At 42.2% G+C, this 243,914-nt stretch overlaps 3 protein-coding genes across 5 annotated transcripts; all 3 read right to left on the bottom strand.

The window, feature by feature from the left end:
- Positions 1-4,566: 4,566 nt before the first annotated feature.
- On the bottom strand, positions 4,567-45,671 carry LOC140915172 (inter-alpha-trypsin inhibitor heavy chain H4-like). The gene is made up of 17 exons (XM_073354750.1): positions 45,633-45,671; positions 43,739-43,899; positions 43,103-43,207; positions 41,117-41,279; positions 40,905-41,015; positions 40,010-40,138; positions 37,031-37,147; positions 35,307-35,475; positions 33,906-34,031; positions 30,573-30,754; positions 28,784-28,966; positions 27,807-27,946; positions 27,087-27,244; positions 26,502-26,534; positions 25,034-25,102; positions 8,972-9,074; positions 4,567-4,642 (listed from the first exon to the last, which is right to left on the bottom strand). Exons 1-17 carry the CDS (start codon positions 45,669-45,671, stop codon positions 4,567-4,569), a joined length of 2,064 nt encoding a protein of 687 aa, XP_073210851.1.
- Positions 45,672-62,399: 16,728 nt separating this feature from the next.
- LOC140914487 (inter-alpha-trypsin inhibitor heavy chain H3-like) lies at positions 62,400-112,048 on the bottom strand. Of its 2 annotated transcripts, XM_073352405.1 has the most exons (19): positions 111,811-112,048; positions 106,050-106,070; positions 104,811-104,977; positions 101,209-101,313; positions 95,272-95,434; positions 92,826-92,936; positions 91,567-91,692; positions 91,235-91,351; positions 87,432-87,600; positions 86,408-86,533; positions 85,718-85,899; positions 82,539-82,724; positions 81,356-81,495; positions 75,002-75,147; positions 68,608-68,721; positions 65,657-65,861; positions 64,046-64,218; positions 63,286-63,397; positions 62,400-62,665 (listed from the first exon to the last, which is right to left on the bottom strand). In XM_073352405.1, the coding sequence occupies exons 1-19, from the start codon at positions 111,901-111,903 to the stop codon at positions 62,518-62,520; spliced, it is 2,604 nt and encodes an 867-aa protein (XP_073208506.1). In that variant the 5' UTR covers positions 111,904-112,048; the 3' UTR covers positions 62,400-62,517. The 2 variants fall into 2 exon arrangements, with proteins under 2 accessions (XP_073208506.1, XP_073208508.1); XM_073352407.1 differs by lacking the exon at positions 68,608-68,721.
- A 7,060-nt stretch (positions 112,049-119,108) lies between these two features.
- LOC140914485 (musculoskeletal embryonic nuclear protein 1-like) lies at positions 119,109-243,699 on the bottom strand. 2 transcript variants are annotated; one of them, XM_073352404.1, is made up of 10 exons: positions 243,364-243,699; positions 171,842-171,890; positions 165,500-165,595; positions 160,797-160,918; positions 144,382-144,494; positions 142,465-142,542; positions 141,650-141,799; positions 137,230-137,337; positions 120,709-120,829; positions 119,109-119,586 (listed from the first exon to the last, which is right to left on the bottom strand). In XM_073352404.1, the coding sequence occupies exons 1-10, from the start codon at positions 243,557-243,559 to the stop codon at positions 119,480-119,482; spliced, it is 1,140 nt and encodes a 379-aa protein (XP_073208505.1). In that variant the 5' UTR covers positions 243,560-243,699; the 3' UTR covers positions 119,109-119,479. The 2 variants fall into 2 exon arrangements, with proteins under 2 accessions (XP_073208505.1, XP_073208504.1); XM_073352403.1 differs by lacking the exons at positions 137,230-137,337; positions 141,650-141,799; positions 142,465-142,542; ... (3 more) ...; positions 171,842-171,890; positions 243,364-243,699 and adding an exon at positions 126,329-126,589.
- Positions 243,700-243,914: the final 215 nt, after the last annotated feature.

The raw sequence follows: 243,914 nt of genomic DNA, 5'->3' as shown, positions 1-243,914 counted from the left end.
AACATTAGAGTAGCATGTAAACTTAATTATAGCATATCTGCAATTCCAAAAGTTAATATTTAATTTTTGGCCAGAACATTGACTTGGCAGTGCCACTATAATTAAGGTTACATCACCACTTCTATTTAAAGGTCAACTTTCTAAATCCTCTAAAAGCAACATGCTCAGTTGGAGTCCTTTGAAGTTTGGTGTTCCTCAGGAGGGTGCAGGGTCGGGTTAGTGACCCAAATTTGGGGTCATTTGAGCTATGGTTTGTGGAGCTATAAGCACTGGAAAAAATAGCCATTTTTCAAAGAGTTTCTAGGTTTATTTTATTTTATTTTGCACAGAGTTAGAGATCAAATTGTTGATGTGATGCAGGTCAAAACAGTCTAAGTCTGTCAAGTTTCATCTAAGGTAATGGATAGCAATCACTAAATCTTTGGGAGAGACAAATAGAGAACAGCATGCATGCGCCAATAAAAAAAAAAAAGAAAATGGCCTTTATTAGTGTTAGATGGAATCCTGTGGGGGAGAGTGCATGGGTGTAAAAGGAGGTGAAAAGAGTACATTTAAGCAACTGGGGTTGGCAGTGTACAGGTGTTTGTGTTAACAGGGTGTATTGGGGCATTGCTTAAAGAGAACAGAGTTAAGGATGCATAGGCAACGTTAATGTAGTTTTTTGCCATTGAATTTCCACTCATTTTATTAATGGCTAAGAGTCAAATTTTAATCAGATCAGCTATAAAGGCTGATAAAAGATAAACGGAATGCAGGTGAAAATCACACTAAACCATATACTAGTCTAAAGTAGGTCAAGGGTAAATTTCCCTTCTCTAGTTAGATTGAAGGAGAAGAGGTAACTTTTAGGAACATGTAGGGAGGAAGAAGGGGGTCTGTCACACAACCCAAAGTTTCTGCCTCTAACAACTCTGGCCAGTGAAAAAAATAGAAGTACCAGCACAGATGAACAACCCCACCCCTCTCTTCCATTCTTCTGCCTGTCACCCTTTGTGTTAAAACTTGCACTCTGTAAATCAGGCATGACAACTACAGTGAACCAATGCAGTTACACCACTGTAAAACCAGGACAGAGCAGAATCAGGTTCCCCCATAGCTAAACTATGATCCCTTGTGGCTATGTGGGGCGGGGCTACTGGCAGCCTAACCTGAAGGAAGGAAGAAGCTACCGCAGCAGCATTCTCTCCCTCCTGCAGGGAGTGCTGCATGGACACTGCATAGAGCTGCCCGCGATATCGGTTATCTCCCCCACCCCAAACCCACTTACATCACCCACTAATGGCAGCAGGAAGAGAGCAAGTGTGGGAGAAAGGGAACAGAGAAAGAGAGGGTTGTGTGTTGTTGAGTGTCAGGGGATGGTGAGTGAAGGGGGGAGAGGAAAAGTGAGGACAACTGCATGCAAGGTGAGGAGAGTGGGGAGCGGTGTTGCCAGGTGAGGTGTGTGGGGGAGGGGACACGGGGGAGGGACAGCACATTAGGGCTTGAGAGGTGAAAGAGTTAGGGAGGAAGCAGGTGAGGGTGAGTGCATGCAAGGGCCTTTGGAGAGGGTAAGAGGTTATGCCTGGTGAAAGAGGCTTGCGGGGGGAGAAACCAGTGAGGGCATGCCAAGCAAAGAGGATGGGGGGAAGGGATGAGGGTACAGGCATGTGAGATGAGGGGATTGGGGAGAACTGGGCAATGGCATGGGCATGTGACAAGAGGGGAAACGTGGGCATGTGAGGTGAGAGGTCAGGGGAGGGAAAAACTTGGCCAGGGCAGAGGAGTGTGGTGAGGTAAGGGGGGCTGGAGAGGGGAGAACAGGGTGCGGGCATGGGAGATGAGGGAGTTGGCGGGAACAGGGCAAAGATGCAGGTGTGCAAGGTGAGGTGGGATAGGGACTCCACTGAGGGTGGGCACATGGCAGGTGAGAGGGGATCAGAACTGGGTTAGAAATAAGGTGCAAATTGTTAACAGTGAGGGTTATAAATAGTAAAAATAGTGGAAAGGTTTTTAAAGATTGAAATAGAAATCTGGGTCTGAGGGCACACATGGACTGTAATAAAAACTGAAGGAAAAAAAGATGAAAATCAAGTTATAGAAGAATAAAATGGAGGACAAGAAGAGAAATGGGAAAGAACGAAGTCAGCCGTGGAAACAAAAAAGATTATTTCATATTAAATTTGCTTGATTCAGAATTTTGATTCTACAAGTTAACAGTTATTAGGCTGAGGAAAAAACCTAACATTTTCTCTCAGGTGTTGGACTGGAAGGATTGATAGTGTCCAAATGCATCCACCCACTCAGCCTGAGCAATTATGGGGCACAAGGCAATGTGGGACCCAACCATATCTTCAGTTTCCTGTTTAATCTAGGCAAAATGCATGTCTCATCAGCTCATTGTGGCTGAGTTGTCAGGTGTGAGCATATCCTCAGCACCTCTCAGCTGTCTCTGACTAACCTGGAGCAGCATGATAACCCTTTCCCAGGAAAATGTTGTTATTACAGATTCATTCCCTGGTCTACGAGACGTAGGAAAGAACTATCTCTGCAGGGGACTGCTGAAGATGACTATGCCCACCTCACAAAGACCTTGGGGCAGAGAATTGTTGAGCAGTTTCCTCACAACTGCACTCAACTCTTACTCCACTACCAGCTGGTTCAGTGTGGTTTAAGAGGGAAATAGGAGATATCAGAGCAGAGAGAGAGCACGCAGATGTATCAGTGCCTGGAGACAAGAGAAGGGTGGGACTTATTTTAATTTTCTTTTCTGCATCAAACAAAATTTTCTCTTTTCTTTGCTGCCTCTCCCCCCAGGTCCCCATTTTCTTATTATATATTTACACCTATGGATATTGGTGTTTCTTGCTGTCAACAGGCAATTAAAGTGGAAGAGTGTCTGTGTTTTGCTAGGTGCCCCATATATGAGTGGGAGCAGTGGATTTGCAATAAGTCAATTGATAATATTTCCAGTATGAACTAGTATCAATGTTACATAATGCACTGAGGTTAATTCCAATATTTCCCATTCTTTATATTTTTAGAATACTTACAGTATGATAAATTGTGGGTGTTGTGTTCAGCAGTTTGGTGGTCTGTTCTGACAAACTGCATGCTGTTGGATATGTAATGGTCAATTTTGTGCATATTATCATGATTGCACAAGCAATTCAGGTAATGGAACTCAATCACTGTGTGTGTACGCTTCTTAAAAAATTGCACCTAAAATTATATCTGTTTACAAAATTATTTGTATCAATGTTTTTGTCTAGAAATTGTCTCTCTCTTTTTATAAATGATTTTAAAATAATGATGTGTGAAATCTAGCTATAAATTGACTATATTTTGTACGTGATGGAAAGATTGCCTCCCACAAACTTTAAGAAAAATGCTGGCTCATGACGAAGTATTTTTGGGTTCAAGGGTCTGTACAGATTGAAATTCTAAAGACATGATGACTTTGAAATATCTCTGCAAAAATAGTTAGAAGATCTAGGGTAAAATATTCAAAAGTTTCTAAGTGACTTAAGGAGCCTATGTCTCATTTTCAAAAGCGACTTAGGTATTTAGTCCTAATGGAAATAGGCCTTAGACTCAAGTAACTAGACACTTTTGAAAATTTTACCCTTACAAATTATGCCTTATTTTAACATGTCCAATAGTTGTGAAACATTTTCCAGTAGTTGTGAAACATCATATCAAACTTTGCCAGCAAATATCCATGCTAGATTGCAAGCCAGAAAAATGATCCTTTTTTGTTTCTGAAAGTTAGAAGGGTGGAGGAATTTGAAATTAGGTTTAAAATGTGGCTAAATAAAACAATTTACAACCTTAATTATTAATCCAGCCTCTACTATAGATTCATAAGAGATAACCTGTCATCATTCATGTTATTGTTGCAAATATCACAATTTTTGAACATTATGTTTAAAAAACTAACTTACAAACAGAGGAAATTCAGCAAAGCTTTGTATTTCTTCCACAATTCAATCAGTATGAGAGAACTGCTAAAGGAAATACTACCCCTATACTTAGTTCATATGCCAGGAAGCACTTAGCAATGAGACAACAGTATGAATTATAAGCAAAAATAAAAGCATGAACGTACATTTTAGAAAACTATTATTAGTGTATTCCTTGTATTGCAACTCTAGTACAGCACTATCATCCCTTTTCAGTGTTACTGAACCCTTGTTTTCAAACACATTTGATTTGCTAGTGTAACTGTTCATCATTACTCCCAAATATGAAACTGTTCATCATAGAGCATGTCTTCTCTTGTCCAGTGTCGCACTGTTTTATTCTTTACTTGAAGTTCACCTCCAGTTTCATTTATGTACATTTTCAATATATCTTATAACCAAATATACTATAAGCCCTTTAAAAATTACATAAAAAGCAAACTCCAAGTTCCCAATTATTAAGTATAATAACAATATTTCAGAGGTAAAATTATTTTTGACATATGTATATATATATTAGCAAGTAAAGCTGAAAGAAAATCATAAGATTATTATGTATAGGTGAAATTAAGTTAGAAGTGTCTGAAACATCATCATTTTACTGTTTCCTTTCCCCAAGTGTTTTTCTTTAGGGATTTATACGTAATGACCAGCAGGAAATAGTACCAGTGGCTGACTCTAGCCTGTAATCTTTCTTGTATTGTCTGAAACAAAAAGAAAAACAACTCATGAAGAAAACATTCAAACTTTAGGCCACCATACTCCAATCAAATCTGGGTGTGTCATAACCATACAGCTAAGGGTAGCCTAGAATTCCTAATTACCTGTAAGGGGTTAAGAAGCTCAAATAACCTGGTTGGCACCTGACCAAAAGGACCAATGGGGAAAGAAGATACTTTCAAATCTGGGGTGGGGGGAGGCTTTGTTTGTGTGTTTGCTTGGGAAGCAGAGAAGTACCAGGTTAGAAAACTCCTTCTCCTATAAACCATCCTAGAGTGAGTCTCAATATTAAAAAAAGAGTAAGTAAATAAGGCAAGGCGCGTTAGATTACCTTTTGTTTTCAACTTGTGAATTTTCCCTATGCTAAGAGGGAGGTTTATCCCTGTTTTCTGTAACTTTAAAGTTTTGCCTAGTGGGGAATCCTCCTTGTTTTGAATCTGATTACCCTGTAAAGTTACCCTCCATCCTGGTTTTACAGAGGTGCTTCTTTTACTTTTTTTTTTCTTTATAATAAAGTTCTGTTTTGTAAGAATCTGGTTTACCTGTTTGGTTGGTATATTATTCTCAAGCCTTCCCAGGAAGGGGGTGTAGGGTTTGGGGGGATATTTTGGGGGAATAGGAATTCCAAGTGGTCCTTTCCCTGATTCTTTGTCTAAATCACTTGGTGCTGGCAGCGTACCGTCCAAGGACAAAGGTTTTGTGCCTTGGGGAAGTTTTTAACCTAAGCTGGTAGAAATAAACTTAGGGGGCTTTCATGCGGGTCCCCATATCTGTACCCTAGATTTCAGAGTGGGAGGGAACCCTAAGAGGGTAGGCTGACCCTTATGCCTGCAGAGACTGCCTTTGCAGTCACTGGGGCTGTGTACAGGTACAAGAGGTTCACCCACACCAACCTGATGATAGTACTGAGACCTTATTTTGGATAAAAGAAAAGGAGTACTTGTGGCACCTTAGAGACTAACCAATTTATTAGAGCATAAGCTTTCGTGAGCTACAGCTCACTTCATCAGATGCATATCGTGGAAACTGCAGCAGACTTTATATATACACAGAGAATATGAACCAATACCTCCTCCCACCCCACTGTCCTGCTGGTAATAGCTTATCTAAAGTGATCATCAGGTGGGCCATTTCCAGCACAAATCCAGGTTTTCTCATCCTCCACCCCCCCACACAAATTCACTCTCCTGCTGGTGATAGCCCATCCAAAGTGACAACTCTTTACACAATGTGCATGACAATCAAGTTGGGCTATTTCCTGCACAAATCCAGGTTTTCTCACATCCCCCCCACCCCCATATACACACAAACTCACTCTCCTGCAGGTAATAGCTCATCCAAACTGACCACTCTTCAAGTTTAAATCCAAGTTAAACCAGAACATCTGGGGGGGGGGGGTAGGAAAAAACAAGAGGAAACAGGCTACCTTGCATAATGACTTAGCCACTCCAAGTCTCTATTTAAGCCTAAATTAATAGTATCCAATTTGCAAATGAATTCCAATTCAGCAGTTTCTCGCTGGAGTCTCGATTTGAAGTTTTTTTGTTTTAAGTTAGCGACCTTCATGTCTGTGATTGCGTGACCAGAGAGATTGAAGTGTTCTCCGACTGGTTTATGAATGTTATAATTCTTGACATCTGATTTGTGTCCATTTATTCTTTTACGTAGAGACTGTCCAGTTTGACCAATGTACACGGCAGAGGGGCATTGCTGGCACATGATGGCATATATCACATTGGTGGATGTGCAGGTGAACGAGCCTCTGATAGTGTGGCTGATGTTATTAGGCCCTGTGATGGTGTCCCCTGAATTGATATGTGGGCACAATTGGCAACGGGCTTTGTTGCAAGGATAAGTTCCTGGGTTAGTGGTTCTGTTGTGTGGTATGTGGTTGTTGGTGAGTATTTGCTTCAGGTTGCGGGGCTGTCTGTAGGCAAGGACTGGCCTGTCTCCCAAGATTTGTGAGAGTGTTGGGTCATCCTTCAGGATAGGTTGTAGATCCTTAATAATGCGTTGGAGGGGTTTTAGTTGGGTGCTGAAGGTGACGGCTAGTGGCGTTCTGTTATTTTCTTTGTTAGGCCTGTCCTGTAGTAGGTAACTTCTGGGAACTCTTCTGGCTCTATCAATCTGTTTCTTTACTTCTGCAGGTGGGTATTGTAGTTGTAAGAAAGCTTGACAGAGATCTTGTAGGTGTTTGTCTCTGTCTGAGGGGTTGGAGCAAATGCGGTTGTATCGCAGAGCTTGGCTGTAGATGATGGATCATGTGGTGTGGTCAGGGTGAAAGCTGGAGGCATGCAGGTAGGAATAGCGGTCAGTAGGTTTTCGGTATAGGGTGGTGTTTATGTGACCATTGTTTATTAGCACTGTAGTGTCCAGGAAGTGGATCTCTTGTGTGGACTGGACCAGGCTGAGGTTGGTGGTGGGATGGAAATTGTTGAAATCATGGTGGAATTCCTCAAGGGCTTCTTTTCCATGGGTCCAGATGATGAAGATGTCATCAATATAGCGCAAGTAGAGTAGGGGCTTTAGGGGACGAGAGCTGAGGAAGCGTTGTTCTAAATCAGCCATAAAAATGTTGGCATACTGTGGGGCCATGCGGGTACCCATAGCAGTGCCGCTGATCTGAAGGTATACATTGTCCCCAAATGTGAAGTAGTTATGGGTAAGGACAAAGTCACAAAGTTCAGCCACCAGGTTAGCTGTGACATTATCGGGGATAGTGTTCTTGACGGCTTGTAGTCCATCTTTGTGTGGAATGTTGGTGTAGAGGGCTTCTACATCCATAGTGGCCAGGATGGTGTTATCAGGAAGATCACCGATGGATTGAAGTTTTCTCAGGAAGTCAGTGGTGTCTCGAAGGTAGCTGGGAGTGCTGGTAGCGTAGGGCCTGAGGAGGGAGTCTACATAGCCAGACAATCCTGCTGTCAGGGTGCCAATGCCTGAGATGATGGGGCGCCCAGGATTTCCAGGTTTATGGATCTTGGGTAGTAGATAGAATATCCCAGGTCGGGGTTCCAGGGGTGTGTCTGTGCGGATTTGATCTTGTGCTTTTTCAGGAAGTTTCTTGAGCAAATGCTGTAGTTGCTTTTGGTAACTCTCAGTGGGATCAGAGGGTAATGGCTTGTAGAAACTCGTGTTGGAGAGCTGCCGAGCAGCCTCTTGTTCATATTCCGACCTATTCATGATGACAACAGCACCTCCTTTGTCAGCCTTTTTGATTATGATGTCAGAATTGTTTCTGAGGCTGTGGATGGCATTGCGTTCCGCATGGCTGAGGTTATGGGGCAAGTGATGCTGCTTTTCCACAATTTCAGCCCGTGCACGTCGGCGGAAGCACTCTATGTAGAAGTCCAGTCTGCTGTTTCGACCTTCAGGAAATAGCCCAACTTGATTGTCATGCACATTTTGTAAAGAGTTGTCACTTTGGATGGGCTATCACCAGCAGGAGAGTGAATTTGTGTGGGGGGGTGGAGGGTGAGAAAACCTGGATTTGTGCTGGAAATGGCCCACCTGATGATCACTTTAGATAAGCTATTACCAGCAGGACAGTGGGGTGGGAGGAGGTATTGGTTCATATTCTCTGTGTATATATAAAGTCTGCTGCAGTTTCCACGATATGCATCTGATGAAGTGAGCTGTAGCTCACGAAAGCTTATGCTCTAATAAATTGGTTAGTCTCTAAGGTGCCACAAGTACTCCTTTTCTTTTTGCGAATACAGACTAACACGGCTGTTACTCTGAAACCTGTCCTTATTTTGGATAGCATCTTTCATAAAAATGGTATCTCAAAATGCTTGAAAGTTTGTATAAAATAAGCAGACCAATTTTGAACTGGATTCCTGAAGCAAGTAGAATGCCAGTGATGAAATGAGGATGGGAGGAGAAATGTAGGGGTTTTTAAAATGCATTTTTTCACTACCAAAACTAATAAAAAATGCACCTATTTAATGCTCTGAGCCATATGCCCATTCATTACACATCTACAAATAACCAATATCCAACAAGTTGAAATGTCTCCCAAACTAGGAAAACTAATGAGGCTTGCGAGATCAACAAATTCAAGCTGTCGCAAACCGTTGGATGACTTACTCTACAATTCAGTTGACATTGTTTAAGACAACTATTACTGCAACCAAACACTTTTTAAATTGTTGAATTTGTTCTAATCTCCAGCATGTTTGCCACTGATACATAGTTTTAACCCACTAAATCTTTGAGGTGTCTCTTATTGAATATAGAATATTAAAACTAAGTAAATTGCATAAATAAAGCATATACTCCTCCCCCTCCCACACACCACTGGTCCATTTTACCTGGTAACTCTATGCTTTTGTCCATGAACACTGAGGACTCTTTCATCCTCTCTCTGACTTGCTCCAGGATTACTTTCCAGACGTGTATCAAAGTAAAACTGACCTTAGAAACACAGAAACAAAAATATTTCAAAATCACATTTATCAGAAAACTTTTAAAAATATATATTTTAGTTCATTTAATCAGAACAACTGGTATGGTTCCAGGGTAAGTAGTTGTCTGCCTGAGAAAATACTAGCTGCTCCGTGTAATTCAAGTTGTAGTAGTCCTACAAACCAACAATAAAAGGCATATGATGGAAGTTTTCTGAAAAGTCTAAGGCAGCTCCCTTGTTTCAGAAGTCATTCTCTTTGATCCTACATACTTATCTAGGATTCCTATGATCCCAGGATGAAATGCTGCAAACAGATTCACACATAAACCCTTACGCTCACACAGTATCCCATTGACTCCTCTTTATACATTTATTCGTCTCTAGCTTTGGGATATACCACATCTTCCTGTCTGAAAAAAGATTTTTGGACAATATATTTTAAGGAAAGGGGTTTTTTTCCTCCTTTTGAATTACACCAGGCTGAGATGTTTGCATGTTTTCTGTGGTGGAGAAGGGGAAAACACATGATGTACTCCTAATTTTATTTTGTGACTTCTATAATCAAGAGCCCGGAGATGCAATTTATTCGTTATTTTATATCAAAAGTACTTGCTGTACTTTTCTCACTGTAGATTCAGGAGATAGGCTTTTGCTGTTCAGAAAGTCTGGCTTTTCTGAAGTTGGCCACAAAAGTGTTATGTAAGCCCATCCCTGAATGTACCATTTCTTAAAGGAAATATAGCACTATAGCGTGGTCTGAGGACAACACTGTTCCAGAAGGCTCCAGAACATCATGGAGCTGAGTCTGGATTGCTTTGTTACAGAAGCATGATATTGGGTGATTAAATTAGATTACTGGACCAAATCTAGAGCTCCTTCCTCAGGTAAACTCCCCTTGACTTCAGCTAACTCATGTTAATTATTCATTGATTTTAATGAGACTTGCCAAAGCACAAACCTAGCAAGATCTGAGTAAGGAGCTCAAGAGTTTGCTCAAGGAAATCAAAGTTAAGGACTCAGACATATCTAACTGATAGACAAATTTCTGGATGGAATTGACAATTAATCAGAAAATGTGTAAGTACATGTAAAAGTATAAATAAATTTTCCGCTTGCCTGTGGAAAAGTTTGCTTTTCACCATCTGAATATCTACCAGATAAATATACATTTTTGAACACCAGACATCTGGGCACAAGGACTCTAATAACCCCTCATGGGTGCTACCCAAGCACTGAAAGAAGGCTGGAGCACTATATAAACTATTTAGAGATGGCAGATCACTTGTGATGTCTCTTGGCTCCACCTGTACTTAAACCACCAATTAAAAATATAGTATTAGACTGTGTAGTAACTCCGGTGCAAAGTGTCAGATTTTCTAATGCTAAGAGCTAAAATATTTTGCATTTGTGCTCAGCAATGAGAAACATTAACACCTGGTAAAGAAAAACACCATTCTGATGCAGTAGGATTTCACATTTCAGCACTGCTGAATTATTTGTACATGCCATTATTATTATTTGTAGGCTATTTATAGGTTTTTCTGTGGTGCTCATCACGCTGCAGAAAAGGACCTAGGGGTTACAGTGGACGAGAAGCTGGATATAAGTCAACAGTGTGCCCTTGTTGCCAAGAAGGCCAATGGCATTTTGGGATGTATAAGTAGGGGCACTGCCAGCAGATCGAGGGACGTGATCGTTTCCCTCTATTCGACACTGGTGAGGCCTCATCTGGAGTACTGTGTCCAGTTTTGGGCCCCACACTACAAGAAGGATGTGGAAAAAATTGGAAAGAGTCCAGCGGAGGGCAACAAAAATGATTAGGGGACTGAAACACATGACTTATGAGGAGAGGCTGAGGGAACTGGGATTGTTTAGTCTACGGAAGAGAAGAATGAGGGTGGATTTGATAGCTGCTTTCAACTACCTGAAAGGGGGTTCCAAAGAGGATGGATCTAGACTGTTCTCAGTGGTAGCTGATGACAGAACAAGGAGTAATGGTCTGAAGTTGCAGTGGGGGAGGTTTAGGTTGGATATTAGGAAAAACTTTTTCACTAGGAGGGTGGTGAAACACTGGAATGCGTTACCTAGGGAGGTGGTAGAATCTCCTTCCTTAGAAGTTTTTAAGGTCAGGCTTGACAAAGCCCTGGCTGGGATGATTTAATTGGGGATTGGTCCTGATTTGAGCAGGGGGTTGGTCTAGATGACCTCCTGAGGTCCCTTCCAACCCTGATATTCTATGATTCTATGATTCTAACTGAGCACCTCCTCTAGATCACTGTGACATAGAGATGTATTATTATCCCCATTTTACTAGTCGGGGACTATGGCACAAAAGTCTAAATATTTTCTGTGGGAAATCAATAAAATTATTCCTGGAATAAAGTACAGATCAACATCAGTAAGAACAGCAGAATTTAGCCCAGAGAAATGTAATGACTTGACCAGATCTGTGGCTGAATTGGCAACAGAACTCAGATCTCCTGAGTTCCATTTCAGTAATTTAACTGCAACACCATCCTTCCTTTCCTAGGCCATACTACACTACTTGGATGATACATACCAAGAAGTCCGCTGGCTTTGTCAGAAAAATGGTCAGTGTCCATGAAATATAATCCAAGGAAACGATTTGGAGACTTTACAAAAGCAATTTTTATTGTGACGTTGTCAGATGCTGACATTGTAAGGCTTCTTTCCTTTTCAACTGCAATCTTCAGCCTAGGAAAAAAAGCAATCCTGTTTTTCCTCAGAAAAATGTTAAGATAGTGCTATAGCACTTGAGTATTTGGTGGTGGTATTATTATTTGCTTTGCTGTTGTGTCTAGGAGGCCTAGTCATGGACCAGGACCTGATTTATTGTATATATGCTGCTGCCCTTTGTAATCAGGTTTCTTTATGCACTAAACTTGAACTGAGGTCACAATTTCTATACAGCAAAATGTACAGTAATTTGCCTCCTCCCCCACATGCCCTAAAATACACATCAGCTAATAAGGTTTACAGAAAAAATTTTAAATTAGCAGGATTTTTTGCTAGTGAAAATGCCTTTTTGCCTAGGGCAAAATACTGCTTGGAGAAGAGGGAAAAGAATGTGCCTTTTCATGATTTTTAATAATGGAAAAAAGTACAACATACAAAATATTGTAATTAGCACTAATGATGGATGAAAATTTAGAGGTTCAGATACTTGTCAAAACTCTCTTGGGTATTTTACAAGAATAGTCTCCCATACGATATTCAGGACCTGACTTTCTTGTTGTAGTTTATTACTTCTGATTCTTACCCTACATGGATTTGGAAAATATAGATGTCCATCATTATTATTATTTTCTTTTTAAAAAGCCACATGAACTCAAGAAGCTTATATCAGATCTTAAGAGAGGTGAGCCTGAATCAAACAGCCATAATCTGAAGGCACACAAAGTTGAGCGGATTTAAATCCAGATTTTCACTTATAGCTGGCCCCTTGCTATAATGATCCAAACGAAACTCCTAAATCCCAATACCTCTAAGGGTTATAAAAATTCAGATCATGGTCTAAATATTGAGAAACCAAGCACTTCATTAAAGGGTCCATCCTCTGTGTGTGACATAAATCCAGCACACTTGCTGGCCTTGTCTAGACTACAAGGAAATTTTGAGCAGCTCACTTTGCAACTTTTGTTCTTGTCCACAACTGGTCTTTGAAGTGTATATTAGTTAACCAAAGGAACCAAGAGAATTGGATATCTAGAGTCTCCTTTTGAATTCATATCTTTTGTGTGTTGGTAAGGTATTCTAACTAAATCAGTTAGCCAATCCAATAATAAAATTTAAAACACACTTCTCAAACAGCAGAAATGTAATAAAATTACAGATACTTATACAAAACTATCTGCGCCATTCACTCATACTGTCAGAGGCCCAAACATTAGTTACTGTTAAATTTTAAGAATAAGAAAATCTCAGCTTTTTTGAAAACAACTTATTTATGAAAATGCAATAGACTTTAATAACTGTACTTTTATATGTGATCTCTGATTGGGTGAAGCACACAGTACATTTGGTATCAACCAATAAGACTGTAATAATACAATAAACACAGAGTGAAAGCAACTGGTTGACTTTGCTGCACCAAAATCCATTAGATGAAAAAATAAAATTGACAGCAATCTTTCAGCAAATTAGGAACAAAGGCTTTTCAAATAAAACGTTGCTGGATCAAAGTCTCTTTCTGGGAAAATGAATGTTTTGACTCCTAAGTAGGAGCAGGCAGAAACTATTTATTACCCTATTAAATGTTTCATTCTATTGACATGAGGCTGGGTTTTAAAAACCCAATCTCTCCCTTTCTCACCTGCAATGTGTAGGTACAAATAATTTCAGGCCTCAGTTAGGTTAGTTAATTGCCTAACTACCAGATATCTGGACACAGTCAGGTAGATATCTAAGATACATAACTTGGGTCTGAGATTATTGGATTCCAGAAAATCGTGAAAGTACAAATGAGTTAGGTGAAAATCAGACTCACTCTCTCAAATAAAGGAAAACACATGATGACATTTCTTACCTTTGTATTGTAGAAGAGGCAGACTTTGCCCATGGGAGTTTGGTGGTATGACCACCATAGCTCAGCATAATGCCTTCCTTTGATACATGGAGTTGCACATGAGGATCCAGGTAGGTAATTTCAAACAGCACAAAGTGATTTCTATTTCTCCCAAGCTTACCAGTCACAGAGATTCCTGAAAGTCCCATTAATGTAGACTAGTCAAGGGACACAATATTAATAATAAGTAAAAAAACCAAAACAAAACAAAAAAGCTATTGTTACAGCTCTTTTGTGTGTTGTATTTAAGGGGCCAAAATTCAGCTCCTGAGCTGCATCCTGCTCCAATTTCCTATCTACATTTGCAGAATTTACTCTCCAGAAGCCCTCTATGGCCATAGTCGTGGAAAAGTCATTTGGGGCCAATGGTAATGGCCAGCATATATGCCCCCTGACCTGGGTGCTCAATGTCTTGCACAGATTACTCTTGACCTTAGCAGCAACAGGCTGTCTGGTCACTGGTGGCTTGAGGGAGCCATAGCCCAAGTGAGCACAAGCCCACATTCATTCGACTGATGGATTGTTAATGTGTGTGCATGTCTGCACTAGAAACATTAGATCCTGAATCTGTTAAGATACGCTGGTGTATAGTAAAGATTAGGGACATGCCGAAGTCCCAGAATTTGTATTCATAATCAGAAGCCTCAGCGGGTTGGCCGGAAGAGTAGCCTCCAAAGACACTAATCAAACCTACCCTTCTGGTGAAAATGTTTTGTTCATAAATGCCTGACCAGCAATAGTTACCTGTTTATATTATATGTAAGATTTGGTAATCTCACCTTTGTCAGGATCTGATATTAGGTTTATGGAAGTTTGCGGCTGTCCATCAGTATTTAAACAAATGACATCATTTTGTCTGGGCAGTTGCAAGAGGAAATGTGGATATTCGTTGACTAAAAACACGGAGAGAGAGAGAGAGAGAGAGAGAGAGCTCTTAATGTTAATAAAAAAAAATCCTAATGGCGCTGGTATTGCAAGTGTTAGTAGTATTGAGTCAATTGGTTGTACAAAGAATGCCCTTCTAGAATGTGGGCAATGGAATTCTAGTTAGGAGTGAGAAAATAATGGGTTGTGTAAATGAGTAGTTTTCTATCGTACTGAGGAGCTGGTATTGTAGAGGGATAGAATATTTATTTTGTATTTTTCATTTACTACATATGTGCATAATTAAACTTTAGGCAAAGTCCAAAGAATTACAAACACTTTATTGTAAAAATCAATATGCAACTAAATGTATAAGTTGGCTACATAGGGTTGCAAACTGTCTAACTGCACAAACCCAAACACCTTACCCCACCCCTGGCCCACTCCTTCCCCGAGGCCACGCCCTGCCCCTTCTCCAAAGCCCTGCCCCCACTCATTTCATCCCCCCTCCCTCTGTCACTCGCTCTCCCCAATTCACCAAGCTGGGGCAGGAGTTGGGGTGTGGGAGGGGGTGTGGCCTCTGGGCTGGGATATGGGGCCGAGGGGTTTGGATTGTGGAAGGGGGCTCTCGGATGACCCTGTGGCAGGGGTGCAAGAGGGAGTACAGGCAGTGATGAGCTGCGAAAATCTTAACAACCAGTTCCTGATAAAAAGTTCTGATTTAAGGGATGTGCCACAGTGTGTATTTTTTGTACCAATAGGGTTACCGTGCGGCCGTATTTTCCCGGGAGGAATTTTTAAAATTTAAACATTCCTCCCAGACAGCGATTTAAGAACCAAAAAGCCTGACCTGTCCGGGAAAATGTGGATGTCTGTTAACCCTACCTAAAGTTCTTTTTTAAAAAGATGGGCCTGAACTAGAAATGAGCTCCATTTCACATGTGTGGGTCCCCGCCACTCCCTGGGGGTGCGCTAGGGTGACCAGATGTCCCGATTTTATAGAGACAGTCCCGATTTTGGGGTCTTTTTCTTATATAGGCTCCTATTACCCCCCACCCCCTGTCCTGATTTTTCACACTTGCTGTCTGGTCACCCTAGGGTGTGCACATGTGTGGGTCCCAGCTGCTCCCTGCCCCCCTCATTGAAGCAGGTATGCAGGGTTACTGCCTTGGGACCAGTGGACGTGGGGCCAGCTGCAGACAGGGACATGGGGCAGGGCTAGCTGGTGGCGGGGGTGCAGGGTTGGCTGCAGGCAGGGCAGGGGGTGTGGAGCTGGCTGGAGACAGGAGGGTGTGGGGTGTGGCTGGAGGCAGGGCAGGGGGTGCATGTGGCAGGGTGGTGGGTGCGGGGCTGGTGTGGACAGGGCAGGGGGTGTGGGGCTGGCTGCAGGCAGGGCAGGGGGTGTGTGTGGCAGGGGCTGACTGCGGGCAGGGAGTGCGCGGCTGGCTGGAGACAGGGCAGGGGGTGCATGTGGCAGGGGCTGGCTGGAGACAGGGCAGGGGGTGCGGCAAGGGCTGGTTGCGGGCAGGGCAGCGGGTGTGGCTGTGGGCAGGGGGTGCGGGGCTGTCTGGAGACAGGGTAGGGGGTGCGACAGGGGCTGGCTGCAGGCAGGGCAGGGGGTGCGACAGGGGCTGGCTGGAGACAGGGCAGGGGGTGCGGGGCTGGTGTGGAGAGGGCAAGGGGTGCGGCAGGGGCTGGCTGTGGGCAGAGGGTGCGGGGGTGGCTGGAGACAGGGGCTGGCTGCGGGCAGGAGGTGCGGGGGCGGATGGAGACAGGGGCTGGTGCGGGCAGGGCAGGGGGTGGCTGGAGACGGGCTGGCTGCAGGCAGGGCAGGGGTGCGGCAGGGGCTGGTGTGGGCATGGCAGGGGGTGGCTGGAGACGGGCTGGCCGCAGGCAGGGCAGGGAGTGCGGCAAGGGCTGGTGCGGACAGGGCAGGGGGTGCGGCATGGGCTGGCTGCGGGCAGGGCAGGGGCTGGCTGCGGGCAGGGCAGGGGGTGCGGCAGGGGCTGGCTGCGGGCAGGGCAGGGGCTGGCTGCGGGCAGGGCAGGGGGTGCGGCAGGGGCTGGCTGCGGGCAGGGGCTGGCTGCAGGTAGGGGGTGGCTGGAGACGGGCTGGCTGCGGGCAGGGCAGGGGGTGGCTGGAGGCAGGGCAGGGGGTGGATGGAGACAGGGGCTGACTGCGGGCAGGGCGTGCGGGGGTGGCTGGAGGTAGGGCAGGGGCTGTCTGCGGGCAGGGTGGTGGGTGCTCATGGGGAGAGCGGCTTGGAGCAGCCCGAGCAGCAGGACGCAGCCCAGGCCCAGCAGAGCAGCCGGGGACCCACCAGGCAGCAGCGGGAGCCCCAGGCCAGGGGTCGGGGGAGCAGCAGCAGCACCAGGGCTCGTGCCCAGGGCCAGGCGGTGGCCCACATGGCTCCCACAGTGCAGCGCCCCCAGTGGCCGGAGGAGGAATTACATCACTTCTCGGCCAGAGCCCATCAAAGCCTCAGCGCCCCCAGCAGGGAAGCAGGTTAACAACTGGTTCTAAAACTGATTCAAAATTTAACAACCAGTTTGTGCGAACCAGTGCAAACCGGCTCCAGCTCACCACTGAGTACAGGCTCCAGGAGGGAGTTTGGGTGTGGGAGAGGGCTCTGGGCTGAGCTGGCTCCTGATGTACAGCAGCAAAAGTAAGACCAGAATCAGGCTACATATCATCATGCATATGCACAAACGATAGATTTAGCATTGTACATACAACCTTAACTTTGACATTTCCTGATTTTTGGGGGCTTATACATAACACTCTTTATCAACTCCTATGAGAGCTTGTTTCATTCCATGTGTGCCTTAGTAAATGGGTCTACTGAGGGGAGGGGAAATAAGTATTCTTCATTTCAGAAAAGACAAAGGACCTGGCTCTTCTTTTCACTTAAGTCAATGGCAAAACTTCTGTGACTGCAGAGGAAACAGCATCAAGCTTCAAAATGGTAAGCAGACACACTAAGTTTCAAGAATATTTAGTACAAACGGTGAAGAATAAAAAAGAAACATAAAATGATAAATTATTATCTGGTTTGAGCAGGGAGCTAAGAGTCAGGACTTCTTTGTCTCAGTTTAAACTATATGTAAAAAGGGAATAATACTACCTAACTCCATCCCAGGGATGTAGTGAAGATTAATTTACTTACTGTTTGTAAAGATCTTTAACATCTTCATGAGAAAAATGTATTATATTATTTATGCTGAATAAAAGCAAAATCAGCTTGTTTCCCTGATACAATCAAGGTGCCTATTCAATAGGTGCATTTCTCAGTGTTTTCGCCTGATGGAGTTTTGCTGATGTGCTAATTGTAGTGAACAACATGTAGCTTGTTTTGTCAACATTTAGAGTTTTAAAGCAATATTATGACATATATTACTTACTAAGAAGCTGTGGTGTTTGAACGGTCCTGAAAACTAAAATGTTTAAAATTTAGATAAACATTTCAATAAAAGATTTTTTTCATTTGAAATATTTAATAAGGGACAATATTGTACCAGAGAATTTTAAGCAGAACTCTCCACTGATTTCAAGTGAGTTCTGTTTAAAAATAAATGCCACAATGTGGCCCAAGGAAAAGCAACATATCACATTAGACTTTTGATGTTCAGGGCCAAAACCCTGTTAGAAAGGGCTTAGAAAAGCTGTATTTGTGCTAGTTCCATTTAGTGCTGGTGAATGGTCCTGGATTAACAGACCTGGAAATTTAAGTTCTCTATCCACAAAAGAGAAGGAACATGGACAGCAGCACAGCAATCTACCCCACTAAAGTGTATCTCTCAACCTGACCTGGACAGACCACTGTTTAGAGATGAGAAGGTAGTGCAGTGTTCATGCACGTTCCATTCTTTTAGTTTATACTGGGACCAAGACCAATATTTTCAGTTATTGCCAATTGTTATGGTGGGTTTTTTGTGATTTGGATTCCTCCTCACTAGGAACTAGACTGAGTAACCAGCAAATAAGTACACATAAAAACAGAACAGTTACCAGATGGTGGTAATTTTTGGTCACTGCCAAGTTGGGATAGATTAGTTCAATGACTAGAAATAAGAGATCGCCCACTGTTTTATCAATTCAGAGTCATCCACACCCCCCCAAAATTCACAGTTTAAATTAATTCTTATAACTTACTGTCCGGTGATTGTTCGGTCATGTCTAACAGTATAGCTCTTTGACCTAATATTTTGAAAGAAGAGACCAAAATTTAGAATATTTTTTTAAAATTGGAATTAGTATTATTAAGCAAATAGTTTTTCAATTTTCTGTTTATGGCATATTGCCCACATTTCCCTCCCTCTCCATCCTGTAGTTGTGGGTCTGACCTATATTATAGAGAGGATTTCTCAGGAAGAAGAGATGTATACTTTCCCCACTCCAGCCCATGGGGCAGCACTGGGTCTGCACCATGGCTGCAGCTGCAGCTCTTGCTCTTGCTCCCTCCCCACATGGGGAAATGGCTAGTGGATTCACTGACCATCCATGCAGCCCCTTTACAGTGGCCTTGAACCATGACCCCACTCCATGCACAGCAAAACTGCACCAGATCCACTGAGCTGTGGATCTGAGGACAAAATATGCCACTAAGAAAAGTTAGAAATTATCACTGAAAAACAAATAACCAGGTCCACTATGATTAAAGATCATGAACTGTAATTGTGTCCTCAAATAATCATCTATAAAACATGTCAGTGCAAAGTCATTGGGAAAGGATGATGTTGTGTGGGAATCCTGCTCCACATGTCTCCAGGGTAAAGAAGCAAAGTAACAACAAAACAAAGTAACTTACCAGTTTTCGGTACTCTTTGACTGTAATCTAAAACATGAGGATTTTAGAACAAGATTCAGTGACCACCCAATGCAAAATATTATGAATGAAGCAGTTTCTGAGAAAAATCTCTCCCATCCTTGCGTGTGTACATACTTTAATTGTAAAGTACCCTTTCCTCCAAACGTTCAGATGGCCCCCTGAATGCACTTCTGGCTTTGGGGGCCTGATCTTACAAAGCCTCCTGCATAGATCTGAATTCCCTGCACCCTAATAGGCCACAGTGAAAGTTGAGGGCATTCAGCCCCTTGCAGGATGCAGAACAATGATGCAATTTCTGGTTGTATGGAGCTAAATGCACTCTAGTTCCCACTCGTTTTCTGTATCAATGTCTTTTTCTGGCTTGAATTGCTGTGGCTGTGGGGTCACTCAGCTACTTCAGTGCCTCTGTGATTTAGAGCTACTTGAATGTCTTGCTGCTTACATAGTAGTAATTTCAGTTCTTGATTTTTAAATTACATTAAAAATGATGAACTTGAAGCTGTAAGTTCACTTACCCCTGGCTAGAGAAACACCAAAATATCCATCACTTCTTACTGGAGAGGAAAAGTTCAATAATGTAAAAGAATTCTGCATTCTTTCTCATCAGTTTTAGAACCAGAACTCAAGGTGGGTGTGGGATTTTTTTTTATTCCCAAATGAAAATCCTTGTGCATTATACAAGAGCAGGGTTAAGGCTGCTGTGGGAATTTAACTCTATATTTCTTAACGTATGTGATTAAACCCTAAAAGAAATCTTCCATTAATATAATTTTTGTATATAGCTTACATTTATTTTCTTTGGACAGCTAGCTGACTTGAGGAGCTAGGGCTGATCCAAAGAAATAGCAGTGTTCCAGTCATTGATAACACATTTTGGTCCCTAGTGTAACCCACTCGCAGGTTGGAAGGTTGAGAAGTTTGGTTTTGGTAACAATTCCATGGTTAAAGGTGCATTGTAATTATACACACAGTATATCGGTCTGTCTTTCTTATTTATTTTTTAGCTGGCTTGTGTGGATGCACCATTGCCCTCTGTTGTCTGGGATCACTACTACTTAACTTGTGCGGTAGGCCCTGTATAGCCATCACTTACATGAGAATCTCCAACAGCTGAAGTGGCAGGGAACCTGTGCTTTTGGGGCTGGAAGATCTGAATTCTGTCTCAGCTGCCATGCGTTCTGAATGACTCTGGCATGCAGCAGAGTGACAACAGTAAAGTCCTAAGTGTACATGGATTTACTTCTGATCCAAATATTCTCCTTTTACTGTTTAAATAGTTTTCAGAATGAAGGAGTTGCCATCCCAAATTAGTTCAGTAGACCATGTAGTCCAATATCTGTTCTCCAATTGTGATCAGCACCAGGTGCTTTAGAGGATGGCATGAAAGCTCCAGAGTAGGTAACTATGCACCAACATATATATGCATGGGGGAAGTTTTTCCTAACTCCAGACACCTAATGTCTATATGTCCCTTATGTATTTTTATCCTATCACATGTAGCTACTAGAGTTCTCCTTATCCATATAATGTCTAATTCTTTAAAAAAAAAATTTCAAAACTCTGGGTTTCAATTATACCTTGTGGCAACAATGCATAATTGATATGCCATGTACTGTCTTTTCAAGTTCCATGTACAACCAAATCCAGAGCTGTGGATGGGTCCTATGTATTTCCCCAGTTACATCTGTCAAAAATAGGTATCCAGAGTGATGTTATATCTCACTTTGTAGACAAGTCTGGTATTCATATAGCAGATGAAATCTATTCCCTGTGTGGGCTAAACTATGTCTAAAACCTTGAATTGTGTTTATTACTGGTGTTTATTTTCTTCATCTTACTAGTAAGGCTTTATTGATTTTATTTTCAGAGGTTTTAAATTTTAGTAATTTTTAAAAGTAGGAAAATTACTTTAAAATACTATTTTGTCCTAAAAATATATGCCTGTAGATCATATTCTATTAGTAAATTAGTATCAAATAAACATCCACAATCATCATCATAAACATGAGACTGAAATGTGCTTTAAGCCTGATGTTGATTTAAAACTTTATATGATTATTTTAAACAAACAGATAATTAAGAGGTGAGAATAATAATAGAATAAGGGTCCAGGCCTCCATCTGTCAGTAACTGGAGAAAGAGAATACCATGTCTGAATTACATTTCAAGCTAGCATCATGCTTCTTATTGGTATCATTTTAAAAACGAGATATTTCTTACTACTGTTGCTCTCTTCTTCTCCTCCTCCTGGAAAATACACTACATTTTTTACTGACATCTGCTGAGGTCTCATGTGTCTCTATTTGCACTTGTCACTGCAAAATATAGGGCTGATTATGTGCCCACTCATCCCTAGTTAAGTGCAGAAAAGTTGAAGAAATGAAGGGAAGCCTCATCTCTTAGAAGTGGAGAAAGCACTATTAAATAACACTGTAGGAAACCACTCTGCAGTGAAACTAAATGGGTGACACTCTGTATCTCAGGGGAATACCCTGCATCGCCATGTTCATCCTTATAATATGATTGTGTGGTAACCAATGCAAAGTTTGTCGTCATGTCAGGTGTCTTTGGGAGGCTCATGAAGTACTGAGCATTGTTATTATAGTAATGTTATAGGTTGTAATTTCATGTCTATAGTTATGAGGCTGAAAATGTGTCCTCATGGCTTAAAACAAGCCCAGGCAAAACTCTCCAGGAACAGAGGGGCAGTTCACACCTCATCAGGGCATGTATGGGACAAACCCAGCCCAGTCTCACAGGAACAAAAGACAGTGACATAAGCAGCAACAAAAGATCTGTTGGACTCTTGAGTGAGTCACTCCCCTTCCCCTGGTCACTCAGGACTACGATGAGGTAATGCTCACCTGACCCTGAAGTGGGAGTGCGGGGGTGGGGAGCAAAGCCAAGAGGGAAGAAAAGAACATGATAAAAGGAAGAGACGTTTGCCATGCTGGCTGTCTTCCATCTCCACCTACAGACATCACCACCAAGCGACTGAAGCGCTGATCAAAGGGGAGAGTTTGGCTGAAGGGCAACCAGCCAGTCTATGGTGAGAAGCATCTAAGTTTGTAAGGGCACTGAAAGTGTTAATATGAGCTTAAAATGCATTTTGCTTTTATTTCATTTGACCAAATCCAACTTCCTGTGCTTTGACTTATAATCACTTAAATCTATCTTTGTAGTTAATAAATTTGTTTGTTTATTCTGCCTGAAGTAGTGTATTTGGTTTGAAGCATGTCAGAGACTCCCCTTGGGATAACAAGCCTGGTACATATCAATTTCTTTGTTAAATTGACAAACTCATATAAGCTTGCACCATCCAGCAAGCATAACTGGACATTGCAAGATGGAGGCTCCCAGGTTTGTATCTGGGACTGGAGATATTGGCAAGTGTCATTTGATTGCACAATCCAAGGAGCAGCTTATATGCCAGAGGCTGCGCATGAACAGCCCAGGAGTGGGGGTTCTCACAGCAGAGCAGAGTAAGACTGTCTCCCAGAGTCAAGGATTGGAGTGATCTAGCAGATCACTGGTCTAGATAACACCAGGGGAACATCACAGTGGTCTGTAGGTTTTTCCATCACTTACTTCTGTGGTGCTATGATTTTTGGGTATGAAAAAAACAACCAAAAAACGAAGGCATGATTTTGCATGACTAGTACTGTTTGTTCAATAGGCCCAAAAGTGAAATAACAAGGGTGCTGCAAATCAGAATAGAGGTACATTGATTGAGCTGTGCAGGCAGACTAGGAATGCTATAAGCCAGGAAGGGGACATATTAAGAAAGAAAAGTTGGGGGAACGTTTACAATGTGCCTATTAGACTGTCACAAGCTGACTGGCTAAATTGTAAAATGGCGTTCCATAACAAGAGGTGGTAATATGATTTAAAAATAAGAGTTAACAACAATTGAAAATAAATCCTAAACAAGCCAAAAGAAACATGAGTAAAGTTTCCCTCATTTACTGCAGGATAATCAAGTTCTTTATGATCAATTTTTGAGATTGTCCTCAAAAAGCCATCTTTTCCCATGTTTTTACTGCAGGAACTTCCATATCAGAAGACTCATACTGCCTCAGGTTCTACTGACTGGGAAGTGCAGCACTTGTGACTTTCAGTTAGTTACAACTAGGCTAGCCAGAAGAGACGAGTGAGGGGGGATCTGATAACAGCCTTCAACTACCTCAAGTGGGGTTCCAAAGAGGATGGAACTTGGCTGTTCTCAGTGGCGGCAGATGACAGAACAAGAAGCAATGGTCTCCAGTTGCAGTCGGGGAGGTCTAGGTTGGATATAAGAAAACACTATTTCACTGGAGGGTGGTGAAGCACTGGAATGGGAGGTGGTGGAATCTCCATCCTTAGAGGCTCTCATTCCCCAGACAAGTGAAAGTTCCTATTAAGGCCACCTTCTATGGCTTGCTTCAAACCAGTATTATTTGTTCCTTGCTTTTGGCAGTAGAAATAAGTAATTTTTTAAAAAATACAAAAATTCTAATACATCCTCTCTTGTAACTGCCAAAGAAACCGTAGATGCTACAGATTATCTCTGAATTGCTTCCAGAAGATAAAATGAGTTATAGAGATTTCCTCTATTCAAAAACTAGTTAATTATAAGACTGCTCTATGCGAGAAAATATCACCATTGCAAGTTGCAATGCTGTTTGTTTCAGCTACACCAGTGAAGCAAGATGACAAACAGCATTCCGTGCAGGGTTCTCATGGTTCCCAGCACACGTCCCAACAGCTGTCAATAAAGAAGTCACTGAAGATAGTGGAGGAGGACTGTGAGATTACACTAAATGAACCAATGCTATAGTAATGCTAGGACTTAATGGCCACATTGCAGCAGCGCAGTATAACCTGATGCAGGACATACAACGTTGGAGAGACTTGCTCTGAATAAGTATTAAGGTGCTGGCAACACTTGTGCACCATCATGGCAACTTGTGTATATGGAGAGGAGGGGACAGATTCATATACAAGTTCAAAGATTGCACAACCCCTATTCAGGGCATGTGAAAGCTGGTGCAGTCCCCAGGCAAGTTAGGGCAGCCCTGAGGACTGTCCGCCACAGTTGCACCTTTACTGTAATGGCCGTTGTGGTTTTTGCAGGGGTGCAAAATTGCCAAGGCATAGGTCTGCCCGAACCATGCCTCCTCCCTGTCCCAATATGTCCATCCCTTTGGCCCACTTCTGCCTATCTGGCACTTCAAACCAGAAGTGTCTTTGAAATGGTGATGACAGTGGAAAATTTCTCCAGTATAAACCAGCCTAGCAACACCAAAAGATCCAGGTTGCAATGTAGGGCATGACTATTAAAACAACAGATACAAGTTTCCCCAAGAATGTATAGGTCCAATTCTGCTCCCTTTGACATTAATTTTTACTTCAGTGGAAGCAGCACCAAGTTCTGTCCGTGCCCTACGTAATTTAGACCTAAAATCTTGAAGTGTATCGATTAATAGAATTAATTTTTTATGTGCTAGCAAACCCGCAGTTTTCATTTTGAAACATGCGACTTTCAGAGAACTTAACTGTTTTTAATACAAATGGGCTACAATTTTAGAACAAAATATAGGTCTAATTTTTCACTACAATCAGCATCATTAACTTGAGATTTCAATGTTTGAATACTTTAGGTTATTATTTAAAGAAATAAATTCTTTAGTTGGAAAAGTAAGATAACTTACACATACTCTCATCATGATGCCTTCTGTAACTTAAGACTTTCTTTTTATGGATTTTTGAGCGTTTGTTTCCTGGTGGCAGAAAATAGAGTCAAAAATCACTTAAAAAATACAGCCATTTATCACTTCAAAAGTTTTTTTAAACTCTTAATACTCATATGAGTAAAGGCTACAGGACCAGCCCTAAAAGCTTTAGAAAGAGAGACTTCCTACTTTGGGGGCTAGATTATTCTCACCATTCCCTAGGTGGAGGTTGCTGCCCTTCTATTGTTCATAATTTACATTCTACCCTATTTCAATTATACATTTCCCAGTAAATGTTTCCTCAAATAAAAACCAAAACCTCATTTTAATATATCACAGCTAATAGGACCAAATCTGAGCCTATTCATGTGTCTCTAGAAACTACCAGGGGAATACACACTTCAATTCTACTGTAGGCCAACCTCATTGCATCCTGCAATGCTTCCTTGCATCCCTCTATTCTCCCCCTGGAAGCTCCCTGTGTGTCACCTCCTCATCCTCCTTTATTTCTGGGACTCTCTGGAATGTCCCCCTCTCTCATGCCAGGGGCTCTGTGTTCCCCTCTTGCCCCCTGGAGAGAGTCTCTTATCATCATGTCAGATTGCCAGGGTCTGCTATTTTCCTCCACATGCAAGGGTCTGCATGCACAGCCATTCCCCTTCACCGATACCCTCTAATTTCCCATTTTCTTCTTTCCACCATGCCAGGCCATCTGTGTTCTCCCCTTCCCCCCATGCCAGGTTCACCAACACCCACCCCCGACCCTGTGCCAGGGGCTCTTTTGGCCCCACCGGACTCCCCTGCAATTTCCCCCTTCCCCCACCATTATTATTTCTTTTCATTGTGTCTGGGGGATAAATCATTTAGGGTGTCAACATGTTAAATTCTATTGGGATGGTCAGAGATGAGTTAGGGTGTTGTTATGCTGGAAGATGTTAATGGGCACTATCAACCAGTTCTTTGACCAACAGACAGCTGCAGAAGTGCCTGAAATTGTGGCTCTACTAAACAGATGGACAAAGCTCCATGTGTCCCCTGTTTTCCCCCTTCTGGTTTTCCAGTTTTCCCCCATATCAATAAGTCTCAGAGTAGCAGCTGTGTTAGTCTGTAGCCACAAAAAGAAAAGGAGGACTTGTGGCACCTTAGAGACTGACAAATTTATTTGAGTATAAGCTCACGAAAGCTTATGCTCAAATAAATTTGTTAATCTCTAAGGTGCCACAAGTCTTCCTTTTCTTTTTATCAATAAGTCTGAGCTCATTCATGCCTAGAACATTCCTTGAAATTGATCAGATGCAGCATTCAAAAGTTATCACTTTACAGACAGGCTAATTTTCCTGTGCCTCCCCATGTAGACAAGCGCAGAGAAACGCTATGAAGTTGAGTGGAAGGCCTCAAAATCTTGGCCAATTAAGGAAAAATTACTTGAAGAGCTGAGATCACTTACCTGAAAAGCCAGTAAATCCTGACTTCTCATTATCTAGACAGAGGAGTGATGACAGATTAGGATCATAGCTTCAACCACCAGTTGCTGATGTACTCAAATGTGTTTCAGTAAACAGGAAATTGAGGGAAACAGGAGGGGTTCATTGTCTGATTACCATGGTAAAGAATTTGTTTTAAGGGAATTGTAGATGTAGTAGACAAGAGCCCTATAAGAAGTGACATTCTTTCTAGCCTCTGCCCCTTACTTCCTAGTTTCAGTTTAATCATAGAGAGAAATGAGCAAGATTTTCTTGAAGTGGGCAGGGAAGGAATTTCAGCAATAAGCATTTGCTCAGTATTAATTCATGTAATTAACTACTTATTTACTACTTCCCCCTCCATTTAAATAGTAGCATCCATTTTCCACCTATAGTCCTTTTTCTTCTACTTCAAAATAAAAAACTAAATGCGAGTCTGAAATTAGACTTGCATTGTGTAACCTGGTTTACATCACTGCCACCGAAAACTGGATCATGGAGATAACAGATCTGCAACTATTGATTGTATTGTTTGTAACTGAAATAGTATCATTCCAAATTGAATTTACCAGATTCAGTCGGTTTATTTGCCAGCTGGAGTTTCTGTTGATCATCAGGTTTGGTGACCACCAGGGAAGTGAGAGGTGTAACAAAGCTGTGCTTCAGAGACAGCTCCAAAGCTCGGGCCACATGCAGGTTTTTTTGCTGTTCCTCTTGAGCTGAAATACTAATGTTGGCATTCATGTCTTAAAAAAATAAAGTGAACTTTTCAGCTGACTATGAGTCAGGGGTCCTCAAACTTTCTCCAGGAGATTTTCTAGTAACTTTAAATATGAGTAATCCCATTAGGATAACTCAACTATTCATGCCTGTACAATTATGCCCATGCTCATGTGTTTGCTGTATCAGTAAACATACAAGTGGACCTTGAAAATGCATGCTTTATGGACATACCTCCATCATTTGTGGTTGGCAACACCTACACTGGATATATACTTGATTGTACTATGGAAGTTCAGTATAGTCCATATAAATAAATACTATAACATTTCACAATAATAGTCCAAAACACAGCAGCATATAACACTGTCACAAACTGCAAAGTATTGGATCATTATTATACAGTACTGAAGTATTCTTTTCACTGGGTATATTTTTAAGGCTATGTGCAGGAATATTCACACTTTCCTTTCCCATCATGTGAATAAAGAATCTATGGTTTGTTTTCATGAAGAAGTTTATAAATTCATAATACATAACATGAGGATTTTACTAGTTTATTAGCTTACGATTTTTCTAGCAGCTGTTGAATTGTTAAGTAAGCCCACAATCTCTCAATGAAATTTCCAAAAATGTACTTCTGATGTTGAAATACCTTCTCCTTTTCTCTTACATTTGCTTCGTCCTTAAAAATCAGCTTACTGGTATGCTGAGAGAGAGAGAGAGAGAGAGAGAGAGAGAGAGACTAACCCTCAAGAGATAATTTAAAGACAATAATATTTTTAAGTTTCAAGGCCTTACCCAGTTTAAAAAAATATATTTAAAAGTTCCAAAAGAGACCAAGCAAAAGAAATTGATGTCAGCTATAGGATACTTTTTCCCCAATGCAATTTCTTAGTGTTTGGATAGCAGGCAGCTGCTTACAATAAAACTGCTCTGCCATATTTAAAGTGCACTAGTGTTAAACTATTTAAATTCAATTATTTATAATAAATCAATCCATACTATCAGAAAGCTACATTCTGTGGAAGATGGATGTTATCTTATTCTCAATTTAGCTGCTAGAATTATCAAAAAATCTCACTCTTTACATGATTAATTAAAATATTTTAACAAGATATATGCCTCAATGGAATATAACAATTTAGATCTCAAATGCCCATGAAATAATTTGTAATCATAACTGAATAACTTTCAGAAGCTCCAGGAAGACTAAAAGAAGGAACAGCTCATAGGACATAATAGATGCTCTATTTGTGCCATATTAGTGATTACAGGATTTTATTATACTCATATCTGACATTTCTTCTTCCTTATAAATAAACCACTGTTTAGAACATGTGGTGATACTTTATGGACCGATAGGACTTCTCTCTGGTCCGTACATATCAGAAGTAGAGGTGAACATAAACTGTATACAAGATATTTTTAAAAAACTTTTATTGATGTACAGAAAAGACCATAGACATTTCAAGAATATGTCCCTTACAGTATACGTACAAGTTTCTCTTTGTGTAGAAAACTCACAGAATTTATAAGTACTTACTGACTGAGCTTGAATTTCCACTGGCAAAACGTCAAGTTCATTGTCAATTTTTCCAGCTACCACAATTTCAGAACCATCAAAAAACAGTTTGAAACTGTTCTGAGTTAATTCCAGAATGGAATTTTCTGGATAATGTATTTCAATATCCTTTAATATGGGAGTAGCCACTTCTTGATAAAAGCCCTAGAGAGAGAGAGAGACCAAATGATTGTATAACTAACTCTAAGTAAGTAACCTATCAAATATTTAAACACATCTCAAAAAGTCTGGTGTTAATTTTTCTCTTCCTACAAAAGTATATTAGAAACTTCCTTTATACTCTGCCTAGTCTATTAGTATATATGACTGGATTTACAGGGATTTGGATTTCCATGGATAGTGACACAGGGACTCTGCAAAAAGAAAGCTCACGAAAGCTCATGCTCAAATAAATTGGTTAGTCTCTAAGGTGCCACAAGTACTCCTTTTCTTTTTGCGAATACAGACTAACACGGCTGTCACTCTGAAACAGGGAATCTGGTGGATTACCTGTGGTATCACAAATTCTGTTTCACCAGTGTGCTACTTTAATTCCAGGATTTATGGGTGACTACATTTCACATTCTAATTAGTGATGAGGGGAAACTTCAATAGGTTCCAAGGTTCAGTTCAGATGGGCACACAGAAACACATATATATATATATATCTGATTCACTTGGATCTGCATAATGGAAACGTCACAAAATAAGCCTTTTTGGCAAGGGTTAGTGAAGTTCTTTTTCTGATCAGACAAGCAATTCCACATAAGCTATATTTCTCATGGTAATTTGGTACTTCAGTATCTACCCAGAAGTATCAGAGTAACAGCCGTGTTAGTCTGTATTCGCAAAAAGAAAAGGAGTACTTGTGGCACCTTAGAGACTAACCAATTTATTTGAGCATGAGCCATCCAATGAAGTGAGCTGTAGCTCACGAAAGCTCATGCTCAAATAAATTGGTTAGTCTCTAAGGTGCCACAAGTACTCCTTTTCTTTTTACCCAGAAGTAAAAAATGCAGGCATATGGAGAGGAGAATGGATCAAACTTTTTCAAACGTTCAGAAAACTTTCAGGTCAGTTTTATTGGTGAGAGTTTATAGTTGAGCTTGACCCATGTGCTTCCGTGCTGTGTATCAAATTACAGGCTGGTTGCCTAGAGCTTTGGATAGTTATCTTTTTTGTTTTAGAAACAGAAATAAATAAAACTAAAAAATCTGAACCAGGGATCAAAATTTCTACAGTATCATTTCTATTAGAGAATGAATCTTCTGTAGCACTAAATGACAGATTTCATCCCTTCGCACAGAATTATAATTTTTCACTCATTTGCCCAGGAGAGATGGGAGAATTTCAAGATTTGGCCCCGTATGCCACAAACATTTTCACTCTCAAAACTGGCATTTCATCTGGACACAAAATTTGAGGAGAAAACTGATACCACTTTTTTCTCTCTTTGAGAGCCCACAAAGGTTTTCATTTGTGTTGGTCTCACAGTTAAGAGTTTCCTGGCATGCCTTTAATTGATTTAAATAGGCCAGAGTCACTAGTTAATATGGCACCTTGGAGACTAACACATTTATTTGAGCATAAGCTTTCGTGAGCTACAGCTCACTTCATCGGATGCACGTAGCTCATGAAAGCTTATGCTCAAATAAATTTGTTAGTCTCTAAGGTGCCACAAGTACTCCTTTTCTTTTTGCGGATACAGACTAACATGGCTGCTCCTCTGAAACTAGTTAGTATGTTTCCTAAATTATTAACAGAACCCTACCTGGAGCTGCAAATCTGAATCAGAGTCCTCATATATACGACGAGCTATTCCTCCGTTATCGAGGGCCATCTTCTCAAGGAACTTGTAACTGACATCAAAACCAAAGCCAAGGCAATAGAGGACATACTTTCCTTTGATAGCCTTCTGTATATTTTGTTGAATTATTTCAACACCTTGAACACCTGTTATTAAAAAAATGAAAATACAGTGTGTGTGTGAGAGAGAGAGAATATGTGTGTGTGTGTGTGTATACAGAGAGAGGGTTTTTTTAATATAGAAAGAGAGCAATGGGATGTACTGAAAATTTTGCTTCAAACATCTTATGAAATTTACTCAAAGAAGTGTAAGCAGTGTCAGGATGAGCTCCACCCTGACATCTGGTGGTGAGGTGTGGCAAGTTGTGGAAAAGAACTTCAGGGGCCGATCTCATTTGCATAGGCACACCCACCACGCCTAGAATGAGATCATAGCTGCCCAAATGGTCACTTTGGCTGCTGTGGGATCCCCAGTGTCTCTGTTATTGGGGCAGGAAGAATAAATTGTTATTACCCTGATTATGGGAACTGTGCTTGGAACTATACGTGGCCTTTTGTTATGATGGAGGGATTCACCATCAACTAAGTAGCACTCGCTAGGCAAGGGTCAGGGGTTCCAAAACTGTGTGAATGGAGAGAGGCTGGGGGCAAGTATTAATACTTGGTGGCATGGGCCCCTTGGTGAGGGCCTTACATGCTAATTGCACTTCCTCCTCTCTCTACTGTGGAATATCAGAGCTAATTTTGATTTCATTAGAAGTCTAGTTATAAGCTGCTGAGCTCACTTTGGGCTGACAGTGCACCAGCACTGGGGCTCCCCTACTACAAGCTGAATTCACCTAAGAGCTGAAATCACTGAGTGTTGTGTTAAGTAGTGGGGGAGCCTGAAGATATATTGTGGAGCAGTTTGCGGGACGGCTGGTGAAACAGTTCGACGCGGAGCAGTGTGTGGATGGCAGGAGCTGCTTGTGGGCTGTGGAGCTGAGCGAAGGAGTTCGTGGGGCGGCTGGCGGAGCGGAGCGCAGCTGAGCGAAGGAGTCCGTGGGGCGGCTGGCGGAGCGGAGCGCAGCTGAGCGAAGGAGTCCGTGGGGCGGCTGGCGGAGCGGAGCGCAGCTGAGCGAAGGAGTTCGTGGGGCGGCTGGCGGAGCGGAGCGCAGCTGAGCGAAGGAGTTCGTGGGGCGGCTGGCGGAGCGGAGCGCAGCTGAGCGAAGGAGTTTGTGGGGCGGCTGGCGGAGCAGAGCGCTGCTATGGAGCTATGGGGCGGTCAGCTTCAGATCATGTAAGGTGCCTCTTACCCCCGTCCCATTTCCACCCAGGTTGGGAGGTAAAGCTCCGCAAATAAACTTTCGAATTCTGGGGCTGCCCTGACCAGGGACAGAGACTTTTGGGGCATTGGACTTTTGGGACTTTTGGGACTTTGGGTGATTTGGGGTTGCTGGACTCAAGAACCAAAGGGAAAAGGGCATGCCCCAATTTGCCTGGGGTGGGTTTTTTTTTTGCTCATGGGTTGTGTTATGAATCCTGTTGGTGGTGTTTCCCCAACATAATGCCACATTGTTTCTCTCTGTTATTAAAAGGCTTTTGCTACACTCAGACTATGTGCTTGCGAGAGGGGAAGTATTGCCTCTTGGAGGCGCCCAGCGGGGGTGGTATATATTTGTCCCAGGTCACTGGGTGGGGGCTCGAGCCGGTTTGCATTGTGTTATTGGAATGGAACCCCTAGATATTGAACCCGGCCCTTGTTGCTGCCAACTCTGACGGGCAGAAGGGTTACAGAAGTAAAACTTAAAAAAAAAAGTTGTTGAATTCTGCTTAGTTGAGGATGAAAATACCACTCTGCTTTCTCAGTGACTGGGTCTAATTCTCCAGAGAGACCTAATGCACTCATATAACACCTATTTTTCTTCTTCAGATCACTCCAGTTGCATACAGTGTTTTACAAGATACATGGGTTAGACATGTCTCCAACCCAAGGAACTTACAAATTGATTTGGACAGATGCAATACAAACAAAGGTGGAGGCACAGGGATGGAGGTGAAAGACATTAACAGAAATTATACATGCATACTGAGAGAAAATAAATTAGCTCGTGTGCAATCCAGATGAAAACTGTGATTTAAAAACTTCATTGGTTTTCTCCCTGCCCCCATTTAGCCACACCACTGTGGTCACTGGATTGAAGCTTTTCATTCAACACGATATTCAAAATCACAAGGGGCCAATCCTGGAACCTTCCCTCACGTGAGCAATCCCATTGATTTAGTGTCACATGGTGAGTCAGGAACAGAATTAAGGTCTTCAGACTCTCAGTCTCCTGCTTTAACTACTAGACCAGCACTATCTTAATTTACGTAGTAATATTATGGGACAAAGTTAATTTTCCCATCTTTTTAATCTTTTAATTTTGTTTTTAATTAAAAAAAAACTCATTTGGATTATGAGAGTCAGTAGACAGGCCTACCACTTATGAGTTTTGCATATATAGGGGGTCATGGGTTGACTCTATCTTGCAGTCATTGAAGAGAAGCTTCATGCAAAACTTTGAAAATCTTTGTTCAGAAACAATTCTGCTTATTTCAGGGCCTGTGATTTCAATGTTTTCTTTCCTAGTTCTAGTTGCTTAAGGAAATTAGCATGAAAACAGAATATTTTGTTTCTTAAGGACTCAGCTGAACTTGGTGCATGTTTCTCACATGTCATAATTGCTTAATTGTGTCATCAGAATTAGCTGTTTAATTACTTTCTCACATCATAATCCCCCCATCTTGTAATATCACAGTGAGTTGCTAGTTAACATCAAAATTCACAAAAGATTACAGAATAAACGGTACTATTAAAATATACAGTCAGATTTTGAGAAGTGAGGGGAAAGTGTTGTAACCTAAGCCCAAAAGGATGCACACATATACTACACAAATGCAGCACTGATGTGTGCCCATGGTTTAGCTTCAAGTATGTTGCCTTCAGGTTTCAACCATTCATAGCTAGCCTGCCTCACCTCTCACAGACTATAAATTGCACAAGGGATTGTGTTTAGATTGTGTTTCTTGTCAAAGGGTGTACGCTCAAACATGCAGACTATTGCCACCATCTCAAGTTCAGCTCTTTCCACGCTCCTTTCACGTATAGTCTGTAGAAGTAGCCTCTCTGCAGTGGACCAAGAATAAGTGAGAACTTCCACCCCACTCCTGGGCAGGAGTTTTCTAGTATACAGACCATGTATGACAACTACCAGAATGTGAACGTAAAAGATGCATAATTAGGGGAGGGGGAATTGCCTTACTGTGATTAACTTACCAACAGTGGGTTGACCATCTGTCAGCAAAATTATCATGGAAATGCTGTCTGCTTGCAATATCTCAGCATAGTTGGCCTTATCTAGTGTGTTTGCTGCAGTCAGTAGGGCATTGTTGATATCTGTTCCTACAACAGAGAAAATACACACGATTCTACATCTAAAAACAATTAAAAGAACTCAATTAGTTCACCTCAGTTTTAAAGAGGCATTTGACTGGATATAAAAAAATAAGATTAGAGGAAATTGTAAAAGGTGGCGAATTTTTAGAGACAGAGGATGATTTGAGCTTTTAAGTTACTTGGTTTGCTAATGATGGGTTATATTGAATTGTACATTAGTTATTCAGGGGTATTTTGATAGTATTTTCAGTAAATTATGTGAAGAGGAACATAGACGGGGCCCTTTTTTAGTGTCTCTACAGATCCATATAAAATAATTATTATTATCTGTGAGATTAGAATTTAAGAAATATTACTTGGATTCATTTGAGGAGCCTAAGGATTGTGCCGCTCACTGGCGGTCTACATTGGTATCAAATGCTGAGGCCTGAACATCCAATCAAGTGTAAAACAAAATTAATAGCAGAAGAATAGAAAGTAAAATAAACTTTCGGGCATCACTGTTCACTAATGGTTATATTAACCTTTTGCTTACAAAACAGAGCTGTGTGAGAACTGGAATGTCCATTTTACAGAAAATTCTGTGATTTTCAAATTTGTTTTTTGTTGGAAATCAGAACAAAACATCAATTTTCCAAATTTCCTTTGAAACCAAATTTTTGAAAAATTTCTGTTTCCAGTCAATTAAAATGTTGCATTTAGATTGAGTTTATTTTTTAAAATTTTATTATATATTATAATGTGTTATATAAAATAAAATATAGCTTTAAATATTCTTTCAAAATGGAAAATTGAAACATTCCATTCTAATAAGGTGAACCTTATCAAAACAGTTCATTTCAATTATTTTAAAATTAAATATTGTGGAACATTTCAATTTTGACATATTGGCCTTTTCTGAGGAAAAATGTTCTGCTGGAAATTTTTCAACTAGCTCTATTCTAAACAATCATACGTATAAAAAGGAAAAACTCCCTTACACCTTACATTTCATAACTGCAGTGGAACATCTGTATATGTGCACATAACAGTTTACTTGCCAGTTGATCTTATTAATGTAACCAGTCTTCCTGTCCCTTTTCATCCCTAGTATTTATTAAAAAATAACTAGTACTTCCTGTTTAAAATTAGTGTGTAAACTCTTTGAGACAAGTATCATGTCTTATTTGTTCTGAAAAGTACCATATAACATAAATTAATAACAACAGTTTGTTCTAGCAGTTATTTCACATTCTCTGTGGTGAGTGTCTACGTTTAAAAGTATTTAGATAGCATGTTTACCTCCACGAGCCATAATAGTTTTAACATATCTTTTAGCACTTTCCACATTTTGTCCAGTTGCTTGTAACAAAGTATTCTTCCATTCAGTAACCAGGCTATTAAAGGTTATTAAGCTAAAATGATCTTCAGGTCTGAGGTCTTCCAAAATCTTCAGGAGGGCATCTCTTGTCTGTTAAAAAGTGGGGGGAAAGTGTATTTTTTGTTTTGTATTTTATCAGAATTTGAATTTAAAATGGAGCTGCAGCTTATTAAGATACCTTTATTTTTGCTGCATAGTTTATTTTAAATAATGAGATTTCTCTTCAGAAGAACGTAACATATTCCAAGTACAATATTTGTTTGCGTTATACACCCAAGTGCAAATATTGTAATTCACTTTGTAAGCAGTTTCAAATTTATAAACTTCGGCTCATATATAGTTGAATAAGGAAGAATTTCTTGATATGTAAATCCAACCCTTAGGTCAAGGATACATTAGAGACATAATCTAAACTTTCCTTGTACACATCTAGTTTTGCCAATTCTTGCAATTTTATTGCGAGTCTCATCATATTTGATGTTGTTCTTAATTCCCAGCTGCTGGAATCAAGAGACTTTATGAGAATCTCAGCTTCCATTTTAAACGATTTCTAATTCCCAGGGTTGTGGAAAAATTAAAGCTTGAAAACATGAAGTGAGTGAACTTAGTAAAGCTTCAGAAATCAGAAGGCAAATAAAAAGAACCCCAATTTTTTAAATTTATAATTTTAAGCCAGTTTCATAATTTTAGGGGGTTGACTCATTTTTTTGGAAGTCTTTGGGTTCACAGTACTGCACAGCTAAACACCAACTTCTGTGACAGTGCCATTATCACTTTTTTATGCAAATTGTTCTTCTCTCTGATCATCTTAACAGTAAAGAGCATGGGCCATAATCAGCCCTGGTGTAAATCAATGGAGTTGCACCCACTGTACTTGACTTGAGTAACGGCTACAAGGATTGGGTCCTAAAATATGCAAAGCTTACACAACCATTTCAGTAACTTATGCTGGAGAAGGAGGAGAATTTGAGGCGCTGGTCACTGTAATACTATTTGTTTCAAGGACTGGTCACCGAGGCTAGGGTGGAATGGCTTTGAAAAGTGGAATATGAGGTGGAGGATCAGGGCATTTGTTGGGACTCCACAATAACGTTATCTTTCAATTTGAAACCATTACAGGTGACCTAATCTTGTAACTGTTATTGATGCAAATACCCCCACTGAAGACAGTAGGGCCCACTTCCACTCCCAGTGAAGTCAGTGAGTAAAACTTCCACTGGCTTCATTCCACTGTGATCTTATTTTTTCCCACTTTTATTAAAAGAAAACAAAACAAAAAAACTGAAGCAAAATTTTTCACATGTAAACAACTCAGTTAGAAAGCTAGAACTTTATCAAGATGAGATATCTACGACGACAGCCATGTTAGGAAGTGGTTAAACTTTAAAATGATCAGCTTAAATAAAGTTGCATATTCATATTTCCAAGAGCAAGATGGCTTCTAGCCTCTGAAAATGTTGTATGTCTACAGAAGTAGCATGAGTTTTAAAACTGAACATCACTGTTATTTCCTAGAGTGAGATAGTGCTGCTGGTACATGAAGCACCTTTAGAAATTACAGTGGACTCATCAGCTTTTCTTTATACAACAGCACAGACACTGAATAAATATACAAATGTAATTCTGTGTTTAAGAAATGAGTTACCTGTTCAATTTTTCTGCCTGACATAGAGCCACTTTGATCTACAACAAAGATGACATTTTTGGGAAACGTTGGCATTTCACTGGGTGCAAAGTAATGCACAAAATACCCATTTACGATCTGAAACACAAAAAGTTAATACATACAATTTACATCTTGCATTATTGTGACACAGCCACAGGATCGGATCCATCATCAGCTGACTAGTCTTCTAGACAAATCCAAACAGTATTTCCTCAAAATAATTGTTGAAACATACGTTTTAAAGAAAAACAACACCATTTGTATAGTGTAATTCAAAAGACAATCATATCCTGTTTTCTCTACTACACTCAATGGGACTATGCGATTCTTAAGAAGGGTGCTCTTCCATCATAATCAGAATTTTATCAGGACAGTTAAGGTCAAATGTGTAAGCTTTGTCAAAACAAACTTAAACAAAACCCAATATCAAAAAATAGGTTTCCTTAGACTTCTCTTTCAAAACATTCAATAGAAAAGATTAATTCTGAAAGGAATAACATTACCCTATGGTGTTTGCAACCTAAATTTTGCAGTATCCTGGAAACACAGAAAAAAGAAAATGAAACTGACTCGAAATAAAATTGAAATTGATTAGTCTATTTTCATTGCCCTGACTCAAAAAAAAAAAAAAAAAGCAGAGTAACAGAAACAATAAAAATGATTAAATGTAAATTAAATTTTGAACATTTTGTATTAATAATCCAAGAGGTTGTTAGCAACACTATTGTACTAAATATACCTTTAAATGCTCTTCTGCCTTCCTCCCTTTACCAAACTATGCTTTTACAACACAAACTACTCAAAAAACATCCATAACTACTGTTGCAAGGTGAAAAAATAATCTGGTAACGAGTGTGAACAGAAGGGTAAAAGGGGGAGAGAATTTAGGTTGTGAGTTGTGGTCTAGAATATGGTATTTGTGGTAATGGTAATGTGATTGTGGATGGAGGATTATAGGGTATTACTGTTAGGTGGCTTAACTTTTCATTTTCCTTGTTTTTGTTGCTTTGTGTCAATTATGTTCTGTGTGCCGCTACCTTATGTCCTTCAAAACCATTTTTTTCACATATTAATTTCTTCATACTGTATGTCAGAGTGTCATATTGAATGAGCCTCAGTTACATGAATCATTTAGTACATCATTTCAGTACAAAATGTTTTCACTTTAACATCTATTTAATAAAATATAATTTGAGGTTCAAATTATAATTTGTTAAATAAAAATGAAAACCCCCTCAAAAATAGAGAATAAAGTTATTCTTTTGGGTGTTAACTAGTTTAGGTAAACTGTGCATGTGGCATATGCATAGATAGAGCAGATGAGATTGTTCACTCAGTGGCACCTGCTTGATACTTGGGTAATTTCATGGCATAAGTCTGAAGTAACAGGATGGAGAATCAGGCACTCTCTCATATACATACCACAAACACAATTTATCTAAAACAGCTGAAAAATAATCTAATTAACAACTTCACTATCTATTTGAGGGTGGTTTTTTTTAAATTATTTAGCAACACTGATCTAGGCAACCTGTTAACTATAATTTCCATTTTTATAATTTCCATTTTTATAATTTCCATATCCATGTATATAAAATTAGTAACATTATATAGAAAGTGAATTGCATATTATTCACTTAATTAGGATGAAGCGGGGCAGTCACCCCGCTCCGGTTTGGAAGGGGTTAAAAACAGCCCTGGGAAAGGGCTGCCCCGGGGAGCCAATCATGAGCGGGCTTGGGGCAGCCAATCAGGGCCCGGCTGGGCCACTATAGGAAGGGCTCCTGAAGAGAGATGGAAGTGAGTCTTGCTCCAGTAGTGGAGCAAGAAGGACTTAGCTGCCTGGGAGAGACAGGGGTACCTTGGACAGAGCAGTACAGGGAAAGGGCAGGCTGAGCTGGGGAGCTCTGCCCTGGCGACCTCCCAGGCTGAGGCCTTGTGGCAAAGGCCTGAGGAGGTACTAGGGCTGCAGGGAGGCAGCCTGGGCAAGAAAAGGCAGCTGGTCCAACCCCCTTGCCAGTGATGAGTGGCCATTTCAGACTGCAGTTTGCCCCTGACAGAAGGGGCTAGATGACGACTGGCAGTAGCCACTGAGGCAAAGTGGGTGTAGGGAGTTTGGGGGTTCCCCTGGGAAGGGAGACCCAGAGTGTGGGGACACTGCAGCGGGGCAGCACCCCAAGGTAAGGGGCACTGTGGTCCCGGAGGGATGTGGGGCCTGAATTGGTGGAGATAAAGGGACTGCAGAGGGCAGGTAAGGGCAGGGGAGAAACCGGCTAGAGGAGGGTGCTCCTGAGCTGGATGAGCTAATTCCTGGACTGACCAGCAGGAGCCGCAGTGCCGGTGAATGCCCCACCCTGTTACAAGGCATGTGTTGGTCCACAAACTTTTATAACAAAAATCTTATTAAAATTGTTTTACAATGTAAATAAAGATAAATGTTAGAATATATACAAGTAATTACTGTTTAACAGTTGTCTAAATCAAATTCAGTTAATCTCATTTTCAAAAGAGACTGGCAACTAATCCTTAGATCTGCCAGCATTTGAAAATCCTCTTTACAGAAAAATAATATGATGCAATATAAAACTAATTTGTCAATGGATAGTGCTGAGAGCTTTTTCTGGGTTTACTGATTACCTTCAACTCCTACTCCCTCTGGATTGATGACTACACTTTTTAAGAATAGCCATGTTAGTCTGTATCCGCAAAAAGAAAAGGAGTACTTGTGGCACCTTAGAGACTAACCAATTTATTTGAGCATGAGCTTTCGTGAGCTACAGCATCTGATGACGTGAGCTATAGCTCACGAAAGCTTAGGCTCAAATAAATTGGTTAGTCTCTAAGATGCCACAAGTCCTCCTTTACTTTTTACACTTTTTAATTGTACTGTAGCACTTTCAGAATCTATCAACCCCTGATGATCTCTCTCATTTGCACTTCCAGACATATATTTGTTACCTGTATATCTCCTGCACTGACACTCCTTTTAACATCGTAACGTATGATAAAGTCTCCATCTAGGAGGGTTTCCTCAAGTTCAGGACTCTTCTTTTGTTGAGCTATTGTTGGTTTAAATAAAATATGAGCCTGAAAATTAAACACAAAAGCAACTAAATTAAGATTAATCACAAAAATAAATAGCAACTAAAAATAACAGATAAATTCCCATTAGCATTACTCGAAAGGTAGAGAAATATGCCCCTCTGGCCGAAACCTTGAGAGCTAAAGGTTACCAGGTCCAGACACACGCGGTGATCGTCGGAGCCTTAGGGGCATGGGACCCCAGTAACGAGCGAGTGCTGAGAGAATGCGGAATCAGTCAACGCTCCGCTCCGCTGATGGATGCGGCAACTCATGGTGTCAGACGCCACCAGGTGGTCGAGGGACATCTACATAGAACACATAACTGGACATTGGCAATAACAGGAGGGATGAGCTGAAGTGCCAGTGAGAAGCGCAGTCAGGAAAGTAATAAATGCTTTCCTCATGGATTGTATTTTCTAAATGGACAACCAACCTAATTCTCAATTAGTGAGGGACAATCTTCACTCATTGATATATTTTGCTTTCCACCACTGAATCTCTGTACAACTTTTCATGGGTGATGTACCCTAGTATTCGGATTCTAATATCTAAACCGCAATGTCTAAACTGTATTGTTAAATCTGTTCACCTAAATTTGGGTTATTGCTGATTATGTACTCTAGGTATCATATGACTTTTAAAAACTAGCTTTATATTTGTGGATAATCTAAGCACTATACCCAGATGTACAGACACTCTTTTCCCAACCTATGTATTATATAATTTTTTTAATATTAGCTTTAATATAATTTTCCTGATGATGTTTTACCTTGGTCTCATTCTGCACCTTTGTAAGAGCTTCAGTTAACTCATTTGTCATAAAGGTGCTGTCAGTTTCCAGGAAATTTATACCCTGGGGTTCAAAGATGTGGACATCAATCTGAAGGAAAGAAGGAAAATAGGTCAGCATCACTTGGCAGCTGCAGGGTTGCCCAAACAAGGTAGCAGCATTTATTCCTAAAGCCTCTAGGTATAGCTTACCTGAAAGTGCTTAACAAGCTGCTTGGGTCTGACCTTAAATAACAATTCATACTTCCCCAGCTGTCGCTTCAACAACTCTTCATATATCAGCTCAAAGGTAACCTTACTGTCTGATGCAACGTTGACTGAGACATGAAACTGCTCTAGTTTCCTTCCGGTGGTTCTGAAAATAAGCAAAATTGACATTTAGCTTTTTACTGTGATATTTTCAGGGGATGTTGCCAAAGTTTCCATTTGTCTGGGTTAAAGAGTAGTCAAGTGGCACAGCCAAGGAGAGAGAGGTCACTTTGTTTAATGTAAATAAGACTTGTTCACATCCCACAGAGAGTTACTTACCATTTCAAAGTTTTTAGTGTACAGTATTTAGTCTATATGTAGGCGATGAGTTTAGATTTGTAGTAGAAACCTAGAGGCACTGGAGTTGGAATTAATGCGAGTGGTGGTAGGATTGAATAACTGGAAGCCCAGACTGAATATTCTCCTTCAGTGCAATGTTGCCTACAGTTCTGAAGCATTCTTAAGTCCTGAACCTACAACAGGTTATGCCTGCGCATACTGTTACTCCCCAGTGCAGTCCATAGAGCCTTCTATCCTAGCCCATTTCTGGGTGGGCTATGAATAATTTCCCTCGCTGTACCTATTGCTTAGATCAATTTTAATTTAGCAACTCTTTAAAGTGATGGATTTTTAAAACTGATCTGACCTTAAAATCAGCAAAAATTACTCTGTGTAAGAGACAGGGTTTTTTTGTTTGTTTTTTCTTCATTTTGCCATGGATTTGAAATGCATTTTGGTGGTATCCCTTTTTCACCTGAGTGTTTAGCCAAAATTTGGGGTCCTGCAGGTTGTTTCAGTTAGGAAGAGAAATTAACGATGGAGCAATGTATTTCTTTGATACAATCCTGTTTATTTACAAATAATGCACCAAGTCCTGTTTCCTTGAACCCAGGGGGAAATCAAACAGCAGGAGCTTTTCTTTGCTCACCTTTCCAAGCCAGTACTCAGCCTCCTAAAGCTCGCTCTAGGCTTTTTCTTAGGGCTGTGTACCCAGAGCTTGTTCTGCCATCTCCTTGGCATTGTGCTCACTCTCTGAGGCCATATCTACACTACCACCTATGTTGGCAAAATTTATGTCACCCAGGGAGGTGAATAAAACACTCCCCTGAGTGACATAAGTTTCGCCAGCATAAGTGGTAGTGTGAATAGTTACTGCCACTTCTTGGAGGTAGTTTAGTTCTGACGATGGGAGAGCTCTCCCCCATCACCATAGAGGGCTACACAAGAGATCTTACAGTGGTGCAGCTGCATCGATACAGCTGTTCTGCTGTAAGGTCTCTAGCGTAGACAGAACCTTAGGCTATGTCTACACTGACAATTGAGCAACAAAACTATTGTCATTCAGAGGTGCTAAACCCTCCCTCCCCCCTAAAAAAAAAGACAAAAGTTTTGCCGCAGCAAGAGTCAGTGTGAATAGTGCGTTGTCGGCAGGAGTGTTCTCCTGTTGACAACGTGAACACTGCTCGCTGGGAGTGGAAGTATTTGGTTGGCAAAAGTGCCAACAAACAGCAGCTGCGTTACCTGACTTTTAGCAGCACAGCTGTGTCGACATGGCCATATCGCTAAAAGCTGTGTAGTGTAGACAAAGCCTTAGTCTGTTTCTGTGGTGTTTAGTGCTGCTTCACTTGAACACACACCCCTCCAATCCAATCTCCGGCCTCTGAGTTTATCAGATCACAGTAGAACTCCCTCACCTATCTCTGCAGTATTAACTCCTACTCCAGACCTGCATGTGGATTTGTTTTGGACAGAGCCCCCCCATTCAATTGTTACAGCTATCTATTCGATAAGGGATCTCAATTGCTTTGTACATTTCTTCTGAATGAAAGGAAGCTGTTATACCCATCAGTTTCAATGCAGTTTAACCCAATCCATAATATTGAAACTGAAAATCAGAGGAAATAATAGTGAATCAGAACTGCTGCTTACTTGACAAGGCCGGCACTTTGACCGTGTGAAACCGCAATGTCATATTGCTCTTGTGCAGATGCTTTCTCCTTTATTGTTCCCGGATATGTTTCTCCATCAATTGACCTAAAATGTTTTAAAATATTAAAACTGAGAGGTGGGCTCTGCTGGTCTGTGAAAAGGGAAGGGGCAATACAGTGCCCTGTGGTTCTCAGGGCATCTGCACAGGAAGCCCTTAAGTCCCATCTCCCTCCAATCACCACAGCTCACTAGAGAGCCATGGTGTCATTGTTTTTGTACCCTCAGAGACCCTTTGATGAGGTTAGAGGTCATGCAGCAGGAATATCAAGCAGCACTGACCTCTTGAAATTTCTGCAATTAAATATACCATCTTGCTAGGGATATAATAAACTTTGCACAGCAGGCAGGCTAATTTATTGAGCATCACTATATTATATCCAATTTTCATTCTCGACTTTTTCAGTCTGCAGACATTGTGTGAGAGAACCTCTGAAGAGCCAACTGCCCTTCCAGTGTTCCACAACTGGTTTTTCAGAATGTTACACTCAGTGTATCATCAGAAAGGTGCACTGATGGTCTAATACACCACAGACGGAGACCCACATTATTAGTATTAGATGTAGCAGAAGAGCCTACATGCTGAAGTTAGTGATGAAAGCTGTCTTAGGTAATTCCACTTCAAAAACAGCCTCCTGGGATTCATTAACCTTGTTGACAAATCTGCTGGTGATAACAGTATGAGCAAATCGAGACGTAACCGTAGAGTCCACATGCAGGCTGTGGATTTCAATGGCATTCTGGGGAAAAAAAGAAACACATTGAAATAGACAGGGTGGTGAAATTCAGCTACCACTATAATGAAATGTAGCATCAAATAGTGAGGGGGTTTGGAGGCTGGTGTAATGTTCAGCTCTCTAGAAGCAGCAGTGGGCTGTTGGCTTCCTATCTGAGGTAAAAGAGCTGAGACTGATGGAAAAGGCAGACTGATCCTATTTTAAAAGGCAAAACAGAATTAATCATTTGTGGCTTCAACTGAGGATCACACAGGGTGTCATGCTGAGACCATGATCTCTACAAGATTTTCCACTCAATTCACAATAGCAGTGAGTCCTGTGATTTTCCATTCAAAATCCATGATCAAGCTTGCTCACTGCTTGCTCTTTATTCACATCCCCATAATAACCAATTCTATTGTACATAAACCTGTGGCCTGTTCTGCATAAGTTATTCCACAGAGGGCTTTAGCTGAACAGTAAGGCATTCTGAAATTTCTTCCCTCATTGGGTGATTATGATGCTGGACAACTACCTGACCTGACCACCAGGAGAGGACTTGGCTCACAGAATTAAACACCCTGTTGATGCCCCTTTAGGTATTTGGTCCAGAGAGCCAGACTGTCTTCCTTGTTTTTAAATCCTCTCTCTCTCAAGTAGGACTTAGCTGCACATTTTGCAAGCCAGTAGCTTCTGGTCACATGTAATGTTTGGCAGGTTAGAGCCCTGTGTGGGCTGTCTTCTCTGTTTGCACAGACTGAAGGTGCCCTTGAAATGCACCTATTTCAAACTATGTAACTCTTTCAAAGCCCAATCATGATTAGAAAAAAAATTGCTGTTTTACAACTTTAACTCAGCTTCCTTAACAGGCTTTCCCTGTGAAAATTTCATCAAGCAGCTCCACTGGGAAACTCTTGGGATGTTCTTGTTTTATTAAAGGTGTTTTTCCATATGTGATGTGGGGCTGTAGACTGATCCAAAAGAATTTGCCAGTGTGTGGGTGGCAGTGTTTCCGCAAAATGAATGGAAAGATTTAAGTCGGAGTTCAACAGACACAGCATTTTTTGATAAGCAGAGTCATGACAAGACTGTAAATCTAAGTTGAATCACAACCAACAGCATCTTTTAGAGTTAGTAGCAAAATTACATATAAAATAAAGAGTTTAGTGTCTAAAATGGATGTACATATATCTTTTTACTTCTGCAAACTGAACCTGCAAATCTTTTAAACTGCTAGTTGATTACTAATTAAAATAATCATTCACCTCTATAATTTATACATAGCATCCATTTTAAAGCTGTCAGTTTCTTCACAGTCAAAGGCATGTCTTCATGACAAGTTTTTAATCACATTTGAACATAATTGTGAATAGTTGAGTTAGATAAGTTTACAGTTTGCTGAGCACAATTTAGCAGTCAGCCAACATCATCGACCCAAGACATGTTGTGCTCACCATCCTGTCAGCTATAAAGCAATTCAAAACACCCAGGAATAAATAATTTGTTGCCTCTTTTGCTGGTTCTATAGCTGTTGCCAGAACTGTGTAGACATCAGCCAAGATAATGGTATACAAACAAAGATATTTGGCAAGATAAACAACTTCAGAATATTTGTAGGATGGAGGAGGAAGCAATGTGATTGGCTAATTAAGATTTCAATCCACACTGTTATGGGACAATGACTAGCAATGATCGTGCTATCATCTACAAAGTACATTGCATATATCAACAAATTAAATCGTGATGAATTAACTTACTGTTGTCATAAACAGACTACAAATTGTGCCCGGACCCATGTCTGCTCCCCCTAACAGCAAAGGGTTAAAAACTTTCCCCTGTACTGTCCCCCCCGGTAGATTGCCTGAAGTACTGCCACTGAATTCAAAGAATAAGCCAAACTAAGAGTAATCACAGGTGTATCTCTCTTTTGGCTGCTGGATATTACCTTTTGTTTCACTGCTGTCCTGGCCCTTAGCCTCTGTGGGCCATACATTAAAGCATGTATTGTGTCAATATGAAGGACCACCCAGGCAAGGTGGGGTCCAAATAATTGTATTTAGCAAATATAAACAACATGCAAGGCCCAGCTGTGTACTGTATTCACACTGTTGCTCTGGCTAGCTTCTGGAAGATAGTGAGCACCACAAGAGTGCTCAAACCTTTTAAAGAAATAACAATCCTATCACTGCACCAGTGGTTCTCAACCTTTCCAGACTACTTGTACACCTTTTTAGGAATCTGATTTGTCTTGAGTACCCCAAATTTCACTTCACTTAAAAACTACTTGCTTACTAATCAGACATAAAAATACAAAAGTGTCACAGCACACTATTACTAAAAAATTACTTACCTTCTAATTTTTACCATATAATGAAAAATAAACTGATTGGAATATAAATATTGTACTTACATTTCAGTGTGATACTTGAGCCTGTTTTTCACTTTTGAGCCTTGTGTGAAGCCCGAACCCCAGGCAGTGGGACTGATGCATGCAACTTAGCTTTGCAGGGGCCCCTGTGATGTGGGACCCCAGGCAATTGCCCTGCTTGCTGGCCCTGCACTTGTGATCTCCTAAACCCATCCCATGACATCCCAGGGCTGCAACCCCCAGGTTGAGAAACACCAATCTAGATGAGTTGAATACCCCCTGGAAGACACTGCATACCCCCAGGGGTATACCTACCCCTGGTTGAGACCCACTGCACTACACCATCATTGCAACAATCACTGCTCATAAGTACTGCCTTAATTCACAGTGAGTGACAGAGAGATCTAAATGGACTGCCACACTGAGGAGAGCAGCTGCTGTGAGATGGTCACAGTTCTCAAATGCTGAGGCCCTTGGCTTCTTGCCTCGCTGCTCACTTGAAGCAAATTCCACCTGTTACTCTTCACAGAAATCAGAGTTACTGTGGCAAAACAGAACCAGCGGAGTCAATTCTAGCTCCATTCAAAACAAGTGGGTAAAAACAAAGCCCTGAAAGAATAGAAGGAAAATAATTATGGCCATTTTTGTGGGGGTTCCCAGTAGCCCCCAAATAAATCTTCTTGTGTTTACTCCCCCTCCCATCTTCAAACATCTTATATCACACTGTGTAGTAACTTTCCCTTTGATGGAAGAGACCTGGACTCTCTCCTTCTAGATCTCTTCTCCATCACTTCATGAGACGGAGTCATTTTCTGTTTGGTTTATTTCTGTTGCTCGGGTGGGTTCTGGTCATAACTGGCCAGCTGAGAATTCCTCCAGCAGGGGCAGAGTTCTCAGTTCATGGAAAAAGTCAGTTGCCCCAATGACCACACAACCTGTTATAGGGTCAGCTCAGGGTGGCGCTCTGCTGTGCCAATCCTCAGATGATGTATGGTCCACTACACTGGGCATAAGTTAGCAGAGATTCTCAACCTATTTACCATTGTGGGCTGCGTCCAATACTACCTGTACGGCCCTGAGGATGTCACATAGACTGCAGCTGTGTGCTGACTGGGCTGCAAGTGGCCCACGGGCCACAGGTTGAGAACCACTGAGTTAGAGCAATCCCAAGACTGCTCTAACTCATACCACAGCCAGCATGTAGACTGGCCCACAGAACCAAGGTGTTGGTCAGACCACCTGCCTTTACCCTCCATCCACTGAATCTCAGATGCAGGAGAGAATTTAGCCCCATGTGTCTTCCAGAAGAGCAGAATTAGAGAGCAATTTCTGAACTTTTCTTTACTCCCCCCACAACCCCAAGGCTAAGTATATCATCCCCTCTGCAGTGTTCCCTGGTACCTAGCATCCTAGGAAGCCAACCTTCTTTTTCAAAAGCATCCATCAATATAGCATGTCGTACACGCCACAGGAAAATTGTTTTATAACAGTTTGTGAGATTTTCCAATGTATGAGTTCATTTTATCATCAGAAATAAACAAACATTTAAACATGTTTTCTAAAATTTAGCTTACGTTTAATTAGGCCATTTACCCCTCCCCTTTGATAAATTTGTGACATTACATTAAACACATTTTCAGCTTCAAAGTATTAAAAGAAACTAATTGCCTTCCTCCTTCACATCCCATGGAAACTAATTATTTCCACTAAAGAAGGTAGCATTTTAATGGACCAAACTCAGCCCTGATGTAAGCAGTGGCAACTCCATTGAACTTACTCCCCAAGACCCAATACATCTCCCTCCAAGATTGATCACACAAATGGATACTTAACATTCCCAGGGAAAAGTATGATCAGACAAATCTGTAAATCCTTTAATTCCTACTTACATTTCAACAAACCAGAAGAAAGCCCTGGATAGACCCCTCCCTTGTCACACCACAGTATATGGGTACATAGAATGGCTAATGGTTCCAACATAAATGAGTTGCATTACATGACTGAATACTGAACATTCATTCATCACTTACATTCTGTTGAAAAGTTAGGAAACCAGATTAGGCATGCTCTCAATAACAAACAGACTAAATACCTTGTGATCAGTATTTTCTGCTAACACTATAAGTGAGGAAATGACCAGCAGTGCGACAAATGCTTGCCCTTCCATTTTGGAAACACCAGATCTCAAAATGAAAACCTATTTACAAGATTCAGTTAATGAATAACTAGTATCTGGGTTATGTAGAAATTCTGGGAAGACCGTAAACCTAATATTTACATTATAAACCCTGTAAATAACTCGGATCATTAAAAGCATCGTTTCCTAATGGATTTTTTGTTTGGAGGTGTTATAATCCTAACATTTCTTTTATGGGACCCGTACACCTAGGAGCCACGTTTAACAGGTTCCAATATATTTCCTGCTCAAACTTAGCTTTCAGACTCTCTATTAATATCATAGAACTTACACACATATATGGGATCAAAAGGTGACTGCATCTTTTTGTGTGCCTGGATATGTGAAATGGTATATGGAATACGGCAGAATACGGACCCTGGACTTCAGAAAAGCAGACTTTGACTCCCTCAGGGAACTGATGGGCAGGATCCTCTGGGAGAATAACATGAGGGGGAAAGGAGTCCAGGAGAGCTGGCTGTATTTTAAGAATCCTTATTGAGGTTACAGGGACAAACCATCCCGATGTGTAGAAAGAATAGTAAATATGGCAGGCGACCAGCTTGGCTTAACGGTGAAATCCTTGCTGATCTTAATCACAAAAAAGAAGCTTACAAGAAGTGGAAGATTGGACAAATGACCAGGAAGGAGTATAAAAATATTGCTCGGGCATGCAGGAGTGAAATCAGGAAGGCCAAATCACACCTGGAGTTGCAGCTAGCAAGAGATGTTAAGAGTAACAAGAAGGGTTTCTTCAGGTATGTTAGCAACAAGAAGAAAGTCAAGGAAAGTGTGGGCCCCTTACTGAATGAGAGAGGCAACCTAGTGACAGAGGATGTGGAAAAAGCTAATGTACTCAATGCTTTTTTCACCTCTGTCTTCACAAACAAGGTCAGCTCCCAGACTACTGCACTGGGCAGCACAGCATGGGGAGGAGGTGACCAGCCCTCTGTGGAGAAAGAAGTGGTTCAGGACTATTTAGAAAAGCTGGATGAGCACAAGTCCATGGGTCTGGATGCGCTGCATCCGAGAGTGCTAAAGGAGTTGGCGGATGTGATTGCAGAGCCATTGGCCATTATCTTTGAAAACTCATGACGATCAGGGGAAGTCCCGGATGACTGGAAAAAGGCTAATGTAGTGCCCATCTTTAAAAAAGGGAAGAAGGAGGATCCTGGGAACTACAGGCCAGTCAGCCTCACCTCAGTCCCTGGAAAAATCATGGAGCAGGTCCTCAAGGAATCAATTCTGAAACACTTAGAGGAGAGGAAAGTGAGCAGGAACAGTCAGCATGGATTCACCAAGGGCAGGTCATGCCTGACTAATCTAATTGCCTTCTATGATGAGATAACTGGCTCTGTGGATGAGGGGAAAGCAGTGGACATGTTGTTCCTTGACTTTAGCAAAGCTTTTGACATGGTCTCCCACAGTATTCTTGCCAGCAAGTTAAAGAAGTATGGGCTGGATGAATGCACTATAAGGTTGGTAGAAAGTTGGCTAGATTGTTGGGCTCAACAGGTAGTGATCAATGGCTCCATGTCTAGTTGGCAGCCGGTATGAAGTGGAGTGCCCCAAGGGTCGGTCCTGGGGCCGGTTTTGTTCAATATCTTCATAAATGATCTGGAGGATGGTGTGGATTGCACCCTCAGCAAGTTTGCAGATGACACTAAACTGGGAGGAGAAGTAGAGACACTGGAGGATAGGGATAAGATACAGAGGGACCTAGACAAATTACAGAGTAGCAGCCGTGTTAGTCTGTATTCACAAAATACAGCTACAGCTCACGAAAGCTTATGCTCAAATAAATTGGTTAGTCTCTAAGGTGCCACTGGTACTCCTTTTCTTTCTTCTAGACAAATTAGAGGATTGGGCCAAAAGAAATCTGATGAGGTTCAACAAGGATAAGTGCAGAGTCCTGCACTTAGGACAGAAGAATCCCATGCACCGCTACAGACTAGGGACCGAATGGCTAGGCAGCAGTTCTGCAGAAAAGGACCTAGGGGTTACAGTGGACAAGAAGCTGGATCTGAGTCAACAGTGTGCCCTTGTTGCCAAGAAGGCAATGGCATTTTGGGATGTATAAGTAGGGGCATTGCTAGCGGATTGAGGGACGTGATCATTCCCCTCTATTCAACATTGGTGAGGCCTCATCTGGAGTACTGTGTCCAGTTTTGGGCCCCATACTACAAGAAGGATGTGGAAAAATTGGAAAACATCCAGCGGAGGGCAACAAAAATGATTAGGGGACTGGAACACATGACTTATGAGGAGAGGCTGAGGGAACTGGGATTGTTTAGCCTGTGGAAGAGAAGAATGAGGGGGGATTTGATAGCTGCTTTCAACTACCTGAAAGGAGGTTCCAAAGAGGATGGATCTAGACTGTTCTCAGTGGTAGCAGATGACAGAACAAGGGAGTAATGGTCTCAAGATGCAGTGGGGGAGGTTTAGGTTGGATATTAGGAAAAACTTTTTCACTAGGAGGGTGGTGAAACACTGGAATGCATTACCTAGGGAGGTGGTAAAATCTCCTTCCTTAGATGTTTTTAAGGTCAGGCTTGACAAAACCCTGGCTGGGATGATTTAGTTGGGGATTGGTCCTGCTTTGAGCAGGGGGTTGGACTAGATGACCTCCTGAGGTCCCTTCCAACCCTGATATTCTATGATTCTATGACATTGTCAAATAACCCTTTGCACTTCTGTGGTAACTTTCCTTTAAAGGGTCTCAAAACACTTCAGAAATAAGGCCTACCACACATGTAGGAGGTTAATGAAATAGTAGCCCATTATTTTTACAGATAAACTGAGACAACAAAGAAAAAATAATTGTCAGAGGTCATACAGTATGTCATTAATAGCTCTAGGAATACAATCAGAAGTCATAACTAACCACTAGTTCTTCTTCAAGTGCTTGTTCATGTCAATTCCAATCAGGTGTGTACGCGCGCATGTGCACTGTAGCCGGAAGATTTTTCCCACAGCAGCATCTGTCAGGTTGGCCTGGTGCCCACTGGAGTCATGCCCTCATGGCGCTCAGTATAGAGCCCTGCCAACCCACCACCCCCTCAGTTCCTTCTTATCACCAGTGATAGTTAGTTGGAGTGTCCCATAGTCCTTGCTTAGCAAGCGCTTTTATCTCCGTTATTGTACATAGTTCTTCACGGCTGAGCGCATGCCACGCTTCTTGTTTAAGGTGCCTGGGGAAGGTCACCAAAAGGACCGGTGTAGGATCTGCCGTGAGTTCCATCCCAGAACTATTAAAGAAAGGGAACAGCAGCTTAAGGTTCTCCTAATGGAGGCAGCTCTTCACCCTCACTCAGATCCGGGGTCGGCAGATCCCGCACCCAGTACGTCCTCGTCGGCGCGGAGTGCCCTGGCACCATCATCCTGGGAACCGGTGCCAAGAAAGGACTCCTCCCAAAACACTCGGCACCGGCCCGGCTCCTCCTGGGGCTAATCAGCGGCTAGGCACTGGTTTCAGTCGCTGGTGCCTCAGAAGAAAAAGATGCCGGAATAGGGAGTGTTCTCCCCCAGCCAAATCTAAGGAGCCGACGGCTGAGAGACCCCAATTGAGCCATAGCACCAGGTCCCCTGGCAGGGCCACGTGGATTCCTGCCCAGGCAAGGCAGTTGATTTTGGGCCCACCAGATCCTACTGGCCAGCAACTGCCACTCCCCTTAACACCAGAGGCTTTTGAGGCAGCTCAAGACTTGCTGCATCTCACAGCTCTGTTCTCAGCCCCTAGGACACCACTGCAACCCCAGGTGCAATCAAGAGGGAAGCCAGTGATGATGTCCAGGTGCTCTCCTTCTCCACGGCACCTTCCGGCACTGGCACCTCCGGAGAGAGAGCCCACTCAGTCCCCAAGTTCCTGACTATCGGTGTCCCGAGGCTTGGCTCCTCTATGGTCCTCCTTTTCAGAGATTTTGGAGGCGGAGGCAGAGGCAGACTTCTACCGCTCCGGCACAGACAGCGCCACCGGCAGCGGTGCTGATGCTGACATTGGCACCAAGTTCGGTGCCAACAGCCAGAGCACGGCACCGTCCACATTGGCGCCTGTCCAGGATCCCCAAGAGTCACGGGACTCCTTGGGCACGGATGGCAGGGAGCAGCCGCTGTTCTGTGGGGCTTCCTCCTCGCTGTCGCTGGACGAGGGTCTGGCGGGCACCGCCATAGCCCCAGCACTTGAAGACAATTGGGTGTTGCAGGAGTTGCTGTGCTGGGTTGCCCAGGGTCTGGGCATCAAGGCAGAGGAGGTGGTCGAGGACTCCGATCCATGGTGGATATCCTCGAGTCCTCTGGACCGTCCCGTATTGCCCTGTCAGTCATAAAACTATTGCAGACACCACAAAAACCTTGTGGCAGACCCCAGCCTCATTGCCACCCACTGCCAAGCACAATGAATGGCGATATTTTGTGCCCTCTAAGGGTTATGAACGCCTTTATTCACACCCTCAACCTGATTCCTTTGTTGTGGATGCCGCTAATTAGCACAAGCAGCAAGGTTTCCAAGGGCCCTCCCCCCAAAACAGGAAGGCTAAACAATTCGACCTTTTCGGGAGAAAGCTCTATTCTTCTGGTGGGTTGCAGCTGCAAATTTCCAACAAACAGGCCATTGTCAGCCGGTACTCTTGTAATACCTTTGCGGCAATGGCAAAATTTGTGGAGCTCCTCCCCCTAGACCCCTGTGCCGAGTTTTTGGCCTTGGTTGAAGAGGGCAAGCTAATCTCCTGAGCTTCCCTCCAGGTGGCGCTGTATGGTGCTGATGCCAGCATGAGAGTCATGGCTAAAGGGGTGGCTATGAGAAGGGGCTCCTGGCTCCAGGTCTCTGGTCTCCCATACGAGGTCCAGCAGACCATACAGGACCTCCCCTCTGTTTTCAGAGAAGACAAATAAAAGGCTACATAGCCTGAAAGACTCCAGAGCCACCCTCAAATCCTTGGGCCTACACACTCCCACCAGACAGAGAAAGCATTTCAGGCTGAGTCTCCTCCGCGGTTCTATCAACAGAACCAACAGTACAGTTCCTAGAGGAGGAATAGGAGTGGCAGAAAAAGGCTGCACCCATCCCCAGGCCAGTACTCTGGCCAACCCAAGCCACCTTCCGGCCTCAAACCAACCTTCTGAAGGTGTGGTCGAGGATGGTGCACCAGAGCAAGAACTGGATCTACCCCGCCTTACCCTTTCATCTCGATTATCCCCTTTCTACCGTACATGGTTCTGTATCACTTTGGACTGCTGGGTGCTCCGCATGGTAGAGAGGGGGTACTCCATCCAATTCTGTGCCCTCCCGCCCTTCCACCCCCATTCCCCATCCCTCGTCAGGGACCCCTCTCATGAGCAACTCCTTATACAGGAGGTGCACTTGCTCCTTTTGTTAGGGGCAGTGGAAGAGGTTCCTCAGGAGCAAAACGGCAAGGGCTTCTATTTCTGGTATTTCCTAATACCAAAAGCCAAGGGTGGGCTCAGGCCCATCCTAGACCTGCAAGAACTCAACAGGTTCGTGAAGAAACTCAAGTTTCGCATGGTCTCTCTGGCCTCCATCATCCCATCATTGGATGCAGGAGACTGGTATGTCGCCCTCAACTTGAAGGACGCGTACTTTCACATAGCAATAACTCCATCCCACAGAAAATACCTCAGGTTTGTGCTGAACGGCACCCACTACCAGTTCACTGTCCTCCCATTCGGCCTGTCAGCAGCACCTCGAATGTTCAACAAGTACATGGCAGTCATGGCTGCGTTCCTGTGCAGGTGTTCCCATACGTTGACGATTGGCTGATCAAGGACCAATCCAGGACTCAAGCGGAAGCACAAGTCAACTTTATAAGAACAACATTCAACGAATTGGACCTTCCTCTCAATATGGAGAAATCGACTCTGTCCCCTGTTCAGTGGATAGAGTTCATAGGGACGGTACTGGATTTAAGACAGGCCAGGGCATACCTCCCGGAAGCAAGGTTTCGGCCTCTGAACAACATAATTCGAAGTCTCAGGCAGTTTCCCACCACCACAGCAAGGAATTGCCTGAAACTGCTGGGACACATGGCGGCTTGTACCTACATACTACAGCATGCCAGACTCAGACTTTGACCTCCTCAGGCATGGCTAGCATTAGTGTATCGGCCAGTCCGGGACAGTTTGGCCAGGATAGTAACCCTGCCTCTCCCGGTACTAGACTCCCTCCTGTGGTGGCTCGACCCACAAGTAGTATGGGCAGGGGTCCCGTTCACCAGCCCTCACCCGTTCCTCTTGCGAGTGATGGATGCATCAGCTCTGGGCTGGGGAGCACATTTGGGAGAACTCAGAACACACGGTATCAGTGTCAGAGAGCTGAGAGTGGTACGCCTGGCATGCCAGACTTTCCAAGCCCACTTAATAGGGAGTTGTGAATCCGTTATGACAGACAACACCATGGGCGATGTTCTATATCAACAAACAAGGGGGTGCATGTTCCTCTCCCTTGTGCCAGGAAGCCCTCATGCTGTGGGACTTCTGTGTAGAGCACTTGATACATCTGCAAGCATTGTACCTCCATCGAATACAGAACAAGTTGGCGGACTATCTCAGCAGGTCGTTCCATGGCCATGAGTGGTCCCTTCTCCCAGACGTGGCAAACTCAATCTTCCATCAGTGGGGTTTTCCCCAGATAGACCTGCTTGCCATGCAACGCAACATGAAGTGCCAGCAGTTTTCCTCCTTCCTAAACCACAGCCCAAGCTCCATCGTGGACATGTTCCTCCTCCCAAGAAGAGAGGCCATCTACTGTACACCTTTCTGCCCATTCCGCGCATTCACAAGGAGCTCCTCAAGATACAGAGGGAACAAGCTTCTGTGCTATTGATAGCTCCAGCCTGGCCCCACCAGCACCGGTACTCATCACTCCTGGAAATGTCCATGGAAGCTCCAGTCACCTTGCTGCTCTTTCCAGACTAACTAACTCAGGATCATGGCCGTCTCCAATGCCCGAACCTCGAGTCTCTGCACCTCATGGCATGGAAGCTCCATGGATGAACCTGACAGAGCTCTCTTGCTTCGATCACGTTAGACGAGTCCTCCTTGGCAGTAGAAAATCCTCCATGAGAGCCACCTACCTTGCCAAGTGGAAGAGATTTTCAATCTGGTCAGCGCAGCACGGTTCGTCCCTGACGCTCGCCTCCGTTCCACTTATATTAGACTATCTTCTCCATCTCAAGCAGCAGGGGGTGTCCATGTCAGCAGTAAGGGTTCGTTTGGCCACCATCTCTGCCTTTCACCCAGGGGCAGAGGGCCGCTCAGTCTTTGCTAACCCTATGGTCAGTCATTTCCTTAAAGGTCCTGACAGGCTATACCTGTGTGTCCGGCAGCCTGTCCCAGCTTGGGACCTCAATTTGGTCCTTTCCAGACTCATGGGACCACCCTTTGAACCTTTGGCAATGTGCTCCCTGCTCTCTCTTTCTCATACAAAGTAGCATTTCTGGTAGCGATAACCTCGTCCAGAAGTGTATCTGAGCTCAAGGCCCTGACATCAGAGCCCTCTTACACTATGTTCAAGAAGGACAAGGTTCAGCTTGGGCCCCACCCAGCTTTCCTCCTGAAGGTTGTCTCCCAGTTTCAGATGAACCAGGACATCTTCCTCCCAGTATTCTATCCTAAGCCTCACTTGAGCAGCAGGGAGCAAAGGCTTAACTGATTGGATGTCCGCAGAGCGCTAACCTTCTACATCAGGAGAACGAAGCCATTCCAACAGTTGGTCCAGTTATTTCTGTCTCTTTTCAGTGAATTTCCTCATGGATCACGTCCTACATCAGTGAGTGCTACAACCTGGCAAAAGTGCCCACTCTTCCAATCACCGCACACTTCATCAGGGCTCAGGCCTCGTCAATGGTGTTCCTGGCTCAGGTTCCCACCCAGGAAATCTGCAGAGCAATGACATGATCCTCCGTACGCACTTTCACCAGGTACTATGCAATCACCCAGCAGGCCAGAGAAGATGCGGCCTTTGGAAGAGAACTACTCCAATCAGTGGACGACTCTGACCCCACCTCCTCAACTTGGGCTTGTGAGTTACCTGATTGGAATGGACACGAACAAGCACTCGAAGAAGAAAAATGGTTACTCACCTCATAACTGTTGTTCTTCGAGGTGTGTTGTTCATGTCCATTCCAATACCCACCCTCCTACCCCTCTGTTGGAGTAGCCGGCAAGAAGGAACTGAGGGGGTGGTGGGTCAGCCCGGCTCTATATTGAGAGTCAAGAAGACGCGACTCCAGGGGGCACCCAAGCTGACCCAATGGTTGCTGCTCTGAGAAAAATCTTCTGACTACTATGCATGTGCACACGCACACATCTGATTGGAATGGACATGAACAACACAGCTCAAAGAACAATAGTTATGAGAAGATGAGTAACCATTTTATCCAACCATAATACTTTAGAAAGTTCTTTGAAGTACCTAGGACATGTCAGATACTGAGGGTTTAATACTGTTGCCTATCACCGTGTAAAATCAATAGCTAATTCCTAATGGACTTCATGGAGTCTCTGGTACATAAGCTGAGTTCTAGCCTGCTTCAGATGATGATAGGTATGGGAATTACATTTATTTTACAGCAGATGCAAAACTATTGCTCCTCCAGATGTGTTTTTGCTCCTGCTCTCTGTTTTGTTCATGTTACAGTCTATATTATTTAGGCCAAAATTGCAGTCACATACAGCATATACATAAAACTCTGTTAAGACTTCAGTTGTGGTGCATAGGGTATTAGAGGAGAATTTTCTCTTGTATCCACATTTCACTCTTTCATAATAATGGAATTAAAAACATAAATACACAAAAAAGAACGAACCTCAGAGTATGCTTCTAATGTGAGTCTCTGTCCACTGATAGCAAGCAGAGCTATGCATCTTAGGTTTTTCTATTACTGTGGTATATAACAACCTGATCCAAAGCCCACTGAAGTCAATGACAATCTTTCTGTTCATTTCAATGAGCTTAGGATCAAACGTAGAACAATTATTAATAGCATTGAGCATGCGTTGACTGGCAATAATTTTCATGTCTTCCTTTTGTCACTAGTTTTCATTTTTGGTTATTGGGTTTTTTTCTCTTCTTTCCTTCTTCTCATCCAATATATGGGGTGGTCTCCATGCAGAAATTGAGCAAAATAGCTCCTTATATGCACACACTATTCTGGAATAAAAATCACTTTATGCCAGCATGATTAGTGCACTCCCATTCTTCTTAAATACACTGACTTTTATTCTGGACTAGTGTCCCCACACAGGGCAGTATTAGGTAATAGTTATTGCAGAATAGCTTATTCCACAATAACTTTTCCAGTCAATTTCCCTATATAGACAATCCCTAAATGTGGGACAGGGACATGTGAAAATGCCATGACAGGGTAAAGGCCTTAGCAAACTGTTGGGCGTGACAGTTAGTCCTGAATGTGGTCGGGCTCTGTCTAATCTTCTCTGGTAAGGTCCACGACAAGGCTGCTGCTGTTAAAAATACTCTATCCCTATAGTGTAGGTCAAAATTTTGTCTTGGCAGCTACAATTTGAAGCATCTTTGTGGAGTGCACCATCTTGAATAGTTACAAAAGTCTTTGAGATAATAAATCTCCCACCGACAGAACAAAGAGCACTATATATAATGTTTGAGCAGCAAAAGCCTGCCCAGGATGGGACAGAGTAGAACAGGTCAGCCTAGTGCGAGACCACATCATTGCTAATGGGGGGGATGTCCAGCTACAACTGTGGAGTGCAAAACTCCAGATGCTTGATAAAAGCCATCACGCTAGCAAATGAACTGGAGCAGTTCCATGAGCTAGAAAGACGTGAGGGAGCAGCGAGGATCCAGGGTCATGGAGCTCAGGGACACAGCAATGGGGGGAGGGATCAGTAATACAATTAAAAGTCTGCGGGAAGCAGTGGAAATACTGATCACAGAATATCAGGGTTGGAAGGGACCTCAGGAGGTCATCTAGTCCAACCCCCTGCTCAAAGCAGGACCAATCCCCAACTAAATCATCCCAGCCTGACCTTAAAAACCTCTAAGGAAGGAGATTCCACCACCTCCCTAGGTAACGCATTCCAGTGCTTCACCACCCTTCTAGTGAAAAAGTTTTTCCTAATATCCAACCTAAACCTCCCCCACTGCAACTTGAGACCATTGCTCCTTGTTCTGATTAGGCAAGTCAGACAGTTTTCGATGGAAAGGCAGCAGGTAACTCCACAGGGACAAAAAAAAACTGAGCTTGAGGCATGCAGGTTTTTGGTTAAGAAGAACAAGGCAATGCAGTAGGGTTCAATTAGCAAATGCTGTAGAGGATCAGGCCTGCTGGAAATGTGGACAGTCTAGCCACTTAAAACCACACTGCCCACTGATGAAGATTGCTGTTGGATGGACTGGTGCAGGAAACAGTGCCACAAGCTGTTTACTGGCAAATGCTAGGCCACCAAGTTATGTGAGTGCTGATGGGGGGAGTGACATCTATCTGCCCAGGAAGATTGAGGGAGTCTTATGTGAGGTCCAGTCAATTCTGGGGCACAAGCTGCTGTGTTGTCTGAAAAGGTAGGAAAAGAAGCCTCTAGGCACAGCTCTCAGAAACTTATGCCCTACTTTGGGGGTAGTCAGACTGGCTAATAGTCAAAGGCTGAATGTAACAGATTTGGCAAACCACTATAGAAATTGACAACCTTAAATTGGTATGAGTTTTCATTGTGGAAAAGGACTCTGATCAAGGGGCATTGGTTGGAACTGATTTTCTGATGAGGTACGGAGTCAACCTTAACGTGAGGGATAAAACATGTACTATAATTGGAAAACACATCCCTGTAATTTTCTGGAATTATGCCACTATAATATGTAGTTAATGCTGGTAGAAAATGTAATAATCCCCTCAAGTGTGAAAGGGGTAATTTGAGCCAAGGTATAGAAAATAATGACAGACTTGACAGCATTATGGAGCTATCTGTTGGGACATTGGTAAGGTATGGATCTGGTGATGACACGGTCACTTGGAACTGCAAAAAAAGAGTAGCTAATTTAGCAAGAGACCCTCCAATGTTAAAACATGGCACTAAATAAGGGGATCTTTTTCCTGCCAGGGAAGCAATAGGTCCCACCCTAGAGTACTCCTGGTTATGACAAAAGTGACATTTCCTCTCTGAGTAGCAATCAACATACCAGCATGCCAGTTTGGCATAAAGATTGTGTTTTCATAGTTTGTTCTGTTGATCATGTGGTTTGTTATGTTAGTGTGAGGATGCATCTCTTCCAAGAGGAGGAGCAGCGTAACAGAATTAGTGTGATGGCTGGGTCTGTGGGTGAGACAGCCTCAAAACCTGTGGCTCCTCCCAAGCGGGAAGGACTCTGACTCAGCAAGTAGCCCTGAGAGGAAATGCACAGTTGGGTGTGTGCTGCGTGCTGAGGAAAAGTAAAAGTGTTTGTGGACTCAGTAGCACCAACAGGGGAGCTGCCTCTGTCCCCTCTTCTAGTAATAAATACAAGTTCTGTTATTTACTGAGCTCATGCTTGTCATCATTCCAGGAATTCTGCCTACTTGTGTTGTGTCAATGGACCATGTGAAATACGGCATCACAAAAAAAGCAGAAGCACTGCATTTTCCTGAATCAGTGGAACTCTGATTCATACCAAACAATGTGGCCATTTTAATTTTTTTCAATGTCATATGATAAAAGCGTTGGACATTTTCCTGTCAGCCCCTTTCCCAATGACCTAATACTGTACTTACATACATAAAAAGTTTCTTCTGTCTGTGGTCTCAAGCCACTGAGTGAGTTAAGTCAACCTTTGTTCCCAGCTCTGCCAGTGTACATCCTTTCTGGCCTTTACATCTGTGACATTACCCAGGATACAGCTGTGTCCCATTAACTTTCTAGCCTGGGGTGCCTTTTACATTGCTTTACTGTCTGAGCAGTCACTCCCGGTCTGCTCACATAGCCTTCAGCATGCAAATCCACTTCCAGCTAAACATGAGCAATCTGACCAGTCACTCTAGAATTACATACAGGGCGACACCGGCAAATTTAAATTACCAGCCTTGTTCCCCGAGGAATGTGCATCTTGTACTGTCCAGCACACTGCTGAATAATGCAAGCTCACAGAAAGTCCATCATTTTATCAAAGGAAAATGATACACGTACCAGCTTTGTTATCCCAAATGGAGTTTCCCCACACACTCTAATTCAAACACATTGGTTAAGGTAAAACAATAAGATAAGTTTATTAACTACAGAAAGATAGATTTTAAGTGATTACAAGTGATGGTGCATAAAAGTCAGGATTGGTTATAAAAGAAAATAAAAGAGTAATATGCAAGCTAATACCTAATTTAACAAGCTAAGTGAACTTAAAAGCAAAGGTTTTGTCTCACCATATGCTGTTGTAAATTTCACAGGTTGGGTCTCCTTTCAGCCTCGGATCACTCCCCCTTAATTCAGTTCTTTGAGGGTAGTCAATGTCATGAGCAGAGAGATGGGAGGAAAAGAGGTGAAATGGAGGCCACTCTCTCTCTCATATACCACACTCCCATTTTTGAGTATTACCCCCACCTGGGGTGCAGGTGACAAGTAGTTCTTGTGGATGTGTGGACTGAACCGTCTCTGTGATGAAATGTAAATTTCTTGTTTATCCCTTCCATTGCTGAAGAATGACTGTTTAAACCAGTGATAGCTCTAACACCTGGCTGGGTTGCTAGTCTTTCTTTGTCTCTGAAAAACTGCTTTGGGCCTGCTTTTCTAACTCTGGAACACGTTACAGCAATGTTAAACAGTAGAAACATATAACTTTACATACAATGTTGATACACCTATTTTACCAGGACAATAATGTTCATCAGAAGATGATGTTTTAAATGATATTTCACAAGACATACTTTGTACAAAATTTATCATAGTCTTGTAAAATTGATGACCATAAAAGTATAGACTGTCACAACATCCCTTTCCCCATCCAATTATTCCAGTTTTGGAACTACATAAAGATTTACCAATGCAATTAAATCTTGTCCTGCAACACCTCAAATTATTCCAGTCCTGCTCCCCTCCCCTCCCCCAACTCTGCCAATAATGCTCCTCTGTTTAGACCAGGCATCAGGAATCAAGTCACTTTGTATTATCTTGTAGAACACTTGGGTAAAGAAATACATATTTCTGAGTTGTAAAGCCATAATATTGTGCCAGTGTTATAAATGATGCATGTTTGGAAATTAAATGCACATCCCTTGAAAAGTAAAGTACAACTGAAAAGTCCTCTAGTAGTCTTAATTTTATGTTAAAATTGCCAAACACGGATTTTATCTTCATGGATGTATGTTTAATGTTATATATGATGTTTGACACTTTGGATGGAACCATCCCAATTGTTGGTACATGAAGGATTAAACCTATTCTGAGAATCCAGAAGCCTTGCAGCAGCTGTCATCTGCCTGCCATTTAAGCTTAGTAAGAGAACAGGAGCTCCTGGAAATAGCATAGACACCTGATTCCCAAAGGGGCTGGGGAAAATAAGCCAGGAAAGGGTAAGAAATGCCTCTGAACAGTAAAATCTATCCTACATGTTGAGACTTTGATCTGACAGAAGCTCCTTTTCTCTCTGCATAGAAGGCTGTGCAGGCATAAATGCACCATGCTGCCCTGTCAGGTGAATAAGAATCAAGTGGTACACCTTCCTTTCCTGGTGTGACTAGCTACCCACATTGACTGGGCCACCAGGCACAACTAATGGGCACAATTCTGTTCCCACTGGAGTTTATGCACGTTTTGCCATTGACTTTAATGTGAGCAGGAGCAGATCTCACAGTCTATAGTTGAAGCAAACATATAAACATTATACTAGATGTACACATGCCGCAGGCCAAAGGGAGACAAAATTACTATCCAGATCATAATATTTACTCAAAAGTGACTACTGAGACATGCCATGTGCGTCAAAGTTGGGAAAGTATCAAAGAATAAAAACTGCAGTGATCAGCTTCATTTAATAATGAGTAAAAGCAACTTTATTTCTCTATATTGTTTTCTTGTAGCTAACTGTTTCTTGGTTATTAGAAAGCATTTTATTTAAAGAATGAGATTGCACATGTACGTTTGTTGCTTAGTTTATAAATGGTGTGCTAAATAGGTTGGAAACAATATAGTTGGTGTGAGCTCCATCAATCAGTCCTGTACCATTGTTATGAATAAACCAGCAGGGGATGATTGTTCCATGACTGGGGTCTTTTCCGTAATCTTTCTCACTAACCCTGAAACAAAGACAAAAAGCATGAATTAACCAAAATAATAGTACTTTGTAATGTGATGCATCTCTGATTCTGAATCTGTCTGTTTGTGAGCTTAGCAATTTTACCAGGTTTGTCTTTGTATAAATTGGTTAGACTAGTATTTACCTATGAATACAGTAGCGGTCTTTGTCTATGCTTGCCACTAAATCATGCTGGATCCATTCAGTTGGTACCTTCTAGGCAACAACAGGTAGTTTTTTCGAGTGTAAACAGGGTTTAAGTGGCTTTTCCAAGGTCAAACAGCAAGTCTGTTGCATTATCAGGAATATGTAGCTAAATAATTGTAAGGAGAGGTTATAATTTTGTTATGTCCTGCAGCTTTGTAGATGTAAGGTTCCTGCCTGTTCACTTGGGGAAGAATGCTGTGCTGTGAAACAGTTCAAGATGGAGATTCTTACAGAAGGAGACTCTCGCACTGTGCTCTGTCTCTCAGGGAGACTATTGTGTTGCCTGTCTTTTATGGAAAAAAGACCCGAACCCAATCCTGTACTGTAACAGCTAGAGAATGTTCCTATCTCCCCCCCCCGCCCAAATTACAGATCTTTTCCGGGTAAGGAAGTATTTCCTAATCATTTGGTTACCTAGTTACTGTCAGTTTATTGTTTTTGACAATCATTGTGGCATGTGGTTTCTCAGGGTCAGATCCAGGACGGATGTCAAAAACTTCAAAATCAATGTGCTGGAAAAACTGTCCTGAAAATAAGGGAAGAAAATACAATATCAAAAACTGCTGTAAAATCAACTGATGGCCGTCAGCTACATTGGATACATACAAAAAGGTATAACTAGCAGTGAGGGGATGAAATTAAGAGAAGGAAATTTTGAAATTCCCAGAAAAACTGCCTAATGGGGAGACCTATTAGTTTATGGCATATCTCCCAAGAGAAGTAGTAGAATCCCATATCTTGAGACATTTAAAACTAGCCTAAACAAAGCATACGAAAATATACTGTAGGGAAAACTTCTGCACTTACCCCAAGAGAATGAGCTAAATGTGATCTATTAGGTCATCTCCATTTGTAATTTCTATGAGTTTAAGACATGAGCTATACACTCTCTCTCGCTTACAAAGCATGTTTTCATATTCTCAGGCTTTTCCATAATGCAGTTTTTTATTGAAGTTATAGCCCTATATCCCATTTTTATTTTTAATATACAAACTAGGACCAGATACAATGAAAGAGTTAATATACAGGAGGCGATACTTTTAACATATTCTGTACATCTTAGCTCTGAGAATGTGAACACATGATTACTTTTCCCTAAATGAACCAGTCAGGAAAATGTTAGTCTTTTAAATTAAGGTAGCGTTCATCCATTTCAATGGACGTGAATTCCTACCTAATAAGCCATGGGTGTGTTCAGACACCTTGTGACTATCCAGTGTGTAGAATCCTAGGAAGTCCTGGTGTAGAGGATGCTTCTTCCATACTCGATGCAAAACAACAATAAAAGTTGCACCATCTCTGAATGAAAGCACTAGATTCTTTTCCCTGTTTATCTCCATAGTCAAACTGCAGCAGGAGAAGAAAGATGAAAGATAAAATTTGTGAAGAGACCTCACAACTGTTCAGTTTTGGTTTTCAACATTTAATATTGTGGACAATAAGTTAACTAACAGACCAGGGGATCTATGGAAAATCCATCTGGCAGAGTAAGATGGGGTTTTTTTTTTTAAACAAAACTTTCTGGAAGATCCATAAATCAAACAAAATATTTCAACAAGTGACGTTTAATATGTGGTAGCAAAGAATTGAAGAGTGAAGAGACTAAAACCTCAATCCTGACACTGTATGCACACACAGATACTCCTGTGCTCATCTGGAGCTCCACTGAAGTCAGTGGGGTTCCATACAGATGCAGAGGTCTTTATGTCTGTAGGTAGCTGTAGGATGGTACTGTTTATATCTAAGATCCTAATTCAGGAAAGCATCCTTGTTTGGGACAGCACTTAAACATATGCTCAACTAAGTGTGTGCAGAAGTGCTTTCTTGAATCAGCACCTAGCATGACCAGAGGCTGAGCCTTTTGTTTATATACACAATTCTTTTTATGTTATGAACACATCTTCAAGAGAAAAAAAATGGTGAAAATTTAGTTCTACAAATACAATTTAAAAATGTTGTTGGCTTTCTCAATGACAAGCCCCCACGATGAGAGTGCTTTGCTATGAGCTTATAAAAATATTTGCACATTCAAACAACCCCCAAACCGCAAAGTATTTGCTTGAGAGCGGTAAATCAAATAGTGGTTACCCCTTGTAACACTGAGGTCGAGTCCCAAAATAAAGTTGTATTGTTGTCTTAGAGCTTAAGTGAAGTCAAAGTAAAAAATAAACCACTTTTAAAATGGATTCAGAAAAATTAGTTATTCAGATATTTGTGCAGTTCAAGTTGTTCTGTACGCATTTCGTGACTTCCTCTCTCTCTCCTGGGCTGATGCTTAAAATCACTAGAGCAAATCATCAGCTGGTGTAAATCGGATTAGCTCCACTGGGTCATTTGAACTGTGCTGATTTATAACAGGTGAAGATCTGGCCCAGTGCTGTTTTTGTGTAGAACTGTTGCACAAACAAGCCTCTTCTTGTCTCCTCTCTTCCTCCACACATGAGTCCAGCTAGGCCTGGACTTCAGAAGTACAAAAAATTGTTTCATTTGTTCATCAGCAGAATGTGAAGCACCAACCCCTCTCTAAGCATCTGAACATTTCCATAGCTCCAATAACACATATTTCTTGGTACCTCTGAGCAATGTTTCTACTTTATTTCTTCCTCCCAAGCCTCACTCATAACAGTATTGAAACAAGCAATTGAATGCACGAACAGGGCACGTGGCTTCCAAGGATTTGTCAATCAGTTTGCCACTGCCATCAGCCTTAATTACATTTAGATACTAATGTTTTCATAAGTTTGAACATTCTTGAACAAGTCTGGGCTTTTGTGTTGTACTTTACCCTTCCTTTTGTAGGGTGATTGTATCAAGCCAGGTAAAAGTGGCTGTGTTTCTGCCATTCTGGAGGGTGATTTTTTCAGTCGTTATTTCTATTTTTAAATCCAGTTGTGTATTTACAATCCCAAGTTTTCCAATATACGTTTTCTGGGTCTGTCCATTGTTGCTGACTTTCTTTTTTCCAATAAGCTGCCCATTAACTGTGATGCCTGTTATAAAGGAACAAAAAGTGCTATTACTGTACAGATAGATTCTGATCAGGAAATGTTGAGGAATGACGTGGAGAAGGAAAGTACTATGCAGCTGAACCACTTTATAGCATAATTTCCAATCCTTTCACTGGCTACCAATTTACTACTCCACCTTTCTCTCCTTCAGTCTCTTGCCTGTATTTCTTTTCATTTTGGCCTCTCCTGCACATGAAGCTTTAGACCACTGACATAGCAGTTGCATTAGGGAGCATTAGTTTAGCAAGTTTCAGGTCGTATATCACTTAAGGAGATGGATGAGCAGAATGCCTCCACCTGGTTTAGTGGGTGGGAGACTTGATTGGATCCAGAAGGCACCAGACAGCTTTGGAATGAAAGTGGGAGTGTATGCAGGAGTAGGCACCTCCTTCCCAGGGGCACTGCTCCACCCTTTGACTAGCCAAAGGGATAAGGGATTGTTCCCCATGATCATCAACTTAAACTCTTGCCTGAGATTTCTCAAGCCTCTTGTCCCATTTTATCTAAACCCACACTCCCTCCGCATAGTTAGATAGCATAGGAACTGTTTTTTTTAGGATGTCTTGGGTCTGACTGATCACCTGTTTTAGGGGGTGGGAAGGAATTTTTCCTATTCAGGACTGGTAGGTTTTTATCATCTTCCTTACACCGTCGTGGATACACAGTTAAGTTGAATAGAAAAAAGGATTTAGAAATTGAATAGTTAAGAATTGGTAGGAATATTTAGCTTATTGCAGCTTGAGGCCATTGTCCAACGCAGATAAAAGGCCAGCCTCCAGAAATAAGAGACCTGGGATTTCGCTGGTGGACCTCAGGAAAAGGAGAGACCTGAAGTCTTCACAGACCAAAGTCCTTTTCTCTGTCCTCTTTGCTGCAGGAAGTGTGAGGGGATTTACAGAGCAAGCTGAATCCTAGGGGTAGGGAGTGGAGAGTTCAACATATTCATAAATGATCTGGAAAAAGGGGTAAACAGTGAGGTGGCAAAATTTGCAGATGATACAAAATTACTAAAGATAGTTAAGACCCAGGCAGACTGCGAAGAGCTACAAAAGGATCTCTCAAAACTGGGTGACTGGGCAACAAAATGGCAAATGAAATTTAATGTTGATAAATGCAAAGTAATCACATTGGAAAGCATAATCTCAACTACTCATATAAAATGATGGGGGTATAAATTAGCTGTTCCCACTCAAGAAAGAGATCTTGGAGTCATTGTGGATAGTTCTCTGAAAATATCCACTCAATGTGCAGCAGCAGTCAAAAAAGCGAACAGAATGCTGGGAATAATTAAGAAAGGGATAGATAATAGGATAGAAAATATCATGTTGTCTCTATATAAATCCATGGTACACCCACATCTTGAATACTGTGTGCAGATGTGGTTGCCCCATCTCAAAAAAAATATATTGGAATTGGAAAACGTTCAGAAAAGGGCACCAAAAATTATTAGGGGTATGGAATGGCTGCTGTATGAATAGAGATTAATAAGGCTGGGACTTTTCAGCTTGGAAAAGAGATATGATTGAGGTCTATAAAATCATAACAGGGGTAGAGAAAGTAGATAAGGAAGTGTTGTTTACTACTTCTCATAACACAAGAACTAGGGGTCACCAAATGAAATTAATAGGCAGCAGGTTTAAAACAAATAAAAGGAAGTATTTCTTCACACAACGCACAGTCAGCCTGTGGAACTCCTTGCCAGAGGATGTTGTGAAGGCCAAGACCATAACAGGGTTCAAAAAAGAACTAGATAAATTCATGGAGGATAGGTCCACCAATGGCTATTAGCCAGGATGGGCAGGAATGGTGTCCCTAGCCTCTGTTTGCCAGAAGTTGGGAACGAGCGACGGGATGGATCACTTAATGATTACCTGTTCTGGTCATTCCCTCTGGGGCACCTGGCACTGGCACTGGTTTGACAGAACAAGGAGCGATGGTCTCAAGTTGCATTGAGGGGGGCTTAGGTTGGATATTAGGAAAAACTTTTTCACTAGGAGGGTGGTGAAACACTGAAATGCGTTACCTAGGGAGGTGGTGGATTCTCCTTCCTTAGAGGTTTTTAAGGTCAGGCTTGACAAAGCCCTGGCTGGGATGATTTAGTTGGGGATTGGTCCTGCTTTGAGCACGGGGTTGGACTAGATGACCTCCTGAGGTCCCTTCCAACCTTGATATTCTATGATTCTATGACAGGATACTGGGCTAGATAGACCTTTGGTCTGACCCATTAGGGCCGTTCTTATGTTCTTATGTATGTTCTTATTTATGGGCTATATCAGGGTTTCTCAAACAGAGGTACATGGACCCCTGGGGATCGCGAGGGTACTCCACAAGTCAGGTCTGGGAACAGCTGGTGTGCAGGAGACGCTGAGAGGGAGGGGGAGGAGCAGAAAGAGGTGGGGAAGAGGAGAGGTGGGGGTAGAGCAGGGCGGGAAGAGGGGGGGCGGGGGTGGTGCCTTGGGGGAAGCGGTAGAGTGGGGGCAGGGCCTGGGGTGGAGTGGGGGCAGGGCCTAGGATGGAACAGTGGGTTTTGGGGTCTGCAAAAATTGTAAATCAAAATGGGGGTCCTTTGGTTGCTAAAGTTTGAGAACCAGCGGGCTATATGATAGGAGCCCTATAAACCCTCACTAGACCCACTTAAATGCCTAGTATGGGGATATATGGCAGATAAACCTCACACCAGGGAGAAGTGCCCTTTTTGCCCTTTTACTTTAGATTAATATTAACTCACCTGTATCAGGGTCATTTACTAGGTTTAACACCACACCTGGGTCTAAATTGATATTGAAGCAAAGATGGTCTTTTTTCTGTGGTACGTCTATAAGGAAATGTGGATCTCCATCAACTGCAAACACATTACAATGTCTCAGATTAAATGACTTACAAAAGCAGCCTCTCGGTGATAAAGAAACAGTAAGTTATGGCTGAGATAATTAGGATTTAGACTCTCCACCCAACGACATTGACTAGGAGTGCAACAAAGAAGAACAAAATAGATGTGAACAAAATCACAGACATCTGTTGGGAAAATAATACAGCAGGGCACAGATTACCCACAAGTTCTTGGAATGCATTGGAGACAATTTTTTCAGAAAGTAGGGAGGCTTTTCTAGATTTGTTTTTGACAAATAGGGAGGAACTGGTTGAGAATTTGAAAGCGGAAGGCTGCTTGGGTTAAAGCGATCATGAAATGGTAGAGTTCATGATTCTAAGGAATGATAGGAAGGACAACAGCACAATAAAGATAATGGATTTCAAGAAGGCAGACTTTAGCATACGTAGGGAGTTGGTAGGTAAGATCTTATGGCAAGCAAGGCTAAGGGGAAAAACAGTTCGAGAAAGTTGGCAGTTTTTCAAAGAGACATTATTAAGGACACAAGAGCAAACTACCCCACTGCATAAAAAAGATAGGAAGTATGGCAAGAGACCACGCTGGCTTACCCAGGAGATCTTCAGTGATCTGAAACTCAAAAAAAGAATCCTACAAAAAGTGGAAACTAGGTCAAATTACCAATGATGAATATAAACAAACAGCACAAGCATGTAGGGACAAAAATGAGAAAGGCCAAAGCACAAAATGAGATTAAACTAGCTAGAGTCAAAGGGTAAAAAGAAAATATTCTACAAATACATGAGAAGCAAAAGGAAAACCAAGCACAGTGTAGGCCCATTACTCAATGGGAGGGAGGAGAGATTGTGACACTGCACCCTATGTTCTTCCCAGTGATATTATTTTGATATTATTATGGCGTAGTTCTGATGTCTTCTATGCAAGTTAGGTCATGTGAGATCACTGGAAAGGCTGTGATTTACTGAATATTATTATCCGATTTGTATGCATGTATTATTTTTGCATTTGAAGTTAGGAATAGTGACTATATATCTGTGTTATAAATGTGTTTATATATGGGCAACACCCACTAGACAAAAGACTCTCAGTCTAGATGAGAGCTAATGAACCATTAGGGAGAACTATAGGCCTGAGAAGAAGCTTATTTCTCACCTCGGGGCCTTCCTGAGGACTCTACTAACAGCCTCTGACTCATGGGTGCTATGACGCTACAGGGACATGTCCCCAGGTCATCTGGTGCTGGACTCCATCTTGGGATACCAGTGTTTTTCCACTAACTGGCCTGGGATCCAAGCTTTGAAACAAAGGGTTTCCACCATATGCAAAGCTATATAAGGCAGGGGAGTGACATCATCGAGGTTCTTCACTGACTCTGCACTCAAGAAAACTCCTGGAAGCATGTGAGGAACAAAGACCAAACTGGGGGGAAGTGCAGGACCCAGGCTAAAGGAATTTTTAGTCTGTGAATGGAACAACTGGGGTTTCTAAGCTGTCAGCCAGCACAGCTTGCCCCTTAAGAACCTGCAGCCTGCTTGTATCATCGTTTCGGGCAGAGGCGGGCAAACTTCTTGGCCTGAGGGCCCCATCGGGTTTCCAAAATTGTATGGAGGGCTGATTAGGGGAGGCTGTGCCTCCCCAAACAGCCAGGCATGGCCTGACCCCCACCCCCATCTGACCCCCCCGCTTCTTGCCCCCTGACGGCCCCCCTTGGGACCCCTGTCCCATCCACCCCCCACCCCCATCCCCTGACCGCCCCTGGAACCCCCACCCGTGACTGCCCCCCGCCACCCCATCCAACCCCTCCTCTCATTCCTGACTGCCCCCCACAGGATCCCTGCCCCATCCAACCACCCTTTCTCCCTGACCACCCCAGGAATCCCTGCCCCTAACTACCCACCACGGCCCCATCCAACCCCCCCTTCCTTCCTGATTGCCCCCAGGACCCTTACCCCCATTCAATCCCCCTGTTCCCCGCCCTCTGACCACCCCGATCCCTATCCACACCCCTGGCCCCGACCACCCTCCCCGAACTCCCCTGCCCCATAGCCAACCCCTCTGCTCCCTGCCCCCTTAGCATGCTGCCTGGAGCACTGGTGGCTGGTGGTGCTACAGCTGTGCTGCTCAGCTGGAGCCAGCCACGCCACTGCGCAGCTCAGAGCACTGGGTCAGGCCGGGCTCTGCAGTTGCGCTGCCCCAGGAGCTCGCAGCCCTGCTGCCCAGAGCACTGTGCTGGCAGCGCAGTGAGATGAGGCTGCAGGGGAGGAGGAACAGCAGGGGAGGGGCCAGGGGCTAGGCAGGAGGGTCCAGCGGGCTGGATGTGGCCCTCAGGCTGTAGTTTGCCCACCTCTGGTTTAGGGTGAGAATTTGCTATTGATATCCAATCTCTTTAGTATATTAAGCTTAGTTTACGTGTTTTGTTTATTTCCTAGGTAATTTGCTTTGATCTGTTTGCTATCCCTTATAATCACTTAAAATCTATCTTTTGTAGTTAATAAACTTGTTTTTGCTTTGTCTAAAACCAGTGTGTATATTTCCTCTTCACATTGAGGGAGGGGGCGAATTTCCTGAGCTTACGCTGTACAGTTCCCTGTGCAGTGCAAGATGTTATAATTTTGGGTTTACACTCCAGAGAGGAGGTATGTGCCTTAGGAACTGGGAGGTGCTCTAGCTGTGCCTTCCCATGCAAGGACTCGTTAAAGAACCTGTCTGTATGTAATGCAGCTGGGTCTGTCCCTACCTGTATGTGTTGTGGCAAAAGTGCAGGCTGGAGCCTGGGAGAGGGCTTGGTAGGCTGGTCACAGCAGTACAGTGTAAAGGGAGCCCAGACTGGTGGGTCAGGAAGGCTCAGTGGTACCCCAGTTCCAGGTGGCACCCCAAGAGGAACCCATCAGAGAGACAACAACAGAAAATATGGAAATGGCAGAAGTGCTAAATGACTTTTTTGTTGTGGTGTTCACCAAAAAGGTTAATGGCGATTGGACGTCTAACATAGTGATTACCAGTGAAAATGAGGTAGGATCTTGAGACTAAAATGTGGTTCTGTTCTTAAAATGTACTTGCCTGTAAAAATGACATTCATGTTTAACGTGTTCTAGTGATTCCAAATCAAGGGTCTACAGCTTACAAAGAGAACGATGTATTTTCTATTTGCCAGATTTGCAATGTCAACCTGAGATCTGAGAGTCAAGCACAGATCTTTTCAACTTAAGTATCTTTTGATTTTGCCAAAAAAATTAGACTGTCAGTTTCTTATGTGAAACCCCGACTTCCAAACATAGAATCGTAGAATATCAGGGTTGGAAGGGATCTCAGGAGGTCATCTAGTCCAACCCCCTGCTCAAAGCAGGACCAATTCCCAACTTAATCATCCCAGCCAGGGCTTTGTCAAGTCTGACCTTAAAAACCTCTAAGGAAGGAGATTCCACCATCTCCCTAGGTAACGCATTCCAGTGCTTCACCACCCTCCTAGTAAAAAGTTTTTCCTAATATCCAACCTAAACCTCCCCCACTGCAACTTGAGACCATTACTCCTTGTTCTGTCATCTGGTACCACTGAGAACAGTCTAGATCCATCCTCTTTGGAATCCCCTTTCAGGTAGTTGAAAGCAGCTATCAAACCCCCATCATTTATCTCTTCTGCAGACTAAATAATCCCAGTTCCCTCAGCTTCTCCTCATAAGTCATGTGCTCCAGCCCCCTAATCATTTTTTGTTGCCCTCCGCTAGACTCTCTCCAATTTTTCCACATCCTTCTTGTAGTGTGGGGCCCAAAACTGGACACAGTACTCCAGATGAGGCCTCACCAATGCCGAATAGAGGGGAATAATCACATCCTTTGATCTACTGGCGATGCACCTACTTATATATCCCAAAATGCCATTGGCCTTCTTGGCAACAAGGGCACACTGTTGACTCATATCCAGCTTCTCGTCCACTGTAACCCCTAAGTCCTTTTCTGCACTTAGTGATACCTGCACAACCCCACTGTCTTCAGTCGTGTCGCATAACTGTTACATTGAAACTTACTGACACATTCTGTTGAGTATGCACAAGCTCAAATAGAATCAGCAGCTGACTTTTGTAGCTGTTTTGACTCTCCATAGCTAACAGGATTAAAAACAATAAAAGCTTATTTTTTTGTTACCAAAGAGGGTAGATATGACTCTGAATACACCATAGGAACAGTTATGTTAAGTAAAATGGTGTCATTTTGCACAGTGACTTTAGAATAGCACTTCAAGCTACATGAATTACATTACAGTACAGCTAGTGTGTTATATGTTGTCTTGAAGTGTTTGCTTTTATTTCCCATTAACATCTCTATCTTTGGTATCTAAACACTTATGAATTACATAAGCACACATTATTCCTATAGTTTTGATAATGGTTTTATTGTGCCTTCATTCATGTTGAAAAGTTCTTATGTTACTGGTATCAACATTAACTTGAATTCATTTTCACAATACCTACACCCCAGGTAACATTAACTTTCTCTTAAGAGCACTGTGATGACATCACAAATTTGTTCTTGCAAAAAGGAGAACTGTGTATGGTTTATAGGTATGTTTTAAAAAAGGACAACTTACCAGAGTTTGCCCTTGAAGGGTAACTATACTGAATAGAAGTATCTGACAGATTGCCGGGGGGGGGTGGGAGGGGGGAAGAGAAAATAAAAAGAAATGTTAGATGAATCAAAATGATTTTAAACTAGCATCTTCTGAAGTTTTAAATAGTTTCCCCCCACCACCACACCCCTTACAAGCTTCAAACATGCTTTCTGAAATGGTAGTGGATATAATTTTGTCTTGTCTACATTACTGCTTAATGACAGGTTTCAGAGGAACAGCCGTGTTAGTCTGTATTCGCAAAAAGAAAAGGAGTACTTGTGGCACCTTAGAGACTAACCAATTTATTTGAGCATGAGCTTTCGTGAGCTACAGCTCACTTCATCAGATGTTTACCGTGGAAACTGCAGCAGACTTTATATACACACAGAAATCATGAAACAATACCTCCTCCCACCCCACTGTCCTGCTGGTAATAGCTTACTGCTTAAACCATTTTCAGTACTATTTCAAGGAGCTCTGTTGATGAAAAGCATTTTCTCATAACAGTTCAAGTTGCTAGGATAAAGAGGAAAGATATTCACCATCACAACCTTAGATGCTCTAACTACATTTAAGATACTAAAATCCTGGATATCCCTTTTTTTTTTTTTTAATTGCCTCACTTAGCTCTGAACAGAATTAAAAAGACAGTAAAAGTTTTCCCTTCTTCAGAAAGTCTTCAGTGTACATTATTTCACATGATTCTCACTCTCTAATACAAAGGTGTTTTGGGGGGATCCTTCAAAGGTGACCTTGCAAAGGAAGAATAAAAGATAAGGGTTGTTCACACAATATATGTGAAAAAATCAGTGTTATGGTATAAAATTTCAGTTGTATAATCACAGACAATACGGAGTAGGATAAGCTAATTTGTACCCATCTATTCCATAACACATGGAACTTAAAAGAATAGTGGTTAAGATACTGTGGAAGTGGTTGTGTCAAGTTATGGTTAGTACTTGCAATAAAGATTTGTCGTATATCATACAGCTAGACAGTTGCAGGGAAAATTTTCAGTGTTGCCACCTCTCATGATTTTATTACAAGTCTCACAATCTCTTGATGTCTTCTAGACTCCTTTCTGGAAGATAGGCTTTAGTCAAACAAGTTATTGGACTCACTACAGGGATAACTGGGTAAAAGTCTATGCCCTGTGTTATACAGAAGGTGAGACTAAGTCAACTAATTGTTCCTTCAGGGTTAAAATCTGAGAGTCTACGATTATTCAGTCTGAAAATTCATACAGGAAGTACATTATTCTCTATTTCTCCTGCTTCAATCATCCAGTCAGTGATGAGGAACAATACCAGTCACACACTGGAGCAAAGTTTTCAAAAGCCCCTAATGATTTAGGATTCTAAGTCCCATTGAAACCCAGTGGGACTTGGGCTCAGAAGTCACTCGCGTGTAAATTTTCAAAAGCACCTTATGCTAGTGACTATAAAAGTGACAAACAACCCATAGCCCCAAATTTGTTTGCTTATATTATTACTTGAAAACCTGTGAATAATTAATACATTTGCAGAAATCAGGCTTTGTTTCAATGATTAGTAAACATAAAATAAGATTAAATACATCAGATAATTTATTCACAATGACTTATCCCACCAGCTCTAGATAAATGATCTCCGATTAGATTGTGAAGCAAAACTATGAAAAGGTCTCTACCTTCTACTGGTTTATCAGCAATTGTAGCTTTATCTTCTGGTTTTGTTACCACCATGGATGTGAGGGGAGTCACAAATTTATATTTTAGCGAGAGCTCCAGGGCTTGTGCTGCAAGATTCTTCCGTTTTTCTTCTTGAGCTGAAATGCTGAATGCAGGAAGAGAATCAGAACAGCAGCTTGCACCTTTTTAGAAACTTTCTACAAAGTCAAGACATTAAACACTGCATTATATTTTTCTGCATAATAGTGTAAGGGGTCTGTTGCCTCCTTACTACCATTCAGTGGGGGTGTTTTAATTGCTAGCTCCCAGTACTAAAAAGGGGGAAGGGTCGATGGGGAATCCGGACCCTGAGACTGACAGCCCCCAGGAACAATGGGGAGAGGCCAATGCTCCAGGTCAGCCTGAATGGGGCAGGCTAATCAGGGAGTCAGGAGGCCAGGGAGTTCTTGTCCTCCCTGTGAGCTGGAATTGCCGGGGGTCAGACAGAGTGGGGCCGAGCTAAGGAGAAAGCAGAGGCCTGAGCTGAGCTGGGGAGCAGAGCTGTGCCAGACCCAGAGGGACTAGAAAAGGAGCCCAGAGAGAGCAGACCCTGTCCTGGGAGCAGAGCTGCAGCCTCAAAGCCGGAGGCACAGCCCAGAGAGAGCAGACTTGCCCTGGGAGCAGAGCTGCAGCAACCAGAGCCAGAAGGGCCAGAAAAGCAGCCCACGAAGCAGGTCAGTGCTGGAAGCAGAGTCACAGAAGCAGCCTGCAGAGCAGACCTGTCCTGGGAGGAGAGCTGCAGCAACCAGAGGCAGAGGGGCCAAAGAAGCAGCCCAGGGAGCTGGAGGCAGAGTAGCAGCAGTGCTGAGACAGAGTGGTGGAGCTGGGGCTGGAGCAGTCCAGAGCTGGGTGCGGTGAGCAGCTTGGGAGAGTGAGGGGAACCCTGGGCAGCGGGCCCAGCACCGGGAGACACCTCAGCCATGAGGCTCTGCAGGCCAGGCTTGGATTGTAACCCCAACAGGGCAGGGGCAACACTGGGAAGAAGGGTCCTACCACTTAGAGCCTGAGAGCGTCTGGCCACCACCAGAGCAAGTGTCCAACCCACAGCATCCCTACAGCACAGCCAGAGCCTGAGAATGCGGCCTGGGACTTACAGGGAACAGACTGTGAATGGCCCTGACATCCCAGAGACACTGTTCTTGATGTTCCCTGCCACAGAGCGGGTTGATGTGTTTCCTTTAACCTTTCCCATTTTTCCTTATTTTTTTAAAAATTAATTGTTGATGAAATAACTTGCATTTGCTTTAAATTGTATGTAATGGTCTGTGGGTCAGAGAAGTGCCCAGTGCAGAGAAAGTACCCCGGAGTGGGGACACCCTAGCCCCTGTCCTAGGTGACCACAGCAGGGTTGGGGGTCGAGCCCCCCAGGAATCCTGGGCCCAGCCTTGTTGGGGTTACGAGGACTCTGCCAGACAGGAGAGTGGAAGGGGAGTCCTCAAGGGCAGGGAGGCCACTGGGTAAAGGAAGTGGGAGCAAGGACTCAGATCCTTTCGCTAGCCCACTTCACCGGGGTAGTGCACAAGCCAGGAAAGTTCCCCACAATAGCGGGACTATTCCCCCGCTTACAATAGCAACATTCTCTTCTGTAATCAGCCAAAAACCACTGAACTTAGATTCTGTGTTTTTCATTCATTGGTTATGTCTTATTGCTTTAAATATTATTGTTAGAAATATTATTTGGATCTTATGAAGTATTACAAAAGTTTTTGTTCAGCAAGTCTCAGCACCCAATGCTCAAGTAAACAATTCTGTGTATTTGTATTTTAATAGTAGTTACCACTGTCTTTTAGTGGTGAAAAAGATCCCTGTCTGAATTTTCCAGTGCAGGGACCAAAGCAACCAGCACCTATTGAGTTTTCCAAGGTATTTTTTTTTCCCTTTTTGTTTAAACATCACATTTTGGATAGGATGCCTTTGGCTGATTGTATAGTGATAACTATCAATAGACAGTTTTGTTTGTAAACCTTTTAACTCAGAGATGGCCTTTGTGTTTTGGATATGTTGGCTCCTCAGTTTTGGCATCAGGGACAAAAAAAATCACCATGCTAGCCCTTCCCCAAAATACGCAGACTGCCTCTGCTTATAACTCCTAATATATGGCCACCTACATACAACCATCAACCACACTTATAGCATGTGTGTACAACTCTCAACCTTAGGCTCTAAAAACATTGGATGTTAAAAGGGCAGCACAAATAGATCAGGCAGGAATGGGGAAACCATGTATATTAAGGCAGATATGATTAAAACCAGTCAAATCTCTCTACAATGAGCAGATGTCACCTCTAATTTGGCAGAAGACCAGGTGTGTCTATTTTTCCTGAATTCACCAGAGGCTGTCGGTGTCCTATCAATATAACTTCAAGATTAAGTTACATTAAGTACTGTATAGGAATTCATACTTTAATAAGGCCATAAGGAACCATTGTGATCCAGTCTGATCTCCTGCTGAACACAGGCCATAGTACTTCCCTGCATTAATTCCTGTTTGAACTGGAGAATGTCTTTTAGAAAAAAATCCAATCTTGATTTTAAATTTGCAGCGATGGACAGTCCACCAATAGTCTTGATAAGTAGTCCTCATTGTTAAAAATTTTCACCTTATTTCTAGTTGGAATTTGTCTAGCTTCAACTTCCAGCCATAGGATCTTGTCATACCTTTGTCTGCTAGATTGAAGAGCCCTTTATTATCAAATTTCTGTTCCACGTGCAGGTACTTATAGACTGTAATCAAGTCATCCCTTAGCTGTCTCTGTGTGAAGCGAAATAGATTGAGCTCCTTGAGTCTATCACTCAAGGTATGTTTTCTAATCCTTTAAGTATTCTTGTGCTCTTTCTCTGAACCTTTCCCAATAAATCAACATCCTTCTTGAACTATGGACACCAGACCTGGACACAGTATTCCAGCAGTGGTTGTACCAATGCCACATCCACAGGTGAAATAACCTTCCTACTCCATTTATATATTCAAGGATTGCATTAGCAAGGCCACAGTGTTGCACTGGGAGCTCATGTTCTGCTGATTATCCACCATGATCTCCAAATCCTTTTCACAGCCACTGCTTTCCCCCATCCTGTAAGTATGGTCTACAGTTTTTGTTCCTTGATGTATGACCTTACATTTGGCTTTATTAAAACACATATTGTTTGCTTGTGCCCTGCTTATCAAGAGATCCAGACCTCTCTGTGTCACACCTCTCTGTATCAGGAGACTGCTCTTTTCATCGTTTACCACTCCCCCAATCTTTACATCATCTGGAAACTTTATCAGTGATGATTTTATGTTTTCTTCCAGGTCACTAATAAAAATGTTCAGTAGCGTAGGGCCAAGGACTCATCCCTGCAGGACCCCATTAGAAACACACCCACTTGATGATGGTTCCCCATTTACAATTCCATTTTGAGACCTATCAGCTAACTCGTTTTTAATCAATTTAATGTGGGCCTTGCTGATTTTGGATCATTCTAGTTTCTTAATCAAAATATTGTGTTGTAACAAACTTACAATCTTATAAAAAAATCAAGTTAATTTGACAAGATCTATTTTTCATAAAAATATGTTAACTGCATACATTTTATCACCCTCCTTTAATTCTTTATTAATTAAGCCCCATGTTCATCATTTTTTGCCCAGCATCAACATCAGGCTGACAGACCTTTAATTACTCCGGTTTGTCTTGTTTAAGTATTGGCACAGCGTGAGCTTTTCCCCAGTACTCTGGAACTTCACCAGTGTTCCAAGACATTGAAAAACAACATTAACAGTCCGGAGAGCTCCTCGGAAAGCTCTTTTAAAGCTCTCTGTTGCAAGCTGTCCTGACATGCTGATTTTAAAGTGTCTCGCTTTAGTAGCTGCTGTTTAATATCCTCTTGAGTTAGTGCTGGAATGGAAAGTGTTTCATCACTTGATATGCATACATCATCTGTGTTTTTCCACAGGTACAGAACAAATATAATTATTGACCACTTCTGATTTTTCTGCATTTTTGACAATTTTCCAATAGCCAGCGTGACCTTCTTTCTTGATTGTGGGTTTGTGGCTTTTGAGACAGCTAGTAATCTAGTAAAATGTTCTAAAAGAGACCTCAATTATCATTCACATTTTTCTGTTTAAATTCTCTCTCAATTGATTTGGCTCATAATTGTTTTCAGCTTTGTGAAAATGGTCCCTTTAAAGCACCAAGTATGTATATTACTGGCTTAGATGTTATTCTATTTCACATAACAAATGTAATCAAGTCATGATCACTTTTATCTAATTTACCATGTATTTTGAGTTCTGTGATAAGTTCCTCTTTATTTGTCAAGATGAGATCTAATATAAAATTCCCCTGAGTTGAATGCAACACTTTGAGTTAGTATCAACTCATGTGAGCGCAGATTAAAGTTCGGGTCCAATGCCAACCCATCCATAGTCAAGTAATAATAATATTTTTATGTGTTGCAATGGAGAGGTTATAGCCTAAAAGTCCAGTAGAGGGCAGTACTACACACACATGCATGCACCAGAGAGTACTTTACAGACTATCAGTAGGTGATACTCTATAAAAATGAGTTTCCTATAAAAATTAGTATTTCTTTGCATTTTCTAGTGGGCTGTTGGTTGTATATGTCTAACAGCTTATTTAAAATAAAGTCTATTGGGTCTTTTTAATGCAGTTCTTAACCTGAATAGAAAGACTCACTCTGAATTAAATATGTATATATAGGTAAAAAGCACATGCAATTGATCTATTTACAACAGTTTTTTGGCAACAACATTTAAAAATACATGTAAAACAATACCACATGTTCCATTATCAGTCTATTTTATACATAGGTATCTAATGTTACTACACTGGTTCTTGTTTGATTAGTGCTATTCCATTCATTCTACACTCTCATTTTCTAAACCACAAAGTGATGTAAAGTAGAATATAGACCTGCATGTTTATCTTGCATTTGGCTTCTGTGGCATTGTTCACCTGAGTTAATAAGGTCCCCATGAGCCAGTAGTTTCCATTAAATACTGACTTTAGAGGGAAAGCATTCTAGGATAAAGAAAAATGATCAAGCCTGACCATCTATAACAAAAAAATATTTATTGTATTCAGGATTCCTAAAGCCATTGAGTGACAAAATAATGTATTTAAATTCTAACCTGAGTCTATTCTAAAAGTAATAAGTTGCTTGCCTTTAGAAGACTAATAAGCAAAGACATTGCTGCTATAATTGTAGCATATATAGTATATAATTCAGAATCTGAGTTAGGCATATGCAGTAATACATGGGGAGATCTAGAGCTGCTTTGAGTTTCTATCTAGATTTAGTCCCTCATTCTTAGAGTCAGTAGGGAATAGGAAATTGCAGAGGGGAAGGGATGAGCAGGGAAGGGTATGTGCTGAACACTATAGGATAAGGAATGGTATTAATGGAACTCAGGGGCTATCTTCCAACTCCCCAAAGATAGTGATGATTAAACAATGCATGTGTACAGGAAAGGGAGGTTCCAAAACAGGAGAACAATGGGGGCCTTCATGAAGGTGCATGTTGATGCCGGGCACCCTCCCCTAACTACTCAGACCCCAGATTACAAGGCCCAAGTTGCTCCATTCACTTATGCCCCCGATCTGTGTGGAGTTGTGCCAATCTTTAGCGCCACTTGACAGCTATGGGGGATGGAAATAAAGCATGGAAACTGAGAGGAGTGGGGTGGGGGCAAAAAAAAAGGGGGGGGGGGAAGGGAAGGGGAGATTCAGGACTCTCATGCCTGGCCTACTACCACTATGATTAAAAATGAATTATATGCACATAGGCAGAATTTGTCCCACATAAAGAGGAATAAAATGATCCAAGTCCATTTCCACTGGAACGCAGAGCAAATCAGTGATGGTCAAAGATGTGTGTGTGTGGGAGGGGAGCGGGGTGGTGGACAGGAGGGTTCCTTGTCATTTTATTTAGGAAGAATTTAAGTGCTGGTGAAAGGTGACAGATTGAAAGCCTGAAGTGTTCTATTTATCCACAGAAGTTATAGGATACAAGTGTCAGCACAAGTGTACGATTTCCTATGCTGTCCTTCAAATGTTCCAAAGCTCTGATTTGAATGGACCATTTCAAGAGAGGAGAGAATTGTTCAGTTTCCATGGCCCATTTAGTCCTTTGGCCCTTCTCCTGAGATTGACATGCTTTAGTGGATTTCATGATGTGGGTACATGTCTACTGGGAACTGAAGCAACTCGTATCACATCAACCAACAGTTATCTGATAGTAACAAGCTTTGATCACTACCAACACACAAAGCGATTTTAACTGTATACATTTTTATACTTAGTTACCGTTTTTCCAGTAATTGTTGGATGGTTAGATAGGCCCAAAGCCTCTCAATGTAATTACCAAATATGTATTCTTGGTCGTGGAGAGCTTTAGCCGTTTCTTCAATATTTACTTGTTCAGTAAATGTCACATCATTGTTTGCCTGTTAGAAATTGAGAATCTGCTGTTTACAAAAATGTAAGTGATCTCACCACTGCGTAAAGGTATTTCAATTAGGGATGCATTTTTTACATACAGAAACGCAGCAACTAACAAATGGTTTCTAATAACTTTCAATTAATTACACTGATGTGATATAGTCAGATAAAGAAATTAGTCTGTAATTGTGAAAAATAATACAAGAAATTTTGGTGGGGCTTTGGGTACCTCTACTTGGACACATGCCATGCTCTGACACTAACATACATATTCTGGGACACCTCTGTATTTTTATGAACCCCTGTTCAATTACAGTAGCAGCCAAGTGCACCTCAGTGTTACCACATTTGGTAATACAAGGGCAATGCAGCAATAATACACTTAATTTAGATCAAATATGAAACAATGGGGTTACTGAGATATTTAACTGGATACTCAGACTTCCTTCTCAATCAATGGCATGCAAGAGCATGAAGATTTAATCTCCTTTTCGCTAATTCATAGTAGCTCATTCATAGTGGGATGCTTTTGAGTTATCACGTCCCAAAAGTACTGAAACACTAAACTACCACTATGGGATGTTTGGTGAGAGCTAGAACTCATCTATCAGATCAAATAACATTGATTTATTTTTCAGTGAGGAAGTGGTGGCACTGGCAACCCACCACATGTAGAGAGACATAAATCAGTGTAACAGGAGCCATTTGATAGACTGTCTACCATTGTGCCAGCTGGTAAACATTTCAAAAGAAAAAAATGTCATTTACTTTCAAAGAGACTTAAACTTTTAGATAAGTTAGGTATTTTTGCAAGTTGACCCATTAACTGTATGTTGGATGTCAAACTTATTTTTTTAGTGGTGATTATGCAACCACTATCCATAAGTAGTACCACTGAAATATGCCACACACATTCCATTTATAGAGTGGGGATGTAGAGTCTTCTTATTTGTTTTTATGTTTTCTGCAAGATTTTTCTGGCATGACTCAAGCCTTAACATTTTATAAAACAGGCTTAAAATAAACACCCAGCAGAACCAATACTTACACCTTGAGCTTTCACATCAGCAGTAAAGCTGTTGAGGTCGTTGTCTATAATACGTCCAGCCACCACGATTTCAGAGCCATCATAATAATGATTGAAATTGTTCTGAGTTAATTCAGATGTTGCATTGATAGGGTAGTGGAGTTGCACTGCTCGAAGCATGGGATTGGCCACTTCATCATAAAAACTCTGTAAGGGGAAAAAAGGGATCAAATCCAAATAAATAAAAGTGTCTGTACTATCTGGTACTGCACAGGCATTCAAATTTTGCCTAACAAAGGGCTGCAAGAGTCTGAAAGCTATACCAAGAGCCAAGAGTCTGAAAGCTGTACCTAATTTGCCCTCTTTTATTCTGTGGAGGTATAGCCTGCAGAAAGAAATAGTCCCAGCATACAAATTTCCATTTTGAATTGATTGGCCAGGCTGCTTGTATGAATTCAAAAACTGCATGTTGAAAATGTTACATTAGAAGGCAGTGTGTTCTAGTGGATAGAGAACCAGACCAGGAGTCCCAAAATCTGTGACCCTCTCTAATACATGTAGCTTCTGTACCTCAGTTTCCCTGTTTTGGATAATGAAGGCTTACCCCTTTGTGCACTTTGAGATCTATATATGAAGAGTGTTTTATTGGTCTTTTTTACTACTTTCCACAGCCACATCTCTCTATCAAAGATGAGCACTATAGTATACAGGTTTCAGCGTAGCAGCCGTGTTAGTCTGTATTCGCAAAAAGAAAAGGATGATGTGTGGCACCTTAGAGATTGGTTAGTCTCTAAGGTGCCACAAGTACTCCTTTTCTTTTTTCACTATAGTGTAGTGTGCATATCTGATGTGAGCAACAATCTGGCTACCTCTTTACTACCAGACTATTAACCCCCTCCCCACCCCGCCCAATTAACAAGTGTAAATCTTTAGTTTAGTTTAGTAAATCCAGTTTAAACCCCCTTTAATTAAGTAAATGGAGACTGAGTTCCTAAAATTGAACTTCTGAAAAATAAAATTGGATGTGGTGCATAAATTAATTTATCAATCCTTCAATGATAGTGTACATAACGAGTAAGGTGCTCTAATAAATTGGTTAGTCTCTAAGGTGCCACAAGTCCTCCTTTTCTTTTTGCGAATACAGACTAACACGGCTGTTACTCTGAAACCTGTCATTATGCAAGGCACTGCATTTAGCCGTATGGAGTGGAAATCTATCAGTTTCCACGATATGCATCTGAAGAAGTGAGCTGTAGCTCACGAAAGCTTATGCTCTAATAAATTGGTTAGTCTCTAAGGTGCCACAAGTCCTCCTTTTCTTTTTGCGAATACAGACTAACACGGCTGTTACTCTGAAACCTGGCTATATTTTAGTCACAGGTATTTTTAGTAAAAGTCATGGACAGGTCACGGGCAATAAACAAAAATTCATGGTCCATGACCTGTCCATGACTTTTACTATATACCCCTAACTAAAACTTGGGCTGGGGGGCGGTCCGGAGGCACCGCGGATGCTGGGGGAGGGGTGGCCCAGAACCCCTGCAGGTGCTGGTTGGGAAGTGTGTGGTGAAGCCTGGCGTGAGACCCCGGCTAGTTTCGGGGCGGGGGAGCAGGCAGTGGCACGCAGCCTGAGACCCCCGCTGGTGCTGTGGGAGGGTTGGTGAGGCTGGCAGGCTCCCTACCCGACTCTGACCAGCATGTCTCTGCAGCTCCTAGGAGCTCTGCGCACGGCTCCCGCCACAAGTGCCAGCTCCACAGCTCCCATTGGCTGGGAACCGCAGCCAATGGGAGCTGTGGGGGTGGTGCCTGTGAGTGCGGAGTCCCCTCCACATAAGAGCTGCGGGGACCTGCCTGTGGGAGCTGGGGAGCCGCCCCCCCCCCGAGGTAAGTGCCGCCCCACACCCTAATCCCCTGCCTTAGCCCTGAGCCCCCTCCCACACACCCAAACTGTTACCAATAATGAGTGGTAACAAATGCATACAGCGTGCCTGACTTATTTATTTATTGGCACCAAATCTCAGTCTCTTCAAACCTGTACAGCCACTTTGAACGTTGGCTAAAGGACTGAAGTCACATTCGGTGGCAGAAAGATGATTATTTCAACTGCAGAAAAATGGTTCATATCACCAGGCGTTCATAAGATCAACCTAAAACTGGAGTTCAACTGTAAATTCTTTATATGGGTAACACACATAGATCAAGTAGGAGGTGTGATTGCTTCATAGTTAGGGGGTTATTATACTGACAATTGCTAAGTGCATTAATCTCTCTCACTGAATTTAATGAGAGTTGATCAGTACTTTCATGTTATTCTCAGCACTTTATAGTATTGGCTATAATGTTCTCTATCACGCTCAGGATACTGAACCAAGAAGATAATACAATGTTGCGTTATAAAAAAAAATGATCTGTCCATGGGATTAGGGAGACAAGGCGGGTGGGGAAATACCTTTTATAGGACAAACATCTGTTGGAGAGAAAGACAAGCTTTGGATTAATGTCTCATTCTTTTACAGTGAACATGACTTTGGATGGTGAACATTTAACAAAGGGAACTCCCCTTTCTCTTCTGCCTTCATCCACATGTATTACATACTTTTTATTTTAATAAGGGGAATAAGACTCCACCAGGTCCCCTTCAATTCACACTCTGAGTTGACAGACCTATGCTTCAAAAATTGTCAGAAGTCTTCCTAGACACTAAAAGGAAGTAGCAGAAGGTATTTGGCTAGGAAAATACAACTGCACAGCTCAATGCAAAATCACTGTGGCCAGCCAGTGAGAGTTTAAAACTAGTGGTGAAAACCCATATCTATAATCCTCCACCCATAAGACACAAACTTCTCCTCATGATGCACAGCTGAGCTGTGTTTTTAATGGCCGAGCACCCTGAAGAGACTCGGTGGGTAATAAACCAGGCCTGGTGATGGGTGCTGTTTAACATCCTAAACAAAATGGAATTCAACACCACTTCTGAATAACCAGAAAAAATATTTTGTCTTATTTCTTATGCTCAAGTTTTAAAACTCATTCTTAGAAGTTTCCCCACTATATACTATGTTTGATACCATTAACAAAGCATGTCTTTGTTTACTAATATCACTTGTTAGCTATGCTGGAAAAAGTACATCATCAAAGTACATTAGGTAATTCTAATATCTGTAAGAGTTGGTGGCTAGCGTGATTATGTTTCTTCCTACCTGTAGCTGCAAGGCTGAATCAGAATCCTCATAGATACGGCGAGTCAATCCATTGTTCTCCAGTGCCATCTTCTCTAAAAAATTATAATCCATATCATAGCCAAAGGCAAGGTTATATAAGGAATATCTTCCTTGAATGGCATTTTTCACATTCTCTTGAATTTTTCCTTGGTTCAATTCTCCTGCATTAAAGCACAGAAAGCGATTAAATTTTACGGAGAAGAGTCTTTCCCTTTAAAGAGCATATTTAGAAAAATACTATTATGTGGTTAAAATACATGCACAACAAAATTAGCATAGAGAAAGTACAAGCCTAGAGAGGAGAGATATTACAGGTAAGTCCCAACTGCAGTTGCTATGGGTCTGGCTTTATTTTTTGATTGGTTCATTTTTTTCTGATTTTAACTTGGAAACCAGTTAAAGTTCCTAATTAAAATAAAGACAATTAAAAATGAGAGATACCATAATGTTTTAAACCTTCCAGAAATAGTCTCAAGGTTCAACCAAATAGACAAACTTCAGCAGAATAGGAGTGAATAGCTGCCCTAAATAATTTTTATGGTCACTGTATGGGTTCTTTGCTTTCTGGACACTCCTTAGGAGTGGCACCTGACTGATCACAGGGATGCAGTTACAGATGCTCCAACCAATGGTGGGATGCCCACAGGCAGCATAACTACGAACACTCACCACTAGTGGGATTCCCATCAGTCAGCATTATAACTGTAGAGGAGCTTCTCTCAGGCAAAACCTTCTCTTTGTGAGCTTCATTCATCATTTCAACTGTTCTTATTAAAGCATCATTTATATTTGTCGCTGCAAAAGACATGACCACAGAAAACAGAAGAGTAAGTACAAGTGTATACAGTGTTCCACTATGCGTCAGTCCAGAATGTTTCAAGCCTACCAACAGCCTACAGGCCTCTCTAGGAGTGAAGGATACGGTTGACCGCTTCTATTCACAGCCATGTGACAGTAGCACAGACAGAAAAATTATGCAAAGTGGTTTTATATTAGCACGGGGTGCTATGGCCCTCAGCAACTTCAGATCAAACGAGGGAGCAATCAGGTTACTCCTGCAATTGCTTTCTTCATGTTTACTGCACATGTCTTTGAAAGGTAAGCTTCTAAAAGGAAACCAATATGTGCAGTAGCATTGAGGTTTATCATACGACTGTGCTAATGGTTGTAGCCATTTCAGTTTGGCTCATTGTATAATTTTAATCATGCTAAATACTTAGCTTTTTACAAACCCCTTAGAACATTTGAACAATGCTGTAGATCCCTCTTTGTTCCATCCTGTTGGCTGGGATCCCTTCTGCCACCATTACATGCTGCAGTCATTCACCTAACACCAGCTCAGCCGAATCCTCCTACTCCCTTCTGCTCATGACTCACTCACAAGCCGTCTGTGGCTCCAGACCCTATTCCCATGCCCAATCTTTGGCCAGATTCTTTCTTGCCACCTTCCTCAGACCCAGAGATCCCTTCCTATTCTCTTCTGCTGGAGTCAATTGTCCACCAGCAAATACATCTTCCATTTCCTTTTATTCATATTCATTGTTTGCCAAAGAGTGACACCAGTTTTTCGTTATGTGAAAATATGGTTTCATCATGCCCCTATTTGAGATCCTTGGAGGAAAGATGTAAGTGCAAAGTATTTATTATGAAATTTTTTTTAGAGAAAGATATGTTAAAATTTAGTGATATTTACATCCTGTGGCTTTTATGGATTGAACAAACTTCTGTGCTTCCTTCAAATTCTCTAAGGTAGCCTTGACTAAGTATTCCTTCCAGGGTATTATCCTGTTATTAAACAAGATAAAGTTGAAGTGGTCATTCTCTTTGACATCATCCAATATTTTGAGCAGTGCTTCCTTTGTCTAGAACAAATAATAATCACTGTTAAAAGAAACAAATGAGAACATGAAATCTGAAGCGTGTTCATATTTTATTATTGAGACAGCTCGTAACAACCCCTATACTTAAATTACCTGATGCTTTCCATAATAAGATATTCTTGCCATCTTTTTTTGAGATGCTCTACTGCCTCCATTGTTTGCCACAGAACTTTGCAATTTGGCAGGGAAACAGTGTTCAGGCTAGAGAGATGCCTTTCACTGGTCTCATGACATTCCATTTAGGTATCTTAAGGCATGTCTTCACTACAGAGTTAACCCGGGCTCTTACCTCGGTATTACCCCATATTCCCCCGACACCTTCCCATCCATATACAAAGGCCTCTCACCCAAGTTTCATGGTGCTTTAAACCTGGGCTAGCTGGCCTGGCTGGGGTATAGGTTAGAGACTGGATGCCGCTTTCACTCATCCTCACTTTGCAGTGAGGATGCAGGCTAAACCACTTGAGTGCTAATAGTCCTCCAATACCTTCCCACAATTCCCTCCATGTGCTCAGAAGGACAGACAAGTTTTTGCACAATTCACTGGCAAAGAATCATAGAGCGGCTCAGCTTCCTGCAGCACAAAGAATGATGGGGTATATCTCCAGCAGTCCTAGCGACAGACAAGGGGTAGTGCAGTACCAGTGAGGACCCAGTAGCTCAGGTACGGTTTTGCAGCCCGTGGCTGCTGAGACATGGATTAGGTTAACCCAGATGCTACTCATGTGGGCTAAGCTAGCTCTGCAGTGAAGATGTACCCTTAATTATAAACTGTTGAAAATAGTCCATTTCCCTTCTCTCAGTTGCAATCCTCATGAAAATTTTGGCAGCCTGCCAAAATAATATCTGACCATTATAAAAAGGTGGGCCCATGGTTCCCACACTGTACAAGAAACTCTGCGAACTGCCAGAGCAGCTGTAGAAGAGGTGGTGGTGGGGGGAGAAGGCAGGGGGATGGGGGGGAAGAGCTTGACCAGGTTCCTCTTCTCCCAACCATATTCTCTCCAGACCCAGCAAATGGCCCTAGCAGTCCATCCATCGACTCTTTGAGCACCATATGGGGCAGGAGTTCCCCAAACTACAGGGGGTTGGGGAAGAAAAGAAAGGACTGAGGTGGTCTCCCCACCTCAGCCACCCATCCAGATCCAGAACATGGTCCCAGCAGCCTATTCCCTGCTTATGGGATCACAGCATTCTGCGGCTGCCAGCTAAAACAGTTAGTCTCCTAGTTCAAGTGGTATAAATTTGTGCTGAAATGCCGGAGATTCAGTGTTCAAACCCTGATGATTATGCATAGGGGGACATCACAGATTAACTTAATCAGATTTGTTTTTACTGTTTTTCTTTACAAAACCTAGAAAATTACATTTAAAAATCTGTGCTAGTTAGGTTGCAAAGTCCAACGTTCTGAAGCTAGGAAATGCTAAATTTACCGTGGTTTGTGCAGCCTTAATTCTGCCCCATTGTGCATATGCATTATGATCTAGTCTTTAATGACATGATCACAGACTGCTTTTCCATCTGACCCCTTATTAATTCAGTGCACAGAATGAACACACGAGAGGGTAAGAGTAGGAATTATGTTGCACAGGGACCATAAACTAGCATTTCCCATCATATACTTGATTTTGCAAACTAAATAATGTTTTTGTAATATAATTTTTGTATGTAATAATATTTATAAAAATTGCCACAGAAGAGACATATACATACCCACATACACAGCACAGAAACTGGTCTACCTGTTAGAAGCAAACATCACTGTGTAACAGTTAGAGCTGGATGAGAAATAGTTTTCCCATCCTGAGAACATTTTTGAGATTTAGAAAAATTTTCCTGTTCCAAATTGTGACAGAAAGTCAAAATCTCAAATGTTCACAAACCAATAAGCTGAGAATAAAAACCTTTGGTTTCGGCCAGTCAAAATGTTTAATATCTATAATGTCAAAATGTTCTAACTTAAAAAGGCCAATCAAAAACATTTTAATTATTTATTTTTACTATAAATTAACTGAAATTTTAAACCAAAAAAGAAGCCTCACATTTCAAAAACAGGAAGTTTTGACAATTTCAAAACATTTCCAAGTTTTTTTCAGAATAGGGAATTTGTTGAGACCAACCTTTTCCTGTGGAAAGTTGGAGGTTACATGAATAAGCAGTTTACAATGAAAAACATTTTGCTGAAAAATTCCCAACCAGTTCTAGCAATAGCCTGGTATTACAATGTATGTATTTATTTCAGTTTTTACACATGTGCTAGGAGTGTTCATTCCCAGCTCTGAATGCCTCTTGCAATAATGACAAACACATCCAACCATGACACTGAACTGCTCAACTCCAGTGCCTGCAACAATAATTCATTCCCAACATGAGTCCAGTATATTACAACTCCCAGATGATCAAACACCCTATCTTATGTTCTTTCTAGCTCCTTCCCAAATGCTTCAGCAAAATAAGGCAAACCTTACACTATATCCAGAATGTTAGCATGGGCCTAAAGAGGAATTCAGACACAAAGATATAAAATGGCTAAAACTGGAAAAGAATATCCATGCAGTTCAGGCTTGCAGAGCATAGACATGAATGCAGTCAGCATGCCTGTACCACAGCCCAATTCGGTTTGTTGCTAAAGTTCTGATCCCAGACCTCAGTTATGAAATGGCTGAGGGCTGGAAAGCATTAATTACGGAGTTAATCCTAGATTGGAAGAGCATTCTGGGTAAAGATATAAGGAGCACATAAAATGCCTCTTTTCATTTCAGAATTCTTCTGTCAACGCAAGTGATTTTTAAAACTGGAGTAGAATTTACACAATCCATCTGAGCAACCTCAGCTAGTGTTTTGTCGTGTTAGGATTTATTACCATGATACAGTTGCTTAGCCAACTGGAGGTGAAGCAGAGTATAATAGAACAACCTAAGGCAACAGTTGCGTGCTGGACGCTAAAAGAGCTTTATGGCATTTTGAGTGATAGTAAAGTACTATCTAGGGTGGTTTATGAATGAGGTTGGGAAATGTGCCTGTAAGGGCTGGGGGGGAAGATACCAGTGAAAGGAAGACACTCAGGTCTAAGAATAGTAAACTATGCTTTATTGAAGGAAGAACTTATGCTCCAATCTGCGCGGGGAGCCCCTAGGATATGCGGAGGGGCTGCAGGGGACAGCTGACTAGGCAGGACTCCACCATGGGGGAGTCCTCTCTGGCGCTATATTCTCTGCTCTTATCTTGGGGTTACATGGGGTCAACAGCCAGTTACATTCTTACATGTAGGGTTTATGCTTATTGCATAAACTGACTGGTTTACAGGCAAAAATATGCAGAGCTGTGCTACAGTATCTTTTGGCAGGGTCTGTCAGACAAAGTTCATTGAAACTGCCTGCATCCTCTGCTTACATCCAGTCACGTACTCAGTCCACCACTTAGCTCCTCGCCAATCTTCCGCAACCTTGCCCCTACAGGAAAGAACATCTGCAACCAGTCCTCGCAGATAACTCTTAAGTAATAAAAATAAACTCTGCAACTTTGTTTGAAATTGATTAATCCTGCTTATTTTATTTAAAGAAATGTGCTGTGCCAAGGAGCATCCTTTTTTATGCTCAAGTTTCTAGTAAGTTACCTGTTCCATTTTTTGACCCAACATTGAGTGACTAATGTCTATTACAAAAATCACATTCTTGGGCACCCTGGGGAGATTCGCAGGTGCAAAAAAATGCACAAAGTATCCACTGATAATCTGAAAAACAAAGAACATGATGCACATGAGAACATGCAGGCTGTGTATATCACCTGCTCAAAATGTAGGAGCTGACCCGAAAAGACTTAAACATGTAATTAACATTACACATGTGAACTCAATGGGACTCTCATGTGTGAAAAGTTAGTGTGTGAAAATCTTTGCAGGATTAGGCTTTAACACCCTTCCCTTCCCCAAATCACCATTGAATTGACCTGTAAATTGCCTGGAGAGTCTCTTTTCACATCATATTTTATAGTAAAATCTCCATCCAAGAAAGATGTCGAGCAGTTCTCACAGGTTCGCTGTTGATCAATAGTTGGCTTGAAAGACACATGGCCCTGAAAAGCAGTAGGTTAGAATTCAAAATTTTATAAAATTACAGGGAAAAAAAAGTTAAATATATTTTTCTACCACATAATTTCCTAAAATATATCCAACTACCGTATCCAGTAAGATATGTAAATACTGAATATTTGTCATAATCATCATATATACTTGCCTTCTTCTTTGTAATTTATTCAATGCAGACGCAGCATGACTCATCACTTTAAGACTTAGACATGACTGCAATTTATTATTGCAATACAATACTCTAGGCTTGTAATGTACAGATAAGTTTTCACGGGCTACCAATAATAAAAGCAAAAGAGCCACCTCTCCAAAACAGTAATCCACCAAAAGATATGCCACATATCCCATCCTCCTACCTAGACATCCTGTGTTTGGATCACTGTATCATGCTCGTCTCCACTACAAGGCAACAACTTCAAATGTATCTTGGGAAAAACACAATTTTGAGGTATTGTGATGTATAAAAATTAGGTTGCATCCCCCTAAATAATTTGTGAAATCCTCTTCTAGTCCTCCCTGTCTTCCATGTTTCAGAAGCCACTAGAACCTTCCGGCAGCAGCAATGTATATATGTCGCGAGGCCTGGAGTGTTATATGCACTTAATAGACATGGTTATTTGGACCCCACCATGCCTCTGTGCTTCCTTCAGGTTATGTATGTTGTGTAAAGAGCAAAGGACACAACAAATGTATAGTTTGATTTTTCTTGCATACATAGTCAAGGCTAGTCTCATGCTTTGTATGGCCTCAGACAAGACTGGCAACTTTCTGGAGTGTGTGTGTGTCCATATTTGTGTGTAAGTAAATCAGGCTATCAATTGCTTCCTCTCAATTCCTTGCTCGAGGGAGGAGGTCAGGCTGACCTAAAAGATGCAGACCTGTGCAGGGCCCTAAGCAGTCATTGGATTGCTTGTTTTGCTTCTGGCCAGACTGGTACAGATGCAAAAAGCAAAAGTACTTTGAGAGCAAATGAATCCAGAGGAGAAGCCAGTGACAACTCATCAGTTAGGTTCTGCATTTCTAGGGAAGGCATCGGAGTTTATTATTCTCATGAAAAAAGTGCAGCGTCTCAATCAGGTTAACACCATGTATTCTTCATTAAGGTTAGTAATAGTTATACCTTTTTTCCAGAGAAAGATTTTTCAATGGTCTGAGTCAAGTCATTGTTGATAAATGATCCAAGTGCTTCTAGCTCACTGATACCTTGTGGCTCAAAGATGTTTGCCTCAATCTGAAATAGTTTGTGAAAACAATTAGTAGGCCAGACATTGGAGGGTGGAGTCACAGAGCAGGTGGTGTGTAAAGGATGTTCAGCACGAGAAACTCTGTGGTCAGACCAGGGGAGTTTGTAAGGGGGCAAAGTCAGGATGATGATGGAGCCCGTGAGCAGAGCTTTCAGGAGCTGAGTGGGCTGTCTGGGCACTGCAGCTGCTTATGCCAGTCCCAATAACTGCCTTTGAGGCAGCTATTTAGTGCAGCGGTCCCCAAACTGTGGGGTGTGCCCCACTAGAGGGGCATGGCAGGGCCCAGGCCAGCCCCCACACAGGGGTAGGAAGGGAGTGCCACCTGATTGGGATTCCTGGCCCCTGCTCCTGGCCCTTGGCTTGGGGGCATGGCCACATTCCATTCCTGGGAAGGGGGGTGTGTGAGAGGAAAAGTTTTGGCACCGCTGATTTAGTGCTTATGCAGCTGCCAAACCGCAACTCCTCCTCAAAGCAGCGTCTACACCTCTGTGCCCAACTACCATATATATGTACATGTTGCGGTTCAGTGATGAGACAGAACACAGCTTTTTGCAAGCAAGCAGGCTGGTCAGCGGAGATGGGCTGTTCTGCCCCCCCTGCCTTCCACCTTCTCCTTTTATTATATTTCTCCCCCTAAGCATTACACACTGCTACACAAAGGAATGTATGACGTTGATTCATATGCTTAGTTACCATCCTCTATCTACTACAATCCTGGTTTTCAGGCCTTGAGCCCAGGCTAAAAAAACCTCCCACAGTTGCTGTCCAAACAATCAAGTTCTCAGGGTTCATATTTAGCCCTTGTCCTTGGATAGAGCAATGTGTGCATTGCTCCTAGGAGACAGTCAGGGTGTGCCCCGCCTGCTTCCAGGTGGAATAGCTAGACATTAACCCTTCATGTACAGATGATATATAGATATGTGTCAGCGAGAGCAGTGGAGAGAGGGCATCTGGGGAAAGCCTCTTCCACTCTACCGTTCTAAAAGACGACTTGAGGAGGGCTGGGTCCCTTCTCAGTTAACTGATGGTCAGGGATATTTTTTGGGTTGCATGGCCCACACAGAAAACTCTTGGCTAACAGGCCAAGAATAAGAAGGGACAGCATCTTTCCCACCCCAACTTCACCAGCAACTGGACCAGGACAGAAATACAACCCATAGCTGATTCAATGCAGCTTCAATCCACTGACAAAAGCAGACTCCAACGAGAGACTGCTGAATTGGAATTAATTTGCAAACTGGATACAATTAACTTAGGCTTGAATAGAGACTGGGAGTGGATGGGTCATTACATAAAGTAAAACGATTTCCCCATGTTTATTCCCCCCGCCCCCCGTTCCTCAGACGTTCTTGTCAACTGCTGGAAATGGCCCACCTTGATTATCACTACAAAAGGTCCCCCCACTCTCCTGGTGGTAATAGCTCACCTTAGGTGATCACTGTCCTTACAGTGTGTATGGTAACACCCGTTGTTTCATGTTCTCTATGTATATAAATCTCCCCACTGTATTTTCCACGGCATACATCCAATGAAGTGAGCTGTAGCTCACGAAAACTTATGTTCAAATAAATTTAACTTAAGAAAAGGAGTACTTGTGGCACGTTAGAGACTAATAAATTGGTTTGTCTCTAAGGTGCCACAAGTCCTCCTTTTCTTTTTGCGAATACAGACTAACACGGCTGCTACTCTAAAATCCACTGAGTGTTAATGAACAAGCATTTTCTATTAAAGAGATAGATATTAATAGATACTTGGACTTCTGTCAAGGATCAGAAATACCTACAAATATTGTGGCTGCAATTATTGATTTTAAAATATATGATAATTCATGTGCAAATTAAGCCTGGTATCATACCCCTGTGAATTGACACATGGTTCTGGATGTTGTAATGGTTGGGTGCAATTGCTGTGGAATCATCAGCATAAACTGTGGCCATCCCAGTTGTCAGTATAAATCAAACTTAAGCAAACACAGCATGCTGTATAATCACTGGGGCCAGCCACAGGAGGGAACCTTGATCACATGCATGATCAAGTGCATTACAATAACTTCCTGTTTTATATTGTTTTGCAACAGCTGTGGAAAAAAATGAACAGAAAGCCTTTAATAAAGGCTGTTCAGACAGCTGAAACATTGGTTATCTGTTCTTGTACTCATGGTAAATGGATTTATCTCCTGGAGCACACAGCTTAAGATATAAATATACACTTAGCTGGCATTACCTAGGAGCAGTGCCCTTCTTCGCCCACTATTTCTGCTAGAGTTTTTAACTGCTCTGTATAAATGCTGCTGAATATAAATGAAATCCCAGAGCAATTTACCTGAAATTGTTTGACTAGCTGTTTCGGTTTTACTTTAATCAACATCTCATATTTTCCCAAGTGCCGTTTCAAGAGCTCCTCATAGGTGAGCTCAAAAGTGACTTTGCTGGCTGCTGCAATGTTGACTGAAACAGTGAACTTTTCCGTTTTTCTGCCAGAGGCCCTGGAAATGTTAAGCAATATAACTACAAATCAGAAAAACACCAGTATAACAAACCCCTGGATGCTTTTTCTTATCAATAAGAAATTGCTGTCACACAACAACCATTAAATCTTTTCCCTGGTTTCACTTGTTTTAAGAATCAATATGAATGTAATGCTCTTATAGTTTTTAACATGCCTAAAACTACAGTTTCAATTCTGATCTACACAGCAGTAGGTATTTTGACTAGACATTCCTTGAAAGTAACTTGGATTTGCCAGCTAATTAAGAGAGATTTCATAGTGTGAACTAGAAAGCACTGAGAATTTGGAGCTTCATCCTAATAGGTGCATTGCAGTCAGTAGGGGTTGAGGGTGCTCAGCATCTCACAGGATCCAGCAGTTAGAGGCTTCACCCTAGGACAGTGGTTCTCAACCTTGCCAGACTATGTACCCCTTTCAGGAGTCAGATTTGTCTTGTGCATCCCCAAGTTTCACCTCACTTAAAAACTACTTGCTTATAAAATCAGACATAAAAATACAAAAAAGTGTCTCAGCACGCTATTATTGACAAAGTGCTCACTTTCTCATTTTGTGTGTATGAAATTTTAGTTTGTACTGACTTTGCTAGTGATTTTTACGTAGCCTGTTGTAAAACTAGGCAAATATATAGATGAGTTAATGTACCCCCAGAAGACCTCTGTGTACCTCCAGGGGTACACATGCCCCTGGCTGAGAACCATTGCCCTAGGATATTGATTTGAATTTGGCTGAAGTGGGTGGTAGTAACCAAAAGTCCATTTTGAAATCAATAGCTCTTTGGTGCTCTGTGTAAAGGGGGCGGTTGCATTAGCCTAGTTGTTAGTGGACACGTGTCCATGTCACAAAAACTCACACTAGATTTAGCGGCCTCTTTTCAGGCATCAAGGATTAAATAATTATGGAAACTGAGCTACCTTGACAAGATATAAACTGGTCATTTAGACTTGAAATTAGACGAAGGTTTCTAACCATCAGAGGAGTCAAGTTTTGGAATAGCCTTCCAAGGGAAGCAGTGGGGGCAAAAGATCTATCTGGCTTTAAGATTAAACTCGATAAGTTTATGGAGGAGATGGTATGATGGGATAACATGATTTTGGTAATTAATTGATCTTTAAATATTCATGGTAAATAGGCCCAATGGCCTGTGATGGGATGTTAGATGGGGTGGGATCTGAGTTACTACAGAAAATTCTTTCCTGGGTATCTGGCTGGTGAATCTTGCCCATATGCTCAGGGTTTAGCTGATCGCCATATTTGGGGTCGGGAAGGAATTTTCCTCCAGGGCAGATTAGGAAGAGGCTCTGGAGGTTTTTCGCCTTCTACTGTAGCATGGGGCACGGGTCACTTGTTGGAGGATTCTCTGCTTCTTGAAGTCTTTAAACCATGATTTGAGGATGTCAATAGCTCAGACATAGGTGAGAGGTTTTTCGCAGGAGTGGGTGGGTGAGATTCTGTGGCCTGCATTGTGCAGGAGGTTGGACTAGATGATCATAATGGTCCCTTCTGACCTTAGTGTCTATGAATCTAAGAGGTTGCTTCATGACAGAGTTGAAACATCGATGGAACAATGTGGAGAAACTTTCACTGATGCTGCCCTATGTCACACCCACTCTGTGTCTAGACAGGGAAACCAGAGAATCTTCTTAACGTGAGACTCTGTTGCTGTATGTCAGTCTGTATGACTTAAATATATGGTCGAAAGCTATGAGGTTCTTGGAGAGCAGCAAACTACTTCTCCAGCAGTGACAGGTACCAGTCACATCACTTAAAGCACTACTGGAAGGTACTCAGGCTTTGCCTTCACTGCAGAAATAGATGATAACATAAGAACGGCCACATTGGGTCAGACCAATGGTCCATCTAGTGCAGTATCCAGTTTTCTGACAGTGGTCAAGGTGCTTCAGAGGAAATGAACAGAACAGGCAATCATCAAGTGATCCATTCCCTGTCTTACACTCCCAGCTTCTGGCTAACAGATGCTAGGGACACTCAGAGTATAGGATTGCATCCCTGAGCAGCCACTGGTGGACCTATCCTCCAGGAACTTATCTAGCTCTTTTTTTGAACCCGGTTATAGTTTTGGCCTTAACATCCTCTGGCAACGAGTTCCACAGGTTGACTGTGCATTGTGTGAAGAAGTACTTCCTTTTGTTTTAAACCTGCTGCCTATTCATTTAGTTGGAGACCCCTAGTTCTTGTGTTATGTGAAGGAGTAAATAACACTTCCCTATTCATTTTCTCCACACCAGTCAAGATTTTATAGACCTCTGTCTCTGTGAGTTAAGAATGACAAAGCACAGAGGACAAAGTTTAAATCCAATCACTGAATGACTGAAATTAGATTAAATTTGATCTCTTAACACCATTTCACACAATTATACATCCAACAGTCACATAATTGCCACGTGGTATTTAAAAACATTCATCTTGTCAAATAGGCACTAACATACCATGGTGGTGTTCTCAGTATAAATGCCTATATTAGATTCAACAGATCAATGCGAATCAAATATGTTATTCAATTCACATCTCCCTATGAGGCAGGAAAATATTAGTGGTGTGATGAGGCACAATTAGTGTTTGTCAAGTTTGGCACTTTGCTGAAGTCCTCAGGTGAAAGGAAATGCAGAATTAATTACAAGATTAATCCCATATCAGGGTGAATAAAAAAAAATGGTTTCTTCTCTGAGTGATTGTCCACACAGATTCCACTCTTGGGTGTGCATGTGTCCCATGCATGTGAGATCAGATTCTTTTGGAATAGCAATGCTCACTGGGCAGCACCTGCACACTGGATTGTCTTTGCACCTGCCCTCACCCCCCACCAGAGGGCATACAGGGCGGCAGGCCCAACCATCCCTCCATTCCTTCTTACTGTTTATGGCAGCAAGACAGAAATCCTGTAGTGTTCACTTACTCTGTCTACCATACAATCTCTTGTTTGGCTAGTTAATAGTAATTAATATATTTAGGTAGTTATTAGTTTTTTGTTTATGCCATTGGCAATCCCCTTTCCACCCTAAAATTTAGAATAGGTTTGGGGATACCCTTGGTGCTAGGACTCATAGGGATTTAAAACTTGCCTCCTATTGCAAGGCTGCTATCCTGCTCAATGCTGGGCATTCTACTACTTCTGCCTTGGCCAAGGATACATCCCTGACAAATTATCGATCTGCCATTCCTTCTCTAAGAGAATGCAGCAAGAGAGGAAGATCCAGCTCCAGCCCTGTCTTGTAGAGTACTTGATGAGGGCCTCTTCAGAGTCTGAGGCAAAAGATCACAAAAAGCCCGAACGGTCACTTTTGGCTAGTGCTCATGTGAACTGCAGCTCTGCATCAAGCTGCCAGGCTCATTCTTCATCAAAGGGATCAAAACCCCTCAACTACTGAATCAGGCAGAATAGTCAATTCTTCCTCCACCTAGTCATCATTGGAAAGAAGTAGGGAGAGCATCTCCCCCACTGTGAGCATAGGCTTAGGTCACCCTTGCCAGTGACCAGCAAAATTAGACACAAAACACATCTCTGTCTCTTATGCCCTTCAGCCAAAAGGTGGCTCACAGCCCACATCAGGATCCTCTGATACCATAGCACCACTGGATGGTCAATGCCTGCGAACATGGTGCACACTTCCCCTAGTACCAACTCCTTGGTACAAATAACCTCAGCTAGTGTCCAAATGAACATTTTGAATTATCAGATGTTTCTGTCAAAATACAACTATATGTCTTGGGACAAGATATCACACTGCATCGAGCAGTTTCCTCAGGAACATAGGGAGAACCTAAAGTCTCTAGTGTCTGAAAGAGAGTTAGTGGCCCAAACATCTCTGCAGGCTACTTTAGATGTCTCTGATACAGTGCCACATATGATAGCCACTTCCATTGTGATACGCAGGGCTTCACAGTTCAATCTTCTGGAATACCTAAAGAGGTCCAAATGATAATCAGAACATGGGGTCCTGGAAATTATGAACAAGGGGTATTCTATCCAATTCCAGTCCCTTCCTTTCCCCGGCCTTCTTCAGGGACCCTCTCATGAGATACTGTTAAAATAGGAGGTGAATTCCCTTCTGCAATTCAGAGCATTGGAGTACATGGAATGCCGAGGCAAGGAGTTCTATCCCCATCACTTTTTAATCCCAAATTAAAAGGGAAGCTGGTGTCCTACGCTAGACCTGAAACATCTGAACAGATTCATCTTTCATTTCAAGTTCAGGATGGTCATCTGGCCTCAGTTATCCCCTCATTACATCATCATGACTGGTTTTTGGCTCTCAAGCTTCAGGGCACTTATTCTCAGCTGTCTGTACATGCAGAACACAGAAAATACTTAAGATTCATAGTGGGAGACTCGTTATGAATACAGGGTGCTCGTCTTTGGGCTTTTCATGGCACTGAGAGTATTCTCTAAGTTCCTCATCACAGCCCGCTTAAAACAACACAGCATGCAGGATGAGTGGCTGATCTTAGGAAAATTTCCCTACCTGTTGACCAACTCAGTTTGTGTGATCTTAGGATTCTTCACCACAATGGGATTCAAGATAAAAATAAAAACAAACAAACAAAAAAACCCCCACAACACACTTTTGCCAACCCAAAGTTTAGAATAGGAACTGTGTTAGATTTGAGGTCAGCAAGAGTTTATCTACTGCAGGTGAGGAACCAGACTATAGTGAACCTCATCAGTCAGCAGGCTCACCCAGAGATGTCTGCAAGAGCATGCCTCAGACAGCCTTTGAGTCACATGGCCTCCTGCATCTACATCACTCAGCATGCCAGAGTTCAACCACCTGCAAGGGTGGTTGAAATCCATGTACTTACCCAGCAAGCACCTGATGGACATGAAGATGAAGGTCCTGCGAGAAGTCCTCTCCTCATCAGTTAGTGTAAAGACCTGCTTCATGTGTCCAATGGAGCATCCTTTTCTGCATCTCTGCCTACAAAGATATTGGTGATGGATGCCTCCACATTTAAATGGGAACTCATCTGAAACACCTTCAGACACAAGGCCTCTGGTCCTCCCAGAAAACTCATATTCACATAAATATCCTGGCACTCAGAGCCATATATCTGGCATGCACAGCATTTCTACTCTTGCTTCAGGGATCCAGCTGATAATGGGGAATACCCACAGCCATACATTATGTCAACAGACAGAGATGATTATGATCATCTCTGCTCCCTCACACTGTCCGTAGCCTTTTCAGAGAGGGTTAAGGGTCCAGCCATTTCCACTCAGTTTGTCTAAATGGGTATCTAACTGTATTAGATCCTATGATTAGATTGCTAGATTAGATCCACCCATGTGAGCTAGAGCTCATTCAATTTCCAAGACTCACCCTCCTTCCTTGTTTATACAGACTCCAACAACAACAGGATTCCATGCGGGCAAAAGAGCTGAGGAATGGCTAAATCTGCTCTAGCCTTTTATGCCCTTGGTGAGGATGCAAGGATATCCAGGGCTCAAGGGCACCCCCCAGTGGACACTGCTAGCCAAAAATAATCCGATTTCACACACATGTGGCACTTGCACATCAGAAGTGAATCTGTGAGGACAACACCTCTCAAAGAACCATAGTTATTGTAAGGTAAGTAACTGCTCTTATGATATCAATATAGGCGTCTCAAATTACTCCCATGAATCACAGGAACACACTTTTCCAATGGGACTGGAAGTGAATAACGATGCTATAAGGGTGTACACACTGATCTGTGGAAATACAAGCAAACTTAATTATGATGCAAGAGTCTCACTTGACTAGACCTGCAGTATGTCCACGTGAAACCGCCTTCTCATACTGCTTTTTGGCAGCTTCTTTCTCTTTTATATTTCCAAGATAGGTGATGCCATCAATTGTCCTGCAGATGAAACAAAAAACTGTGTGAAAATAAATGTATCTATGAATGCTTCATTTATTTTTTATGTATATTTTTCAGGCAAACCTTTTGGTTTGACAGTTTGTTTACAATAGGTTCTTAGTACCAGATTTGCACAGAGCCCCAAGTAAAGTGCTTGACAAATTATCACCCTAATACATTTGTATGAGCTGTATTTAAAGCAGTTTATTTACTAGGCTCTTAATTTTAATAGCATATTTTTCTTTTTAAACAAACTCCTCTGCTTCCAGGCAAACCTCCTATGCTGGCTGCAAACCTTATGTTGGTTGCAGCAAAGCAAACATATGTTTCTAGGAGGGAAAAAAAGAAAAGAAAAAAAGAAAATTAATTAACTTCAGTTAACATCTTCGAATAACCAATGTTTTCACACTCATTGACTGAAATACTTCAAGTGTGAAGCCTTTAGTTTTAATGATGTAGGTCTAGAGGTGCTCTTCTAGTGCACATATCTAGGATCAGATAGGTGTTAAATTGGCTGTACTTTGCACAAACATAAGGCCCCGAAAAGTATATTTGTTCTTCTAGGAATTTCCCAGTGAAGTTTTTATCAAGAACGGATATTAGTCATTTTCATAAAATTTAAATTCATTCTAAATTGTAGATTAAATAAAAATAAGCCAGAATAAAACAAACATTTTTGGAGCAGACAGAATTTCTGAGACTGGGGCTTAGCACTGTAAATGGCATGACTCGGCTCTAACTATAATGAGGCAAGGAAGCTATAAAACACTATCCCCACCTTACTCCTGGTGCGCACATTTTTGCTATGGTATTTGTAATACCTCTGACAAACAAAGAGTTTGAAATAGCAAGAAAAGAAAGCCAGTGCTAACCAGTTTGGTCCATGTTTTCAGTGCTTCTTTTTTATTTAAACATTCATGCTAGGGCTGTCAAGCAATTAAAAAAATTAATTGCAATTAATCGCCCTGTTAAACAATAATAGAATACCATTTATTTAAATATTTTTGGATGTTCTCTAGATTTTCAAATATATTGATTTCAGTTACAACACAGAATACAAAGTGTACTGTGTTCACTTTATATTTATTTTTGATTACAAGTATTTGCACTGTATAAAAACAAAATAAAGAGTATTTTTCAGTTCACCTAATACAAGTACTGTAGTTCAATATCTTTAACATGAAAGTTGAACTTACAGATGTAGAATTATATACAAAAAAACTTCATTCAAAAATAAAACAGTGTAAAATTGTAGAGCCTGCAAGTCCACTCAGTCCTACTTCTTGTTCAGCCAATCGCTCAGACAAACAAGTTTGTTCACATTTGCAGGAGATAATGCTGCCCGCTTTTTGTTTACAATGTCACCTGAAATTGAGAACAGGCATTCTCATGGCACGGTTACATGCCAGATGCGCTAAAGATTCATATGTCCCTTCATGCTTCAACCACCGTTCTAGGGGACATGCGTCCATGCTGATGATGGGTTCTGCTTGATAACAATCCAAAGCAGTGTGGACCGATGCATGTTCATTTTCACTATCTGAGTCAGATGACACCAGCAGAAGGTTGATTTTCTTTTTTGGTCGTTCGGGATCTGTAGTTTCTGCATTAGAGTGTTGCTCTTTTAAGACTTCTGAAAGCTTGCGCCACGCCTCATCACTCTCAGATTTTGGAAGGCACTTCAGATTCTTAAACCTTGGGTTGAGTGTTGCAGCTATCTTTAGAAATCTCACACTGGTACCTTCTTTGCATTTTGTCAAATCTGCAGTGAAAATGTTCTTCAAATGAACAACACGTGCTGGGTCATCATCTGAGACGATTATAACATGAAATATATGGTAGGATGCGGGTAAAACAGAGCAGGGGACATACAATTCTCCCCCAAGGAGTTCAGTCACAAATGTAATTAATGTATTTTTTTTTAACGAGCATCATCAGCATGGAAGCATGTCCTCTGGAATGTTGGTTGATGCATCAAGGAGCATACGAATGTTTAGCATACCTAGCACGTAAATACCTTGCAATGTCAGCTACAAAAGTGCCTTGCAAATGCCTGTTCTCACTTTCTGGTGACTTTGTAAATAAGAGGGCAGCATTATCTCCTGTAAATATAAACAAACTTGTTTGTCTTAGCGATTGGCTGAACAAGAAGTGGGACTGAGTGGACTTGTGGGTGCTGACGTTTTACATTGAGTGCAGTTATGTAACAAAAATCTACATTTGTAAATTGCACTTTCATTGTAAAGAGATTGCACTACTGTACTTGTATGAGGTGAATTGAAAAATACTATTTCTTTTATTTATCATTTTGACAGTGCAAATATTTGTAATAAAAATAATATACTCTTGGGTTTCAATTCCAAATACAGAATACAATATATATGAAAATGTAGAAAAACATCAAAATATTTAATAAATTTCAATTGGTATTCTATTGTTTAACAGTTCAATTAAAACTGCAAATAATTGCGATTAATTTTTTTGAGTTAATCGCTTGAGTTAACTGTGATTGACAGTTCTAATTCATTCTTATCTTTTTTACATTTTACTGTGCCATGTTTAAATGAGAAGGCGAGTTAAATGTAAATTGTGTCACTGTGCAGGTGAAAAAAATACAGCAAGTTGGAGACTAGGGTTGCCAACTGTCTAATCACACAAACCCAAACACCCTTGCCCCGGCCTTGCCCTGCCCTGTCCCACCCCTTCCCTGAAGCCCCACCCCTGCCCTGCCCCTTTCCGGGGCCCTGCTCCACTCACTCCATCTCTCCTCCCTGTGTCGCTTGTTCTCCCCTACCCTCACTCTCTTTTACCAGGCTGGGGAAGGGGGTTGGAGTGTGGGAGGCGGTGCAGGGTCTGGGCTGGGGCCGAGAGGTTTAGAATGTGGGAGGGGGCTCTGGGCTGAGCCTGGGGCGGGGGTTGGATTGCAGGAAGGGGTGTGGGGTGCAGGCTCTGGGAGGAATTTGGGGTGCAAGAGAGGGCTCCAGGCTGGGGTAGGGGTTGAGGTGCAGGAGGGGATGAGGGGTGTGGGCTCTGGCTGGAAAGTGCTTACCTCGGGCAGCTCCCAGGTGGTGGTGGAGTGGGTCTAAGGCAGGCTCCCTGCCTGCCCTGGCCCCGCGCTGCTCTTGGAAGTGGCCGGCACGTCCCTGCAGGGTGGCGGAGGGGAGGGCAGGGAGCTACACACGCTGCCTGCTCCCACAAGTGCTGCCGCCGCAGCTCCCATTGGCCGGGAACTGCGGATTCGGCTCTCGGGGCGGGGGCAGTGCGTGGAGATCTCTGTACGCCCCTAGGAGCCACAGGGACATGCCAGCAGCTTCCGGGAGTGGCGTTGGGCCAGCGCAGTGCCTTAGCCCCGCTGCGCTGCCGGACTTTTAGTGCCTAAAATCTTCCAGTCTGGCTTTAAGTAGCCTCTGGGAGATAGGGCCTGATTCCAGGAGTCTCCTGGTGAAACCAGGAGGGTTGGCAACCCTACTGAGACAAGCTAGCAGCAAACTACTTACATGCTGAAATTGGTAATGAAGGCCATCTTGGGGAGCTCCACCTCAAACAACACTTCCTTAGACACACTGGCACGATTGACAGCTCGACTGGTGATGACATTGTGGGCAAATCGAGACGTCACTTTGCTATCAATTTTCATGCTGTAGATATCTATGCCACTGAAGATCTGAAGAATGAAAGAGAAACCCCAGTTACAGTGAAAAATACATGCCAATTATTCTAACTCCATTCTACAGAATCATGCGACAATGGTAATCACAGAAAGAGTAGCTGTCTTCCAATACAGGGCAAGGAACTTTATTAAAATGAGGAAAACTAAGTTACCCCTAAAGCTACTCTGTCTCTATTTAATATATTGTGTAATGGGGAGAGAGATAGGTGGACAGAAGCCCTGGTGCTTGATGAGTTAAAGCTCTGCCTGCATTACAACAGCAACAATTTCTTCGTAAGACACTCCTCTAACCTTGTAACAAAAAAACATGGTTGGGTTGTGTCCACAAAGTAGCTTTTTCTCCCTCACAACGCAACCATGTTTGTGTGACTGCATTAACCAGACTGTTTAGCCATGTTCGGACAAGCACATTCCGGAAAATTCTGGGCAGCTTGCCCATAGTACTGCAGCAAGAAATAGAATGCACGGGTGACATGCACAGAAAACCGCACCAGCAACACACCGGGCAATGGGCTCTGGGATGGTCTCCCCCACAGAGTGCTCAGAGGAAGGAGGCTGGATCAAACTGGCTACACAAATATGCTGGAGCTGAGGGTGCTGCTGCGCCCCCTGGCTTGAAGTGGTTTCCACCATATTCAGGGTTTACAGTTTGGTTCTTGGCACCCTCACTATAAAAATCGTTCTGGCACTCCTGTACACAAATATGGGTAGGAGGTCCTGTCTGCATAGCAAAATTCCCCCAGATGCTAAAGAGTTACAGGAAAATAACCATGTGGTACCCTAGTCTGCTGGGAAGGGGAGATACACTGTTAGGAGCCATCATTACTGACTGCATACTAACTGTGTTTTATGTGTACGCAGAACTCAGTTAGAGCCCACCAAGTCAATAAGGACTCCACATCATAACAGGGTCAGATATGCATTATAACTTACTTACAGACTTCCAAATGAACCAAAGTCATTTCTGATAAAGGAATTTAAATCCATAATAAGAGCATGAGCAGTAACACCACCTTTTACCCCAAAAGGCCTTAAACTCACCCTCTTGGGTCATGAAAGCACTTACCACATCATTGGTGCTTCGTTTCTGTAAATTAAAATAAAAAGAAATTAATATAAATTTCCCACAGCTATACTTATCTTGGCCACAGAGTTGAAGTAGTGGAGGACAAGTCAGTCCCCAGCCAGTTCCTGCATTTATTTCTAACTGCTTAAGTATATAGCTACTCTTCAGTAGAACTTCACAACTCATTTTTGTTTGCTGGGTTTTGTGGTTTTGAATTATCTAAAACTCAGAAGTCCTACAGAAAGTGGAAACTCGGTCAAATTACAAAGGATGAATATAAACAAATAACACAAGTATGCAGGGACAAAATTAGAAAGGCCAAGGCACAAAACGAGATCAAACTAGCTAGGGACATAAAGGGTAACAAGAAAACATTCTACAGGTACATTAGAAGCAAGAGGAAGACCAAGGACAGGGTAGGCCCATTACTCAATGAGGGGGGAAAGACAAAAACAGAAAATGTGGAAATGACAGAGGTGCTTAATGACTTCTTTGTTTCGGTTTTCACCAAGAAGGTTGGTGGCGATTGGACATCTAACATAGTGAATGCCAGTGAAAATGAGGTAGGATCAGAGTCTAAAATAGGGAAAGAACAAGTCAAAAATTACTTAGACAAGTTAGATGTCTTCAAATCACCAGGGCCTGATGAAATGCATCCTAGAATACTCAAGAGCTGACTGATATGAGCCATTAGCAATTATCTTTGAAAAGTCATGGAAGATGGGACACATTCCGGAAGACTGGAAAAGGGCAAATATAGTGCCCATCTATAAAAAGGGAAACAAGGACAACCCGGGGAATTACAGACCAGTCAGCTTAACTTCTGTACCCGGAAAGATAATGGCGCAAATAATTAAGCAATCAATTTGAAAACACCTAGAAGCTTATAAGGTGATAAATAACAGTCAGCATGGATTTGTCAAGAACAAATCATGTCAAACCAAACTGATAGCTTTCTTTGATAGGGTAGCAAGCCTTGTGGATAGGGGGGAAGCTATAGATGTGGAAAATCTTGACTTAAGTAAGGCTTTTGATATGGTCTCACATGACCTTCTCATAAACAAACTAGGGAAATACAACCTAGATGGAACTACTATAAGGTGGGTGCATAACTGGTTGGAAAATCATTCCCAGAGAGTAGTTATCAGTGGTTCACAGTCATGCTGGGAGGGAATAACGAGTGGGGTCCGGCAGGGATCGGTTCTGGGTCCGGTTATGTTCAATAGCTTCATCAATGATTTAGATAATGGCATAAAGAGTACACTTAAAGTTTGTGGATGATACCAAGCTGAGAGGGGTTGCAAGGGCTTTGAAGGATAGGATTAAAATTCAAAATGATCTGGACAAACTGGAGAAATGGTCTGAAGTAAATAGGATGAAATTCAATAAGGACAAATGCAAATAACTCCACTTAGGAAGGAACAATCAGTTGCACACATACAAAATGGGAAATGACTGCCTAGGAAGGAGTACTGCAGAAAGGGATGTGGGGGTCATAGTGAATCACAAGCTAAGTATGAGTCAACTGTGTAACGTTGTTGCAAAAGAAAAAAAGCAAACATCATTCTGGGATGTATTAGCAGGAGTATTGTAAGCAAGACACGAGAAGTAATTCTTCCGCTCTTCTCTGCGCGGATTAGGCCTCAGCTGGAGTATTGTGTCCAGTTCTGGGCACCACATTTCAGGAAAGATGTGGACAAATTAGAGAAAGTCCAGAGAAGAGGAACAAAAATGATTAAAGGTCTAGAAAACATGACCTATGAGGGAAGATTGAAAAAATTGGGTTTGTTTAGTCTGGAGAAGAGAAGACTGAAAGGGAACATAACAGTTTTCAACTACATAAAAGGTTGTTACAAGGAGGAGGGAGAAAAATTGTTCTTCTTAACCTCTGAGGATAGGACAAGAAGCAATGGGCTTATATTGCAGCATGGGCGGTTTAGGTTGGACATTAGGAAAAACTTCCTAACTGTCAGACTGGCTAAGCACTGGAATAAATTGCCTAGGGAGGTTGTGGAATCTCCATTACTGGGGATTTTTAAGAGCAGGTTGGACAAACACCTGTCAGGGATGGTCTAGATCAGGGGTCGGCAACCTATGGCACACGTGCCAAGCACGGCACGCGAGCCGATTTTTAATGGCACGCTGCTGCCTGTCGGGTGCCAGCTGCCGGCCCTGCTCAGCCTGCTGCTGAACCCAGGCCGGGACCCTGGCAGGCAGCAAAGTGCCATTAAAAATCCTGCCCACCCCGGCCTGCTCTTCTCCGCCCCTCCCCTCCGCAGGGGCAGGGTGAAGAAGCTTGGTCCTGCCACTGATCAGCTGATGACCCTTGCGAGGGAGGGGGAGAAGCAGAGCAGCAGCGTGCTTGTACTCGCTGCTCTAGGGAGGAAGCGGAGAAGAGGTGGGGACGGGGCCGTGGGGTGGAATCAGGGCATATTCCCTCCAGTCCCCTGCCGTGAGCTGCTCTGGGCAAAGGGCTGGGAGCACCTCCCACAACCCTAGCCCACACCCCCAGCCCTCTATCCTGACCCCTGCACCCCCTCACACCCCAGCCTCCTGCCCTGACCCCTGCACACCTCCCACGACCCCAGCCTTGACTCCAGCACCCGCAACACAGACCCAGCCCCCCGATGCCCTAACTCCTGCACCCTCCTCACACGCCCCCAGCCCCCATCCTGACTCCAGCACCCCCCCACACACATACCCAGGCCTCCCACACCCCATGCCCTGACTCTTGCACCCTCCACATTCTCACCCCCACCCTGAGCACCAAACGGGAGCTCCTGCATGCCCCCCCACCACATTCCTACCTGCACCCCTTGCACCAAATGGGAGCTGCCCAGGTAAGCGCTCCACACCCAAACCTCCTGCCCCAACCCTAAGCACCCTCCTTCATTCTAGCTCCTGGCCAGACCCTACACCCCAACCTGCTCCTTCACCCGCAGCCCTGTGCTCAGTGCACTCCCACCCTCAGCTCAGTGCAGAGAGAGAGAGAAAGGAAGAGACTGGCTAGAACCAGGGAGAAAGTAGATACCCACTCTATGTGAGCAGGGCTGGGATCCCAGACCCTCAGCGGGCTGAGCAGGGCCGGCAGCTGGGACCCTGGCTGGCAGGAGCTGGCGGATGGAACCCCAGACTGGCAGTGGGCTGAGTGGCAGCGGTTCTGGCTGCCGGCCCCTTGCCAGCTGTGGTCCCAGCCGCAGGCCCCGCTCAACTTGCTGCCGGCCTAGGTGAACGGAACCCCAGGCTGGCAGCGCGCTGAGAGGGCCAGCGGCTTAAGATCAGCATTTTAAATGAAGCTTCTTAAACATTTTGAAAACCTTGTTTACTTTACATACGACAATAGTTTAGTTATATAATATAGAGACTTACAGAGACAGAGACCTTCTTAAAAACGTTAAAATGTATTTCTGGCAAGTGAAACTTTAAATTGAAGTGAATAAATGAAGACTCGGCACACCACTTCTGAAAGGTTGCTGACTCTTGGTCTAGATAATACTTAGTCCTGCTTTGAGGACTAGATGACCGCTTGAGGTCCCTTCCAGTTCTATGATTCTATGGTTACTTCTTGCAAGCTAACCTCAGTACCTTTCCAGCCCCAAATTCACTCACAAATCATCCCAATGCAGAGACCATCCCTCTCATTGGACCTTCACAGAGAATGTGTTAGCTTCACTCCCTTTACAGAGACAGAAAAACACTCCAACGTGGTAGCTTTCTAGAAGCACACACTTTACTGCATGTACATAGCACTGATTATTTATAATGAAAGCAAAATAAGTTTATTAACAAAGCAATCATGGATTAAGCAATGCCAAGTAAAAAAGATAAAGGTAGAGATGGTTACAGGCAAAAAAGTGAAAACACATCTAAAGGACTAAAACTTAATCTAGCAAGATACAGTTTATGTTCAAAATGGTTCTTTTTACCCACATCTCCTTTCCAGCTTTTTCTGGCCAGGACCCATCACTGAGATCTAATTGCTTGGTTCCTTTGACTCCTAAGGTAAAGGATAAAGATGAAGTCTCTCTCTCTCTCTTCCTTATATTTTCAAAGGGATATAAGTCAGGAAGGCTTCCTGGGGATTTGGTTTCCTATGTCTTTCTGAGGTGCAGGAGCCATGTTAATTCTGTCCTCAAATTCAGGAGCAGGTTTGCACAATGGCTTTGTTTACTGCTAATATGTAAATTGAAGTAAACCCACATTCCTTTGTCTAGGACAGACCTGTTTATCACCTTTACCTAACATAGCCCACCCCCATGTTAGCACCTTAGAGACTAACAAATTTATTTGAGCATAAGCTTTCGTGAGCTACAGCTCACTTCATTGGATACATTCAGTGGCTGTCTGGTCTTCAACATGTTCCAGTAACATCCTAGGGAGGGATTTCATAACTTCACATATAATGTTAATACATGCATTTTACAATGATCTTAATAATCACTTCCATAACACCTTTCACCTGAGGCTCTCCAATCATTTTTATAAATATTATATGAAGCACATGTTTCATCCCAGTGGTGTTTGAAATACAGGATATATAAAAATATCCTTCACATTCCACTGGAATATCATGTACAGTTCTGGACACACATGTTCAAGAAAGATGAATCCAAATTGAACCAGGTGCAGAGAAGGGCTACTAGGATGATCGGGAGAATAGAAAGCTTATCTTACAATAGAAGACTAAAAGAACTTGGCTTGTTTAGCCTAGCAAAAAGAAGGCTGAAAGGAAATAGGATTGCTCTTTATAAATACATTATGGGGGGGGGGCCATGGGAGAGGTGGTAAACACCAAAGAGGGAGAAAAACTAATTAAGTTATAGGAAAATGTCGGTACAACAAATGGGTATAATCTAGCCATGAATAAATATAGGCTGGAACTTAGAAGGTGCTACTAAACATCAGAGAAGTGTGGTTCTAGAATAGGGAGTAAAGGGGGAAAATCTAATTAATTTTAAAATAGAGCTTGATATAAATTTGAGTGGGATTGTATGACAAGGTTGCCTGTAGGGACAGGCAGCTGGGCTTCCAAGCTTTGGGGGTTCCCTTTCAGTCCCATGTCTTTTGTTCCTAAATTTCATGCTTGGTATGTCAGCAGTTCATTTGCATGAGTCAGGAAGGAAAATGTTCACCCCCAATGTACTTTTTCTCCTTCCTTTCTCTGAAACATCAAAGGTGGCCATAGCTGAAGATAGGACACCAAATGGGGTGGGTTGGTGCTTTGAGGCTGTGCAGAAAAATATGTCTGAAGCTCGGCTGGTGGGTCTTGCTCACAGACTCAGAGTGTTGCTGATCACCTCTTTGGGGTCAGGAAAGATTTTCCCACCCAAGTGCAGGATTGGCAGGGACCTTGGGTTTGTTTGGGGGTATTGTTTTTGGCCTCCTGCAGTATGGGGTGCAGGTTGCTTGCTAGTATTATCTGGGTATAGCTCATTAAATCAATTGCCTGCTGTTGCAGGGGCTTTGGGTATTGGTGCACCACAAATCATTCCTATTTTCTGCCCACAGTAATTTAGTCTCCTGAGGGCTGTAATACTTTAGTCTAATCCAGATTATTGGGCTCAAAACAGGAATAACTGGGTGGGGTTTAGTGGCCTGCGGTGTGCAGGAGAGTTAGACTAGGTGGTTGCTTCTTGAACTCTGACACTCACAGTAATTTTCATACAGCATAAATCTTTCTTTGGGAATATACATCATCAACTGCAGTAGTTCCATCCCACATAAAAACAATTGACCCAACTTTAAAATAACCATTACCTACCTTAATGATGTTCCTGAATTGTGTTATCACAAATTCAGCATTTGTAGTAGTTGCAATAGATGTCAACAAAACATAAAACAAGATGATATCCATATTGGAAAACTAAAGATTCAGCTCAGAAAAAGCTAATACCCCACCTTAGTAACCTCATGGTAGGTTTGACGTTTACATTTAGTTAAATAGGAAACCAGCACGTTCAAATAAACAATGGCCGGAAAAAGTTGTTTACCCAAAGTGACTGCCCTGCTCCCTAAGTGGGGGAAGGGATATATTACTTGAAGGGCGGGGGTGAGAGAGATGCTGCAGCAGATGCAGAAGTGGTCAGAGTGTGGGAGAGAAGCCCGTTTTCCTCAGGCTCGGCAGAGCAGCAGCAGAGACCAGAGGACTCTGCCAGTTGGCATGGCACCACATAGGGTGAGAGGGGGAAATGGAGGGGAAAATCCCCCCAAGCCCCAGTCTGGAGAGGGAGAGGGAGAGGCAGGAGAGTAGCCGCAGAAAGGGTGGGGGGTTAGTTAGCAAGATAGCTCAGCACCAGATCCGATCACCAAGTACTGTATAGGGACCGTGTGCTGGAACAATCTGTACAGTGGGGGAGCTGAGAGCCATTGAACCAAACTGTAGACCCTATATATCATAGAAACCAGTTCAAGCCAGGGGGTGCAACAGCACCCCCAGCACCCCTAGTTCCAACACCTATGATAGGGAGAGGAGGGAACATAGTCCCCCCCCCCATGTAGCAATTGGGCTGTGGGACGAGGCAGAGGGGTTTCACGTTTTTCCAGCTGCTGGCAGCACTGGCATGGTGGGTTAGCAACCCCACAACTGGTGTCAACAATCTCCAATTGCCCATCAGCCATTATGTTTGTCAGTAGACTAAACAGTTACCCAGGGCCTTGCAGCAGCTTCTTAGTTTGACGGTTTCTTTGGCGGGGTCATTGCGAACCAATGGCCTGAGGGAGGATACGTGTCGTCCCATCACAGTTAACATGCTTAAGGCTCTGGTGCAAGTGCTGGGAAACAGATGTCATAGGGGACAGGAGGTGGCCTGGTTCAGGGCAGCATTTCTAAAAGCATTTTTTGGCGCTTTTAGGCTCAGCGAGCTAGTACCTGAGTCCTGTAGGGACGCTAATGGAAGGGCTTTGGAACTGCGAGATGTACACTGGTGGGGCAAGCAGTGATACAAAACTTGCAAAAGTCCAAGACTGATCAAGGAGGCTGTCATAAATATAAAGGGAAGGGTAAACCCCTTTGAAATCCTTCCTGGCCAGGGGAAAGCTCCTCTCACCTGTGAAGGGTTAAGAAGCTAAAGGTAACCTCGCTGGCACCTGACCAAAATGACCAATGAGGAGACAAGATACTTTCAAAAGCTGGGAGGAGGGAAGAGAAACAAAGGGTCTGTGGGTCTGTCTTATGCTGGTTTCTGCCGGGGATAGACCAGGAATGGAGTCTTAGAACTTTTAGTAAGTAATCTAGCTAGGTACGTGTTAGATTATGATTTCTTTACATGGCTGAGAAAAGAATTGTGCTGAATAGAATAACTATTTCTGTCTGTGTATCTTTTTTGTAACTTAAGGTTTTGCCTAGAGGGGTTCTCTATGTTTTTAATCTAATTACCCTGTAAGATATCTACCATCCTGATTTTACAGGGGGGATTTCTTTATTTCTATTTACTTCTATTTTTATTAAAAGTCTTCTTGTAAGAAACTGAATGCTTTTTCATTGTTCTCAGATCCAAGGGTTTGGGTCTGTGGTCGCCTATGCAAATTGGTGAGGCTTTTTATCCAACATTTCCCAGGAAAGGGGGGGTGCAAGTGTTGGGAGGATTGTTCATTGTTCTTAAGATCCAAGGGTCTGGGTCTGTAGTCACCTAGGCAAATTGGTGAGGCTTTTTACCAAACCTTGTCCAGGAAGTGGGGTGCAAGGTTTTGGGAAGTATTTTGGGGGGGAAGGACGTGTCCAAACAGCTCTTCCCCAGTAACCAGTATTAGTTTGGTGGTGGTAGCGGCCAGTCCAAGCACAACGGGTGGAATATTTTGTACCTTGGGGAAGTTTTGACCTAAGCTGGTAAAAATAAGCTTAGGAGGTTTTTCATGCAGGTCCCCACATCTGTACCCTAGAGTTCAGAGTGGGGGAGGAACCTTGACAGAGGCCGAGGTGACTTCATTATCCTAGGGGAGCGTGGTGAGCCTGGGGTCTTCCCCATGGAGGCTTTGAGGGCATGCATGGTGATACAACTGGGGAGGGATGGATCCCTCTTCATGCATGGTGACGGAAGTACCCTCACAACATACCAGTTCGTTAAGGTGTTGAGATGGGGCCTGATGAGGTTGGGGCTGCCAGCTCAGGAATTTGGTTTCAACTCATTCAGGGATCCAGGTGGCAACAGCAGCAGCACAACTAGGTATAGGGGGTGAGGCAATTGGGCATTGGCATTCGGAAATCTACAGAATGTGAGATCCCAGGTGGGAGTCGGTGCTAATTTGTTGTATTTTCATTCCAAAGGTGGGAGAAGGGGCCATGCAAATGATGGTATGGGTCTGCGGGCACAGTATTGTTTATTTGGCACATAGGCGGACGTCCAAATTGCCCAAGGGTTCGCAGCTGGGGCTCAGTGAAGCAATCCTGAGTTGGTATGGAAAGGGGGGGGCATGTTATGGGACCAGCTGATGCCACAGCTGTACATCAACAGGCACCTGATATAATTGTGGTGCATCTTAGGGAAAATGATTTGGGAATGTGCAAAGAGATGGACTTAATGCTCAGAGCTAAGAGAGACTTGAGGCAGATCCTGGAACTTTTTCCAGGAGTAAAAATTGTATGGTCAGACACATTGCAATGAATGGTCTGGAGAGGAGCTGTGAAGTCCCTCCTCTCTGCCCAGGTGGACAAGGCTAGGAGACATGTGAATAGGGAGGAGACCAAATTCATGGGAGTCATAGGAGGGTCAGTAATTCTGCATCCTGACCAAGCAAATAGGGCACCAGAGTTATTTCGAGAGGATGGGGTTCACCTGTCAGACTTGGATGCAGTCACATTTTTGGCAGACATTAAAGGAGGCATTAGGAGTTGTCTGGGAACTCTGTTGGGTTGGAGAGGAGGCAGTCAAGCTAATTGCTGGCATCTCCTTGTGGCTGATGTCCAGCACAGGTATTCCCTAGGAAACTGATACAGTGCCCAGATAAATGGCTTGGAAAAGGACTTAAGGTGGTGGTTGTGAAAGAAGCGGAACAGGGGTGTTTGGAGCTCCAATGACTGGCACAGCAGGCAGCCAACTCCTCTTTTCTTGGTAGCCCACCTTAATCCTCCTTCGAGAGGGGGATGGTTAGGTCCCAGCAGCAGGTTGGCTGGGGCCCAGGATGGAAAAAGCAGAAGCCGCATGGTAGATATTGAAATGATCATGGCACTGTACACTTACCTGCGAGGTAATCCCAGACATCTAATAAAGTTGCAGCCTGATTAAACCGCATCCTGTCATTCTTTTAGTATAGCCGGACAATGAGGAGGTCATGATTATGTTTTCATGGGACTATAGTTGTAGGATTACTTTACTCTTTTCCATTATTAGGGTTGTTCTAATAGAGGCGCAGAACGTATTTATTCTCTCATACCCATTTTTAATTTGATCAGAAATTGGCATTGTTTCATCAGTGGTGAAGAATGAGGCACGGCCTAGTAAGCAGTTCTTTATTAAACGTTGTGTGTTACCTGTGATCCAGACTCCTGCTGTACTGGGGCTGTTATCTTCTTCCATGGGCATCCCCCAGGCTTCTGTCATGAACACCTGATGCTAATGCACTGTGCTCAGCTAGAATCCTGACCCAATTGTTACAGTAGTACTCCGCATGCTGCATCTTACCTGTTTTACAAACAATTTTAACAGCTGATTAACGTCCAACCCATCATACCTTCCAGACACTGGAAGTTTCTGGTTAGCCTGGCTAAAGTTATTATTTATCATGTACACAGGTAGAAATGTGGTCCTTAAGAGAGGTGGCCAGAAGTGGATGGCATGTACTTCAGCCTCATTCTATAATCGGAGGGGGTCTAAGCAGCCTCTAAAGTCTCTTCCATGACCTCTTTCTTTGTTGGCATCTAGATCTGCTTGGTGCCTATATTTCCTGTATGTTATCTGGCTTTCTATGAGTGCTTCTTGCTCCTTTGTCCTTGCAGTCGTCTCGTTATCTCTTATTGCTTCTTCCTTGACCTGGGTTCCACTGCACAGTGCTCCTTTCATCTGCTTTTCCAGTGTCTAATAGATCCACAGAGGAGCATCTAGTACCCTAGACAGAAAGCCAAAGAGCTGATAGCAGGTACTTTGCGGTATCAAGTGTATATGATCTATAGTATCTCCATCTCGGTCACAGTAATTCCATGGTAGCACCATTTCTTTATAAGGCCAGGTTGAGTGGTTGGTTATCAGATAATTGGTTAGAATGCTCAACTTGGATAAGAGATCTGTACTACTACTGATAAAGACTGCAATTTAATGGTAATTTTTACTGGATGTTTTGGCAGAGCTCAGTAGTGAGTCAGCTTCATTTTTTTACCACTGGAAACAAAGGACAGGAAGTTTGATAGTTTCCCCTATTTCTTAGGGGGAATTTGGCCCATTGGGAAAGGTGGTGTGTTGCAGGGTGCACTGGCATAGCTGTAAGGGAGAGCATGCTCAGCACCATGGCCACGCTGTGCCAAGTTAAAGCAAGCACTTTGTCCTTTGGTTTCTTGAGGGTGAGACAAGTGCCGGGCATGCTGATTCTGCCATAGCTTTAAAAACTTCTAAAGCAAAAACGCCCCACAATTTCCATTTGGTAGGTTTTATCTTCAATTTAAAAAGGCATCAAACTCCCTGTAAATGTACCTAAACATTTGTACAAAGCTGTACTGTATGTGGGAGTGGAAATTCCTTCTTAACCCTTCAGGCAGTCGTATGCCAGGAAGTATAATTATAATACTCAGTGGTATTTCTAGCTGGCAATAGTATTCTTAATGGTTAACCATTCCAGTTCTTTTTTAAAAATCCCGCTATAAAATTTGGCTGGGTGGAGCAGTGAATTCCACCAGTTGACTATAAACAGCATGAAGTACTACAGTACTACCTTGTATTTGTTTTCAGTTAATTGTTTTAGTTTCACCTGGTGACTCCTTGGTTTCAGATTATAAGTGAAGATAAAAAGAGAAAATGATAAAGAGGTTCATGTGTGTGGAAGTTTCTCTAAAATCATATGTATTCTCTGGGCCACTTTCTAAATACTTAGTTAGAGCCCTCTTAGGCTTTTCTGCAGGATCCATCAGGAAGTATTTGTTTAGTTTTTATAAAGAGTAAGAAGAGAGCCTAAAAATTATCTTAACATTATTAATGAAGGGAACTGGATAACTTGAGTTGTGACCTGCAGCAATTCCATCGCTCATGATCCCCATACAGGAAAGCAGGCAAACTAAAACATTATTCCCCTCTTTTAAAACACTAGGGGCAGGCCTACACTATATCCTAAGTCGATATAACTTATGTCGCTGAGGGGTGTGAAAAAGCCCGCTCCCACCCTGAGCAACGCAAGTTTTGCGCTGTCTGCACGGGGGCTACGTTGGCAGGAGATGCTCTCCCGTCAGCATAGTGCGTCTTCAGCAGACACGCTACGGCAGGGCAGCTGTGCTGCTGAAGCACTGGAGTGTAGACTTGCCCCAAGTATCCTCATAATTCTCCCTAGTTTTAAGATATTGAGGGCAAGGGGGGTAAGGGGAGATGAACTTTACAAAATGTTCCTGAACCATAAAATTAAGGAAAGGTGCTTTCAGAGATAATGTCCTATCAGCAGTTCTCTCAGTGTCTTCATTCATCTACTTGAAATCGTGCAAATTCTTTTTAGAAAAACCCATACATGTGCAAGGGCAAAAGTAATAAACCCCCCCATCAGTGTTGGTCATCTGCACAGACAGCTCAACAGGCAAGTTTTATTTTTCATAGATGATGAAGTATAACCCTTTTTAGAAAAAAGGATGGGGAGATCTCGCAAGGTTAAAGGATCTGGAAAGCTCCTCGCAGGAACAAGTTCTCTCGAGAGGTTTTTCATTTTTTATTCTAGCCAGGCTGAAAATACCAAGAGGAAAACCTCAAGCCATTTTGGCTCCTTTGACCTGGCTGGAATGGAAAGCTAACCAATGCAGTTTTATAAAAGTGAAAAATAAAAGCTAGAAAAAAATGTATTGAATATTCTGAGCCTTAGAAAAACTTGGTTTGGTTCAAAGTTATGCCAAACCCTTATTTTATCCAAACTAATTCACCTGAATTTGAAGATATAGCACACAAGTATGTAATGTTTAATCTAGTATTCCTAGAACAAGAAATTTTGACTTTAGATGTAGCTTGTCTGCTTTGAGAATACCTGTTGCCCATTATGTGTGTGTCACAATTCATCTGAGTAGCAATAGCTATGCCATGCGGAAAGCTCTTTGGTGCAAACAAGTTGCACACACAGGGAAGGAGACTTATTCTAGATCAATTTATAGAGGTGTTGCAATATGAGTTAAAACCTCACTCATTCTTTTTTAAACATCTTTTCAGTTGCCACAGCTTTGACAGCCATGTTGGTATAAGTCACATTTTCAGTACACTGTTGTATAATGCTGAATGGACCATAATGTATCTGTCTGTCTCAACAGTTTTTAAATAGTTCTAAAATCCATAAAGCCTCTAGCTTAGCTACTGTCTAGCCCTCATCACTGGAGTGTATGAGCACCTCCTAATTTTTAATGTATTTATCCTCACCCCACCCAGTGAAGTAGGGCAGTGCTATTATGCCCATTTTACAAATGGGAGGGAATGGAACCACAGGTAGAATACGAGACTTTCCCAAGATCACACAGGAAGTTGGTGGCAGAGCAAAGAATTTAACCTGGATGTCCAGGGTTCTATGCTAGCACTCCAACCACTGAATCATCCTTCCCTCTCTTGCATCCCCATATTCAGCGTTCTGTACATGACTGGGGCATCCAATCCTTTGCATTTGATTCAGCTCTGGACAGACTGACCCTGATGCTCTGCACAAAGCTGTCTAGAGTTGTGGATGTGTGGTATTCAATTCAACATGGTTTCATCTCACTCGTTAGCAGTAAATAACCCATCCTACTCACCATAATCCTTAAGTAAAGGGTGGAAAGCAGAAGTACAGGAAAATATCAGGAAAAAGCTACAGATAAAAGTGAAGTCCTTTATCATGTTTTTGCAAAATTACGTGTCCAACTGTGAAAATAGCAATAGTATAAAAACATTTACAGTTAGAAGGAATTGTACTGAAATCAAATCCATATCACTCATTTATTTTACTTTTTTTGCACTTAAGATTATATTGAAAATTGAACTAGATCACAGCTCTGGAACATAAGTCTTAGAAAAACACATATGTCATTTAAGCAGAAATTGGTCATTACTATGCCAGCCTGTGTCCAGTGACCAGGTTCTTACTGAAACCATTACAGCATGTACAATATAGAAAGAAAATATTTAAATTTATAAAAGGAAGTTGTAGCCTATAAAATGAGTCCTCCTAATTAATGACTAATTTGAAAGAATTAAGTTGACTTACGAGTGCAGCAATAAGTTTAGTATGAGCAACAGCAATTTGAGATTAAATGTTGCATTAGGAATCTGTGTCACAGAGGTTAAACTTGGTTATCAGCCAAAGACACTCTTTGATGGCTCTTCTTTACGCTTCTCAAAGGCTGTTTCACCTCCTGTCCGATCTTGACTGAATACGGAAGGAGCCACAGAGCCCTCTTGTTCTTGAAAAAGAAGAACAAAAGGAGTCAATCAGTTAAAAAGATTTATGCCAACAACAGTTGTGCTGCTGGAACACATACTTCTTCTGTAATGAAATACATCACCCCATTCAAATGCATGGAAATTCAGGACCCGTCGAGTGTACTCAGTGGTACAAAACGTGTGGGTTTGCAGCACACACAGTTGCATTACTCAATACTGTAGAATAGCGCTACTGTTCTGAATAATGTTGCAGATTCTCAAGGGCAGTGTAGGCCAATTGCCAAACATCTTGACCAGTATCTTTAATTTATCCCTCTGAGGAGAGAATCCCTGCAGCTACATTTGAAGCTTTCAAAACAGTTTTAAATTTGGAATACGGGATTTCAAATTTAAAGCCCATCTTTCCTCATGATCCCCCATCCCAATCCTAAAAGAGTGACAAACCATGAGCAGCAGGTGAGAGAGATTTCAATCAATAAGAATTTTTTCTTCTTTTCCCGTTTATGTCCTGTAGTCCAAGCACAGCTAATATATTCCCCTGACATCCCAGGCATCTCCCAATGTAGGATCAAATGCTCGAGTTCTGACCCATTTTTAAACTCAATGCTTAGTCAAGGAAGACCCACTGACATTAATTAGGGAGTAAGAAAGTGGTTTAGCCATGTTCCAGAAGTCAAATCCATGGCAATACTTCCCACCCTGTAATGCTCAGTCAGTATAGTCTGGAGGCAGAGGCTCACTTTGTGCAGAGCCTTTCACCTTATGAGCACCAGCTAGTGAAAACCTAATAGGTGGAAGAGGTGTAGGAAGCAGACAAATTCCTGCCCTTCCTCTCAGTTGATCCACATAACCAGGGCAAAATACATGAGCATTATCGTGCCTGCATTTCAGCAGAGGGTTCTGCCAGTTTTATATTTATGTGCTTTACTGCATATACTGTACTCCTTGGAAACATGAATCAGCTCCTTTTATTATTAGAAAAATTTCTTTTTGCTCTACACAAATGTAGGTTGCCTGAATGAAACTAGTTTGGCTGTTCTTTAGAGAGCTTGCACTTTAGCTGGGATTATCAATTAAATTCAAGTTTTACTTTGAAGATTTGCTTTAACATTTGTAGTACTGTAAACAGACAAGAGATTTACCACATTGCTTCATGACTTGGTAGGTTTTGGATTTAATTTGCTGGTTGGTGGAGAGCTTTCCTCTAGCCCCTTTGAGATCTTCCTCCTTCACTGGAGGACGCTTCTTTTTCACGGGGGCTGCCTACAAATTTTGACACATAAGTAGATGTCAGTATTTCAAGTTACAGAACATATAGGAGACAAAGATGCAACATATAGAACTGACAGGTTTCAGAGTGGTAGCTGTGTTAATCTGTATCAGCAAAAACAACGAGGAGTCCTTAAGCTTTCATGGGCTAAAACCCACTTCATCAGATGCATGGAGTGGAAAATACAGCACAGAGGTATAAATACACAGCATATTAAAAGATGGGAGTTGCCTTACCAAGTGGGGGGTCAGTGCTAACGAGCCAATTCAATTAAGGTGGAAGTAGGCTATTTTCAATAGTTGAGAAGGGAGGAAAAATCACTTTTGTAGTGCTAATGAGTTCAATGTGATCAAGGTGGCCCATTTTAAACAGTTGACGAGAAGGTGTGAGTATCAGCAGGGGGGAAATTAGTTTTTGTAGTGACCCATCCACTCCCAGTCTTGGCCAAACTGGGCAGTCTCTACGCAAGAGAATAAATGGACACAAATCTGACATCAAGAATTATAACATTCAAAAACCAGCAGGAGAACACTTCAATCTCCCTGGACACTCAATAATAGACTTAAATGTGGCAATTCCTCAACAAAAAAACTTCAAAAACAGACTCCAACGAGAAACCGCAGAACTAGACACCATTTTGCAAACCAATTTGCAAACTGGACACCATCAAATTAGGCCTGAATAAAGACTGGGGGTGGATGGGTCACTACAAAAACTAATTTCCCCCCTGCTGATACTCACACTTTCTCGACAACTGTTTGAAATGGGCTACATTGAACTCATTAGCACTACAAAAGTGATTTTTCTTCCCTTCTTCTCAACTGTTGAGAATAGCCCACTTCCACCTTACTTGAATTGGCTCATTAGTACTGACCCCCCACTTGGTAAGGCAACTCCCATCTTTTAATATGCTGTGTATTTATACCTCTGTGCTGTATTTTCCACTCCATGCATCTGATGAAGTGGGTTTTAGCCCATGAACACTTATGCCCAAATAAATTTGTTAGTCTCTAAGGTGCCACAAGGATTCCTCATTGTTTTAACATATAGAACTGTTATCTAACACATACTCTATATTCCATCTATACCTACACTATATTGTACACACTAATGATCTGCGGCCTTGTACAGCACACACAGGTAACAGTAGGCAGCTACATTGCACACAGATGGCAAAGAAGAAAAAAATTTGCTACCAAAAATTCATCTTCCTGAACTAGGTGTTGAAAACACTTGCCCTAGTAACCTGAGAACCATTGTTACATTATAATTATCTTGAGACGACGTAACTTTTGGAAGATGGAGTGGAAGTGGTTTATAATCATGTATACCAAATTTTGCCTTGTGCCTAAAGACCAAAAGGGACAGGTAGTTAAGGAACCTGAGCCTAGGTTTGGAAAGTAAAGAGGAAAAAAGATAGAAGAATTTAGATCTCGACTTACAAATATGAAGACATATCCATTAATCTATTATGCTGAGGGAAAGATGTCCAGGAGTGTCAACATACCAACTGACAAAGTTGGAATGGTTCAAACCATTGTGGTAAAATCTGATGTAGGCATCAGACTTTTCACTGCAGAGTTAACTCGGGTGATCAGCACCTGGGTCTGAGCACCCAATTTAGTCTAGAGCAGGTGTGAGCAGCCATCCTGCAAACTGAGTTAGTGTCCTTACACTGATGCTGCACTTACCCACGTGTGGTGCTAGGACTTCCAGGGTAATCTCACGTGGTTCTTAGCACTGCAGTAAACTGAGATGCTCTATGATTCTTTCCCAGTAAATTCTGGGAGAACTTTTCTGTCCTTCTAGGCACATGGGGGGAATTGTGGGAAGACATTGGAAGACGACCAAGCACTCCAGTGATTTAGTCTGTCTCTTCACTGCAAAGTGGGTATCTTATGAACCCAAGAAAAAGCCTCATTGGGGCTTTGACCTGCAGCCCAAGATGGGGCACCTACTCTGGGTTGAAAGCACCACTAAATCATGGATCAGAGGTTTCTGTGTGTGGAGATTAGGGGCAGCACCAGAGTAAGAGTTTGGGATAACTCCGCAGTGAAGACACACCCTGAGTCTAAACTTGTTAAGTGTTCATTATTTATTTCTCTAGACATACTCACTTGTATTTAATATGTTGGAGAAAATTTCTGGTTGGACTTCATTGATCCAGATTAAATATTTGTCCATAAAATTATTAGTCTTTTGGTAACTAAAAGATCTCTCTTTCCCATCCAATCTTCTTTTGTCTGACCAGAGAGTTTGTATAATTTAGTAGTGCAAACCAAGCAATCAGTAGTGTTGGCTACAGGTTCTGAACACATTTAAGTGTCTTGATTCATAATCTGGAGTGAATAAATAAGTGATGAATAAAATCTCAAATTCTACAGCAGAAACAGGTGTAACTGAGGGTTGCCATTTACCATATTTTTGCAAATACTGTATGTTGTACAGCTCTGATTTTTCTACCTAGACTTCTTCCAGCCAGTGAGAATGGTAATAGCTGAATGCATCACCGTCAAAAGAGGAAGTTGTAGGAATGACAACATTGGTCAGTGTTAGCCAGTCACACACACAATTCTTGAAAGTCTTGCCTTCAGGGTGCTATTTCAAGGAATGACAGACATGATGACACCACTCCCTGCTGGCATGGAGTGCACAGTGGTAACTAACATACAGGCATGCAATTCGATTAGTCCAACCACATCCTCACAAGATAAGCAACTGAAGAATTAAAAACAATAGCCAAAGTGTTTAAGAGTAGTTGTGTATTATTTGAGTACCAAGAGCCTGGCATTCTGTAGCTAGATCCTCTTTCCCTATTTTGACTTCAGTTAGTTATTGCTGATTGATTGCAGAGAACTTATCTTGGTGGAAGGGGGACAATAGATGAATTTCTAGAGATTGGAGACCAAACAAAGAGACCATGTAAATGCAGGGGAATAGATTCTCTCAACCCCAGGCATGAGAATGTTTTCAGTAGTTTGTTCCAAGCAGCATCCGTGCTCATGACTTTAGGCAGTGCGAAGGTTGGTTGTACTGGAGACTCTTGCATGTTTTCTCTTGGCTACAAACACAGAAGAATGCCTCAGCATAGCTTGTGGCACCTTAGAGACTAACCAATTTATTTGAGCATGAGCTTTTGTGAGCTACAGCTCACTTCATCGGATGCATGCCGTGGAAACTGCAGCAGGCTTTATTTATACACAGAGAATATGAAAAAATACCTCCTCCCACCCCACTGTCCTGCTGGTAATAGCTTATCTAAAGTGATCATCAGGTGGGCCATTTCCAGCACAAATCCAGGTTTTCTCACCCTCCACCACCTGGGCTATCACCAGCAGGAGAGTGCATTTGTGTGGGGGGGTGGAGGGTGAGAAAACCTGGATTTGTGCTGGAAATGGCCCACCTGATGATCACTTTAGATAAGCTATTACCAGCAGGACAGTGGGGTGGGAGGAGGTATTTTTTCATATTCTCTGTGTATAAATAAAGCCTGCTGCAGTTTCCACGGCATGCATCCGATGAAGTGAGCTGTAGCTCACAAAAGCTCATGCTCAAATAAATTGGTTAGTCTCTAAGGTGCCACAAGTACTCCTTTTCTTTTTGCGAATACAGACTAACACGGCTGTTACTCTGAAATCAGCATAGCTTGCGATCAATGTCACTGAAATTTACTGTGGGAACCAAAATGTCCTTGAGGCCTCTGGGGAAAGTGTTATATAGCCAGCCAAAGAAAGCAAAGGCATAAAACCTAAAAAAAGAAATTCTTTTAACAGAGTTTCTCAGTAAGTGGTTAGTGCCATTCGTTAACTGATTATTCAAGAGATAGACTAAGTATCTACTATATGGCACAGGTTTTATGTATATGTCTGTATTGGTATTTGTCATGCAGTGTGAATTATTTATATACCTCACAGCCCCACAACTGGGCAATGAAGAGAGTAATACACAGGCCTTTTATTGTGGGTGCAGGTTCTAAACCAGAATAGGGGGAAACTGGTTTCATGAACAGGGTGAGCATGAAACCTGCGGAATCCCTTCTTAAATCTTAAATGCCAGGCATCAGGATTTCTTAACTTACCGTGGCAGAAATCATTAATTCTAAGGCTTTGTCTTTACTGCCAAAAATGGTGTGTGTTGACAGCATGGTAATGAATGTGCATTAGCTATCCCACTGTAAAACCCTAGTGGAAGTAAGAAACCTGTAGTTTTTACCATGTGGTAGGTTGGTAAAGCCAACTCTACCCCCCCAGCCTGTGGTTGGCCTCATGGTAAAAGCTACAGTGCCTTGCCTCCAATAGGAATTTACAGCAGGAGAGCTAAAAAGCATTAGTTATCTTGCAGTAAACACACTTTCTTTGGCAGTGAAGACAGCCTCAGTAAAGAAGCTTCAGTCCTGCTGGCACTCCAGGTATCATTGTGACTGGCAGACAGTAGAACTGTTTTCAATTGCTTGCCAGTCACAAATGACAGGATCTTAGCCAGAAACTATTCCTAGTAGGCACAACATTCCAGCCTGGGTTTATCTCCAATTGTCAATAGCACGAAGTGTTGGTTTACAAGATCTGCAACATTGCTTTCAAGTCTATTTCACTTGGAAGAAAGAGAATAAGCAGAACTGAATTCTTTCCAAATTCTTCATAGGGTTCTTTTCTCTAGCCTTGCAGTATTGCTCCTATAAAGCTTTCTTACCATCTCAGCTCTGTCACAAAATACTGTCCATTAGGAAAACAGTATGTAAATATACATTCTTTGGGTTTTTTATGCATTCATAGCAATCTTGAAATTGAGCCACTTAGACATACTTTAAAATGCATAGGGGTGGGGAGTCTGAGAATGATTTTAACCTATTGGTTACATGGTACATTTGAAGTTAAATGAGTACTTTGGGTCTTGACACCTATTTTATATTTTTGTCTAGAATTTTCAGTCCCTCATACTCATTGCTTTTCTGTATTTTGTTACAATGAAGCCTCATTTTACATAGAGAATGGTACACCTCAAGGAGATAGAGCAAGAAACAAAAAGTTAAACTAAAATTCCACATTTACACATTCTATAGCCTTTGGGATTAGCCTAAAAGCAAAAACAGGAATCCCCTCCACATTTTAAATCTATCACCGTATCTGCACAACCTAGAGGACAAACATATCTTTCCTTTTCAACAAATGTGATCAAAGCTAAAAAGGATAGTTTACGTTGTTGTGTTAATTTGCAATCGCGCCAGTAGAGGAGAAGCTGCTTTTTGGTCACTCGCAAAATAATTAATCAAAAAATAGTTTCATTGCTAAATTCTTTCACAAAGTTTGGCATGAAAAAAACTTCCAAAATAACTAATTGAATAGCAAACAGGTCAGTGATTTGAGAAAATTTTCATTAACACAAGGATTAACAAAGCATAAACTGTCAAACTACTTAACCAGAAGAATCATTGAATAGTGCAGTATTTTTCAGATGTGGTGCAATACACCAGCTAACTTAATATCATTCCATACCTGGGACATAGCTGGGGTGCTCCCTCAATATTAGTCCTCTCGGAGGCAGTTTTTCCCTTGGATCAGCTCCTAGTACACTCTGCAGCAGCCTGATTTTTCCTCGACTTATATAGACCATTAACATGAAGTCATTAGCTGGGTCATTTTCCCAAACCAGATCCCAGAATGATTCCGGTTGACACAGGCTGCTGTTTTGAAAGGTTTATTCTTAGCGATGACTGGGGTTTGTAGAATTTACTGACCTGCCTGGCTGGAGCTGGGATGAAGCTCAGAACTGACAAGAGGAGACAGCTGCAGTAGTGAAACTGAGCGGATGGAAGTTCAGGCCACTCTACTATAACAAATAGTTCTTCCAGGGGAACCTGCGGAGGCTCTATTTATAACTTTAAAAGGCAATGCTTTGTTAAAGACTCTTTTCTGACTCTGAATGCTTCTGATGGGAAGGCTGACAAAAATGTGGAGGGGATTTGGTTTCTTACTCTCCCAGTGTTACCATATTGTGCTACAAAACCTACAGTCAAGAGTATCAGAGTAGCAGCCGTGTAAGTCTGTATTTGCAAAAAGAAAAGGAGGACTTGTGGCACCTTAGAGAGCATAACCTTTCGTGAGCTACATTTCACTTCATCCGATGAATGCATCCGATGAAGTGAGCTGTAGCTCACGAAAGCTTATGCTCAAATAAATTTGTTAGTCTCTAAGGTGCCACAAGTCCTCCTTTTCTTTTTACGAATCAGGAGTATGACAACCTCCAATGGCAAATAACCTTACTTTTCTGCATAGGTCTCAGCCCATATATTTTCTCGTTGTTATTGTTGCATTTAAAATACTTGATATAATTTGATCATTAGAATTCTTCCAATGCCAAAACTTGATTTCCTTGATGTTCCTTTGCTCTTAAGACTGCTAGTGTTTTCTCTTTAGAAGGAATTAAAAAAAATTAGAGTCCTCACAAGTCAAGAGAATGGGAAGTTAAGTGTTAAGTAAGAAAGATAAATTAGAAAGAAGGCTAGGTAACTATTTTTGTACTTAGTCAGCAATCACAAACTCTTTCTTTTAAAAAGATGCCCCTAATTTTTCAGTGAAGAATTTTTATTTATAGGTTATAGCAAAAATAATTTCAAATTGGGTTCTAATTCTGGTTAGAATTGTATTGTATTATATTTATACTAAAGTTACTTTTTTCATCCTGAAGATAATTTATTTAACCTCTGTGTTTGGATCAGCTGCAGGCAAGAAACACCCAAAACCTCCAACCGGCAATTTTAAAATAGATATTTACTGGAATACTAATAGCTTTAGTTGAGGACAACTTCATTGTGTGTCTTTTCTCAAGCTTTGTTCATATATTGTTTAGTGAACGACAAGCATAGGCAGTAGAACTAATGATAAAAACATTATCCCAATCTACTATAATCATCAAGATGTGGCCAATCACCACTTTCCCTGCCATTTGTAGTCCTCGCTCATATCCTTTGGCTGGCTTTTAGACTTAAAACTCTTCATGTCAGAGAATATGATTTATGTTAATTTTCTGCCCGGAAATAATGAATTACTGATAGATAAATGAGTGTTTATGATATTATTTCCTTTTATATATATTTTTTAAAAAATCAGTGGCTTAGTATAATAAAAACTTCCCATTCTTCCAAATCCCAAGCTTTTGCATCATTATTAGAGTCAAGTAATTCCACATTGGAAAATAAAACTAGTCTCAATCCAATCAAATTTTACCGTATTAAGAAATCTGAAAACAAAATCAGGATTTTTTTTTTAAACCAACTGAGTGCATGACCTTACTGATGCAATTTATCCAAAGCAGAGTTTGAGATCACATTAAAAATGGTGATATTTTAATAATTGAAAGCAGTAACTGATCTAGTTAAGAATTCAAAACCTGCACTATGAAAAAAGAAAAGGAGTACTTGTGGCACCTTAGAGACTAACCAATTTATTAGAGCATAAGCTTTCGTGAGCTACAGCTCACTTCCTCAGATGCATATCGTGGAAACTGCAGCAGGCTTTATATATACACAGAGAATATGAAACAATACCTACTCCCACCCCACTGTCCTGCTGGTAATAGCTTATCTAAAGTGATCATCAGGTGGGCCATTTCCAGCACAAATCCAGGTTCTCTCACCCTCCACCCCCCCACACAAATTCACTCTCCTGCTGGTGATAGCCCATCCAAAGTGACAACTCTTTACACAATGTGCATGACAATCAAGTTGGGCTATTTCCTGCACAAATCCAGGTTTTCTCACATCCCCCCCACCCCCATACACACACAAACTCACTCTCCTGCTGGTAATAGCTCATCCAAACTGACCACTCTTCAAGTTATTGGTACGATGTCCATCTGTTTGCATTTGGAAAGGAAGATGATGTCTGTCTGTATCTGTACAAGTTTTTTCATACAGTTGATTTGGTACGATGTCCATCTTATAAATTGGTTAGTCTCTAAGGTGCCACAAGTACTCCTTTTCTTTTTGCGAATACAGACTAACACGGCTGTTACTCTGAAACCTACACTATGAAAGAAATTGTTTTGTTTCTGAATTTGACAAACACCTTATTTAATCTCATTAGGAATTACACTACTCAGCCCCAAACAGGAAAATCTGTGTTTATCTGCCAGTTTCCTTTTTTCAACTATTAAAATCCACAGACCAGTTACAATGGGTACTTCAGGCTGCTTCTAGCTTGAGGGAAGAACCAGTTCTGCCAGTCCCTCTCAAGAGAGTCCCTTCAGATGAGATGGCTTCCACAGCCAGGATAATTCAATTCTACTTCCTAAATTACAGGTTGTGTTAAGAAAAAGCAGCACAACAATTTCTCTTACTCCCAAGCATTGAGATAATTTTCCTTAACAAAATAAACCTGAATCTTTGGATGTCAGTTTCCGTCTCTATTCCCAATGATCTGTTTATGTGTAGGATGGCCCAGATCTGTGAACCTTCTTACTGGAAGAAAGAAAATGTTCAGATAAACAACATCATGTTCATCATGCTAAGGTCCAGAGTAGGAAGCAGGATCATCCTTTAAATATGGACATTCTAAATAAGATGAATGTTATTTATATATATCCATTTTCTGGTGGTCAGTGAGGTATTCGGAACACTTCTGCTGAAAAATGGCGTTGGCTAAGCATTGGATGACCAACATGTCTCATGTGAACTCTGGTTCACTGATGCAGGCCTGCACTGGAGTTCAGTATTCCCAACAGGCTGCACTAAGTAGTCAGTTTGTGTCTGAGCCACCCCCTCGTTTTCCTTTATGGCCATCTTCATCTTCTGTTATTCTTCTGAGATGACAGCTTGTACCTAATAGGCTTCATCCTTAGCCTGGCCTATGATTGAGGTGCCTGGCACCATATATCTGTGTTTGTCATGAACCCAAGATACTCCAATCATGTCATTCTTTGTTTGACCAGGGGAATTTTCCAGGAGGAGGGATGCAAATGAGTATCCCTCTTCCTTCAAGCTAGTATTAATATCAGCATTATCCTGGAAAAGGCCCTGTGAGCACTTGTCAGATCAAATAATAGTGTTGGAGTTGAAAAAAAACCCCTACCATCCATATGTAAGTGCGCAATATGCCTGTGGAATGGTAAAAATGGGAAAGTGAAGATAAGCCTTCTTTAGGAACTTGTTCAGATGTTTCACACCGCACCCTGCTCTGTTACCAGTTCTCAAGTTAGAAAGAGGATGGGGAATGGGAAGTATTATTCTGATAAAGCGGACAGGTGGTTTCATTCATGGCCTGACATTACCATGGGTTGCTCAATATTGGGAATGGGACAAAACTAGCTGTGATTCATCCGGAGCTCCACATAGCACCCCCTCTGGGCAATGCCCAATGACATCATTTGTGACCAAAATTGAAAAAGACCTGCCCCTCCCTCTGCCGCTCCAATTAGTGCTAGGCTAACTCCAGATAGGTGAAGTCAGTAGTTGCCCTCAGTTGGCTTAGTGCCAACACCCTGGATGTGGTCCAGCTACCACTTGTAAAATGGTATTCCCTCTCGTACTTTGTGGACCGTTTCATATTTCCATCTGACCTATAATTCTTTGCTACAGAATCTGGCAAGAGTCAGGATTATCAATCTACTTCCCCAGCAGCTCTGAGCCTTAGCTTCCTATAAAATTTCCCACAAGCTGGTAACGGATTTGCCTGAGCAAATCTCAGTGATAAAAAGCCCCATATTATCTGCATGAAAGATGTATCCCCACTCTCTTTTTCAGGAAGAAGCCCTTAGGCAGTGAGAGGGCCCATACTTCCAATACTACCCACCCATGTCACCACTGCTTGTGAAAGCTAATAGAGCGTGCCAAATGCACTTCATAACTTATTTGGTTGTTGTTGCTGGGCTGATGCTGTCAGAGAGTTCTCATTCCCAAAGGAAGGGTAGAGGTGACACCTGCCCAGACATGGCTGTATGCCAAGGACTTTATAGCAAAGTGGCCACAGTTTCAGGTAAACATTTCCTCCTTAGAAATGCTGAATGCCTGACCACCAGGAAAGAGCCATGTTCATATTCAGTAGTGACACAAGGTTGAATTTTGACTGGTGCACATCTCGAATGCTTTTAGCCTTATAAAATCGATGTTGACGAGGTAGATATTAGTAAATAGTAGACTAAGAGATCTCTTACTGCCTACTTGTTCTTCCAAACCTGGGCTGCTGTCCCTCTTGTCATGGATCCTTGGGCTGAGAGGAAGTGGAGGTCATGGCAATGCATGCCAACCTGCAGCACCAGCTGGGAAAAACAACCTGGAGGTGAGAGTTTGGTACCTCAGAATGGCAGGTGGCAACAAAGTCTGGTGCTTTCCTAGTCTTCTGTATGACAGGAAATCCCCCATTCCTCTAATGCAGTGGTTCTCAACCAGGGGTTCGGGGCCCCCTGGAGGGCTGCAAGCAGGTTTCAGGGGGTCTGTGAAGCAGGGCCAGCATCAGACTCACTGGGGCCCAGGGCAGAAAACTGAAGCCCACTGTATGGGGCTGAAGCCGAAGCCTGAGCTGCTTAGCTTCATGGGGGGCTCCCTGTGGCATGGGACCCCAAGCAATTGCCATTTGCTACTCCCTAATGCTGACCCTGGCTTTTATTTGCAGGAAATCAGTTGTTGTGGTACAGGTGGGCGGTGGAGGTTTTATAGCATGCTGGGGGGGAGGGGCTCAGAACCCCTGCTCCAGTGCAACATCTCAGCTATAACTTGTGTAGGGCAGCTGCAGCCCTCTGAAGCACAGTTCAACAATACTCCAAGTACTTTGCCTGAAAACGTCTATAGTCGGGTTAGATTTTTTTTTTTTTAAACTATTTGTTACCTGAATCTCTAACACTGATTCAGACTGCTGGCCTTCCCTCTCTATGGAGGGAGGATTTCTCCCCCCGGCTCCCATGTTTGTGTTTGTGCATGTTCTGAGGAATCAGCACAGATCTAGGGCTTAGTTTCTGCTGCACTGATATGCCCTGAGGCCCTCCATGAAGTTAAGCAGGGAACCAAACTAATTTTATTTATTTCCCCTTTGAGTGTTTGTTCCCATAATCCTGCTTCATATGGGGGGAGTGAAATTGGGATCACTCCAAAAATATTTCCAAGGGGCTAGTGATCTTGCTCTGAAAGAGGCTGGGGTTGTCGTCTTGTCTTTCCAACAGAGGTTCCTTCTGGATCTCTCAAAGAAAGTACTGGGGTTCAAGAATGGAATCCCCAGGAGCCTCTACCACTGGCAGGGGTCCCACATGGACCAGCATTTTCCCTGTAGGCTACAGCCTGAGTTATCAGTAGGCAATCCCTAGGAGGATGTTACAGAGGTGGCAGCAGCGATCAGAAGCATGATTGCTGGTACAGTTCTCGGGACTTAGGTATGATCTTTCATCTGGTGGCTGACCTTGTGGCTTCGCTCCCTTCATGGAAACGAGGCAGGGGATCTGCTTGCCTCTGGCTACTCGATTCCTGCTTGGCTCTTTGTTGGTTATTGGAGGAGGGCCAAGGTGACCCTGCCCACAGCATGCTTTGAGGGGGAACTGCACTCAGCCTGACAAGCTCCACAGGACACACAAAGGCGTGAAGCAAGAGACAGCTCTTTCCTTTTTATCTTTTGGCATTCTCTGCTGAGTTTGCTTCCTGAAGCCTGCAGGCGCATCAGCCACTGCAAACACCTCCAAGGTGGAGCCAAGGGGACAGATGGACAAATTCAGCCAAATTAGTCAGAAATTTTCAATAAGAGATTGAAATTTGCCTCCAAAAAGCTCTGGCTGAACCACTGGTCACTGTGGAGGCAAATAAAACATGACTGAAGTTCAGGAGGCGGGGCATTCCCCTGATTCCAGTAACTGACATTTCTGTCTGAAGTCCACAGCTCTGTTACAATACATACTTTAGTGGCTGGCAGCTGGGGGGCAGAACCAGCCGTATGTCTTCACAGGGAGTATACCTAAAAATTCATTTTGATTATTTCATGACATATAACATATCTATGGGTGTGCACTCAAGGCAAAATCTGTGTAGAACACCACAGGGAACACAACTACCTTTGCACCTTGTAAGTGCAACTCGTTGAGAGAAATTTTAAATATGTATGACATTTGCACATAAAACAAAATTTGTAATCTAACATGTCTTGTCTCTCCTTGGAAAATGGATATTGAGATGTGTCAACATCCTGAAACTAATCCCAATGCAGAAGCAAAAACTAATACCAGCAGATCTGAAGTTCAGTGCTTAAACTCTAAACAACAAAATGTGTGCCAGAACAGAAGGTAATCAACATAAAGGCACACTGAATACAGCTAATAAGTACATTCATTTTTAACATAATAAGGGAGCACAGAACACATGTAAAAATCTGTAATAAGTCAAACTTTATTGTAAACCATTATACAATGTAAGTACCCTTACATCATATACCCTTAAACTTTAATGTAACACCACTGATTAAACAATATGGTTCAAACAGAGGGCAGCAGATTTCAGTCATTGTTTGCTGACATAGGCTCTACTCCCAATTTACTTGTAAACAAATAAACCCAAAGTTCAATTTGAGACATACCCAGGCAAGACAAAAACCCAATTACAAAAAAGAGTCCCTTTTTTAAAGATAGTGTAGTTTTACTTTGTAAAACCATAGTAGTCATTTTCAGTCATTGAAATGGAGACTACATATTGTCTAAAAAAAAGTTGCACAGCTGTGCTTTAGATCTACTTTGACCTGATGTGGCTGGATTTGTTCACTTTCACTACTTTTGGTGCTGCAAAAAGCACAGCACGTTGCAGACTTGGGGGCAATAGCAGAAATTCCTTAAGATACTCAACCCTTCACTGCTAATGCTGAACATTCTTTCCCCCAACAGGCACAGCTGGAAACTGTGCATACAGTTGTTAGAAACCTCTGGAACGCTTTGCATTGTTTTAGTTAAGTTCACAACTCAACAAGTATGAGTTTTCCCTGAAGAAAAGCTATAGCACATTTTAGTCAGCAACATTAATATATAGCATTTTACCACATAAAGTAGGACAAGGGGAACTGAATGCATTAAAGCCAGAACTTTAAGACCACATATTAGATGACAACATATCACAGCGCAGATATAACCAGTTCATGTGTTGTAAGGTTGACAAGTTGTGATGAATCTTGACCTCCAATATTTCTAATTTCTGCTCAAGTATACATTTAAAGTTAGAATCCCTTTTATTTATTTATACACAAGCTTATTTTAAACAAACAAATAATGGCATAATGACTACCTTTTAGAAGTACAGTCTGAATTAAACCTATTGTGAGTTGTTTAAAGGATGGATTTGCCACAGCAGACTAACATTTGGAGGAGAATCACATATGTGCTTCCAGGACTTCAAATCATCATCATATCAACTCATTATAGAATAGTTTCTCTTAAACTGTACTGCCAAAATACTCCAACAGTGAAGCACTAGATGTTATATGTCTGAGCTTCAAAGAAAAATGTATAAACTTTAACTACTGCATGAATTCATTTTTTCAGTTAAGACTTTTGCAAACAGGGAAATAATTTAACATTTTCCTTTTCTTTTTTGAAAGGGTAATGAAAACTAATGAGCAAAAATGTAACATCTTGCTGTCACCTGGGGGAACTTTAAGAGTGTAGTATTAAAGAGAGGGACTATATCAAAATTAATGCTCAAACAACCTTTCTAATAAAAGGTATTCATTTTCCATGTTATGACTGTGGGAATGTGAAATGCTCAAGAGTCTTTGGCTAATAGAACTTCACTATGTCACAAGTCCTGTTACAAAACAATACAATATAAATCTCAACTCAGAGGTACTGAAGCACTTAAGAAAAAAAAAGGGAAAAAAAGCATTTTTACCCTGAAAACAATCTGAAGAAAACAGCTATATGGTGCTTTATACTATCTTTACTTGGACAGTAAATATGAGGTCTGTACAAAAGAAGCTTATTTTACATGATTAAGGCCATTTGATGGTTCACAGACTAAACTTGACACTAGAAACAAAGCTCATTTTGATATTCTGCATAATTTGAACAGAGGAAGCAAAAAAATAAAGCTCATGATTTGTGTGCTGTTCAAATGATCCCTAATGACTAAAGAGGACAGGTAAGTATAATATGGTGGAATAGAGAAAGCATCATCTGTTTTATTTCATTACCTCAAATAGAACAAGGCCTAGGCAAATCCTCTAAAGCTCCTGACTAAAAATACCGAAGTTTGTGAACAGAGGAGACTAGTTCTTAATTCCCGTGGGAGTGGCAAAGCTGTAGTAGATATACTGTTCATTGAAGTGAATTGCTTAAACTACTGTACTGGAGAGGTTGAACTTGCCTGATTGTACAATACTCAGACAAGGCTTAAATCAAAAAAGATGAAACATTTACTGAAAAAGGTAAGCTAATAAATTGGGAGGCAACATTGATTAGTGACACTTCCCTACTTCACACTTCAGAGAAACTCAAATTAGGCAAGTGTCTGTTTCCCTTAGTTTCTAGATTTAGTGTAAGAAAAACATTAGCATTTAACTTATTGCAAATATTATGTTTTAACACACAGTACCAGTGATTGGGGGGGGCTCCAGCTAGCTCAAATGTCAGGTTTGGTAAAATGTCCCTTTTAGTCAGCTGGACAGATTGAGATATACAGAAGAAGTCACAGGACATTTTGTTTACCTCAATAGCTAAGCTGTAAACAAATATTTGAATAGTGAAGGAAAGCAAGGGAGCACACAGTATTTCCGAAGGCCTACCGACCCCACTTCAGCAGTATTGGTAACATACTACATTAAGACCTACTAAATATATACAAAATTTAAAAAAATCTTTAAAAAGTTCTGAGCTGTCTTCCAGTGAACTTGTTTGGTTTTTTAAGGCTTGGAACACATCTGATGTCCAGATTTGCAACTTATTTCTGATCTTTGCCATCTTTTTGATGCATCACCTCATCCTACACAAGGCTTAATTGAATCAAAGAAAGCTGTTGGAACAGTTGGGAAATACACAAAGGAACAGGAGGTCACTGAAAACAGGTCTACAAGGGTTCAACACCAGCAGATATGTTTTCATTAACCACGGAAAGACGACACTGAAAGCCACAGACATCTTAAATGTAGTAACAGGTGCATAGTACCTCTCAGTTTTATTCCAGATAGAGAAAGGGAGAAACAAGTAGGCTTTTTTGGAGGAATTAAGGAATGTGTGCACTGGGGAAGTATGCTTTAAAGCCTTCAAATGAAGTATTGTTACTAAAGATCAGCACTACACATTTATATTTAAATGGAAAAAATCTTAAGTAAAAATGCAACCCAAAGAAAGAATTATATGTATTAAGTTAGTGCTAAGAGCTCTAATCAGATCAGCATCTCGTGTGCTAGATCCCATGTAAGAAATATAGAGAGGGAATGTTCTGCCTCCTTTGGAATAGTTGAGAGGTACAATCAGAGATTTTCAAGTTCTTATGAGACAAATATTGATGAAGTCATCCTTAGAAGTTCATTTCACAGATGAGGAAACTATCAGAAAAATGTGTTTTCTTTATCTGCTAAAGTGCATATTGCCAAATATGCAGAGAACATCTCCATTTTACAAAACACTATTCTTAAATGACGTTGCCAAAACCACACTTGGGGCTACATTTCTAGTTGACATTTGGTGGTTTCAACAGTGAAAGAAAGCTTTTCCCTTTGTGAAAACATCATTTGCCTTATCTTAATCAAGTGACAAGGACGAATGAGAACTTCACTGCAAATCTTTTGATCTTTTTCCACACAAAAAAAGGGAACAGTATCCTTTTCTCTGACAAAGAGAATCCTTAAATATAACAGTATGAAAATATAACTTAAATATAAAATAGTCAAATAGGTTAGAGGAGACTTGAAAAAAATCTTTGTTCTGCCTATTAGTTCCATAGGTACCTTGTAGGAAGTAAACATGTACTTAAAAAAATAACATTAAGTTACAGCTTGTAACCATAAAACTATTCTGCTCTAGGAATTAATATGCTGCAAATGCCAGTTTTAGTAATAAAACACACTAGTTCCACTTAGTCAACCCCGATGCCTTTTTCCAGAATGTCTTGCACTGAATCACTCAGGAACCATAAGTGAGTTGACACTGAGTAATTGTTTTTCTGTCGTCTTCTCTGAAGTGTCAGATACAAACCATTTTAGTGTCTGGTCCCTAACAATGTGGTGTTTCCACAAATGATGAAAAGACGCTCTTGCATATTTGGTCAGTGTTTCTGTAGTGCAACTGAACTGGAATGCTTCAAGCTACCTGCATCCTAATCACAGACCTGTTGTTGAGTAACTGTTAGTAGGAAAAAAGGGATGCTGTTGCAAAGTGAAAATCCACTGATCAGGAAGCTTATGTCACGAAACCTGCAAATACACAGGTCAGGAATGCATCATACAGGCAGCCCAAAGCGATGCTTTTTCTTAATAGGCTTTAAGTTAGTCAGTCTCCGTAGGTCCTCTTCAACTTCTGACTCCTCCATTTCATCATCTGCTGAAATAAGGATCTAAAAACAGAAATATAAATAGCATGTTTCAAATAAGATTCAATCTCTATTTTTCTCCTTTGAATCTATTTTAAATAATTTATTCTAGTAAGATGCCCAATTATTCAATGTTTAAGAAAAGAGGCTTTATTAAAACAGGAGAATTTTGGATTTGTTAGGTTTCATGTCACTGCCTGTCGGACGTATTACATTAGAAATAGGACTGTCGATCATCGCAGTTTACTTACATGTTTAACTCAAAAAAATTGTGATTAATTGCACTTTTAATCGCACCGTTAATCAATAGAATACCAATGTAACTTTAATATTTTGGATGTTCGTCTACATTTTCAAATATATTGATTTCTATTACACAGATGACAAAGTTTGCAATACTCACTTATTATTTTTATTACAAATATTTGCACTATAAAAATAGAATTTTTCAATTCACCTCATACATGAACTGAAGTGCAATCTCTTTATCATGAAAGTGCAACTTACAATTTTTTTTGTTACATAACTGCACTCAAAAAACAAAACAATGTAAAACTTTAGAGCCTACAAGTCCACTCAGTTCTACCTTTTATTCAGTCAATTGCTAAGAGAAACACGTTTGTTTACATTTACGGGACATAACGCTGCCTGCTTCTTATTTACAATGTCACCTGAAAGTGAGAACATGCATTTGCATGGCACTTTTGTAACCGGCATTGCAAGGTATTTACATGCCAGATAAGCTAAACATTTGTATGCCCCTTCATGACCCTTACTTTGACAGGGCAACAAGCCTTGTAGATGGGGGAGGGAGGGGGGAAGAGAAGAGAAGAGAAGTGGTAGTTGTGGTATATCTTGACTTAAGTAAGGCTTTTGATACTGTCTCGCGTGACCTTCTCATAAACAAAATAGGGAAATACAACCTAGATGGAGCTACTATAAGGTGGGTGCATAACTGGTTGGAAAATTGTTCCCAGAGAATACTCATCAGCGGTTCACAGTCATGCTGAAAGGGCATAACGAGTGGGGTCTGGCAGAGATCGGTTCTAGGTCTGGTTCTGTTCAATATCTTCATCAATGATTTAGATAATGGCATAGAGAGAACACTTATAAAGTTTGCAGACAATATCAAGCTGAGAGGGGTTGCAAGGGCTTTGGAGGATAGGATTAAAATTCAAACTGATCTGGACAAACTGGAGAAATGGTCTGAAGTAAATAGGATGAAATTCAATAAGGACAAATGCAAAGTACTCCACTTAGGAAGGAACAATCAGTTGCACACATACAAAATGGGAAATGACTGCCTAGGAAGGAGTACTGCAGAAAGAGATGTGGGGGTCATAGTGGATCACAAGCTAAGTATGAGTCAACAGTGTAACACTGTTGCAAAAAAGCAAACATCATTCTGGGATGTATTAGCAGGAGTATTGTAAGCAAGACATGAGAAGTAATTCTTCCGCTCTTCTCCGCACTGAGTAGGCCTCAGCTGGAGTATTGTGTCCAATTCTGGGTACCACATTTCAGGAAAGATGTGGACAAATTGGAGAAAGTCCAGAGGAGAGCAACAAAAATGATTAACGGTCTAGCAAACATGACCTATGAGGGAAGATTGAAAAAAATTGGGTTTGTTTAGTCTGGAGAAGAGAAGACAGAGGGGACATGGTAACAGTTTTCAAGTACATAAAAGGTTGTTACAAGGAGGAGGGAGAAAAATTATTCTTAACCTCTCAGGATAGGACAAGAAACAATGGGCTTAAATTGCAGCAAGGGCGGTTTAGGTTGAATAATAGGAAAAACTTCCTAACTGTCAGAGTGGTTAAGCACTGGAATAAATTGCCTAGGGAGGCTGTGGAATCTCCATCATTGGGGATTTTTAAGAGCAGGTTAGACAAATACCTCTCAGGGATGGTCTAGATAATACTTCAGTCCTGCCTTGAGTGCAGGGGACTGGACTAGATGACCTCTCGAGGTCCCTTCCAGTTCTATCATTCTATGCTTCGGCCACCATTCCAGAGGACATGCTTCCATGCTGATGACACTCGTTAAAAAAATGTGTTAATTAAATTTGTGACTGAACTCCTTGGGGGAGAATTGTATGTCTCCTGCTCTGTTTTATCCACATTCTGCCATATATTTCATGATATAGCAATCTCAGATGATGACCCAGCACATATTCATTTTAAGAACACTTTCACAGATTTGACAAAATGCAAAGAAGGTACTAATACGAGATTTCTAAAGATAGCTACAGCAGTCAACCCCAGGTTTGAGAATCTGAAGTGCCTTCCAAAATCTGAGAGGGATGAGGTATGGACCATGCTTTCAGAAGTCTTAAAAGAGCAACACTCCGCTGTGGAAACTACAGAACTGAACCACCAAAAACGAAAATCAACCTTCTGCTGGTGGTATCTGACTCAGATGATGAAAATGAACATGCGCTGGTCCGCACTGCTTTGGATCATTATCAAGCAGATCCCGTCATCGGCATGGATGCATGTCCTCTGGAATGGTGGTTGAAGCATGAAGGGACATATGCATCTTTAGTGCATCTTCAGGCACGTAAATATCTCACAACACCAGCTACAACTGTGCCATGCAAACCTGTTGTCACTTTCAGATGAAGTTGTAAACAAGAAATGGGGGGAGCAGCATTATCTCCTGCAAATGTAAACAAACTTGTTTATTTGAGTGATTGGCTGAACAAGAAGTGATTAAGTGGACTTGTAGGTTCTAAAATTTTACATTGCTTTATTTTTGAGTGCAGTTTTTTTTGTACATAATTCTATATTTGTAAGTGCAACTTTTATGACAGATTGCACTACAGTATTTGTATTAGGTGAGTTGAAAAATACTATTTCTTTTGTTTTTTACTATGCAAATATTTGTAATAAAAAATAATAATATAAAGTGAGCACTGTACACTTTGTATTTTGTGTGGTAATTGAAATCAATATATTTGAAAATGTAGAAAACATTCAAAAATATTTAAATAAATGGTGTTCTATTATTTTTTAATTGCTTAACAGCCCTAATTAGAAAGTAACTTTCAAACATCAAAATGCTTTTTCGTACTTCACCTTCCATGCAAGAAATAAATGAGGGTGCCCAAAATGTGTTTTAACCAAGAGCAGTTTAAGCAATTTGCCATGAACACATTTTCAGAAATTGAAGACAGCAGGCATCTTCATCTCTAATAGACATATGGGCTCATAAAGTCTACAGGTATTATCTGATCTTAAAGAAAGATCATTTGACTGAAGAAAGCACTGAACAGTGGGACCTGTGGTACACTGGGATCCCACAAATGTTCCACTTGTGGGCAGACAGATTTTCTGACCATCTTTCAGTGACAGTTTTATCTACTAAACAAAAAAGAGTTACTACTGATAATGGATATTAAACAATAGTGACAGAAGTGCTCATATACTCAAGTAAGCTGCTTGTCCTTATGCAAAGCAAAAAGTGCTTAACAAAATTTTAAGGAAGATTATCTTGAAAGCAGGGAAGTTAAAAAAATTGACTTTTTGGCCCCTTCACTTTCAGTGTAATTACTGAAAGTACTATATTCCACAGAAAAATGGAACTAGAGAGTTGTACCAGATATAGCAATGGCTCTTACACAGCTGTATGCTTCAACTGAATGGTCTTTCATCATGGTTAAGTTCTTTTAGTGGGTAGCAATCAAAAGGAACATTTCTGATCCACCTTAAGCTCTTCGGATAAGGAGAGATTGAGAACAGAACTGAGAGAATGATGTTCTCACCCTATCACAGTTGTTTAAAGTCAAATCAAGGTTATTTGCAACACTGAATGGGGAAGCTGCCATGGCACTTATTTGTAGTGTATAATCCTGTACACTAATGACTAGATATGGTTTTAAAACTGTTGTAGACTCTTTAACCTCACCAACCCTCAAAAACAAACAAAACAAAACAACCCCAACCTGAAACTGATCTATTGTTCAAATGTGTAAGATTATCATAACAGATGAAATGTCTGTTTTAACAAATCTGAGACACCATTTTTAGATATACAATATCCTTATAAAATACCCACACTAAAGCTGTAGTTCACTGTTAACTGAATTATCTGACACCACAGGATCTAAAAACAATCCTTTTGAAAGGTCTCGTACCCCAGGAAAAATTTCATCAGCAGCCTTGTAAAGGGTCAATAAGAGAAGTGAATTAGCAGTCCCGATTTATTCAATGAGGTCTTACGAAAAAGGGCTCTAAGCAAATTTAGTACAAAACGAATCAAGCCTAAGATAGTATTGTAAGTCAAAGTCAAAAGGAAGGGAGTTGACTCAGGTACAGCAAGTGGTGCATCTACATACTTCTGACTCTGACTCTTCATGTGATGCTGCTCTCCTGTATCGGACTTTACTTCCATTCCTTGAATCTTGCCCCACTTCCTTTTCTTCGAGTTTAGCTTTTGTCTTCCCTTTCTTCATAAGAAAGTTATCCACCACCCAGAACATTAATGCCTGTTAACAGGGGAAAATTCACAGTTCAGGTTTTCTTTAGACCAGTATATGTGTTAGTCATTCAGTCCTTGGAATGGAGTTAGGGAATAGTTGTACTAAGTGGGATTTGGCCAAATATGGCAAAATCCTGTACAGATCCAGTCACATGATCTAACATATACCCCCTGAAACATAGCTGCCCTATTTCCTGCTCTTGCACCAATAAGAAAAAAGCTGCTGCTTAGTGGGCATTTTTTATTAGCTCTTAATCTTGACATATGGATAGTCTTGCTCGGTCTAGGGCACTTCAATAGGATGATATTTTTTGGCACTCCAAACAAATTAATGCTTTCCTAAATAAAGCAAATTTAACTGGAATTTCTAACTGGTACAACAGTATCTGAATAGTACATTCAACACTGGGCATTCTGTGCACCATTTCTGTGCCCAATGGCATTGCTGATTATGGATTTTATAGATACATAAGTACATAATCACATTTTATACACACACACACACACACACACACACACACACACACACACAGAGGAGTTGAAGACTTGTAACACTAAGATATCACACCAAGGCACTGTGTGGTACGGATTAATTTTAACAGATGGAGAAGGGGATGGGTGGGGGAGGGAACACAAGTCAACTATCTCTGAAAAGCGTACAGTTGTACTAACATTAACAAAGAAGGGAACTATCAGCATGACGATAGCCAGCTCCAACTGGGGGTTCTCTATGGGATTCAATAAAGCTACCTGTGAAAAGAAAAAGATCAAATTCAGACCACAACAGTATGTGAATGCAGCTGGGTTAGAAAGTGTTACAGAAAGTATTAGGCTGGTAGCCAGATGAATTAGAAAGGACAGTTTTATAGGAAAGGAATATAATTTTGTCAAGGAAGCATTTGTTTGTTGCATTTAGTAACGCACGTAATGTGCGGCTGACTGAAAACAATCTGCCATCCCACTAATTTGTGGCTACAGAAGGAATGTGATGACTTGTGGGTAGGTGAAGCAACCAGATACTATCTGACAAATTAATCACCTTATAATCCCAAGGAAAATGTTTGAAGCCCCATCACTTGGAGATTTAAAAAAACTGGTCAGAATACTATAAAATAAAGTGTAAAAAAATCCTGTTTTATTCTACAGGGATGGTCTAGAACAGTGGTTCTCAAACTTTTGTACTGGTGACCCCTTTCACACAGCAAGCCTCTGAGTACAATCTCCCTTCTAAATTAAAAACACTTTTTAAAATATTTAACGCTATTATAAATGCTGGAGGTGAAGTGGGGTTTGGGGTGGAGGCTGACAGCTCGCAACACCCCAGTTTGAGAACCCCTGGTTTAGAACACCTTACAGGGGTTATTCAGCTCTAACTGCTATGAGTAATCATCTTGAATGTTAAATTGCATATGCTGTACTAAACCAGACAATCCACCTCGTACCTACCTGACACTTATTCCACAGTTCAGTTATATAAAATGCTTTATCAATTATAGACAAAATTATAAATTATCCCTTTAAAAGTGTGTGGACTTGTGGTTCCCACTTGATTCTACATTGAGATGAAAGATTCTATTAGCGACATGTCCAAGATGATGTATGTGCTTCCTGCAGTTGAACTAACCGTGGCCATAAAAGAGGTTTGACCAAGAAAAACAAAGCATAGGCTATAGTCAAATATCCACTGAACCCTTTTTCCAGAAAGCTTTGACTGGAAGAACCAATATCTTGGAAAATTGCTTACAAACACATGCTGCGGTTTTAAAGTTAAATATCTGGACGTGGGATGCAGAAGTTCAAATATTTTATAAAACAAAGACATTTTAAAGGTGAATTACAATACATTATAGAGACTTCTGCTGCTCCAGGTAAGTACTGTCAGGTTTAGATTATAAATCAGGTCACTTACAATGTTATGATCTTTCATACAGATCTCAGCCTGGGAGTCATTCCTCATTACTGCAACTTCATTATGTTTACTGAATATACTGCCACACACTTACTAGTATAACTAATAGTATTAGCATAAATTGAAGCTAAGCTATACTTTACCTGTATAAGGGTTCAAAATACACTTTGTGCTGCAGAAATTGACTATTGTTTGCTTACTGGCAGATTTTTTTAATTCAGTAACTCAGCAATGTGTCTTTTATTGCAGTGTGAATTACTAAGGTTTTACTACAAAAAATGTACCAATGTTCTATTATGAACATTTAGGGGAGATTCTCTAAAACTGTGGAAAAGAATACACAATAGGTTTAAAGTTAGGGCTGTAATTTAACTAAAAGAAAGGCTGATGCACTCGGTCTCCTTTTAGGTACCTCAAGTGAGCATGTGATCTTATATTGTACACGATGCAATACCTACTAAATTCAAAATAGAATGGAAGCATTGTCACCAGTGAAATCCAATTAGAGTATCAGGACACTCCATTATCATAGGCAACAGTTAAGTAGCACCAACTGTGGACCTCTACATAGCTTGCATGATAGCCTTAGTCTTTTTGGATTAAATAGAATTAACAGTTTATCACCTTCTGGCATCTATCTGCAATTCATTTAACTGTAAAAATACTATAAAGACTCAAACCTCTTTCCATTGAGGTATTAGGAGGACTATAATGATGATGGTTTTCTCAAACATCATGATCACTATGTACAGTGCACACTGTCCCACCCAAGCACTGCACTGCAGCGGGTCACCTACAAGAAAAGCAAAGCTTTAATACACCAGTTTAGCCCACTGTCACTGGACTTAGCACATGTTTAAGAAAAACAAAAGCAAAATTAGACAAGGGAGAAAAACTTAGTAAACCAAAGTAAAATGAAATATTTGATACGTGATTGCCATTGAAAAGCAGCCTAATGATATTTCTCAATAGCAACAACATTCATTGATATCCCTTTGCTTGGATGAAGAAGTTGCCTTCCCTGATGAGTCCGAATTTTTGTGCTTTAGAAATTTTTTACTTTAGAAATCTCAAAAAAGATAAATTAATAAACTGAACATAAAAGAGCACCTTTTGTTTAGTTAGGGAGTACCTTGTTACAGTTTGCTTTAGTACACATTATTGAACTCAGCAGATAAAGCACAGAATTAGCTTACATCTCAGGAGATTTTCACTTTTCCATAAAGCTAGTTGCTACAAATTATTTGCCATTTTGGCAAATAATGATGTTTTCTAAGGAAGAAAACGTACACTGCAGCAGCCAAGTATTGTGTATCTTGCTCTAGCATAGATAGCCTTTTAAAAAATTAGAATATTCCTACATTTGTGCTTTTGCCATCCTGGATATATAGGTATCTTATACAAATGTCAGCAACCATGACTAGCTGATGGTAATTATGGCAAAAACTGCAACAGATTACAAGAGAATGAGTAGCCTTCAAAATTTTAATTTTGTTCAGAGCTTCCTGCAAGCTCATCAGGATATATCTTCGTTGCACCGATTAATGTAAATCATAAAAAGTGAAATAATTTTGCTGTACCCCAGGTAAGGTACTGTATAATGAATACCAAGCAAATTATTGATTGCTCTGGAATTAGAACAGTCATACAAATATTCCAACAGAAAAAGTATATAGCCTGATATAACTACAGCATAACTGAACATACCTGGTTGCAGCTGAGATAAGAGTGGAGTGTCTGACAAAACAGTCAGGTGAATTTTAACCAGCATCACAATATCACCAAAATTTGACAACTCAGAAGTGCTTTACTAACACTTCATTTAAAACAAAGTTTTTCCACAGATTTCACCATTCACTTTCAATAAAAAAACTTTTAGAGCATCAAATATGGCTTAATATTTAAGTCTGTGAATAAAGCGCAATGGAAATTCAAATGCCTTTATACAGCTGTAATGCAGAATGGACCATGGCTATGTCTTTTTCCAGAAAGCTATTGAAAGATATACAGCAAATAGTCTTGAGTTTTACACTTTGCTCTTGAAATTCCACAGCAGGCAGAAATTGATTTTTCAGCCTAGACCAGCTTTTCCCAGAAAAATTTCACCAGGAGATGTTCCTAGAGTGCTACAATTTGAATATACTGGTTTTAAGGTGTTTATTTTTGGTAATGTAAGGCTTCAGTTATACAGACCCAAGTCTGAAAGTTTGAAAACTCTGAGTGAAGGTTCCCCAGATCATGTTTCTCCATCTGCCATGTAACTATGAATTTTCCAGAGATGTGGGGTTTGAGTTAAGACTGAAATTAACAATGAATTCCCAGACTTTCAAACTTTTCTTTTATTAGTATTTTCTAATTTTTCCTTCGCTATATAAGTGCTATGAAAAAAACAAAATTAAAGCCTTAGACACAGAGTTGCTATTGAGGCTTTAAAATCCATTCTGGGGTCTCTAAATTTTGAAAGTTACAGCAATTGAAATCAGGTTTCAGAGTAACAGCCGTGTTAGTCTGTATTCGCAAAAAGAAAAGGAGTACTTGTGGCACCTTAGAGACTAACCAATTTATTTGAGCATAAGCTTTCGTGAGCTATAGCTCACTACATCCGATGAAGTGAGCTGTAGCTCACGAAAGCTTATGCTCAAATAAATTGGTTAGTCTCTAAGGTGCCACAAGTACTCCTTTTCTTTTTTCAATTGAAATCAGGTCCCATGTACTCTGATCCCACACCATGGAATTTGATACCATTATACCTCAGAGTACACAAAACCTTGGTTATAGTTAACATAAATAATAAAAACCTACTAGTGGTAAAAAAAGGTGCTAGCAAATGTCATTCTATCAAATTTGATGTCACAGTTAGGAAATGCAACTATTTAGGGACAGATTAGAGGTAGACTTTTGAAACCCGGCTGCATTTAATAAATTAAATCTGACTCAGTTTTGGATATGGTCTGTCAAACTTTCAAAACTATCTTTCACCATTATTATAGAAATAGTTTTAAAATTATGGATTTCATGGAAAAAATAATATTACTATGTGTCCTCTAGAAAGTTACGCAGAAAATTTTCTTGAGTATCTACATTTTCAAAGATGAGGAAAGAACTCAAATTAAAAGTCAACCCAGAAAAGTGGTTTAAAAAACACACTAAGTATGGAGCTCTAGAATTCTTAGCATTTTTCAAGACCTGTGACAATATTAATTTATTTTGATCTTAAAAACATCTTGCAGGCCCTCAGAATTTAAATATTCTGTAAAATGTAAAGAAGTTATGAAGCCATGTAAAAATTCTGCTGCCCGAAAGAAGCAGAGCCAGATTTACTACTAATTATTATAGACTAATACAGATAATGTATAACATCATCTGAAAAAATCCTAAGTCCTAAACAACGACATAGACCAACATTTTCTTGGGAAAGCTTGAAAACAGAAAATTGAATTTGTGGACAGTATCTGACAGTATCTGACAGTTTATCAATAGCAAGGAAACCACTTGTATAAAAAGAAAATTCTAAAATACAATGCTCATATAGCCAAGAGATGACTTTTCATATCTACTGCTTTTCCACTAAGAGCATCTGAAATTAATCAGATTTAGTGACCCATCAAGGTAGATGAGAGCTCACAGAAACCGCACTGAATTAGAATGGAGAGAAACCAGCTTTTCTTCCCATTCCCCACAAGAGATAGAGCCTTAAAGATTCAAGTTAAAATAAGTTTCAGAGTAGCAGCCGTGTTAGTCTGTATTCACAAAAAGAAAAAAAGTACTTGTGGCACCTTAGAGACTAACCTATTAGTCTCTAACGTGCCACAAGTACTCCTTTTCTTTAAGTTAAAATAATTCATTGACCTGCTCCAAGGTAGACTAGGAGAAAAGCATAAACCTATTTTATGATGATCTCACTCTTATTTCTGGAGGCTCCAGGGCTAGGAACAAATGGATACATTTAGAGAGAGTAATATTTCCATTGTCTGAACAAAACACTTGCATTTGTGCCATTTAGATGAAAAAAACAGAATAATGGCATTGCTTTCAGAGCTAGGGGAAAGAACAAGTCCTGGCTATTACCTAGACTGGTATATAAAATACAGTTCAGTGTTAAAATAGAAAAATCGAGGTCTGATGGCACTCTCTTATTGTTGATAATCTTGCTGAGTGGAGACCCTATGGTAATGTTCTCTTTTTGGTGAAGATTCTAGAGAAGGTGGTGTCACAACTGTGGCAATATTTTGAGTCCTCAGATTTTTTTTTGATTCTGTTCACCTGCTTTTAGATGTAGGTATGGAACAGATACTGCACAGTTTCTCTGGTTGAGTCTCCTGCCGATGAATGAAAATAAAGTGCACATATTCATTCTTTTAGGTTGATCAGTGGCCTTGGAGTAATCTTGACTGAGGTATTGATGTGGCTGCAGACTCTGCCATGGGCAAGTCAGTCTTGCAATGGCTCTATTCACAAGGATAGGCTCCAGATAGTAGTGTTAGGTAAGTGCTCGTCTACTCTAGGCTGTTTCATGTAGCGTATCATAGGGTTCTGTTCTCTCACCCCTCCTATTCAAGGTATATTTATGAGACTGTGGGAAATCTGCACTTCCCCACCTGGCAATAGCATTTGAGATCAACTAAAATGAACACATTACCCTTTGGTTTAACTGGAAGGGTACCTGCACTGAGTAATCTGCTTCCTTTATTGGTGAATTCTGTTGACTGTCAGGTCATATCCATCTGTTCCCTGCAGGCTATTTCTGGGGAGTGGGATAAGCAGATGTGTGGAGTGAATGAAGATTTTGAGGGTTATGTGGAGAGAGGGTCTTAGTCTTTGAACACTGGCCCTAACTTTCACTGTAGTTTTATAAAGATTATAAATCATCTAGTGTGCTAGGCAGGATACTTGGGATGCCCTAGATATACAATGTATCTGTGTATGAGCAAAATAGACTGCTGTTTAACATTAATATATAAAATGAGGTAGGATCTGAGGTTTAAAATATGGAAAGTTTTTCAATCTTAACATTATCTTTGTGTTTCAAGTACAGTGCATAACAAGTTGTTACAAGGAGGAGGGTGAAAAATTGTTCTCAACCTCTGAGGATAGAACAAGAATCAATGCGCTTAAATTGCAGCAAGGGAGGCTTGGGTTGGACATTAGGAAAAACTTCCTGTCAGGGTCGTTAAGCACTGGTATAAATGACCTAGGAAAGTTGTGGAATCTCCGATATTGGAGAATTTTAAGAACAGATTAGACAAACACCTCTCAGGAATGGTCTAATTATTACTTAGTCCTGATTAGAGTGCAGGGGATTGGCTAGATCTATCAAGGGCCCTTCCAGTTCTACGTGTCTGATTTTTTGGTCATAGGTACATAGTTTGAATTGATAACATCTGAGTAACAATGCTACCACTAATTACCGAGCCAGAAGTGTGGCTCTTTACAATGCAAGGCTCCTCCCGATACAGACAACTATGCCTTTGTAAAATTCTCAGTCATGGGAAGGAGTAGAACATTACCATATGATATGGGGCCACATTTCCTTTTAATCATTAAAACAATTAATTTGATGCTTATGAAAGTGAAGGGTTATTAACAATGCTAGTAAGAGAAATAACAAAAAGCAGACTAATCGCAAACTCCCTGCCCATCTCTGGCAGTGCATCTCACTGCTATCCTGCAACACACTATTACCAAGTCACACATTTCAAGAGCAATGAGCAACAAGCAAATTCAGTATTTATCTATAATGGTTAGGATAAGATCAATTTAATTTGCTTGTGGAGAGAATAAAAGAACACAAACTGATTGTAGAAAGAGAGAACTGGTTTGCTTCAGGGATTTGACAACATTACAAAACCTATGTCATGCAACTCCAGAGAAGAGAAAGGAAAAAAACTACCTTACAATCAATGGTGTATACATTAAATTAGGAAGATCTCCTTAAATAAACTAACACATTTTAACAGAAGTGGTAGTTACCTGTAACATCAACATACTCTGAAGAACACAAATTATAACTAGAGTAAATCAAATTATAGTTTGATTTCCTGAACGCACTGGAGTGCTTTGCAGGCTAAGAAGTTAAAGCAAGCAGAGACAACAGGATAAGATTTAAGTTAGAAACATGGTCATTTTTACTAAGTTATTCTAGACACCTGTTGTCTATTCAGAGCAATTTAAGAAGTATAACATCACAAGGATGGGGAGAACGTTTTGGTACTTGAGATACAGGAATAGGTTCTTCTCAGTGTGAATTTCAGCTGTTTCTCCTGCCTTTTTATGCTCAAATGAATTTTAAATGGTTTTGTGCTTTACATTTATTTCATATTAAAAGCTTGACTTCTAACTTACTGTATTTGCAAAAAGAAAAGGAGTACTTGTGGCACCTTAGAGACTAACCAATTTATTTGAGCATGAGCTTTCGTGAGCTACAGCTCACTTCATCGGATGCATGCCGTGGAAACTGCAGCAGACTTTTTTTATACACAGAGAATATGAAAAAATACCTCCTCCCACCCCACTGTCCTGCTGGTAATAGCTTATCTAAAGTGATCATCAGGTGGGCCATTTCCAGCACAAATCCAGGTTCTCACCCTCCACCCCCCCACACAAATTCACTCTCCTGCTGGTGATAGCCCATCCAAAGTGACAACTCTTTACACAATGTGCATGATAATAAAGTTGGGCAGAACGCCACTAGCCGTCACCTTCAGCCCCCAACTAAAACCCCTCCAACGCATTAGTAAGGATCTACAACCTATCCTAAAGGATGACCCAACACTCTCACAAATCTTGGGAGACAGGCCAGTCCTTGCCTACAGACAGCCCCGCAACCTGAAGCAAATACTCACCAACAACCACATACCACACAACAGAACCACTAACCCAGGAACTTATCCTTGCAACAAAGCCCGTTGCCAATTGTGCCCACATATCTATTCAGGGGACACCATCACAGGGCCTAATAACATCAGCCACACTATCAGAGGCTCGTATACCTGCACATCCACCAATGTGATATATGCCATCATGTGCCAGCAATGCCCCTCTGCCATGTACATTGGTCAAACTGGACAGTCTCTACATAAAAGAATAAATGGACACAAATCAGATGTCAAGAATTATAACATTCATAAACCAGTCGGAGAACACTTCAATCTCTCTGGTCACGCAATCACAGACACAAAGGTAGCTATCTTAAAACAAAAAAACTTCAAATCCAGACTCCAGCGAGAAACTGCTGAATTGGAATTCATTTGCAAATTGGATACTATTAATTTAGGCTTAAATAGAGACTGGGAGTGGCTAAGTCATTATGCAAGGTAGCCTATTTCCTCTTGTTTTTTCCTACCCCCCCCCCCCCCAGATGTTCTGGTTTAACTTGGATTTAAACTTGGAGAGTGGTCAGTTTGGGTGAGCTATTACCAGCAGGAGAGTGAGTTTGTGTGTGTATGGGGGTGGGGGGGATGTGAGAAAACCTGGATTTGTGCTGGAAATGGCCCACCTTAATTATGCACATTGTAGGGAGAATGGTCACTTTGGATGAGCTATTACCAGCAGGATAGTGAGTTTGTGTGTGTGGTTTTTGGGAGGGGCGTGAGAGAACCTGGATTTGTGCAGGAAATGGCCCAACTTTATTATCATGCACATTGTGTAAAGAGTTGTCACTTTGGATGGGCTATCACCAGCAGGAGAGTGAATTTGTGTGGGGGGGGTGGAGGGTGAGAAAACCTGGATTTGTGCTGGAAATGGCCCACCTGATGATCACTTTAGATAAGCTATTACCAGCAGGACAGTGGGGTGGGAGGAGGTATTTTTTCATATTCTCTGTGTATAAATAAAGTCTGCTGCAGTTTCCACGGCATGCATCCGATGAAGTGAGCTGTAGCTCACGAAAGCTCATGCTCAAATAAATTGGTTAGTCTCTAAGGTGCCACAAGTACTCCTTTTCTTTTTGCGAATACAGACTAACACGGCTGTTACTCTGAAACCTGTCATTACTGTATTTGAAAACACAGAGAATGTTAAGATTCAAAAACTACAATGAGTAACTATTCTTGGGGCATAGTCATGCAGTTTTATTTATAAAGCACCATACACATCTAATCTGCTGTATAAACAGTAGCCACTTCTGAACATAAAAAATTCTGTTATCAGTCCTTTCTTAAAACTATCCTCCATATAAAGACAGACTGTCAATAAAAGCAGTAGGAGTGCTATTTCTGTGGGACATCTCAAGTAACGAATCACGAGGGATCAAGTAACAGGGCTAAGAAAGGAGATGATCTCATAGCAAGAACTAACATGAGAATGATTATATAGTTTCTAGAAATACAAACAGCACAGGACAGTGTCATTAGTTAGTTCAGGCAGAGAAGAGAGCCCTGGTTTTTATTTATACTTGCAATCAAGATGAAAACATTCTCTTCAGAGGAAAGAAGTTCCTTTGCCTACCTCCAGAGAAATCTTTCAGTAAAATATCGAGGTTCTTGCTCACAGTTCTAGGTCTCCCTTAGAGGATTTTTAGTAGGAAAATCTGAGACCCCCAATAAGCTTGTGTGTGTGAAAAATATACATTCAAATTTCTTAAATTTACCTTTGAACATTAAAAATACATGACACTAACTACTGAGTGCAGTTTAGTTCATATTTATGTAATCAGTTTTTTTTAAATAGACATGTGATTTATCCTTTTTAGAGAGGTTTTACGTTTCTTCCACATTAAGACCACAAATTGTAGACCAAATGCTTTGTCATTAAGATTAAAAACATCTTCTAAAATGTCACCACAATGTTCGGTGGGAACATCACTCTACCTTCATTATGGACAAAAATATCCAAGCATACAATGACTAGCTGAGTTAAAGGAATCAAATCTTATTTGTACAACAATAATAATTTTTCAGGTGTAACAACTAGTTAACTATATACAGAATGTTTCCACCATATCAACAGAAATAGTTGTTTACAGCACAATTTTTTTGTAATGGCACTTATGATAGCTTAGTACAAAAGACAAACTAAATTCGGAGGATCTGGAAAAAATGATTGTCAACTTGCAACATTAGGAATCACAGGGCAAGAAAACAGATGAGATGCACATGAATAAAAAGATGCAAAAGCTTAAACACAGAAAGTCACCAGAAACTTCTTTTAAGAGCTACCTGAAGTAAAAGATAATCAGATTTTGCAGGCATCAGTTATAGGTACCCAGCTGGAGAAGAACTGCCTGACAAATGAATTTGACGAGAAGCACTCTTAGTTTTCCTAAATGAAATTAAATGTGAATGACAACGATATACTGAAATACTGAAATGGTCCTGGTTCCACAATGGGACAGATAAAAATGATGTTATGTTAGTTATCCTGATCTGAGGAACATGGCTATAGATGCCTAAAAATGATGAAGTAAAAATTGTTTTTGAAAGGGATACGCTAACTTGAAATGTACAGAATTTACAAAATGAGTTAAAAGTAGTTTCAGGAATTCTCCCCACCAACTTTTATGATTTTGAATAATAGTTTCCGATTTTAAAAATAGTCTTTGTTTGAAATAGGAGAAACTGACTGACTACACAAGGGAAAATAGTGAAAATGAATATATAGCAAGTACTATCAGATGCAGAAAGTAGAGAGAGATTTCTCTCTCCCTAATTCTTTGAGCTGCAGTAAGCTTACTTATTTGTAACATTAGTAGGTCAACAATAGTATTTCAGTTTGAAAAATAAGTTGATTGTGTCCCCTTAAGAGAGACTATAGTTATCAGTGACTATGTGGGCAGAAAGGCCTTGACTTAGAGGCCATGAGCTCAACCCAAGGGACTGAAACTTTTGATCCTACTCAGGTCTAGGTGACCGCTAAGTTGCTTACTTTTCCAGCAGAGATGTGAGTTCATCATGGAGTGTATTCTTCTAGGACACAAAAGCAGTTCAATTAAAACTTAAGGTGGAGAGTACAACTGAACAAAGGTGTTTCTGACAAAAACCAGATGCCTAACAACCACAACTCAATTGGGTATTCTTGTTTTAATAGAAAGTATGGAGCTAGTTCAGTGATGTGCATACCTGAAAAGTGGGTGTATGAATGGAGAGAATGTTGATATACCCATGTATATCAACATACTGACTAATTTCTGGAAATATTCACAAACAAGAAATGCTGGCTAGTAGATATTTAAGGTGTTTAAGTCCTAAGAGGGATTACTACTAAACTTTGGAGGATGGAGTTCTAACTTCTGTTACATCAACACAATCCCAGTCATATCACTGGGGTTACAGAGATGAGCTGGGTTTCCCAAGTTAGATAAAAGTACGTAGATAGAAAAAATTTCCTTCCTTCAACATCAAAACCTAAGGTGAGGCTTATTTCAGTGGCACAGGTTCTCTTTTGTGAAGATTTGCCATGTGGTATATGCATGTCCAAAATACAAGAAAAAATGCATATACCACATGGCAAATCTTCACAAAATATTGCATATTAAAATAAAGGGCCTTTCTGGAATTTTAAATAGGCAACATAGGGTATGATTTACAGTGTGAATATGTAACTGAACTGCAAGTTTTCTTTAGCACTAAATAGTTGTGTCTAGAAATACTCCATATGTAATAAAATTTCAAGTTTAACTGCACTGAGAAGTCAATTAAGACCAATGCTTCAAAGTATCTAGGGACTTGAGAACGTGAACCACCATTACAGGAAGCCTAAAGGACAAAGATCAACTCAATCTAAGAATGGGTTTATTGCAGAACCAATATGTTGTTCCACTGCGCTGTGAGTTTGGCAGCATTTTTATTATAAACATCTGACATTAGGATTTACCACTAGAAAACCCTTTGTTTGGAGTTAGTCATAAAATTCATAAGTCTCCTGACACTTGTATTTCACAAGGTCATTTAATTTTTTGTGCGCCTTTTCATTAATCACCTGTTTTTAAAAAAAATCATATGGTAGTTACAGTACTTTCCAAAACTTGTTATTCTGTGTTAAAGCACAGAGAATTTAATTTAATTAAAAGTTATTATTCAACCATGCATAATTCTTTTCTACATTATTTGTAAAGCATCTGTACTGAGTGTTAGCTCTGAAACTTGGCTAGAAGATTCCCAATCCTTGATCTTTAAATGTGGGTGGCTTAGTTAAGTTAAGGCTTCAAGTTCAATTGATCTTTGACTGCAACCTACACAAAATGATCTTGTAAAATCAAAACTGTGTTGAATATTTTGGAAGACTAGCTATTTTTTTTTGTCTAGTAAGTTTTCTTTATATTTTACAAAAAGGGTAATACTTTGCAGACAGGCTTCCATTTGTATTGTATACCATGCTAACTGAGTTTTAAGTTTTTTTAAATAAGGAAAAAGTTGTTTATTAGGTGTTCTCTTGTAATACCGTAGGTATAGCAACCAATTAAAAAACTGTAAAGGGATTGTGGCAGAGCACCGGCCATGCCTCGGAGGGTACTGGGCTTCTAGGTGCTTAGGGCTTCAGGTGATCTGATTAGTCTGTTTCTTTTGATTGCTCCTAATCAGTTCTTGATTGCTTCCAGGTGTCTTATGGAGTCTGCCTGAATTAATTGCTTCTAGCACCTTCCTGACTGCTCTGCAGTAGCCTCTGCTTTGGTTACTCATGAAACAGAAAACTATTCATCCAGTGTGTTTCCCTCTACCAGACTCCTGCACCAACTGGTCTGGGTCTGTCACATATCCCTCCCCCCTGCTCAAAAGCAAGGGGATGGGCGGCTTGGGACAACATAAAGTGCACACGTGACAAACCATCGGCATTGCCATGGCGGCTCCTTGCTCTATGTTGCATGTGGAACACGAAAGGTTGGAGGGACAAGAACCACCTAGTTACCCTGGAGTTCTTCTTCTTGTTTCACTGCATCCATTGAAGTGGGGCCTGGTCAGTCACAAGGACAAATCTACACCCAAGCAGGTAATAACGTTATGCTTCCATGGCCCATTTAACAGTGAGGCACTCCCTCTCAACCACTACATATTTTTGTTCCCTCGGAAGGAGTTTCCTGCTGAGGTAGAGTATTAGGTGCTCCTCCTCCCTGACCATCTGCCAGAGGACGGCCTCTCACCCCACCTCGGATACATCTGTTTGTAGGATGAATTCCATGGTGAAATCCAGGGCTACCCATACAGGGTTACTGCACAGGCTAGTCCGTAGGTCTGCGAATGCCCTCGCTGCTGCATCCAACCATCTGACTGGATCAGGGCCACAGGCCTTCACTAAGTCCATTAGGGGACTTGCCCTTGTGGCAAAATGGGGGATGAAATGCCGGTAATACCCCACCACTAGGAATGTTAGGACCTGCTTCTTATGACTCGGCTGGGGCCAATTTTGGATGGCCTCAAACTTATTCAGCTGGGGTTTTACCAGACCTTTTCCTACCACATAGCCAACATATTTGGCCTCCGTGAACCCTATGGCGCACTTGACAGGGTTTGCCATAAGGCCAGCTCACCTGAAGGTATCAAGGACTGCCCCCACCTTCAAGTGGGTTTCCCAGTCTGGGGTATGAATAACCACATCATCCAGGTAGGCCACAGCATACCTGGCATGGGGGCGCAATAGCTTGTCCATGAGGCACTGAAACGTAGCTGGAGCCCCATGTAGTCCAAAAGGAAGGACAGTGTATTGGAAAAGACACTCTGGTGTAGAGAACGCCATCTTTTCCTTTGTGTCTTTGGCTAGGGGAATCTGCCAGTACCCTTTTGTCAAGTCTAGGGTCATCAAATACCAGGCATTACCCAGACGGTCCACTAGTTTGTCTATGCGAGGTATGGGTTATACATCAAACTGGGATATCTCAGTCAGTCGGCGGAAGTCGTTGCAGAACCTTGTGGTGCCATCAGGTTTGGGCAACACCACTATCGGGCTGGACCACTAACTGTGGGATTCTTTGATGATCCCCATCTCCAGTGTTTGTTTTACTTCTGCTTTTATTTCCTTCCTTTTGGCTGCTGGTACCTGGTAGGGCCTCATTGTTACTCTGGCCCCAGGGTTCGTGACGATGTGGTGATATGTCTCGTTTGTGCGACCTGGCTTTGTCGAGAATACATCTGGATGATCATCTCAAATACCTCCTTCTTCTGGACTGGCGTTAAATTGGGACACACCCTCACCTGTTCAGGGATTTTGTCCACTGGGTACAGGTCTTCTCGAACAGCTGCACATGCCTCTCAGGCATGCCAGGGTTTCAGAAGGTTGACATGGTATATATTTGCTCTAGTTTTCTATGTCCTGGTTGTCGCACCTTGTAATTTACAACCCACCCACCCCCGCCCCCCCACAGCTTCAGCTATTTCGTAGGGTCCTTCCCACTGGGCCAATAGCTTACTTTCTGCCACGGGTACTAGTGCCACTACTCGGATGCCAGGTTGAAACTGCCAAACTTTGGCTTGACAGTTGTAGTAAGCTCGCTGGGCCTCTTGGGCCTTTTCTAGGTGCTCCCTCACTATGGGAGTGACCCAGGCTATCCGGTCCCTCATTTGTAGCACATGCTCTATTTCGTTCTTCCCCTCACTGGGTTCCTCCTCCCGAGTTTCCTTGGGTATGTCCAACATGCCTCAGGGGTGGCGTCCATACAATAGCTCAAAGCGGGAGAATCCCGTGGAAGCTTGGGGAACCTCATGGATGGCGAACATGAGGTATGGCAGTAGGTTGTCCCAATCTTTCCCATCCTTGCTTACCACCTTTTTTTTATCAAGGCCTTGAGGTTCCGGTTAAATCTTTCCACCAGACCATCGGTTTGTGGGTGGTAAACCGAGGTCCGCAGGGTCTGGACATGGAGCAGGAAACACAGGTCCTTCATTGGCTTGGACATGAACAGTGTTCCTTGGTCCTGTGAGGATTTCTTTTGGTAGCCCTACCCAGGTGAAGATTTCCACAAGTACTTTGGCACTGCTCTTGGAGGCTGTGTTTCGTAGGGGGACAGCTTCTGGATACCTGGGTGCACAGTCTAGGATGACAAGCACATACTGGTGGCCTCGGGTCATCTTCTCTAGCAGCCCCACTAGATCCATGGCGATCCGCTCAAATGGAACTTCAATGATCGACAGGGGTACCAAAGGGGCTCTTAGATGTGGAGGAGGGCTGCACAATTGACATTCGGGACAGGAGGTGTAGTACTGCCGGACATCCTCATGTCTCCTCGGCCAGAAGAACCTGAGCAAGATTCGCACCTGGGTTTTCTCCACCCCCAGGTGTCCTCCAAAAAGGTGACTGCGGGGAAGGTTTAATATTGCCCTCTGGTGTTTTCAGGGTACTAGGAGCTGGTGTATCTTTTGTCCTGCATGCGCACGACCCTGTACAGGAGGTCCTTCTTGATTATGAAGTATGAGTTTTTACTGCTACGGGTACCCCATCTATCTTGGCCACCTCCTTCCTGGCACTCTCATACCTTGAGTCCTCCACTGGTCCCGTCCAAAAGTTGCCCCCTGGGACTTATGAGCTGGAACTCTGAGGGATCTTCTTCTACCCTCTAGCTGGCTCTGTGGGGTTGGGGTTGGAACCAGTTTCTGAACCTGCCTGTGTCTTGGGGTCCTTCCTTTTAGTAGCCCAACTCTGCTCATCTATACAGGTGGCCCTTTGTCCTTGTAGAAGGATTCGGGTACCCAAGGCCTTGGCAGCCCTTCTTTCCCTTTTTGTGTTCCGGCCTCCCCCGTGGGCGGGGAATAGTTCCTGGGATACTTCCATGAACACTGGGGGAGAACATTCTGCTGTGGAGGCCTTCCTCAGTTTGGGGAGCTCCTCTTCCTCCCACCCCTCCCAAGTTTCCAAACCTGGGAAAAATCTCTTCTGATGAGCACAGGATAGGAGAGCTGTGGGACCACCCCTGCTTTCACCTTGTGACATTTCCCTGAACTTCTAGCTTTACTGGTATGATGGGGTAGTAGCTAACAGTCCCATGGACACGTTACCCCTGTATGTTTAGCTTGCGTTAACTTGCTGAGCTTGACTAGTTTACCTGAGATCAGGGTGATAGTGCTCCCGAATCTATGAGCACCACCGTTTCTACCCCATCCACTTTTACTGGCCTTGTATATTTGTGGGGGGTGACTGCGACCCCCACAAGGTTGAGGAGGGAGCATGGGCCACTCCAGTCCACGAGATTACACTGCATGTGCTCTTCGAGGTTGGGGCACTGGGCTGCCATGCCTAACACAGCTCTCCACACCCGTAAGACCTATAATTGCTTCTCCTATCCCACGGATTAGGAGGTTTAGGCTCGGGGTTTCCCCCACCCAATCCATTCCCATCCTCCTGGAGTCCCATCTGGTCTTCGGCCTCTCTCTTCTTCCACCTAAGGGTCCCTGGTCACCTGAACCCCTGGGGTTGGCGTTAGTCGCTTGTCTCGTATGGGGCCTTCCCTAGGTAGATGGGTCAATTCCCTGGCCATCAATTGTCTCTCTACCAGCACGACTGTTTCATCGTAGGTGGACGGGTTGTGCTTGCCTACCCACGTACAAAGGTCTTGCATAGTCTCCGCATAAATTCGTCTATGACCAACGTCTCCAAAACTTTCTCTGAGCTGCATGCCTTAGGCTGTAGCCACTTCCGAGCAAGGTGCATTAGATCTAACAGCTGAGACCTTGGTGGCTTGCTCTCCTGGTACTTCCAATCATGGAACTTCTGGGCCCGTAGGGCTGCCATCACGCCTGATCAGGCCAGGAACTCTGTCCTCAGCCGGGGTAGCTAGCTGCATCCCCGGCAGGCAGATCAAAATGGGCCTTCCGGGCTTCTCCGCACAGAAAAGAGGTGAGAATATTGGCCCACTGGTCCTGTGGCCACGCCTCACGCTGAGCAATTCTTTCAAAAGACAGGAGATGTCATCCCTGGCCATCATTTCTGGTAGACAGCCTGTTGCCCTTGACGTTTGTGTCCCTCTGGGCCCTTGGGTTTGGTTGGAGAGGGTCTTTAGTTGGTCCACTACCTCTCAGAGGAGAACTCGATCTTGGGCGGCTTGGTTCACTAACAACTGGTTGGTTTCTTGTTGTAACTGGGAAGATTCCTGCACTGCCATCCCTTGTATCCACGTAGCCTCCTGCTGGGCTGCTGTGGCTTGTACCAGAGCTTTCACCAATTCCTCCATTGTGGTGAGGGCACATTGACCCTTAAAAAAACCAACAAAAAAACCAACCAACTCCCCAGTGCACCTTCCCCCCTCCCTCCCCCGACCCCGCCGTGCTGTGACCAAGAATCCCACTTTTCACACCAGTTGTGCCAGAGCACCAGCCTTGCCTTGTGGGGTTCTGCACTTCTAGGTGGTTGCCTCAGAGGCTTGCTGTGACCCTCAGTGTAGCCTCTCTCCCCTCCTAGAAGGGTGGGTTACAGTTTACTGAATCACCTTCATCATTAGCCAGTCAACAGATTCGGTGTAAGAACCCTCTTTAGTCCCTGTCTTCCTTCTCAGAGAGCGTTTGTGTGTGTGGACACTGGGGGGAACCCGCGCCCACCTTCTTCTCCGGGTTCCAGCCCAGGGACCCTAATTGGCAGCAGAAACAGGTAGTTTTCCTATACTACCAGAGCTATAGCCCTTCCCTGTGCTACTTCCCCAAACAGCCCCTCCTAGCACTCTCCTTGGTACCTGACCACGCTTGTTCTCCCGGGTCTTTTACTGTACACCTTCTTTCTCCCAATCTTCCCACAACACACCTTCCTACTCCCAGCTCCTAGCAGCCGGCCTCTCTGAAGGGGCTTCCTTTTAAACTAGTCCCAGATGGTTCTAAACGGGCTTCAGGTGATCTGATTACCCTGTTTCCTTTAATTGCTTCTAATCAGTTCTTAATTGATTCCGGGTGTCTTATGGAGTCTGCCTGAATTAATTGCTTCTAGCACCTTCCTGACTGTTCTGCAGTAGCCTCTGCCTTGGTCACTCAGGAAACAGAAAACTATTCATCCAGTGTGTTTTCCTTCTATCAGACTCCTGAACCCAACCAGTCTGCGTCTGTCATAGGATGCTAGTCAAGTGTTAGACTTGACTATTACACACCCGTTTGTGTAATAATGTTTAACTGACCATCTTTAAAAGCAAGTGCAGTGTCACTGCAAGACTCTACTCTTCAATTCATTTAGTTGCAAGAATAGAAATATTTACCATATTCACCAAAGCGAAGGGACTCCCATTGCTGCCATTCCACAATGCTGCTGACTGCGCGCACACCAGCGTAGATTAGCAGCATCCCTAAGGTGGCATCCAGCAAGAAGTTTATAAGGTACCTGGAAGGGGGGAGAAAGTACAGAAGAGAAAACCATGAGCATGGTTTTTTCCCCCTGGAGTTAGCGGGCATCATATTACTGCAACTGACAAAGGGTAAATTTGCTTGCCTCTCTAAAAGGCCAGCATCACTATGAGATTTTAAAAACTTGAACAGTTATGTATTTGCTCCCATTTCTTATCCGAGATTTTAAACAGTTTTATAACTACCCCACTACTAGTATTTGTCCTTCAAGTTAAATGTTAAATGAAGCTCCATGTATTTCTGTGTACAAACTCCAATTTGCATTTTATGTCCTCAAGTTAAAACCAACTTCATCTTCCCACTCTCATTTCTCTATTTGGAAAGACTTCATTTAAGTGGAGCCAGAGAACAACATCTTATTTTAAAAACATCTTGTTTCTTATATAGCTTGGGAAACAGCTCAAAATGAAAAAAAAAAGTCAAACTCATTCCAGTCATGGAAAATATGGACTTGCTGCATGTGGATGTTAAAGGAAGGCACAGCTCTTACATACGTGAGATGCTGCAGCCATCAGTTTTTCTACTGAAAAGTAATGCTTGTAGACCCAGCTATGAACAGCCCGGTGCTGAATACAAAACATGTATGGTGTAATAACTATAGAATACAAATGTAAAGTAATTCCACCAAACATTAGACTGGACTGATTTATTTCCACCAAGTCAATTACTGTATATAACCATTCTGAATATGTTAATTGTACGTATCTTCAGAAAGACTGTCTAAATCCCCTTTTCTTTTTAATATATATAACTATTTCAATCGTTATATAGTTGCTACTCTACTGTTAAGTTGTTTTAAAAGAAACTTTTGGCTGTATGGTATACACCAAAAGCTAAAGGGATTATTATGGAATTTAAGTGAATCATGAGTTATATCTTCACCAGAATGTCACATTGACTTACAAGATGTTCTGGTATCTCATTTGCTAATCACTCTTGGTTGAACAAGGTAACAGCTCAGGTGCTACCAGTGACATGACATTAAACTGTTCTTTTAAAGGCCACATTGGGTTGAAAATTTTTAACATGAATACTTGAAGCCAGTCAGGGGTCTTGATGGTAACTCTTTGTACTGCTACCTGGGATTCGTGCTTCCATGTGGATGGTGTGCCCAAGTAGAAAGGGTGACAACATTGTCTGTTTTACTTGCACATCTGCAGGAGGAAAACTGGTGTCTCAGAGGAAGCTATTGGCACTCTTTAGTGCAGGGGTGGGCAAACTACGGCCCGTGGGCCGGATCTGGCCCGTCAGGGCTCTGGATCCGGCCCACGGGATTGCCCCCCATGGTGCTGCAGGCCCCGCGCTGCTCTCAGAAGCAGCTGGCACCACGTCCCTGTGGCCTGGGGGATGGGAGGGGAGGGAGAAGAGGCAGAGGGCTCCATGCATTGCCCTTGCCTCCAGGCACCGCCCCCCCCCAGCTCCCATTGGCCGGGAACAGGGAACCATGGCCAATGGGAGCTTCAGGGGAGGTACCTAGAGGTGCAGCAAGGGCAGCACGCAGAGCCCTGTGCCCGCGCCCCACCGGGGCCACGCAGGGACATGGTGCTGGCCGCTTCCCAGATCGGTGTGATGTGGGGCCAGGGCAGGAGGGCAGGCAGGCAGCCTGCCCTGGTGCACACCTCCGCCACCCTGGAGCCACCTTAGGTAAGCGGCGCTGGGCCGGAGCCTGAACCCCTCCTGCACCCTGCCCCCCAACTCCCTGCTCTGAGCCCCCTGCCTGCATCTCACACATCCCCTGCCCCTTAGCCCCCTGCCCTGAGGCCCCCGCCATACCCCGCACCCCGACCCCCTGCCCTGCTCCCATCCACACATCTCCTGCACCCCTTCCCTGAGCCCCCTCCTGCCCTCCACACACCAACCTCCTTCTCTGAGCCCCTTCATACACCCACATCCCTCCTCTGCCTCAATCCCTTACCCTGAACTTGTTCCTGCACACCGCACCTCCTCCCACACCCTGCACTCCCTCCTGCACCCCAACCCCCTGCCCCAGCCCTGCATACAACTTCCCCACCCAGATCTGGCCCTCGGCCCAAAAAGTTTGCCCACCCCTGCTCTAGTGATTGGAAGAAAAGGGCTGTAGTGGTGAAATGGGTACTATTAGAAAGAGGAGATGGGGTGTAAAGGGTTAAAATGGTAGTCTCCCAAACTGAACAGTTTGGAGCCTCAACACCAGTTTTGGGATTCAGAAGAGGCTCAGCAAGAATATAAAAAGAAAGCAAAACTTCTGTTAACATGCCATTTTGCACCCAGGTCTTACACACACAGCTTTTTGTGCAGAATTGGTATTTCCATAATTATTTTTTTAAAATGTTAACACAACAACTCTGCTTCAAAATTATGATTAAGAGGACCATATAATCAATTTTTAAGTGTTTAGCAGAGGAACCAACAAGCAACACAAGTATCGCTAACACAAACCATTTTATTCCAAAGACCACAAGAGGTCACTGCAGTCCAAAGACTGGGAAAATATCTAGTAGGCTATATTATAGTGCAGTTGCTTGCTCCTTTCTAATTAAGTGTTTAAATTACAATCCTCCTTATCTTAAGGTATTTAAAATCTGCCCGTAAAGTTTGTTCAGGGATTTTAACTTGCAGCTCCCTGAATTCTGAGTACTAGTTTCTTGATGCCTTTTTGTACTCCCAGAAGTTAAAAATGACTCAGTTTAGGTGAAAAGAAAAGGAGTACTTGTGGCACCTTAGAGACTAACAAATTTATTTGAGCTTAAGCTTTCATGAGCTACAGCTCACTTCATCGGATTCCACTGAATGCACCCGACGAAGTGAGCTGTAGCTCACGAAAACTTATGCTCAAATAAATTGGTTAGTCTCTAAGGTGCCACAAGTACTCCTTTTCTTTTTGTGAATACAGACCAACATGGCTGCTACTCTGAAACCTGTATATACGTATGAGTAGGGTCCGACAATGTAAATCAACAATCCCTGTCTATGCTGTATTCTAATCATTCAGAGGTCAAAAGAAGATCCTATCATATACATGAATTGTAAACATGGGATATCTCAATAATCATCTTTCTTTAAAATGTACTGTGAATGGTGGAGGAACAAGCCATTGGCCTTACGTTAATTCGTATAACTAAGTTATATCTGAAACCTGTCAGTTTAGGTGGACAGCCTAATGTGACAAGATTCTGTCTCTGTCTCTTGCATTCCCACAAGATTAGGAGCTACAATTACACTGAAGTTTTTCATAATACCAGTCTATTTATAAGACTTTTTAAAGCTAAAACCTTGTGTAATTATTAGATAAAAATACAATGGCCTTCCAATAATAATTTCTTGATTTGCTATGTAGAGCCACCATTTCAAATCAACCGAGAACAGCCCACTGAACATGAGCTCAGAAGTTTCTAAGTAAGCAGTGTCCTTTGGTGCAGTGTGTGGAGCCAACCCTCTAGTTGGGACTCAAGAGTGTAAAATGCCGGTCCAAAATGATATGCTGTTAAAAGTGGCTTTACAGCACCCATTACCAGAAGAGTAAGCTGTTGGGCAGGAGCGCATTTCAAGAAAGACCCCAAACTCTCCTCCATTTCCTTCTGTAGCTGCTGGTAAAGACTCAGGAGCTCAAAATTGTCTCAAAGACATAAATCTTCAGAATTAACATAATGGAATTTATATGCATAGTCACAATGCTCAGAGCATGAGATTGCAAAATTAATGTTTTCTGAATTAGCCTCCTACATGCTGAGCAACATTTTTCAGCATTAACAGTGAAAGTAATACTGCATTTTAGAAAACAGACAGGAAAGCCATTATAAAATATCCTCAGACACCACTCTGACTTAATATTCATGCCTGACTGGATTAATGTAAGATTTTTGGAGTGTTTATGCATGATACTTATTGGAACCATAGTAGATTTTCTTAGCTCTCTAGGATCCCCTACTTCCTTGACCGCCTCCTCCCTCCCCCGACAACAGCCTTGTGTTACAACCTTTCCTTCTGTTAGGATGTGGTTTTTAACAATTAAAGTTAAGATTTTTTCAGTTATTTTTAGTAAAAGTCACGGACAGGTCGTGGACAATAAACAAGAATTCATAGAAGCCCACAACCTGTCTCTGAGTTTTCCTAAAAAATACGAGGGGATGGGGGGAAAAAGGACTGATGATCTCAGCCCACGGCACAGCTGCAGGGGCTGAAGCCGAAGAAGTCACAGAGGTTTGTTAAAGTCACCGAATCTGTGACCTCCATGACTAAATCATATCCTTATTAATGATACATTAATTTGGCAAGAGAGGAGGGGTGTGTGTGTGTGTGTGGGGTGATGTTTCCTTGGAGATACAAGGTGCTTTTCTCCCCACAATACAAGGCGTCAGGACACTCAATTGCCTCTCAATGATTCCCAGTTCACACTGACAAGGAAACGATACCAGAATTCTGATCCTCCATTAGTTATTCTTAAAATGTGAACTTTCAAAAACCCCTCATATAGTTCCTCAGATTCTTTTTCCAACCATCAACCCCCAATTAAACTGTCAATGAATCTCAGAAAAGATATTTCCCTAAAGAGTAGTTTACTCAAATTCACAGCACTCACAGTGAACAAGGGTCCTCTTCAGTTAGGTCTGATAAATACACATTTGCAAAGTGTATGAACAACATCCCTATGGCTTGTTTGGACGTATCTAAAAACCTGTATAAAATAAAAAGGATTGGATTTTGAAAAGTACTTACATTAAACAATCAAAATATAGTAGAACCTTGCTAATTCATACTAATTAGTCAGAGCCCAGTACTAATTATGGACTTTTTCAAATTACCAAGTCATAACACATTAATTTCTGACAAAGTGCAGTTTTAAATTTGTACTTTGTAATGTACCTGTTCTGAATAATATGAAACTTCACTATCACCTCCTTCTGTTATAATTTAAGCAGTGGGGAGAGGCTGCTAGTATTTTGTGTAGATTACAGAATAGCATTACAGTAACAGTAAAGAGATTAATAGAATTTTATAAACAAATATAGCACAGTCTTGCAAGAAATATTTTTTTATTTTTTATTTATGCATTTATAGCAGGTTTGTGGCAGAGCGAGGAATACAATTCAGATCATCTGGCCATTAGTTCTGCACTTTAACAGCTAGATAATGCTCCCTTCATCTAAAGTCTAGTTTATTAAAAAGCTGATGTTGATATTTTAGCCTGGAAGTAAATGGCTATACTGAATGTCAATTAATTTACAATATCTTCCATTGTTGTATGCAGTGTTGTTGTAGCCATGTTGATCCCAGGATATTAGAGAGCCAAGATGGGTGAGGTAATATTTTTTTTATTGAACCAACTTCTGATGGCGAGAGTGCCAACCTTTCGAGTTTACACAGAGCTCTTCCTCCTGAAAAGGTAACTTGAAGAACAAGGAACTTCTTTTGCTCACCATTTCATTCAGCAGCAGTTCTTATTCCCTATTTATTTAAAATAAAATATAGTCCAACAGAAGCTTTGCAATGAAGACAGTGTTTGTTTCTATATAGTACTTGTACAGGACGTGTGTGTTGCTGTTACTTTCTCCTCCTCTAGCAAGGAGTCAGCAGCACAGGTAGGAGCAGAAAATAAAAACATGCTCAACTGCCTTCTAACACCTGCACTTTCCTCCCACCCCACCACCTCCAAATAAATCAAACAGACTGGCCATTAATAGCGAGAGAAGGTGGGTGAAGTAATATCTTTTATTGGACCAACTTCTTTTGGTGATAGACAAGCTTTCAAGCTTACAGAGAGCTCTTCTTCCTCGAAAGCTTGTCTCGTCCACCAACAGAAGCTGGCTCAATAAAAGATATTACCTCATCCACCTTGTCTCAATTAAATTACAATGCAAGTTATACATCAAATATTACTGCCAAGTAGCAAACTAATTGAGAAAAAAGATCCCATCACTATGGAAAGTTTTAAAAATACGACTCCTTTACACTAGATACAGACTATGTCAGTGAGTCCAGATCAAGAACATTCTCTTTTCTTCTGCACAAAATTAGAGGGGTCAGTACACATTTTATTCACATCACGAAGTATGGGAAACATGTATCAAAACAGTGCATCTGGATGAGCTCTGTTCTCTCCTTTTGTTACTTAATATTTTTCTCCTTTTCTTTCATTGTCTATTGTTTCCTTTGCTGGCTTTTTGCATTAATTCAAAAAAATTTCTCCTTTTTAAAGACCAACACAGTGTTCTTGCCCTGTATTCTTGTCCCCTTCCTGGTTTTCTTGTCCCTTAGCTCTATTCTCTCATCTTCAGCACCAGATGCAGAGAGTTGAATGTAGGAACTGAGAAAACAGCAAGTTATCTACCTCATCAGCACCAACAAGTACCACACACATCAGCTGGGAAGTTTAGGAACTAGATGTTGTGTTTTAAAAATAGAAAACTACTTGCTGAGGGGCACCGACTAGGAATTTCAGCTCTAGATTAATTTCTAGTATGTGGGAAGCAAAGAGTTTTAGATTTTCAATGACTTTAAAGTTTAGGATTGGTCACTGGAAACAATATTTTAAAGTGCTGAAGCTCATTGCAATTCCTAATTTCTAGAACAATAGCACCTGATTCACATCAGCCTCAGCTGATACCAAACATTAAGGGAGATCAAGCTTACTTCATTATGAGATAGAAACATCAGAAGATCCAATGAACACTAGGTTAATCAGGCCTCAAAGCCATAGTCTTCAGCCAGGAAGGCATAAACAGACTTCCACTTTTTTGACGCTTCCATCTTTTGTATGATCTTGGCTAGCAGCAGAACAGGTGGGAAGTCACATAGGAAAGACATTGCCAAGCTTTGTGAGAGGTCACTCACCATCTCATATGGTGCACAAAGAGGCCACAGGGGACTACTGCTGTTTCCAGATGCCAAGTGGTCACCAGGTCAAACTGATTTACAATGGTGACCTTGCATCTGGAAACTGAAATGAAGTGCCCTGTGGCCTATGCGCCTTCCTACCTTTTCCATTGTTCCTGAGAGAGGAGAGAGTATATAATAGAACCTTGATCTCCACAGCCAATGTGATAATGCAGAGGGGATTGCAGGAATTACTGGACAGGTCTTGTGTTCATTGATGCATGTCTGTGCATGAGATCAGCATTCCCAGTACGCTCCAACAAAACTGCATTTTCTTCCATGACACCACTTTTCCTTTATGGCCATCTTCATCTTCTATTAATATTCTGTTGAAAAGAGACCTTGTACATAACCGCATTCACCCTAAGGCCAGGCCTATGACCGACTTCTCTGACATTGTATGTTTGTTTTTATCATGAATCCAAAGTACTCCAAGAACAATATCATAGTGTGCTGATTTTTCAGGTCTCTCTGTACAAAGCCCTGATCAGTAAAACTGTCCAGGCAGAAATAAAATAGAATTTTCTTCTTCCTTAAAGCTGGTATTAATACTACATTGATCCTGGAAGAGACCTGGAAGCACTAGCCAGAAGAAGTGGTAATGATCAAAGTTAAACAAAACAGCGACATCCATATGCAAAAAGAAAGCTGCCTGTGGGGTAATGATTGAAGCTGAAAAACGGTGACATCCATATGCAGAAAGGAAGAGTTGCCTCTGGGATGTAAAAATGGGAATTTCTTTCTACAGTGTCTGGCAGAAGCCAGGATTGTAAGTCTACTTTTCTGATTACTCTGAATAGCCTCAACTTCCCATAAAGTTTCCCATTGTAGCAATAAGAGCTGGGGACTGATTTGCATGAGCATCTGATCTCAGTGATGAAGGCCCCATATACCTACATGAAAGATGTGTCCTGCTCTCTTTTTCAGCAAGACACCCTTATGTCATAGGATTTCTAGTTGAGGGCTCATACTTGCAATACTGCGCACCCATGTTAGTACTGCTTGTGAAAGCATGTGAGGGCACTTAGTGTGTTTAATGGAAGGGCCTGTACAGTAAGGAGGCCATAGTTCAGGCAAAAAATCTTCCCCCTTTAGAAACAGTGACTCCCTGACAGTATGGGAGAATAGTCACTTGCCTGCAAGCCAGTTTTTCCCAATCTTGCCTGCCTCCTTTCTTGCTTGCGGGATGGAGGCAGAGGCAATACTGCCTGGGCTGTGGAGACTGTGCCTGTGGGTACATTTACACTACAATGAAGATATGATATTGCAACTTGTACAGGCCCACCCAAGATTGATGTATCTAGATCAAAGCTAAGGCGCAGCAGAACAGGCTAGCCACTTGGATATGTACCCAGTCCTTGTACTCAGGAGGCTAGCCCCGCTGCTGCTCCAGCTTCCATGGCTACACTCCCATCGTTGTTCAAGCTAACTTTAATCTAGCTAGATTAAAGCTAGCTCAGGTATGCTTACACAAGATGCAGTCACACCTCCCAGCTGCAAAGCAGACATACCGTGCATCTCTCTTGGCCTCTCCAATCCACCCTAGCTTCTTTTGTGCCCAGACTGGGTTGTGGGGGAACTGTATTCTTCCCACAGAGCTGGCCAACCTCCTCAACAAGACACTTGATTGGAGGGAGAGAGATGAAGCAGGAGGCCAAGATCTTTCCTTTTGCCAATGGTTTTCCCTTGGCCTAACTTATCTCCTGATGCCTGCAAAGACAACAGCTGTTGCAAATGCCTCCCAAGAAGAAGCAGCACTAAGAGGACAGTCTTTCCAAAGGCAAATGCAACCCCAAGACACTGCTGGAAATGAGATGGACAAGTTATTGAGTCAAAATATTATACAGAAATTTTAAATAGAAAGTTGACATTTCTCTTAGAAAAGCCCTGCAGCAGAATATCGGGCTGAGCCACATGTCACTGTGGAGGCAGACAAAACTGAAGGGAGCTTCAGTGGATACGACATTCCCCTGCTGCCAGTGAATGACAGATCTAGTTCTGTCCTCAAGCCGTAAGCAGGCTGAAGGAGCATACTAATGTATCTGGTGACCTTTGCACAATGAAGACTGATAAATAAGAAGGGGAAATTATATATAAGGAACACACTACATTCATTTTCAGAAGGGAAATCATGATCCTTTGGATGTAGGTTCCACCAGGTATATCTTACTTACTGAAGTCAAACTATTCCCATGCTGGCTGATGGAGAGGACCAGACTGGCTTCTTTCAATCATAACTCATCTGAAGTTTGCTTTAAGTCAGTATTTCATAGGCAACCAAATAATGAGTTAAAACTCTACAAAACAGTTCTCCAGGATCATATGATGAAACAAATAGCATATAAAATAGAGAATTTATTACCAACTTCAACTCCTGAATAGCTGCATGTTGATCATTGGATCAAACAGTGAAGTTACACAAGATAATGTTAACGTCTTCAAATTAAATCTGATGCTCACACAAGAGCTGAGAATTGCAGTTACATGTAATGTAGCTAGAAAATTTACTCTAACAACAAGCTGCAAGGAATTTACTTTCAACCAGTGTCAACTTCTTTCATGAAGATCAACTAGGTTCCCTAAATTGGCCAATCTTGGGTGTTCATTTTAGATAGTTTTGTCTGGCATATGCTAAAAGTGAAACTGTTTACACTAGGTAATATATGTATTCAGAATGGTTGGGCCACATTTTTAAGCTTGGGTGCCAAAAAATATCTGGGACCTAATGTTTAAAGGTGTAACCTTAGCTGTTTTCAAACAGCAGTTGTTTCTGCTCAGTACCACTGAAAAGCCAGGTCCAGGTACTTATTTAGATTTCAATTTACAAAAAGGTACCTTACAAAATAGTTCTATTTAGGTGCCTAAACAAATTTTTTAGCATCCAAGTTTGAAAATTTGGCCTGTAATTTAAGACCCCATTTACTTTTGAAAGACTTAGTATTTTTCCTGATATTTTTGTGGTTTAATTTCATTTTAAAGCCTTTTCTTTAAGAAATATTAGACATTTCAATAAATGAAAAAACAGATGACAAAGGAAAGACATTTTGGGGGTAATCTGAATAGTGTTTATATGAACCCGCACATCAGCTAAGAGTCCAAGTTTACAAAGCTCTGACAAGACATTCTGCTTTTCAACATTATGGGCCAAATTCTACCTTCAATTAAATACATGGATCCCAAAGCCTCAACAAGGATCTGCACAGGCATATTTTAGGGAAGATTTAGTTTGGTGTACAGAAAAGGGAGTAAAACAGCTACTTTAAAAACGATACCTCAAGCTTTCACACAAATATTTTTTGAATCTTTAGCATTTAGAATAAGATTTCTAAAGGGGTATGTAGTAAGACAGAACGAACAGGAAAAACATACAGTAAAATAATGACTGGAATACTTGTGGCACCTTAGAGACTAACAAATTTATTAGAGCATAAGCTTTTGTGGGCTACAGCCCACTTCATCAGATGCATAGAATGGAACATATAGCAAGAAGATATATAAATATATACACACACACACGTACAGTTAAGTTGGAAGTTGCCATACAAACTGTGAGAGGCTAATTAGTTAAGATGAGCTATTATCAGCAGGAGAAAAAAAACTGTTGTAGTGATAATCAAGATGGCCCATTTAGATAGTTGACAAGAAGGTGTAAGGATACTTAACTTAGGGAAATAGATTCAATATGTGTAATGACCCAGCCACTCCCAGTCTCTATTCAAACCCAAGTTAATGGTATCAAGTTTGCATATTAATTCAAGCTCAGCAGTTTCTCGCTGGACTCTGTTTTTGAAGCTTTTCTGTTGCAAAATTTCCACCCTTAAATCTTTTACTGAGTGGCCAGAGAGGCTGAAGTGTTCTCTTACCAGTTTTTGAATGTTATGATTCCTGATGTCAGATTTGCGTCCATCATTCCTCATGTATTCCCTTAAGTCTGACTATTAAAGTGCTTTCTCATATTATACATTATATGCAAGTGATCATTCTTTCATTTTCCATGAGCTGAACATCTAGGATATAAAAAACATTCTAGGAGCTATTAAAGACTTACCATATCCTCCAAGGACGTCTTTCATGCTTTGGTTCTCTGAAGCGTTTTACTGAAAGAAAATTGAAGACAATCAGTGATTCCCAATGTAACAAAAATAAAAAATTAAGAAGTAGATCAGCATATGGAGGTGTAATATTAATTTATAGTATTGAAGTTCTTTATTCAGAAACATGCTTCAACATATCAAACTCCTAGGGACAGCCACATAAAGAGCAATTGGTTCATGGAGGATAGGTACATCAATGGCTATTATCCAAAATGGTCAGGGACGCAACCTCATATGCTGGGTGTCCTAAACATCTGACTGCCAGAATCTGGGACTGGACGACAGGGAATGGATCACTCAATAAATGCCCTATTCTGTTTATTTCCTTTGAAGCATCAGGAACTGTCCACTCTAAGACAACAGGATATGGGCTAGAAAGACCACTGGTCTGATCCAGAACGGCTATTCTTATGTTCTAAGCTATCGACTTCTTTTTTCAGTTGCAAGGTTTTCTCTACTTTGATAATCAACTATTACAGATTTTTATCATGTGCAATTACTTAGATTCATAGATATTAAGGTCAGAAGGAACCATTATGATCATCTAGTCTGACCTCCTGCACAACAGTCCACAGAGTCTCACCCACCCACCTCTGCGATAAACCTCTCACCTATGTCTGAGCTACTGAAGTCCTCAAACCATGGTTTAAAGACTTCAAGGAAAAGAGAATCCTCCAGTAAGTGACCCATGCCCCAGAGGAAGGCGAAAAACCTCCAAGGCCTCTTCCAATCTGCCCTGGAGGAAAATTCCTTCCTGACCCCAAATATGGTGATCAGCTGAACCCTGAGCATCTGAGCAAGATTCACCAGCCAGATACCCAGGAAAGAATTCTCTGTAGTAACTCAGATCCCACCCCATCTAACATCCCATCACAGGCCATTGGGCCTATTTACTATGACTAGTTAAAGCTCAATTAATTGCCAAAATCATGTGATCCCATCATACCATCTCTTCCATAAACTTATCGAGTTTAATCTTCAAGCCAGATAGGTCTTTTGCCCCCACTGTTTCCCTTGGAAGGCTATTCCAAAAGTTCACTCCTCTGATGATTAGAAACCTTCGTCTAATTTCAAGTCTAAACTTCCCGATGACTAGTTTATGTCCATTTGTTCTTTTGTCCACACTGGTACTGAGCTTAAATAATTCCTCTCCCTCTCTGGAATTTATCCCTCTGATATACTTATAGAGAGCAATCATATCTCCACTCAACCTTCTTTTGGTTAGGCTAAACAAGCCAAGCTCCTTGAGTCTCCTTTCATAAGCCAGGTTTTCCATTCCTTGGATCATCCTAGTAGCCCTTCTCTGTACCTGTTCCAGTTTGAATTCATCCTTCTTAAACATGGGAGACCAGAACTGCACAGAGTATTCCAGATGAGGTCTCACAAATGCCTTGTATAATGGTACTAAAACCTCCTTATCTCTACTAGAAATACCTCGCCTGATGCATCCCAAGACTGCATTAGCTTTTTTCACAGCCATATCACTTATTTTCATCATCCTGGTGTCCTTAGTTATGGTCATTCATCCAGCAAATAATAATCCTTAATCTAAGGTATCTTGGCTGGTTCGGAAAACACAAAACTTAATGCAGTTGACTTCTTCTGCCCCTTGCTACTTTGAAATAAATAAGTCAATGTATGCAGTATAAAGCATAGCTGTGCAGAACAAAGTGTTTAAATTGACAAGACTAGAAACAGAAAGCATAAGAATTAGTATAATTCACAGGGCAAAGGCAGTCTACTCCTTGCTTGACGAAGTGTACTTTTATGGCTGGATAGTTTTGATGATCTTTGTGTAGCTTGCGTTACTCAAAATTAAAGCAAAAAGCAAAACGTGCTTTCACATCAGACAAGTCCTACACAAAAGAGAGCATTTTAGTGCCATTTACTTCCTACTTATAAAAAATCAAGTATTGAGTGATGCCAATTATATAAGCCTACAAAAATAAACACGAAGGTAAATCGTTCACCCCTTGCACAATCTGTAATGCAATCAATAAGTGCTCTTCTGCTGTAACCTTGAATTACTAATTTGTTATGTGTGTCTAGATCAGTGTTTCTCAAATGCAGCCACCATGGCTGCATATGTACACCAGGGGCATTTCTTGCAACCACAGCCTCCTGGGCAGTGATGGGGAAGGGGGAAGCAGTGGTCCCTCCCCCAGGGCCACCAGCAGGGGTTGGACCCTCCTGCCCTGAGACAAATGCTGGAGGTGAGTTCCCCACCTTCCTCAGGACAGTAGGGTTGGGCTCCAGCCCTGGAGTGGTGGGCAGCAGGCTCTGGCCACAGAGCTCCAACCCCTGGGTGAGGGGCTCACCTCCCCACATCGCCCTTGGCCCCCACCAGCCCATCATGCGTTCCCCCTCGTCCCCTATTTCCCCCCTACCGACCTTCCCATCCAAAGCTTAATTTGTCCCCAGGCTTGCCAGGACTAAGTCAGTCTGCTGCTGTGAAAAGTGATATTTGTATGTTTGTTAATATCACTTTTCACAGCAGCAGACTTACTAGTGAGCAAGTCTTTTAAAAAGAGCAACCAAAAAAGCAAAACAAACAATAACAAAAAACACAAGAACCTGCAGAGCACCTTATTTGTGTTTCTATTCTGTTTAGGTCCCGTAAAGAACAGAGACAACTGTACAGTATTCTTATTATTGAGTCTGCAAAAAGATTTAATAAATTACAAAGATTTGGACGCGTGTATGTGCATATTTATTTGTTTTTCCTGAAGTTAAATATTTCAGGAAAAATGATCAGCAGGGCTCCCAGCAAGAGTTGGTGGTCACACTTTGAGGCCACCAAAAATTCTGTTGCAAGAACCACTGGTTCTAGATACTACAGATGTCAGAGATAGATACAGCACACCCAGCAGCAGTGAATGATGGTGTGAGAGGAGAATAGAAGGAATTAGTCAAGCTTTGTTACTTAGAGAGATCGATTGTGGGGAAGGAAATGGAGGTGACTGGAAGATAATGGATCATTTTAGTTAGATTTAGAGAGTCAGTCAGTCACTCTGTTAGCTAATAAAGCAGAAAATAGCAAGTTAACACATTAAGGGTAAAGTCTCAGATAAAGCAAGGAAATTTTGATTTAGTCTACCATAGTGCAAAATTCACCTCACAAATAGGACTCCCACATGGAGACCATATGTATTGCAATACTTAGATACAAGAGGGTTATGCGAAGATGCCATCAATATCCTGGCTAGCCAGATTGCTATTGCATGTCAAAGTCTAGGAATCAAACAACCCTAATGCATGGAAATATTGGAAACAAACTTCACATTTCATTTTTTAAAAATAAACTATACTAGGGTATTTTTAGTGGTATGCTATGGATTTAAATTAGAACTAAAACACAAATGACTTTGCTAGGTTAGGTTTGTTTGCATAACTCATTCACAAATTTCAGGGATTTGCACTGGGTTTCTGGAAAATGAGGGAGGTGTTTAAAAAAAAAAATTGTATGCCTCTCAGGTTATCTGATATTAACCTGCCTACATGCCAGGAGTTAAATTAAAGGAGGCTATAGAGGGGGGAACCCACAGTTCTCCCATTTAGGGCAGCCTCTGGTATACATCTTCAAATTTGCGAGATGCTACTTTCAGGTGCCAGCAAACTTAACAGGATTTGTTTTGCCAAGGCTGAGATCATAAAAGACCGTAAGCAGCTAAAATAGTTCCCCTGGCAGCAAAGGAGAGGGAACTGGTCACTGGGATACAAGGCTGACATACAGACTAGGAGAAAAATAGGAGCTGCAGGCAGGTAGTCTTTAAGCAGGGTCTTAGCATCTAGTCCTAAAAGGATAGGTAAGATCCATTCAGTTAGGCCTCAGTTATTTGTAGCCTTTCCTCTGTATGCTTTGTACCTCTGAGGAATGAATAAGTAAGGCTACAATTCTGTCACGGATTCCATGACTTTCCAGAACCTCTGTGACTTCTTCTCGGTCAGCCCCGGGCCCGCCGGAACAGCTGACCAGCAGCCAGCCCCAGGGCTACTGGAACAGCAGTCGGAGTTGAATCAGCTCCTCCCAGAGGCTGGAGCAGCAGCAAGCCCCCTCACTCCCCAGGTATTTTTAAAAAAAAGTCAGGGACAGGTTGCGTGCTTCTGTGAATTTTTGTTTATTGTCTGCGACCTGTCCCTGACTTTTACTAAAAATACCTGTGACAGAAGATGAAAATACAGTTATCTCCCTTTTCGTAATGGTTGTTCTTTGAGATGTGTTGCTCATGTCCATTCCATTCTAGGTGTTTGCGCACCCACATGCACAGTTGTCAGAGATTTTTGCCTTAGCGGTATCCAGAGGGTCAGCTGTGGCGCCCCTGAGTGCTGTGCTCATGTGCTGGCATATTAGGCGCTTCCGAACCTACGTCTTCTCAGTTCCTTCTTGCTGGCAACTCCGAAAGAGGGGTAGGAGGGTGGGTAACAGAATGGACATGAGCAACACATCTTGAACAACAACAGTTAGGAAAAGGTAGGTAACTTTTTTCTTCTTCGAGTGCTTGCTCCTGTTGATTCCATTCTAGATGACTTGCAAACAGTATCCTCGGAGAGGGGGCGTGGAGGTCATAGTCTAGCAGCTTGCAGCACTGCTCTAACAAAGCCAGGATCGTCCTGGGTCTGCTGGGTAACTGTGTAATGGGACGTAAACGTGCAGACGGACAACCAGGTGGCTGTCCTGCAAATGTCCTGGATAGGCACCTAGGCTTGGAAAGCTGCTGCAGAGGCTTGCGCCGTGGTTGAGTGGGTGGTTACAATTGCCAGGGGTGGCACTTTTGCCTGATTGAAGCAGCAGTGAATGCAGACAGTGATCCAAGAAGAAATTCTTTGAGTGGACACCAGACGACTTTTTATCCTGTCAGCCACCGTAGTAACAACTGTGTCGACTTGCAGAATGGCTTGGTCCTTTCAGTGTAGAAGGCTAGTGCTCTCCTGACGCCTAGGGGATGCAACCTACACTCCTCCTCCAACTTATGCAGCTTTGGGGAAGAAAAAAAAAAAAAGACAGGTATCTAAATGTCCTGGCCCCTATGAAACTGAGACCACCTTGGGCAGGAAAACTGGATGTGGCTGCAGCTGGACCTTGTTTTTGTAAAAGACGACATGGGGGGATTTCCGAGGTAAGCGCAATAATCTCAGAGACCCGGTGGGTGGATTGCAATCAGAAACGCCACCTTCCAGGGAAGGAGAAGGAGAGAGCAGGAAACCAGAGATTCGAGGGGCGGGGGGAAGGAGGTCCAGTGAGCCGTGACAGCACAAGATTCAGGCCCCATGGAGGAATGGGGTTCCTGATGTGAGGGCAGAGGCACACAAGGCCCTTGAGGAACCTGGCAGTCATGTCCTGGGTGAAAAGACAGTTACCTTTTCTGTAACTAGTGTTCTTCGAGATATTGTGGAATAGACATGAGCAACACATCTCTAAGAACACCAGTTACAGAAAAAGTAACTGTCTTTTCTTCTTCGAGTGATTGCTCATGTGTATTCCACAATAGGTGATTCCAAGCTATATCTGTTGGAGGTGGGTAGGAGTTCACAAATTCTCGGGATGGAGTACAGCCCTGCTGAACCTGGCATCATCCTGGTTTGGGAGATGATCTCATAGTGCGAGGTGAACGTGTGAACCAAAGACCACGTGGCAGCCTTACAAATGTCCTGGATGGGGACGTGGGCCAAGAAGGCAGCTGATGTGGCTTGCGCTCGAGTCGAGTGTGCTTTCACTATCAGTGGCGGGGGGATACCCTCCAGATCTTAACAGGTACGGATGCACGAAGTGATCCGGTTTGAGAGCCACTGAGTGGAGACCGACATCTCATGTGCTCAGCTGAGGTGATGAACCGTTGCGAGAACTTTCTGAATGGCTTGGTCTGCTCGAGGTAGAGAGCCAGAGCTTGTCGTGCATCAAGCATGTGGAGACGGCGCTCCGCACTGGATGCATGGGACATGGGGCAGAGGACCAGTAGAAAAATGTCCTGACCTGTGTGATAGACGGAGACCACCTTCGGGAGGAACGCTGGGTGTGGGCAGAGTTGGACCCTGTCCTTATGAAAAACTGCGTATGGAGGCTCGGAGATCAGGACCCTGAGCTTCGAGACCCGCCTGGCCGACGTGATCGCGACCCGGAAGGTCACTTTCCACAACAGTGGGACCAGGAGCACGTGGCTAGCAGCTCAAACGGGGACCCCGTGAGACGAGCCAACACCAGGTTCAGGTCCCACTGAGGGACCGGGGGCCTAGCATATGGAAAAAGATGGTCCAACCCCCTTGAGGAACCAGCCAGTCATAGCATGGAAGAATACCGTGTGACCCTGCACTGGTGGATGGAAGGCCAATATGGCTGCCAGGTGCACCTTGACTGATGAGGGTGCCAGGCCCTGGGCTCTAAGGTGGAGAAGGTAGTCCAGGATAAAATGGATTAGGGTGGCCACCGGGGAAACGCTCCGCTCATCCACCTATCTGGAGAATTGGGACCACTTTGCCAAGTAGGCATGGCGTGTGGAGGGCCACCTGCTTTCTAGGAGGATGCATTGAACCTCTTCTGAGCACGTCCTTTCCTCCCTACCTAACCACTGAGCAGCCACACTGTGAGGTGGAGAGCAACTAGGTTGGGGTGGAGGAGGCGGCCCCGGTCCTTGGAGAGCAGGTCCGGGCGGAACGGCAACAGCCACGGTGGAGCAACCGCCAGGCCTGTGAGGGTTCCGTACCAATGTTGCCTGGGCCATGCCAGAGCGATCAGGAGGACCCGGACCTTGTCTGTCTTTACTTTTTCCAGGACCTTGCTAATCAATGGGAACCGGGGGGAAGGCATAGAGAAACTGGCCTGACCAGGACAGGAGGAAGGCACCAGAGATAGCACCCCATCCCAGTCCCCCCCCCCGGAACAGAACAGGGGACAGCATATGAAGATTACCTTTGCCCTGTCCTGCGTACTCTGTGAAGGTGTACAACAGAGCTCCCAACCATGGGAGCAGAAAAGCGTCTGACAGCGAGCCTTTGGTCGATCCCCAAATCAAGCATTTCCTGTTCTACCTGGACGCGAGCAGGTCCACCTGAGGAGTCTCCCATCTCTGGAAGATGATGCTGACCACTCCTGGATGGAGGGACCACTCGTTGCGAGATGAAAAGGTCCTGCTGAGGTGATCTGCCAAAGTGTTCCTGGCCCCGGGGAGGTGTGCAGCTATGAGATGGATGTTGTTTTCTATACAGAAGTTCCAGAGCCTGAGGGCTTTCTAGCAAAGGGTAGATGATTTGGCTCTGCTCTGCTTGTTGATATAGTACATAGCTGCTGTATTGTCCACAAGGACCTGGACCACCCTGCTTTTTATGTGAGGTAGGAAGGTTTGGCAGGCCAGGTGAACCGCTCTGAGCTCCCTGGTGTTGACGTGTAGGGAGCGGTGCTAGTGGGCCCGTCAACTTCGACCATTTCTTCAGTGCTGGCAGGGGGGGAAGGGTTCTGGGCGGATTCTGGTGCTGGCGGTGCGCTGCGCACCGATGCCCAAGTGCCAGGTGTGGAGTCCAATCGAGAGAGCTCCGAGGCAGGATGATGAGCAGCCTCCATGGGGAGGGCCCTCACACAAATATCTCATTCCTTTTCAGTTCGAGGGCAAAAGTTTTTGCAGATCCTGCATTTGTCCTTTCTGTGGGAGTCCCCCAAACACTTTAAACAGCTGTCGTGGGGGTCACTAATAGGCATTAGCTGGCTGCATGATGAGCATGGCTTAAAGACTAGGGAACATGGCATGCTCTGCTCAGAGGTGAAGTCCCAGCCGGGACTCTAACTCTCAAACTACTACTCTAACACTTAACTTAATGGTCTAAGTACCTAACAACTAAAAACAAAGGAGATGGAACAATGGATTGTAAGAACCATTAACACTCTTGTGATGCAAGACAAGGCGTTCCGATCAACCGACAAGGGTGGTAAGAAGGAACTGAGAAGGTGTAGGGTCATGAGTGCCTAATATAACAGCGCATGAGTGCGACACTCAAGGGGGTGCCACAGTCAACCCGATAGATACCGCTAAGGCAAAAATCTCTGATGACTGTGCACGGGGGCACGCACACACCTAGAATGGAATCGACATGAGTAACCACTCAAAGAAGAACTTAACCTTATGAATAAGTAATGCTTTGTTTCGAAGGCAGTTTGTGTACTTGCAAATGGATGCTGCCAAGGGCTCCTGAAGGGAAACTCTTGCAGGTGCCAAAACCAAATTGGACCTGTGTGATTAACATGGTTGGGAACCAGGGCGCTGCAGCCCAGAGATTCAGTCCTAGAGTGCCTGGACTGTGTGATTTCACCTTTAGTGAGGTGCAGGAAGCCAGGCCTGTCACCTAAGGGATGCATTTGAGAAATAATAGAAGGGGTCCTAGCCACAGTTGGCCCTGTAGCTGTGACAGTGTCCAATCAATGATAACCACTGAGATTCCACTGGGTATATCATATATGCTACGTCAAGAAGAGTGCTAATGTTGTGTCAATATTCAAAAAGGCCAAGTCTATTGATGCTGATGACTATTGGTTGGTTACCTGACATCAATCCAAGGCAAAATAAGGGAAAAGCTGATACAAGATTCGATTAATAAAAAATATGAATCAATCATAGAATCATAGATTTTAAGGTATATTTAATTCCAACTGACAGTTTTCTGGAAAATAGATCTTGTCAAACAAACCTGATGTACTTCTTTGAAGTGCAAAAGTAACTGCATTGATGTAATATTGACTTTTGTAAGGCATCTGACTTAGTACCACACAACATTTAATTAAAATATTAGCACTATACAAGATCAGTCAAGCACATGTTAAATGTATTAAGAACTGGCTAAACAGATCTCAAGAAGTAGTCAATGGGGAATCACTGAATGGGGGGGTGTTTCTATTGGCGTTCCACAGGGACTGATACCAGGTCCGATGCTAATCAACATTTTCATCATGACCTGGAAGTATAAAATCACTGTTAAGATTTGCACATCATACAGATTGGCTGAATGGCAAATAATGAGGAAAGGGAAGTCTCATAGAATTATCTGGATTGCTTGGTAAACTGAGCCCAAACATTTAATACAGCCAAATGCAAGGTACATCTAGGAACAAAAATGCAGGCCATACCTACAGAATGGTGATTGTGTCCTGGAAAGTAGTGAATAAAAAGGATTGTGGGATCATAGAAGACAAGCAACTCAACATGAGTTCCCTGTGCGATGCTGTAGCAAAAAGGGTTAAATGTGATCCTTGTATAAACAGAGGGAGATTTTCTCTTTGCATACAGCACTGGTGAGACGGCTCCTGGAATACTGTGTACAGTTCTGGCATTCACATATTTTAAAGGATGTTGAAAAATTAGAGAAGGTCCAAGAAAAAGCCACAAAAATGGCTCAAGAATTGCGGAAAATGCCATACAGTGAGACAAACTGACTGGTGACGATTACAGTCAATAAGTACCTTCATGAGGAGGAAATACTGGGTGCTAAAGGGCTCTTCAATCTAGCCAAGAAAAGCATAGCAAGAACCAGTGGCTGGAAGCTGAAGGCAGATAAAGTCAAATTAGAAATAAGGCACAACTTTTAAGTGAGGACAATTATTGATTGGAACAAACTATCAAGGGAAGTGGTGGATTCTCCATATCTTAATGTCTTTAAATCAAAACTCAATGCTTTTCTGGAAGGTATGCATCAGTCAGGTACAAGTTCAGCTGTCATTTAGCTGTAGGTCAGACAGTACGCCAGTATGTTGAAATAGGCTGCCATTTCTAAAGCCTAGAGAAACAAGGTTAATCAAACAATAATGCATGCAGATCTTTTCCATGCTTTTATAGCTTAGGAACTATTGAAAGAGTGCTGGTTTATGATCCAACAATATCCACCTCATGTAAAATTTCCTGTACATTAAGAACCACCATACAGTAAGATGCTCAAGTTTGTAACCTCATGTCTTTGAAATAATTTACAAATATAGTTTCTAGAGGTGAAGAGTCAGGATTTCATACTTGGATTAAAACTAGCAATTTGCTATCCTCTTTCAGAATTTTTACAACTTGTCATAGCAGAGTGCTAAACTATATTGACCTCCCTGTAATATCACCATTAAGTTAAGAATTGACAAGAAAAAATGAGTGAACATTTAGGCAGAAGGCAAAGTTTTAATAACAAGGTGTGCTAGTACAGAGTTCCATATGTGCAGAGCCAGCATTAATGTAAAACACTTGTTAAAAAGTGACATTCATCTAGGTTAACCAGTATGCTGTTAATAAAAAAGTCTTTTCAGAGCTATCATGGATTATGAAATCCAGTGTCACTTTTGTGAAATACCAGAAAGCCACAGCTAAAATAACTAAGCATGGACTATAAGAAACTTATTTTGAAGTTCGCAGAAAATTATTCCTTTTCTGCAAACATGAGGTAGAAATTATACTGATAAATGACTCATTTTGAAAACACTGTCCAACATTAGATTTTGATCCATTATTTTCATTATGGATTTTTGAACACTGTGTTGGGTAAAGCATCCAAAAGGAATCAATCCAACAGTGAGTATTTGATAAACATTTATTTGAGCTATATCAGCATCTTATCTGAGGGCAAAGACTGCAAGATAAGCATACTCCCGTTTGGTCACTGTCTTTTGAAAAATGTGCCATTTCATTTGAGTCAATATGGATCACAATGAAAAAGCTTACTTTGAAAACTTCTAGAGATTTAGTTTGTGGATTCATGTGTGGTGTACAGTATATTAAGCTACTAATTCACACAGTAAGAATTCTGGCCACAGATTTACTGGGGCAATCTAAATACTATTAATTTTAAAGTCTGCTAAACTGTTTAATCCATAATGGCTCATTTGAAGTCCAAGTGACCTGAGATTGGACATCTCAGACTCAGACTTTAAGGACAGAAGGGATTTATCATGATAATCTAATGTGACCTCCTGTGCATGGTAGGCCACACAACCCCACCCACCCACTCCTGTAACAGGACCATAACCTCTAGCTGTGTTACTGAAGTCCTTAAATATTGATTTAAAAACCTCAAGTTACACAGAATCCACTATTTACTCTAGTTTAAACCTGTAAGTGACCTGTGCCCTAAACTGCAGAGGAAGGTAAAAATCTCCCCAGAAGGTCTGTCAATCTGACCTGAGAGAAAATTCCTTCCTGACCCCAAACATGATGATTAGCTAGACCTTAAGCACATGGGCGAGGCCCACCAGACACATACCTGGCAAACAATTCTTTGTAGTAACTCAGAATCCGCCCCATCTAGTATCCCATCTCCAGCCATTGAACATATCTGTTAATAGCAGTTGTGGATGGGGCATATGCCATTGTAGACAATCTCATCAGACCTTCCCCCCTATAAATTTATATCAAGAACACTCTTGAAAAAAAGTTAGATTTTTTGCTCCTACTATTCCCCGTTGAAAATTGTTCCAGAATTTCACTTATCTGATGGTTAGAAACCTTTGTCTAATTTCAAGCCTAAACTTATCAATAGCTAGTTTATAACTATCTGTTCTTGTGCCAGCATTGGCCCTTAACTTAAATAACTCCCCTCCCTTCCTGATGTCTATCCCTCTGATATATTTAGAGAGAGCAATCATATGTCACCTTGGCCTTCATTTTGTTAAGATAATCAAGCTGAACTCCTTAAGCCTCCTCTCATGAGGTAGGTTCTCCATTCTTCTGATCATCCTAGTAGCCTCTCTCTGTACCTGTTCCAGTTTGAATTAACCTTTCTTAAATAAAGAAAAGGAGTACTTGTGGCACCTTAGAGACTAACCTATTTATTTGAGCATAAGCTTTCGTGAGCTACAGCTCACTTCATCAGATGCATACTGTGGAAAATACAGAAGACGTTTTTATACACACAAACCATGAAAAAATGGGTGATTATCACTACAAAAGGTTTACTCTCTCCCCACCCCACTCTCCTGCTGGTAATAGCTTATCTAAAGTGATCATTCTCCTTACAATGTCTATGATAATCAAGGTGGTCCATTTCCAGCACAAATTCAGGTTTTCTCCCCATCCCACCCCACCCCCACACACAAACCCACTCTCCTGTTGGTAATAGCTTATCTAAAGTGATCACTCTCCTTACAGTGTGTATGATAATCAAGGTGGGCCATTTCCAGCACAAATCCAGGGTTTAACAAGAACATCTCAGGAAGGGGGGAGGGTAGGAAAAAACAAGGGGAAATAGGTTACCTTGCATAATGACTTGGCCACTCCCAGTCTCTATTCAAGCCTAAGTTAATTGTATCCAATTTGCAAATGAATTCCAATTCAGCAGTCTCTCGCCGGAGCCTGGAATTTGAAGTTTTTCTGTTGTAATATCGCAACTTTCATGTCTGTAATCGCGTGACCAGAGAGATTGAAGTGTTCTCCGACTGGTTTATGAATGTTATAATTTTTGACATCTGATTTGTGTCCATTTATTCTTTTACGTACATTTGGGGACAATGTATACCTTCAAATCAGCGGCACTGCTATGGGTACCCGCATGGCCCCAGTATGCCAACATTTTTATGGCTGACTTAGAACAACGCTTCCTCAGCTCTCGTCCCCTAACGCCCCTACTCTACTTGCGCTATATTGATGACATCTTCATTATCTGGACCTATGGAAAAGAAGCCCTTGAGGAATTCCACCATGATTTCAACAATTCCCATCCCACCATCAACCTCAGCCTGGTCCAGTCCACACAAGAGATCCACTTCCTGGACACTACAGTGCTAATAAATGATGGTCACGTAAACACCACCCTATACCGGAAACCTACTGACCGCTATTCCTACCTACATGTCTCCAGCTTTCACCCTGACCACACCACACGATCCATTGTCTACAACCAAGCTCTGCGATACAACCGCATTTGCTCCAACCCCTCAGACAGAGACAAACACCTACAAGATCTCTATCAAGCATTCTTACAACTACAATACCCACCTGCGGAAGTGAAGAAACAGATTGATAGAGCCAGAAGAGTTCCCAGAAGTCACCTACTACAGGACAGGCCTAACAAAGAAAATAACAGAACGCCACTAGCCGTCACCTTCAGCCCCCAACTAAAACCCCTCCAACGCATTATCAAGGATCTACAACCTATCCTGAAGGATGACCCAACACTCTCACAAATCTTGGGAGACAGGCCAGTCCTTGCCTACAGACAGCCCTCCAACCTGAAGCAACCACATACCACACAACAGAACCACTAACCCAGGAACCTATCCTTGCAACAAAGCCCGTTGCCAACTGTGCCCACATATCTATTCAGGGGACACCATCATAGGGCCTAATCACATCAGCCAAACTATCAGAAGCTCATTCACCTGCACATCTACTAATGTGACATATGCCATCATGTGCCAGCAATGCCCCTCTGCCACGTATACTGGTCAAACTGGACAGTCTCTACGTAAAAGAATAAAGGGACACAAATCAGATGTCAAAAATTATAACATTCAAAAACCAGTTGGAGAACACTTCAATCTCTTTGGTAGCTCGATTACAGACCTAAAAGTGGCAATTCTTCAACAAAAAAACTTCAAATCCAGACTCCAGCGAGAGATTGCTGAATTGGAATTCATTTGCAAATTGGATACAATTAACTTAGGCTTGAATAGAGACTGGGAGTGGCTAAGTCATTATGCAAGGTAACCTATTTCCCCTTGTTTTTTCCTATCCCCCGCCCCCTTCCTCAGACGTTCTTGTTAAACCCTGGATTTGTGCTGGAAATGGCCCACCGTGATTATCATACACATTGTAAGGAGAGTGATCACTTTAGATAAGCTATTACCAGCAGGAGAGTGGGGTGGGTGGAGAATAAACCTTTTGTAGTGATAATCACCCACTTTTTCATGGTTTGTGTGTATAAAAATGTCTTCTGTATTTTCCACAGTATGCATGTGATGAAGTGAGCTGTAGCTCATGAAAGCTTATGCTCAAATAAATTGGTTAGTCTCTAAGGTGCCACAAGTACTCCTTTTCTTTTTACAAATACAGACTAACATGGCTGTTACTCTGAAACCTTTCTTAAATGTGGGAAGTCAGAACTGCACACAGTATGCTGGATGAGGTCTCACCAGTGCCTTGCACAATGGTGGTAACACTTCACTATCTCTACTGGAAATACCTTGCTTGATGCATCCTAGGATTGCATTAGCCTTTTTCATGGACATATCAAATTTGTGGCTCAGACATTTTGTGATTGACCCACACACCCAGGTGTCTCTCCTTCGTTGCTTCAAGTTGGTAATGAGCATGACTTTGCACTCTGCACTATTAAATTTCATCCCATTTCTATTACTCCAGTTTTCATGGTTGTCAAATCTTCTTGTATGATATGCCGGTCCTCTTCCATATTGCCAGTATCTTCCAACTTTGTCTCATCTGCAAATTTTATTGTGCCAAAGGCATTAATGAAAATGGCCAAGGGCATTAATGAAAATAAGAATGGCCCAAGACCAAACTGACAGTCCACCTTTCAGCATCACCCATTGCGGTCTCCTCTTAAATCTGTTCCTTCCCCACCTTTCAATTTCCATATTAATTCCCATCTTCTCCAACTGAACTAAATTTTCCTGCCACTGTCCCCAAACCCCTCAGTACTCTTATTAAAAAAGATGAGGCAAAGTATTCGTTTAGGTGTTGGGCCACACCTAAATTATCTTTAGTCTCCACCCCATCCTCAGTGTTTAGTGGTCCCACTTCTTCCTTCCTTTTTTAGTTTTTATTTATATGGCTAAAGAACCATTTAGTATTGATTTTAATTCGCTTTGCAAGGTCCAATTCCGCTTGGCTTTTGGCAATTCTCCCTTTATCCCTATACTTCCTGACCTCCAAAAGGTAGGTTTTACTTGTTGATCCATCTCCTCTTCCATTCCTTCTAGGCTTTCTGCTTTTTCTTAATAACCTGCTTGAGATGCTTGTTCATCTCAAAAAGTTCAGCCTGATTTCAGAGGCTGTAGAATTCATTCATCTTATTAATTACAAATCCAAGCAAGATCATAGAATCATAGAATATCAGGGTTGGAAGGGACCTTAGGAGGTCACTTAGTCCAACCCCCTGCTCAAAGCAGGACCCATCCCCAGCTAAATCATCCAACAAAAGATCAACAGTGACACAAGATTACCGGATAGTACTGACTGGGTCCATGTGAAACGAGTTTGTATTTTCAGTCCAGCTCCCTACAGACAGATGTTCACACCACAATTATCACTATTCAGTAGTCAAACAATAAATGTGTACAGAGAAAGAACCATCTTTTCATTCCTTGAATTAGTTCTTCAGATCAGAGTTGAAGTACATTGACTACTGTAATGTGGAGAAAGCTTGCATTGCTGCTTCTCAGGTTATAATTGTGTGAATAACTTAAGCTTCAACTTCTGACACAGAAAGTCAGGCACTTTTCCCAAACACTGCATCACTTAAATATTCTGCTAAATGAAGTATTGTAACAACACTTGTGCTCTATCACTCGGCAAAGTAACACGTTTCTCTCACTAAAATGGCTACCAATTCATTCTTCTCACTATCTCTACAAGAAAAGCAGTAACAAAAGCAGACACTGCCAGCAAACAGGTAAAGATGTAGTTTGCCATTGCATTCCCTTATCCCATTTACTTCCTTAGGCAGAATTAAACAATCCAATTTTCCCACAGTTTCTATGCACCCACAATAACTTAAATCAGTGCATAGGAGAAGGAGGAAGAGAAAGGACCACAGAAACATGAACACTAATTCTGGACGCAAAGTGTAAAATATGACCTGACAGTAACTGTTGAATAGTATTGATTAATGCCCTTCACATGACTGATCCTTTATGAGTTGAAGTATTTAAATCAGAGAATTCACATTTTTTCACTTCATGAACATAGATCTGTTGAACTCGTTTTCCTTTTATTACTTTTATTTACTTTTCCTTCTATTCTCAGATCAGTATTTTGATTCTGTAGCATTCTTATGAATACAGTGCACATATACAATCCTGTCTTTAAGAATATATGCTTTTCTAGAGTTAACAAAACACTTAGTCTCTCTAGAAAAGTGTCCTAATAGTGCAATAAAGCATACTGATGATAGCTAAACAATGTAAGAATACCTAATAGTCTAACTGCTCAACTACTATATGAGAAGGTTACTCACCTTGCAGTAACTGAGGTGCTTTGAGATGTGTGTTCCTGTGGTGCTCCACTCCTGGTGACGGTGTGTCCTGGTGATCGGAGATCTTCAGTAGCAGTGCCTGGTCGGGACGGACGCACTAAGCTGCTGTCTCGCGGCATTGTTAGAGTCTGCCTGAGTGTGCGCATCCCACGCTCCCTTAGATTCCTTCTCTACCGTACAGTTGTCTGATTAGTACTCCAAAGTAGAGGGGAGGAGGGTGGGTAGTGGAGCACCCACAGGGACACATCTCGAAGAACCTCAATCACTCTCATTCTTAGAGTGCTGTCCCTGTGGGTGCTCCACTCCAGATGAACATGAAGCAGTACCAACTATGGTTGGTGGGATTTTGGAGTTGCGGCTGTAATAACGGTAGACAGTACTTGTATGGCCTACTATGGCATCTGCTGTGGTATCCTGTGTGATAGAATGAAAGTTTGGCGAGTGTGTGGTCAGATGTCCACATGGCTGCCTTGGATATGTCGGTAATAGGTATGTTGTGGAGGAAGGCAACGGATGTATACATTGCACGGATAGAATGAGTCCTGACACCCTCGGGTGGTTGAGCATTCCAAGTCCATAGCAGGATCTGATGCAGTCAGAGATCCACTTGGAGAGTCGTTGCTTATATTATAGCATCGCCCTTTGATCTCTCAATAGTGGAGACAAATAGCCAAGGGGATTTACAAAATGGCTTAGTTCTCTCAAGATAGAATGCAATTTCCCTTCGGACATCGAGGGTATGTAATGCCACTTTCTGTGGAGTCTTACGAGGTTTGGGATAGAATGCAGGTAAATGTATTGGCTGGTTAAGGTGGAACGCAGACACCACCTTGGGGAGGAATTTGGGGTGGGGTCGCATCGTAAGCTTGTCTTTAGAGAATATCGTTAGGGAGGGTAGGCCATCAGGGTGCTTATTTCACCGACCCTTCTCACTGATGTTATGGCGACCAAGAATGCTACTTTCATAGACATGTGGCGTAGGGATGAGGTAGCTAGGGGCTCGAAGGGAGGTTTCAGGAGACCTCTGAGAACTAGGTTGAGGTTCCAGGAGGGTGCTGGTGGATGAATCTCAGGGTAGAGATTTTGCAAGCCTGTGAGGAAGTGTTTTATGGTGGGGTGGGCAAAAAGTGAATATCCATTCAGCGGGTCATGAAAGGTGGTGAGGGCTATGAAGTGCACTCTGATAGAACTGAGCAAGAGCCCGTCCTGTTTTAGTTTCAAAAGGTAGTCTAAGACATCAGGGAGGGTTGCGGTCTGGGGTGTTGAGCGTCTGTGGAAGCAACATACAGAGAAGCATTTCTACTTTTGCAGCTAAGTGTTATGAATGGAGTCCCTTCTACTGTGCAGGACGACGTACTGGACCTGCTCCGAACAGGCTAATTCGTGGGTTTGAAACCATGAAGGAACCATGCCGTCAGATGGAGTTTGTGGAGCTGCAGATGGAGAAGCTGACTGTTGTCCTGAGAGAGCATATCTGGTCTGCTGGGGAAAGTCCTTGGAGGACAGATGGACATGGCAGCAGGTAAGGGTACCATGTCTGCCTGGGCCAAGCTGGGGCAATAAATATGTCCCTGGCCTTGTCCTCTCTGATCTCGCGTAGAACCCTGTGTATCAGTGGGATCGGTGGAAAAGCGTACACGAGGGATTTGTTCCACAGAATTAGGATGCAGTTCCAAGTCCTGCTCTGGAGCAAAATAGATCGCATTTGTGGTTCCGAGATGTGGAAAACAGGTCTATCGATGGGGTGCCCCAGTGGGAGAAGAGCTGTCAGAGTATCGTGGGATGCAATTCCCTTTCGTGTTCCTCAGAGAAGTATTTGCTGTTGTGACACCCAGGCAGGTAGGAAGCGGTGATTTCTATGTGATGTTGTATGCACCAATTCCATAACTGGATGGCTTCTGTGCCTAGAGATTGCGATCGTGCTCCCCGCACCTGTTGATGTAGAACATAAATGCTATATTGTCTGTCAGGACCTAAATGGATTTGTTCCTTATGATGGGGAGAAAGGGAAGGCAGGCATACCTGACTGCACTGAGCTCTAGAAGATTTATGTGCAGATGCGTCTCTGATAGGGACCAGTGGCCCTGTGGTCCCCTAGGTGCACTCCCCAACCTATCAGGGAAGTGTCCATGGTGAGCATGAGAACTGGGGAGTGTGGCTGGAAGGGGACACCTGTGCATAGGTTCTCTGGTTTTGTCCACCATTGTAGGGAGACTAATACGTTACCTGGGGGAGTAAGTGTCATGCAGAAGCTGTGTCTGCTGGGTTTGTAGCTGGAGGTGAGCCAACCCTGAAGGCAACTCATGTGCAGGCTGGCATATTTGACGAAGGTGGTGGCTGCCATGTGACCAAGAAGCTGTAGGCAGGTCTGTGCCTGTGTTCTGGGATGAATGGAGAGCGTTCATATGAGATGTGTAATAGTGAGGAATCTGTTGTATGGGAGCGAGGCTCTGGTTTCAACTGAGTCCAGGTAAGCGCCAATGAACTCTATCTGCTGTGTGGGTATCAAGGTGGATTTTTGGAAGTTTATTTGCAGGCCTAGACCGTGGAAGAGGGAGATGGTAAAACGCGTTGCTTTTAATGTCTCGTCATATGAGCCGCCTTTGATAAGGCGGTCGTCTAAGTAGGGGAAAAGTATAATTCCATGCTTGCGGAGGTGGGCCACAACTATGGCTAGGAGAATACTCTCGGTGCTGTGGAGAGTCCGAATGGAAGTACTCTGTATTGAAAGTGGTCGTGTCCGAGTGTGAATTGCAGGAAGCATGTGTGTGCTGGATGAATGGATATGTGGAAATAGGCATCTTGTAGACAGAGGGCTGCGAACCAGTCCCCTTGTTCCAGCGCGGGTATTATCGTGCCCTATGTGACCATCTTGAATTTCTATACATGCACAAATTTGTTCAGTCAGCGTAGGTCCAGTATAGGCCTCCATCCCCCGCCATTCTTTTGGGTGAGAAAGTAGTGGGAGTAGAACCCTTTTCCCCAGTGTTGCGTTGGTACAGGTTCCACTGCACCTAGCTGTAGAAGATGAGCCACTTCTACGTGAAGTAGGTGTTCGTGAGAGGAGTCCCTGAAGAGGGACGGGAGAAGGGTGGGCGGGCAGGATATGAAAGGGATGGAGTAACCTGACTGAACTATTTCCAGGACCCAGCAGTCCTGGGTGACCTGTTGCCTGACACAGTGGAAAATCTGGAGGCGGTGGCCAAATGGGAAAATAGGCAGCTGAGTCAAGGGGTGGTCACGCAGACCCCCGACCAGCACTTCAAAATTATTGTTTGTTTCCCGATGGGTGGGAGGTAGCTGGTTTTGCATGGTTTTGTCTGTGCCTAGGTGGTCTGGTTCTTGTGAGGTGCCGTGCCTTGAGGCAGATATGACTCCAGTGGAGGAGGAGAATCAGGCGGGGAGAACGCTACCTGCTGCTGCATGTCGTTCTCGCTGTCAGTGAGGGTAGCCAGGTCAGGTGGCGAGAGTGGTTGTTCAAACAGTGAGCGCGCTGTGTCAAGGAGCAGAGAGTCAGGCTCAGCGGCCACAGAGATATCATCCTGATGCAAAGTATCACAAGGGAGCTGTGTTATTCTGGATCTGTAAAAGTGGCAAAGAGTCCTGTGGCACCTTATAGACTACCAGACATATTGGAGCATAAGCTTTCGTGGGTGAATACCCACTTCATCGGATGCATGACGTAGAAATTGCTGCTGGTCCCTGGGCTGCAGGGCGCTGAGTGTGAGCGGCAGCCCGCAGTGACTTTTGTTTAGCTTTAGCAGGAGCTGCAGGCCGTTTGTAGGAGCCCTGCAGAGGTTCCGCGTCTGCTGCAGGAGTGACGGGCAGGCTCGGTGCTGACATTCTTGTCGGCACTGTGGTGGAACACGCTGCTGGCACCGGGTCCATCATTGGTACCGGTGGGACCAGTGCCAAGGAGAGCTTCCCGCTGGGGGAAGTCCGGTCTCCTTGCTCTTGCGCCCCGCGTGAATCATGGCTGAGGTGCTAGGGCAGTCAGAGGCGCCTGCTCTTGGCGCTGTCAGTACTGAGGGTAAAGATCTTGTAGGAAACCCTTTACCCTTTTGAAGGTCTCGCATGGAGACATTGGGGCTTCCTGCCTCTTCACCTGAGAGGGTGAAGCCGCGCTCCCGATCGGTTCCAACTTAGCAGGGGAGCGTGAGGGAGAGGGTTTACTGCCCGTCTTCATAGGTGGCTGCAGAGCTTTCTCCATTAGGATCATTTTTAGCTGCAAGTCTCTGTCACGACAAGCCCTAGTTTTCAAGTTGGTGCAGAGGAGACACTTGGCAAGGACTTGTGTCTTGCCGAGGCATTTCACACAGAGTGAGTGCCTGTCGGACTGCGGCATAGGCTCCTTGCAGACAGTGCGTGCGTCCCAACCAGGCACCGCTACCGAAGACCTCCGATCAGGTGACGGTGCGTCCTGGCGCCGTTGGAGTGGAGCATGCACAGGGACAGCACTCTAAGAAGAGCAATGTTTTCAGTATTCAGAAGAACATAACCCAGCTGTACATGAGTGGATCGTGCTTTGCTCTTGCAGAAGAAGTATGAGTGGTAGACCAGGCAATGGCTGTTACTCTACTATTCATCTGTAATGGGGTCTAAGCTTTCATTGTATAAAAGGCACTGAACTCAAAGAATGTTGTGTTTCAGAAACACCTTCTTAATTAACAATGTCCACTAAGTGGCTTTACCATAACAGAGCCTTTGAAGGCAGGAAAAGCAATGTCACTAGTGGATCTACCTCCCTCTTCTCATTTGTTCACAAATGCCAAGCATAACATCTCTTACCGTGGATATTAACGAACAAAAATTGATACACACCTCCCTCTGAGAGGGAAACTTTGTTTTTTTTATTCTTTATTTATGCATTTTTAGTGGATTATTTTACTGTACTTAGCTAACCCCTCTCAGCTGATCAATGATCCCCTCCCCAGGTGGAAGGGTAGACCTAGACCCCTCTCCTGGCCAAAAAGAGGTGGTGAAAACTCTTTACAAGAGTCTGACCCAGGAAATGAGCTCTCTCTGGAAAGACTGCAGCAGAACAAGATAGATTGGGATTGGGGGAGTGAGGGGTGGGGTGTTGCATGGTGAGCTGTAAGGTGACCAACTTTTCAAAAAGCAAAAGCAGGACACATGCAGAAGCCCTGTCCCCTCAATGGCCTCACCCCTAGCCCTCCTCTTCCCCCAGGGCCTAACCTCCTGCTCCTCCTCTTCCCTCCAAAGCTCTAGCCAGGTTGGATCATGGTAAGAGCCGCCCAGGGAGCCTGGCTCATTGTGGGGAGCCCCGGACCCTACACCTGCCCTGAGAGCAGCCCCTGGCCTGTGTCCCCCCTCCACCGCCCCGCGGTGCACCGCCTGGCAGGAGGAGGGTCCGGGGCTCCCCACAGAGAGCCTGGGAAGCTCTTACTACTGTCCAGCTCCAGCTTCTGGCCAGGGCCTCGGGGGAGAGGAGGAGCAGGGCCTTGTGGTGATGCGGGGCTAAGGCCCAACAGCCTCTCACCCCACCAGGAAGAGGCTAGCACTGTCCCTGAGCATTGGGCAGGTGCAGAGTGGTGCTGCAGGGAATCTCAGACAAATGCTGTCCTGGAGTCATTCGGCCCGGGACCTGAACTTGAATTCTGCATTTCTGGCCTGTCCCATTCAATTTGGGACAGGTAGTCACCCTAGTGAGCTGGGAACAGAGCACAGAGAAACAGGCTGCAGTGAGGCTGAGGAGATGCATACAGAACTGGAAGCTGACCAAGGCAGCAAGAGCTGAGGAACCACATGTGGAGTAGGCTGTGAGTGGCAGGCATTCAGGAGGAAGGTCTGTTCCGAGCTTTGAGGGGGAAGCAGCAGAGAGACACAGTTCCCAGCTTGGGTAAATATACACACACTAAATCAAGCAGAATACCTATGCAGGGGGTCAGGTGGGACTGTACTCAAGCAACAAGCCCAAGCTGCCATGGCCACACTGCTAGTTTGATGGGTATGTCTACTTTGAAATTAGAAACCCATGGCTTGCCCATGCCAGCTGAAAACAGAGTATACTAGTTAGAGAAGTGCATCTTGGTTCAAAGGGTCTGTTTCACAGTTACAGGACACAAAATTTCCAGTTTGGAGCAATTTCTTTGACATGCAGTGATTTAAGATTTAGGAATACAAGAGAGGACAAAAAGTATGCTTAGGCTTAAAAGGACTAAATTTTCATCTGTAAATGTTGGAAAACTTTGATTTTGCTGTACAAATGCGTAAAAAAATATTCCATTAATGAAGGCACATATGAATCTTTAGTGCATCTGGCATGCAAATATCTTGCGACGCCTGCTACAACAGTGCCATGAGAACACTTGTTCTTACTTTCAGGTGACATTGTAAACAAGAAGCAGGCAGCATTATCTCCTGCAAATGTAAACAAACTTGTTTATCTGAGCGATTGGCTGAACAAGAACTCGGACTGAATGGACTTGCAAACTAAAATTTTACATGTTCAACTTTCATGATAAAGAGATTGCACTACAGTACTTGTATTAGGTGAATTAAAATTATTATTTCTTTTTTTTTTTTACAGTGCAAATACTTGTAATCAAAAATAAATATAAAGTGAGCACTGTACACTTTGTATTCTATGTTGTAATTGAAATCAATATATTTGAAAATGTAGAAAACATCCAAAATATTTAAATAAATGGTATTCTATTATTATTTAACAGAGCAATTAATTGCACGATTAATTGTGATTAATTTTTTTAATTGCTTGACAGCCCTACTTAAAACCCATAATTTTGTATAACTGAAAACTTAAAGTAAAAATTGAAAAATGCTTAACACATTATTATTATTCATCAAAATTATAGAAAAATAAAAAATTTAATTCTGCCAAGTCTCAGTGGTACTTCACATGTAGACCCCATGAATGGCATTTGATGCCTATGGCTTCTAATGAAAAATATATCTAGATTCATGGATATACTAATGCGGTACAAATGTACAAAAAATTAGAAGTTGGTAGAAAAGTATAATTCAGCTAAACCACCACACTACACAACTGGTTATACAAACGGGAAAAGGGAAGTTACTAGCGACTTGACAGCCCAATCAATGAACTTAAAAACCTATTTCTGGCAAACTGCAGAATTACAGCAAATTTGCATGGTGCAATATGAATAAAATGAACAGGAGAATTACTGAGCAGCTCAGCCACCACTATAAAAATCGAACAAAATTCCAGTTACTATTCCGTGAAAAATCATCATTATGTAAAGTGAATATGCATTTAGTGCTTGATTTTACGAGATGTTTGAGTTCATACCAAGCCTGGCAATTTCCAGAAGTCCATTTTAATTAGAAATATTAACTATTCACGCTACTCCTAGTAAGAATGATGCACCAATCACTTGTGAAGTTATGAAAATGTCCAATGACTAGCACTGAATAAGGGACTTCCTAAAGGAAATGTAGCTAGCCTTACATACAAAAAACAGGACTAATTGTTTTCACAATAAAACTACAGTAAAATGACAAGGCTTTGCCTAAGGAAAGGAAGGCTAAACCAGCCTGCTCTACGTTTTGTGATTTAGGAAGATCTAATATCCCCTACTCCATGTAGCGCTTTTAATTCTTGGCTCCTCAGAATGAAAGATCCAAGATAACTGGTGTGCTGAAAAACTATGTAAGCACAGTACTATGCATGGGTAAATCTCAAATGCAAGTCAATAAGCACTTCAAACAAGTTCAAGAGCTATTAAATATGATCCTACTGCCTTGCAAAGATGCTGTGAAAGTTTACCAGCCCAGGCACAAAAATCTACTTGCTTACCCTTCATCATTGTTGATAACTGCAAACCCTCCCCCCCGCCACTAATTAAGGTATTTCACTTGTTCATTAAAAAACTAATTACCTAGTTGAATAGAAATTTGTACAGCAGTAGGTAACAGAAGTACTTACACAGACATAAATATAAGGAATTAGTTTAATGTGTAGTATATACCTGCTAAAATTATTTGTAGGCGACTTTAAACTGGTAAATTTCTTCAATTAAAGAATGTAGCAGATTTTTTTGAGAACCATCTGTCAATGGATAGAAAGTTGTGGGCCTTCTATTTAGCTGTCATGGAAATTGCTTTACTTGTTAGTGCTTCCAGCTGTTCTAACAGTTTTTCCTGGCACCTGTATTACCATTGCACTAACTGGGAGACTCACAGCCTTATGTCAGTTGACAGATGGTGCTCAATCTGCCAATTCCCAAAAATGTTTAATAAAAGGGGCAGTCTATCACATATGGTTGAAATCTGAGCATGCTATTCTCTCCGCAGCAGAAATTACCCATATTGAAGATTGTTTGACTTAACTAATTCTGTACAAAATTTGATAGTGAGTTATCTGGCAATTGGTAAAAATAGAAATATTGTTAATATGTTTACACATTTTATGCTAGAATTCTTCAAAGGAGGAAATTAAGGAACTTTTGCCAAGCAGTAACTTGAGCTGCCAGCTGGACAGAAGTTTGCTGAGAGAAGATAAGAGTTGGAGGCTATTCTTTTAGCTATGGAGTAATTAGCACAGATATTCAGGTTAATTAAACTGTTGTAACAATACATCATTCCTAGAAATAGAATGAGTGACCCAGGAACACTACAGGAGGGATTCAAAGTTACTTCAGAATATGTTATAAATAAGTCACCTTAATTTAAGTTGTGTGGTAAAACTGAACTTTGCAATACTTATGCCAGAAGCTGGTTTCATAACACAGGAAAGAATGAAGGCCCTTAGAATGGGGAATAGGAGAGACAAGACAGTCACTTTCAGACATCAAGTGAGCAAATTAGTACTGTAAATTGCATTTAAGATTGCCCTACCAATAACTCTACATTTTGCTAGCATGAAGTAATTTCCATACATTTTTAAGTTCAAGTTTATGATTTTTTTAAAACACACAGTAAAAGACTTTCTAAAAATGGCAGTTTTCAGAAAGATTCTCAAAACTTGGCCTAGAAACTTGAAGCAAGTTTTGTATGTCAATCCTCAGCCAACCTAGAACTATTTTTAATAAGGTCATTGGGGATAATTCAAGAGTCAAAGAGGAGAAAAGATAAACTAAGAGCTACATAATTCTCAGCAGATGATATAAAATTTATTTTCTAGCCTTACAGACTAAAAAAGCTCCATGGACACAAACAGGGGATCTCATTCAATCTCCTAAATCCAGCGTTCTAGAATCTCTTCCTTCACTTCAAGACCAGCATTTTGTGATTGAGGAAAAAAAAACTACACATGGTTTGTAGTTTTCAATAACCTTATGTAATAGTAAATATATTTCTTACAAGTTTATGTATGAATATTTCTCACCCATTTTTCAGTAAAAGTGTGCATATAACATATTGGCTTGGAAATTATAATCTCCATTTGATACTAATAGCAGCTTCAGGTTCTGACTCCAATATGCCTGGCTGAACAATTTCCAAAAACCTGTTCTTACATTTTTAGAACAAAAGGTGAAGATGCCAAAGTTAATTTTGTAAAGAATACATTCATGTGAACTTTTCATACACGAAAAACTGATGTACATCAAAAAATAATGAAACTACCACCATGCAAGTCAATGTCATCCTACATAAAAGATGTCTGATGACAGTTCTCATTAGATGTAAACCTTTCCCATGTTTGTTAACTAAACAATTTTTTAAAAAGTAAATAAGCTCACCGCAAGTGGTATAAACTGTGCCTAGTGTGACTTTCAGAGCATCCCTATGCCAGAAGGCAAAGGGCTCCCAGGTATCTAGCAATGAGCCTGGCCTGGCCACCTCAGTGTACCCCAAGTCAGTATTGTTATAATCTATATGTAACAGGTGTCATGCAATAGGTCACTGGAAAACTAATAACTCTCTGATTAATATTGTTGCATGATGTTTGTATGGTGTGACACATGGTGTGACACATGGCTAGAAAGGGTTAAACATCCTGCAAAATAAATAACCCTCAAAAGACATGTTGGGAGATCATGTTTGTGTTTTTGTGTATTTATATATGTATGAAGAAAAGGAGTACTTGTGGCACCTTAGAGACTAACAAATTTATTTGAGCATAAGCTTTCGTGAGCTACAGCTCACTTCATCGGATGCATTCAGTGGAAAATACAGTGGGGAGATTTATATACATAGAGAATGTGAAACAATGGGTGTTACCAGACACATTGTAACGAAAGTGATCAAGTAAGGTGAGCTATTACCAGCAGGAGAGCAGGGGGGAAAAAACCTTTTGTAGTGATAATCAAGGTGAGCCATTTCCAGCTGTTGACAAGAACATCTGAGGAACAGTGGGGGGTGGAATAAACATGGGGAAATCGTTTTACTTTGTGTAATGACCCATCCACTCCCAGTTTTTATTCAAGCCTAAGTTAATTGTATCCAGTTTGCAAATTAATTCCAATTCAGCAGTCTCTCGTTGGAGTCTGTTTTGAAGTTTTTTTTGTTGAAGAATTGCCACTTTTAGGTCTGTAATCGAGCTACCAAAGAGATTGAAGTATTCTCCGATTGGCTTTTGAATGTTATAATTCTTGACATCTGATTTGTGTCCATTTATTCTTTTACGTAGAGACTGTCCAGTTTGATCAATGTACATGGCAGAGCGGCATTGCTGGCACATGATGGCATATATCACATTGATAGATGTGCAGGTGAATGAGCCTCTGATAGTGTGGCTGATGTGATTAGGCCCTATGATGGTGTCCCCTGAATAGATGTCCCCCATGATTTCAACAATTTCCATCCCAGCATCAACCTCAGCCTGGACCAGTCCACACAAGAGATCCACTTCCTGGACACTACAGTGCTAATAAGCGATGGTCACATAAACACCACCCTATACCGGAAACTTGCGGACCGCGATTCCTACCTACGTGCCTCCAGCTTTCACCCAGATCACACCACACCATCCATTGTCTACAGCCAAGCTCTATGATACAACTGCATTTGCTCCAACCCCTCAGACAGAGACAAACACCTACAAGATATCTATCAAGCGTTCTTACAACTACAATACCCACCTGCTGAAGTGAAAAAACAGATTGACAGAGCCAGAAGAGTACCCAGAAGTCACCTACTACAGGACAGGCCCAACAAAGAAAATAACAGAACGCCACTAGCCATCACCTTCAGCCCCCAACTAAAACCTCTCCAATGCATCAAGGCAACCTATCCTGAACAACCTATCCTGAAGGACGACCCATCACTCTCACAGATCTTGGGAAACAGGCCAGTCCTTACTCACAGACAGCCCCACAACCTGAAGCAAATACTCACCAGCAACCACACAACAGAACCACTAACCCAGGAACCTATCCTTGCAACAAAGCCCGTTGCCAACTGTGTCCACATATCTATTCAGGGGACACCATCACAGGGCCTAATCACATCAGCCACACTATCAGAGGCTCATTCACCTGCACATCTATCAATGTGATATATGCCATCATGTGCCAGCAATGCCACTCTGCCATGTACATTGATCAAACTGGACAGTCTCTATGTAAAAGAATAAATGGACACAAATCAGATGTCAAGAATAACATTCAAAAACCAGTCGGAGAACACTTCAATCTCTTTGGTCACTCGATTACAAACCTAAAAGTGGCAATTCTTCAACAAAAAAAACTTCAAAACAGACTCCAACGAGAGACTGCTGAATTGGAATTAATTTGCAAACTGGATACAATTAACTTAGGCTTGAATAAAGACTGGGAGTGGATGGGTCATTACACAAAGTAAAACGATTTCCCCATGTTTATTCCACCCCCCATTGTTCCTCAGATGTTCTTGTCAACAGCTGGAAATGGCTCACCTTGATTATCACTACAAAAGGTTTTTTTTCCCTCTGCTCTCCTGCTGGTAATAGCTCACCTTACTTGATCAATTTCGTTACAGTGTGTCTGGTAACACCCGTTGTTTCATGTTCTCTATGTATATAAATCTCCACACTGTATTTTCCACTGAATGCATCCGATGAAGTGAGCTGTAGCTTACGAAAGCTTATGCTCAAATAAATTGGTTAGTCTCTAAGGTGCCACAAGTACTCTTTTTCTTTTTGCGAATACAGACTAACACGGCTGCTACTCTGAAACCTGTATATATGTATGAGTAGGGTCCGACAATGTAAATCAACAATCCCTGTCTATGCTGTATTCTGATCATTAAGAAGATCCTATCATATACATGAATTGTAAACATGGGATATCTCAATCATCATCTCTCTTTAAAATGTACTGTGAATGGTGGAGGAACAAGCCATTGGCCTTATATTAATTTGTATAACTAATGGCCTTATGTTAATTCGTATAACTAAGTACCGGTGATGGACCTCCTTCAAAGTCATTCTAATGACCTTTTGTTCCCTGAGGAATTCCAACTTGTCAAAAGACATGAAATTGTATAAAAGATCCTTGGGTCCTGATTCTGTCATCTCAGATCTGCTTAGGCTTTGTCAGGGGAAGTTTGAGTAATAAGACTGAGGTCCCAGTTATGCTGGTATGCCTTGAATATGATATTTGGACATTAGACTATGACCTATGAACTGAATTCTAAAGGAACCCTTTGCAAGTACAAAGCTCACCATCTCTGCTATGAATCTGAACCTCAATGGATTGAGTTCATGTCTGTATCTATATTGATCTTTTTAGCCATACTCCCTCTTTTGTTTTTTTAATAAATTTTAGTTTAGTTAATAAGAATTGGCTGTAGCATGTGTTTGAGTAAGATCTGACACATTCATTAACCTGGGAGGTAATGTGTCCGATCCTTTGGGATTGGTAGAATGTTTTCTTTTATATGATGAAATAAGTTTTACAGAAATTTTCATCATATTTGATGTGGGAACTTGGATGGAGGCCTGAGGCTGGATCACTTTAAGGGAACTGTGTTGTTTGGACTTCTGAGTAACCAGTAAGGTAATAAAGAAGCTGTTTTATGCTGGCTTGGTGAATCAAAGTATTTGAATATCCACCAGCCTTTTGGGGTTTGGCTGCCCCATTCTTTGCAGTTCACCCTAATTGAGTGACCATAGCTGGCTCCCCACTAGGACCCTGGTCACATATGATCAACCCAAAAGGATTATACAGATATGCTGGAATTATGACTAAGACTAAGATTTTGACATGGATATTTTTAGTAAAAGTCACATACAGGTCACGGACAATAAAGAAAAATTCATGGAAACCCATGACTTGTCCTGTCTGTGACTTTTACTAAAAGTATCCAAGACAAAATGGGGAGCTCAGCAGCAGGGTCCCCACACCACCCGCAGCGGCTAGGCAGCTGTAGGAGCCCGCTTTGAGCTCTGGGGGCTCCCAGCTGCTGGCAGTGGCTGGGAGCTCCGGGGGGGGGGGGCTGCTGCCAGTGGCCGGGAGATTTGAGTACCCCTTCTGGTACTTCTGTTCTTACATTTTTAGAACAAAAGGTGAAGATGCCAAAGTTAATTTTGTAAAGAATACATTCATGTGAACTTTTCATACACGAAAAACTGATGTACATCAAAAAATAATGAAACTACCACCATGCAAGTCAATGTCATCCTACATAAAAGATGTCTGATGACAGTTCTCATTAGATGTAAACCTTTCCCATGTTTGTTAACTAAACAATTTTTTAAAAAGTAAATAAGCTCACCGCAAGTGGTATAAACTGTGCCTAGTGTGACTTTCAGAGCATCCCTATGCCAGAAGGCAAAGGGCTCCCAGGTATCTAGCAATGAGCTACAACTGGCCTGACCACCTCAGTGTACCCCAAGTCAGTATTGTTATAATCTATATGTAACAGGTGTCATGCAATAGGTCACTGGAAAACTAATAACTCTCTGATTAATATTGTTGCATGATGTTTGTATGGTGTGACACATGGCTAGAAAGGGTTAAACATCCTGCAAAATAAATAACCCTCAAAAGACATGTTGGGAGATCATGTTTGTGTTTTTGTGTATTTATATATGTATGAAGAAAAGGAGTACTTGTGGCACCTTAGAGACTAACAAATTTATTTGAGCATAAGCTTTCGTGAGCTACAGCTCACTTCATCGGATGCATTCAGTGGAAAATACAGTGGGGAGATTTATATACATAGAGAATGTGAAACAATGGGTGTTACCAGACACATTGTAACGAAAGTGATCAAGTAAGGTGAGCTATTACCAGCAGGAGAGCAGGGGGGAAAAAACCTTTTGTAGTGATAATCAAGGTGAGCCATTTCCAGCTGTTGACAAGAACATCTGAGGAACAGTGGGGGGTGGAATAAACATGGGGAAATCGTTTTACTTTGTGTAATGACCCATCCACTCCCAGTTTTTATTCAAGCCTAAGTTAATTGTATCCAGTTTGCAAATTAATTCCAATTCAGCAGTCTCTCGTTGGAGTCTGTTTTGAAGTTTTTTTTGTTGAAGAATTGCCACTTTTAGGTCTGTAATCGAGCTACCAAAGAGATTGAAGTATTCTCCGATTGGCTTTTGAATGTTATAATTCTTGACATCTGATTTGTGTCCATTTATTCTTTTACGTAGAGACTGTCCAGTTTGATCAATGTACATGGCAGAGCGGCATTGCTGGCACATGATGGCATATATCACATTGATAGATGTGCAGGTGAATGAGCCTCTGATAGTGTGGCTGATGTGATTAGGCCCTATGATGGTGTCCCCTGAATAGATGTCCCCCATGATTTCAACAATTTCCATCCCAGCATCAACCTCAGCCTGGACCAGTCCACACAAGAGATCCACTTCCTGGACACTACAGTGCTAATAAGCGATGGTCACATAAACACCACCCTATACCGGAAACTTGCGGACCGCGATTCCTACCTACGTGCCTCCAGCTTTCACCCAGATCACACCACACCATCCATTGTCTACAGCCAAGCTCTATGATACAACTGCATTTGCTCCAACCCCTCAGACAGAGACAAACACCTACAAGATATCTATCAAGCGTTCTTACAACTACAATACCCACCTGCTGAAGTGAAAAAACAGATTGACAGAGCCAGAAGAGTACCCAGAAGTCACCTACTACAGGACAGGCCCAACAAAGAAAATAACAGAACGCCACTAGCCATCACCTTCAGCCCCCAACTAAAACCTCTCCAATGCATCAAGGCAACCTATCCTGAACAACCTATCCTGAAGGACGACCCATCACTCTCACAGATCTTGGGAAACAGGCCAGTCCTTACTCACAGACAGCCCCACAACCTGAAGCAAATACTCACCAGCAACCACACAACAGAACCACTAACCCAGGAACCTATCCTTGCAACAAAGCCCGTTGCCAACTGTGTCCACATATCTATTCAGGGGACACCATCACAGGGCCTAATCACATCAGCCACACTATCAGAGGCTCATTCACCTGCACATCTATCAATGTGATATATGCCATCATGTGCCAGCAATGCCACTCTGCCATGTACATTGATCAAACTGGACAGTCTCTATGTAAAAGAATAAATGGACACAAATCAGATGTCAAGAATAACATTCAAAAACCAGTCGGAGAACACTTCAATCTCTTTGGTCACTCGATTACAAACCTAAAAGTGGCAATTCTTCAACAAAAAAAACTTCAAAACAGACTCCAACGAGAGACTGCTGAATTGGAATTAATTTGCAAACTGGATACAATTAACTTAGGCTTGAATAAAGACTGGGAGTGGATGGGTCATTACACAAAGTAAAACGATTTCCCCATGTTTATTCCACCCCCCATTGTTCCTCAGATGTTCTTGTCAACAGCTGGAAATGGCTCACCTTGATTATCACTACAAAAGGTTTTTTTTCCCTCTGCTCTCCTGCTGGTAATAGCTCACCTTACTTGATCAATTTCGTTACAGTGTGTCTGGTAACACCCGTTGTTTCATGTTCTCTATGTATATAAATCTCCACACTGTATTTTCCACTGAATGCATCCGATGAAGTGAGCTGTAGCTTACGAAAGCTTATGCTCAAATAAATTGGTTAGTCTCTAAGGTGCCACAAGTACTCTTTTTCTTTTTGCGAATACAGACTAACACGGCTGCTACTCTGAAACCTGTATATATGTATGAGTAGGGTCCGACAATGTAAATCAACAATCCCTGTCTATGCTGTATTCTGATCATTAAGAAGATCCTATCATATACATGAATTGTAAACATGGGATATCTCAATCATCATCTCTCTTTAAAATGTACTGTGAATGGTGGAGGAACAAGCCATTGGCCTTATATTAATTTGTATAACTAATGGCCTTATGTTAATTCGTATAACTAAGTACCGGTGATGGACCTCCTTCAAAGTCATTCTAATGACCTTTTGTTCCCTGAGGAATTCCAACTTGTCAAAAGACATGAAATTGTATAAAAGATCCTTGGGTCCTGATTCTGTCATCTCAGATCTGCTTAGGCTTTGTCAGGGGAAGTTTGAGTAATAAGACTGAGGTCCCAGTTATGCTGGTATGCCTTGAATATGATATTTGGACATTAGACTATGACCTATGAACTGAATTCTAAAGGAACCCTTTGCAAGTACAAAGCTCACCATCTCTGCTATGAATCTGAACCTCAATGGATTGAGTTCATGTCTGTATCTATATTGATCTTTTTAGCCATACTCCCTCTTTTGTTTTTTTAATAAATTTTAGTTTAGTTAATAAGAATTGGCTGTAGCATGTGTTTGAGTAAGATCTGACACATTCATTAACCTGGGAGGTAATGTGTCCGATCCTTTGGGATTGGTAGAATGTTTTCTTTTATATGATGAAATAAGTTTTACAGAAATTTTCATCATATTTGATGTGGGAACTTGGATGGAGGCCTGAGGCTGGATCACTTTAAGGGAACTGTGTTGTTTGGACTTCTGAGTAACCAGTAAGGTAATAAAGAAGCTGTTTTATGCTGGCTTGGTGAATCAAAGTATTTGAATATCCACCAGCCTTTTGGGGTTTGGCTGCCCCATTCTTTGCAGTTCACCCTAATTGAGTGACCATAGCTGGCTCCCCACTAGGACCCTGGTCACATATGATCAACCCAAAAGGATTATACAGATATGCTGGAATTATGACTAAGACTAAGATTTTGACATGGATATTTTTAGTAAAAGTCACATACAGGTCACGGACAATAAAGAAAAATTCATGGAAACCCATGACTTGTCCTGTCTGTGACTTTTACTAAAAGTATCCAAGACAAAATGGGGAGCTCAGCAGCAGGGTCCCCACACCACCCGCAGCGGCTAGGCAGCTGTAGGAGCCCGCTTTGAGCTCTGGGGGCTCCCAGCTGCTGGCAGTGGCTGGGAGCTCCGGGGGGGGGGGGGGCTGCTGCCAGTGGCCGGGAGATTTGAGTACCCCTTCTGGGCAGCAGGGGGGCCTTAAGCTCCAGGCCGCTGCAGGTTGAAGTCACGGAGGTTGCTGGAAGTCACAGATTCCATAACTTCTGCAACCTCCATGAAAAAAATCATAGCCTTAATTATACTAAAATCTATTTCAACTAGGCATGTCAAGGAAGTTGATAAATAGTTTTCTTCCCAGACAAAAGAATGCAGTTCTGCCTGTTAGAACACATCTCCCTTTTAAGTTGAGCAAGGTGTGACCAAAGAAAAGCACATTTGCATGCCAGGCAAACAAAGCCATCAGGAGAACAAGTGAGGAAGGAAATGATCACAATCTCAACCGGGGATGGAGACTGTGCGCCCAGGATGTGTTCCTGCCTCTTGAAGCTGACAGATATACTTTCAAAGGTTTACTGGGCTATAAAGAGAGGGGCAGAGAATCCCTAATTTATTCTTCATCTGAGGAGACAAGGAAAACCAGTGCCTTGGATTCTGTGGGGATTCTGACTAAGAGTTAGTTAGCCATTGCTGGAAAAGAAAGAATTGATGAGGAAACTACATTGAACAAAGACTGTAGTTTGTTAAGTTAGGTCTTAGCCATTAGACAGTTTATCTTTGCTTTTGTTTATTTGTAACCCTTTCTATCTTTATCCTTTATACCTGAACTCACTTAAAACCTCTCTGATTAAATAAACTTGTTTTACTTTTTATCTAAAGCAACCCAGTACTTTGATTGAATTGAAGTGATCATCAACTCCAGTCAAAATAACAAGCTGCTGTTTCTGTCTCTTTAAAGGAGCAGTGAACCTAACTTCTGAGAGTGTTTCAGTAGAGGGCTGGACACTGCAAGGGGAGAGTTTTGAGGAAATTTGGGATGGGGGTGGTCTTGGGGTCACTCTGCAAACAGTAACTGGACAGTGGAAGCCAGGGTGTAACCTGTATGCTTGTAGGCTGGCAATGGTGGTGTCCCGCCTGTGAGCCACAACAGCATAGCATTTAAGGCCCTCAGAATTACAGGGCAGGTGGTGACAACCCCTTATTATCTTGATTGAACCCCAAAATGTCACACCTAGTATATATGTAGTCTCAGAGCCAAAACATTTCCCCCAGAAGCTTTTTGAGCTAGAGGGGAAACCCTAGACTGTCAGACTGTCCTTTTCTGCCCCAGTTTCCAGAATTGTTTGATCAAAGGGTGGGAGCAATAAAGACAGACACTAAACGGTTTTAATATACACACACCAATTGTGGGGAGAAGTTAAACGGTTTAAATAATTTACTTCAAAGAAAGCTGAGAGAAGAACTCAAAAAACCCCCAAATGCATAGTAGAAAATCATTGTGAGAGCATTCAGAAAGAGAAGTGGGGATGAGCAAGATGGCGAGGTAGACACCCTGGATACGCAGTTCGATTTTAACACTCTGAGAAGGTGCTACAGAAATTCCAAGTACTGTTGCTAAATACAAGAGATATTTGCTTGGGAAAGGCTTCTTACAAGCCTTTCTAATATATGATCAGTTAAGATGTGTATTCTAAATGTGGCTGTAAATGTGGCTATAGGAGCATATCCTAACGGGGTGGTGTATCACACAGTGGACTGTGGATTACATAACTGCAACTGAAACGACTGGACTAGGAGTAAGGACTCCGGTTCCACAATCTGCCATTAACTTGTTCTGTGATCTCTGGTATGTTGTTTAATCTGTGGCCTTAGTTCTACTATACAAGGGAAACCTGGAACTGGCTCTATGTATGGATTCTCTTCCCCCTCAAGAAAAAAACCAAGGTTATCATTAAGTTTGAAGAATGATCCGTTCTTCTACATGCAGAAAGTAAGAAGGATGGAAGGGTGCTTTTGTAACAGACTTGTGCAGATGTCAAGAACCTTGACATCTTTTAAAGATGACAGCATAATGCAAGCAGCCAGAAATAAGATCTTAAGATCAAGACATGGAGGTTGGGAGGCTTAGTCTTCACAGTTATTACTGAAACACAAGCAAAGGGCTGTGAACTAAAGAATATTCAATAAGTTTTTCAAAGCTATAGAAATGGCTATATTGCTTCCAGCAATAATTACTAGAACGGAAGTGAACAATTTTGACAAAACCCACACACTGCCAATAGAAGAGGATGAAAAAAATGTTATTCCCCTGGGTTAGAGCATTGCTTGTTGATTATTTCTGGATTCGTTTCTATGAAAAATCCTAGTTTTATTTAGTGAAACCAGTTTCAACTAGTTTATGTTTAATTCTGAAGTTCCACCTTCTAAAGTATTATTGTATGGGGTGCTCCTTTACATGGTACCAGTATAGTAAAGAAAAAACTAATTTTAGACTGCAAATTTTAATTTTTGGAAAGTTCAATTTTATAAAACCTGATTTTGACAGAATTTTTAATAAATTAACCCAAACCCCATTTAATATTTAAGCATTTGCCTGTAGTGTTGAGACGTCAAACAGGTCAAACTGCATCAATGCAAACAGAACCAGGTGAAACTCATTGGTAACAGTCTAATTATTCTTACTACCCAAACTTAAATCGTGAAAAGTGAACTACATTGAAAGCTGTCAGTTTCAATAATCTAAGTACTAGTAACTCCAGAAAAAAGGTTAAGCATAGATTTCTTTACTGAATATTCTCTCTGATTAGGCTCTGGGGAACAGTCAGCACAAAGTTAGTCTTTTTAACAACTCTGAAATCCTTTTAATATTTCCTGGTTTATTGAGGATAGCCCAAAATACATCATTCTGACACATCATAAATATGGATTGCAGTTGAAGTGTCACTGGCTGGGATATTGCCAGTGAACAAGGAAATATCAAAAGGTCACACATAGGATAAAAGAAAATTTAAAAAAAGCTAGCTGAAATGTTAAGCACAGATAATTGGGGATTTAATTCAACTTTTTCCTGGTACTACACCTTTGAAATTAACAATATAGTGGAAGCCTCACTTAAGATAACATTTCTTTTTTCACTGCAAAAATATGCTCAGTTTATATATCTAATGCTCTTGAGAGCATCTCCATGTAAATTAATCTTCACTTACAAAGACAAGTGTCACATCAAAAAGTTTCAGCTTCCCTAAGCTTCAACACAGATCGATCACCTCAGAACTATATTACTACAAAATTACAACTGAGCTGGTAGAACAAAATAATTAAGCCCCCAGAAGTAAGAGAAACTCAGATCACAGTGCCAAGAATAAGAGCTCTGAATCTTAAGCCACTTTCCTAGACCAAAGCACGTCCTAACTCAGCACACTGCATCTATAAAAAATATTAAACTTCATGTTAGTACCAAACTGCAGCATGTACTATCGAAATGGAAATGAATTTTCTCCAGTTCATTATATTACACTGTGACTAAACCATTCGGATTGTGGCCAAAACCGTACTGAAAGAGGGGCAGTAGTGTCATACACCAAGGCAAAATAAGTATTTGCCGTTTGAGGCCTTAAATCCTATGTAACTGCAACCTGTCACTGCCTGACACCCCATTCTACTGCTGTAGGCTGTCCATGAAGAAATTGTGCCTGAACAGAAATGACAGCCTTTGGCTCCCTTTCCCATCATACATCCAAATGGTGCTAAATCTGGAATCCACTTGCAAATAATCTAATTGCTGTAAAGTAAAAACTTCATTGCAAGACACATTCAAAATGAGACACAAACCATGGCAGGAACGGACAGCAAGTTTGACGTAAATCAACCTGATTGTCAGGCAGCCACAGGTGTTTTATATCACTAACTACCAAGGTCCTGAAGCAAAATTCAGTGTCATTTTACTATTATTTATTAGCTGTATTGCAACCCTGTGCTAGGTGCTGTACATACACATTGCAAACTCTCTAGGGTGGGAACGTCATTGCTATCTAATTAGGAGACAGAGTATCTCAATTTGACACAAAAGAAAGTAGGCACTGAGACAATAAGGGTGATATTTTCAGAAATGGCTAAGTTATTTAGGATATTTTCCCTAATTCACTCTTGTGTTTTTGAAAATCCCATCCCAAGTGACTTGCTCAAGGACACAAAGGAAATCTATGTAGAACTAGAGATCCTAAAAGTTCCAGTCCAACGACAATCACAAAACCACCCTTCCTGGACATGTTTCTTTTTTGGAAATCCAACCTGCAAGATAACAAGTTTTGTTTATTTTGGTTTAGTTGGCTTGCAATATTTTTAACAACCACCTGGTTCTGCTTTTACACCTACAGAAAGACTAACGTGGACAGAGCTACTACTGTTCTATGCACATGCTTGACCTATTCGGCTGTAAAATTATCAGAGCAGGACAACATGTGTACAGCACTTAGTGCTATGGGGTGTCTGTCGTGATTTTGGCATCTGTACTCTACTGCAATGCACAGAAACAACATCTTACCTGCTAACCTTCCTGAAAAGTATATCAATACTAGTGCACAGAAGCACTGATGCTAGTAATCAGATCAACTTGTTTGGAGGGAATAGTTCAGCACCCCCAGATAATACTGGTTCACACTCTCTCCAATGTCTATTGAGGCAAACCTACTAAAACATTTGGAAGCCCTGTTTGTTTTACTAGCTGCCTATGTACTGAATACTTGTCAAAACAGCTATTCCATATCCAAAGCCCCTCCCTAGAAACTAAATCAATACACTAGCCTGAAACCATAGGGAGAAAAGCTTATGTTCAGGTTTTAAAATGACTGCTTAGACTGGGCTGCATCTTTGCCCTTTGCAGCTGATAACTCAGAAACCTTCAATCATCAATTGTGACTATGCAATTTTCATTATGGCATAATCACCTGGTATATTTGGGACAGAATTTAAAGAGTAAATTACCAGATATGAAATTAAATGAACTGTGTAACCTAACCAGATAAACTAGTTTTTAATTATACTTGGAAATATAGTCAGAAAGACTGTTCAGTTTCTGTTAATAGCTTTCCTCCTCCCACCACAGTGTGGCAATATTGCCTCTTCTACAGATATGTTAACTACACTGCACTGTTGCTGTCTCACACACCAACAGAAATTGGTCCAGTACTCATATAGTAAAAAGAAAAGGAGTACTTGTGGCACCTTAGAGACTAAAGAATTTATTTGAGCATAAGCTTTTGTGGCTACAGCTCACTTCATTGGATGCGCATCCGATGAAGTGAGCTGTAGCTCACGAAAGTTTATGCTCAAATACATTTTTTAGTCTCTAAGGTGCCACAAAGTACTCCTTTTCTTTTTGCAGATACAGACTAACACGGCTGCTACTCTGAAACCACTCATACAGTAGTAACTCTTTAAAACCCTGAAAAATTAAATGATTAATAACCATGGTACTGCAACTGTAACTGAATTTTAGGCTGTCATGATTTTTTTCACATCTGCTTTTCTCAGATAGGGCACACAACCACAAGGATTTTAAATGGTTTACATTTGCAGTTTCATTTCTCCTCAATTACTTCCTTGGAGGCAACCAAGAGTGTTAAGAAATTACAGGCTTTCCTAGGTCAAAGGTTCTCATTTCACCGTCCTTACACTGTCCTCAGGGAACTGATGGGCAAGATCCCCTGGGAGAATAAGATAAGGGGGAAAGGAGTCCAGGAGAGCTGCCTGTATTTTAAAGAATCCTTACTGAGGTTGCAGGAACAAACCATCCTGATGTGTAGAAAGAATAGTAAATATGGCAGGCAACCAGCCTGGCTTAACAGTGAAATCCTTGCTGATCTTAAACACGAAAAAGAAGCTTACAAGAAGTGGAAGATTGGACAAATGACCAGGGAGGAGTATAAAAATATTGCTCACACATGCAGGAGTGAAATCAGGAAGGCCAAATCGCACCTGGAGTTGCAGCTAGCACGGGATGTTAAGAGTAACAAGAAGGGTTTCTACAGTTATGTTAGCAACAAAAAGGTGGTCAGGGAAAGTGTGGACCCCTTACTGAATGGGGGAGGCAACCGAATGACAGAGGATGTAGAAAAAGCTAATGTACTCAATGCTTTTTTTTGCCTCTGTCTTTACGAACAAGGTCAGCTCCCAGACTACTGCACTGGGCAGCACAGTATGAGGAGGAAGTGACCAGCCCTCTGTGGAGAAAGAAGTGGTTCGGGACTATTTAGAAAAGCTGGATGAGCACAAGTCCATGGGGCTGGATCTGAGAGTGCTAAAGGAGTTGGTGGATGTGACTGTAGAGCCATTGGCCATTATCTTTGAAAACTGATAGCGATCCGGGGAGGTCCCGGATGACTGGAAAAAGGCTAATGTAGTGCCCATCTTTTAAAAAAGGAAAAAGGAGCATCCAGGGAACTACAAGCCAGTCAGCCTCACCTCAGTCCCTGGAAAAAATCATGGAGCAGGTCCTCAAGGAATCAATTCTGAAGCACTTACAGGAGAGGAAAGTGATCAGGAACACTCAGCATAGATTCACCAAGGGCAAGTCATGCTTGACTAACCTAATTGCCTTCTATGATGAGATAACTGGCTCCGTGGATGAGGGGAAAACAGTGAAGCTTTTGATACGGTCCCCCACAGTATTCTTGCCAGCAAATTAAAGTAGTATGGGCTGGATGAATGGACTATAAAGTGGATAGAAAGTTGGCTAGATCATCAGGCTCAATGGGTAGTGATCAATGGCTCCATGTCTAGTTGGCGGCTGATATCAAGTGGAGTGCCCCAAAGGTCGGTCCTGGGGCCGGTTTTGTTCAATATCTTCATTAATGATCTGGAGGATGGCGTGGATTGCACTCTCAGCAAGTTTGCAGATGACACTAAACTAGGAGGAGTGCTAAATATGCTGGAGGGTAGGGATAGGATACAGAGAGACTTAGACAAATTAGAGGATTGGGCCAAAAGAAATCTGATGAGGTTCAACAAGGACAAGGGCAGAGTCCTGCACTAAGGACGGAAGAATCCCATGCACCGCTACAGACTAGGAACTGAGTGGCTAGGCAACAGTTCTGCAGAAAAGGACCTAGGAGTTACAGTGGACAAGAAGCTGGATATGAGTCAACAGTATGTCCTTGTTGCCAAGAAGGCTAATGGCATTTTGGGCTGTATAAGTAGGAGCATTGCCAGTAGATCAAGTGATGTGATCATTCACCTCTATTCGGCATTGGTGAGGCCTCATCTGGAATACTGTGTCCAGTTTTGGGTCCCACACTACAAGAAGGATGTGAAAAAATTGGAAAGCATCCATTATTAGGGGGCTGGAGCACATGACTTATGAGGAGAGGCTGAGGGAACTGGGATTATTTAGCCTGTAAAAGAGAAGAATGAGGGGGGATTTGATAACTGCTTTCAACTCCCTGAAAGGAGGTTCCAAAGAGGATGGATCTAGACTGTTCTCAGTGGTAGCAGATGAAAGAACAAGGAGTAATAGTCTCAAGTTTCAGTGCGGGAGATTTAAGTTGGAAAAACTTTTTCCCTAGGAGGGTGGTGAAGGACTGGAGTGGATCACCTAGGGAGGTGGTAGAATCTCCTTCCTCAGAGGTTTTAAGGTCAGGCTTGACAAAGCCCTGGCTGGGATGGTTTAGTTGGGGATTGGTCCTGCTTTGAGCAGGGGGTTGGACTAGATGCCCTCCTGAGATCCCTTCCAACCCTGATATTCTATGATTCTATGATCTACTCCAGGGGTTGGCAACCTATGGCATGCGTGCCAAAGATGGCATGCAAGTCCATTTTTAATAGCACACTGCTGCCTGCCGGGATCCTGGGAGGCAGTAGCATACCATTAAAAATCCAGCCCAGCCCCGCCTGCTCTTCTCCACTCCCCACCCCCTCCCACAGGGGCAGGAGCTTGGTCCTGCTGGCTCCCCTGCCTCTTCCCGCAGTGTGCTGGGTTACTGCCCCTCCTCCTCCTCTCCATCCCCCTCCCTGCCGGCTGATCAGCTGATGGCCCTTGCAAGAGAGGGGGTGGGTGGAGGAGGAGCTGAGTCAGCATGTTTGCTGCTCCAGGCAGAGGCAGAGAAGAAGCGGAGGCAGGGACTTGGGGAAGCGGGGCATATCCCCTCCAGCCCCCTGCCATGAGTACTCCATGACCCCAGCCCACACCCCCAGCCCTCTGCCCTGACCCCCTCTCACACACACCCAGCCCTCTGTCCTGAGCCCTGCAGCCCCGCACACCCCCAAGGCCCCTGCCCTGAGCCCTGTACCCCCCCTCACACACACCCACGGCTCTGCTTGACTCCTTCACCCCCCCCTCCCCATGATCCCAGCCCTGACTCTGGCACCCCCACACATACCCTGGCCCCCCACACCCCATGCCTTGACACCTGCACCCCCCTCACATACCCCCAGGCCTCTGCCCTGACTCTTGCACCCTCCCACATAACCAGTCCACCCACATCCCCCACATCCTGACTCCTGCACACCCCACATCCCCACCCCCACCCTGAGCACCAAACAGGAGCTCCTGCAACTCTCCCCCCCTCCACATTCCCACCTGCACCCCTCGCACCAAATGGGAGCTGCCCAGGTAAGTGCTCTACACCCAAACCTCCTGCCCCAACCCTGAGCCCCCTCCATCATTCTAGCTCCTGGCCAGACCCTCCACCCAAACCCCCAGCCTGCTCCTTCACCCCCAGCCCTGTGCTCAGTGCACTCCCACCCTCAGCTCAGTGCAGAGAGAGAGAGAGGAAGAGAATGGCCAGAACCAGGGAGAAGGTAGGTACCCACTCTATGTGGGCAGGGCCGGGACCCCAGACCGGCAGCGGGCTGAGCGGGTCTGGCAGCCGGGATCCTGGCTGGCAGGAGCCAACAGATGGAACCCCTGAGCGCAGCAGGCTGAGCCACTCAGCGCACTCCCAGTCTGGGATTCTGGCTGCCAGCTCCTTGCCAGCCAGGGTCCCGGCCACAGACCCCGCTCAGCCCACTGCCGGCTTAGGTGAGCGGAACCCCAGACCAGCAGCGGGCTGAGCGGGCCAGTGGCGTAAGATCAACATTTTAATTTAATTTTAAATGAAGCTTCTTAAACATTTTGAAAATCTTGTTTATTTTACAATACAACAATAGTTTAGTTATATAAAATTTGACTTATAGAGACAGAGACCTTCTAAAAAACATTAAAATGTATTACCGGCACATGAACCCTTAAATTAAAGTGAATAAATGAAGACTCGGCACACCACTTCTGAAAGGTTGCCGACTCCTGATCTACTCTTAGCAGGACTTGACTAGAACAATACTTTTATAAAGGTATGTCAGCCATGCTGCCATTGTTAATTCCCATGCATTTGTGTGACTTGATAAGACCTCTTTATAAAGATATTTTTGAATGCCATAGTGCAGAATGTTTTCTCTGAAAGAATATGAGTAAACAGTGTACTAATCAATCTGTAACATGAAGAGACTGCAGGAGCCAGATAACTTCTGCTTGATGCATGTTTCCAGCAAACAATACACCCTATGATCTTGACAACTCAACTTCTGTCCCACCCTCACTCTCCTTCCTTTTATTCTGTTGGATCCACTTCACATTGCATAGCTGAGAAGTTCTCCTCCTTCCCCCACCCTCCATAAAAGGGCACATCAAAAGCCTTGCTGCTTATTTCTCATACAATAACTCCAAATATTTCCTTTTTCATCCTTCTCTCCCTACTGTCCAGTTTAGGCCACACTCCTGAAACGTAAGGATTACCATACTGAGCAGAACAGAGGAACCAATCTTCACTGTAACCAGTACCACCTCTACTTCAGAAGCCTTGCAGAAAACAGTTACTGAATAACCACATCCACAAGGAGAGTTTCTTTTTAACCCACATTAACAATTGATTTATGCCATAAAGAATGAGAGCTTATACCTGCTCCAAAATGCTTTTTTACTCCTTTCTATAACACCTCTGAATCTTCTTATGCATACAAGTGCCCAGTCCCTTTCTGAATCTTACTAAGCCTTTGGATCTCAATGGATATTGTTATGGAAGAGGTATGACCCATTAAGCGGTAATGGGGTTGTCACACGGGCAGAAACTTCAGAAAGAGGAGCTGCAGTGTAAGTAATGACCCAGAGAGCTGTTCAGGAACACAGTAAGGTTAATAGCCCAGACTCGCTTCATGGCATCAGCAGGGGAGTATGAAGCTAATATTGTTTTCTGGGTTCTAAATGCAAAAGGTAGAACAAAGCTGTGGCTATGTCTTCATTACCAAAAAAAGGTTGTTTTATTAGTTCTCTCACTGTAAAATCTAGGGAGAAGACACAGGCAGCTTTTACCATGCTGAAGCTATGTGAGGGTGTCACCATATCCCTCACCAGTGACTGACTTCACCTAGCCACATCACAGTAAAAGCTCCCAGTACCTTCTTCTCTACTAGGGTTTTACAGCAGGATACTTAATGCATGTTAGTAATCTCACTGTGAAAACACATTTCTGGGCAGTGAAGACATAGCCCCAGTGTTAACCAGTTGGAAGGAGAGAAGAAGTGGTCCTTTTAGAAGCAGAGGCAAAGAGAAAATTGCTTCTTGGGACAGAGACTTATCCGGGATTTGTGTGTGCATTCTGTGTGTATCAAATACATACAAAGGTTAAGGACTTGTCTATACTTACGGTTAGATCGGCACTGCTGAAATCGATACAGTAGTATCAATTTAGAGGATCTGGTGAAGACCCGCTAAGTGGATGGCAGAGCACTCTTTCATCGACTCCTGTACTCTAGCTCCCTGAGAAGAGTAAGGTAAGTTGGTGGGAGAGCATCTCCCATCAACACAGCTTGTTGCAGACACTGCAGTAACTGGATCTAGCTACATCGACTACAGTGACGTTATTCACGTAACTAAAATAGCATAACTTAGTTCGATTTACTCCAGTAGTGTAGACAAGGCTTAAGTCAAAGAAAGATTTTCCAATGGCTTTCTTTACAAACATGCTAGTATTAGAAAAGAAGTCAAATTGTAAAAAGAAAAGGAGTACTTGTGGCACCTTAGAGACTAACAAATTTATTTGAGCATAAGCTTTCGTGATAAATTTGTTAGTCTCTAAGGTGCCACAAGTACTCCTTTTCTTTCTGCGAATACAGACTAACAAGGCTGCTACTCTGAAATTGAGTTATCTCTGCCTCATACAAATAATCTAAGGCAATTTTGTTGAGGCATGAAATGGATTAAGAAGAACACAGCTTACTTTGGCAGCGAGCGGTACTGCAGTGTTGACAGAAGAATAAACTTATTTGTCAGTAAATGAAGCAGATATGTAACAGTAAGATATGGAATAAAGAAACATTTTTACAATCCGTTCTGACCAATTTTTAAACAGAATCCTAACTTTAAAGTGGCTCAACTATAACTTTTGAACACAAGATTTTAGAAGTTTCCTCTCTCTAACCAGTTAACCAACCGTTTATTCCTTCAGAGCCATTGTATGTCACCTCTTTATTACTTCTATTTAGGCTTGGAAGTGTTAGATTTTTGTTGGTAAATGTTGGTAAAGGTCGATTTCACCATACACAAGCCAACTAAAAAAAGTATTTCCATTGATGATCATCAAAACTTACAGATAGGGAAAGAAAGAAAACTCTGCTTGAGAACTTATTCGTTTGATTTAAGGATATATACTTTGTATATTTTGATGTGATTTTGACAGTTTGTGTTTTAATGGTCAAAGCTTTAATTTTTTGACCCTCAACATCTACTGTCAAATAATTATCGCCTTATCTCGCTATTGTCTGACTCTCCCTCCCCCATAATTTCTCACAACTGTGAAAACAGATTAAAAATAAAAAAGCTTAAAATAAATATTGGTATTATACATCAAAAATTTTTAAAAATCAAATTCTGCCAAACATATTTAGGCTCCACCATATTACATTTAGGCACCACCAAGTTAGATTTTAATGTTTTTATAATTGACAGATATTTATTTTTAAATATTCTGATTTTTATTGATTTAATTTTCACAGGTGCAGGAAATTACTGGAGGTCAGACAACAGGGGATAAAAAATATTTAATGACAGCAGATAAGATTCAAAAAGTTAAAGCTTTATAACTATTAAAACACAGTCAACATCACATCAAAATATACAAAGCAAATAATCTTTATTTAAATTCTAAGTTCTCAAAAGCTGCATTTTTCTTACTTTCATACCTGTAAATTTTGAGTCTCATAAATGGAAATATTTTTTGATCGGGGAGGGGGGGGAATTGAGGTTTCCCAATAAAATCTAATTCTTCCAAGGGTACATATATTGTGGCAGTACCTAGAGGTCAGGGATCCATTGTGCTAGGCATTGTACAAACATAACTCAGGAAGTAAAGTTAGGGACCGTTTTTTTGTTATACCAGGAGTAGAGAAACTGTTACAAAGAATGTTTTCAAGCAATAGCTTAACAGTACTAAAGCAAACAGCACTACTCACTAAAGAAGCATTTAACCAAACATTAATTAAGGAAATCGCAACAAGGTACATACTGTCTCATACCTACACACAGCATAAGTTCTGCCTGAAAGATCAAAACTCTCCCTGAATTCTGGTCTCTCCAGGCGACACTGTGCCAGCCTACTCCGGTCATTATTACTAAAGGAAGGAGTGCAAAGGATCTTCCACTGCACCTTAAAGATGGCATGTCTTGGGCTCATCCTGATGTCTGTGGCTGAGGGCTCCCTAAAGAGGAGAGCCAGTCACAACTTGTCTGCTGATCGCAAACAAGAAAAGAAAGCTACGGAAAACTCACTGGACTGCTTTATAGCTCATAACCTTGAAAGAGGACTACTCTGCCATAAAACCCTTTTATCAGTAACAGGATCACTTACATCTGTATTGCATTCAAAGGGAAATGTGCAACGGTTACTATGTTCATGATGTAAATGTTTGTTTTTAACAGACTGGTGATGGAATAAAGCAATACTTCTGAATGAAACATGTGCCGGGAGATTGTTTTATGTGCCTCATTCCCTCTAAGCTTCATGAAGGGACAGTAAGAAACAGCACATACTATTTTCTTAAACTACACTTTATTCTACCTTAACAGGTTTCCAAACTCTCCCACTCTCAAAGTAATCCTATACTGCATAAGCACTTGTTAACTTCCTCAAGCTCCACCACCATGTACTTTGAATGTGCTAGTATACGGACTTGTGATATGTTAGGCCTGCTCCACACCAGAAATTTTTACTGGCAAGACTAGCACCTGTCAGCACTGCCTTGTACATGTCGACACTCAATTTTCAGCCCTGCAAACAAAACAACCAACTTTCATTGGTGAAGTTAAACCAATTTCCTGAGCAACACAAGCCTTCTACTAGTATATATCCTCTGGCCTAATGTCTGTGGGGATGCAAAAGTACTTGTACCAGTATAAGCAGTCCTTCAGCAACAAGCGCACAATGTAACTGTTCTGGTTGAATTCTTGACCATTGCTGCTCAGGTGTCGTAGTGCTGAGAAGCCCGCTTCCCATTTAAAAACCCCAGTGTACTTTCCTGTTATCCCACCTTTGCAAGCACAGATGCACAGGCCTGGCTCCTCCTCACCCTTGTGCTGCTGCATTGTCAAAGAGAAAGGCCCTAGATTTCCTCAGCCTGTGCAGAGAAAGAACATGTGCAGGTAAAGCTTTGGAATTCCCAAAGGATAAAGATGCATATTGACAAACTGCAGAGGCATGGAGACCCAGGAGTACAGCAAGGATGAGGGCCAATGAGGAGCTGCAGCACGCCTACCAGAAGAGAAGAAGCTCAATTTCACATTCCTATCATGAACAACTTGATGCCATACTGAGCTCTGACCCCACCACCTTCCTGACAACAACAGTAGACACCTCACAGCACAGAGCTGGTAACAGATGAGGTCATCACTGAGGATGGGGACATGGAGTGTGCCAGGATGAACAAGAACACTGACCCACAGAGCCAGTTAGTCACTGAGGAAGGAGACTCATGTAGATGTAGGGCTGCCTCATTAATGCAAGTCATTTTGTTTACATTCTCCAGCGCAGCCTGAAACATAATGCCCCTGCTTCTCCCTTGGCCTTCTCTTCTCAAAAATAGTTCCAAAGCACACATGGGAACACTAGAATTAAGTTTTGAACTACCTGCCTTATTTTAACAGCATGAAATGGCAGTATTAGGCAATGGTCCAAAAAAATAGGAAAACAGCCACAAAGCATTGCCAATAACATACTTTTGCAGAACAGAATCAAAGCACTTGTAAAGCACTGATTTTAAACTATAGCGAAACCATGAGTGAACATGCACAACTTTACGTCTGCATGCACAGTTTCACAAGATGTTTCCAGCAGGCGTATTTCATCTTTGCCCAGACATTTCTAAGTCAAAGCAGCCTTGTTTCTCCTGCCACAATAGGACATCTTCCCCTGGCACTGTAAGGAGCTCTTGCGAATCATAGCTTTGAACAGTCGAGCAGCACATGGCCATAGGTGACTACCAGCCCTCTCAAGCAGCTTCCCTCTGTGGCCCTTTGATATCACTATGATTGACATATCCTTAAGAATCATGACTCTCTGTAGTAAGTTTAGTATCTTTTCTACACTACCCCAAAAGTTACCCACCTCCCACAGACTACAGAGGTCAAAAGGCACCCTTCACATACTCACCATTCTGACTGAGAATTGGAGATGAAAGGCAGCTTGTGTGAAAGTGATCATGAAATGATGAAATCATTAGGGCTGTCAAGCAAATAAAAAAATTAATCACACGATAAAAAAAAATCATTCACCATTAATTGCACAGTTAAACAATAATAGCATACCATTTAAATATTTTTGGATGTTTTCTATATTTTCAAATATATTGATTTCAATTACAACACAGAATACAAAGTGTACAGTGCTCACTTTATATTTATTTTTGATTATAAGTATTTGCACTGTAAAAAAAAAACAAAAGAAATTGTATTTTTCAATTTACCTAAGTACTGTAGTGCAATCTCTATCATGAAAGTTGAACTTACAAATGTAGAATTATGTACAAAAATAACCTGCATTCAAAAATAAAACAATGTACAATTTTAGAGCCTGCAAGTTCACTCAGTCCTACTTCTTGTTCAGCCAATTGCTCAGACAAACAAGTTTGTTTACATTTGCAGGAGATAATGCTGCCTGCTTCTTGTTTACAATGTCACCTGAAAGCAAGAACAGGCATTCACACGGCACGGTTATGGCCGGTGTCGGAAGATATTCACGTGCCAAATGTGCTAAAGATTCATATGTCCCTTCATGCTTCAACCGCTGTTTCAGGGGACATGTGTTTATGCTAATGAGGGGTTCTGCTCGATAACAATCCAAAGCAGTGTGGACCAACGCACATTCATTTTCATTGTCAGAGTCAGATGCCACCATCAGAAGGTTGATTTTCTTTTTTGGTGGTCTGGGTTCTGTAGTTTCTGCATTGGAGTGTTGCTCTTTTAAGAATTCTGAAAGCATGCTCCACACCCCATCCCGATCAGATTTTGGAAGGCACTTCAGATTCTTAAATCTTGGGTCAAGTGCAATAACTATCTATCTTTAGAAATCTCACATTGGTACCACCTTTGCATTTTGTCCAATCTGCAGCGAAAGTATTCTGAAAATGAACAACATGTGCTGGGTCATCATCCAAGACTGCTATAATATGAAAAATATGGCAGAATGTGGGTAAAACAGAGCTGGAGACATACAATTCTCCCACAAGGAGTTCAGTTACAAATTTAATAAACGCATAATTTTTTAAACTAGCATCATCAGCATGGAAGCATGCCCTCTGGAATAGCATATGTGGCACGTAAATATCTACAAAAGTGCCAGGAAAATGCCTGTTTTCACTTTCTGGTGACATTGTAAATAAAAGAGGGCAGCATTATCTCCTGTAAATATAAACAAACTTGTTTGTCTTAGCAACTGGCCGAACAAGGAGGAGGACGGAGTGGACTTGCAGGCTCTGAAGTTTTACATTGCTTTGTTTATGACTGCAGATATAGAACAAACAAACAAAAAAACCCCCTTCATTTGTAAGTTGCACTTTCACAAGAGAGAGACTGCACTACATTACTTGTATGAGGTGAATTGAAAAATATTTTATCTTTTTATAGTGCAAATATTTATAATAAATAATATACACTGATTTCAATTACAACACAGAATATATATGAAATATAGAAAAAGAGCCAAAATATTTAATAAATTTCAGTTGGTATTCTATTGTTTAACAGTGCGATTAAAACTGCAATTAATCACAATTTATTTTTTTAATAGCAATTAATTTTTTTGAGTTAATCGCGTGACTTAACTGCAATTAATCGACAGCCCTAGAAATAATGATTTTAAGGAATGGTAGAAGGGAAAACAGCAAAATAAAGACAGGAGACTTCAAGAAGACAAATTTTAGAAAACTCAGAGAATTGGTAACAAGACCCCATAGGAAGCAGCCTAAGGGAAAAGATTAATGCATTACTGGTTGGAAACTGTACTTTGACTAGTTATCAATAGGTTTACAGTCAAGCTAGATAGGCACATTGAGTGTGGCTGTCACAGGTATCTGTCCTGGGTCTGGTTCTTCATAAATGATTTGGATAATGGTACACAGAGCACACTTATAAAGTTTGCAACTGGAAGGGGTTGCAAATGCTTTGGAGGACAGGATTGCACAAATACAAAATGGAAAATACTGCCTTAAAAAAAAAATGTACTGCAGAAAATTATTGGGGGGGTTATAACAGACCATGAGTCAACAATGTAATACTGTTGCAAAAATAAATAAATAAATAAAAATAAAAATCGAACAGCACTCTGGGATGTATTAGCAGGAGTACTGTAAGCAAGACACAAGTAGTAATTCTTCCACTACTCAGTACTGATAAGGAATCAACTGGATTAACTGTCCAGTTCTGGGTGCCACAATTCTGGTAATATGTAGACAAAAAGTCCAGAGGAGACCAACAAAAACAATTAAAGGTCTAGAAAACATGACCTACATGAAAAGATTGAAAAAAAAAATTGGTTTGTTTAGTCTGGAGAAGAGAAGACTGAGGGAGGACCAGTCTTCAAGTAGTAAAAGACTATTATAAAGAGAAGAGTGATAAATTGTTCTACTTATTCATGGAGTATAGGACAAAAAGCAACTGTCTTGTATTGCAACAAGGGAGATTTAGTTTAGACATTAGGAAAAACTTCTTAAGGGTAGTTAAGCACTGGAACAAGTTACCTGGGGAGATTGTGGAATCTCTGTCATTGGAGGTTTTTAAGAACAGGTTAGAAAAGCCCGTCAGGGATGCTCTAGATAATACTTCGTCCTGCCTCAGTGCAGGGGACAGGATGAGATGACCTACTGAGGTCCCTTCCAGTCCCACATTTTTATGATTCTATATATGATTCAATCTAATGAGCATTTTCAGATAGAAAACTGTTCTGTTGGAAAACTGTTGACCAGCACTAGTTATGAGCACTAAGCATAGGATGACAATTCCTGGCAGATACACAAATCTAGGAATTATATTTGAAGCCCTTAAGATTTAAAGATGCTATAAGTTCCCTCTCCTAAGCATCTTTAATTGTTACCCAAAATTCCAGCCTACTGATTTTGATTCTCAGTTCTCTCCATGACATAGTTTGGGCACAGTAACAGATGAATGTATTCTATATATATCTCATTTAACCAATGGCCATAGGCTACTCCTTAATGTCAACCTTTAAACAACATAAAAAGAACACAGACAAGCTTAATGTAATGGCTATGAATACTAGCCATCAGTTACAATTAATATACTATGCAATGTAACATCTCGATTCAGACAACAAGGGCCAGTGTGTGATTCATGCACATCACTTAATGTAGATGATGCACATCAGAGAAATGACCAAATGCATGCTTACACATTTCTGATAGCACTAGAACTTCGGGTAGACCTTAACGATAGGAAGTCACAGCCTAAAGCAAATGTGAAGGATTTTAACCAGTTCTTGTGTATTTAAGAGATTTAGGATCCAACAATTTGTGATTCTGCACAACTGGAAATAGAGGCGTCTTCCTTTTCAACTCCTTTACTGAAATCAATAGAGCTACTCTATATTTATCTAACTGTAAAAAAGCACAATTTAGCCTTAGGGCCTGGGCTAATCACCGACCAACAAAGTGTGAATGAATCTTCTTAGCGTATGTGCAATGTGGCACGTGACCAGGATCAATCAGTGGATTTGGTCCGCTGGTTGGATCGTTAGTTTCCCCAGCCTGGGCCAGGTACTGCGACATGAATGCTGATCCATGCCCCACAAGGAATGAATTAGGTAACAGAAAGCAAAATATTGGTGCAGTATTCAGCACTATAACACATAGCAATATAAAGCCACTGTGAACTCTAGAAAGTAGTAAGGATTAAGGAGCAGGTTCTGGAGATACACAGTAGTAGCTTTAGTGTTTTCATGACCCTTAGAATACCTTGGCTTAGCCCTGGTCTACACTAGGACTTCAGGTCGAATTTAGCAGCATTAAATCAATGTAAACCTGCACCCGTTCACATGATGAAGCCCTTTATTTTGACTTAAAGGGCTCTTAAAATCGATTTCCTTACTCCACCCCTGACAAGTGGATTAGCGCTTAAATCGGCCTTGCCAGCTCGAATTTGGGGTACTGTGGACACAATTCGATGGTATTGGCCTCCGGGAGCTATCCCAGAGTACTCCATTGTGACCGCTCTGGACAGCACTCTCAACTCAGATGCACTGGCCAGGTAGACAGGAAAAGAACCGCGAACTTTTGAATCTCATTTCCTGTTTGGCCAACATGGCAAGCTGCAGGTGACCATGCAGAGCTCATCAGCAGAGGTGACCATGATGGAGTCCTAGAATCGCAAAAGAGCTCCAGCATGGACCGAACGGGAGATACGGGATCTGATCGCTGTTTGGGGAGAGGAATCCGTGCTATCAAAACTCCGTTCCAGTTTTCGAAATGCCAAAACCTTTGTCAAAATCTCCCAGGGCATGAAGGACAGAGGACATAACAGGGACCCGAAGCAGTGCCGCGTGAAACTGAAGGAGCTGAGGCAAGCCTACCAGAAAACCAGAGAGGCGAACGGCCGCTCCGGGTCAGAGCCCCAAACATGCCGCTTCTATGATGAGCTGCATGCCATTTTAGGGGGTTCAGCCACCACTACCCCAGCCGTGTTGTTTGACTCCTTCAATGGAGATGGAGGCAATACGGAAGCAGGTTTTGGGGATGAAGAAGAAGAAGATGATGAGGTTGTAGATAGCTCACAGTAAGCAAGCGGAGAAACCGGTTTTCCCGACAGCCAGGAACTGTTTCTCACCCTGGACCTGGAGCCAGTACCCCCCAAACCCACCCAAGGCTGCCTCCTGGACCCAGCAGGCGGAGAAGGGACCTCTGGTGAGTGTACCTTTTAAAATACTATACATGGTTTAAAAGCAAGCATGTGAAAGGATTACTTTGCCCTGGCATTGGCGGTTCTCCTGGATGTACTCCCAAAGCCTTTGCAAAAGGTTTCTGGGGAGGGCAGCCTTATTGCATCTTTCATGGTAGGACACTTTACCACTCCAGGCCAGTAACACCTACTCGGGAATCATTGTAGAACAAAGCATTGCAGTGTATGTTTGCTGGCATTCAAACAACATCTGTTTTTTATCTCTCTGTGTTATCCTCAGGAGAGTGAGATATAATTCATGGTCACCTGGTTGAAATAGAGTGCTTTTCTTCAGGGGAGCCCGTTCCTGATGGGCTGTTTGCCTGTGGCTAAACAGAAATGTTCCCCACTGTTAGCCACGGGGAAGGGGGAGGGTTGAGGGGGTAGCCACGCGGTGGGGGGAGGCAAAATGCGACCTTGTAACGAAAGCACATGTGCTAAGTATGTAATGTTAACAGCAAGGTTTACCCTGAAAGAGTGTAGCCACTGTTTTTTTTTTTCCTCCACCAGCTGCATGTGTTTCAATGATCACAGGATCTTCTCCTTCCCAGAGGCTAGTGAAGATTAGAAAGAAAAAAAACGCACTCACGATGAAATGTTCTCCGAGCTCATGCTGTCCTCCCACACTGACAGAGCACAGACGAATGCGTGGAGGCAAATAATGTCAAAGTGCAGGAAAGCACAAAATGACCGGGAGGAGAGGTGGCGGGCTGAAGAGAGGAGGCAGGATTCAATGCTGAGGCTGCTGTAGGACCAAACCAGTATGCTGCAGTGTATGGTTGAGCTGCAGCAAAGGCAGCTGGAGCACAGACTGCCACTGCAGCCCCTCTGTAACCAACCGCCCTCCTCCCCAAGTTCCATAGCCTCCACACCCAGACGCCCAAGAACGCGGTGGGGAGGCCTCCGGCCAACCAGCCACTCCAGCACAGAGGTTTGCCCCAAAAAAAGAAGGCTGTCATTCAATAAATTTTAAAGTTGTAAACTTTTAAAGTGCTGTGCTTAAAGTGCTGTGTGGCATTTTCCTTCCCTCCTCCACCACCCCTCTTGGGCTACCTTGGTAGTCATCCCCCTATTTGTGTGATGAATGAATAAAGAATGCATGAATGTGAAGCAACAACGACTTTATTGCCTCTGCAAGCGGTGATTGAAGGGAGGAGGGGCGGGTGGTTAGCTTACAGGGAAGTAGAGTGAACCAAGGGGCGGGGGGTTTCATCAAGGAGAAACAAACAGAACTTTCACACCGTAGCCTGGACAGTCATGGAACTGGTTTTCAAAGCTTCTCTGATGCGTACCGCGCCCTCCTGTGCTCTTCTAACCGCCCTGGTATCTGGCTGCGCGTAACCAGCAGCCAGGCGATTTGCCTCAACCTCCCACCCCGCCATAAACGTCTCCCCCTTACTCTCACAGATATTGTGGAGCGCACAGCAAGCAGTAATAACAGTGGGAATATTGGTTACGCTGAGGTCTAAGCGAGTCAGTAAACTGCGCCAGCGCGCCTTTAAACGTCCAAATGCACATTCTACCACCATTCTGCACTTGCTCAGCCTGTAGTTGAACAGTTCCTGACTACTGTCCAGGCTGCCTGTGTACGGCTTCATGAGCCATGGCATTAAGGGGTAGGTTGGGTCCCCAAGGATACATATAAGCATTTCAACATCCCCAACAGTTATTTTCTGGTCTGGGAAGTAAGTCCCTTCCTGCAGTTTTTGAAACAGACCAGAGTTCCTGAAGATGCGAGCGTCACGTACCTTTCCCGGCCATCCCACGTTGATGTTGGTGAAACGTCCCTTGTGATCCACCAGAGCTTACAGCACTATTGAAAAGTACCCCTTGTGGTTTATGTACTCGCCGGCTTGGTGCTCAGTGCCAAGATAGGGATATGGGTTCCGTCTATGGCCCCACCACAGTTAGGGAATCCCATTGCAGCAAAGCCATCCACTATGACCTGCACATTTCCCAGGGTCACTACCCTTGATATCAGCAGATCTTTGATTGTGTGGGCTACTTGCATCACAGCAGCCCCAACAGTAGATTTGCCCACTCCAAATTGATTCCCAACTGACCGGTAGCTGTCTGGCGTTGCAAGCTTCCACAGGGCTATCGCCACTCGCTTCTCAACTGTGAGGGCTGCTCTCATCTTGGTATTCATGCACCTCAGGGCAGGGGAAAGCAAGTCACAAAGTTCCATGAAAGTGCCCTTATGCATGCGAAAGTTTTGCAGCCACTGGGAATCGTCCCAGACCCGCAACACTATGCAGTCTCACCAGTCTGTGCTTTTTTCCCGAGCCCAGAATTGGCGTTCCACAGCATGAACCTGCCCCATTAGCACCATGATGCATGCATTGGCAGGGCCCATGCTTTCAGAGAAATCTGTGTCCATGTCCTGATCACTCACGTGACCGCACTGACGTCGCCTCCTCGCCCGGTATCGCTTTGCCCGGTTCTGGTGCTGCATATATAGCTGGATAATGCGTGTGGTGTTTAATGTACTCCTAATTGCCAAAGTGAGCTGAGCGTCCTCCATGCTTGTCTTGGTATGGCGTCCACACAGAAAAAAGGCGCGGAATGATTGTCTGCCGTTGCTCTGACGGAGGGAGGGGCGACTGACGACACGGCTTACAGGGTTGGCTTCAGGGAGCTAAAATCAACAAAGGGGGTGGCTTTACATCAAGGAGTATTTCAGGCAGGACTTCACGGAGGGTTCCAATAAGAAATGGTGCACCTAAGTTATTGTTCTTATTGGAACGAGGAGGTTAGCCTGGCCTCTGATTGATACATGGCTAGATTTACCTCGCTGCACCTTCTCTGTGAGTGACTGCAGTGTGACCCAGAGGAATGAGTCCCCTAGACAGGGAAGGAGGCAAATGAGTACAAAACAAATCTGGTCTATATCTTGTTTTGATCCACTCCATCTATCTTCTACATCTTTGGCTGGCAGCAGACGGTGCAGAAGGACTGCATGCCATCCACATCTCATGGCTGCTCGGCAGAAGATGGTACAGTACGACTGCTAGCCATCCTCATCTCTTGCCTGCCCGGCAGAAGATGGTACAGTAGGACTGCTAGCAATCCGTATCGCCTGCCTGCTCACCATAAGACGGTTCAATAGGACTGACTGCAGGACTAAAGAGAATGACCTGGTCAAGTCACTCCAAATTTAGTCCCTGCGCCCATGTCTGTTCAGGCGCTCCCAGCCGACGTGGCCAGGAGCACCTCGGACATGACGATGATGGCTACCAGTCGTACTGTACCGTCTGCTGTCCCAAGGCAAGGGGTTGCTGCTACTGTGTAGCAATGCCGTACCGCGTCTGCCAGCACTCAGGAGACAGGGTGACTGTTACCTGAGCGGGCTCCATGCTTGCCGTGGTATGGCATCTGCACAGGTAACTCAGGAAAAAAGGCGCGAAACGATTGCCTGCCTTTGCTTTCACGGAGGGAGGGCGGGAATGGGGGCCTGACAATATGTACCCAGAACCACCCGCGACAATGTTTTAGCCCCGTCAGGCATTGGGATCTCAACCCAGAATTCCAATGGGCAGCGGAGACTGCGGGAACTGTGGGATAGCTATCCACAGTGCAATGCTCCGGAAGTCGACTCTAGCCTCGGTACTGTGGAAGCACTCCGCCGAGTTAATGCACTTAATGCACTTAGAGCATTTTCTGTGGGGGGACACACACTCGAATATATAAAACCGATTTCTAAAAAAACGACTTCTATAAATTCAACCTTATTCCGTAGTGTAGACATACCCTTAGTAACTGAAAAGCAAACATGTGACGTACAGAATGACTGTCAATTTTAATAACTCCAGAACAATTCATTGCTTCACCTGCATACCGATTCTGATGTGAACTGTAAACATGCTCATTTCATTGAAAGAAATGCCACCCTCAGTTATACTGGGAATAATTTTGCAGTGTTGACAGAATAGATGAGCAAGACTATGCTGTATGAAAAGGCTAATGTTTCAAGCATTTATTTTCTTTGCGCATTCAATCAGCAGACAGTGGTGAACAGATCCAATTTTCATTTTGTCAGAAGGATCCACATAGTAAATACCTTGATAAGGATTAGTTTAAATCAAATCCTATTAACCATGAAATTAACATCACAGCAGAAGCCAAAAACTGCATAATCTATAGTTGTACAAGCCAACCTCTTGGGAACTGAATTATAAAATGTTAAGCAGAAATACAATCTCATTCTGCAGTTTGATAAGTGAGTGCGATCCGCTGATGGTCACTATCAAGAAGTTTCCTGAAGTTAAACACTTCAAATCTCTCCTCAACTTCTACTTAACCTACCAAGTGCTAACAATTCACAGATGTTTCCCCCTTATACTGTGTACTATTTTGTATCAAATACCAGGAAAAAAAAAGGATACGTTCTGTCAGTGTTGCACATTTAAAAGACTTTACAAAGTTAATGATATGCAAAGTTATGTTTAGAGCAATCCTATTATCTGGGAGCATAATTATATCCAGCAATCAACTGAACAATGATGTGCAAATGCTTTATGTTTTCCTAATGGGATAAACATGGGTCTCAGATCATTACTGGCAGGGGTAATTTAGGCACAATATACAGACCCTGTTTTAAAAAGTTTATTTTTTCCTCTTTGTAGACATGACCAAAATGTTATCTGGAAGAAATATGCTGCATTTAATAGCACTAGACCATTCATGATATTCCACTATCAAGACATTTACCAAGTCATTAAAGTACTATCAAAACCTATATTAAAAGCAATGCTTCCAGGTGTCATGCAAAGAATTTCAAGTGAAAAACAGCTGTTATAACTGAAACAGGACTGAATAATATGAAGTCACTTTTAGTCAATACTGGCAAACATGCATATTTTCCCTAAGCGTGCAATATATAAGCTGGTCTGTCATCTCTGCAATGTCATTTTTAAACTTTATATTGCAGCTAAACAAACAGGATTAAGAGGCTAGCTACAGGGTCTCCCCCAAACACAAAAAAATTCAAGGATCACTCATTTTCCCAAAAGTCAATATATATACATATATATTAGTATCTATGATGTAAATCTACAATAAGATGCATCATCTTCTATGGGGCCTGTAAGTTTAATATTGGAACCTAACACCTTTCCACCTCCATATTTTTTATATAAAAATGCTTAGAACATTAATATAGTTAGTTACAGGTAGCCCACCAGCTTACTTTGACCAGATATTACTAAATTATTCAAATATACTAACTTAACTAATACCAGTTCCCATCGCACAATCATCCACCTATTCAGTCTTGTCTTCTATCCTAGGTCATGAGCACGCTGGGGTGGTGAATTTTTGTTCTACTTTTCTGTAGAATGACTAGGACAAAGGAGTCCTGACTGGGACCTCTGTAAGCTACTGCAGTACAAACATAGAAACTGGTTCTGAGGTCCCAGTGTAATAGGAGCTGTCCATGGTCCTCAAATAGGGACACAGCTATGAAAAGAATTGAGAGAGCAAAAGCAGTAATTCCTAGGGAAAATTTTAATTAGAGTATGTTTTATAGCATGCTGTGTAGCAGATTTATCCACTTGTCTTAATGAAGACAAAAGTTATGTCACTTTTAGGGCTTCTGCATTAGTCAGCATTTTTTTCAACAAATCTGGTCTTTTATACAGCCAAAGCTTTACAACAATACATCCCATTACTCAATCCATACGGTCTTCTACTCATCCTCAATTGATTTTTTTTAAAATACCACAGAGTTAAGAAAAGTAGTATTCCCCTCCCTCCCCCAATCACAGTAAGTCAGCAAGAAAGCTACTATGAAAAACACCTAAGAACACAATGCCTTAGAAGGTTTCTGAAACTAACAACACTTCATGGATCATAAAAGAAGTTCTGATTTCTAGTCTGCTTTCTGTGAGATAGGGAATCTCACAGGAAGCCTAACTGAAGTCCTAGTTTTAATGGATCACTTAAGTTAGAGAACTAAAAAAAAAGAAGCTAGTTTGCTCATTTGTCTATTTGTCCCAGATAAGTTACTCAGCAAGTGACACTCAGATGAACATTCAACAGTACACAGACATGTCATCTATTAAATTTTTTAGATGACACTTAGTAGAAAAAGGTATATTAATTGTTAAGTCACAAGATTTTCAGTCAGTTTATGTAGATTTTAGAGAGATGCTTGATTACCTACATACAGCTCTCTCTCCCCAAACAATATTATATATAAAGTATTTTCCTAATTGACCAAAACTATGTAGACCAATTATTAATTTGTACAGCTGTCGATTATTTGCAGTTAACTTGTGATTAACTCAAAAATTAATGGCAATTAAAAAAATTGCAACTAATTGCAGTTTTAATTGCACTGTTAAACAATAGAATACCAATTGAAATTTATTAAATATTTTGGATGTTTTTCCACATTTTCAATTGATTTCAATTACAACACAGAATACAAAGTGTACTGCTCACTTAATATTTTTATTACCAATATTTACATCATAAAAATGATAAGAAATAGAATTTTTCAGTTCACCTCATACAAGTACCGTAGTTGAATCTCTATTGTGAAAATGCAACTTACAAATGTAGAATTTTTTGTTACATAACTGCACTCAAAAACAAAACAATGCAAATCTTTAGAGGCTACAAGTCCACTCTGTCCTACTTCTTATTCAGCCAATCACTAAGACAAACAAGTTTGTTTACATTTATGAGAGATAATGCTGCCTACTTCTTATGTACAATGTCACAAGAAAGTGAGAACAGGCGTTTGCATGGGACTTTTGTAGCTGGCATTACAAGGTATTTACATGCCAGATATGCTAAACATTTGTATGCCCTTTCTTGCTTTGGCCACAATTCCAGACGACAGGCTTCCATGCTGATGATGCTTGTTAAAAAAAATAATGTGCTACTTAAATTTGCGACTGAACTCCTTGGAGGAAAACTGTACATCTCTGGCTCTGTTTTACTCGCATTCTGACATATATTTAATGTTATAGCAGTCTTGGATGATGACCTGTTTTAACTCGGATGTTGTTCGTTTTAAGAAAACTTTCGCTGCAGATTTGACAAAACGCAAAGGAGGTACCAATGTGAGATTTCTAAAGATAGCTATAGTACTCGACCCAAGGTTTAAGAATCTGAAGTGCCTTCCAAAATCTGAGAGGGATGAGGTGTGGAGCATGCTTTCAGAAGTCTTAAAAGAGCAACACTCCGATGTAGAAACTACAGAACCCAAACCACCAAAAAAGAAAATCAACCTGCTGATGGCATCAGACTCAGATTATGAAAATGAACATGTGTTGGTCTGCACTGCTTTGGATTGTTATCAATCAGAACCTGACATCAGCATGGGCACATGTCCTCTGGAATGGAGCATGAAGGGACATATGAATCTTTAGAGCATCTGGCATGTAAATGGCTGCAACAGTGCCATGTGAACGCCTGTTCTCACTTTCAGGTGAACCAGAAGCAGGCATTTTCTCCTGCAAATGTAAACAAACTTGCTTCTCTGAGCAATTGGCTGAACAAGAAATAGGACTGAGTGGACTTGTGGGCTCTAAAGTTTTACATTGTTTTATTTTTGAGTGCAGTTACTTTTTGTACATAATTCTACACTGTAAATTCAACTTTCATGATAAAGTGATTGCACTACAGGACTTGTATTAGGTGATATGAAAAATACTATTTTATTTTTGTTTTTTACAGTGCAAATATATGTAATCAAAAATAAATATAAAATGACCACTGTACACTTTGTATTCTGTGTTGTAATAGAAATCAAAATATTTGAAAATGTAGAAAACATCCAAATATATTTAATTATTTAACAGTGCGATTAATCGTGCAATTTATTTTTTTAATCACTTGACAGTCCTATTAATTTGGAAAGCATATGGTGACCAAGGTGCTTCAAGTTCTCCTATTGAGATTAGTTTTTTTAAAAAAATGAAGCAGGATATCCGAGAATCAACTTCTTCTGGAGACTTTAAAGAAGTCCTGAAATCAAAATACCATACACACCCTTTTTAGCAAATGTGATGGTCAGTCACTTATGAGATGAAGAAAACTATATTTTACTTGCAGGTTGACCAGTTGGAAAATCTTTGCTGTACAATGACATATCATAGGGTAAACTAATTCTTGTAAGCACTTTTCCTTAGGCAGTTTTCTTTTAAGTACTACGTGAATTACAGAAGCACAGAGAAAGCACCTCTCACAAACAAATTAAGGAATAAACGTATCCATTTTATATAGGCTTCAGAAAGAATCCTTACTTAACTTTGACCCAATAGTGATACCCATTACCTAACAATTAGCCGTAAGTCCTTACATCCAATATACCATAAATACAGTAAAGATAAACAGAGTTACTGACCATAACTTCAGTATGTTACATGTGGAACTACAACCACGTTGCACGTAGAGATACACAGCCTTCTGTCCACCCTCCAATACCCACTCATTGTTACAAAGGGATCCAGGGACCTTTCTCCACTTCAACCATTCATTAACAGGAGCTACATCTTTTTTCTTACTGTTCCTTAATGTCCAGAAAAACTCAGTCACCATTTCATTAAATATCAAAGAATCCAACAATTTATCCACCCTCCACAATGTACAATGAACGCATATGCCATATATTTTAATATAATCTGACAGAACTCAGACACAGCAGATTAAGATAGTTTGTCATAGGTAGGGCTGTGGAGTCAATTTTTATTTATTTATTTATTACACTTTCACCTTTCATACATTGGGCTTTGTATAATTACAAAGGCCTAATAACGTTGTTTAAGATGCAGGTATGGTTGAAAACTGTTTAATGTTTCAATTGTCTGGGAATAACATAATACGTTTCTCAGCACACCACTTGCAAGCCCTTTATCACTAAGAAGGCATAGTGAGAGACTGCTCTTGAAACTAGTTGTTTACAAGTAAATTTAAGATCATAACATGAAAATATTTAAACAGCTCTGCAGTATCAGCAACCAACAAATACAATAGCTATTTTAACACAGGAAAACCAAGAAGTGAAACTAGATATTTTTAAAACCAGTGTCTAAGCTGAATGAAATACAAGAACCATCACAGTGTTTTTAAGAATTAATTTTTGTTTTTAAACCTGCAGTAATAGACACATGAATGTTATGAACATCTGGTTCTTACATTTTCAGAAAATACCACTATCATGAATGGGACACTGTGACGAGATCATGTTAATTTGTTTTGATGACAAGCTGATAAATGATACACTTTGTTATTAAGTGATATATATTTGGCATTAAGTTACAAGATCTACTTGGTAAAAAGGTAACAGTAAGAACAAGGAACTTCTTTTACTCTCCATTTCATTCAGCAGCCATTCTTGCTCCCTATTTCTCTAAATAAAATATATTCCAAGGGAAGCTTTGCAATGAAGAGTGTTTGTATATAGTACTTGCACCAGATGTTTATGTTGATGTTACTTTCACGTCTTTCTCTAGCAAGGGGTCAGCAGCACAGGTACGAGCACAAAATAAAAACATGTTGAACTGCCTTCTAACACCTGCACTTTCTTCCCACCCTCACCCTATCACCTCCAAGTAAAGTAAACAGACAATAGTGAGAGACAAGGTGGATGAGGTACTATCTTTTATTGGACCAACTTCTGTTGGTCAGAGAAGCTTTTGAGCTTACACGGAGCTCTTCTTCCTTGAAAACCATCTCTCTTTCACCAACAGAAGTTGGTCCAATAAAATATATTGCCTTACCCACCTGGTTTCTTTAATATCCTGGGATCAACACGAATATCCAACCAATATCCATATTGTTTTCAGCCTTAGCAATGGAGCAAATGCTGCTATTTACACTTTTCCAAATTTAAGTATTTTGTTTCTGATGTGCAGAAAAGCTTTACCCTTAATTACTTTTGGTTTCAGTTTAGCTAGCAGGTGCAGAGAATACTGCTTTGGGCTACTGCATTCAAAGTTGAGAAACCAACTGGGAGTTGCAAAAATAAGGAAGTGTGTTTTCTTCCTTCAATCTCTTAATAAACGCCAGGAGGGAGAGGAGGAGATATAATTCTAAAAACTTGAAGGACATGGGCCAGATTTTCAAAGGTATTTAGGCACCTAAAGATGCAGGCAGGTGCTTTTGAAAATTCTATCTGCATCTTTTGGTGACTCAATACTTTTTAAAATCTGGCCCATAGTGACCAGAAACAATCCCTTTATTCACTAACTACAGTTAATACTTCCTTTAATAAAACAGGTTTAAATGCAAGACATGTTTTAATAAGCTTACTTTTTGCCTTACGTATCCAACACATTTATGATAGTTTTATTTAATAAAAACAAATTTAAAATGCTGCTTTTGTGCACTTTTAATCAAATTCCTATTCCCATCCAAATACAGCTTGACAAAACAAGCAAATATTATCTAGTAAGTAAGAAATGCATCAGACACCATTTTATAATAAAAATTGTAAAAAGCAAGAATCTGAATTTATTTAAGCTATTATATAGCTTCACATACATGTATAGATATGCTTATATTCCTAGTTAGCAAAAAGTATAACATTTAATATAAAAACTATATTTATTGGCAAATTAACGTTTTAGTGGTTATATGAACCTATTAGAATGAACCTTTCTTTAGAAAAATAACTAAAAATACAAATGCAAAACAAGATTAAAATCTGTTATTTAAAATCAAGATTTCCTGTTTGATTTTAATCATTATTAAAATAAGTTATTTAAATCAGTTCACGTTGGTAATCTCCAAATGATTTCAAAGTAGATAATCAGCAAATAGAACTCAATACTTCCTATGGGAGTTGAGCTAGGAGACAAGGTAGCCCATAATGTGTCGCTCCCACAAAATGAAGAAATTAGAGAACTACTGCCCTCTAGACAGTCAATAATTGTGCAGTTTCTAAAGCAAATTCCTATTCAGTTATTACATGAATAAGTCTAGTCATGACCCGAATATTTCTACCAGCTGGCTTTTATTAAAGAGACTTGTAGAAGTCAACACTGTCCCATAGCTAGAGACATTTTCACTGGAATTTAAGAGTTCTCTGAGTGACAATTGCTGCTTCTTCAACACACTTGGCCCACAGCTCTGTTGCCAAAGATGCCCCAAAACACTCTGAAGTGGAAGATGAAGTGAAGAACACTACAACTATCAAGTCTGGAATAAGAACTACCCTTTTATTTTTATTTAAAATGTTAGTAAGTTGTTTCTGTTTTGACTCCTGCTTCTTACAAATGCTGATTCCTTTTATCACACAAGAATGAAGAAACCTGCAAACACTGGTTTTCCCCCTTCCTGTATGAATGAGAACTTTGTTGATATTACTACTTTTATTGAGAAGCAATTTATGGTTAAACATGCATGACTAGAGGGAATTCAGAAAGTGTGACCAATGATTAAGCTTTTGTCCTAGCCCATAGCTCCTTTTCCTGATGCTTCTAGGGAGTTCCAACACTCCCAGGAAATAAGAAAAGGTTTTAAGTAACATCCTAAAAAAAATGTACATTTCAAGTTGGAATATTTATTCATGCATCTTACACACAGCAGTTATGGTTTCTTTTGATATATAGCTTTTCGTTGATAAGAGCCAGAATGAGTATTTCTCAATAATGTACCTAGAATAACCAAATGTGACTTTAGAAAGAATTTCAGTAATTAAAAAAAATCTACTAAGATTACTATGCCTTGTGAGTGGAGAGAGAGAGAAAGAGCGCGAGCACACACCTGGAGCACTGGGCCTGGTGCAAGATCTGAGGCCTGGACCAGAGGCTGTGAACTAAAATCAGGCCATATATTAAAGCAGCTGTTTACAAGTTCACTGTCCGGTACATGAACTTGGCAAAGTTGTTGTTAGTGTACTAGCACTAGATAGTTAGGCAAATATATTTTAGCTAGTACAGACATGTTAATCTAGTTCAAGATAAAATGGTTTGAGAGAACAATAAATAAGGATATTTTGTTCAAGATATTAGGAAGAAGGGGGGTAACAAACAGATGTCATGAAATTCATAAGCTGGTAAGTTGTGTATTCCAGTTGTTTGTCTCAGCCGATAAACGTCAAGGTCCTTCGTTTTAAGCCTTTGTCCAGTCTAGGGAGTAGTGGAAAATCCCACCACTGACTGAGCTGAGTCTATTGTAACAAGCATACATGTGTTAGTATAATTATAAACATTGATCCAGGGAGCTAGTACATTGAGGTCTGCTGAACTAACATGATGCACTACTATTAACATTGAAGCTCCAAAGACAGAAGCAATGAGCAGCCTAAGCAGCACTATTCAGGCAATGACATCCAAGCCTCCAGTACTTAACCACACAGGATAGTACTATTAAGGTCTGCTGAATCAGCAATCTGAGCAGAGCTGCGGACAGTACACGGAAAGCGCGCGCACACACACACACACACACACAAGCTCACTGACAACATCCCTGAGGTCCCTGGGCTAGCCAAAGCTGGTAGTGCAGTTATTTTGTCCCACTCACCCTAACAAAGCAACCTCACGATCAGTTAAATAATGGCACGGAAGACTACAGTCCAGTCCTCAGCTGGCAGGATACTGGGTACTGTACAGGTTATTATGTAAGACAGATTAAGAATTAATGCTTCCACTACATAAAGTCCACCCCTCCAAAAACCTTGCAACTACTCTGATACAGCTTTAAATCAACATACTATTAAAATCCATAGGAAGCCCTTACACATTGGTTCACTAGGATCTGGGCTGTATTTACAATAGAAAAGCTCACAAAGAAAAGTATTAAGGGAAGTATGTGACACTGGCTATTAGTTACAGAGTACAGAACAAGGAAAGTAACACCTAAACACACTAACAACCTGGTACTGAGCTGACAGCACCAATTGCAGGGGTCTTAATTATTCACTATCTAAGGCCATATTCTACCACTGATCTTTGTGCAAACCTTCCACTATCATCCCTGGGAGTTCCACTGAGATAAAGGGTAGTATATGGTTCTAAATTTACACATCCCCTGGGTTAGTTTATAAAATATTTGCTAAAATGATTCTATGCCTGTACAGTCCTTAGATTGAGAGATTTCCTGTTAATGCCTCCGTTCAACTACCTTCTATTTGACTTAGTTTATATGACTTGTACACTTAGAATAAGATGAAACTTTATTACTTAGAAACTTAGAACATGTAGGATGTATGAGGTTCATATTTGGTAATGAAGTGAGCTGTAGCTCACGAAAGCTCATGCTCAAATAAATTGGTTAGTCTCTAAGGTGCCACAAGTACTCCTTTTATATTTGGTAAAGCGTACATACAAAGCTCGTACACTCAGTTGCCATTCTGCAAAGACAGAAGGTCTTGTTCCATTGCTTGCTCAGTCGGTCAGCTGACAAAACATTTTTTCCATAGTAAGCAGGGCTGTAAATAAGAGACCACCGTACAATCCACAAAACCACTATAACTGACTTAATATAGAAATAATACAAAACACAGGTTATCTAGAATATATTGCTATACCAGGGGTGGGAAACTTTTTGGGCCAAGAGCCACATCTGGGTGAGGAAATTGTATGCAGGGCCGGGGCAGTGGGTTGGGGTGCGGCACGGAGTGTGGGTGTGGGAGGGGGTGCAGTGTGTGGGAACGGGCTCAGGGCAAGGGATTGGGGCAGAGGAGGGGTGCGGGTTGTATAAGGGGGCTCAGGGAAGGGATTGGGGTGCAGAAGGGGGCTCAGGGAAGCGGTGCAGACTGCAGGAGAGAGCTCAGGACTGGGGTGCAGGAGGGGTGCAGACTGCGGGAGGGAGCTCAGGGCTGGGGTGCATGGGGGTGCGGCGGGGGCTCAGGGCAGGGGGTTGGGGTGCATGGGGGTGCGAAGTGCAGGCAGGGGGCTTAGGGCAGGGAGTTGGAGGGGCAGGGTATAGGAGGGGTTCGGGCTCCGGCCTGGCACTGCTTACCTAAAGTGGCTCCGGGGTGGCAGCGGCATACACCGTGGCCAGGGCAGGCTCCATGCCATGCCTGCCTGCCCCGGTCCTACACCATGCCACTCTGGGAAGCGGCTGGAACCATGTCCCCATGCAGCCCCTGGGGGGAGGGGGGGGGCCCACAGGGCTCCGCATGCTGCTCTTGCCATGCCTCCAGGTACCTCCCCCAAAGCTCCCACTGGCCACAGTTCCCCGTTTCCGGCCAATGGTAGGTGCAGGGGGTGGTGCCTGGAGGCAAGGGCAACACACAGAGTCCTCTGCCCCCCCCCCCTTCCCCCAGGGCCACAGGGACTGGTGCTGGCCACTTCTGAGAGTGGCGTGGGGCCTGCGGCACTACGGGGGGCAATCCCATGGGCCAGATCCAAAGCCCTGACAGGCCGGATCCGGCCCGTGGACCATAGTTTGCCCACCCCTGTGCTATAGCATGCTTCACTCTCCCACTCAATATATATTTCAATATGTAATACTGTCCAAATGATGAGAGAAATAGTTAAAGATACATTTTCTGAAACCTCAGGTCTCAGAAGTAGAATCTTGTTGAGAAGATTAGGACACATCAGATGTCAGAAATATTGTTGTTTATCTGAAGACTCAGACATCATTGCATCTGTTATGCCCCACACAAACATAAGGGATAGAATTTTCTTTTTAATTCTCCAGAAATTGTTGAGAAAACCACAGAAGCCTAGTACAGCATCTGGCAGCATACCAGAGCAGTATGCTAAGGACTCATAATGAAGGCTCTGAGTCTGTCTCAGAGGCCATGGATTCCGTGACTTCTACAGCTGGCCTGGGGGCTGTCTGAGCACCTCGGACAGTCCCAGGGCCAGCCACACCAGCCACTGCTGGGGCAGTCTCAGGCCACCATATCCACCCTCCCACGAGGAGCAGCAGCAGCAGGAGTTTGGGTGTGGGAGCGCGCTCTGAGCTGAGGCAGGGGGTTGAGGTGCAGGAAGCGGTGAGGGCTCTGGGCAGCACTTATCTGTGGCTCCCAGGCAACGGGAGCTGTGGAGCCGACGCTCAGGGTGAGGGCAGTGCGTGGAGCCCCCCCGGCCACACCTCTACCTAGGAGCCAAGGGACATGTTCCGCTTCTGGGGAGCTGCACAGAACTGGGTGGGGAGCCTGCCAGCCCTGTCAATCCTCCCCCCCTCCACCGAAAGTACCCCCAGTGCCCCTGGGCTACGCCCCCCACCCCAGCACCCGTGGCGCCCCCCGGGCCACCCCTCTCTCCCCACCCCCCGAGCACCCGTGGCATCCCCCTCCTCTCCCACATGGAGTACCCAAATTTTAGTTAGGGGTATATTGTACAAGTCATGGACAGGTCACAGGCCGTGAATTTTTGGTTACAGCCTGTGACCTTTCCATGACTTTTACTAAAAATACCCATGACTAAAATATAGCCTTATTCATAATTATTAAACCTGGAAAGTTTGCAGCTCCAATCAATTCCCAGCAAATATGATAAATTTCAATAAACCATCACCTATGTTTCATTGGTCACTTAGAAATGTCTTCAGTCTATCACTTACAGTAATTCTCAGTAATACTGAAGTGCTCTTTCTAGATTTGATTCTAATCTTGAATGCCAACAGAAATCTCAGAATTTTAAGAGAGTACTCACAACAACCTGCAAAGCTCAATCCTGCATGGTGTTGAGTGCTTTAACTCCAACGGAAGTCATTCAGAGTCAGTAGTGCTACATATGTGAAAATGTGAATATTACTGCAAGAGTGAAGTAAATCATTCTTTCTAGCGTATGGGTAAACTTAAGACATGCAAAAAATGAAGGCACACGAGTACTAAACAAATGATCTCTAACCTGCGCTTATCTACAGCTTTTTTCCCCCTCACCTGAATGAGAAATATACATTTGACAAGCAAACAAAATAGTCTCAGAGCAGACTGCATGTGTCACTACATCAAGACCCAATGCCTCAATGACCACAAGATGTCAGCTTGAAGTGACTGCCCCATTTTCATTTGTAAGCAATTTCTTCTTCTGCATTACAACAGCTGTTCAGAGGCTAATCTTAAAAACTGCTAGTGCAAACATTTATTTAGTATCTTGCTGCGGCAGGTTCCTTCAGACAAATATAGGACCAAGATTCTTTATCTAGTAGGTCAAATAGAAAAAAAGAAACTATTACACACCAGAGTGGAAAGGAAGAAGACTAAATTCTAGGTATGAAATACCAACTTTTGGGGGAAGTGTAATTTGTTCTTTGGAGAAGTGCTGAATTAGGAAACACACTTCAATCACTATTACACATTACATTAAACAGAAGCACACGCAAGCACAAATGGACATACAGCTTCTGTGAAAAACTCCGCTAAATTGTCAGTATTTAAAAAGGAAACCAGTGATGGCACTTTCTACATACAGTACTGAAGAAAAAAGTGCCTAACACAAATAAGAGGAGAAGGCAGTAAACGGTGGCACCATCCCTTGTATCAGGGGTCGGCAACCTATGGCATACATGCCAAACACAGCACTCGAGCCAATTTTTTACGGCACGCTGCTATCTGCCAGACCCGGCCCGCTCTTTTCCGTGCCCCCCCCCAGCCTTCTCCTTGCAGGGCAGGCAAGCTTCCCCCTCCCCCCGCCTCTTCCCCCAGCATGCTGGGTTCCTGCCCCTCCTTCTCTCTCCCTCCCTGTGGCCGATCAGCTGATGGCCCTTGCTACAAGCAGGAGAGGTAAAAGCAGAGCTGCAGCACGCTCTCTGCTCCGGGGACCTTGGAGAATGGGGTGGAATTCAGGGCATATCCCCTCCAGCCCCTGCCGTGAGTTGCTCAGGGCAGGGAGCACCCCCATGTCCCCAGCCCCCTGCCCTGACTCCTGCACCCTCCTCACACCCCCTCAGCCCCCTGCCCTGAATCCTGCACCCTCCTCACACACACCCAGCCCCACCACACCTTATGCCCTGACTCTTGCACCCCCCACATCCCCACTCCCACCCCTGGCACCAAACAGGAGCTCCTGTACACACACACCCCCACACACATTCCCACCTGCACCCCTCACACCAAATGGGAGATGCCCAGATAAGCGCTCCACACCCAAACCTCCTGCCCCAACCCTGAGCCCCCTCCCTCATTCTAGCTCCTGGCTAGACCCTGCACCCCAACCCCCAGGCTGCTCCTTCACTCCCAGCCCTGTTCTCAGCACACTCCCACCCTCATCTCAGTGCAGAGAGAGAAAGAGAATGGCTAGAACTAGGGAGAAGGTGGGTACCTACTCTATGTGGACAAGGCCTGGACTCCAGACCAGCAGCGGGCTGAGCGGGGCCGGCAGCCGGGACCCTGGCTGGCAGGAGTCGGCAGATGGAATCCCAGACCGAGAGCAGGCTGAGCGGCAGCGGGCTGAGCCGCTCAGCCCACTGCCAGTCTGGGGTTCTGGCTGCCGGCCCCTGGCCAGCCAGGGTCCCGGCCGCAGGCCCCGCTCAGCCCACTGCCGGCCTAGGTGAACAGAACCCCAGACCGGCAACGGGCTGAGCGGGCCAGTGGTGTAAGATCAGCATTTTAATTTAATTTTAAATGAAGCTTCTTAAACATTTTGAAAAACCTGTTTACATACAATAGTTTAGTTATTTAATATACAGACTTATAGAGAGAGACCTTCTAAAAAACGTTAAAATGTATTATTGGCACGCAAAACCTTAAATTAAAGTGAATAAATGAAGACTCAGCACACCACTTCTAAAAGGTTGCCGACCCCTGCCTTATATTCACAGAATCATGACAACAGCATATAAAAGACTCTTTAGATTGGAAAACAGTCTGACCAGATTTTAAATCCCCCTCACAAAGCACATTATTATGCCGGTGCAACTGATTAAAGGGACATTGTCACCCAAGCATTGCAAAACGGAACCCAAAAACAAGACTCAATCTAAACAAGTGACACTGATTGTATTGATTTCCTTTATACAAGCAAAGAGAAATACAAGAAATAAAGTGAGCATTAACAGCACCAGGAAAGCAGGATTTTTCAAGCTTATTACTCCCAGTGATATATGTTTTTAGTATAATAAGGAAATACATGCATTTTTGATGCATGAGGCTGATGGATGAGGACAAGGAGAAAGTGGTTGTTTGAAGGGGAAAGGATAGGAAACCCGACCCAGACCCCAATTGTGGAGAGACATTTATGCCAGGGGACGCTAGATGGGAGAAGAGCCAGGGCAGGGGCATCCCTGGTGTTTGTGGGGAAGGGCTGTCACTCACATAAGAGGGTAATGGGTGTGTAAGCACTGCCTGAGGGATGGAGGGGGAACCCAGGCTAGACCCTGGTGCCACCAGTGTTCCTGGAGACAGTCTCACTCATGGAAAAGGTGATACACCAAACCAGACCAGGCTCTGGATTATAGAAGGAGACAGAACAAGGAGGGAAGGGGAGAGGAACCAGGTCTGGGTCTCAAAAGTCACTCTCACACACATGGGGTGTGAGAAGGGGGTCAGGACATCTGGGTCCTCGAAATCACACATGGGGGAGGGCAGGAGGTTCCCGGAAGGGGGAAGGGTCGCTGCCACGAGGCGGGTGGGTGTGCCGGGGAGGCCAGTGTTGTGACTTACATGGCGGTAACGGCTACGGGTAGGAAAAACGGACGGCTGCCGTTTTTGCCGTTACACCGGCCCCGGAGCGGGGAGGGCTCGTTCCCAAGGCGGGGACGGGGGTTGTGCCAGGGAGGCCAGCCCTGAGGAGGAAGAGGTCGCGGAGCCAGGCCCGGAAGGGGGAGGGGTCACTCACGCATGAGGGTGCTGAAGGCCACGACGCCCAGGAGCCCCTGCAGGAAGATGCCGAAGCTGTCCATGAGGGCCCCGTTCTCGCAGCCCCGGTAGCCGTCCCCGGGCCCGGCGCCCGAGGAGGACACGGCGAGGCGGCCAGGCCGGGCCGTCAGGCTCAGGCTCTCGTTGGCGGGGACTAAAGGGATCGGGACCCCCATGGCGAGGCAACGCGGGCGCGCGCCGGCCTCAGGGACTCATGACACCGGCCGAGCACCCGGCGGGGGCCTCGCGCTTCCGGTGCGGAGCAGCCCCCTCCCAGGACGCGCGGCGCGTCACCCCGACGTGTGACACAACCAGCCGCCCCGGATTGGCGGAGGCCGCACCTGAGGGGAGGAGCTAACCGGAAGACAAGTGGCGGGCCGGACTCAGCAGCCCGTTAACATGGGGATGCAGGGGTGGAGATGGGGGGCCTGCGGAACGGGTCGAGCGCAGGAGGGGCGGAGCCTCCCAGGGGGCGGGGAGCGCAGCCGCTGCTGCCTGGGGCCGCGGGTACAGGCGAGCGGAACCCGGGGG

The sequence above is a fragment of the Lepidochelys kempii genome, chromosome 7 (genome assembly GCF_965140265.1).
Source record: "Lepidochelys kempii isolate rLepKem1 chromosome 7, rLepKem1.hap2, whole genome shotgun sequence".
Lineage (NCBI taxonomy): Eukaryota > Metazoa > Chordata > Testudines > Cheloniidae > Lepidochelys > Lepidochelys kempii.
The sequence above is the reverse complement of the archived record's forward strand: the minus strand, read 5'-3'. Positions and strand labels throughout refer to the sequence as shown.

Excerpts from the sequence above, each read along its gene's own strand:
- LOC140915172 (XM_073354750.1), bottom strand. The coding sequence starts at position 45,671 with ATGGGTCCGGGCACAATTTGTAGTCTGTTTATGACAACA. Across the intron at positions 43,900-45,632 it reads GTAGTCTGTTTATGACAACA|AATGCCATTGAAATCCACAG; the intron begins GTAAGTTAATTC and ends TTTTTTCCCCAG. Across the intron at positions 28,967-30,572 it reads ATTCAGATTTGCAGCTCCAG|GGCTTTTATCAAGAAGTGGC; the intron begins GTAGGGTTCTGT and ends CTCTCTCTCTAG.
- LOC140914485 (XM_073352404.1), bottom strand. The coding sequence starts at position 243,559 with ATGGGGGTCCCGATCCCTTTAGTCCCCGCCAACGAGAGCCTGAGCCTG. Across the intron at positions 165,596-171,841 it reads AGACGTCCTTGGAGGATATG|GTTTTTAGATACGTCCAAAC; the intron begins GTAAGTCTTTAA and ends TATTTTATACAG. Across the intron at positions 137,338-141,649 it reads ATGAAGAGTCAGAGTCAGAA|ATCCTTATTTCAGCAGATGA; the intron begins GTATGTAGATGC and ends TTCTGTTTTTAG.
- LOC140914487 (XM_073352405.1), bottom strand. The coding sequence starts at position 111,903 with ATGGATATCATCTTGTTTTATGTTTTGTTGACATCTATTGCAACTACT. Across the intron at positions 85,900-86,407 it reads TGATGGGAATCCCACTAGTG|GAGAATTGAACCAAGGAAAA; the intron begins GTGAGTGTTCGT and ends GCTTTAATGCAG. Across the intron at positions 63,398-64,045 it reads ACACACCCATGGCTTATTAG|GACAGTTTTTCCAGCACATT; the intron begins GTAGGAATTCAC and ends CCTTATTTTCAG.